At 40.9% G+C, this 253026-nt stretch overlaps 14 protein-coding genes across 26 annotated transcripts; 7 read left to right on the top strand and 7 right to left on the bottom strand.

Annotated features, from left to right (window-relative positions):
- Window positions 1–19951: 19951 nt before the first annotated feature.
- On the bottom strand, window positions 19952–40073 carry LOC119720709 (dihydroxyacetone phosphate acyltransferase-like). The gene is made up of 16 exons (XM_038190520.1): window positions 39869–40073; window positions 35779–35968; window positions 34639–34815; window positions 33696–33825; window positions 31857–32060; window positions 31039–31190; window positions 29924–30057; window positions 29049–29272; window positions 28604–28731; window positions 27992–28103; window positions 25934–26013; window positions 25501–25641; window positions 24147–24252; window positions 22795–22888; window positions 21696–21745; window positions 19952–21214 (listed from the first exon to the last, which is right to left on the bottom strand). Exons 2-16 carry the CDS (start codon window positions 35962–35964, stop codon window positions 21135–21137), a joined length of 1998 nt encoding a protein of 665 aa, XP_038046448.1. The 5' UTR covers window positions 35965–35968; window positions 39869–40073; the 3' UTR covers window positions 19952–21134.
- A 1645-nt stretch (window positions 40074–41718) lies between these two features.
- On the top strand, window positions 41719–53072 carry LOC119720725 (protein YIF1B-like). 2 transcript variants are annotated; one of them, XM_038190545.1, is made up of 7 exons: window positions 41719–41910; window positions 43935–44206; window positions 44636–44740; window positions 45310–45449; window positions 46163–46318; window positions 49150–49243; window positions 50140–53072. In XM_038190545.1, the coding sequence occupies exons 1-7, from the start codon at window positions 41877–41879 to the stop codon at window positions 50305–50307; spliced, it is 969 nt and encodes a 322-aa protein (XP_038046473.1). In that variant the 5' UTR covers window positions 41719–41876; the 3' UTR covers window positions 50308–53072. The 2 variants fall into 2 exon arrangements, with proteins under 2 accessions (XP_038046473.1, XP_038046482.1); XM_038190554.1 differs by having other exon boundaries at window positions 41721–41904.
- Window positions 53073–57870: 4798 nt separating this feature from the next.
- Window positions 57871–65254, top strand: LOC119720736 (UPF0696 protein C11orf68 homolog). The gene is made up of 4 exons (XM_038190566.1): window positions 57871–57908; window positions 61003–61237; window positions 62061–62264; window positions 64102–65254. Exons 2-4 carry the CDS (start codon window positions 61095–61097, stop codon window positions 64481–64483), a joined length of 729 nt encoding a protein of 242 aa, XP_038046494.1. The 5' UTR covers window positions 57871–57908; window positions 61003–61094; the 3' UTR covers window positions 64484–65254.
- Window positions 65255–75792: 10538 nt separating this feature from the next.
- LOC119720718 (UPF0696 protein C11orf68 homolog) lies at window positions 75793–83985 on the top strand. Its single transcript, XM_038190533.1, has 5 exons — window positions 75793–75887; window positions 78503–78804; window positions 79112–79342; window positions 80114–80284; window positions 81454–83985. Exons 2-5 carry the CDS (start codon window positions 78518–78520, stop codon window positions 81833–81835), a joined length of 1071 nt encoding a protein of 356 aa, XP_038046461.1. The 5' UTR covers window positions 75793–75887; window positions 78503–78517; the 3' UTR covers window positions 81836–83985.
- Window positions 83986–86271: 2286 nt separating this feature from the next.
- LOC119720698 lies at window positions 86272–92907 on the bottom strand. The gene is made up of 2 exons (XM_038190508.1): window positions 91921–92907; window positions 86272–87843 (listed from the first exon to the last, which is right to left on the bottom strand). Exons 1-2 carry the CDS (start codon window positions 92486–92488, stop codon window positions 86768–86770), a joined length of 1644 nt encoding a protein of 547 aa, XP_038046436.1. The 5' UTR covers window positions 92489–92907; the 3' UTR covers window positions 86272–86767.
- Window positions 92908–98825: 5918 nt separating this feature from the next.
- Window positions 98826–107127, bottom strand: LOC119720689. The gene is made up of 2 exons (XM_038190497.1): window positions 106287–107127; window positions 98826–100174 (listed from the first exon to the last, which is right to left on the bottom strand). Exons 1-2 carry the CDS (start codon window positions 106807–106809, stop codon window positions 99099–99101), a joined length of 1599 nt encoding a protein of 532 aa, XP_038046425.1. The 5' UTR covers window positions 106810–107127; the 3' UTR covers window positions 98826–99098.
- An 11286-nt stretch (window positions 107128–118413) lies between these two features.
- On the bottom strand, window positions 118414–139898 carry LOC119720678 (fibrous sheath-interacting protein 1-like). Of its 2 annotated transcripts, none has more exons than XM_038190474.1 (13): window positions 139761–139898; window positions 137206–137395; window positions 136509–136593; window positions 135858–136069; window positions 134776–134929; window positions 134174–134284; window positions 132219–132373; window positions 130903–131007; window positions 127212–127370; window positions 125982–126119; window positions 121778–121942; window positions 120575–120737; window positions 118414–119942 (listed from the first exon to the last, which is right to left on the bottom strand). In XM_038190474.1, exons 2-13 carry the CDS (start codon window positions 137389–137391, stop codon window positions 118981–118983), a joined length of 2595 nt encoding a protein of 864 aa, XP_038046402.1. In that variant the 5' UTR covers window positions 137392–137395; window positions 139761–139898; the 3' UTR covers window positions 118414–118980. The 2 variants fall into 2 exon arrangements, with proteins under 2 accessions (XP_038046402.1, XP_038046412.1); XM_038190484.1 differs by lacking the exon at window positions 139761–139898 and adding an exon at window positions 139556–139645.
- A 2849-nt stretch (window positions 139899–142747) lies between these two features.
- Window positions 142748–148062, top strand: LOC119720663 (ileal sodium/bile acid cotransporter-like). Of its 2 annotated transcripts, none has more exons than XM_038190456.1 (3): window positions 142748–142848; window positions 145458–146881; window positions 147385–148062. In XM_038190456.1, exons 1-3 carry the CDS (start codon window positions 142768–142770, stop codon window positions 147818–147820), a joined length of 1941 nt encoding a protein of 646 aa, XP_038046384.1. In that variant the 5' UTR covers window positions 142748–142767; the 3' UTR covers window positions 147821–148062. The 2 variants fall into 2 exon arrangements, with proteins under 2 accessions (XP_038046384.1, XP_038046391.1); XM_038190463.1 differs by having other exon boundaries at window positions 142769–142840; window positions 145457–146881.
- A 5588-nt stretch (window positions 148063–153650) lies between these two features.
- On the bottom strand, window positions 153651–173633 carry LOC119720636. 6 transcript variants are annotated; one of them, XM_038190408.1, is made up of 15 exons: window positions 173526–173633; window positions 169596–170065; window positions 168559–168666; window positions 167163–167438; window positions 164799–164878; window positions 164224–164419; window positions 163702–163790; window positions 162597–162778; window positions 162185–162226; window positions 161036–161220; window positions 160300–160396; window positions 159551–159913; window positions 158571–158629; window positions 157245–157394; window positions 153651–157214 (listed from the first exon to the last, which is right to left on the bottom strand). In XM_038190408.1, the coding sequence occupies exons 2-14, from the start codon at window positions 169755–169757 to the stop codon at window positions 157251–157253; spliced, it is 1983 nt and encodes a 660-aa protein (XP_038046336.1). In that variant the 5' UTR covers window positions 169758–170065; window positions 173526–173633; the 3' UTR covers window positions 153651–157214; window positions 157245–157250. The 6 variants fall into 6 exon arrangements, with proteins under 6 accessions (XP_038046336.1, XP_038046327.1, XP_038046363.1 ...); XM_038190399.1 differs by having other exon boundaries at window positions 153651–157394; XM_038190435.1 differs by having other exon boundaries at window positions 153651–157394; window positions 167163–167228.
- A 2841-nt stretch (window positions 173634–176474) lies between these two features.
- LOC119721524 lies at window positions 176475–179752 on the top strand. Its single transcript, XM_038191601.1, has 3 exons — window positions 176475–176566; window positions 178749–178880; window positions 179409–179752. Exons 1-3 carry the CDS (start codon window positions 176500–176502, stop codon window positions 179750–179752), a joined length of 543 nt encoding a protein of 180 aa, XP_038047529.1. The 5' UTR covers window positions 176475–176499.
- Window positions 179753–183759: 4007 nt separating this feature from the next.
- Window positions 183760–198814, top strand: LOC119720630. Its single transcript, XM_038190384.1, has 10 exons — window positions 183760–184435; window positions 186103–186222; window positions 188906–189232; window positions 190299–190508; window positions 193073–193201; window positions 194867–194991; window positions 195402–195588; window positions 196105–196299; window positions 196622–196804; window positions 198566–198814. The coding sequence occupies exons 1-10, from the start codon at window positions 184246–184248 to the stop codon at window positions 198616–198618; spliced, it is 1719 nt and encodes a 572-aa protein (XP_038046312.1). The 5' UTR covers window positions 183760–184245; the 3' UTR covers window positions 198619–198814.
- Window positions 198815–199828: 1014 nt separating this feature from the next.
- LOC119720618 (trafficking protein particle complex subunit 6b-like) lies at window positions 199829–209220 on the bottom strand. Of its 2 annotated transcripts, XR_005270106.1 has the most exons (6): window positions 209038–209220; window positions 205691–205870; window positions 204412–204495; window positions 204043–204136; window positions 200289–202262; window positions 199829–200220 (listed from the first exon to the last, which is right to left on the bottom strand). XR_005270106.1 is itself a non-coding variant. In XM_038190369.1 (5 exons), exons 1-5 carry the CDS (start codon window positions 209116–209118, stop codon window positions 202231–202233), a joined length of 471 nt encoding a protein of 156 aa, XP_038046297.1. In that variant the 5' UTR covers window positions 209119–209220; the 3' UTR covers window positions 199829–202230. The 2 variants fall into 2 exon arrangements, 1 of the variants encoding a protein (XP_038046297.1); XM_038190369.1 differs by having other exon boundaries at window positions 199829–202262.
- Window positions 209221–212665: 3445 nt separating this feature from the next.
- Window positions 212666–238907, top strand: LOC119720588 (pinin-like). The gene is made up of 9 exons (XM_038190322.1): window positions 212666–212840; window positions 220550–220666; window positions 221425–221493; window positions 221955–222033; window positions 222572–222669; window positions 223116–223191; window positions 227039–227194; window positions 230481–230619; window positions 232450–238907. The coding sequence occupies exons 1-9, from the start codon at window positions 212686–212688 to the stop codon at window positions 233031–233033; spliced, it is 1473 nt and encodes a 490-aa protein (XP_038046250.1). The 5' UTR covers window positions 212666–212685; the 3' UTR covers window positions 233034–238907.
- On the bottom strand, window positions 238671–251603 carry LOC119720597 (UPF0692 protein C19orf54 homolog). 4 transcript variants are annotated; one of them, XM_038190340.1, is made up of 7 exons: window positions 251243–251603; window positions 247182–247583; window positions 246385–246465; window positions 244420–244541; window positions 243366–243492; window positions 241110–241180; window positions 238671–239953 (listed from the first exon to the last, which is right to left on the bottom strand). In XM_038190340.1, exons 2-7 carry the CDS (start codon window positions 247448–247450, stop codon window positions 239592–239594), a joined length of 1032 nt encoding a protein of 343 aa, XP_038046268.1. In that variant the 5' UTR covers window positions 247451–247583; window positions 251243–251603; the 3' UTR covers window positions 238671–239591. The 4 variants fall into 4 exon arrangements, with proteins under 4 accessions (XP_038046268.1, XP_038046284.1, XP_038046260.1 ...); XM_038190356.1 differs by having other exon boundaries at window positions 251225–251245; XM_038190332.1 differs by lacking the exon at window positions 251243–251603 and adding an exon at window positions 251064–251140.
- Window positions 251604–253026: the final 1423 nt, after the last annotated feature.

The following is a 253026-nucleotide window of genomic DNA, read 5'->3' as shown; positions in this document are numbered from 1 at the left end:
CTTGTAAACTGCTATTTTCATTTTTCATTTTTTAGAAAACATGTCCATTACAAGGCACTTTACTTGTACACTGTCCCCCCTCCCACCTAAAAAACAAACGACTCACATATGTACATGTAAGACATCCCTTTCAGACTGTACAACTTCTTGGACTTTGCACAAGCCAACATGTCTTAATATATGTTCTTAAGAATTAAAACAGACAATTTCACGCTGCTATTCATTTGCCATCTATGAATCAAGAAATACCAACAGAAATGCAAATGAAATTCGCAAGAAAATACCAGAGTTCAGCCAAGCCTGTGCGACAGACATTTGGACCTCGGGGGTCCGTGTTCAAACATCTCGTTGCATTCACTTTCGCATACGCAATGAAAGTTTACGCAAATGCAATGGGAAAAAAAAGCTTCATCAATTATAGATGGATTAGTTGGTTGTGCGTAGACAAAGGCATACATATTTATGAGGTGAGATGCCAGCAACACTAAGCCATTTCTCAAGGAGTTGGGGACATTTGTGTGACTCTGCACCAGCCCACGGGTTATACAAATTATCACTTCCGAATATGTATGGAAGCTCTTACTAGAACATGAATTTACATGCGTGTATACGCTATACACGTAGCAAAGTCCTATCTCACTGTTGCCACGGAAATGCTACGTTTGATCTCCATGGCAACCCTAAACAATGTGTATCTCTTTTATACTGCAAGGACAGCAGCTTGAACAAAGTGCTATTGAAATTGGACGATTGTTATTAAAATCTCTAAAGCGGTCTTCAGCTGTGATTTGAATGGGGCAAATAGTGAGCAGCGCTCAGATTAATGATGTAATGCTCAAAGGACAATGGCTGTGTTAAGTGTGCGTTAACGCCGTGTTTAAATGCTGAACACACTATCATCCGCTGGCTGGCGCTGATGATGATGTGCAAATATTCACAAGCTGTGTAAAACCACCGCCAGTCGACTAAATAAACAGACAAAAAATAGCTCCCTCTTTTTATGCTGTGTACACATAAAACACATGAGCTTTACTTGCAATTTACAAATGTTTAGGTCATTTAAAAGGCATGTATCAGATTTAGTTTAAGTTTCCACTCATTACTTGATAATAAAGCAATTTTCAGAGACATGCTAAGTAAAAAGCATGAAAGTAAATTAATGTAATAACCATTTCTTTTACCATTAACTGTTCCGGTACATGTGTAGACCTACATTTAGAACAGTTATATTATGAGCCTCCCTTCACTGAAATTGAACTTCATGGATCCTGAATTACAGATTTTCAAATTTACAGATTTTATCAAGAATGGAATCAGAAACACTGCACCTTTATTGTGGATAAAGTTCAAAAATATTTGGAGAAAGCTTAACTTTGAGGCTTACCCTCAAACTCCAAATGTAATTATTGTTCATTTAATTGTCTACGTTTCCTTTTCATCCCTACAACCTCTTTGGTGAAAAAGCTGCTTTATTTTAAATGCAATAACATGCAGTTTCCAGTGATGCAAATGTTGAAATGATGAGTGCTTTTCTTCCTGGTATCTTAAAGAAAACTTGCATAAATTTGAAAAGTTTCAAATGCTCTCTCCCCTTGGTTCAATGTTTGGCATAGGAAATGCTGTCCCCAAGGTCCCTAATGTGCATGTAGCAAGCCCAGTGATGCACTCAATAATATTGTATTTGATCTATGGTTTAATCATGCTAACACCAATACTGACTCTATGTACATTCTTCATTGTCCTCCCTCAACCAATTAATCCAACAAGCTGTCCAAAGCAAAGACTTAACCCACACAAGGGTAAATACGCCTTCAAGATCAACGCCTAGGTATGTGAAATATTGGTCACTCCTATCTCCTCAGGTCCCTGGCAAATTCTTCTCCCAGCCACTAACATCAGCTGGGGTAGAAAATAGAGAGCTGAGGTAATCAGTTCTTACACCTGCCTCTATGAATCAAGCAGACCAGGACAAATGGTGCTGCTTGCCACATCATGATAAGCCTGCATGCCTGGATCTATGGACAATCCAAGACAGAGGATGCTGCACACTGAATGTTGTGTTAAATTAGTGGAGAGATGGAGGCCAGGGTCTGGACTGCAAGTCCTTCTAATTAGTTCACTGATGTGCAGTTTTGCTGCCTCAATTTTAAACGGAAAAATTAATAAGGGAAAAATTAATTACCATAGAGACACACACTGAGATGTTCCTATTTGTACAGATGTGTTCGTAACCATGAAAACACTTTTTCAGATATGCCATTAAAAGGACAACCAATTTTATGCAAATATTACGTACATGTCATTATTTGCATTTTCCCCAGAATCCGTTCCTGAGTGTGGTTTTAAAGAATTGATTTAACTTGTATTTTCAGCTCCTTTGTCTAAATACATGTATATGACTTTTTTAAAGTAAAATTTTTAAGTTGCTCTGTCATACTTTTCAACATAATAGATTTTTGTTTCTCCTATTAACAAATTACAAATTTGTCAGTTTTATTTTCAATGAATCTTTTTCTATTGTGGACCTTTATTGTTAGTTGCTATTGCTCCTACACACAAAAAGATATGCCTGAATTATTGTCAAGCTACAAATTATTCAAAATTTGTATAGAAAATATGCCATAACTAAACATGGGTGGATCTTTTCTCATTCAAAGTGTAGGCCTATAACTTTTGTATTGCTAGAAAAAAAACAGCAAATTCTAAACAACTTATTTTTCGGTTTGAAACTCAACAATAACACAGCCCTGGCAAGCAACTTTACAGTTTCAAATTCTGTGTAGTATCTCTTGGCAGAAAAGCCTTCTCTTACTTTGACTGTTGCATGAGAGTGTTGAGACACCTACTCTGTCTTATTATTATCAGTCAAACAAGGCAGCCCAGCCTGCTTGAAATAGAATATGACTCAATTGGGGTTGGAATTTATGATAGGGCAGGCAGCAAGGTGTTAATTGACAACTTAGGCTTAAAACAAATGTAAGGCAATGGGACAGGGTCAAACTTTTTTCTTTTTTACCCCTTTTTCTGCATTTTCGTGATGGAAATACTTTCAATTATTATAATTTAAAGCGATCACTGTATGTTCAGTGAGAGTTTGTGAGGAAAGTTTTACTTAGCTAGGAATAATCTCCCGTTATTTACTGCACACACGTAAACCAGCACTTAACCATCATGCTCGTGGGAAAGGCTGGCCTATTCAAATTAAAGATGTGAAATGGTTTCTAGATTAACTGTTGTGTTGCTGGATCAACTATTTAATGAACTCCCTGTATTGTGTTTGTCAAAATGAGATTTTTCCCCATTTTTAAAAACAGTTTATGAGTGGACCTAAAATACTTTTCATACTTGTACATGTGTATGCATGGACCTTTTGTTTTTTTCAATACCAAAGCTACCATTACTACAACATAAAATGCATCCTGGCTAACAGGATTATAGAATCAATTTATGATAATTGTTGTAATTCCATGACATTGGATGAACACTGTGAATAATGTGTATCAGCAGTGTAGGTTTTTTTCACACCCCAATGTCCAGGACTGTTCCAACAAGAGATCCTGGCAAGGGAATTTTGTTAATTTGTTCAGGGAAAATATCACCAAGAAAGACAGAGCTATACAGTGGGTGGAGTTGGAGTATGTTAGCACCGGTGCCCTGATGGCTAACGACGCACACTGGCTCTTGAGGATGTTTGAATCCTGCTTGACTGGTACTCTGCTTGACTCCGAGCACTCCTCCGACACAACTAGGTGAAGGGCATGACATGATGGATGTCTTTCATTAAAACCGATACGCAGTGGAGAGCACGCTCCTTAAAACCACGCACCGTGAAATCAAAAAAAGACTTTCTCTCACAATGCTTCAAAAGCAGCAGCACTACAACAATGATGTTAAAAATAGTATTTGAAACAATGCAACAAAATGTATTTCCCATTATTTAATTTCCTTTGTTTTTAGGTTGTTGCCTTTACTCAAATAAAAAAATAAAATAACTTGTATAATATTCAGGCAAGTGCTTTAACGCAATACTGTGAGTAACCATATGAATTATGACCCAGAGTACAATTGCAATTAAATATTCAGGTCCTCTGTGATGAACGTTTTGCATCGATGGCTTTTACTTAAAATTTGATATTCCAAGGAGAGATTGCATATCTATATTTTAGACTGGCGCTATGCATGACATGAGGTAGTGTAGGGTTCAGGGCTGGCAGGTGGCATTGTTATTAGATAATGAAAATGTGCTATATGGTTTATATGCAGAGTCTATATTTCTTTCTAACAATATCTGAGAAGGCTGAAATGTAAATGGAGCCATGAATAAAACAAAGGCAAAACGGCATATACATTGTACGTATACCGGTACATACATGTAGTTAGTAAAAAAATAACTGGTTGCCCTGTCAATAGTGCTTTTGAGATTATAACCCCAAAACATGATTCCCAACAATGAATTTTAATACAGATAAGGTGACATAAAACATCAGTACAAAACTTAAGAGCCCAACTCACACTGGTGAGAAAGAGTTGTATTTGAGGGGTTTTTTTTGGGGGGGGGGGGAGGGGGGGGTGTTTTGTTATTGGTTTAATCTGACTGTTGAAGGTTCATATCCATCACAATCAGACATTTCAGTCAATCAAATTGGTAAATTTGGTAAGTATTCAAATAGGGTTTGAATGACGTAGGCCTATCTATGCAACTACTGTTCCAGATAATATTGGTCAGAGGTGATAATGATAGCCCTTCATATTTGTCTTTGAGATTTCCACCAGGTAAACTTCGTGGGATGGATTAAATTTGATTATCATTCCTTCTCCATTTGTTATAATGACATCATAACCATTGAGGTTGCAACGGCTAAATTCCTGTGAAATACTTTGGGTCAATTGATGTTTAGATTGGCAGACTTGTTATGGAAATATCCAGTCCACAGTGCAAAAGTTGGACCATAGTTACTTGAGATTTATCTGGAATTCACATGAGGATGAGCAGCGTTGATGATACATTTATCCACACAACTGGAATGCAGATTTTGAAATTGTTGCTAATTTTGAAATTTAATAGTTTTAATAGGCTCCACCTTTAACCACTGCAACACAAATGCATTTTGCTGGTTAGTGGTTTCAAAGAATGTTTTCAATTTTCAAGAATGTTCAAAACCCAAATCGTTGAACTTTCAGTTCAGTGGATATTACATCACGAAATGTTCTTTTGATCACGAAACACGATTTTTCTTCCAACCATCAGTCAAGACTGATCGTTGGAAATCACCTACATTTCTTGATTTCTTCTTAGTGACAGCAAGCCAGACGGAACAATTGTACAGGCTGTTTAGTACCAGTACAATCTTTAATCCAAGTAAGCTTTTTTGATAATAATTTAGTGGATTACTTTTGGCATTGCAAATAATCCTCTGTGCATGTTAAGAAATTCACCCAGGCTTGCCTAAGTTACAAGAGCAGAGGTACATGTACAATTGTGTGTCTTTCTTTTAACATTCAGTCAATTGTACCAGCCCATGATCCTTATACAATGGAATGCTTTAAAATTATTTCAAAATTTTAGAAGACTTGACAATCTTGTCAGCTTTTCACACTGGCAATGGTTTCAGTGTTTGAAAATTGTAAAAAAAGAAAGATCTAAAAGACATTTTTAATAATAAATAATTGTTCATTTTTTACATTCATTTTGAGTGGCGATTGTCATGAGCGGTTAATCAATAAGTTTAATCAGTGAGTTCTCTCCGGGGGAAAAAGCTGCCTGAATGAAAACAACAAAAACAGGAACAAGGCACTGAGCATGATTTGTTTAATATTAAAGCTACAGTCCATCATTTGTAATTTGTGCATTTTGTTCGTTTGAAGCAACAAAAGAGTTCAAAATCTAATGAAGGATACTGAGCAACTAACCTGATGAAGTTTCAGCTAAGCTTCAGCTGTACATCCCGAGAAAAACAGCATTCTAAGATCTCAATTTCAAATCAAAAGTTACTGAATCATGTTTTGAATTGTTTTGAATTGCAGCTATACGCGACGTAGCGCACTGATCCGACGAATTATAACAACCGCGCGCGTGTGTGCGTCGTTCCAATACTTGTGCGCGCTGCGCTGAATAACAAAACGAACTACTAATTTAAATTTTCCTACGGTGCTTCTTTAGAATCACCGTTGGAAATGCCTTCTTTCGTTGATAACTTCAAAATGACAGCTTGCCAGAAAGAATAATTTCACAGGGAGTTTAGTTCCCTTACTATCTTTCAACCAAGTATGTTTTTCAACAATAATTACGCCAGTTACTTTTCGGATGGCTGCAAATGATGGACTATAGCTTTAAAGAGCATTCTGGCCATGAACACGTACCAGTACAAACCCTTATCAATGGAACAGCATAGCCTGGGAATTTAGACATTTGTGCTCACCAGCTGGTTATCTTATCAGTGTTGTCGCGTCACTATGACAACAGTCCTTTTCAAAAATTAGTTCTTCAAATCCTTTTTGCAGATGCATGTGCTACATGTAAGTTTGCCAAACCGTGCAAGTTCACGATGTCAAACTAAAGGTACTTGAGAATATGGCTTGTGTGCTAACTGCTCACATGGGAATTAAAAGACTGGTTTTTATGTAGATTTTGCTTCATTAAACTTTATGAAAAGCCAGTAAAGTTAAACGACAAGCTGTTGTGCCTATTTACTTCTAGGGCATTACAGTTACACTGCTCTAACTGATATATTACATGAAATCAAAATCTAACAAAATATTGATGTAAGTGATCTGTAGACATTCCAGTCCAACAATGTGCAAGATCGCCTTAAATTTTAAATTTGTGTGAGCAAAATGGACAGGGCATACAATTCTCAACGATCAAAACTGTTTTTAATTCATCAAACTGTGTCAATCTGATTAACTTAAACCCAGATCGGTTTTCTTTAAAAGGCTTGTTGGTGCCACAAACACCAACCAGCCAGAATGATCGGGGATAATCCCCTGACTATCACAAGCGCACACAACACTGACACTTTTAATAGTCCACATAGCATCCAAGTGTTGTACGCAATCTGAGCTGAGCAAGAGGGAAACAAGAAAAGGAGGGAAAAATATCAACTATTGGAGTTAAGCTTGATTACTCTTCACCCAGATGACAAACAACCCCTGGGCAACGATTACCACTACCTGACTATCATTCAGGAATGAGCAAGCCAAGTCCTCGTGTTGGACTTTGATATTATCAGCCGCCGCCATACATGGTGTTTGAATGAGAGAGCTTGGTTCTCCATGCCAACTGTACACATGTCGGCAAGGAAACCAGGGCAACAGAACACTGAGCAAGGCAGGCAGATGGCATAAGGGGAAATTTGGACATTTTCCCAAGAGAGGCGGCTTTTGTGCAGCCAAGGGCTGGAGTAAGGGCCACTGGATCGTCCCTAAGCAACCCTTTTTGTTGGAGGAAATTTGCACAAAGATCTTTTTGGTGTTTCCATTTTCGACTCCAAAGGTGTACATGTACCGGTACTTCCTGTCTGTCCCTATGAGTGGTGTGACTCTAGATAAAAAGATAACAATCTGGTTTTTCTTTTCTGTTTGAAAAGTACTTGTGCTACTGATATAAAATAATGCAGATCAGAATAGTCTCCCACATGTACCAGTAACTACCACATAAATATTCCTTTTACCATCCATGGCCTCTGATCCACTCCAAAAAAAAAACCTTTTATGTCAGTTGAATTGCGAATAAGAAATGTTTGGCGGTAACAAATTCAGAAACTGGGTTTATAGAGTTGTTTACATCTTCAGTTGCTTCCAGTAAACTTGTGCCAGTTGTAATTCAACTGTTACAAAGTTTTTATACTTTTTTAGTGCTACATGTACTTACTTAATGTATGTTTTAATAATTTACATGTATGTTGTAATAATTTGAAAATCAATTGCGGTATTAAAAGTAGCAACAAGATTTATGGATGAGGGGAGGATCCGGACTAAAATGAGAAAGAAAAACACATTGAGTTGCAGTTACAGCTAACATTATTCTGGATTTCCCCACAATCCTCATACATTGGTGTTTGTTCCTTTATCCAAAAAAAAGGGCTGTTTGTACTTGCTTGACAATCAAAGCCTGTGAAATACTTAACCTTTGTCTTGTGGGCGGTTTGATCTTGCTGTACTCAGACTAATGTTAGTGACTGCAGCTGAATTTATGGCTACATATACATGTGTACTGCTAGTACTTAACAGGGTTCCGTGCTGAACTGGGCACTCACATTTTGTACCATTTTCCAGTGATTTATTGAGTTTGTAAAACACATTTTTATCAGGACAAAAGGTCTTAAAGGTTCAGATGGTTTAAAGTTCTTGTTTAAACAACATCAAATGACAGTCATTCATGGGACACTTTAGTGTGCATGGCACGCACAGATTGGTCCAATGGCTTTGGGTAATAGCTTGTTGTGACTTTTCAATTGAGCTACATGTATCTATTTTTGGTTTATGAAAGACAAATATTTCACTCGTACTCTGTCAGCCTGTGAGAGTCAATGACACATGTATACATGTACCAGTACAGTTGTATAGACTCTAGACGAGCTTAACTATGTGGTATGGTATTGGTAAACATGTAAACATGCTCAAAGTATTTTTTAAAGTAATCCTAAGGTTTCAGTAATCAAAATATCTAGTCCAAAAACTGCAAGATAAGTATATGTCAGACTAAGTTTGAGACCAATTTATATGAGACCATTGAGTATAACACAAGTGCATGTTTGTTTTTTAAATGAAGTAGTGTAGTGCATGCAGTGATGCTGGGGACCATCTAGAGGGATTTATCGGATGGAGATTTCTGGGAGCCAGGGTCAGCACTTGGCCAAGTCAACCCCCCCCCCCCAACTCCACCCAACTAATCTTGGTTTAACCTTGACCCTGTGCAGGTCATGGTTTATTATATCTAGTTTATAACACAAATAATCAGGCCCATCATAACAGCCAGTTTTCTGTCACCATGCCAAGCAGTTAAACTCATGGTCCAATCGGGTACGTTTTTGCATTTGGTACACAACACAGATGAGTGTTAATGGGTGGTCATTCTAGCTTTAAAAGTTTGAAAAAGTAACTTGTGACATCTTCAGCAAGGCTAAATTAATTTCTGTTTTGGCACATACACACATGGATAGCATTCCCAACAATTTTACCACAACTCGAAGAAAATTTCCCCCCACACTTCTCAATTTCACTCCAATAAAATACCCCCAAATAAATGACAGAATCCCAGCAATTTGCAACCTTGGCCATAGTCTGCGGGTACTTGACCTGTTGACTAGTGGCAGACAATGAAGGTACACACAGTAAAATGAGGTCACACACAATTGTTACTTAATCTTGATGTCCATTATTTGGAACTTTAAATTATCCATGCACTTTGTGTAATAAAACAGGGCAAAGCTCAATTTGAAAACTTGCATTCTGATTTCACAAGAAATTTTCCATTCAAATTTCATATTATTTGTAAATTTACATTTTTGTTCAAGTTGTGTGTTAACTTCAAAAAGCTACAAGAAGGGACAACAACGAAACAAACAGATATACATGCATCACATGTGCCTTGGTCTATGATTGATGTTTGTATCTCCCCACATCAGACAAAGAGCAGGCAGGAAACAAAGTGCCTCCAAAACTGCAACCCTTGCTTGATTGAGCCCAGACCAGCTGGAAGGACCATCAGTCTCCTTCACTTGTCCTCTGTTACCAACATCAGGGTTATTTTCCCACTGAGACTCCCACAGAAGACAGTAACAGATGAGAAGCCCAACTCAGAGGTTTAGGCTTAGGCATATGGTCCGTGGATGAATCAAGTCTTCAGTAGCCTCGGGAGCTGCTAGTTGGATCAAGTCCGACCCTGCCACATTGACCCAAAAGATTTAGGGTCGGCAATTCCCATAGGTTCAAGGTAGTGTTTTGGCACCAGTTGCCTAGGCAACGGGTAAATACTAGACTGCCTCCTTAACAACCCATCTCCTGTCTGTAAGATGCTGTCTGTTGGGAAATGTTTGTAGTCTCTTGTGAGAGTGAGACCAATTTCTTGAGGTGCAGGTTAAGTTGACAATCTGTGAGCCAATCTTGCCAAAAATGTGTCACATCAAGACAAGCAGAAATAAAATTCAGCAGACAAACAGGAATGGGGACTGATATTCTTTATCCAAAATGTAAGATATCAGGCCACCAACACTAAACCAAAAATTGGAGCTCCTTATATGGTTTCACAATGAAATTCAGTAATACTTATTCTTATGAGATACAGCACTTTAAGTTACTTAATGTTCCAGAAACCCTCAATCGCAGACAAATCCCAAAGGGGACATAACTGTTGGCCAACAGCCTTCTGAACACAATAGTGAGCCACTTTATACCTCCCAAAGAAACCCACTTCAAACAGGAGTATTTTTCTTATCAACACTCAAAGCAAAAGAAACTTTTTTACGCAATCACCGTCTTCAACACTATAGCTGCACTGCAACAAGGAAACAGTCATAATAGTGGGCCAATGCAATTCACTTCCAGCCGTGATAAACAACCAAGCACATTCCTTTATTATCATCACTCCAGCCATGCTTCTTTGGGCATTGATTTTTAAATCCCCTCTAATCACTTAATCCTCCTTGAGAAGTTATTAGAAAACCCACCAAGCCTATTTGACCACAGCTAATTTATCTAGAGTCTAGTCTTCATTGGTCAACAGTTTTCTTCACAGCCAGAAGGTTGCATCAAAAGTGTATTGTCTGCCTCCCACCAATCAAAAGTACTTCAAAGAATGGTCCAACACATGGGACACCAATGCTAAAACTGGGATAAACCATTGAGCAAACCTAACCATGGGTGGTTTTTGCAAAAAGGTTATTAAAAAAGATCTGTGGTCATGTTTGCTCTGCAAACAGTTTATCCAGCAACAAACTAGTCAAGTTTGATGGGTGTTGGTGTTTCATGTGACATAATGAATACAGAGCTCAGCCTTTTTCAAAGCTTAAAGCTGAACAGGAAGCAGGTGTTTTGAGATTAATTAGTTTTATTGTTTGGACTTGAGAGATAATCCACCTTTTATGCCAAATACAGTCCCCATATTTTCATAAATTATTTTTTTAAATGAAGGCCAGGGTACACAGAGAATTATAACACACATGTATAAACCCCCCAGCCAGAAACGTGTATATTTCCTCTACACAAGCTCCCTTATCAAGCATGGCCAGCTGGCTTTGTTGCCATAACAACTGGCATAATCTACACACCACATGGCCTGCACATGCTAATTAAAATCTCCTCTGTAAATTACACAATAAACAACGGTCCAAACAGTCTTTTTACAGGATGCTTGACTGTAAACATGTGTGTGCATAAACAGTCCCTGGCTTGGATTTTACCACAATAGGAAAACAAGGCCTTGTACAAGTTTTTAATCGTACACTCATAATACATACACGTACATGTACAGAAGCAAATCTGATTTATAATACAGATCTATAATCAATAGCATTTAACACTAGTTTGTTTAAAGTGGACATATGGCTACAAATTGCATGTGTTGGAACATCTCCAAGCCTACTGCTCAGTTGAATTATTCTAATTCTCACATAATGTTACAATCCATTTACTTGACAAACAGCTGTAACATAATGGGATACATAGAGCAAGTATTAATAATAATCACCGGATTTCTTTCCAAACTGAGTAATTTATTTAGAATAACGCTGAAATTAGATCTGTGTATTTGGTGAACTGAGAGGTTCAGGAATCTGGAATCCAAAAATTATTTATTTTTATCCTTATCAGAATCTGTGTCTGTGTCCAACTGTTCACTTTTTTGGTCAGTAAATAAAAATGGGGGGGGGGAATGGGGGGGGGAAATGGGGGGGGTCACTTGATAAAAACATACATTATAAATACAAGTTGTACCTGCTTGGCACTTGATTTATTCCCAATAAATTACATTTTTTGTATTACTGGATCAAACATAGATAATACCCCTTACATGCCTTACGTCTTAACCTTTTCAAAGTAATATTTTTTCTTGGATGCAGGTCTAAGTGAGTTTCCAAAATGGTTTAAAGGGAAGATACAACATTTGCAAACATTACAAAACGAATGATCAAATTATCACTAAATACCTTGCTGGATTGTTAGGGAATGACAGTCTAAGCATCCTGTGAATCGTGGCTCCTGGTGTGCTGACATTTTCAAGAAAAATGGTATTTTTCCAACGCTGGTCGGCCGACCAGCGTTGGAGAAAACTGTTTTTTTTTCAAAACTGCTCCTAATTTTTCATAATTAGTTATTCCGTGTTTTCTTTGCAATTGATTACACAACTGTGAAGGGGTACAAGCCTACTAGACTGACTCTCTGATCTTACAATTCCCCAAAGTCTATAAATTCTCCGTTTCATCTTAAGTGGGGTCTGGGAACCAGACTACAAGAACATGAATGGTTTTCTTGGTTTTTCCAACATCTACAAGTCCAAAACGTGAAACAAGTCATTTTAACAATATTTGCTAACAAATACTAAGGCACAATTGCAGAATACCCCGCCACTCGATCTATCCACCTCGTAGCCGGCTACGAGGTCACGGTTGATTGACCTCAATAAACATTCTCAGCGCTACTTGTATGTACTATGCGTCATGCTCCATTGCACTCCCACTTCGTGACCGCGTAGCCGCCAACAGGGTTGTTGGTTTGGACTTAGAATTTTTTCAGCAACTCCCATTCCTTTTGTGTTGCTTCGTTCTCAAGCATATTCCAGGGGACTCCCACTCCGAGCCTCGTAGCCGCCAACAGGGTGGTTGGTTTGGACTTATAATTTTTTTCAGGAACTCCCATTCATTTTGTGTTGCTTCGTTCTCAAATAATGGACCCCCACTCAGTATCCGTGTAGCTGGCATGGACTTGAATTGTTTCTTTTGCAGTGACTCCAACCTCGTAGCCAGTGATTTTAGGGGTGTATTTCCGAGTGGCGGGGTATTCTGCAATTACATTGTACTCCTATACTAATCCTCCAAATCCATTTATTTCTGAAAATTGCAGCAAAAGCAAATGTTGTACATTCCCTTTAAGAAATGAAACTTGACTGAAGGACTGTAGAGTGCCATGGCTGAGCGGTTAAGAGCACCGGACTCAAGCTCTGGTGTTTCTGATCGCAGAGTGTGGTTCGAGACACGGTCTTGACATATTGCTTTTTCCTTCGGATGGGATGTAAAGCCATAGGTCCCGTGTGTTGTGTAATGCACGTTAAAAGAGCCCAGTAACACTTTAGAGAAGCAATTGGGAAAGATTCCCATATCTGGCCATCACTAATTTCCCACTTCAGTGACCTATCAGCCATCAGAAAGTGATAATATGTCCTAAAAAGTCAAATTTAGCGGGGAAAATATTGAAGTATTTACTGAGAAAACACTTTGAAATATTCAGACCAGTCTCATAGTCATACGGTTTGTGCACAGGATGACAAGTGATGGCCAGGTATGGGAATCTTTCCGGGGTTTGTTCTGCATGTGCAGCGTTTATGAAGGCTGCACTTTTGCAAGGAAGGAGGAGGACTGAAGGTTCCATGCACCTTTGAATATCAGTATCAGAGCCAACAAAAATATATTCCCGAACTAGACCATAACAAACTGTGGTAAACTGGAACTGACCGCATGGCCATAAATAGCTACCCATTACACGACCACTTGAAAAGAGCCAAAACTCTTCAATGAAAACGTGGCAGCCGTGAAATACCCACAATGACAATGGGTCACAATGCCTCCCCTGGCCCCTACAAAGTACAAGGTTACATTATTTTGAGGTCAGATTCTTATCAAAGAAGCTTATAATATTTTGAGATCTTTTTGTATTTGTATGTATTTAACAGATCATACAAACGCGTGAAAATGGCAGATCTAGCGGCCATCATTGTCAATATGATTTCAAAGTTCCACAAGACTGCTGCATGCGGTAGTGGGCTCCCACCACGTGTCTCGCCTGGGTCAATAATTTGCCAATCGGCCGGAAGGAACAATGCCAATCCCAATCATGGCCAGTGGTGTGATTTTTTTGTCGATTTCCTCTGCCCAATTCAGAGGGTTTGTTTTGTATTTCAAATCACTCTTTCTTGTAATATGATTTGGAGAGAATAATATAGATGTGGGGGAATGAATACAGAAGTGAAGAGACAAGAAAAAGTGGTATTTTACTTACGTTTTCTGAGTTCAGACAGAGGGCGGTGCGGATCGTCAATCGTGCTTTACGCACTATGCCCATATACGTTTCACGCTGTATATTATGTGTAATACGTACACGTACACGGTACGGCGCATGGGATTTGCACAAAGACCATGCATGGAGTAAGCAGCACATGTGATTCATCTTCGTGCATGCGCATTTCAATGGAGTGCCCCGTGACGTACGACGCTACCTGGTCGCCTAGACAATAATAGTACCCTAAAAATCTGTTCATATTTCTATCATAATTTCACTATTTTGCAATGTATTTCCGCCTAATTATAACAGAAAGAGAAAATAAATTATACACGTGTACTCACTTTTTTTACTATGTGATTATTTTTAAGTAAAATTGTTTACATGAGAATATTGCGCATTCATTTGGGGGTGAAATTGGGTGTTTTATTAATAGAAGAGCCAAAGATAGCGTGATAGCAACCAATCAGCGTCCTTCCTTGCACCTGCTGGGGTAATCCCCACGTGCTAACGGTTCATGGCGGGTGTTTTGTTTGTGTTTTCGACCGAGCACCTGCCTCTTTGTTTTATGTTACCTGAAAAATGAACCAAACTAATAAAAAGTAATTAAGTTAAACACGAAAATAAACCATGGAAGTGTAGTTTCGTCTTACTACTTAAAAAAAAAATACTTTGTGTTTTTAGAGAGTCTAGCACGGTTTCGTGTAGCCTACTTGATAATTGACCTCTGTCACCAATTTATACAATTAATTTACACACGAAAATACCGGTACCCCTGGAACTTTCTCCCTGCTACATTTCAAAAAGACTTATTTATCCCACACTGTGATGCAATGTATATTTAGTTTTAATTATCTTCTTGTATTGTAATGTTACTGTATTTTGATTTGTTTATTTTATCCAACAGTTTTTGTGAAAAACATTTTAGTACATGTATTTGTTTATAATTATTTAATTTTGTCATGTATTTTAAAGGATTTGTTTGTAATTTTGTTTTTATTATTGTTAAGTGACCCTTTCAGCTAGCTGCCGCTGTTGGTCATTTTGATTGTAGTATATCAATAAATATATTTTACAAAAATAACAATAAACAAACAACAAGGCCTCAACCGAATAAATGGTCGAACGTAACAATGCAATCTTTTAATACACACATTTTAATCACACTACATACACAAAGGGCCAGCGAGCCACATTAATTAAATGGTTGAATGTTTTTTTTTAACTCGTCAATTTATAAAAAAAAAGTGGCAAATGTCAACACCATTTGCCACTATTTTTGCAAACAGTCCTCACACACACATAAAAATAAGTAAAATTTGTTCGTTAAAAGGTAGATAGACCAGTTAAAGTTGCGTTCCCCTTTTTAACAAATTTGAATTTTTCAATACCTGTAATAAATGTTCAACTTGTATGTGTTATTCCAACCAACAAACGTAACCTCCTTGTTTCCTGTTATAGACGTTTGCAAACCTCTGAAAAAAGGAGTCTTGTTTTTGGCACAAATAGATGCTTTTTGTGAGCAGACTGGCTCCCGGTGGCAGACTGGCTCCCAGACTGGCATGCCTCGCGCCCCGCTAGAACGGGACTTATTACCAATAATGCGAAATTGTAAAGTAATAATTCATGGGCCGTTTTCGGTCGACGTTGCATTCAAAAGTGAATAACTTTTGTATTGCTATAGAAAAATAGCAACTTGAAAAGGAATCTGTTTTTCGGGATGAAACTCGAAATAGCACAGATTCTTCCAACTGGATGATTTAAACTGCTCTCAATTTTTTGTTATTGTCTTCACCATCAAACATTTAACTTCATCATAGTATGTATAAAGGCGACTGCCTGAGTTCAATTTGTCAAACAGAAAACTGCCCCTGCAATAGAAAACTGCATGGGCCCATGAAATTAACTGACCGTAAAATTAATGACAGCCTAAAGTCGCTGTGGTTCGCTGATCCCCCCCCCCCCCGGCTTTTTTTTTTTAATGAGGGAACATTATAATGTTGCAAAAGTAATGTTCATAATTACGTGTGCTTTACATGCATTAAGAAGACAGTGTTTCGAACGACAATTTTATTTCTTATGTTTGCTGCTATCTTATTTAAAAAAAAAAAAATAAATAAACATTTGAAATAACTCGGAATGTCAAATCTCCTGCTATTTTGACCGCGCTGACAAACGAGCAGTTTTTCTCCTTTTCTTTCTTTTTGTTTCGTTTTGTTGAGGGTATGTTTCTTTTTCTTTATTTATGTATTGCTTTATAAGAAGTTGTCCCCATCGGCAACACAATCGCCATTTTCACTGCCATTCTAGCCACCAACACCACCATCATCTGTATAACGCTCATTAGCATTCATTTTCTGACATCGCATGAGATGTGAATTTATGACCGAGCTCTTTTCCTCTCTTCAACCAGGGACAATAAAGACGAGGGAGAAACCATGCACCAGGATGGGCCTGCAGGCGAATCAAAACGAAGCACTCTATAAACAGAAGCGATATCCTCACATTACGGAGCGACGCACGTTCCTGACGCAGAGATCTGCATCTTCCGAAGCGTAGGTTGCCATGGCAATCATCATCATCACACCCCGGGGGAAAAGCAGTTGTATCCCGCCTTCGAATTTCACCTCCCTTTTGTTCCTCACGGTGAAGCTAGCTTGCGGTTTGGTTGGCTGCATCAGGCCTGGCCGCGCGCCGCGCTCGCGCCGCCACTGTGGGCATGAAGAACCAACGGGCTAGCTCGGAACACCTCGCGGCAAAATCTGGGTCGCGCCTACCGCTCTTGCTTTTTTTTTATATCGCTGGCAATGGCTAGGGTTCCGCTACGGAAAGTGGTTCTCTCTGCTGATAAATTATTGGGTTTCATTCAATTATGAGGAGAAAGTGCCAGGCGCCGGGGTTGGGGAAAGAAAATCAATGGCGCTGGTGTTTGCATTTATGTATTTAATATCGCGGGAATGGGGACACAATCTTGGCATCCTCGGCAGGCTATAGTTATCGCATCGATGAGCACTGCATTGTCCAATCGGGCGTATGCAACCGCTGTTGGTGTTTGTACACAGCTTGTGTATTAACTTCGCATGGATGGCTTTGAGATCGAATTAAAAAAAAATCTGTGGAATAATTTATATCCCTTAATACGACTGTACTTCTTTGAATAAAAACAACCACACTCGGGGAGAAAATAATTCTACAGCCCAATGTAAAAATAAAATATATTCTCTATGAGATCGGGGCAAGCGTTTATTATTATTATTGTAATTTTTTTTTTAAATATGACACATACCAACACCAGCACCAACAAACACTGAGGGTTTAAAGGCAACCCTTGATTTTCAACCCTCTATCATAATATTTTACCCGTCAACTTGAGACGATGTACAGACACCATGCTATAAAACTCACAAGACATGGTTCCAGACTGATTATGCATAGGATATAGTTTTTTCGGGGACGGTCTTAATTATTATTTTAATTTAACAAGCTTAACATTGAGGATTAGATACAAATGACACGTGCTGGGAACGTTTCCTCCTAATTTGTTATTTCTATTAAAAACATTTTGACATCATTGTACTAAAATGAAAAACTGAGATGTTTATTAGGAAATCACATAGATTTCAAAAAGGTGTTTTTGTTTTTTTACCTAGAATATGGCTCTCGTGGCCTTCTTGACTTCAAGCTATTTAAGTTGATTTTTTTTTTATTGTTTGGAGTCTCCATACATTTTTCAATAAAAGATGTTTGGAAACTACCTTTTCAATGTCAGATATTGTTGGACTTCTGATATAACACTGGGTAGTTTTGCCCCGTCGATGGACTATATATAACAGACAAGACTGATTGCCCTCACAGCCAAAACAGCCAAAATCAAGGATCATAATAATTTAGTAAATTAAATATATCAATCGTTCAAATCTTAAAAAGATTTGAACGATTGACGTATTTGCTTAGATTAACCGTCAATAAACAGACTATCGTTTCTGCTTTATTTTACAAAGAGCTGTACTATTTTGTACCACGTAACTTGTAAATTTTTGTTAAATAGCTGTCGATATCGTTACTGCTATTTACAATAACAAGGAGTAAAAATAACCCAGGGCACCTCAGTGATCAAAACCCCATCAAGCCACTTCCTGCACACCGTTCAAATTAACAAAAGATGGCAAAGAGAGAAAAATACCGCGACTATTACAAATTTCTTAAAGAAAGGGATGACACATAATATCCAATGTATCGACACAGCAAGAGAAGCGAGGACAGAAGGGGAGTGTTTTCATAAGGGCGGCAAAAGGGCCTAAAAATAATGCATTCGCTGTTTGACTCGGCCGCTAGCCAGTTGATCTTTCCTTGTGCTGATTCCAATCTCACTGGGAATCCTCTGGAAACCAATTTAATTCAGGGGTATATTTCTCCCTTCTATTTCTGAGGTGGATTGATTCCTTGGTGTTGCAGGTGCAAACGGGGATCGTATTATTGCCAGGTTGGCACAGGCTATGATTATTCCTGCTACATCACAGGTCGGATAAATAAATTAATTAAGAAGGTACGGACCTCTTCCTCTCGAGATGCGACCAGTACATGTATACAGCCACTTTGTCCAACAAACCTGCGACTGCACAGCATACAGAGTCCCCAGAATAATAAAACACACTTCACCAACTGTCTTGGGTTTTTCTTTGTGGGTTTCCTCTCTTATCATTTTAATTTAGTAACAATGAATGCACAAAAGGGCTACCTATGGTATACCCCGTGGAACAGAACACACATTGAAGAAGACTGCAATGAAAAAGACCTATAAAGAAAAATTGGGATATGATATATCAGAGAGTTAAAATATGGGACGGAATTAACTTGCAACTACAAAAGAAACAATAAGAACATATGAATAACATAGCAAGTGATTACAATGTAGTCCAATCGGGGTGATTTTATTTCATCGGAAAAACAGCTTGGCACCAAGAACGGCACATAACATAGTAGTTAGTTTTAAGATAGGCACAATTCTCAACACTTCCAATATGCATGTACAGGGTGAGTAAAAAGGAAACCCAAATCTCAGGACCAATTATTTAATGAAGTTCTGCATGTAGCACCTTCAAAATTAAGGATATGAAGCCCAATTAATAAGCTTTCTTTTAGTACAAGAATCATTCATATCACTCATGTACTTTTCAAGTTTTGAACACAAACGCCGTTTTAAAGTTTGTCCACGGATCACAAAAAAGGTAAATGTTCTTGATGAAAACAAAAACTTGAAAAGTACATAAGTGATTTGAATGATTCTTGTACTAAAAGAAAGCTTATTAATTGGGCTTTCATATCCTATATTTAAGTGCTACATGCTGAACTTCATTAAATATTTGGTCCTGCCATTTGGTGTTTTTTTTCTACTCATCCTGTATTATGGTGCTTGCAGTCAATGCATTGACAAAATCAAAGAAAAGCAATTTCTGTATACCCTCGTGGTTTGTGTGATGGAAATCCACTTACTAGAGGGCTTTGTGTTGCCACGTTTCTGTCCTATTTATGAGGTGCTGAACATCAACCAAAATCTGGTGAGAAATCAGTTTGGGAGGTTTGTAGAGCAGCACCTAGTGCCTGACGTTCAAAACAAGATGTGGATGTTAAAGTTGCTCTCCCTGTGCTGTTTTCGAGTTTCACCCCCAAAATAGATTTTGCGTTTAAATTGCCATGTTTCCAGCAATACAAAAGTTATTCACTTTTGAAAGACAAATCAAGCCAAGTTTTGAGTTTAGTATATGGAATATTTACTTTACAAACTTTGAATTACTTGCAATCTAACAATAATTCAGGTGTATTTTATGTGCATTATGCTCAATTTTCAGAGGGTTGAAACATCCAAAATAGAAGTAGTAGAGCACACGTAGAGCATCTTCACCAACAATTCTCCTTTTGTTTTTGGTTTTTAGATGGCAGACACATGAATCATGAGGTATAACAAGCATGATTTTTGTCAATCTCTTCTCTGGCAAGATCATTAATTACATATGTAAAAAGTGCACAAAATTTGTCTCGATGTTTATTATTCATCGAGAAGATAATATTTTTACATTTTTTTCTCCATGATTAACTCTTCTTTACATTGATAATGTATAATCTTTTATAGCTCCTTATGAAATTATACCAAAAATATACATTGTAAGAAAAACAAACCTTGTCTTTTTGCATGATATAAATCCTTATTAAATTACCAATTCTGTTTTAAACATCTTATAACAGTAGAAAAAAATACAAATGGAACTGTAATTATACCAACAGACATAAGTTGAGGGATAACATTAAATGTGGAGCAAATATGTCCAAAATTACTGTTATCGACAATGAGATGTTGATTGAATTTATTATCAGTGAACGTGAGTAATTCCAAATCACTCAACCATTTCCGCAATGTAAATCTGTATGCATTTCCTTGTTTGTTTTTTTTCCTCTGGGGAAAACAGGTGAATTAATTCAGCATTTTGCATGTGAAAACCAGATGCCAAAATGACTACCTAAAACCTAACCACATTCTATCTCACTGGCACACCACTCAAATATAAGCTCCCGTTGTCCCCTTTTATTTGATACCACTTTGATGTTGCAATGCTTGTAGTCCTGAAGATTTCATAAATTGTCCACTTTTCAGCCATGTCCACTTTGGCCTGTAATTGTCCCTTTAACTATTCAAGATAGGAACTAGTGCAATGTAAAAAACTATTGCAATGTAAAAAACCAAAATTACACAAATTATCCCCCATAAATTGGATACAGTCCAAACAGTTGATTGTGGGTAAAACTTAACAAATCAGCAAGGAATGATAGTTAACAGCCACTCAATCTTGACTTGCCTCCAGCTATCTTCTGTGTCCAACAACTGACCCTGTGAGTAACAAAGCTGGTACTTGGCTCCCACACTGTTGACCCTACAGCTTGGCGGCGGGACCAGCCAACTTCTTAGCGAACGGCTTGGTGAGCAGGCTAGCTGGGAGTTCAATGTACTCACCTGCCAGGCAAACAAAACAGCAAGATGGTGATTTCAGTGTGAATCAGTGCAAGAATCTGGGTCTGTGGGGTCAGCTGCACTCTGGTTTGCAACGTGCCCCCCCCCCCCCCCCCCCCCCACTGAGGACATACTATCAACACTGTGATCACTCAGAAGTGAAATGTGTTGGAAACTAAATGCATTAATTATTCAAGCACTGGGTCACTTACATATGTACATGCATTTGCAATGCAGTGTGCAAAGATATTGTTAAGGCATATTTGCCAGCCATAAAAAAAGAGGGGAACTTTTATTCCGAACTTGTTTTTGACAAGAGAAATGTCTTTTAAAAAAGGAAGAATATGTTCATTATTTTGTCAGTTTCTGTGTAGAAATCTACAATGGAAATACAGGTCTGTAGCAAAGTACAATGAGAAACTGTACAATTCTAAAAAAAAAAGTTTGCAAGTGGCACATGTTCTAAATCAAATTTGGCACTTACTGATTTTCTCGGCAGTTTTTGTAATCTCAGATTCAATCAGCGTCAAGCCACTGCAAGAAAAAACAAAATTATTTTCGTACAGATTTATCCACTGGCCAACTTTACAAGGTATTACTGAATTGCAGCATGCTCACAAGCAGCTGGTATGCCCTCACTCGCTGCTTCTCAAATCAACTGTTATTTTCCTTCAAATTACAAATGTGCCTCAAATTCGGCCTTCTGCTCTGGTAAATAGGCAGCATCCCGACTCCAACCGTTCTTAAACAGAGTGTTTGATACCGTCCAAGCACATATTCATTCCCATTCATAAATACCTTTTCGGTCAAAAAAATTAACTTTTCGGTTCAAAAGTAAAAACAAGTCAAAATTCTAAATTTCCAAGACTTTTTTTTCCACCCATTTTACTTCATTCTCTTGAAACACCCCTGTAGATATATTATGGTAGGGTTCATGTCATAAACAACTCCTTATACAGTGATTGCGGCATGTTGCGCGATGTTGGGCAGGATGCAGCTGTGTCGGTGTGTTGTGAATTTAGGACTGAAATACTGACTGACTGGTAGTATTGCGCATGCCCAAGTGTGCATTGTGAACGTTCAACCAATAAAACGGTAACTAAAGGCACCGAATTTCAAAGGAGTCCAAATTTCATGTGACACTGGAAAAGTGTTTAAGACCAGCCAGTCGGTCTTTATCAACCACTTAAAACTGGTCACGTGACGGGCTCTTGACCAATAGGAATGGGTAAACTGTCTTAGGTATTTATGAATACTAATTCAGGCGCGGATCCAGGAATTTTTGCAGAAGGGGGGGGGGGTTTCATCAGCAAAAACTTCTGAAATGTAGACAGCTTTTTTTCTCCGGACACTTGGCCTCCAAAAATCAATAGGAGGGAGGGAGGGGGGGGGGGGGGGGGGGGGGCTCGTACCTTACTTTCAACAGGGGCGCTGTTCAAATCACACGATTATTAACACTTTATTACAGAATAGTTAAAAATAACCATTAACCAAGCTGGCTCTGTCCGTATTTTGTGCAAAGTTGTGCACATTATTACCAGTATAATTCTTTTGGTCTTGTGACATATTCACCAAGTACACACCTTTTGGATCTTTTGATACCTCCGAGTTGGAGGAGAGATGAGATGGCGTTGCCAAGGAGATTGAGTGACAAGATGTCATAGCTCTTCAGGTCACCTGGTGTGATCGAAACAAACAAAAATCACACCGTGTTATGAAGGGTTGGTTGACTGCTTCCTATTACAGCCTATTTACTCAGACTTGGAAAGTCACAAAACGTGGCATATCACAGGGCAGTAAACATGTGGGAAGATAAGCGACACTGTTATGTTACTTTATTCAAAGTATTCAAATGTTTACATGGTGATGTCAGGGCCAGCGCCATAACATGATAACCATCAAATGGTCTGATTGGCCAAAATCAGGCAAAATGTATATTCAATGTACAGTATTCAGAGAACAGCGTTCAGGTTTCAAACCTCAAGGGTTTATCACTCAGTGAAAACTGGCCTATTCAAATCAGCACATTGTAATTTTCCCCTGGATGAAATCCTTGTACTGCTCACAGTAAAAGGAGACTTTTACTATCTCTATTTGTTCATAGTCTGACCTGCAACCCAGTGTACGTGTTATGTTGCTGCTTAACTGACTTGAGATTTCAAACAATGGACATAATAATAATAATAACTGAACTGTTTGCCATGGTAACAATGGGTATCCTACGTTATTGTATTTGTACCATATTGACCTCTGGCAGAGGGTATCACCAAATTTCACACCGATCAGTCAAAGCATTTAGGAGTAATTATAACAAGTTTCATTGTGGGGGGGGGGGGGGGGGGGGGGGGTGGTCCAGCACCCTGATACCCATAGGATTAACGTTAAAAAGGGGTCTGGACATTCAAGGGGTGATAACCAATAATAAAGTACCACAATGAAAAGGCTATCATATCAAAATATAAACTAGAGATGTATAGCAAGTTAGCAATGAAAAAACAGCAACTAGATTTTGCCACCTCAGGTGGTACCAATCGGTGAATTTTGGGGTCCTGACCCATGGACTACAAGGGCACAGCATTTTCAGAGGCAGAATTTGAAATGTCCATGTGCAAACGTACATGTAAGCATATTGTCACCGAGAAAAACACTAAAACTTAAGCTTATTAGAAATCGGTTCTGCTTAAGCCAGACCTATTTTTCTGTCCGCTGTTAAGCAGATCTCTGAAAATGACTGCTGTGGTTTACTACTTGCACACGATGTGGCTTAAAATTAAAGACCATCTGGGCTTGGGCCAAAGACGATGTCTTCTTAGCTCTTCCTTGATTCCCAGCACTAGTGGAAAGTCTTATTCACAGCAATGGTAAAACTGTCTTAATTGTCTTGGAATTTTTGATTTAAAATTTGTTGTAACTTTCAAGGTGCAGGGTCACAAACCTGTAGCTATGAGTTCTGCTACCTCCTTCTGTATTGTCTTGGCAAGGGACTGCTCAGTCACAGATGCTAGAGAAGCTGGACAGCTCAGCAGATACCGACAAACAACCTTCAGGAAAAAAGAAATGGGTGGAAAGGTGCCAAATTGAGGAACATTTTACTGACCTTCCTGGGGAAATGACTAATAGACTAATTCGGCGGACAAAATTAATAGCCATTTTTGAGGTGGAACCAAGCTTGCATGCATGCTGCACGCATTCCTAAAGACAAGGCGCGCGTCCATTTTGGTAACCCTATTGGACGGAGGAGCCCGGAATGGTGCATACTACCTGAGCATGAGCCTGGTTCCACCTCAAAATGGCTTCTAATTTAGGTTGCCAAATTAGTCTATACTAAGTAAGAAACAGTGTTGTCGACTCAGACTCGAGTCCGACTTGAGTTGCTATTGTTTTGACTAGTTACTTTACTTGACTTGAAAAAAAAAAGACTTGTGACTTGACTTGACTTGAATAAACTTGACTTGCTGATATTAACACTTTCATTACAATAAACACAAACATTCGGGCGTACACAAAAATGGTTGCACAGAAAGCCAAAGACTTAATGTACATGTAGCGAGCTAGGCATCCTGCATGTACGTATGTGGGGATCGTTGAGGTAGTATTTGTGCGGTGCATGCCATGGAGATCATGCCGTTGGCTACAGTTGTGTTACGAGACACCACATTGCCATGCTGCACGTTACTGATCAGTTTGACTGATTAAAATTGTTGACTTGAGACTTGTTGATTTGAGACTTGCGACTTGACTTGAATCGGAAAAAAACATGACTTGCGACTTGACTTGTGAAAATATGAGTTGGCTACAACACTGGGAAGAATGGGTGCAGGAGATTGCACTGGAATGATCATACTTACCCAGTAACACAGAAGGAATGGGTGCAGGAGATTGCACTGGAATGATCAGACTTACCCAGTAACCCAGAAGGAATGGGTGCAGGAGATTGCACTGGAATGATCAGACTTACCCAGTAACCCAGAAGGAATGGGTGCAGGAGATTGCACTGGAATGATCAGACTTACCCAGTAACCCAGAAGGAACGGGTGCAGGAGATTGCACTGGAATGATCATACTTACCCAGTAACACAGAAGGAATGGGTGCAGGAGATTGCACTGGAATGATCAGGCTAATCCAGTAACCCAACAAGGAATGGGTGCAGGAGATTGCACTGGAATGATCAGACTTACCCAGTAACACAGAAGGAATGGGTGCAGGAGATTGCACTGGAATGATCAGACTTACCCAGTAACACAGAAGGAATGGGTAGAGGAGACTGCACTGGAATGATCAGACTTACCCAGTAGCCCAGAAGGAATGGGTGCAGGAGATTACACAGGAAGGATGTCAGCCGCTCGCCGGAGGAGGTGATGCTGTACTGTAAGCCTGTCACCGAGATGAAACTGGAATTCTGCAGTTTCCGCAGAGTGCTCTGGAAATCCTAGATTGTGAATAACCAGTATGTTATTTATCTTCAGTATATTCTTTTCACTGTTTTTCTAATGTTCCTGTGATAAAAAAAACTAGACAGAAAATGTAATTTTTTTTATTCACATAAAAACATCGAAAAACCAGGGATATACCGGATGTTGGAACAATAACTCTTTGTTGCAGACTCTGAAGTGTACACCCAGACAAACCTGTCGCATTCTCCTCCCACTGATCATCAGTCCATTATAAAGCGTAGGTAATTGATTTCACTGAGTCACAACAATGGCAAAGTGATCACTTACGTCCACAGTTGTCTTGGGATGGAATGTCAGTTCTCTGTTGAACAGCGTGACAAGGAATTGGTACTGTGCAAAGAGTTCACCTATCACAAGTAGAAAAGAACATTGCGTATAATTATGCCACAAAATGTTTGTACTTTCAAGAACATGAAAAAGAGAGAGGATAGAATTGAAGGCTTGGAGGTTTTAGCACACCCAAACCCATGGAGGTTAATATCTGTTTCTTCTCGGAACCACTCATCTTTCAACTATATTTTAAAACAAGATATGACTGAATTGGTGATGATAGGTAGCCATAGCCGTAGAGACCAATGGCCATTCTGGATACCGCCTGTTAACTCCAATTCTTAGAATGGACAATCAACAAAAAAGGAAATTCTGAGTTGTGTGGCAGGAATGGCAATTCTATCGATAGGTTAAGAGTATTCCCCACACAAGCCGACAAAACTATCTAGTGCATTTAAGCCAATTAAGAAAAAAGAAGAAGATATGGACTCGGTGCTCAGCACCCAATTTCATCAAACTCTTCGTAACTTTTGATGCATGGCAGCGATGCGACACGTCATATCTCTACGATGCGTCGCAGCTGCGACGCGTCCTGCGATCCATTTCACGAAACACGTCGTAAGTGCGACGCGTCGTTGGTGTATTTATAGCACAACTCGGTGACTGTTTTATGTATATAGTCAGCGTACAGTAAATAGTCGTCCGATATTCAACAAAGAGTCGTCGGATCTCAGCTAGAAATTTGTTAAAACGTAAAACAAAATGGTGGCCGTGTGATGCAATTTTGAAGGAAAACAAGCTCTCAGTGGACTGTATAGCTACTTTGAAATTTCAACTGCAATATTCCAGGCTATTTCATAATTATTCAATGAATTTTCAATTTACAACTTTACACACATTGCTTCGGTATATGTAATTTTATGGCATAAAGACTCTTCTTATTTTGCGATGACTACAAGACACGTCGTAACTTGCAACGTGTTTTAAGCTGTTGTCAAAGAACTTACGACGCGTTCAACTCATCGCATGTTTCATGAAATGGATTGTACGATGCGTCGCGACTTGCGACATGTTACACATCGTAACTTGAGTTGCCACTTGTTGCATCGTTTAGTGAAATCGGGTGCAGGTGTCCCGTGATGGTGACAAAGAGAGAGAGAGAGATTCTTAAGCTGTCATAAAACCAGCACCCATGTGAAGATGCTACTTGACTATGTACATTCTGATCAGTAATTATTTCTGCATACTTCCTGCACATGGAGCTTTTGAGAGTGGTCACATTGCACCATCTATTGATCACGCATGGAGTCTAAACCCCAGCAGCCAATTTCACGAAACTTTACGCAATGGCATAACTGCACTTGCGCCACAATTCATTGCGGAAGTTGCACATAATTTCACGCTGTGTAACATTTCAGTTATGACACATGTCACAAATGTTTTATAGTGTGTAAGTCCCCGGCTTGCACAACAAATTATGGCATAAATAATTTTAGGTGGTGTAAGTTGTGGCGCAGTGAATGAAAATCAACTATTTTCCCTGCAAGTTGTTGTCTTGGACCCTGTCATTGCACAACTTAGCAAAGTTGATACTCTGTGTTTGAGGTAAATGAATTGCTACTTTACTCGTGACAGATTTCAAAATACTATTTTCAAAAGGGCGGGCGGAGGAGATTTTTTTTTGCGTGGCGTAAGTTACAAATTGTTTTGTGAAATCGGCTGCTGAGGGGCCTATGTCATCATGAACAAACCTATATCCGCTGAATCACACTCACAGACTTCTGAAAGATGCACAGGTGGGATTGGGGAAAAAGGAAAAATCCACAATATAATTGGCAGAGGGTTTGAGGATTTCCGAGGGCCCCAGGGCACCCTTAAAATACCCATTTCATTTGTTCTAAACTTTTATGGGTAAAACACCTTCACGGTTAAAACCTAAAGAATGCCAGATTTCAAGAGGGATTCTATAAAAATCCGAAATAAGGAAAAATCGTGACAAAAAATTCTGAAATCGGGAAAAATCCCGACAGATCTCACCCCAGGAAATGAACCTACCTTTGGTTGCAGCATTGAGACCACAGAATGCAAGGGAGACAAGGGCAGGTTGGGCCAATGAGGGAAGGAGCTGATTACGATAAGCACCCAACATGATGTACACAGTAGCAACCTGAAGGTGCAATTCAGAGAGGAGGATTTTCAAGGGTTATCTGATAATATCTAGGGATAAACAATTTCAGTGCTTTATTAACGTGGTGTAAATTCTACAGATTTTCTCACAATTTGCCTGTGCCAGGAATGTCCAGTCTGTTCCAAAGCTGAAATGTTCAAGTCCAGATGTGATCATATTCCAAAACTGACATAAGTTCACCATTAGTGTTATTTCATGTAGCTATGTTCTAGACATCATCAGTTTTACTTTTACTTCATATGAAACTATGAACAATTCACCAATTTCAAGCAACAAAAGCAGCCCACTTTTTCGTAACTTTCGTTGATCTTTGACAAAAAAATTGGATGATTCTTTCCTGAGAACAAGGATAGTCATCAAGGATACCTCAGACAACTTCCATATTTGTATTCCAGGGTCCGTCCTATATTTTCCAGGATTTCAAGTCCCCCCTTCCAGGTAACACTGTGTCCCTCCTACTAAAGCAAACAGGACATTACCTCCATGACTTCCTCTGCCGTTGCCACATTCTGCGGTACATTCAGCTTAATGCTGTCCCTGTCCACAACAGCCATGGCATGGTGAACGGCCAGCACATCTTCTAGAACAGACTTCACTGTCTTCCCAACTAGAAAAGCAACGGAAAATTGTACATGAGGCCCAGTCAATCAATCACAAGTCAATCACTTCAAACCACAAGTAACAGGGGATGAATGACAAAAACTTTGGGTTGAAAAGTTTTTGACGGTATTTATGCATGGGAATAAATGTGTGCTTGGCCGGTATTAAACACTATGGTTAAGACCGGTTGGAGTCTGGATGCTGATAGACGAGGGTAATTATCAGCATCCAGACTCCAACCGGTCTTAAACAGAGTGTTTAAAACAACCGTCCAAGCACACATTTATTCCCTTGTTAAAAAAATTGCTATTGAGGGATACGGACCTGGCCAACGGACCTTGGTTCCCAGACCTGTGGCCGCACCCTTCAGCCATTCCATATCACTGTACATCCCTTGCAGGCTAGTCTGGTACCCTGGACTCATCACTAGTAAGGCAGCAGTCAGCACCCATGGTGAGACTACCATGTGTCGTTGCTGCATGAGTTGTATGCTCAGACATAATTCCTGGACAAACTGCTGCTCCTGCGCGTTCATTGAGAAGATGAACCTGCAAAGCAAAGATGTTGAGACAAAGCATTCTTGAAAATCTTTGAACTTATTGATGATGTGTATGTCAATGCTCTCCAACAAGTTGATTTGTTTTACCAAAAGGCTACTTTCCTTTCATTCTAGTTGTCTGAAACACTCTGAAAAGAGGCATTTTTATTTTGGGTGTCTTTACAGACAGATCTGCTCTGCAAGCATTCCCTACATTATTGATTCGGATAGGGAGTGGGAACCAGTCTAGCCTGCGAGAACCGAATCATTGTCAGGGTGCAAACAATTCAATATTTGTAAAGTAATCATTCCATAACTAAACACTTTGTTTCGTCCGATGCCTCATTCAAAAGTGAGTAACTTTTGTACTGCCAAAACAGTTAGCAATTTAAAGACCAAATCTTTTTTTCAGTACATCCTTTTTAATATCTTGTCAAGAAACCTAACATCACATCACAAGTTATCACAAATTTCTTTTGTTCTTTGCAACAAAAATATCAATGAAAACAATTTAAGATCACGTTACAACAAAAGGTGAAAAATTGATGATCATTTATAAAGGACCACAACCATGCAGCTGTGAGTTAGTACAACTGCTGCATGTCTAGTAGCTACTTTGACTCCCTAATGCGATGGAAAATCAGCTAATACTGCTAATTACCTCGGCGCAAGGCTGTGGACACTCCTATCCACCCCGCTGATCAGTGACATTTGTTTCAGGGACACAGGGTCTCCTATGTGTACGGTGATGTTGCCAAAATTCTCCTGGAAGATGGAGCTGGCTTTGAACAGACCCTGGAGTTGAAGACGGATGTGGTTTAAGACAATTAAGGAAGTGTGAACAATCACAAACTGAAGCATCTTGGTTAGCTTTGCACAAATACTAAATCGTAGTATTATATCCACTGAGGGATTAATAGGGAGTAGCACATGTTACTAGTGAACTTACTACATCACTAGACTGATATGAAGACAGCTAACAGCATCTATGATTCTGAGCATTCATTGGTTGATATGCACTGTGACAAATCTTTCTTCCCAATAGTCTGATATGTCCAAGCACTCAAATATGTATATCATGTTGAATGAAGAGCCTATAAGGTCATATGGTATTTAATTTAGTTGAGCCTTCATCAGATGTCATCAGGATGCACTTGCTCCAACTGGATACACTAGAGTAGTTGGCCTACATAAGTCCAACAACATCAAGGTACAGACAAGGGGTACTTTTGGCTTTTAAAAGTGTAATCTTTCAAAAGCGTAACAAAATTACAAACCATTAACCCTAACCCCTTGGGTATTTTTACTACAAAGTATCCTGAATCCGCCAAAATCTACCAATTTTGCCATGCAAAAAAATGTTGGTGGCCAGTGAGTCCATCAGAATCCACTAGTTAGCCGCTAGGGAGTAAATCTGTTGAGATCCTGAATCCATCAAAGTCCCCCAACTGCTCAATATGAAGGTACCCTGAATCCATCAAAATCCTGCAGTAACGCTAGGCTTACTGTCCTGAATCCATAAAAAAACCCCAACTTTTTCAATATGGAGGTATCCTGATTCCGCCCAAATCCTCCAAAACAGGGGTGTGGATTTTGATGGATTCAGGTACGTTAGGGTTAATACACTCACATATGGCACTTTGTGTGTGCTTGCTTACTTCGGAACAAGATATAGTGTCCGAGAATAGCCAGAGGTTGTCCTCATAACCTCTTACACAGCATAATGTGGACAGGATGAGGAATAATGAAGTTCTGGGATTCAAGAAACTTTCTCACCGATGTTGACTCCTTGGGTTTGGGTATTCCTAACATCTCTCTGCTGTGTAATGTCTCCTCCAGTATCCTGTCATAGCTGATACTGATAGGAATCAGACTAATGTCAGGCACACGACCCTTCATAAACGGCTCCACCACCACCTGTAATAATCCTGATATGGAGAAACAGACAACAATATTGAACAAATGCAACTCTTTCTGACACAACTAGTAGTTTCTAGTTTCTATTAGAAAAATAGCAGTTTCCAATGCAGGGTTTATGTTTACCATGCTTTCTAATCTGTGAAACAGTTCCAGCTTCTACTGGGCCCAATTTCATGGCTCTACGTACTATTAGCGAACAATTATCCCTGCTTACTATAGCAAAGAAAATCCTGTGTCTAAGATAAGCGTATTTCACAGGTAAGTGAGGAATTTTGGCTTCTGCGCATGCTGTACTTACAGGGTTTGCACAGAATTTTTAGGCTAGCGCGGTAAGCACAAAACGGAGATCGTAAACACGGTTAGCAAAGTCATGTGGTTAGTAGAGCTATGAAACTGGGACCTGGTCTTAACTTTCTTTTGGAGGTCTACAGATTTTTAACTGGTTATTTGTTCAAAACTTTAAACAAGTCTTGTTGATAAATTTGAACTAGCGGTGCCTGACTTCTTCTGAAATAATATAACTTTCATTGAAGATTTTCATGGATGAGTACTTTGATGTAGATTAATTCTCCTACCTTGGTCATCAATAGATCAATGAAACATTACATCCCTACAATGCGTTTCTACAAATCAGTCAGCACAGATCTGAGGTGTGTTCATTGAGAGAGACTTACCTCTTTTTGGAGGCAGAAATTTGCCCGTCCTACTTCTGGTTCCCTCGGGGAAGAACTCCAGTGGAGCCTCGCCGTTGATGACCAATATCTGAACGTACTCAGTGAAGATTGCCCAGTACAGCTTATCCGCCCCAAAGGAACGACGAATGTAGAAAGCCCCAGCTTTCCGCAACAGAGTATTGACAAATTTCATGTTGTTGAAATCTGGCATTTATAAAAAAAAAAAAATAGAATGGAAACAGAAGAGATAAAAGATTTCACTGCGATGAACAAACAGGCAGATTGTAGTCAAGTCCTTACAAGTCTTCAAGTCACTAGCCGTTTTGTTGTACAGAAGCAGCCTAAATCCTCCAATATCCTCCATTGGCAAAGAGTTTAAAACTCTTAATAGCACCTGAATCCTTCAAAACCATCCACTTTTTGTCGCTGGAGGCCTCTGCCTGGATCCTTAGAAATCCTCCACTGGGTTTGCTGGCATGTTATCACATAATCAAATTGCAATGCTCTTATGAGTTCATCAGTCTGTGTAATTGATTGCAATCCTCCATTGTTATCCTGTATTGTGGATTGGCAATGCCAAGGTCCTATTAGTTGGAGTGAAGATGCTGTACAATAAACAGTGGTATATATCGGATGCCTGCCCAAGTATACATGCATAACATTTTTTTTTTTGGCAGGCAAAACCAGCCAGAGCCTCAGTCCTCCAATTTCATCCAGCCTCGGTTGGGCCTGCTAGTGGATCCTCCATTATCCTCCAGAGGCAAAATTATGTTACACCCTCAATTCGGCAAAATTCTCCAGTGCTTTGATTTTCAAAAACCCTCAATCCTTTGAAATCCTCCATTACGCAAAGAGGATTTTGGAGGAATTGGAAGATTAGGGCTGGTCAAATCACAAGCTACTTACATGAACTGTGACAAAGGCATCCAACTTAATTTTGTAAAAAACGCACCATATAATATCGCAGAAAACTCAGCCTAAATACGGTTGAATCTCAAGTACAGTCTGTAGCCCTACATTAAATGGCACGCGGCTGAATATTGCTGACCTACACCGAAGTCACGTGATCACAACGCAAGTTTTACATAATAGTAGCCGTCTCTCTAGGACTTTTTAGTAATGTAAAACTAACAACGTAATTCTTCCATTTGACCCTGTTGGCCCTGTAAAACTTATTGCTATACATGCGGTACATAACCAGCTGTACGCACTGGACTTCACTTGGTCAAGTTGACAACAGTCTCTGCAAGTTTTAACCCCCCCCCCACAAAAAAGGCCCATGCAAACATGGCTTTAATTAGATGGCTTAATAGCAAGTTAATCCTAACCCCAATGCATGCTTTACATGTAGGCCTCCAGGCCCAAGTCCATCATATTCCATCAATATTTAGTCACACCATGCCTGCAGGACAAAGTCCCCCAAAATCCACCAAACTGGGTTGATGGATTTAAATGGAGTTGGGGAGGTTAGTGTTAACCCTTACCCTGCCAGACGCAGCACAGTGAGTGGAAAAGTCTGGTGCACTTTGATGCATTCAGCTACCAACATCAGTGCATAAACGGCTCCTTCTGAGACAATGAGAGCTAATCCTATTGAACAATGCCATAGTTGCGTTCGGTGATCACAGACTCTGAGGCAGTTTTTGCCTTTCGACTTTTTGCCTGATGGATCTTGCTGCACTGGGCAGGCTTGTCACTTACACAAATGTTGCATGTTGCTACATTTGGCAGGGTTTCTAGACAAAAAATGTCTGGAGGGTTAGAGTTAAGGTGCATTAAGCCCCATGTAAAGTAATACAGACATGCAGCCCATATTTAAACTGATATTTTGTTACCTACCAGCACCAGCGGCAATGTAAGGCAAGGGAAGGTTGTACTCAAACATCATGTAGGAGATCAGTAAGAAGTCAACGTAGCTACGGTGGGTAGGTAGAAGCACAACAGGAGAGTCACGGTAACTCTTCCGCAGCTGTAAAAGGAGAAGTGGAGTCATGCCAAAATAGATTTTAAAACACAAGCACTCCTCTCAGAGGACAGTTAGTAGACATAAAGACAAAGTGTATTGCTCAAAGACATCAATATACCATGCTCATCCAATGACACTTCTTCAGATTAAGAACAGCACATTTATATTCCTAAGGATCTATAAAACTATGCAGTACAGTTTCAGGATAGTGCACATGTAAATTTAAAAGACTAAAATAAAAGATACACAATCAATGTACCATTCATTAAACTCCTTTCAAAGGGAAATATATGAAATTAAAACTACCTCCTATCGAGAAAGTTGCCAAATATCCTACGTCGTGAAATAAGACGCTACGGAAAAAATCTGGGACCAATATCATGGCCTGCTTAGCAGAATATACTGCTCAGAAAAGTTATGAACTAAACAAAAATCAGGTAACAACAGCTCATACGCAATGTGCATCCTGGGAAATTCAAAGAGGAAAATCATTACAGTGCTTCTTGATACTTGATACTTGATGGAGTAATCCCTTTGCAGCCGGTGACAGCTAAACGGGGATTAGCTTCATATAAGCTAAGCAGATCCATGAAAATTGGCCCCGTTATGCTTGAACTCATCATAAGCATATAGTGATCAATCAAGCAAGCTACACGACGACCTCTTATCAAACAGTACAAGACACTCTTGGTAGAAACAGCAAGTTTGATCAGTTTCCTGACTGAACACTATTCAGGTAACAACTTTTGACAGGGGACAAAAAATTGCCATCATCTGTCCCGTGCTTTTTATTGATAAAACTGTAGCTTTACTTACTTTCTCAAGGCCTGTTTTACTGACATAGATGTGTCCGTACAGCTTCTTGAATGTTTTAGCAAAGATGTAGGCCAAGAAGCGTATGTTGTTCAATGAATATTCATGAGCCATCTCATCAAGTATAGCCTCAGCTTCTGCATAGATGTCTTTCTCTTGACGACCGTTGCTGGCAACAATCTATGAGAGAAAGCCAGTAAGACAAATGAGACCAAGGTTTAAATGTGGGTTTTGCCCTTCATTGATAAAGCACTACAGACTCAGTATTGTCTGAGAGCTCCGCATGAAATGTTGGACTATCAGCATTATTAGTCAATTTTGGGGCATCATATGAAGAAAACTTTACAAGCTTTCTTGGGCTGCGTAATTTGGGCAGGTCTTGAATCCACACCCTCCTGTATACTGGTGCAGATGTCTTAACCACCACTGGCCACTTAGCTTGCCGGGTTCAGTTGGCCCAGTTCAGTTTGATATATACAGGGTGTCTTAAAAAAAGTATATACCCATCTTAAACCCTAACCTTCCCAAATCCTCCAAAATCATCTTTGCAAAATGAAGGATTGGCAAGATTGAGGCTATATGGTAAAAATGTGTAGCTGATTTTGGAGGATGCACTGTGTAAAGGTCTTGGGCCGGACCTTGTGTTGTTTTATGCTCAGCCGTGCATAAATTTAGGCCTAGATTATACTTGAAATCCTCCGCACTGCTCCAGGATGTCACTGGTTCTGTCTCAACATACTGACAGTGATTACTGGAGGATTTTGCAGGATTGAGGCTGTATGCAATTTTTACATGGAGGTAGTTGGATGATTGAGGTTGCATCCTAGTAAAAATGCCTAGGGAGTTAGGGTTAAATGTAAATTATAACAAATCCAGTAACTTGTCACAGTGCTGATTTTGACCCCTTCCACAGCGACCATGACTGTTCAATCATTTGTGGCAAGGGCGTGATGAACTTAATACAACCTTTAACCTGATGCACTGTGCTGCGTCTGGCAGGGTTAGGGTTAATTAATAAAGTATGCAAGTATTTTCTGAGCTTAACAAAATGTTGAGCTTAGAAGTTACTTGGTATTGCCCCCCTGAAGCTTCGGACCACTGAGACTGACCAACTTGCTACACATGATGCAAGATTACACGTACCTCTTCCACTGTGTGTTTCAACCGACGGGACTTGAGCACCATCGTTCTGATTTCTGCCTTGGTCATGTGTGTGACATACTGGTACTCGGGCAGCAGTGAAGCCGTGTGCTTGAGCGCAAAGCTGAGGTCATACTGATTCCGCCGAGGTTCTAGGAGGTCCAGATATTCATCAGAGGATTGGGCCATCTTGCTGATGAAATAAATGTATGCTCATTGATGAATAACAGAATGAAATGGTAAGAGCAACAGTAACGGTCCTGTAAGTGTTCAAAACAGTTGTATACAAAGCAGTAGCATGGCCAGGATTGTGGGTTTTTTTTTGGGGGGGGGGGGGGGGGGGGCGCAGCGGCACCTAGGGATGGATACACAACAAACTTTTCCCAAATGTTCAGGGTGCCAACTGGCCAGCTAATTGCTTTATTTTCTTATGTCTTTATTCATACTTCATAAATCCGTAGGGTGAAGGCAATTAGCATCGAGTTAAAAACTAGTTTGTCTATACATTCCTCCATCTTCTGGTTTAATTACAGTAAACAACAGACACGTCTTGGGCAAGGGGCAAGTGTCAGGGGTTTTTTTTTGGGGGGGGGGCAATGGGACTTTGGGGAGGGAGTATCCCCCCCCCCCCCCCCCCCCCCCCCCCCCCCCCCACAGAAGACATGCTTAATGCAATTAATAATGACAGAAGGACACCGAAAAAACAAAAGATGAGAATCATCCCTCAAACTTAATACTCATTTTGATGGCTGCATTGCCAAGGGTCTGCCATGGGTACAAAGCAAACATACAGTACTACTTCATAGTAACTGCAGCAGCTGCCCCACCCAAGACTTGGAGATTGTCACTTTAATCATGGATTCTACCTCCATGCTTTAATGCACCTATCAAAATAGCCGGGGTGATTTTCAACTGACAAAATAATTTCAATCTTAAATTGATTTCCTGCTCTCCTAGCAATGGGACTATCCATGCACAGGCCGTATGTAGCATGCGTGACTGTAATACGGAGGTAGCCCAGTATTTCAGTCACATTTGTGGGACTAGGGATTTCGTCACTTTAAAAGTGACACTCCCCATGTCTACTCACAGTAGGCCTAGGCTAGTACTAGTCACATACTAGCTTGAAATTTCCAGCTTACAGTATTAGGCTCATATCATGGTAGTCTAGTGGGATTTCTGAAAAAAAACTATAAATAAGAATCAAGGGGAATTTTTGGGCAAAAGTTGGGAACTAGGCTTTTCGGCATAACTCAAATCTGATAAAACTGGTTTCCAATCGAAATTTTGAGTTTTTGACCGTCTAATTTGCATAAATCGTTAAATACCTGCCGTGTAATATATTTATTCCCAAATTTGGGTATACTTTAATTTTTTTTAATTTTTTGAAAAGTGTATCTTGGGGATTCTACTTACATATCCTTTACTTAAATAACATTTTCTAAAGCATATCAGGGTCTAGATGATTATGAGGACATTAATAAAGATCCAAAATGGCTACTATTAAACCCTAAAGTTGCGCGCAATTACCGTTTCCTCAGATATAATCAACTAGTCACGCCAAACGTCAGTATTGATGAGCTTAAATCAACAAAGTTACTTACTGGCACAGTTACCCTAACAAAAACAAATGGGAAAAATGAGAACATCTCGATATTTAGCCCCCCCCCCCAAAAAAAAGGGGGAAATGAGGTGTCCGTAAATTGGGCTAAAAATTAGGCGAAGGGTTGCCTAATGTGGGGGGGGGGACTTGAACAAGTTCAAGGAAATCCCCCAAACTAAGAGATATTGTTGTTTACAATAATTATGTCTACGTCAAAACGTTTTCTTACTTATAATTTTGGGAATTTCCTTGAACTTGTTCAAGTCTCTTACGTTAGGCAACCCTTCACTTACATCATACATGTACCTTTTACTATTTTTAGCCCAATTTACAGACACCTCGTTTTGTCCCCATTTTTGTTTTCTGAGCTAAATATCACAATGTTATCATTGTTCACATGATTTTCCATAAAGTTTTAATAGGGTAACTGTGCAAATAAGCAACTTGGTGAATTTGAAGCTCATCAATACTGAGGTTTGGCAAGACTACTTGATGATATCTGGAGACAAGATACCGGTAAATGCGCGCAACTTTAGGGTAAAATAATAGCCATTTTGGATGATTACTATTTATACTAATAATTATTCAGTCACATGTGCTTTAGAAAATGTTATTGAAGTAAGGATGTGTAAATAAAATCACCAAAATATACTTTTCAAAAAAAAGTATAAAACAATGTTCCCAAATAGGGGAACAAGGAAAAATTCGGCTATCCGATCACCACTTTTTTCAATTAATTTTCTAGCGCCAAAAGTTACCTCTTTTATGGTTATTCCCTCCACTTTCCCTCCTCTACTCTAACCCCCTCCTTTCCTTAATTTCTATTTATCAATCAGTCACTCACTTCATCGAGATTCGAACCTCGGACGCTTGCTTGATACACGAGTCTCTTAACCGCTAGGCCGCGCACGATCGCTGTTGCAATGATCAATCTTTGGACGTATTTGAAGTATCCATTGAAATAAACTAAATATTCATGAGAAAATAAATATTCATAATGACGTATTGCACTATCATTGGCCGGCTCATGCGACGTCTCATGCGACGTCATGGTTATCGATGTCATGCGTATAACGTACCGCTGTTCCAGACACTTCAATCAGTTTTGACCGGCTGCTTCAACTCAGATCTGCACTACATGTGCATGCAAAATGTGCTCCAAAAACACATTTTTACCAATTTTTTTTCCGCATGTCCACTCTTTTCTGGATTCCTCTTGGTTGAAATCACAAGGTGAGGTGAAAATTTGGATGTTTGGCGGCAGGTAAGTGGTGATCGGTTGGCCGAATTTTCCCGGGAAGGAATATGTACACGGTATATAGGTATTAACGATTTATGCTAATTAGACGGTTAAAAAACCTCATAATTTTGTTTGGGAACCGGGCTTATTAGATTCAGCATACCTGAATTATGGGAAAAAAGTCTGGTTCCCAACTTTTAAGCCCAAAATGCTCCTATTACATTCACACTTTTCAGAAATCTCACCAGTCTTGCATATAATAATGCATGACCATGAGCGCATTAAGCTGGAAATTTCAAGCTAGTCACAACACAGGCTAGGCCTACTCCTAGAACTATGACGCGTGAGCGGAGCATCATAGTTCTAGGAGTAAGAACAGGCAATACAGTCATAGGGAAAGAATGTTGCAACCTGACGCCACTTCAGCAGTTGTGTACAAAGTCTATGGAGAGTCAAGAGTGACATTCCCAACAAAATTGTAAATGTTTCTCAGTCCCAGATTCATGTCTTATCATCATTTTTGCAATGACTGACCTTCATTGAGAAGATATAAAAAGTAGCGTCAGGTTTAGTCCGAGTAACTAGGACTCTAAGGATCGTTTTTTTTAAAGGGAATATACATCATTTGCTTTTGCTGTAATTTTCAGAAATGGATGGAATTGGGGGATTGGAAATATAAAGCAAATATAGTTACACTGACTTTTTGGAGGTTTTGGGTTCGAAAATGCTACAAAAGCCAAGAAAAACGATCATGTACCTGTAGTCTGGTTCCCTGACTCCATATAAGAAGAAACAGAGCAGTTTACATACATTGGGGAATTGTAAGGTCAGGGAACCAGTCTAGCTGGCTCGTACCCGTTCATAGGTTTGTAATCGATTGCAAACAAGTGCAATAGTCAATTGGGGCCAGTATTTGAAAAAAAGCCAGTTGTTTCCAACGCTGATCGGCCGATCAGCGTTGGAAATTGATACAAAAATACCACTTTTCTTGAAAATGACAGTATACCAGGTGCCATAATTTTACAGGATGCTTTAGACTGTCATTTACCAACGTCCTATTAAGGTATTTCGCAAAAACTTGGTAGTTTTATTTTTCGATGTTTGCAAATGTTGTATATTCCCTTTAACACTTGGACATGGTCGGGCGATAGACACATGATAAAGCGATCCGTAGAATCCTACATACTGCTCGGACTACCATGACTACGTCACTTCGTCAGGTTGCAATTCTTTCCGGCAATAGTACTCACATATTTCCCTTTATATTCTATTCAAGCAGTACTGCAGAAGTTTTAATGAAGTGGCTACATTTATATGCAGGAAAACATGGAGAATTTAAGTGAATTAGCACGCTCAATGTAGATGATCGAGTATTTCCAGGGCAGTGAAGTACGTGCGCATGGCACAATCGAGATCATGCATTCATGCAGCACACGGTCCGGCTACAGCTGGCTGATGACGAGCCTGCTGTAACAATATTCAAATTATTATTTTTTGAAAATCAAACTGCTTGGAAGAAGAATCCTGTTTTTGCAAGGTCACACCTGACAACGTTTTCCCCCATAGTAAAGCTCTTCTTTGCATGCTTGCTGCAATATCTACGGGTCATAACTTATCCTAATGCTGAAACCTCATTTAATGGCTACAGTCTAGACATAATATTGAACAACCATGCTTACTCAAATTAATGGACTAACATGGCTGTTGAAGAACAGCAATAAATACCTTGCAATAATCTCTCAGCCAATCAAGAGAGGGATAATAAGTGTGAGGTGATACACACCAAATCACCGTGGATACTGTGTTTTGATGTCTGTGATCTAGATGAACCCTGTATGTTCAACATTTGGCAGCATCTCACGTCTTTCAAATTCTTTGCTCTATGGTTCAATGCCCAATGAACAAATCACAAGGCCCTAGCATTTATTACGCAGTCGATAAAATATTTAAAAATTATATTAATGAATGAAAATCTTCACACATAAATTGTTTTTCTCATCGTAATCAATTTTAAAATAAATAAAATTATATTTTGAAGAAATATACGTCTCACAAAGGTATATCCACTTGCACATAAGCCAATATTAACCTTAACATTGGCTGATGACAGCAATCAATGACAGCAATCATTTCTTTGTGGTTTGTTGTTCAGAAAGTAAGCAAAACAGCAACAAAAGCACTGCTGCATTGTTACAGCAGTCAAAAATCATTGTTGACATAATAATTTAAGACTTTGCTCTCCATACATCACACCACCACATGTCACTTCAAAAGCTTATCCTTGAACAACATCAGATAAACCGCAGATAGGCAAACAATAATGTCATAAATGCATTATAACTGTACGAATTAATGTAAAATCCCCGAAAAGCATTCGCTAAACAAATTTTTACTTAATAATTGTGATAATTAACCGGCCAAGCACGCACTTTACTTGAAGAAGCAACGCCTTGAGCCAAGACTATCACAGTCGAATAAAATCCGTAACTGTTTTGTGTTTTGACAAATAATATATTTTGATCTCCGTCCAGTTGACCTCAGGTAGGGGTGCACTGAACTAATTCAAGTGAGAATTTCTACGCAACAATTTCTTTTGAAAACGGAGACCGTTTGGCTTTAAAAACGGTGGAATGGTGAAAATATACCCAAGGATCAACTCCCTGGTTTTTGGGCTTCCATCTGAGGGCAGGCTTGATAAAATCACGGATGAAAAATGGGTCCTATTTGCCTGTGAAAGTGGAAGGATGCCACTTGTAAAATGGCTACATGCAGGCTTGGGAACTATCACTTTTCGGGAGGTGATTTTATTTGGGTGTGAATATTTAAAAATGTAATTGGCTAATGTACCTAAAATTGAAAAGAAATGAAAAGATGAAAGACAAAACAATAATTAAATTTTTGTTTGAGAAACCCCAGTGATGTTGGCTTGCATGTTATTTGGCCCTGAACTTTGTTGATTTTACACTGTTTTCAATGGGGCTTGAATTAGTACAGCGGACCCGTAGTGGAAAGGGTCAGTCGTTCTGATATAAAACAGTCGTAGACTCATGTTAACACTTGGCACTGGTTGCCTGAATCTTACGTGCTTACTGCACTGTATAGTCCACTCGCAGCAGATATGCTAGGAAACCAGTACATTGCTGAGCGATGTGGCTAGTGTCATCGTCGTGGCACAACGTCGTGGGTTAGCCTTGATAAGTATCCTACATTTCTCCACAAATACTCTTTTTTTTGTTATCAATTTTGACATTTGTCAGTATGGACCACCCAGCTGGATTCAGGCATCGTAAGTGTATGTTACAATTATCTTATTTAGGTGTGCAGAATGCTCGCATGCTGTTCGTAGCTATCCTGCAGTGTCAGCTGTATTGCATGTTGACGTGTTCATCTGTTGCTTGCTCGTTGCACAGTCATAAAACATACCTTTCAGTTTCACATCGAAACAGCCAAACACAGCACACTCACGGCAAAATAGCATTAGGAGGTAGGCCCTCGGCCTATATTGCCGGTCACAGCAAAATATCCACTGCCAAAAAAGTAAACTAGCTTTTTTTTTGGGGGGGGGGGATATTAACCTAATTTGGACATTCATTAGTCCAAGTTACTAGGACTCAACAAATCGCTTTTTTAACATTTAAATGTTAAAAGAGTGATCCGTAGACATGGTAGAGTTGACCATGTCCAAATGTTACAAAAGTGATCCGTAGAGTCCTAGTTCATGTAGTTACTCGGACTAGACATTCATGGAGTTGATCCCTTTAGTTAATTAAGTTTATCATGACGGTCCTGTGAATTTGCTCGTTATGATTAAATTTTATTTGTATATTCTTTCTTAAATATATATTGATTTGTTTAAATGTCTTTTCTGTCTGTTTTTATGGCACCCCACCATGCCCACACATTTTTGTACCACATGTTGCACAACCGAAGCACTGTCATCAGTGGTCATGACTATGTATTCATAATTTTATGTTGTTTGGCATGGTGTTTACCTGTTATAGTGACTAGTTTTATGGTGTTAATGAAGTCATGACTAAGCCTGTGTTTGCGTTGGACTATTTTTGTGTGTGAGATTTTTCCAACATGTCCAAGGCGGTAAAAATGGGAAGGGTAAAAATGTTACCAGTGTCTGCACTTGTGCTTTGGACTTGGATGTTGGCAAAAGTAACCAAGCTGGTCACAGACAATAGACATGCCTGTGCCATCGACTGTCCTGTGCCCTCGATATTTGTGTAACATGACATGTTATGGAATGTTGATTGCTAATAATATCAGTGAATAATCAATAATGTCTTGTTACTAAGGATTAAGGGGGCTTAAAGTCTATAATGGTGTCCCTAATAGTACCTACTAATACTTTCCTGAAAAATGTACACAAATCCGATCGAAGGCAGTGTATTGAGAAACGATTGAAATGCTAGCTGAAGAATTGCCTGCGTACTGTGCAGTGTGCCTGTGTACAGTGTGCCCTTGTAGTGTGACCTTCGTCGTGCTGTGCCCAGATGTACATTGTACAGCTTTCGTTTGCTGGCACTGCCCACACAGGACTTTTCATCTCTAGAAAGGTGACGTGGTCACTTTTACTAGGCAAATTGTGGCCAATAAAAGTAACCACTGGACTCAGGAAAAGTAAATGAGAGGAGGACTTAAAATAGCAAAAATACCATCCATGATCCTCGCTGAGTTTTACCCCCCAAAATTCCCATGCAGACACGTTTTAGAATGCCCTTGTTTCGATTTTTCAAGATCTTGTTCAGCTTCAGTCATGATATGACATACAGGCAGTGGGTCTATTATGTTCAAGTGAGTGTTTTATATTCAATCTCAGAGCATAATTTAAATGTGTTTTTAACCAAAGGAAAGATTTGTTGAGCCAAACAGTGTCTCCGAAAAGCTTTGGCTTAAATCTTTGTTTGATGTCTCTGAATATCAGTTTTATTGTAATAATCCTGACAAATTGAAATATTTGCTCTTGGCATGATGGTCAGGCCAGGGGTATTACCTCAAGTCTCAACCCTAATTCTTGTGCAGTTTGCTAGGAAGGTTCCCAAATCCTCCCAAAATCATTACTGTAACAATAAATGAACCACAAACATCTTAAATACATATGTACAGGTTCGTCAACAAGATTGGGACGTCAAGCCTCATGTAATTATAAGGTCATGATGAATAGGCTCTTCAATCCTGAATCTGTGAAATTACTACAATTTTTTTTTGGGGGGGGGGGAGGGCTGTGATTAATATGCGTCGAGCGATGTGCTGACCTGCACATCATGTACCAATTTAAATTCTGGTGCCTGTGTAATTGTTTTGTAGCGAGTCAACAAGCACAAGGACATCACAGAAGACCACAGCGAACCAAGGGCCATGATGGACCTACCCCTCTCTTTGACGATACCAGTAACATGGGGCCAGGGCAACCTGGGCCCGGGGGCACTTTCCAGGGTCAGGGGTCATATGGTCAACCCCAGCAACAGCAAGAGATGATGTTTCCTGGTCAGCAGATAATGAATGACCCTATGGCCAACATGGCCATGCAGTATGGTGCCAGTCTGGCGGACCATGGCAAAGATGTTATGGAGAAACAGGTATGGTAACCAGTCTTCCCCCTCATCACTCTAGGAATGCGATTCAGTCTGCTAGCATTTGATGTAGACTTGTAGACTTGAATGGCAGTGCGGCCAGTGCCCATAGGTGGAATTTTCCCAACCCAGATATTCCCCAACTCTGATACAAACATTTCTGTCTTTTTTTTTCTTGACAGGTTCTAGCATGAATATCTATGTTGTGTACGTATTTCAGTGACTAAATTTTCTTAACAACACTCCTAAATTGTCATCGTTTTAGTTGATCTCATAAAAGATGCCCTTCAAATTCAAATCCTGTTTAAACTTGCAGGAGTAAAAGGTGTTTTTTTTTCATTAAAAACCTTATTAAATCAGCTTGTCTGCATATGTAGTGACTATAGAAACTGTAATCTTAATCTTGATCTTGAACAATTGTCATTTTGTTTACAGATTGACAGATTCATGTCATTGAGCAAGTTGAAATACTACTTTGCAGTGGACACAACGTATGTTGCTAAGAAGCTGGCCATACTTCTCTGTCCCTTCACACATACGGTAAGCAGACTGCATACCACATTCAGTCAGTGCTAACAATACATGCTGAGAATACATGTACCTACGGTGAAGCAGGCCTGGCATTCAAGCTCTGTTTCTCATAGATGACTTTGCTATTTTCCAGCCGGCAGTAAGATTTGTCCATGGAAAATGTGATAAAATACTAACACTTTGACATTTATCACTGCGCATAAGACAAAACATGCAACATTTGTTGATAAATTTATCATTTATCGTAATCACATTATCATAATCAGTATGGTAAGAAAGGGAGAGTTGGCAAAGATCACTGGGAGAGATATTCGAACACATTGCCGACAACACCGAACACTCATGCAAACACGCTATGGCTTTGTGCACATTCAGAACAAAATAAGTTGTGCCTACTTTGCGTAAATACGTGTGTGAACAAGTACGCGCATGCAGTGCTTCCCGTTCACGGGGCTCTCGAATATGGTTAAAAGCGCCCTCTCTTGTTGGCGCACGGAGCCCATAGTGGCAAATTTGGAGATAATGAGGTTAATCATTTCTCTTTTTATATATCTGATTCCATCGTCGTTCCTGGACAGGAGTGGACCATTGGCTACAACCAGCAGGATGAGCCAGTGGCCCCTAGGTATGAGGTGAATGCACCAGACCTGTATATCCCCGTCATGGGCTTCGTCACCTACATACTTCTGGCTGGGGTGGCTCTGGGAAGGCAAGACAAGTAAGTTGTAAAGTAAAGCCAGGGAAACATTTTTTTGGAGATCAAATTTTGAAATTTATAACCAGTGACTTTTTGCTGGGTTTCCAAAAGTCCATTTTCAGTCAGTCCTGAATTCCATTTTATCACTCAAAATAGAACGCATGAAAAAGTTACTTCAGAATTAAAGAAACAAAATCGCCAAGAGCTTTTGGCAGTGGCAAATTTGATACAGAGTTTGTTAATTTCAAGTTGTTCTACTGAAGTGAATTATTATTGGTCATGCACTAACATTGACCAAAAACCTATCAATTCTGCCAACGTTGGCAATATGTCATTGATCCCACGGTTTGAGCAGTAAGCTGAAGACTTTTGCTCTAGTTGTTAGACTAAGTTCTTTTCTACAGTCAACTGACTTGAAAGTGTGTTTTTGTTGTTCTTTATACATTCTTAGCATGATCAGAATCCAAAGGTTCGTGGGATATAAACCCCATTCATAATTTGTTGGTGGAATGTCTTGACCCATCAAGATTGGTCTCAAACTGGTCTCCTTGGTAGCAAACTCGTTCACAGAAGGTGTGTCATAATCTTTGTGAAGTATTCTCAATGTACCAAGTGAAATTTGCTAGATTTGTCAGCCAGTGTAGTAAAAATTCATGATATAATTGAAATTATATCATGATTGAGTTCAACAGACACAAATTGGTTTGTTTGTGTGTATTTTGTTCTTTGCTTAGATTCAGCCCAGAGCAGTTAGGTATACAGGCGAGTACGGCACTGGTCTGGTTGATCATTGAGATAGTGGCTGTACTCCTGACACTGTACATAATGAACATCCATACAGCACTGCGGAAACTTGACCTGGTGGCATTCTGTGGCTACAAATATGTGGGGTGAGTTGCCGTCTGTGCATTCTTGGTAGACAAACTGGAAAGTTCTAAAGGGAGTATAAACTGGATGCATGTTGAGAGTGATGTGCATTTAGGGAGACAAGTTTCACACTCGTGTGTGAATGATGACAGTTGTGTCTCATGAAAAAGGGAATAATGCAAGTGAGTCAAAAAAAGGAAACCCAAATGGCAACCCCTATTTTTATGCCCCGCGGCGAAGCCGAAGGGGCATACTGTTTCCGCCTTGTCCTTCCGTGGGTGGGTGGGTGTGTGGGTGGGTGGGTGGGTGTGTTCCTGCATGGCATTACGCCTGAGGACAGACAACAAAAGGAGCACAAAGGGGCCATTGATCCTCGAAGGAAGGTGCCTATTGTCCTCGAACGCAGGTTTGTGTGCTTAGTCTATGGGAGAGTGTTATATTACAGGGACAAAGGAAAACACAAAGCCAATCCTCGGAAGCATAGCAAACAAGTCAGGTGTGTTTACAAACACAAATGCCCCGCAACCGTGACTGTTCCCATGACATAACACCTCTCTTTTAACATCAACTTACATGTACCTTGGTCACATGGAACATTCATTGACAGCATTAGTGTCTTCTGTAGGTTTTATATGAATTAATCCCTAATCCCTATAATCTCAGAATAAATACAAGATTTCTATTGTTTTAGCCACTGTGAACTTGACCCTTGACCGTTTGGCCCCAAATTCAATAGGCTTCTTAGGATTACCAAGAACAATCCACAAACCAAATTTGAAGTTCATATGTTAAGTATTTCTCAAGTTATCGCGCTGACAAGATTTCTATTGTTTTAGCCACTGTGAACTTGACCCTTGACCTTTTGGCCCCAAATGCAATAGGCTTCTTAGGATTGCCAAGAACAATCCACAAACCAAATTTGAAGTTCACATGTAAAGTATTTCTCAAGTTATCGCGCTGACAAGATTTCTATTGTTTTAGCCACTGTGAACTTGACCTTTGGCCTTTTGGCCCCAAATGTAAAAGGCTTCTTAGGATTACCAAGAACAATCCACAAACCAAATTTGAAGTTCATATGTTAAGTATTTCTCAAGTTATCGCGCTGACAAGATTTCTATTGTTTTAGCCACTGTGAACTTGACCTTTGGCCTTTTGGCCCCAAATGCAAAAGGCTTCTTAGGATTACCAAGAACAATCCACAAACCAAATTTGAAGTTCATATGTTAAGTATTTCTCAAGTTATCGCGCTGACACAATTTATCCAGACACACACACCCACCCACCCACACACCCACACACCCACCAACGGAAGGACAAGGCGGAAACAGTGTGCCCCTTCGGCTTCGCCGCGGGGCATAAAAACGACTGTGTGTGGGTGTGTGTGTCCGGACAAATCTTGTCAGCGCGATAACTTGAGAAATACTTAACATATGAACTTCAAATTTGGTTTGTGGATTGTCCTTGGTAATCCTTAAAAAGCCTTTTGCATTTGGGGCCGAAAGGTCAAGGGTCTAGGTCACAGTGGCTGAAACAATAGAAATTTTGTCAGCGCGATAACTTGAGAAATACTTAACATATGAACTTCAAATTTGGTTTGTGGATTGTCCTTGGTAATTCTAAGAAGCCTTTTGCATTTGGGGCCGAAAGGTCAAGGGTCAAGGTCACAGTGGCTGAAACAATAGAAATTTTGTCAGCGCGATAACTTGAGAAATACTTTACATATGAACTTCAAATTTGGTTTGTGGATTGTCCTTGGCAATTCTAAGAAGCCTTTTGCATTTGGGGCCAAAAGGTCAAGGGTCAAGGTCACAGTGACTAAAACAAAAGAAATTTTGTCAGCGTGATAACTTGAGAAATACTTTACATATGAACTTCAAATTTGGTTTGTTTATTGTTCTTGGTAATCCTAAGAAGCCTATTGCATTGGGGGCCGAAAGGTCAAGGGTCAAGGTCACAGTGGCTGAAACAATAGAAATTTTGTCAGCGCGATAACTTGAGATATACTTTACATATGAACTTCAAATTTGGTTTGTGGATTGTCCTTGGCAATCCTAAGAAGCCTTTTGCATTTGGGGCCAAAAGGTCAAGGGTCAAGGTCACAGTGGCAAAAACAAAAGAAATTTTGTCAGCGTGATAACTTGAGATATACTTTACATATGAACTTCAAATTTGGTTTGTGGATTGTCCTTGGCAATCCTAAGGAGCCTATCGCATTGGGGGTCGAAAGGTCAAGGGTCAAGGTCACAGTGGCCTAAACACTAGAAATCTTGTATTTATTCTGACATCATAGGGATTAGGGATTAATTCATATAAAACCTACAGAAGACACTAATGCTGTCAATGAACGTTCCATTTGACCAAGGTACATGTAAGTTGATGTTAGAGTGGTGTTATGTCATGGAAACAGTCACGGTTGCGGGGCATTTGTGTTTGTAAACACACCTGACTTGTTTAAAAGATGTTCTGCATGTAGCGTGTTCCAGATCTAGGATGTAAAAGCCCAATTAAAATTGGGTTTTTTTTAAGTAAAAGAATCATTCATATCTCTCATGTACTTTTCTAGTATGGCCTACTTGTAACCAACAGTACAAGGCAAATAAGCTCGAAACAGCTGATCGTCTGCTAGTTCGCTGCTTCCACTCACGTGTGAAAACATGGTGGAAATAGCGTGGGTACCAACGATACAAGCGTTTCACACGAATCGTACGAATACATAATCATAGCACACTGCCTGTTGTGCCATGACTTTTTATAAACTTAACATGTGATCGTTCTAGGCCAGTGAAAATACAGTATTCAAGACAGAGGTATAACAATATAATTTCTATCCGTCTTGTTTTTCCTCTCATTACAGAATGATTGTTTGTGTTCTTGCCAGTATTCTATTTCAATCCCTCGGCTACTACATTGCGCTCCTGTACTCCAGCATCTCAATAATGTTCTTTTTGGTGAGTGAGAAAATGAACATTTCACAATTGTTGACTGCTGTGATTTGGGATATTGTTGACTGCTGTGATGTGGGATATGGTGTTTTTGCAAAGCACTTGAGGGGTTAAAAAACATTTTCTACGTCAAAACAATCCACAATTGTTTAGTCATATGATGCCAATAAATGTATAAAATAAATGTTTTCAACTTTTTAAAAATTAAATCACTGCCGTGTGACCTTTTGATTACTGTGAACTTTCCTGCAAGAGATGAGATTGAGTTTCAGTTCTTTGTTGCGAGATAATGCAGTGCAGTGTATATGAAGCAAACCAAGAGCCATTTTTTAAAACTGGACAAATGGCCATTTTTGACCAAAGAAATTACACTATCCAAGACACTGTCAAACAGTGTTGTATTCGAGTACATCACAAGTCCTGTCACAAGTCCTTTCATAAAGCCAGTCACAAGTAACTGGATGAACAAGGACCAAGGGATTCTTTTGTAATAGTTTATTTGAATAGCTTGTGACTTGATTTGTGACTGAAAGATTTGTGATGGACTTGCAAGGAAATGCAGGGACTCTAATACAATACAGCCATTAGACAGGATATAACAAAACAGTTTATTCCATGTGCAGAGACCATCTCTTAAAAGCGAGGTGATTCTGAGAAGAGCCAGAGCTGTTAACTCAACATTTCAATTAATATGCTCTGACCATTGTCAGGAGACATCGAGTTAACATCGAGTTAACATCTCTTATACGTCTCAGAACCATGTCTGTTGAAAGAATGCCACTCCATATGATTATCCATAACCACCTCCCAAGTTGTACTCCTCACTATGCAAAGTCTCAAATCACTTTGATAGAGGATTGAATAGCTAGTCTTTTGATGCGGTAATTGATGATTTGATGCAGGTCCGGAATATGAAGCTGATCATCCTGCCAGAGTCCCACGAAGATAGCATTGGCCATGGCAACAAGCGACGCTTGTATCTCCTGCTATTCATTGCCATCATCCAGCCAGTCTTCATCTATTGGCTGACGGCTCATCTGACTGGTGGTCCACTCAAGACAAAGGACTGAATCCATCCTACGCCGTCATTCCTAGCAGATAAAGTTGACGTGTTTACTTAGCCATCGGTATTACAATGTGGTTTAGGTCACGCATGTCTTTAAGTGGTCTTACCAAACCTCTAAATATGTTTGCGTTTATTTTTTGGGTTTTTTTGTTTTTTTTAAGGAAGGGGAGCCATTGTCAAGTGTAGAAATAAATCTTATTTGTGTAAAATAAGTGAAAATATATGAAGTTACCCAGCTATTGGCAGGTCGACTCCTTTTGACAGAAAAAGTCTACAAATCTGACAAAATGAGTCCTGAGTGGGTGAAGCCATCTGGGCCCATTTTCAAGGCGATGCTGAGCACATGATTTTCTGCTAACAGATCCTCTCGTCTATTTCATGGAGACTGTAAAAATAAGCACAGCAAAAGGCACGCTTAACTTAGTGACGTAACAGTAGAAATCTCCATGCACGCGCGACCTTTAGTGCTAAGCACAACTTTTTTGCTAACTGTTGAGAAACGCCGTGAAATTTGGTCCTGATGACTCAAACAGATTGTTTATGGTAAAGACGCTATATAAATATTCCAAGTTTTTTGTGCAGTGATGCAAAGCTGAGTTATTAAAGCATATTTATTCCTATCCCAAAACAGCAAACTAAATCCATAAAGCCTTAAGGTTTCCAGGTAAAAAAGAAAAGGTCATTTTTGTTGTTCCTTTTTTACAATAGTTGCGCTTTGTCAATGGCAAGCCAACATGAAAATTAGGAGCAGTAATCAGCTGAGGTCAACATGATACAGCATGTGTTCAGCTCTGTCTCTGAAACTGAGGCCGCTTCTAAATCTAGGGCTATTGTCTAGGCCTTCAATGCTGACAATAGACATAGTTCTGGGCATCTGTTTGGTGCATGGCCTATTACATGGTGCTTTGTAAACGTGCTGCATATTTACCCCTGGCCTTGTTGATTAAAAACGTCCTGACCCTGCCAGGTTGAGAGAAGATGACCCCTTTCTGACAAAACGTACTTAAATTTCATTTGAAGGGATAGTTGAGGAACAGGGTAGGTTTCAAACTGCTGAGGATTTGAGTACATCGTACATGCAACTGCCCTTCAGTACACATCATGTTTACCGTTGTTAGGATAAATACAAGTCAGTGGCATAGCGGGGTAAGGTTGTTCTTCCCTCCCCATCCTCCACAAATAGGAAGACTCGACTAACCACACCCATGAACTTATGCAGAACACACATACATTTTAACACACGCCCATCAAGTGCCGCTCCTTGTCCAACATCTAAGAGCTCTGTGTGTTATTCTGCATGTTGGTTTGGCATATAGACTTGGACATTAATACTCCAGGAGGTTTGTACATGTTTAGTGGATCTAATCTACCTTAAATTGGGTGGCGACCTATCAAATTGCAGTTTGGGGCCAACATTTTTAGTTTCTGCCATCTTCATCGGTTAGGAAGCATAATAGCTTTTCAGTGAATATCAGTTTACTCTTGTAAGTGCCGTGTTCCAATCCTTCAAATACCTTCTAAAATTAACATTAAACAAATATAATTCGTTACACTCGGTAGTTGTTACTTCATAGGCCATTGTATACATTGCTGGTCTATTTTCCCATGTTTGGACTATTCAGTTAAATTCATTTAACTACAATATGACAAATTTAAAGGTAGAGATATCCACAATGTGAGCGTGTAAAGAGACCCCTGGAACTTGTGTACACCACATAAAGATAAACTTTAATCTCCCACATAATTATGAGGAATTGTCCCAAAGTTTGTTGCACTGACGGCCCTCTCAAGACAAAAAACAGAGATGAAACTGGCCTTGGCAAAACAAATCTGAAATTGAATTGGTGTGTTTGGCAAAGTTTGCGGTAATCAATGGCCCAACACCGTGTTGTTGTTCCTACAACCTCTAGTTTGAAATTATAATGAAAAAAAAAAGTTTTGTGGAAAAATCGTTATATAATCGTCTTTGTGGGATCGTTAAAAAAATCTGAAATTCCACTGAAAAATTTTTAAAAATCTGCTGTCAGATTAAAATCTGAAAGGTTTCATCTCTAAAAAAGGATAAAAGGACTGAGTTCATCCTACGCATTATTATAACAAAGCGGTTTAAGTCACTCATGTCAAATTCATGCATTCTGTCCCTGGCCTTGCTGAAACTCTGAATATTATGTTTACCTTCAATTTCAAATTTGTTCTTAGAAAAAAAATATAATTTGTGTAAATTAAGCGAAGATTAGTAGTGAATTTGCCCACTTTTGCAGGGTGACTACTTTTGACAGAGTTGTACTTGGAGATAGGTGGTCTAATCTGATAAAATGATTCCAAAGTGGGTGAAGTCATCCTATGTGTCAAATAGATTTTGTATGATAAGGATGCTATACTAATATTAGGATGGGCGGGTCATCTTAACCACAATTCTGTATTTTCGTGCATCTTCGGTTGGGTTTTTGTTTGCTTGTTTTGTTGTTTTTCCCCTCAAAAAAACTTGATGCCCATTTAAGGGCATGGGCATCACTAAGTAAATCAATAATAGCCATTGTTGTTGTGATCAAATAATGTGCAGGGCTGTACATCTACTGTGGTATTTTAAAGTGTACTCCATGCAACTGGAGTTAGTGCTCATCGGCAGTTTTCTTACTTATGTGAACACATCCCAATAGAAGCATGCGTCATTGTTTTGTTCCTGTCGTCTTAAGTGCATGCGATATAAGCTTTTGTCTAAGTACCCTTTTTGTAAAATAAACCATTCGCATCTCATTACGCATAAAACTGTCGTCTGGTTTTGTATTTTGATGGTGGTTTTGTTGACCAGCAACTTGATGCGTTGAGTGCTGAGGCCTAGCACAGAATGAATAAATTGATCACAAAGCACTATAAAACAACAATCCAACCCAGGTTCCTTTAAACATAATGAGATATCTTTAATGGAATCTGGGCTGGAAAACTAGAGGGAAAAAGGACCATTTTTAGGGCTACAACATAGTTTTAGCTCCAGCTCTATATGTCGAATTTCTGATGAGCATTGGAGCTGGAGTTTCTCAAGCTAAGATATTTGCGATATATATTTTTTAGATGTGAAAAAGAGGGCGCTTTGATGGTTCGAGGTAATTTGGGACACCCTGTTCTATATCTGCCATCTTCGCTCGTACCCCCCCCCCCCCCCCCCCGCAAACAGGACGCTGGGAAGGGCTGATAGTTTAAAGCTTCGATTGGATAGACTTTGCGTGACATGTGACCTGCAAGTCATCATGGCCACTACCCTACACGACCGTTAAGACCGAGTCATCACCATAGAGCCTATGGTCCTCACTCATATTCCCATTCATAAATGTGGGTTTTTTTTCGGTAAAAGTGGTAATAATTTTGAAAAAAAATCTGTAAAACTTATCCGTTTTTGAAAATGTTCAATTCCTACCACTTGCTCAGCCTCCGTTTCGAATTAACGAAGGGTCAAATTGCATTATGCGACGCTCACAATTTGTCCACATGGTCCGCAATGAAAAAGAAATCACATCCAGTATAGAATGTATGCATTTCTATGAGAAAGTGTTCGGGTAACATTGGCGCGCATTAGCTAACCGCGGTCTTCAAACAGCTACAGGATGCTTTATATAGGTCATGATAAGTTCTGTACGGGTACGTTGCAGAAACCTATTCAGGCATTAACGCAAGTTATTCAGAATGTCATCCCCACTTCCTTCACAAGATTCTGTGAAGCTCATCAGCCCTTGATCCCATGCAGCGCCCTCGGCCCTGTTTGCAGGGCGGGGCCGGGGGTACGAGCGAATCTGCCATTTCGCAACCTCGTCCACAGTGCTAACTTTATTTCCAACCTCGTTTAGTGATGGGCGCGTACTATTCGACACCCTGGGGACGAGGTTGGCCATCTCACAGGGGGCGTCGTCTAGTCACATCTACATGGGTATTCCCCCAAGATGCATGAGAAACAGCTTTATCGTTTCGGAGAAGTAGCTTGCTTGTCAAACCACGTGACGGCTAGACTCTGTATCCACGGTATTTTAGTGCATGTAGTGCGGGCAAGATTGTTCGCTAGCTTCGCTAGCTAGTGTGTTCCTACTCCTTAGTCCTACTCCTAGCTCCATGGTCTGATGTAAACTGCTTTTTATAGGTAAGAAATAGTGTATATACGTATAGAAACCGACCCCTTTTTCAAATTTTTGGATTTGGTCTGTCGTGCTATAGTCCGAGTAACTTGGACCCAACTTATCGCCTTTTTTAACATTTGGACATGGTGTCCAAATGTTAAAAAAGGCGATAAGTTGGGTCCAAGTTACTCGGACTAGTGTAGTCGTGCTATTAATATTACTACGTACGACATGCATGACATGTGTTTTATTTCTCCATGGTACGACCATGTGTACGACATACCATATGGACATACCAAATCCAAAAATTCGAACAGAGGAAGGAGTTCTGGCGCCCTAGTGGCCGGGTGATTTGCATCATGTTGCATGTTATGTTGAGCTTGAATTGCAGTTATAATATAGTCGTGTTCCCTAACCATGCTAACGTGGCGCACTTCGGAGCTTAACACGACTTTCCTCGTGTAGTGTTAATGTTGCCAAACCTCTTTGTTGACAAACCTCAAATTCGTGCAGTGAAATACAGGTACATTTTGCTCTGTGAACAATTTCGGTTTCATAAAATTTAGGCCTAGGCCTAATCCGAAATTCAAAAACGGTGGCGTCCGGAAATTGGGCACAAATTGGCGGAGTGTTCCCTAACGGTAGGCCTAATCTCCCTAACGTGGCGCAATTGAATAAATCTCGAAAAATTCCAAATTAACAATTAAGAATTTCTGTAAACTTGATAAATTCTGATAAATAATTATTACTTCTGAAATCAGAAGGCTTCTCTCCGTCTGACGGAGAGAAGCCTTCTGATTTCAGAAGTAAATAATTATTATCTCTATTACTCTACTTACATACCTAGCCTACTCCTAGAACTATGATGCTCCGCAAAAACGTCCATCAAAACAGAGACATTTCCCACAGAACCGCTGCACAGATTGCCCTAGTCCGAAAATTTGGGACTCTCAATACTGTGTATGAGAGTCCCAAAACTTAAGGTATCCATATCATGCAAAAGTTTGTGCTGCATAATAAAACCAGTGTGAATCAAATTTGCAAGCTTCTTACTCACTACAGTTTCCTCAATAATCCCCGAAACTTCTGCCTCGCAAAGTTGCTGTTGTGAGCATTGCATCACCAAAAATTCAGCTTTTAATTCCAATTTTGCAGAGAGTTATCGAAATCCAAACGTGAGACATCACGTTGATGTGTACTGCAATGCATTGTGCAAAAAAACTCCCTAGCTAGAACATTTTCATCTTGTAGATAAAGCAGCGCCCTCTTGTTGATCTGAGTGAATGTAGAATGTTTCATTTTTTAACAGAGGGCGCTGTGTTCATTTGGCTGTCAATTAAAAAACAAGTAAGCTGCAGGGTATTTCCTACACCTACCCAGAATACATTGGGAATCACACACCCATTTCCAGAGCATGGAGATTGACGTGGATGGTTTTTGAACTGCCAAAAACTTGCCTTAAAATTGGATTTAAGGTCTCAAATTTCGCAGATGACATGCTTGCAACTTTATCATTTTGATGTATGTGTTGTGTGGGCATTAATTAGCCTAATGGTGAGTAAAAAAACGTCAGTAGTAATTTTGCACGTTTTTATGCACTCACGGTCCCAGTCTGAGATTGCCCCTAAACTTCAAACAATACCTCATGACATACTCACGTTATGTGCACCCAACAAACATCGGTGGATTCTGTCTGTTTTCGGCAAAAATGATGAAAAATATCCCCTTTCCGCACTGAGCCAACCTAACACTTGAAACGAGCACGCGCGCAGAATGATCGCAGTCATTTTCGGTTCGATCGCGGGGGGTATGGTGTAGAGCGGAACGATAGTATGCGCATGCGTACAAGTGCAAGTACGTACCCCCCGCGGCGCGCTCCGAGCGATCGAACCGAAAATGACTGCGATCATTCTGCGCGCGTGCTCGTTTCAAGTGTTAGGTTGGCTCAGTGCGGAAAGGGCATATTTTTCATCATCAAAGTGCGAACGTCTCTAGTCGAACGCCGGTCAAAATGTCATTGCAAAACGTCTGGATCTTGGCTCCCTGCTGTACGTTATGAACGCGCGCGGCTATGGTTACCAGCGATGCAACCAGCCCCAGTAGGGGCAAGTTCGCGCAAGGACTATAGTTAACCATTGGTCGACTAACGCTTGCCCGAACTCTGTCTAGTCGACAATGGTTGACTACGCTAGTCGACTATTTGGAACCAACCTACTGGGGTTGGTTGCTTCGCTGGTAACCATAGCCGCGCGCGTTCATAACGTACAGCAGGGAGCCAGGATCCAGACGTTTGCAATGACATTTTGACCAGCGGTCGACTAGAGACGTTCGCACTTTGCTATTAGTGCGCAGGCGTAAGGTACGTCACAAATCAACCACTAGTCGACTAATGGTCCTTGCCCGAACTTGGCCTAGGTTGGTTCCAAATAGTCGACTAGCATAGTTAACCATCGTCGACTAGACAGAGTTCGGGCAAGCGTTAGTCAACCAATGGTTAACTATAGTCCTTGCGCGAACTTGCCCTGTGCAGCGGTTCTGTGGGAAATGTCTCCGTTTTGATGGACGTTTTTGTACTTAATTGGTGTTTTGTGCTGCAAACAATTTTGCGGAGTTCTGTGTCTATGAGGCTCCGCTCACGCGGAGCATCATAGTTCTAGGAGTATACCTAGCCCAGGTTGGACGAAGTCTTCATTGCATTACGACTGACGTCCAGGATGAGAATTCTCTACATAAGACCACCCAAACTTTGGACCAGATTTTTGGTATGTTTTACCTTGTTACAGAAGCTTATTTCACGCCTACATTTTCTATGTGTCCTTACCTATTGATCCAGGGGTTCAGGAATTCCATATGTGATGCTGACCGACATTAATCAGGAAAATAAACTCTAAAGCAACGTTAAACTTGTACGTGTTTGTAGTCTCTTTTCATCAGTTTTATTCCCAAGTCGTACGTCATGTATGTGCGCACGAAAGCCCGCACGCACACTAGCACCCTCATTTGTTTAGTTTGGGTTGGAACAGTGACGTCACTCCAGCCAACCGACGTCACGAAAACGCTCAACCAATGACCAAAGCCGAAACATGTTTCTGGTAACTGGCGCGAAAACACGCTCAGTCATCGGATTAGCGACCGCGCCTTCAAGTAAGTGCGCGTACGTATGAGGGTGGTTACTAAGCAAATCGTGCGTGCGCACTGCATATTCACACTGCATAGTCTGGCTCCCAGACCAGACGTGATATGAGCGCCGAGACTAATTGTCAGGTCTAGGGAACCAGACTACACGCTGCACGGACGTACGTCATGTATGACTAGAATAGACTCGGCGGTGAGAAACTGATGAAAAGAGTCTACAAACACGTACAAGTTTAACGTTGCTTTAGAGTTTATTTTCCTGATTAAGGTCGGTCAGCATCGCATATGGAATTCCTGAACCCAGCGGCCCAATAGATAAGGACATATAGAATACTACGACATAAAAATTGGCTTCTCCAACAAGGTAAAAATATTGAAAATATTGGTCATAAATTTTTTCGCCCGGTTTTGAGCACTTCATACCCTGGACTCCCTCCGTAACGTAGGGAGGAAAGGGAGTCCACCTGGGCTAGCACTTACATACCCAGCCACATGTTTGTCAGAAAATTATTTTCTTATTTTTCGGGGCATTTTCAAAAGGTTCACGTGATTTTTCAATAACATTGGAAAATCATGCCAAAATGAATTTTTCTTCTAACTTTGTTACGGGTAAACAAACTCGCGATTTATGAACAGGTGTGTTTAGAACCATACACAGTATTGAGAGTCCCAAATTTTCGGACTAGTTTAGAACTTGTTGAAATTTCACTTTCTGTGAAATTTCAGTTCAAACTTTTGCTCAAGGTAGGCGCTACAGGTGAAAAATCAAAGTGCGCCACGTTGGGGGCTGCGCTAGCTTGAGTAACTCCAGCTCTAATGCCTATCGCATTAGAGCTGGAGTCACAACTACGTTATATTAAAGAACCGGGTCGTAAGAGTCCCAAAATCCCGGACTGTGTATGCCCAGTGCATTACAAAAACGGTCCATTTTCCCTTTATTATCCCAACCAAGATTCCATAATTCATACCTCATAGGATGCAACAGACATTCATGAAGCTAATAATCGACTTCAAACAGAACAACAAAGACTAAAATATGAAATTTTTCGATGATTTTGGTGGCGATTCTCCAGAAACCATGAGAAAACGTCGCGTGACACTATTCTGCCGACTGCCGTTGACCCAAAAAAACCAAAACATTGGCCAACAAAAACATCAGATTTACCTCGAAACGGCCTCCAAATTACTAGATACGCCACCTGAGGTACAAGGAGAGATCGATGATTAAAACCGAGGTGCTAAAGTTTGCTTACGAGTCGGATGAAAAGTGAAATTTTCCGTTCAATTCCGAGAGCTCCCCTCGCGATCGATCGTGAACACGTTAAATTCCCCAACTCGTGTTTGAACAATGCGATGTGGATGTACGTGCCCATCGTTCATTCAATGGTCCCAGCGCGATTCCGTTACCGAGCGCGATGCATCGATTATGATAATGAGTAGACTGGATCTCGTTTGTACACACAAGTGCATTTCGAACTGTGATACGGAGTCGGGAACTAGGGCAGCTATCAGCGAAACCAGTTCAAGCTAGTTCCCGACTCCATATTATCGTTCGAAATGCACTTGTACAAATGAGATCCAGTCTACTCATTAATGGTAATGAGTTGACTCGAACTGACTTGGATTGGGACCGAGTTGACTCGAAAGCAACTCAGTCGGGGTCAACTCGGTCCCAAGTCAACTCATCCCAGGTGCCAAACAAAATAGATGGAGAAAACTTCTGCAATTTCATTCACAGAACGTGATCTGTCTTATTTGTGTAGGCCCTACATGTATGTATTTTGTGTGGTTAACCTTTTGATGTACTTATTTGGTTTTCTCATTGATTTCGAGGTTGTACCGATTGTACCGCTCTTGAAGCAGCGTCAAAACTTCCTGCCGCAGCAAGTCGCTCATTGCCCGCTGTACTAGCACCACATACACAGTGCAGTCACGCGCTATTAAATAGTATTGTGCGTATGCGGTGTATGCGTTGTGCATACCTAAATTCTCCGTTATTTTTTAAGAATCATCGACCTGAAATATATTAAGACGAGGTTTTATCATATTTGAGGGTCATTTTTGATAGGTTTGTTTGCGCAAATTAAAATAAATCAGACCCAAAATACACAATACTACATGTTTTCTATAGCCATCGCAGTGCGGCGACCCCCACTCAATCCCGCAATGCACTGCGGTAAACATTGCGTGACGTCAATAGTACAGATGGTTATTTAGTTATTCACAAACGGATGCCAAAAAGGACCAGGAAATGACACGTGTTAGGGTACACCCCCCCCCCCCCCCCCCCCCCCCCCCCCCCCCCCCCCCCCCCCCCCCCCCCCCCCCCGCCCGCTATTGAAGGTCACCAACAGTCAAACTTTCCTTCCACTGTCCCTGGTATACTTTGAACACACCAATGGGTCACTTGACCAATTTTGGCCCAAGTAACAGCATGGCTCAGAATGCATGTTTGCATAGGAGGGTTTTACATACCTCATACCATGCACTCAGTCATTCACGGAGCTAATGATCAACTTGAAACAGAAAAAAAGTTACTCAAATATGAAAGATTTGGATGATTTTGGTGGCTTCTTCAGAAAAAACGTCCAGTGCCACACTGTCATGGCTGTATTGTGATTTATTGTGTGCTTGTGCGGATCAGCCAATCAGATTATTCCTGGAATAATCTGCATTCTCTGAAGGCATTGGAGTTGGCCGGTCTTCAAAATGGTTGTGCAAAGACTGTTCGGGGAACTGGAATCGGCTATACATCCACAAATTGATTCCTCAAAAAAGTGGAAGGAATTGCACTACAATTCCAATTCCGAATTTGGAATCGATTCTATTCAGGGGTGTGAAATCTCAGCTTTAAAGCTGATTTCAGCTTTTTTTGTTTTGGATTTCAGCTTTTTCCCCTCACTTGCTGTGTACAAATGTATAGGAGATTTCCAAAGTTCAGCATTTTTTTACACCTTTTTCAGCTGTTTTCAGCTATTTTTATCAGTGGTCACTCACACCCCTGTCTATTCGAGTCAGCCATGGATTCACCCAAGCCTTATAGACTTTTTATTATCATTTTAGCATTCAGCTGGGATAGCCCACAAAAGTCTTTCAATTTATATCGAGTAAGGTCCCTGTTCTGTAACAAGTAAACACTCATCAGGGATGCAGGGAGGGTTTAGTTAAATGTAGACAGACCCTACATGTGGATCACTGTACGTATGGAAAATTCCCATGTGAATCCCATACACCTATGTGAAGACAATGTGGGGTTGTGAACATTCAGATAAAAATTGGTTGTGTTCTTGCGGCGCCTTACAGAAACAAATCGGCGTGAACAGGGTTTGTCCCACAAGCTCTCTTGAGTGTCTTTGAGTGGTCACAAATTGCCTTCTAATGTTCGTGCATGGAGTCAGGACACAAAACCGACTAGAAATGAATTAATTAAGGAAATTTGTTGTTTGTCATTGAACCAGCTTGGCCACCTCTGGGAAGTAAGCCCTTACCAAGCACTTCTGAGCAGTTCAGGTTTGCAGACCAGCAGACAGGATCAGCCAGGCATCACTCAATGGCCAGGCAACTAGCAGCTGAAGCCTTAGCCATAGTCCGGGGTGGATGGCTTATCTTTGATCCCAACCTGAAGCAGGAGGCCAACCTGAAATGCGAGGTGGAGGAGTTCCTGGCAAAATATCCACCGTCCAGAGTCAAAGAGTAAGTAGCATATTCTTGTCTTTTCTTGGAGGGGGGGGGAGCTTGGTGAGATTTTAAGAATACACGTTAGGCCAAAAAAAAAAAAATCGGTCTCTGGTCAGCGCGCGCGTCGATTTTAATCATGCTCGTCAACCTCTTTTTTTCTTCAAATTAACATGGAAGCTACAACAGCGTCCTCTATTGCCGCACCTCAAATTTTTGTGCCAAGGAGCACCAAGGAATGGGGAAATTGCACCAAGGCAAATGATAAAGGGCACCAAGGCAAATTATGGAGGACAGGACACAAAAAAGCAAAATAGAACCCACCTTGTCTGTACAATTCAAACTTGAAAAAAAAAAAAGCCACCAAAAAAAACCGCGTTGCCGCATCAATTCCGGAACATCGGTCTGACGAGAGACCGACTATTTTTTTTGGGGGCCTTACAAAAAAGTTACATGGGTCATTTATCTTGCTATGGGAGCTATAGGTTGATGAGCCATGAAACCCAGGACAAATCCTTACTTTTCTACCGTGTACCTGGGTTCAAGAGATGTAGTCTAGTTGTCCATCGATATTCAGATCACAAGTCCATTATTAGAATGCCATTGTAGAAGTTCAATTAAAGGCTTTAGTGATGTGACTTGAGAATGAAGGATTTTTGAGTGACATGATTTGATTGACTTGTGAGAACTTCACTATACAACGTACTCGTTCTTTAATATGCACTGATCCAATCCCCAGGACCAAACTCCTACAGCTGGACAATGAGGGTCATTCTTCAGGTTATCCCAAATTAAAAGCATGGGCAGGTAACACAACTTTGCTTTGATGGTGTATTAATAGAGTGAATGGATCACGAGTCAGTTGGATCAGTGGTAGGGCACCAAGAGGTGACAGTACTACAGAAAATGGAAGTGACAATAGTAAAACAAAAGGAGAAGAACAGGCCAGTGACAGAGTTGGCCTCTGCCAAGCGTGGGAGGACTTACTGCATTCAGGACAACCTGTGACCTTTCAGGAAATCAAAAGAATCGCTGTTGCCCACAGGTGAGTTGGATGTATCATGGCCAATCTTCAGTTTTAACTGGTCAAACCATTGCAATAATGTTACCAGTGGCACAACTTCCTTAGCTTTGCGTCAGGAGGAAGTCAAAATCAGCAAGATCTGATGGACAAGTAATTTTGCCCAACTCCCCCAAAACCATGTTGTATTTGTATGTACAAGATTTGTTTTTTGGCTTGACCAACATTAAATTCTATCAGTATTGGCATCTGATCCACAGTATATATTCGATCCAAACTGCCCAGGATATTCTTTGGGTGGGATTATAAATGGCCCTGTTGATATCTCTTTTGTTCCCAAGCTAGGCCTCCTGTAGTCTTGATCCAAGACTGGTTTGGATTTTGTTTCCCTAATGCAGCCAGTGCCAATTCATGGCAATCTTGACAAGCCATCAGATGTAGAGGGTACCATCAACGAGATGATTCAAATCCAGTTTTGTGAACTTTGGCAAACAAACCCCAAAATTCCAAGCACAACCCTCCCATGCAAACATGCATTATGTGCCAAGTAGTCCTTTCAGTCAAAATCAAACAAGTGACCGTTTTCAACAGTAAAGAGCTCCCAGCCTACATGATACAGCTATATGCTTTGACTCCAGGTGAGTGATAAAACGGCTGTGACCTCAACTTGTCTGCTTTGACATGTTGACCCAGTTTGACTATAATCACAGTGCTTGCTTGACATATGATCTGACTACTGGTGACTAGCCTTTGTTAAAAGTATAGCAGGGGAAGTGGAAGTGAATTTTGACTGACTGTGACTGTTAAAATAGCAGGAGGGTTAAATACGCTATGTATACAGATTATACGGGGTGGATAAAAAAATGAAACCGAAATATTATTGCTAATTGGAACAGAAGTAGGGCACACGTTAATCAAAGGGAGATATCCTCTATTAGGGTTGAATCTCCTCGTTAAAATGACACCCTGGTCATGTCATTACATTCACGGTTGACTGAGCAGTGACCAGTGTTACGAAAGGGTCTATTTAGAGACTTGCCCCACTTGTCAATTGTGGTTTTTGTGTCAATTGTCACAGAGTGAAAGTCTATGGTTGCCAATCAAGGTAGGTGGGGACAAAAAGAGATTTCACCATGAAAAGTGGCACAAGTCTCTAAATAGACCCTTTTATAAAATTGGTCACTGCTCAGTCAACCGTGCATGTAAGGACATGATCAGGGTGTCATTTTAAAGAGGAGATTCAACCCTAAGGCCAAAAAAAATAAATATTCGGTCTCTGGTCAGGCCAAAGTTCCGGAATTGACGTGGGGACGCAACTTTTTTTTTTTGCTTTTTTTCTTCAAGCTTGGATTGTACAGACAAGGTGGGGTACTATTTTGCTTTTTTGGTGTCCTCATGTACATTGGTGTCCTCCATAATTTGCCTTGGTGCTCTCGATCATTTTCCTTGGTGCAATTTCCCATTCCTTGGTGCTCTTTGGGAAAAAAAATTGAGGAAGTACGGCAATAGAGGGTGCTGTTGGAGCTACCGCAGAACATTTTGGAAAAAAAAAGATTGACGCGCATGATTAAAATTGACGCGCGCGCTGACCAGAGACCCACTTATTTTTTTTTTGGCCTAACAGAGGATATCTCCCTTTGATTCACATGTGCCCTAATTCTGTTCCAATTAGCAATAATATCTCGGTTTCAGGGGTTTTTTTTATCCACCCTGTACATTGGGTCCTTGTGCCAAAGATCACAAGACTAGTAGGCCCCTCTATTGCTTGTCAGGAACTTGTCTCAAATAGAGGGTAAAAAAAAGACTAAGCCTCCTGTAAATACTCCCCATCGCTATTTTCTTCTCTACAAATTCTGCATAGATGCTTGAGCGGCAAGTGGATGGTCATGAAGGAAACTGGCATTCATGCTGACTTGACATGGGAGAGGATATTCCGAGCGACGGTCGCTGGCCAGCTGGGGACTTCTACCAAGGTCAGCTCTGCGCCCGCAATGGGAGATGACAGCGATTACAGCCACGTCATCTGCATCTACTCAGAGGACTTCACGGACAAGTCTGGGGTGATGAAACTGGAGACCAGGCTTCGCCAGCTAGGTATTCGCTGTCGGCTGACGTATAAGCCCGACGCCTTCACCCATCTTAGGATCTATCGCGACAATGAGTTTGGACTTAAACCGACCATTTATGCAAGTGAATTTGATGTTAGGAAGAATGCTTCTGTTGTCATTTCAGTTTATGAATGATGGCCTACAAAATGTGCATCACTCTATGTGGTCCACAGGGTAACGTTTAGGCAGTGAAGTGATGCACAGAAGTTATATGCATGTTTTAAAACCAACCATTTATGCAAGTGAATTTGATGTTAGGAAGAATGCTTCTGTTGTCATTTCAGTTTATGAATGATGGCCTACAAAATGTGCATCACTCTATGTGGTCCACAGGGTAACGTTTAGGCAGTGAAGTGATGCACAGAAGTTATATGCATGTTTTAAAACCAACCATTTATGCAAGTGAATTTGATGTTAGGAAGAATGCTTCTGTTGTCATTTCAGTTTATGAATGATGGCCTACAAAATGTGCATCACTCTATGTGGTCCACAGGGTAACGTTTAGGCAGTGAAGTGATGCACAGAAGTTATATGCATGTTTTAAAACCAACCATTTATGCAAGTGAATTTGATGTTAGGAAGAATGCTTCTGTTGTCATTTCAGTTTATGAATGATGGCCTACAAAATGTGCATCACTCTATGTGGTCCACAGGGTAACGTTTAGGCAGTGAAGTGATGCACAGAAGTTATATGCATGTTTTACTAAAAGAACTCATGTTTCACAACTGTCCATGAAATGCCACATGCTTTGAAGCTGTTCAACTGAGTGTGAACCAGACATTACACACGAGGCATTCAAATTCAAATGATTTTTTTAGTAATTTAAGTCAAGACTGAAGCATTATTTTATGTAATATTTTGTGTTTTGCATGCGAGGGACAAATCAATTCTTTTTCTGAAATGATGATGGTGATGTTTGTCTGTTTCAGTGTTGTAATGACTCGAGTCAATGACTCGACTCGAGTCCGACTCGAGTCACATCTTTTGGCTACTCGACTCGACTCGAGTCCCGACGGATAAATGACTCGACTCGACTCGAGTCACTGCGAGCAAATTACTCGACTCGACTCGAGTCCCTCATCAGAATGACTCGACTCGACTCGAGGAAGGCTAATAAGACTCGAGTCCCAAAAATAAAAGCAAAACTTATTTGCGAAAAATATTTGCAATGACTTACGCCGCGCCGTTCGCGTTGCCAGTTTTTGTTTACGTCACGTTATGTTCGCAAATAATGTACGTTCATATACAGCGGCCATCTGTTTCCTTCCTCCATAATGAAACAACAAACATGCACCGTGTCGCGGACTCCCACCTTGTGGTTCTATAGCATGTAATGCTAAACTCGGAACCAGACTTAAAACGCATTTCTCAATCCGTGGTTTCATCATTGGTTTCGGGCGATTTTGAAGTTCGGTGGAACGCTAGCTAAATTTATGTCCCGATTTCACAAAACAAATGGATACGGACGGGCCCACCTTTAAATAATCAGAAACAGTTTGTATAATGCAATTAGGTTTTGACGTTGTCAGCGATCAGCGAACAACAAAATCTAGACCCGAAGCCAAACCAGTCATAAGACCGAAGTTTCACATCTTCTTATCTGTGACGTGAGCTAGCAATGGAAACTGTTGGTTGGGTACCATACAGCATACTTTATGTCTTTGGATTTTCGTAATAGACTGGTGCCTTGTATTCTTTCTCTCTTGTGTTTGTTGCTTTTTATTGTAATTTATTATATAGTGTTCAAATATTGGTGACTCGAATTGACTCGAGCTAAATACTTGACTCGACTCGACTCGACTCGACCACACTCTGTGACTCGACTCGACTCGACTCGACCTTGTTGACCTATGACTCGACTCGACTCGAGTCACTTCTTTAAAATGACTCGACTCGACTCGAGTCACAAAAATCAGTGACTCGTTACAACTCTGGTCTGTTTTCCTTTGCAAGTTTTTGTTTATTCATGGAAGTAGGACAACCCTGTTGTTCATTGGATTTAAAAGGTATTCATGAATGCCTATCATATCGGTAACTGATCAGAGGTGGACAGCCAACTTGTGGTATTTCTATTAACATAGAGATAACTTGTGATTAGAGTGTGCAAATTCATGTACATTATTCACAGTTACTAGTCGATACTTCTACTTTTACATGGAACGAGCCACATTTTAAAAAAGAATTCTGAGTCAGTCACATTCTTTTTGACTCATCCTGTATATTGGATTTTATTGTTGGGTAAATCTGTTGGTACCCAAGTTTTCTCACGGATCGGTGCTGCACAGCATTTTTCGTCAATGACCCACTCCCTTTTTACCCTTTCAATGCACATGGCCTCAAAAAAGAATAACTTGGTGCCAAGTCGGTAATTAGTCTGAGTATCACCCGTTATCCACGGAGCCAAATCCAGTGTATAACGTCTGATATGTCTAGACATGCAGATATATGCAAGCAGCGCGCCAGCCAATCGGAGTCGACTTTACTAAATCGTAACGTCATTTCATTCCTAAATCAAGACTAAATGGTTTGATTGGTCAATTCGAATGCAGTGTTTTGTAATACAACAGCCGGGCGCGGTATCACGTAACATGATACAGAGCGCGTGACACATTTTTTTTTTTATCCATTGTCTATGACGCGCAACGGGTGAATGACCGAAGACCATATAGAAAGTGCCCGCTGATTGGTCAAAATCTAGGAGGTCAAGAGGCGGGGTCTTGCATAATTAATCAGCAAATCTGTTCACGCATTATAGACCATGACTTGCGGCATGGTCTATTACATAGACTAGTCGGTAATTACTTTGCGTTCGGTAACTGGCTCCACGCTAGACTTGAAATCAAGTCTGTAATGAGTGGTTTTAATCGCGTGCGACCCCATGGGTGTGCGATCCCATGCGAGTGCTCTGTGTATGCAAACTGACCATGCCGCGCAGTAGTACATGGCTTTTGCATGAATGGTTCGCCCCATCCCCACTTCGCCCCAGCCCCACTTCGCCCCAGCCCCACTTCGCCCCAGCCCCACTTCGCCCCAGCCCCACTTCGCCCCAGCCCCACTTCGCCCCAGCCCCACTTCGCCCCAGCCCCACTTCGCCCCAGCCAAAAACTATTCGAGCATTAAAATAATTAATTTGATTTTTTTTTGGGTACAACACGTTGGTCATGTATTAATATTGTCGCCCTTTACTATCGATTTGAAAACGGAGAAACTTGGGAAAAGCTGCATGGACTAAAATGCCACTGCATCTCTAGCTAAATGTTTAGGATTGAAAAATAAGTCCGAAGTGGCGAAGTGGGGATGGGGCGAAGTGGAAATGGGGCGAAGTTTCCGACACCCATGAATAACGTGCGAGAAGGTAATCGTCAAGTCGTTAGATTTGTCGCAACCCGGCCAATTACGTACTAGTCTTATACCAGCCGCGCCGGGTTGGACATTGAAGCTCATGGACAAAATATAATATCTTACGACTTGTCATCAAGTCTACAAAAAAGACTTCCTTGCGACCGTTCGAGGCAGGATTGATGTAACCGACTAGCTAGGGGCTACACCCTCTGAGCCGATTGGATGCTCAATCAGAACAAGTAAACACACTGGATATGTTGGTCACTACTTAAGCCCTCTTTAATTAGTAGATTTGATTGCCGGATCCATGGTAGAACGGAACTGGTGTCCACATAGGCACTTCAATCGAGTCCCTGTCATATAGCCTACCCGAAGAGTTGTCTACATCGATCCGGCCAGTTAGGTAAAAAAAAAATAGAGGAAACAATTTTAGTGTGAGCGGCCCTTCAATCACCAACAGGATGATTTACTGACCACTAGGGATCCTGGCTGACCTAGTGTTAATGGTGCAGGCGTGTAGGCCTTCCTAAAAATATATCGCACTCGTACACCTACCCCTTCGAATTTCCTCACTGTCGGTATTTTTTTGTACTCCTAGTAGCGGGGAGTGATAATGGGGATGAAAATCAAAATTTTGGTATATGATTGCACCCACTTCAGAGGTGATGCATCGGGTCATTTGAGGGATATTTTGTATAGGAGGTTGGTATCTAGCATGAAAAAAAAAACACCCCGCCCCAAAAACTAAATGTGCACTGTACGCACAGTGGGCAGTGAATATTATTGCGAAATGAATGACTTTTTTGCCCATTTTTATCGCTTTGGCATAGTTTATATAGAACACACCACTGAAGTCAATAAGACTTCCATAGATGAGCACATAACTGACAATGTAATATATTAAGAACATTATTAATGCACTAATATCACTAAATATCACAGACAGTTGGGGCATGGAGAATCTTGGTAAAAAAAAAAAATAACGTGAGGGGCACAGCAAAGGCCAAAGGGGAAGTATGTAAATTGTATACTTCCCTCAAGGTAAAACGTAGAAACTTGCGATGAATAGTTATGATTGGGACCGTGAAGTAGGTATCTTTAAGAGTCATGGTGGTTGTCTATAATCGTTCACTTCAGTGACGTGACACGAGAACCTGATGAGAGGTTTCAATTTGAAAATGTTGGCAAGCAATGTGTTTGTTCAACAGACGCAGATTGAAAACGGAACGAAGATCCCCTGTATTTGTAGGTACATGTGTGAGGGAGCCAGGGAGGAGATATGTCCATGAACTGGGGTTCTGAGGTGATTGCTCCTTACCCAAAACTTTATTGATAAAAAATCTTTCGATAAAAAAAGGCTGCTTGATTGTCTGACTGGGCACGGGTAATAGTTGTCAAAGACTAGCGCTGATAGAAACTGCATTCTATTCAGTGACTCGTGAATCATACGGCAGCCAGTGATGTACAGAAAACTGAACGTTAGCTAAGGTATTGAAAAACTGGGTGCCAATGAGATAAAAGACCAGTAAGTTTAATATAACTGGAATTGTGATTGAGAGGATGACCGCAGGTTAGTGACACGGGATCTTCCAAATGTTGGACTGTAAGTACCTAGTAATTTGTTCGATGTCTCGTTCTGGTAGCTGCGAACGCTTCGGTGCCGTAGTCTTGACGCTCTTGCAATGGACTGGTAAGGGGTGGACCTCGTTCTTGAACATTGAAAGGGCTAGAGGAGCTCGATCACAACGCTTTCTCAGTATCCTCGACGTCTTTCATGCCTGAATCCCAGGCCCAAACAATTCACCCATGGCAGGAACAATTTTCTGTCACAACTTCATGTATCTTCGCTCGTACCCCCGCCCTGCAAACAGAGCGCTGGTAAGGGCTGATGAGCTTCACAGAATCTTGTGAAGGAAGTACAGATTGACCACCTCATGCAGCTAGCGCGCGCTACGCATGATGGGCACCGGAAGCTAGTGTGACGCGTTCTACGTCACAGGTCACACAAATCTATCCAAATCTATCAAATCTATCGATATGCGATCACGTGACCAGTTGTCCAAGAAAGCTCACAAATTTCTTTCTCCCTGAGATTGTAGGACTGCCAGATTTTACCTTCTACCCAAGATTCACAAGGCTGGCAACCCCGGTAGACCCATCATCTCCGGTAATGGCTCACCCACGGAACGCATCTCCCTGTTCATTGACAGTTTTCTCAAACCCCTTGTCCCACAGATTTCGTCATACATTCACGACACCCCAGACTTCCTACGCAAGCTTGAAGGATGGACCAGATTCCCAGCACAGCCATCATTGGGACTTTCGACGTCTCATCTCTGTACACCAACATCCCACATGAGGAGGGTGTTCGTGCTTGCTCCTTGGCTCTGGCCAAGGCAGGACACACGACTCCTCCCATCAGTGATGTTGGCACCCGCATGAGACTTATACTAACGAAGAACAATTTTTCCTTCCTTGGTGAACACTATCTACAGGTACACGGCACTGCAATGGGCACTCGCATGGCTCCGTCGATGGCTTGCCTCTTCATGGGTGACCTCGAAGAACGCATTCTTGCCTCGGCCCCATGTCGCCCTTGGATCTGGTGAAGATATATTGATGATGTTTTTTTTCATCTGGACCAGTGATAAGGACAGTCTCTTGACCTTCACTAACCACATCAATTCCTTCCACAGAACCATCAAATTCACATCGGAGTTCTCGGCTGACCAAACCCACTTTCTGGATGTCACCGTCCGCAAGCAAGGCAACTCACTAACCACTGACCTGTATTCCAAACCCACAGACACCCACCAGTACCTCCACTCCTCCAGCTGTCACCCCAGGCACTGCAAAACTGGCATAGCGTTTAGCCAGGCACTCAGACTCAGAAGAATTTGTTCTAATGATTCCGATTTCTCCTGCCATACACAGATACTGAGGAACAACTTGGTGGCCAGGGGTCACAGCTCTCGCCAAGTTCATCGTGCCATTGCCAGAGCTAAAGCTATCCCCAGAAATCTAGCTCTCACGGGAAAGGCCCCTGATGCCATGGCCAAACCCATGATACCCTTGGTTACCACGTTTCACCCCAATCTCCCTCCCCTTCGCAAAATCACTAATGACAATCATCATATCCTCCATACTTCAGATCGCCTTGCCCGCGCCATCCCCAACGGCCCCACATTGGCTTACAGGCGTCCTCGAAATCTACGGGACTTGATTGTTCGAGCTGAAGTCCCATCCTTAGATGCATCCCCTCCCACCCAGCATGGTACTTTCAAGTGCAGTTCCAGATGTGTTGTCTGCCAGATTCATATCCAGGAGTCTGACTCCTTTTCTGGCCACTCTTCTGTCACTACCCACAGAACCATTGGTAACATCACTTGTAACACCTCTAATGTCATATATCTCATTTCTTGCAGGGTCTGTGGAGTGCAGTATGTAGGTGAGACTAAGAATACGCTCAAGAAGCGTTTCTATGCCCACCGGTCAACGGTCAACACCAAGCAACTAGACACCCCTGTTGGTCATCACTTCAACCTGCCTAACCACTCCATTTCTGATATGATTTTGCAGGGCATTGAATCTCTTGGCCATCGCAAGGACTCAGTTCGCCTCAGCAGAGAGAAAGTGTGGATGAATCGTCTTCGAACTATTCAACCACATGGTCTCAACATCCAACTTGGAAATGATTAATCCTTTTTTTCCTCCATTGTCTTCTGTTACAGATAATCCATCTGGTCTTCCTTGTTTGTGTTTACCCATCTTCCCCCATCTTTCATCCCTTTCCACCTCCATACTGTCCCCCCCCCCCCCGCATCATCCCTTCACTCTCACACTCTTTTGTCCGTTCCCACTCCCTGTGACCTTTGATCCTTCCCCTTTCTGGTCCCTCCCCTGTTCACACCAGACCCCTTGTGGTTTGCCATCTCCCTATGTTTCTTTGTTCTCTCATCCACCCTCCCCTGCATCTTTCTACACCTTTCCCACTTAATCCTCCTTTTGTGTTTCTTCTTTCAGCCCTGCATGTTTGTGTGCACCACCATGTTAATGTATGTACCTCTGTCATTTCTGTTTTAGCCTCTGAAGAAGAACTTGCTAAGTTCGCAACGTCAGGCCACATTAATTTTAAGATTTATATATTTCAGGTCCATCCAGTCAGTAAGCAGTTTGCAGCCGTTTTACTTTTTTACAAATCTATCCAATGAGAGCTCAAATGACGTCAGCCCTTACCAGCATCCTGTTTGCAGGGCGGGGGCCAATATTTTATTTACACAATCATGACAATAGTCTTTGAGTATCACCCGGTATCCACGCGGGGCCCACTCCTGTCTAATGTCTGATATGTCAACGCATACATTATTTATGCGATTCACGCCTCAGCCAATCGACTTTACTAAATCGTGACGTAATTTCATTCCCAAATCAGGACTAAACGTTTGATTGGTCAAGTTCGAATGCAGTGTTTTATACAACAGCCGGGTGCGTATCGCGTAACATAATACAGAGCGCATGACACAGCCTTTGTTGTTGTGTCTATGTTTTTTATTCATGTCTATGAGTAGTCTAAAACTATGGTCTATAACATTTGAGTAGATTCGCTGATTATGCAAGACAACCGCATCTTGACCTCCGTTTTTGCATCATAGACGTGAATAGAAATTATATCTTAGCCGTGCCCGGCTGTTGTATTACAAAACACGGCACTCGAATTGACCAATCACACATTTAGTCCTGATTTGGGAATGAAATGACGTCCCGATTTAGTAAAGTCGATTGGCTGAGGCGTGAATCGCATAAATAATTATGTATGCATTGACATATCAGACGTTATACAGGAGACTTGGCTCGTAACGGGTGATACTCAGACTATGAAGTAGTCTATGACTGAAGAAGCGCCCGCTGATTGGTCAAAATATAGAGGTCAAGATGCGGTTGTCTTGCATAATTAATCAGCGAATTTGCTCCAATGTAAGTCACTACCCGGTGGCGGGAACAACTGAAGCCGTCGGCTGTTGTATGACCGGCGGATCATGCGGCCAATGGATAACCTCACGGTGCGGAAACAGTAGATACGGAAACGGGCCCGTTATGAGGAGAAAAGAACTGTCTGTAGTGTACCAGCAGTTTAGTGAAGCGCCGAATGGAGCTTTCGCGTATCATTCCAGGTACGGTCTGAGGTGTAGGCCCCAAACGCGACCGGCGAGTCCATGGTCGGCGGAGCTTGGAGACTACGGGCTGCGGTTCCCGGTATTTTAATTACCAAGGGGAACAGTCCGCGACCCGTTGGACTCCAAACGTGGCGAGTCCATCATGTCTAAGGCCAGCGGAGCTTGGTGACTCAGGCTTGCGTACAAACCCAGGCAATTATAGGCCTAAGGCACCCACTGCTGATGAAGATGAAAAGCCGACGACAGTGCTGTGGTTTAATGCAGCACCAGCAGCCGATGATGCTGGCCCAGTCTGCAAACCGGAGCCGCCCGAGCATTTGGTTTCGTTTTGTTTTTTTACTCACCCTCTATACTGGAAAATTGAGGCTAAAAGGGGCTAAAAAGAAATGAAAGAAAAAAGACACTGTACTGTAGAGAATCATCGAACGTGATCCTATGGACTGCAACACAATTAAGTAACAAAAGACAATATTCAACCGGGAGCATCTGCAATAGGCTTAAGACGTAATGACGTCACACGTTGTTTACATGTGCGCTTTCCTATGTAGTAGACGGACCCCACTTTATCTGGCGTCCCGACTTCGCTCCCATAGGAAAGCGCATATGTAAACAAAGCCATTACGTCATTACGTCTCGGGTCTATTTACACCAAGTTAGCGCAACTATTGTTAATACTTTTGCATATTAAGGGTTTCTACAGGTGGATCAGATTGCGTCACAAGGGCAATCCACATGGAAAGTATGTCCGGAATTGGCGTAATATTTAACCATGATCATGACGTGCACTATGAATACCTCCTTCCTCCATGCTCGATCTGCACGGTTTACACACCTATGTTCCGACACACCTATGTTAAAGCTAGAGTCCACCATTTGCAGCCATCCAAAAAGTAACTGGCGTAATTATTGCTGAAAAACAACCTTGGTTGAAAGATAGTAAGGGAACTAAACTCCCTGTGAAATTATTCTTTCTGGAAAGTTGTCATTTTGAAGTAATCAACGAAAGAAGGCATTTCCAACGGTGATTCTTAAGAAGCACCGTAGGAAAATTTAAATTAGTAGTTCGTTTTGTTATTCAGCGCAGCGCGCACAAGTATTGGAACGACGCACACGCGCGCGCGGTTGTTATAATTCGTCGGATCAGTGCACGACGTCGCGTATAGCTGCAATTCAAAACAATTCAAAACATGATTTAGTAACTTTTGATTTGAAATTGAGATCTTAGAATGCTGTTTTTCTCGGAATGTACAGCTGAAGCTTAGCTGAAACTTCATCAGGTTAGTTGCTCAGTATCCTTCATTAGATTTTGAACTCTCTTGTTGCTTCAAACGAACAAAATGCACAAACTACAAATGATGGACTGTAGCTTTAATGCTTGACTCTATGCCCTAACCCTCACCCTAGCCCTCACCCTAACCGGCCGGGTTAACACAATCAGTCATCGGAACACCGGGGTGTCGGAACATCATGGAGCAGTCACCAAGCTGCACAGCTACAGCCGCGTGCAGTTTTCCCGTAAAACCACGAACGACCTCACGGCATTATTATTTCAATCTCTGAAATCGTCACGGTTTGCACGGAGCTCTGTACGGAGCTCTGGAAGTGCCATCCGACTTGTTCAGATACTGACTTTTATCTCAAGATGACGACATAATACAGGCAAGATGACGACATCCTGAGATGATTTATTAGGGGATGGCGATATTCTAAAAATATGATGACGATATCCTGTTATAATTTATTATGGCATGACAACATCCTAAAAGTAGGATGACGACATCCTGAGATGATGACGACATCCCAAAATGAGGAAGACGACATCCTGAGATAGTTTATTAGGGGATGACGACATCCTGAAAATAGGATGACGATATCCCGAGATAATTTATTATGGCATGACGACGACATCCTGAAAGTAAGATGACGACATCGTGAGATAATTTATTATGGGATGACGACATTCTGGAAGTAGGATGACAACATCCTTAGATAGTTTGTTATGGGATAACACCATCCTGGAAGCAGGGTGACGACATCATGACATAATTTATCACAGGGTGCATTGAAGGCATCTTCAAAATGCACAGGTGGACGTGCGGCTTTTATACAATTTACCCTATCGCTTTATATACATGGTATATATTTGATGATGAGAGGTCATGATGTCTGTGCGTGTCCAAGATGGATTCAATGCACCCCGTAATATCTCAGGATGTCCTCATCCTACTTTCAGGATGTCGTCATCTTGCCTATATTTTGTCGTCATCCTGAGGTAAAGTAAGTCTGCTTTGACTGACCTGCATGTTATGCCTGTACGTAGGTACGTTCGCTCGTACCCCCCGCCCTAGCCCTGCGCAGGGCGAACCGTACGACTACGAGCGAAGTACGCGATTGAACTTGACCGACCTGCTGCCATGCTTTTGAGGGCGCTCGCATATATATATGCAACGAACGCGTAGCATAGACCATGGTGACCGTTTTAGCCGATTTCAGGCTAACTTTGATTTTTGTTGAAAAACGAGTTTGACGGAAAATTTGACAGAATGGACTTTTTATGGCAGATGTCTGGCAGAATTCTGCAACAATGGTTATTTGAAAGAAAAAAATAACGAATTTGAAAGAGATTGTACATTCGTTAAAAAAAGCTTTAATCTTTTTCAAACAAAAATGGGACAAGTTGACTGGTCTAGGTGCTTGAGGTTCACTTGGAACCGGACTTCGTCCGTAACGCAACCGCGATTTGCCTGAAATTTATGCAAATTCATAACATCTTTATGTGACCATAGATTGTTTATGATGTATTTTGAACCTTAATTAAGGCAATACTACAACATCTGCATGTGATTTTAAGTATTTATTGTATAGATCGAGTAATTCTGGGGAATCTGGCAGGTTTTTGATAGATCTGACAGATTTGTAGAGTGCATTTAGCAGAATTTGGCCATGACCTTTGGTCACCCTGGCATGGCCTGGGAAAGTATCGGAGAAGTGTAGGCCAGCTACTTCTTTCTAGAACTAAAAGGTAAGGAGTACTGTCATAACTGTGGATAGCCCCATAAATGTGGCCTATTAACTGGACTGCCTCCAAACATAGGCCACACATCCACATGTACAAAAATCGTGTCGACGGAGCCAAATTTTGATTTTCACATTTAGGCTTAGTTTGTAGGGTTTTTTTGCTTTAGAAGCATACTCACCCTCTTTACAGGCTAATCAGAAAGTGTTGCCTTTTTCAGATGTCTAATTTTTGTGAAATTTCATGTTGAAATTTTGATACGCAAACGTGTAAAAATGTATCTGGAAATTTCACGAAAAATATACATCTGAAAAAGGCAGCACTTTCTGATTAGCCTATAAAGAGGGTGAGTATGCTTCTAAAGCAAAAAAAACCTACAAACTAAGCCTAAATGTGAAAATCAAAATTTGGCTCCGTCGACACGATTTTTGTACATGTGGATGTGTGGCCTATGTACGGAGGCAGTCCAGTAAATAGGCCACATTTATGGGGCTAAACTGTGGAGAAAACATATCCAGAGAGCCTTAGCCAAGATTTTTTTAAAGTGGGGTATGTCCCAGCTGCGTCAGGGTACAAAAATAGCCAAAGTGTGGACCCGGCTCAACAACATTTCCAAAATTTCCAGTGGCCACCGCAAGTGCTTCGTGCAAATGGGGGGATGAACCTGACGCTATATATATACGAAGTGGCTATCGTTACGGCACTCGTTGTTTAGCGCCCTCTACGATATTTTTTTGATACGCACGCGGGTATATAATTATTTGTTTCTCCACGTTTTATCGAGCAGTGCGCCAGCTCAGCCGATAGAGAGTAGGATTTTGCACCGCGAGGTTGCGTGTTCGAATCTCAGTTTTGCACTCGAATTTTTTTCCTTTTCTAACCTGAGGCTTTGGAGGATTTTTTTTAAAAGGGAAATAAAGTCCGAATTTCATAAAGTTCAAATTCACTTTTTTCCTTCTAATTTTATATTTTCTTGTCATGTTTTTTTATAAAAGTTGCCAGGTTGCAGTCTACCGTAACGATAGAAAATGGGAAATGCGTTACGGCTGCCGTAACAATAGCCACTGCGATATATATAGGGCGCTCTTTTTTCTTATCAATTGATTAAGTTTCATAAAGCCTTGCGGTTCAGGGAAGTCAAAAATAGTCATCTACTGATCTATATTCCTCTTTGTTCTACTCAAACAAATACTAAGCAAAAACTACACTTCCTACACCACACTGCGGAGGAGCAGTCTCAGTGCCATTAGAGTGGGGGGCGGGGGGGGGGGGGGGGGAAGAGAGAGAGAGAGACCACCGCGTGCGTGTGTATGGCAAAAAGTACGCACAACTAATTCAATTCTGAATGTGCACAACTTCCCACAAGCTATAGCAATAATAGTCCCACTAACTGGGTCGCCAGAACTCCTTTTTTGATATTTGGGATGTACGACAGACCAAGTACATCCCAAATGTCAAAAAAGGAGTTCTAGCGACCCAGTTTAATAGTGGGACTATAGCAATAGCATCTTCACAATTTGCAAGTTTGCAAGAAATCGGGCATCGGCGGCAATGGCCAATGTGCTCTAAAGGTCTCTCCCAGTGGTCTCCTCTCCCTCTACTCTCCCTTTCATACCATTGAGGGAGAACTTAATATGCAAAGAGTCAACATTGTAAGCCAAACAGTGGTTATAGCAACATATGAGGACAATTTCAATTTGTTTTGATTAAATCGAAATCAGGACTGTTTTTTTTTTTTTCTTTCACTACTGTAACCAGGGAAATCAAAAGGTTACAGGTACATACAACACACATGACCTCAAGAAAAATGCTGCAGTCATTTTTGGACGGACTCTCTTCATATTTCATCAAATTACAGGCTAACTAGACATTAGTAGAACCAAGGGCGGATCCAGGGGGGGGGGGCCAAAGGGGGCCATGGCCCCCCCCAAAACGAAACCAATTTTTTTGTTTTTTTATGTGACATCGCAATAAAGGCAGGCAATGAGTACACCACCATCTTTTCCTCCAAAAAAGCATTGGTTAAAGTGGTCAAAAATTGCCTCAGATCGCACCACAGAGCATCTAGAATCCAAAATTTTTTTGGACCCATTTTGGGAGGGACCAAAAATTTTTTGGGCCCCCCAAAAAATTGTGTTCTGGATCCGCCCTTGAGTAGAACAGACTTATTTTTTTCCTGGTTATTAACAAGGTAAGTATCTTCAAGAGTGATTAGTAGCCCGGTGACATTTGTCTACTGTTGATTGTGATTAAGTGTTTGGATCAATGAGGCATGGGATTATTGAAGAAACTGTAGTGAGTAAGAAACTTACAAATTTGATTCACACTGGTTTTATTATGCAGCACAAACATTTGCACGATATGGATACCTTAAGTTTGGGGACTCTCATACACAGTATTGAGAGTCCTAAATTTTCGGACTAGGTTATGACCATCCAAAATCTCACAAAAGCTGAAAACATACTTGATGAGCAACATCTATGGTCATATTAAAGATCCTGAGAATACCCTGGGTCATACAAGTTAAAGGTTTTTTTCACCTTATACAATATACAGAATTTTATAAAGGAGACTAAGTTCATCAACATGTGATATAAAGTAATAACAAACTTGCCCCTCAGTTTATACAGTGAATCATGGAGGAGTCTGATGATGATGAAGAAATGCCTGCACTGGAATCAATATTTGTTGACCTGGACCTTGAGCTGGTCAAACTACATCCCCCAACAAACACTGGTCAAACCCAAGCAGCGGATGAGGAAACACCGGGTCCCTGCCAGCCCTTGACTGTAGAGCAGTCGCTGGACCATGGTTATACTGACTCAGAACCCTTTACAACTCCTAAGGGAAATCGGCATGAGCAAGTGAGCATACTGGACAAGTGGCCTGCCAAGCAGTTACCGGAACCTCCTTGTGTGAATAAGTAAGTTGTCTGCAATAGTCATGGAGATGGAGGGAAAACTTCCTGTACAAGTCAGAAAAAAACTTTATGCACAAGTCGGAGCATATATACAACGTGTTTGAAACAAGGTTTAGTTTTTAGAATTGTGTGGTACCAAAGATCAAGTGGTTTTACTTATTTTGTTTCCCTTGCTGTCTCAAGTAAAGCAGTTTTTCTGTCAGTGTGTTTTCAGTCCGTTGTGATTTGGCATACAGCTGCAAAATCCCGCAAAAGAGTAAAAGACGCTAGGGAGTTCAGATAATAATTGCGTAGTTTTTCATTGAACCAGGCCACATCTAGGAAGTCAGCCCTTACCAAGCGCTTCTGAGCAGCTCAGGTTTACACACCAACAGACAGGATCTGCCAGGCATCACAAAACTGCCAAGGAGCTAGCAGCTGAGGCCTTAGCTGCAGACGAAGGTGGATGGCTTATCTTTGATCCCAACTTGAAGCAGGAGGCCAACCTAAAATATCAAGTGGAGGAGTTCCTGGCAAGGTATCCACCATCCAGAGTCAGAGAGTAAGTAGCATATTCCTCTTTTGTGTCGCCCAAACGAATATTTCAGGACTGCCACCATTCCTAAATTCTGTATGTCCATTTGTCCGTACGTCCTAACACACTAGAGTTACATGTACTTCTGGGGTAATCGAACAAAGGAAATGGTACCCCACAAGTAAAATCTTTAGAAGAAAGGGTACCCCACAAGTGAAATCTTTAGAAGATGCAATTCTTCATCGGATTACTGAGGTCAAACGTCATGTAGAGGTCACTGTTCAAAATCTGCTTGAACTATCATTGTTTACAGAATTTGATGGATTTTAACGTAACTTGGATGGAGTGTTCCTTGGGTGGGGGTTCATCACAAGTTTTCCAAAAATTGGAGGTCAAAGGTCATGTAGGTTTTATTTGAGGTCGTCGTCTACAAATTTGATCTTTTTTAAGAACACAAAACATATTTATAGGGATTGACCGCGGAAGCAGGAGGGGGATGCTTGGTGAGATTTAAGAATACATGTTACATGTACATGGATCATTTGGATACAAAGAGCTAGGTTCTTGAGCCATCTTTTCAGGAAACCCAGCGCAAATCCTTAGTTTTTTTACAATGTGTACCTGGGTTCAAGAGATGTAGTCTTGTCCATCACTACGAGTCAAGATTAGAATGCATTTGTAACATTTCATTTAATGGCTTGTGATATGACTTGAAAATGAAGAATTTGTGAATGACAGGATTTGATCGACTTTTTGAATCGTTTTTTGAATCACAAATGTGTTAATGGTGTATTGTAGAGTGAATGGATCACCAGTCAATTGGATCTGTGGTAAGGCACCAAGAGGTGACAGTACTACAGAGAATGGAAGTGACAAAGTTGGCCTCTTCCGAACTTGGGAGGACTTACTGCAGTCAGGACGACCTACTGTGACCTTTCAGGAAATCAAAAGAATTGCTGTTGCCCACAGGTGAGTTGGGTCATTGTCAAATCATTGCAATAATGTTACCAGTGGAATGACTTCCTCAGTTTGTGTCAGGAGGAAGTCAAAATCAGCAAGATCTCATGGACAAGTATAAGTTTGCCCAACTTCCCCCAAAACCATGTTGTATTTGTACATGTACATTGTTGGCTTGAGTCCGCTTGGCCAAGGTTAAATCCTATCAGTATTGGGCTCCTGATCCCAAGTATATAGTCGATCAATGGCCCTATTGATAACTCTTTTGTTCCCAAGCTAGGCCTCCTGCAGTCTTGATCCAAGCCTGGTTTGGAAACTTTGGATTTTGTTTCCCTAATGCAGCCAGTGCCAATTCATGGCAATCGTGACAAGCCATCACATGTAGAGGGTACTGTCAACAAGATGAATAAAATCCAGTTTTGGGAACTTTGGCAAATGAACCCCACAATAAGCCAGTTCAGTATTTCAACTGCGCATGCCCACAATGATAAAGGTAACGGGTCATTAGGGATAATTGAACACTCATCGAAGGCGCACGAATGTGAAGGGAGACGGGCACACGACGCTCACATGATAATTGTGAGCAGAATGGGCGTTCTCGTAACATCACGTATCATCACGTCATCGATTTTGTCCTGATTGACCTTTGACCTGGACTACTTTGGGGTGGCATGGGTGGCTTGTGCGTAAAGCATTCGCCTCTCACCAAGGTGACCACGGTTCAAATCCTGGCCGCGGATCACATGTGAGTAGAGTTGTGCGTTGGTTCTCTCCTGTGCCATGAGGGTTTTTCTCCGGGCCCTCCGGTTTTCCAAACACTGTTGATCTCAGGCTGTGCTCCGTGGTCATATATAGGTCGATTTGGCCAGCAGCCATAGGCGCCTTTACATGCCAGCGTTGTAGCCGCATCCTTCGCAATTCAGCATACCAGCTGCGAATAAGGATGATTAGCCTCCCAAATTATTATTATGTCTTCATCGAGATACCAAACTGGCTTATTCCAAGCAAATACATTGGGTCTGAGTGCCAAAGTTCCCAAGACTAGTAGGCCCCCCTACTGCAGTGACGATTTTTAACAAGGTGCAGGAACTTGTTTCAAATAGAGGGTTGAAACAAAAGACTATGCCTTGGCCTCCAGTAAATACTTCCCATTGATTTTCTTCTCTGCAAATTCCGCATAGATGCTTGAGCGGCAAGTGGCTGGTGTGGAAGGAAACTGGCGTCCATGTTGATCTGACATGGGAGAGGATATTCCGAGCGACAGTCGCTGGCCAGCTGGGGACTTCTACCAAGGTCAGCTCTGCGCTCAATGACGGAGGTGACAACAGTCGAAGTCACCTCACCTGCGTATACTCCAAGGACTTCACGGACAAATCTGGGGTGTTGAAACTGGAGTCCAGGCTGCGCCAGCTAGGTATTCGCTGTCGGCTGGCGTACAAGCCCGATGTCTTCTCCTACCTTGGGGTCTACCGTGGCAATGAGTGGGGACTTAAACCAACCATTTATACAAGTGAATTTGATGTTAGGAAGAATGCTTCTGTTGTCATTTCAGTTTATGAATGATGGCCTACAAAATGTGCATCACTCTATGTGGTCCTCATTGTATTAGGTTTAGACAGTGAAATTGTACTTTCCGCTGACCATAGAAGCGTTACTGAGGTGGAGCTGTGAATTCTCATGTGGAGGAAGTACCCATGCACTCAGTACTCCTTTGGCAAATAGGGTTTGCATGGCTTTTCAAATGAATAATGCCTGTGACATGCACTTGGGTGAAACATTCATGTTAACCTGATCTCAAAATAATACAGATTGCCAAATTGTGTTCAAATGTGATATATATTTCTTTATTTAAATGACAAAGCTATATTTAATTTTAAATACATGTATTTAATTTTTATTAAGTAACTATTTTTATCTTCCGCAATATGTTTGACCTTATTTCCAGAGTTTTATTTTAAATGATTCACAGTTATATATTATATTTTCCTCTTCAGTATATGCATCATGCTTGAGGCTAAATACTACAAAACACAGTGCCTGCTGTAACATTGCCAAAGAAGAAATGGTCAATAGTTCATCCCATTGATTTTGTTGACAAACTATATTTTGTTCATATCTTGAATGCGTGCAATGATTTTTGTTTTTCAGTCAAATTTTTGTAATGATAAGCAATTTAAATCAATGATTTTGTAGATGACATCACATAGGCAATATTCAGTCCTGCACAACGTCTTGTGAAGAAAGCATACAAACAATTATTTAACTTCCAAAAAAAGTTCAGTATGGGGAGAAAATGTGCAGCCATATATGATACAAATGCCAGGGCCATTGCCGACAAAATACTAATAATATTCACTTAATATCTGTATAAGGATATTTGAGATATTGCTAGGAATTGTGAAGGGAGGTTTATTGTACAAAAAGTACATTGGTGATTTGAATGATTCTTGTACTAAAAGAAAGCTTATTAATTGGGCTTTTATATCCTAGAATTTAAGAGATACCGTAGAATTTTATTAAGATATTGGTCCTGCTATTTCCTTTTTTTACACTGACCCTGTAAACATGTATGTGCAGATGACAGTGGTTGTTCCATGATGCCTATTCTCCAGGAAATAAGTTAGCCTCATTGGTCATGTGGTGGACACAAATGAAGGATACAATTTGGTGTGGGTAGGCACTTTTGTTTTGTACCCAAACCAAATAGCGCTCTCCTAATTGTATCCATTGTATCTCCGCAAATACAGCTAATTTGTAGCCCAGGTTGGACTCCGTTGTGTACATGCAACGGAATGCAATGAAGACCTCGTCCAACCTGGGCTAGCTAATTTGTATGAATTTTGCATGGGTCGTGAATCTAATATTTACATCTACATACATTGCCTGGGTTGGGACAAGAGCTGACTTACTTTCTCTCTGAAATGCAATACGAGTGTGATACGTTGGGCTTTGCAGTGAAAGCTTGGAAATTGTAGTACTATTGCGATTGAAATAAGTTGATGAAAAGGATGTGACCGATTTTCAATCTAAGAGTTCACTTACCAGGAAAGCGATTTTTGTGAAATTCTTTTTTGAGGGAATCATTAGAAAAGATTTTGAGAAGAAAATTAGCGATGATCAAATGTAAAATCAGTCATTGAAAATGTGTTTGTTGCATTTAGACACATCTTTATAGTTTTTACAGTATATTCGTATTGCATTGACATAAATATGGTCATTGTTAGTTGTTTTGTAATCAGGGTTGGCGATTTTTTTTTATTTAAAAAAAAAAAAAAAAATCGGATTTATTAAATCGGATTTAAATCAGATTTTTTTTTTTATTTAAATCAGATTTTCAAAACAATTTTAACTTTCAAAATATTGATACGTCTAAAAATATGTCTAAATCTCCCCAAGCACCCTTACACCCATCACTAAGGTGTTTACAGGTTCCTGTAATACCCATCATCCACAAAACTCAATAAATTGATAAAATTGTATTGAATCAACTTGATTTCATCTACATGTAGTCTTCATCATTGGTTCAATGGTATATTAATACTGAAGACACTTAAAAGGTGCATGGCTTGATTGATACAGCTGGGATACGTTGTGTGTGGATATGAATGAAAAACGTGATTTATTGTACATGTATATGGCATAAAAAAATATTACAGGTCTCCATGGGCTTGTTGGTTTCATAAAAATGCTTCTAATTGCAAAACCGGCAGCACTGATCCTTGTGTAACTTATAGTGTTTGATTGATGGTCCTTCGTACAAGGCGGAGAACAGAAATCAGGCCTTACACCTTTAAAAGGTATTATATAAATCTCATTCTAAATGTTTATGGAGAAATGTTAGGGATAAGACTATCAATTGGGACTTAATACACCTTTTGATGGTTTAGAAAAGCCTATACACCAGCACAGTTGATTCACAATATTACTGTAAACAGATCAAGGAATGATTAAAGCAAACGTGAGTGGGCTGTCAAACCTTCGAAGAAAAACTTTTAAACTCTGATCTTTAATCAGATCATTGATTTTGGGTAATTATGCAAAAACTATATGTACAAATGTAAGTTGAGTTGATGCTGATGAAATAGGGGCGGGGGTCATGGGTCCGTCTTGCAATTGACAGGTGCATTTATAAGATATTCACGAAGCATCCACTAGGCGCGATATACATAGGCTTCTGTATCTGACATGCAATAGCCAATTAATTGGAACAGATTTAGACATGGGAATAACAAAACAACAGTTGAGATTTTGCACATCGACTGCAGTCGGTCGCAGTAGTAACGTGACGTGCAGTTAGATCTGATATCATCAAGTGATGATCGTTGCTGATCAACTTTGCAACTGCAAAGAAGGCTGCATTGAGAAATGACAATTTCTTTAATCATCAAGAAAATCCCCAAAACTAATTTATTGATTACACTTTTTAATAACTGAAACTATGGTGAACATTATATCGAAAGCCTAGTAGCACAGTGGAAAATAGCCTACAAGCACAGTCTGCTTTGCCATGGTTGCTGGTGGCTTGGTGGTTCCTGACTCCCCCGATGAGAATCAGTTCATCAGGGAGATGATAAAGAAGAATCTCCCAAATGATGGCAAAGTCTGGATCGGCTGCACTGACATGGACAAAGAAGGCAAGTGGATGCAAGCTGGTGAGGCAGGCAAGGAGTGCGAATTCGTCACGTGGTTAAGAGCCCAACGGCTCCAGCAGGGAGACGTATGGAGATTTGTGGTCCGATGCATGGAATACAGGGGTTGTACCTCGGAAGTACGCAATCCTCGAGTAAAGCGTTAGCAAACTTGGCGCTGTCTGCCTTTATAGGCTGATGCCAACGGTCGCTTCACTTCTCAATAACTGTTTTCACATCGCCTATGACTATTTCGTGTTTCTGAACATGATCGCAATTAAGATGTAATTATGGGGGCGTGGACAAGGGGCACCCCCGCAGACTCGAGGTCTGTGCCCTCCCAAGAAATTTGAGAAATGAGCAAATTGGAACCATGCAAATTGGACCCGAGTTACGCCACTGTTCAGGTTATTGCTCAAGGTGCAGTTTCGCGAATCTGGAAGTCAATTCAGACGTAGGTTTTTCGAACGCCACAACGAGAGACTGGACCGAATGTAGAGACCTAAATTAGAGCTAAGTGGGAATGAATTTCATATACATGTACATGGTTAAGTGCGTCTCATCTGTCAAACTTGCATTCCCCGTGCTATTTCGAGTTTCATTCCGAAAAATAGATATACTTTTTTAATTGCTATTTTCGTGGCAATTTGAAATGTATTCACTTTGAATGAGACTTCGAACGGAAAAGTCCATCTCTTGCGGTCCGAGAATAATACGGCTCTCGCTGGGCGGGTTCATTTGTGCATCAAAATGAAAGCCCCTTTGCCAGAGGATTGCAGACGCCCACAATGGGATTAACGTAGATAATTCGTTGAAACAAAACGTTCAACTTGAAAATTATGCAACTTTTAATTCCGAGTTGTACAGTGAATTCTACATACTTGCAGACTAACCTGAATAGCTAGAAGACATTTTGGGCTCGATCTAAATGACTGTATTTTACTAACAACGAAAAAATGTAACTGTTTGCTTATCGAACGTCGGGAGGGAAAATAATCAAAATAGAAAAACTTAATTTGATAATTATATTCATTGTTATCTAGGAATAATCAAGAAAGCAACAATGGGTGATTTATATATACAGCAAACAATAATATAAGATATATACAATTACTATATGCATCCAAGGGCGGATCCGGGGGGAGTCAACGCGGGACATTCCCGCCCCCCCCCCCCCTAAAGTAACGTCGCAATAAAGGCAGGCACTGCGCGTGCGTACACCACCATCTTCTTCTTTCAAAGATTTGGTTAAAGTGGTCAGAAATTGCCTCAGCAGATCGCACCACAGAGCATCTAGAATCCAAACAATTTCGGGGCCCCGAACCCCAAGCCGTAATTTTTGGGACACATTTTTTGGGGACCCAAATTTGTTTTGGCCCCCCCCCCCAAAGAAATTGTTCTGGATTCGCCCTTGTATGTATCCTCAAGTGTAAAACAGTTATACAAATGTAAAACTACAAATCCAATACCTATAGGGCTAGCCTGATAAATTGAAGACTGTATGTACATGTACATCCTGCCCATTGCTACAGATGAAGAGTAGGCTCTTTTTTTAGAATGCGCTAATTCGAGGTTTGCGTCTCCGTTCAAGTTACTCCGCAAACGTCTCATAAATAGGCCTATAGACTAACTTATATCTTTATGTCACATAATTTAAATTTCTAGACTAGAAACATGCATGTTTGCAGTTAATCAAGCGGAAGAAGTAATTTTTTTGCTATAGGACCTGCTTTTCGGAAAATCATTCCGATTTTTGAAGGGGAATTGGCGCTGATCAATAATTGCGCTCATCGAGTGAACTAATATAGTTAGTAGGGCCTATTTGCCCTGCCGCATCGACTTGTGTTTGTTGAAATATTTGAACCCATTAACGTAATTTATGGGAGGTAAAATTGCAGTAGATGCTGATGTTAAACTCGCCAGGGCCGTTCCAAAAGGCAACATTTTGTGCACTGTCGCCCAACGATAGTCCTAGATACAACCCCAAGGCGGAGAAGACAAGAGTGGCACTGAGGCCCTGCCCGAGGAGGTTGATTCTAGAGACATGCTTCATGATGGCGTGCCAGAAGGTGCTGTAACGATGGCGACCGTGATTGGCCAGGATGTAGCGGAAGTGCCTCCACATGTAGTCGATATTAATCCCACCTACTGCCAGTGAAGGTAGCACGAAGAACATGATCTTCTGCGACCAGATGAGCAGGTTGAGTACAGGTAGACCGTCCAAGTCTTTGGTCTGACAGTAGCTGAAGATGACATAATTCCAGGTGAGGTGGGCAGTCAGTCCCCAGGTGGCCACGGCCATGGTGAATGCCATCCAGATGCCCACAAAGTCTCGCATAATGTGATACTGTTGGTACATCCTGGACAGCCGGTCACGGCACACGTCCATCACGACACTTCCTTTGGGAGCGTTGCTGGCCACGAAGTGAGCTACCACGCGGAACTCTTTCTGCAACGACCTCCGCTGGGCGTAGACAAGATAGCAGAAGGATCCGTAGACGATGTAAGAAGCCATGGCGCACCAGCGGCTGATGACGGCGTGGATATCCCCACCTGGTCGGTACACCCAATCGTAGATAATCCTCAGGACACCGTTGATGATCGGCCAAGTCAGGAACAGACCGAGACTCAGGAAGGATGCTACACCCGAGCCATGTCGGAGGTACTGAGATCGTTGGAAGATGAAATCGCTGTGCAGAGCAACCCAGGTGCAGTCTTTATCCAAAAGATGAAACCAGTCAATGAAGCGGGTGAGCAATACAAAGACCGGAACCACTATCACCTGGAACAGATAGGTGAAGTAGGAGACGAGGATGAGGACATTTTGCAAATGGCCCCAGAAGACCTCGAAGTAGGCGACAAAGTCATAGGTCATGAAGCCAGTCAGGGTTACGAGATACAGTAACATCACTCCGTTGTAGAACAGCTTCTGGAACTTGCCATCTGCAAATAAAACAAACATATACATTGCTACGATTACATTTTACATGATGCTGTGAAGACCTGAAGGTTTGTTTTTGTTTTCATTTTTTTTTGGGGGGGGGATGAGAATCTAAGGTCTTGCGTATAGGTGGTGAATTCATAACCAATGAACAATACAATAAACACTGCACGGCGGCCTCTTTACATACATGTACAAGTCATGATGCTACCATTTAACCTTTTTTTAAGTGACCAAAATCTGGCCCGTTCCCAGCTAGACATATAAGAGGGTATAGATGTCGTTTTCTTGTGCATGAAAGAAATTGTGGCTTTCGTGCCGGGCCTTTCGCTTTCTTGCAGTTAAAGTCTGGACATTTTCATTATCAAACGACAACATTACATGTCCAAGCATAGTACAGTTTGTTGGGTCGCCCGCTCCCCAACCCTACTATACCATATACCTATGCAACGGCGGATCCGGGGGGGGGGGGGCGGGGGGCAACGGCGGCCATGCCCCCCAAACGAACCCATGTTATTTCTCTAAAGTGACATCGCAAAAAAGGCAGGCACTGCGTATACCACCATCTTTTGGTTAAAGTGGTCAGAACTTGCCTCAGATCGGACCAAAGAGCAATTAAAAAAATTCGGGGCCATAAAATTTGAGTCAATTTTTTTGGGGGGAACAATGTTTTTGGCCCCCCCCCCCCGCAACAAAAAATGTGTGTTCTGGATCCGCCCTTGCACCTATGGCCTAATTCCTTGATTCTGTTTACGCACATTGGGGTATTTTTATTTAATAAAAGGATACGTCGGAAGCGAAAGAGGCTGCTGTAAAGCGGAAATCGGTCGCCATGGGCGTCGCGAGGGGGGGGGGCAAGGCGCCCCCCCCCCTTGGAAAAGAAGGGAAAAAAGGGGAAAAAAAGAAAGAAAAAGAGGCGCGAAGTCAGAGTGGTGTAAATTTAATGGGTGGGGGGGGGGGGGGCAAAATGTCCCTGCCCCCTCTTAAACTGATAAATCAAGAGTATAAGTTGAGAAATACAAGAATTTTTTGGGAAATATATGTTTTGCCCCTTCTAGAAAAAATCCTGGCGACGCTCATGTCGGTCGCGGACCTACTGGCTTTTGAAATCCTGGTCCATTCAATCGGTCAGAGTTTAACATATTCATGTATCATGCACCCGAAACAGAAATGTTTACATTGACTGGCATTGTCATTTCCTGTGACAGCAACGACACAGAGAGTTCAGACTGTGAAATCCCAAACTTTCCCCTGAGAACATTGTTTTTTAAAAATCCTCAAAACAAACGAGAGCGTTTACATCCTCGGTTTCAATATCACAAATGTTTCCTTTGGACCTCATGATTTTTGTTTCATGTTGTTATCAGATTGGTCACCCTTTAAGTTGTATTCATGTTGTGTTGAAAAAGAGGTGCGAAGTCATAGTGGTGTAAATTTAATGGGTGGGGGGGGGGGGGGCAAAATGCCAGTCCCTGCCCCCTCTTAAACTGATAAATCAAGAGTATATTGAGAAATACAAGAATTTTTTGGGAAATATATGTTTTGCCCCCCTCTAGAAAAAAATCCTGGCGACGCTCATGTCGGTCGCGGACCTACTGGCTTTTGAAATCCTGGTCCATTCAATCGGTCAGAGTTGAATATATTCATGTATCATGCACCCGAAACAGAAATGTTTACACTGACTGGCATTGTCATTTCCTGTGACAGCAACAACACAGAGAGTTCAGACTGTGAAATCCCAAACTTTCCCCTGAGAACATTGTCTTTTAAAAATCCTCAAAACAAACGAGAGCGTTTACATCCTCGGTTTCAATATCACAAATGTTTCCTTTGGACCTCATGATTTTTGTTTCATGTTGTTCACCCTTTAAGTTGTATTCATGTTGTGTTGAAAATGAGCTTTCCTTTATCTTATCCATGGCAACTGTCGGTACAGAGCGAGTTGCTGAACTATCAAAGAAAATAGTAAATGCAATAGGTAGCATCTTCTTCATGTGTCTATGCAAGAATGCCTGTGGAGACCCCACAGTTTATAGTCGAACATTTATTGTTTTGTAAAATAATTCGTTCCTGTTTTGTGTTTGCCTAACCCATATGTAGTGGATAATTCTTGCACATCACATATAGTTTAGTGTTAATTTATACATGCTCTTTCTGTTTTGATATATAATTATTTATATATATACTTTTGCATTGTGTTGTCTAATGCAGGGCCGGCGGAACCGGGGGCTGGGGGGGGGTGGCACTTTGCCCTACAGATTTACCCAAGTGCCCCTCTTGCTGACGTAAGTGGGCCCCCTCGAGCATAATGTGCCCTTGCGGTGAAAAAAAACGTGTCGACATTTCGGCGCGGATGAAGCAATTAAGTGCCCCTTTTTGGTGATGACCCCCCTCCCCCGTTTCAAAACCGTTCCGCCGCCGCTGGTCTAATGTGACTTTCTTTCATCAAAACAGCCATGTGGTTGCGAAGGGCGAATTCTAAAGGTTACATATTAAACGCTTTATTTTGAATGAACCTACATGTACACAGACATGTTCACCCAGGCGGGCGAAATCTTTGAAATTTAAATTTCTCCCGTTTGGAAGACCGTATCTTCGTGCAACTTTCAGGGTTTATTTCCCTTATAATGATCCAAGTAATTATGTGCTAAAAATCGTTGTGATATGTTCTTTACTTCTCATTGAAATTAGAAAAATAGTCCTGGCTGCCTGCATATTTGAAAGTTGTAACACTGGCGTTAGCAATGTCTGTCAATCTTTTCAAGTCTCGCAAATATAATAAGGTTCCTATCCATTATGATGTGCAGTAAACATATGCATAAAACCCTCCTTCACGAGATATTAATTGATAAATATCACCCCTTTTTGCCAGCTTCCTTTGGTCGATACCGAGACCCACGCCAATTCACGCCGAGTGACGCTAATGAATATGCTAATATGCCCGTCGTCTTGTGTTGCCGGGCCGAAATCGGGCAACTGTATAGCGCATACGGGTCGGCAAAACATCCTTGTCGAAAATTTCCTTACAGGTGGTTCAAGGTGTAGCGCAAGCGTAAGCAACAACGTATTAAGCTGAAATTCGTAATATACTTAGATGATATAAGTGTTCAACTACTCGTGAAATAACAACTTCAGTTGATTCTTAGAAATTGGTGTAAATACATAGATTTGGGAAAGTTTTCGAACGATTTCTTCCAGATTTGAAGGTCAGCTTTACCAGTAACCAATGACATGAGGTTTAGAATTATTTCTTCCGTTATTATTTAACATTTCAATCATACTGAGCATATTTTCTGAGAAACACAACGTTCAAAAGGCCATTTTTTTGGGGGGGGGGGGTGTCGAGAATTTCACTGCTCTGTTACAGCGTCTAAGTAAGTAATCGGATTAGCTTTACTTGACAACCGGCACGCTTTCGCGTTCGCAACCATATGGCTGAAAAGGAGAAGTATAGGCCTTAGTATACCCACTGTGTCAATATGAAGCCGATTTTATTGGTTCTATTTACTCGAAACTGACTCTGTGAATTCTAAAGTCTCAACAAACATTTCTCAGCAAGATAATAATTCGTCTCTCATATAATTTGTTATTTATGCGTCCAAAAAAAGTTCTTTTTCGAAGGTTTACATGCGCCCAACATCGGAATAAAGAAAAAAATGTTTCGTTAATACAAAATACATACAAATTGACAATTCGCAAGGAGAAAAACAAAATTCCGTTTATTGAAGAGCACGAGGTATGCAACTTTAAGATTCTTTTAGTAAATATATGTAATGCACTTCCCAGCTACAGTGTATTCATCTTTTCCTTCCATTTTTATAAGAATAATGGCTCTATATTATATATTTCCTTTTGTTTTAAATAGGCACCAACTATTATTGTAAACTTACCGAACATTAATTTGAAAATATCCAGCAATCTATACAAAAGAAGAGGAAAACCAAAATATTTTTCCGAATGTTTTGGACTTGTTGTTAGAATTTCGTTTGTGTTTCATAACCTTCTGAATATTTAATAAACTGAACTTACTGAATCCCTCCCTTGCCCCAAGTTGATCCTGATTCACTTTCGGAACTTACCTGTATCAGTGGTTTTCAAATCATACAACGCCTCGGAATTGCTGTAACAGATATCACACTGCGTGTCATCCAAGCGGCACTCCTCACTCCCAACGCTCTGACTCCAGCTCAACGGAGGAAGATCGTCTTGATCACCGCCGTCCCTGGTCACTGCTATCAGACCCTCGCCGCTGCTATCGGCACCGGACATACCAACCGTGTTCCCGTTACTGTCTACCACACGCGGGCCGCCGGGCTGGTGGGAGTAGACCCGGGGCAGCGGTCCGCGGCCGACGCGCTTACCGGCCTGCAGATTGCGAGTAGCGCGTTGAGCGGTCCCGGGTCGCCAGATGCCCAAGATGCACAAAGCCACCGTGAGAGGACGCGGCCAGGGCTGCATCTTCCTTGGATAACCATCTTGGTTCATGAGTCTCGATGAAGACATTAGAGGTGTCTCCTCTGTGGTAACGCTGGAGCTGTACAGCTCTTCACGCCCAGCCATTGTTGGATTGTTTTGCTCACTGATGTTTAGTATTTCCATGTTTCGGTTTTTTATACCTAGGCGAAAGGTCGGACTTTTTGTGTCCATTTCCTAACTGATTCGTTTGTATGCTCCGAGCCGTTGGATATGACATACATCCTTTGATTATACGAACTTTCACTTTCTGTTAAGTGTAGGCCTACATCAAACAGAACTGGTTTGAAATTATGCTCTCTGAATGTGACACCAACAATAAAGGGACTTACAGTGTTTTATATAGTCGGGTAGAGATATTTGGAGGGATTGCTCACTTTGTTGATACAAGCATGGCATTTAGCACACATTCAGAGTAGTCTTAAGAAAGATATTTGGCTATAGGGCCCTCTCAGATTTTTCCTTTCCTAGGTTAAACAACAAGCAATTTTCAGATCGTCAAAATCGTCGATGGCCCTTTATAGCAAGATATCTTTCTCATGACATACTCTGACTGTGTGCCAAATGCCATGCCTGTATCATCCAAGGCACAATCTCATTCAAAAACACGTACAATCTCATTTCCTCCAGTGATGCATTGTATATCGGTGCGTGACCCGTGTGCAACAATTGACATTGATGTTTATCTCCAAACAAAACAATAAGCACCGAGTCCCGGGAAATATTGCAGACTACAGTTTATGCCAAAGTTTGCTTTCTACAGCATGATTACCTAACAGTTTTTGTTCCCTTGTTCTGACTTTGCAGTTTTTCTAACTGAAAAATACTTGTGGGTATTCGAGCGAAGCCCAAACGTCTATTGGAATTATCCGAGTTATTCTTTTGATGTGTGGACAGTATAAATGCTGTTTTGATTTGCTTTCATTTCTGTGGCATTTTCCCTTAAATGGTAGTCTACTTAACTTGCATAAACTTGAAATTTTACTCAGGAAGACATAGAATCTTTAAACCACTGAGATAATTTTCTTGTTGAACGCATTGCATTTTCCTTAGGAGATTAGAATGTATATATATAGAAACAAAATGCGTCACTTAAGCCCCTGTCACATAGTTGCGAACAGAGCTAACTTATGTCTAGCGTACTGAATTTTTTGTTTCGAAATTTGGCAAAGTCCAGATACGCTCAAATTATCGGCCAAAATCTGGGTTTTTTTTTTGCGAACTCCTGACGTATAAAACGAATGGCCAACAAATGAGGAACGCATGCTGATTGTATAACCAGCATCCATAGTAACGAATGACAACACATGCGTAGCGTCCATTCAACGAATGCTGAACGTACGCAACGAATGGCCAACGTATGCCTAGCGTGCTGCGGCCGGTCACGTGATGTGTCTCCGCTGACTTATAAATACGCTCTCCAAGTCCACATCGTCACATTCGTTAGGGCCCTGTCACACTTCTGCGTATCCTAATTCCTTATGAGTTGCGCATTGACATTTTTTTCATACGCAGTCCTACGCACAATACGCACCTCATATGCATCTCTATCGTTTTGTGTAGGTTTTATGTACGCAGATATTCGCATGGTACGGCCCAGTACGCAGGATAGTTTTGGGCATGCACAAAACTACGCTGCGTACGCTGTTGCGCAGGTCATAAGTTATAAATACGCAGCGCATCGGTCCCGCATCGGTCGAGTGCGTTACGAGTACGCTATGTGTTCGTGCCGCACCCCGTCAGCATATGAGCCGCCTGTATTGGACGTATACATAGCGTACTTGCAGCGCAGATGCAACGCACGCTGAACGGCGAGCGGCGGAAATGCGGCGGGAATACGCTCAGAAGTGCGTCAAGCATGCGGTCGGCATAAGTCGGGTGCGTCCGGAATACGCTCGGCATGCGCACTGCATACTGACCTAATCGCAGCCCGAAAAATAATGTTGTGCACTGCATACGCAACTCATACGCATCTCATACGCAATGGTTGCGCTGAATTCGTTACTTGTACGCTAGATGTGCGTCGCACATAAGTCAAAGTGATCAAAACATTTCGACGTTAATTTAGCGTACGGCTGCGTATTGAAAATTTTTGATAAGGAACTCATAAGGAATTAGGATACGCAAAGGTGTGACAGGGACTTTACACCATAGAGCTGGGTCCTAGCTCTATGGTTAGACAAACTCTACGTGTCGTATACGTTGGGCATTCGCACAAGGGGACACTTTTTCGGACCTACCGTTATTGCCAAATGTCAATTTCAAACGCAGGGTATCGTAAAATGGTAACTTTTTTCGTTGAATATCTATAGGATAAAGGGATAATTTGTAGTGTCAATTATAAACAAAGATAATTACAGCATGCTTTGTTCTATTGAACTGAGACTCTACACATGTGCTTAGCAGTGTTATCTTCACAAGCATACCAAATTTTAATCAAATCTGTCATGGCATGGCCAAGATCTTAGAGTGGGGGGGGTGTTGGATCCGCCCCTTTTATCCCCACAAAATGGCCGACATAATGGCGTCAGAAAAAAAGGAAACACTGGTTTTTGGATTCACTAGAACATAACGTTTTCAAAAATGTATAGTTTTGCTAATCCCCATAAAACCCCAACGAAATACATTGTGAACCTGACTATTATGACAAAGATCCTTGGGTCGGGTGTATAATTATGTCCGAACAGCTGACGAAGAAGCAACCTACACCCAACCGTGCGAAACGTTCACACAACGAATGCTCAACGTATACATAGCGTATTGATCACTACGTTGTCGCCCACTCAAAATTTTGAACATGTTCAATTTTTTTTCTAGACCCCATCACACCTCTGCGAACCCCCACGAACCGCTAACGAATACAACTTATGCCAAACGTGTCACGAACGAATGACATCTCCACGAATGTACATCCAAATTTCCAAAAACGTCGGGCACACGTTAGCTCTATTCGGAACAGCGTGACAGGGCCTTAAAGGAGGCATTACCGGACCGGCCCGAAATCCCCGAAAATTCTGTGTTTTGGTTTGTTTACTTATCCTATTTCATGAAAAGAAAATGTCTCACTGTTCCTGAGAAAAGACGAAAAATCCCGATGGTTTATTTCTGACGCGGCGGACATTTTGTGACATACCGGTACGCATTACCTTAGTCCAGCCGTGTCCATTCAATGTATAAGTACACGTTGTATGTGCGACACTGAAAACACACAGCACCAAATACTCGCACGTCCGCACCTAGCGATGTACTGATAGAACACGTGCGGCAGGAATCACGACTAGCTACCCAACAGCTCGATTTTTGAGAGCCAACATTTTGAGCCCCGAAATTCGTTCCCGCATGGTTATCGCAAGAATAACACAAAACGCCCACTTTTGAAAGGGTGTTTTATTTGGACGTTTATATATCCTACTTTTAAGTGCTCTTTCCAATTAAAATAATTTCGCTGTAGCTAGCCCAATTCCATTTATTATATTGTCTTTTACATCTAGACTAAAATTTTCTGGACCGAACAATGAATGCATGGGCCGAAATATGGAGGACGAAAAGTGGCTATCTGCTTTTCTGCTATCAGAAAGGCAGAAAAGCAGATTTTACGTTTTTGTACAACGTATTTGTTCGACTTTTCTACTTCTCTGCTACCTGAAAAGCAGATTTTACTTTTCCCCCTTTTCCTGGCGATCGAAAAATGGCCATCTGCTTTTCTGCTATCAGAAAATCAGAAAAGCAGAAAAGTAGATTGACCATTTTGTGTCAATGCATTTTTCTGCTTTTCTGCCACCTGACAAGCAGATGTTACTTAAGTGGCCGAAAAGTGTCCATCTACTTTTCTCCTTTCAGAAATGCAGAAAAGTGGATCGAACGTTTTGACAACAACTGTGCATTCCACTTTTTTGCTTTTTTGGATTCCGGATTACTTAGGCGGCCGAAAAGTGGCCATCTGCTTTCTACTTCAAACTGAGCAGATTATAACGTTCCCGAACGCAACTACGCCGCTCTAGTACCGACCAAAAAATGGACGATTCCAAGTGACTAGCTCCGCCTCCGTTTTACGTCATCACCGCTTATGCCTGAATCTCCATCCAATCCACAGACCGGCCAATCCACATACACATGTGATTGACACCGTGGAGTTCAGGATACAGAATTTCGCGGAGAAATTTGGCTCACACAAAGAAACTTTTTTGATTTCTTAAGTCTAAAAAAAAGAGGGGAATTTATCTTTCCGATCCCCATCCGCCCCAGATTTATTGTCGTGGATGGTGTTCCTTCGCCTGGACAGCAGTCGCATCATCAAAAGAATTTTCCCTTTCCAATTTGGTTTCCTTGTGTGAGCCGACTTTCTCCACGAAGTTCCGTATCCCGAACTCCACGGTGTCAATCACATGTATGAGGCGTGAGCATGTCTTCGTCGCGTGTGAAACGGTCTGTGGATTGGACGGAGATATTCGGGCGCAAGCTGTGATGACGTAAAACGGAGGCGGAGTCACTTGGAATCGTCCATTTTTTGGTCGGTACTATAGTTTTGTCCGGGAACGTTATTATCTGCTCAGTTTGTAGCAGAAAGGCAGATGACAACTTATCGGCCGCCTAAGTAAAATCTGCTTTTCCGGCGGTATCCAAAAAGCAGAAAAGTGGAATGCACAGTTGTTGTCAAAACGTTCGATCCACTTTTCTGCTTTTCTGAAAGGAGAAAAGCAGATGGTCACTTTTCGGCCACCTAAGTAGGTGGCAGAAAAGCAGAAAAGCAAAAAATGCATTGTCACAAAACGTTCAATCTGCTTTTCTGATAGCAGAAAAGCAGAAAAGTCGAAAAATTTATTGTGCAAAACCGTAAAATCTGCTTTTCTGACGAGGTTGTGTCAACGCATCTTGTGAAATAATGTCCAATGCATATATATAGAATAAAAAGACGCAAAAGCTGTAAGGTGTATATGAACATTCTTATTCTCCATTCTTAACCAATCAGATTCTTAACCAATCAGACAGTGTTCCATCCAAATCTGGTAGCAATTGTCTTACGTTGTGTACACAGCCGAGAATAAGTTATTGAAGTCGGTAATTTGAATCGACATACACACATTATTGGGGTTGAGGATACACAAACCGTCCCCGCATCATGCGCCTGTAACTAAGTGCAATACGGCGCGCTACACTTACCCAGGTGATAAGTGAAGAACTAGAAGACACTTGGGCTCAACCTAAAATGACTGTATTTTACAAACAACGAAAAAGGGTGAACGGTTAAAACATGTTAAAAAAGAATGATTGCCCTGACCTCGCAGCTATTTCCGGCAATCATCGCCGGACGAAAACAAACGATAAGGTTCCATTCACCTTGCGTTTGAAAGTGATGTACTGTTTGCTTATGGGTGCAGACCAGTAAATCGGTCCGAAATTGCCTGCGCCGGCCAAATCACGATTTGCATGCCCTCAAAATCTTCGGTATTTGAGCATGCTGTGGGCCATGAACTTCAGGGTTTGTAAAAACTATGGGTGGAAGCCGTGCACAGGACTGGGAGCTTGCAGTTCTGTGTAATTTTGATGTAATTTGGACACTAAAAGCGCTCTATTTTGCAATGGAGTGTAGGCATCGTTTTTCAAAATGGCGATGGGCTTCAGGACTATTTTCAGGGGTGATCATCTTCAGATGGAAATTTCTCCTAAAAGTCATCAGTTGACCCCACGAAAATTGAAAAGAAAATGAAAGATGATGAAATAAGCTTTAATTTGATGTGCGTCTCGAACACCTTGGAGAGTTGCGAGTATTTTTCCCGAATTTTTGAAGTGGGAGCATTTACCATTGGGGTCTATGGAAGTTTATTTACTGGTCTGCTACCTTATCGAACCGTTCGAGCGTCGATCGATGTTATGCGATCATTGTTTAAACAGGTTCACTCTGCTTCGAAAAATATTTATATAATTATATAAAATTAATTTAATAGGCTCGTTGTTATCCAGGAAGAAACAAGGAAGCAAAACATGGGTGAGGTCTATCATTATATACAACATAATATAATTTTATATAAGATGATAAGTGTTAATTGTGTAACTATATACATCCTTATTTCCCTTTTAACTCCAATACCTATAGGGCTAGTCTGATAAATTAATTGACGACTTTATTACATGTACATCCTGCCCATTGCTATACAGAATAATGACGAGTACAGACAAGGGCGGATCCAGAACACAATTTTGGGGGGGGGGGGCCAAAAAAAAATTTTGGTCCCCCCAAAAAGTGGGTCAAAAAATTACGGCGTGGGGTTCGGGGCCCGCTTAAGGGCCCCGAAAAATTTTTGGATTCTAGATGCTCTGTGGTGCGATCTGAGGCAATTTCTGACCACTTTAACCAATGGTTTTTTGAGGAAAAGATGGTGGTGTACTCATTGCCTGCCTTTATTGCGATGTCACAAAAAAAAAAAAAAAAATTGGTTTCGTTTTTTTTTTTTGGGGGGGGGGCCCATGGCCCCCTTTGGCCCCCCCCCCCCCTGGATCCGCCCTTGAGTACAGAGACCCTTCAATAACATTCTTAGAATGAGCTAATTTAAGGTTGGCATTCCCGTTCAAGTTACTCCGCAAACGTCTCATAAGTTGGACGGACTAAGCTATATGTTTTTGAGTCATGTGAATTCACAGTGCAGGTGCGGCGTTTCTGAACTGGATCATGTTTGTGGCTCAACAAACGGATGGAACATAATCGATTTCTATAAGGACATGGTTTTCCAGGCCTGCCGCATCCATGTTTTGTTTGTTGAATAATATTATCAACTCATAAGTTATACTAATGTAATTTATGGGAAGTAAAATTGCAGTGGATGCTGACGTTAAACTCGCCAGGGCCGTTCCAAAAAGCAACATTTTGTGCACTGTCGCCCAACGATAGGCCTAGATACAACCCCAAGGCGGAGAAGACAAGAGTGGCACTGAGGCCCTGCCCGAGGAGGTTGATTCTAGAGACATGCTTCATGATGGCGTGCCAGAAGGTGCTGTAACGATGGCGACCGTGATTGGCCAGGATGTAGCGGAAGTGCCTCCACATGTAGTCGATATTGATCCCACCTACCGCCAGTGAAGGTAGCACGAAGAACATGATCTTCTGCGACCAGATGAGCAGGTTGAGTACAGGTAGACCGTCCAAGTCTTTGGTCTGACAGTAGCTGAAGATGACATAATTCCAGGTAAGGTGGGCAGTCAGTCCCCAGGTGGCTACGGCCATGCTGAATGCCATCCAGATGCCCACAAAGTCTCGCATAATGTGATACTGGTGGTACATCCTGGACAGCCGGTCACGGCACACGTCCATCACGACACTTCCTTTGGGAGCGTTGCTGGCCACGAAGTGAGCTACCACGCGGAACTCTTTCTGCAACGACCTCCGCTGGGCGTAGACAAGATAGCAGAAGGATCCGTAGACGATGTAAGAAGCCATGGCGCACCAGCGGCTGAGGAAGGCGTGGGAATTCCAGCCTGGTCGGTACACCCTGTCGTAGATGATCCTCAAAACACCGTTGATGATCGGCCAAGTCAGGAACAGACCGAGACTCAGGAAGGATGCTGCACCCGAGCCATGTCGGAGGTACTGAGATCGTTGGAAGATGAAATCGCTGTGCAGAGCAACCCAGGTGCAGTCTTTATCCATCAGATGAAACCAGTCCATGAAGCGAGTGAGCAACACAAAGACTGGGACCACTATCACCTGGAACAGATAGGTGAAGTAGGAGACGAGGATGAGGACATTTGTCACATTGCCCCAGAAGACCTCGAAGTAGGCGACAAAGTCATAGGTCATGAAGCCAGTCAGGGTTACGAGATACAGTAACATCACTCCGTTGTAGAACAGCTTCTTCATCTTGCCATCTGTAAATAAAAAGGAACATTATACATTCCCATGATTACATGACGGCGTGTAAGACCTGAGGGGTGCATAGTCCATACCTACGTTCCCCAATACCTATATGTTCCCCAACCCTAACCCTAACCCCAACCCTAACCCTAACCCTATAAGATTTTGGGGAACATTAGGTATACTGGAGAACATATATTGGAAAACATCGGGTAGACCCCGACCTGAAGTAGTGGCAGGATAGTTGGTCAACATTGGCGGAAAAGGGGGGGGGGGGGGGTTGAGACCAGCAGCTTCGGAAATTATAGAGCCTGAAAGTTGACCCCTGGTGGCGCGCTTCCGGTCCCTCAAATAGGAAACTTTGCGTGTGTTAACATTATTTTTGGTACATTGATTTCTTAGGAAATATCAGCCTCGGAAAAGGCCTTTGTAAAATTGTTACTATAGCATCTCAATTTATGGAAACTGAAAAATCGCATGACGTGAAAGAGAAATATCGTACCAAAAATGGACCTCTCACTTCCGAAAATCTAAAATACATGTGGACTAGTGGAACTCAGAGCACTCGTACAAAGATGAACATTTATGAAATATTTTGTTGCGGTCATCGGGTAAAAAAAAATGAAATTTAAATAGGAGACTAAAATGTCTTTTGGGACACACACACTTTTGGAATAAACTTGAAGGACTAATTCTTATTTACGAAGATAACAACTGTATTCAAACAAGCCCGACTAAATTTTATAATCCATTGGATGTGGGGGCGCACGCCCCCCCCCCTCCCATTTGCCCCATTTGAGGATTGTCCAAGGGGCGTGCTAAGTCACAAACGGCGATAGCGCGCACGCGGCTCGTACTATTGCAGAACTCAAAATGCTATCATTTGTAATTTGTGCATTTTGTTCGTTTGAAGCAACAAACGTGCTCAAAATTTAAAGAAGGGTGCTAAACAACTGACCTGATGAAGTTTCAGCTCAGCTTCTTCAGCTGTATATTTCGGGAAAAACAACATTCTAGGATCTCGATTTCGAATCAAAATTGTTGAATCATGTTTTGAATTGGGCCTGAATTCAGCGTCCGAGACACGTTCTCACTGAGCCGATTTAGTGGTGCGGCATAGCCCCAATATGCTAAAGGATTGTGCAAATTGTGATAAAAGCATGAAACTTCGCATGTTGGTTCTTATTGCCATGAAGAATTTTTTTTTTTTTTCACGTTTCATGTCTAAATGAAAGGTGTTCATGCTATAACGAGAATGTTCATATATAGGTCATTTCATATTCAACATCTGGTCACCTTTACGAGAGGTCATGACCTTTGTAAAATAATAGCCTACAAATGGATATTAATAATATTTTCATAATTGTAAATGCCACTTTTTTTCATTACCCAAGTCTAAAGCTTGACTCTTGGTGCCATGAAAAGAATTTTCAGATATTGGGACATCATATTTGACGTATAGATACCCTTCAAGGGGTCAATGAACTTTGTATATCTTAGTTGCCGTTATTTATCTAATTTATTCGCCAAAACGACATTTTTTGTGTGACCCAAATGTCAATAGTGCCAAAGAACGGTATTGCACCTATTAGTTTACAGTCATGTTATGAATTCAGACCCCACTAACAATTTTGAGGTGACCTCTGACCTCATTTCTCCTTGTTTTATTGGCAGACGCAATATGATGAGATTGAAATAGAAATCTGTGGGTCTGTTTTGTAATGGACAATGTACATATGTCAAGCAATATTCACTCTTGGGTACTTATTACACCCTGCTATATCTAGTTGGACTTGGATAGCCACGTTTTTAACCTTTCTACCAAGACCAATGGTCACTGTAAGAGAGTGATGCTTGTCCGATGTGTCGTTTATATTCTTTCAAGTTTGCGTCTGCCCTTATAAATAGGAAAATTTAGATCAGAGGTCATTCAAAAAATCTGTGGGGTCTAACATCATGACATGTTGTAGAATATTTATTAAAATGCACTCCTTTTGCTCTGCTTAGACGTTAGTCATGAAAACATGGCATTTGGAAGATTAAACATGATAAATAACGGCAATCAGAGTACACAAAGTTCATTGACCTCGCAAAGGTCATCAGAGGTCAAATATGAAATGTCTACATATCTGAAAACTCATATCATGGCAAGAATACCCAACATTTAGATATGGGTAATAAAAAGTGGTGTTTTGAATAGTTAATCCTCTTATTATCAAATAGGATACGCAAAGTTCATTGACCCCTTGAAGGCCATCAGAGGTCAGATATGGGATTCCCTACATATGACATTTTCAAAACATGAGCCACTTAATATTATGACTTGGGTCTTGAAAACAATTGGGGTTTAAAGGGTATATCCTATAAATAACTATAAAATATAGTTAGTGCAGTTATTACAAAGGTCATTGACCTCTGGAAGGTCATCAAAGGTCAATTTTCGCATTTAGTCGCTTTTTACACTGTATGAAGACTATACATAGACTAAGGTCATAGGAAAGTGATGTTTCCAAGAACAATAGGCATAAATAGAGTATTCAAAGGCCATTGACCCCTCAAAGGTCACCAGGGGTCAGATATGAAATGCCTCCATATCTGAATTTTTTTTGTAATGGTATGAAGACATCACATGCCAAGTTTCATGCTTTTATAACAAAATGCACAATTCTGTCCCTATGCCGCACCACTAATTGCAGCTACTCGATGTCGCGCACTGATAAGACGAGTTATAGCAACCGCGCGCGAGTGTGCGACGTGTCAACGCTTGCGCACACTTCGCTGGATACAAAAACCATGGGTATAGACATTGATCTCCATATGGAGATCAATGGGTAAAGAATAAAAAGACTAGATCGGCAGTGCGTACAGACCACTGATCTCTATATAAAGTCTTTATATAGAGATCAGTGGTACAGACGCGCGTTCTGCCATGGAGGGGGCCATTTTTTAGCGCGTGGGGCAAAAGTTGCGTTACGCGCACCATTTTCCCCGTAGGTTTGTATGGAAAGATATATTTTTATGTCCGTAAAAGTAATATTTTTGACCTTTAGTAGTTATTTCCCCAACAAAATTCAAAATGGGTTATCAAGCCGCATGTTTATTTCGAAGTTTGGTCCATTTTATTTCTCGTATTTATTTCCCGTTTTAAAATGCTGGTGCGCGTTGCTTAAAAAACCCTTGCATCCAGTGGTTTGAGTGCTATTTTCTTCATCAACAAACAGAATATTCCCGCAGTTGTTGCGCTGTCCTTTAATTGAAATTCATGGCAGCTTTTAAGGGACAACACCCAGAATATTTTTTTTCTCAATTGTCCCTCCTCAGGGTATAACATATGCCGTATATCAGATGCAGTGTAAATAAACTTGAAGAGTTAATTAGGTTATTCAGAAGTCCGGAACATTACAGGAGTGTAATTTCATTTCATTCTTAAAACGGTTTTTAGGGGCAATATTATTGTCATTAAAAGTCACACATATAAAATGCAATCCAAGTAAATTGTTCTCATCCCAAAAAGAATAATAATTGTAACACAAATCTCTAAAATCATCCATTGCAACATTTCACAATTTTCTTAACTAATTCAACGGTAATTTAAAGCAATTTTTACATTCTACTTTTTCCTTTTCATTGTTTAAAGCTATAGTCCATCATTTGCAGCCATCGGAAAAAAGTAACTAGCGTATTATTGTTGAAAAACATACTTGGTTGAAAGATAGTAAGTGGACTAAACTCCTTGTGAAATTATTCTTTCTGGCAAGCTGTCATTTTGAAGTAATCAACGAAAGAAGGCCTTTCCAACGGTGCGTTTGAAGACGCACCGTAGGAAAATTTAAATTAGTAGTTCGTTTTGTTATTCGGCGCAGCGCGCGCAAGCATTGTCACGAATTCGCCGGATCAGTGCGCGACATCGCGTATAGCTGCAATTCAAAACAATTCAAAACATGATTCAGCAACTTTTGATTTGAAATTGAGATCCTAGAATGCTGTTTTTCTCGGAATATACAGCTGAAGCTGAGCTGAAACTTCATCAGGTTAGTTGTTCAGTATCCTTCATTAGATTTTGAACACTTTTGTTGCTTCAAACGAACAAAATGCACAATTTACAAATGATGGACTATATCTTTACAACAATAGCTCTATGCTTTATACACATTTTATCAGATAAGCTGATTTTATTTGGAGATTTTTAGCAACGCGCATCGTTGGAAAGGCCTTCTTTCGTTGATTTCTTCAAAATGACAGCTTGCCAGAAAGAATAATTTCACAGGGAGATTAGTTCCCTTACTATCTTTCAACCAAGTATGTTTTTCAACAATAATTACGTCAGTTACTTTTTTGGATAGCTGCAATTGATGGACTGTAGCTTTAAATAAATGATAGGCCTACATGGTCTGAGATCTGTTAAAGAATTCTGCACTACGTATATCCCTAAACCTTATACTGGTCCATTCAATCGGTCAGAGTTAAACATTTTGAAGTATATATCAAGCATCCGAAACAGAATGTTAATATTGACTTTTATTGTCATTTCCTGTATCAATAAATGACAACCACAGAGAATTAATTTTGTGCGCACTCAAAACAAAAGCCCTTTTTTTCAGACGATTGCAGACGCCCAAAATAAAGTAGTTTTGTTTTCGTTAAAACAAAACATACAAATTGGAAATTTGATAGGAGAAAAAGAAATCTACTTTGAAGTGCACCGGGCACGCAACTTTAAGGTTCTTTACAATGCACTACCCAGCTATTAAAAATTCGAAAATAGTCAGCAATCTTAAAACAATAATAATACTATGGGTTTTCCCGGACAATTTTGGAAACTGTGCATTTGAATTTGTAAAACACATATTCAATTTGATGCTGAGAACGACGTATATCAATGTTTCATTTTCGCAATGAAAGTGCATGAAGTTTCATTTAAATGATTACATATACGTGATTAGGCTTTCGGTTTGACGTATGCGTTGCCGATTATTACGAATGTGCAATCCAATTCGCAGTAAATATTTTTTTATTGTGACACGGGCTGAATTTATTATTCTTTTTCATTTGTTATAATTTAAATTCGCATATTGTGCATTCCATTTTAATAAAGTATACAGGCCTATACAAATCATGATACAACTTTGATTGATTCTATAATTAATCAATGTATTGTAGGCCTGATTGATCATTAATGTGTTTGTTTTTATATAAACAAAGGCCTATGTGAAATGTAGGCAAAAAATATGTAAAAATAATATAAATCTGACCAAAATAATATCAATCAAAATAATTATTGGCATATTATTGGGACTGTAAAGGGAAACATCACCTGTCATGTTACATTGGTTCTGAGGCCTTTTTTGTTGGTTCAAGTTCTTTGTCTATATTTAATGTCTTTCTGGATTTCTAAAGAGTTATCTCTCATTTTATCAGCTCGATTGTCTATCTGTATCGCCCTCTTGCAGCCATTATTGGATATTTTAGGAGGCACGTGAACTGCCACACTTTGCTATATGATGCGATTGTTGCAAATGCTGAGCAATAAGTGATTTTCTTCAGGAATGGTTTTATATAGAATATATTACAATAGTTTGTATGTTTCAAAAGACTACACCACTTGGTTTAGTTCAATCATCATGAATATTCAAACATTTAATCATTCAATCAAACATGTTACTTTTGTTTACACATAAATGAGTTCCAATGCTTGACCAAGCAAACGTAAACTACCACTGCGCGGGAAATCGGCTGCACATTTAGCGAAATAGATTGATGATAAATTAAGTGGAAAACAGGATTGCGGATGTGCCTTCGATTTCGCGCCAATTTGAAATGTCAATATTAAATTTAGTGCACATTCGGGAAATCGTATGCTGATCTTTTACGACTGAATGTACCGTTCAGGGAAATAAAATTATCATTGTTAAGTAGAAACAGGGATGTTTGTTCATTCTGTTTCGCATGAAAACGAATGTTTTTTTTTTTAGAAATTCATGTACCCATTTTCCAAAATAGTCCGCGAAACCCAATAATAAACATTTTTGACTATTTGTCTGAATTTTGTTTTTGTTTCTTATAACCCTCTGAATATTAAACTGAATCTCCCGTAGGATATTATATCGATTCACGTTCGGAACTTACCTGAATCAGTGGTTTTCAAATCATACAACGCCTCGGAATTGCTGTAACAGATATCACACTGCGTGTCATCCAAGCGGCACTCCTCACTCCCAACGCTCTGACTCCAGCTCAACGGAGGAAGATCGTCTTGATCACCGCCGTCCCTGGTCACTGCTACCAGACCCTCGCCGCTGCTATCGGCACCGGACATACCAACCGTGTTCCCGTTACTGTCTACCACACGCGGGCCGCCGGGCTGGTGGGAGTAGACACGGGGCAGCGGTCCGTGACCGACGCGCTTACCGGCCTGCAGATTGCGAGTAGCGCGTTGAGCGGTCCCGGGTCGCCAGATGCCCAAGATGCACAAAGCCACCGTGAGAGGACGCGGCCAGGGCTGCATCTTCCTTGGATAACCATCTTGGTTCATGAGTCTGGATGAAGACATTAGAGGTGTCTCCTCTGTGCTAACGCTGGAGCTGTACAGCTCTTCACGCCCAGCCATTGTTGGATTGTTTTGCTCACCGCGGATGTTTAATAATTCCATGTTTTTATAATAGGCCTAATGCTAATAGTACCAAGTAGCCGAAAGGTCGGGCTCACGGTCTCGATTTCTTAACTGTTTCGTTTTTTTTATGCTCCGAGCCGATCAGTCTACAAAAACAGAACTGAATTGAAATGATTCTCTTACAGGAAAATAAAATTTATATTTCCACCAAAAAATCCCCACAATCAAATTTCCTCCGGAGATGATTTGATCGGCGCGTGACCCGTTTGCAAGAACTTATGCGATGTTTATCTCCCATCAAAAACTACATGTAAAATGACCATTAAGTTCCGGGAAATATTGCAGACTACAGTAGTTTAGGCCTATAAATTTGCGTTGAGACTTGGAGGAAGTTGTTCGTTTTATTCTTCGTGCAGATTCGGTGTTTGTTTAACCAACAAAATAATAACCTTTGTTGCGCGTCAAGACAATTGGAGCAGCCTTTTACAGCATGATTAACTTTATACTATTTTTTGTTCAAGTTTGTTTCCAGTCTTGTACCGAATTCGCAGTTTAAGGCTAATTATTATGTTACACTTTTAGGTGCTCGAGCGAAACTCAAACATTTATCGGAATTATTCGAGTTCTTCTTGTGATGTGTGGACAGTAGAGGTACTGTTGTTTTGTTCTGTTTTACCTTTCTGTGGCTTCCCCCACCCTCAGAACGATAGACTGTATAGCCTAACTTGCATAAACTTGAAGTTTGATTCGGGAAGATGTGGAATCTTTCAACCAGAGATTCTTAATGTTCTTGTTGAACAATGAACACATTGCATTTTCCTCTGAAGACTAACCCAAAAAAAATTACACAGTGCTATCTACCAAAATGCACTGAATGCCTATACATCTAGACGAATAAGTTTCGAATAAGCTATTGTAATCTTTTGTCATTCATTCTCGTTCGTGTCACTTTGGGAATGAGACATCGGGGAATTTGGGGTTTCCCCTGACATTTGGCGATGCCGCAGTTGCTTCATGTATCCCTTCCTGTTTCATAAATAATATTATTGTGCCACCATAAAACAATGTCTGCATTAGGCCTACTGTCCGCAACTGAACGGCAAGGCTATCTATTCAAAAAAGAAAAGCGAATCAATATGAGACTAGGCTTGTTGTTTATAGAGGCACTACTTCCTCTTTCCCTGACAAGCAGCGCTTTAAACAAATCATGTCGTGTGAACCGGAAAGGCGGACATTCAATGATGAAACCCAGCCCTTAAAGGAGAATTCCCATCTTTAAAACAAAAGATTCAATGATGATTTGAGTATTATTGAAAACTGTGCGCCTAGCAATCACCGCATGGACCCAATGTCAAGTGCAGCGAGCCAGAGACGCGTCATGAATATCGTCATCGGCACCACGAACTGACCATATAGATCTAGAATAAAAAGACTAACTGACCTTAATTTCACCAATTCAAACGCTTTTTAATTATTTTGTGTGTGGAGGTACACAAGTATACGGATGGATTAAATTCGTGTAAAATCTTTCAAACTGTTTTTTTCTCCGTTCTGTATTGCCATATCCTCATGCTTGGGTGTCAGTTCATGAAAACGAAGACATTTTCATAGTTTGCGTCAGTGTCGATGTGCGCGCTCTAACGGGTGTCAGTTCGTGAAACCGAAATTGTTGATTACGTGGAGTGTCAGTTCGTGGTGCCGATAACGATATAATATGCAAAATGAAACCGCGTCACGGAAACGGACACAAAAGAGGAACTCTCTTTTAGATAAATGAAACCAGCCATATGGTTGCGAAGGGCGATTTCTAAAGGTTATGTAAGTGTTGTAGTCGAGGCCAAAACCTCCGAGGCCGAGGCCAAGGCCGAGGCCACAACCTCCGAGGCCAAGGCCGAGGCCGAGGCCACAACCGCGAGGCCAAGGCCAAGGCTGAGGCCACCACCTCCGAGGCCAAGGCCGAGGCCGAGGCCAGCTATCAAAACATAATAAAATATAAATCACTAAAACAAGGCTAATAAGATTATGTTAGAGTTTTAACATCTTTTTAAGTTGAATTCACTGAGTTTTGGAGTGCATGGCTTACAAATTTACAGCTTGCAATGGGTTTCCTCTTGTAGGGAGTCCGGCGAATTTTATTTTTTAAAGAAAGAAATCTCAAGTTTTGTATCAGGCTCATAGGTGTTTGCCCTTTGGAGATACAACAATTTAAATGGCCAAATTTTGAGTTTCTACTCTGTAAGATTTACATCATTTACTTTTAGCATGTTTTTAAAATCTTATTTTCAAAACCTATCAAAATGCTTAATATCATAGGAATCCCAATTAAATAAACAACAACTTGATTTTTGAATCAGGTTTTTACCACTCATAACCAAAACGTTACGAACCCCCCCCCCCCCCCCCCGACCTTCGCACTGTCCAGGCGCGCGCCGAGCAAACACCGCGATGCGACCAGACAATGCCAGACGGCCCGCCGTTACGCACGGGCAAAGCATAGTTCCAATCCCGCTCCACACAAGGGATAAGTGTCCACGCATTATCACTGTTAATACCGCGGCACCAGACAAAGTCTGGCAATGGCCAATCTCGCTCCAAACAACACGGCAACACGGAACATGCGTGCATGATATCACTCAGTTCATCAAAATGACCATGAATTCTCGGATCATCCGATTTGAATCCAATGGCTTCGAAGAATTTTAAGATCATGGCAAGAGGTAGGGAGTCCAGAGATTTTGGCCGTATTTCTGTAACCACGCAAAATTAGTCAATTTCAAACAGTGCTTATACATGTCATAAGTATCAACATGGCTCTAAAAATACAAAAAAGGATCCTGGTACCACGAGGAATAATTGACTCCTATTATTAAAACATTCATTGAGAACTTTGCATTCATTTGGATGGAAAAACGAATTCTGAAATCGCGCATTCCATATCGACCATTTGCGCCAAACATTACCGTGTGAGCCGGAACTTTCATTTAAATCACCGTGTAAAAATAAAATCTACTTGATCAATCGTAGTTGTTTTTATCATATCTTTATGAAACAAAATGGTACGGACTAGTACACTCGATCGTACCAAGAAAGTTCAGACTTTTACTGAAGCAGTGGCCTATAAAAAGAAATGATTAAGCTTGCCGCCCCTTGCCGCAAATCATTTTTAAAGGTCGGGGTACAGAGGCGAAACGAGAAAATTTTGTACAACACTGCAACCAGACTAGTCTACTACCACATGTTATTGTAAGCAAATGGGATTGGTGCCAGAGTGCCAGACTTATGTAGTCTGGCACGCGGTAACAGTTATAACGCTTGCACGCACGTGGAAAGCAAAAGCACAGGCTAGGCGAAGATGCTACGTACGTGAGTACGTTCAATGCAACCATTTCCAGTTCATTTGTGCGTACATTGTATAGCCTATGCGTTCGTTTCACGGAATCCACTGCGGCAGAATCTCGAGGGTTTGATACGGCAAAAAATTAAAATTAATTAGAATAGAAAACACATCAAAATGGGCGGCCTCGAGCCGGCCTCGACCGATTCGCCGAGGCCGGAAGGCTCCGAGGCCGAGGCCAAGGCCGACGCCTTGCACCTCCGAGGCCAAGGCCGAGGCCAATGCCATGAAAATCGGCCTCGAGGCCGGCCTCGAGGCCGAGGCCGGCCTCGAGACCTCCAACACTGTGTAACACTTTATTTTAATCCCTTTCCACCTCCATACTGTTCCCCCCCCCCCCTGCATAATCCCCCTTCACTCCCACACTCTTTTGTCCGTTCCCACTCCCTGTGACCTTTGATCCTTCCCCTTTCTGGTCCCTCCCCTGTTCATACCAGACCCCTTGTGGTTTGCCATCTCCCTTTGTTTCTTTGTTCTCTCATCTACCCTCCCCTGCATCTTTCCACACCTTTCCCACCTAATCCTCCTTTTGTGTTTCTTCTTTCATCCCTGCATGTTTGTGTGCACCCCCATGTTAATGTATGTACCTCTGTCATTTCTGTTTTAGCCTCTGAAGAAGAACTTGCTAAGTTCGCAACGTCAGGCCACATTAATTTTTAGATTTATATATTTCAGGTCCACCCAGTCAGTAAGCAGTTTGCAGCAGTCTTACTTTTTTCCTGTTTCAACTTCTCTGTTGCAGTATCCCTTCGTGGTGATCCTCCTTGCTGATATGTAAGTTTCATTGTGTTTTGTTTTGTTCCTTCTTTTGATCGTTTTATACCATGTACTAATCAAACTGTTCTCTCCACTCTACAGGTACCCACAATTTTGTTTTGTTTTGCTCTGTCCCTTCAAAAGGCATGAGCAACTCCATTTGACTTGTACTTTTTGTCTTCGTGTTCCTCCACTGATTTATTGTATTAACCATTTATTCTCTCCCTTTCTACAGATATGAGTGACACCATTTGCACTTTCCAACAGCTCAGAAAGGCAAAGGAAAAGGCCTTACGCTTCTCCTACCATCAGGATAACTACAGTTTTTACTCCCTCTCTCGATTTATCCCCAAAGGTTTGCAACTGTCTCACACTCCCTGCTTAGGAAACCTCCCACCACACCTTCAAAGGAGATGGAATCAAGTTATGCATGGTGCCTCTATTAAACTCATCAATATTCTCTCTCAGCAGTGTCAATTTACACGTGAGGACCTCCATCAGAACATTTCCCACCTTGACTCCCAACTCAAATCCAGTTGTTCTGATTCCACGTACAGGAATTTCCATGATGAGATTGAAAGGGGTTTGTCTAACCTTGACTCTGTCCTACTCAACAGGAGAAACAAGAAGATTGGTGGCTTGCTTGCCAAGCAACAACAACGCAGACACAGACGTTTCAGACGTCCTAGGTCCCCATCTACCACGCCACCACCAGAACCCCCTGTCAACACTGTAGTTAATCTTTCTTCCTCATCAATATCTGACGCAGAGCACAAACTTCTCTCCAAGGGTCTCAATTTTTTCCCGCTCCCCGTTCTGTGAACCAGGTTCAGCTCAGCCAAGATCTCACGGAATACTACCGTAGAATCCGTCTGCGTGAGTTTTTCCTGGACAGTGAACCGTGTGAGCCAGAGCCTTTTCGAATCAAGAGTTCATGGGTACCCCCCAAGAATCGTGTGCCAGCCATAGAGACATACGTTCAAGTTATAAATTCCCAAGTCACTAACCCGGACAACTTCCCCCACAGGACTCATGATAATCTCCCCAGAGAGGAGCGCCTGGCTCTCAACTCCTTGCGCTCTCGCACCGACATCATCATCAAGCCAGCAGATAAAGGTTCAGCTGTGGTCATCATGGATTGTCAGCAGTACATTGATGAGGCCCACCGTCATTTGGATAATCGCACTAACTAAACCCGCCTTGACTCTGACCCCACAGGCATTTTCTGTCGAGATATACAACAGGTACTTGACGATATGCGATCACGTGACCAGTTGTCCAAGAAAGCTCACAAATTTCTTTCTCCCTCTGATTGTAGGACTGCCAGATTTTACCTTCTACCCAAGATTCACAAGGCTGGCAACCCCGGTATACCCATCATCTCCGGTAATGGCTCACCCACGGAACGCATCTCCCTGTTCATTGACAGTTTTCTCAAACCCCTTGTCCCACAGATTTCGTCATACATTCACGACACCCCAGACTTCCTACGCAAGCTTGAAGGAATCAAGGACCAGGTTCCCAGCACGGCCATCATTGGGACTTTCGACGTCTCATCTCTGTACACCAACATCCCCCATGAGGAGGGTGTTCGTGCTTGCTCCTTGGCTCTGGCCAAGGCAGGACACACGACTCCTCCCATCAGTGATGTTGGCACCCTCATGAGACTTATACTAACGAAGAACAATTTTTCCTTCCTTGGTGAACACTATCTACAGGTACACGGCACTGCAATGGGCACTCGCATGGCCCCATCCATGGCTTGCCTCTTCATGGGTGACCTCGAAGAACGCATTCTTGCCTCGGCCCCATGTCGCCCTTGGATCTGGTGGAGATATATTGATGATGTTTTTTTCATCTGGACCAGCGATGAGGACAGTCTCTTGACCTTCACTAACCACATCAATTCCTTCCACAGAACCATCAAATTCACATCGGAGTTCTCGGCTGACCAAACCCACTTTCTGGATGTCACCGTCCGCAAGCAAGGCAACTCACTAACCACTGACCTGTATTCCAAACCCACAGACACCCACCAGTACCTCCACTCCTCCAGCTGTCACCCCAGGCACTGCAAAACTGGCATAGCGTTTAGCCAGGCACTCAGACTCAGAAGAATTTGTTCTAATGATTCCGATTTCTCCCGCCATACACAGATACTGAGGAACAACTTGGTGGCCAGGGGTCACAGCTCTCGCCAAGTTCATCGTGCCATTGCCAGAGCTAAAGCTATCCCCAGAAATCTAGCTCTCACGGGAAAGGCCCCTGATGCCATGGCCAAACCCATGATTCCCTTGGTTACCACGTTTCACCCCAATCTCCCTCCCCTTCGCAAAATCACTAATGACAATCATCATATCCTCCATACTTCAGATCGCCTTGCCCGCGCCATCCCCAACGGCCCCACATTGGCTTACAGGCGTCCTCGAAATCTACGGGACTTGATTGTTCGAGCTGAAGTCCCATCCTTAGATGCATCCCCTCCCACCCAGCATGGTACTTTCAAGTGCAGTTCCAGATGTGTTGTCTGCCAGATTCATATCCAGGAGTCTGTCTCCTTTTCTGGCCACTCTTCTGTCACTACCCACAGAACCATTGGTAACATCACTTGTAACACCCCTAATGTCATATATCTTATTTCTTGCAGGGTCTGTGGAGTGCAGTATGTAGGTGAGACTAAGAATACGCTCAAGAAGCGTTTCTATGCCCACCGGTCAACGGTCAACACCAAGAAACTGGACACCCCTGTTGGTCATCACTTCAACCTGCCTAACCACTCCATTTCTGATATGATTTTGCAGGGCATTGAATCTCTTGGCCATCGCAAGGACTCAGTTCGCCTCAGCAGAGAGAAAGTGTGGATGAATCGTCTTCGAACTATTCAACCACATGGTCTCAACATCCAACTTGGAAATGATTAATATTTTTCTTCCTCCATTGTCTTCTGTTACAGATAATCCACCTGGTCTTCATTGTTTGTGTTTCCCCATCTTTCCCCATCTTTCATCCCTTTCCACCTCCATACTGTTTCCCCCCCCCTGCATAATCCCCCTTCACTCCCACACTCTTTTGTCCGTTCCCACTCCCTGTGACCTTTGATCCTTCCCCTTTCTGGTCCCTCCCCTGTTCATACCAGACCCCTTGTGGTTTGCCATCTCCCTTTATTTCTTTGTTCTCTCATCTACCCTCCCCTGCATCTTTCCACACCTTTCCCACCTAATCCTCCTTTTGTGTTTCTTCTTTCATCCCTGCATGTTTGTGTGCACCCCCATGTTAATGTATGTACCTCTGTCATTTCTGTTTTAGCCTCTGAAGAAGAACTTGCTAAGTTCGCAACGTCAGGCCACATTAATTTTTAGATTTATATATTTCAGGTCCACCCAGTCAGTAAGCAGTTTGCAGCAGTCTTACTTTTTTCCCACTTTATTTTAAATGAAACTACATGTACACAGACATGGTCACGTTGGCGGGTGAAATCTTTGAAAATTAATTTCTCCAGTTTGGAAGACCGTATCTTCATGCAACTTTCAGGATTTATTTCCCCTAAATTGATCCAAGTATGTGCTAAAAGTCGTTGTGATATGTTCATTACTTTTCGTTGAAATTGGAAAAATAGGCCTCGCCACGTGCAATTTTGAAAATTGTAACACTGGCGTGCGCAATATCTATTAATCTTTTCAAGCCTCACGAATATTAATGGGGTTCCTATCCATCACGGTGTGCAGTAAACAATGGGATAAAAGCCTCCTTCACGAGTTGTTAATTGACAAATATCACCCTTTTTGCCGGCTTCCATTGGTCGATACCGAGACCCACGCCATGTCACGCCGAGTGACGTTAATGAATATGCTAATATGCCTATCATCATTGTGTGCTGGGCCGAAATCCGTCAGCCGTAGTGCCTACGGCGCTTTGCTGAACAACGCACATGGGTTGGGTCGGCAAATAATAATTTTGATCGTCTTTGAAATTGTCCTTGGAGATGGTTCACGTTGCCACACTAGCGTCCGCAACAACAGATTAAGCTGAAATTCGAAATATACTTAGATGATATAAGTGTTCAACTACTCGTGAAATAACAACTGGAATAAATTCCTAGAAATCGGGATAAATACATAAATGTGGGGAAGTTTTCGAACGATTTCTTCCAGACTTGAAGGTCAGCTCAGAAGATTGAGGTTTCGGCATCGATGACGGCGATTTTTTTTCACTGACATGAAGTTTAGAATTTCTTCTTCAGTTAGAATGTAACATTTCAATCATACCGAGCATATTTTCTGAGAAATACAACGTTGAACATGCTGCGTTTTTGGGGGTGCATGAATTTCACTGCTCCGTTATCCCGTAATCTCATTAGCTTTGCCTAACAACGGCGACGCTTTGCGGTTATTGCGGTTAGCAACCATATGGCTGAAACTGCTGAAGAAGACAGTAACTGATCCTTGTTTTGTGTTCATGGTTGTCTCTCTTTCTCTCTCTGTGAATTAGGTCGAGTGAAAACAAAATCATGTCCCGGCTTTTTGAGAAAAAGAAGGTATGACGGCCCTCTTTTCCCCCCAAGATGGCGGATGTATTCTTCCATTTTCACTGCTCTTTTGCTGATACAGGAACTGTCACCCTTTCTACATAGGCCTAGCTACAATTTTGTTGGAAACAAATAAAAAGACAATATATTGACAACATGTATGAAATAAAGGAGGCAGGCAGGAATAAGGAAGCGGGTGGGGACGGGAAACTGTTATTTCCTCTTCTTGTCCGTATGCGACTGCGAGACATGGTCAATAAAAGGAGACTTTCGAATGGTGTGCGCCCTTTCGGGCTCTATAAAACGCGTTTCACACGAAAAGATAGTTGGAAAGATCCAACATAGTTGGAAAGATCATTAAACAGTAGAAAATAAACGTCCACAAAACCCGAACCCTAAAACTCTGCGTTTTGTGTGTGTAATTATCACGCGAGGGAACTTCTGGGCACACAATTTCAGTTCCCCAAATTCGAGCCGCTGGAGTTTTAGTCCTAAATCTAATGAGACGTTTCTTTGCGAAAACGTTGCGTGAAAGACAGGCGCTTTTATTTGTGTTGTGGGACTTCTTGTGAATTACAATGCGTTGTATGCCGAGAGCTTTGACAAATAATTTGATGGCTTTATTCACAACTGGGAAATCGTAGGTTTTAGATCAGACAAAAGATGCCCATATATATACACTGCGTGTTATGTGAACAAACAGGATTTTACTGTGACGCAGACCTTTTTAATTTATTTGTATACAATCAAACACATACAGGGTGTGTCAATGAAAAGGTAATCCAATCCAAAAAGTAATGGGCTAATATGTAAAAGTTTACTATTTCTTCAGTCACGGATGACCGAGCACTTTTTCCAAGTTTGCCCAATCAGTGGCGAGTTAAGCTGTCGGATAAATGCGCTGTTGTTGACAGTAGGTCACAAAATAACGTACTTAAAACATAGCTGAGGCGTCGGCCCAAGTTGGCATGCCTTTGGCTATGCCAATTGTAAGCTACGTTTAACTAATTGTTGAAATGGGATTGCTGATGAAAAACAAAATATTCGGAATGATGAATTGTTTATGGAAAACATGACATACCATTTTAAGCAACATCTTACTTAAGCAACATCTGTTACATACCCCTTTAAGGTTCTCTGTTTACAGCGACAGCATTCCTCCGACAGCTAAACTCATCACGTATTCAGCAAACTTGGAAAAAGAGGTTTTTTTGGCCTTCGTTTTGCAATCGATTGTGCTCAGTCATCTGTGACTGAAGAGATGCAAATAAGGTATCAATGAAAATTCAAATTCCATCTTGAATAGCAAGGTTCTTTTTACAAGGAGCCACTTTGACAGTGTTGAAGTTTATAACTTTGACTATTAATCCATTGTTTTCGGATTATATTTTTTTTATACACCCTGTACCTGTACTAATTTTTGCAATCTCGAGACGAATGTACATCATTAACAGCCATACAATACACACTACATGTACATGTACTTTCAACAACAAACACAACAAATACATCGACAAGCATGGGCGTCACCAGGATTTTGTAGAGGGGGACAAAGAACTCACTAGTGATGAGAGAAATCACTGCCCATGAATAGAACAAATCGGCAGGGACACGTGTACGAATTGATGTATCTCTTAGTTTAGACCTTTTCGTTGGTTTCTACTGCAAAAATATAAATGAAATTAACAGTATAATATTGACTACGACCCTCTTTTCCCCCTTTCTTTGTCGGTTTTCCCAGGGGTCGCACAATTGGCCCCTTCCCCAATGTTGTTCAATAAACAAGAGTATTGTTGATGTACCCTAACGTGGCGCAGCCCCTAACGTGGCGCACTTTTATTTTTCGCCTGTAGCGCCTAGCTAGAGCAAAAGTTTTAAGTGAAATTTCACAGAAAGTGAAATTTCATCAAGTTCTAAACACTCCCGTTCATAAATCGCGAGTTTATTTACCTGTTACAAAGTTAAAAGAAAAAATTATTTTGGCGTGATTTTCCGATTTTATTTTCAAGTGCAAAGTGAACCCTTTGAAAATGCCCCGAAAAATAAGAAAATAATTTTCTGACAAACATCTGGCTGGGTTTGTAAGTAAAGATAATAATGATTTATCAGAATTTATCAAGTTTACAGAAATTCTTAAATGTTAATTTGGAATTTTCTGAGATTTATTCAAGTGCGCCACGTTAGGGAACACTCCGCCAATTTGTGCCCAATTTCCGGACGCGACCGTTTTTGCATTTCGGATTAAATTTTATGAAACCGAAATTGTTCACAGAGGTTAAATAGCAAGCATTAAAAAGTAAAAAGTACCAGTATTTCACTGCATGTATTTGAGGTTTATCAACAAAGAGGTTTGGCAACACTACATGAGGAAAGTTGGGTAAGCTTCGAAGTGCGCCACGTTAGGGAACACGACTATATAATTAACTGAAACGTCTTGTCTTCTTTTTTTCCCCCATTTTCTTTGCATTCATATCTTTTTCCGGGGGGGGGGGGGCGGAGCAACCAATGAAATTTTAGACGCTGTGAGGCTGTTGCCAGTCCTCATACAAGGAGTTAGGTCTCCAAACATTGGCCGTTTACGATTTCATGCAACACTTATGAACAAGGCAGTAATAATTTACTGTGGTCCAATTTGCAGGGTGAAGGGGCCTTATTTACAAGAGGTGTCACTAAATGGGTTTGTCACAATAAAAAGCTTCACTTGCCTTCCCAGTTGGTTGTTTGTTTCTTTTCTCTTGTGTGTTTGGGGGAGGGCAGGCATTGGAGGGTGGGGGAGTTGCCCCATGACTCATTCCCCCACCCCCAGTCAGAGGCTTAACTAAGGGGGCGGGGGAGAGGGTGAGGAGGAACGCCCCCATAGCTCCATCTGGGCCCAGAGGAAAATCTAGGACAAATCTCCATCTACTGAGAGGGCACTGCACAGAAGTAAAATGCAAGAATACATGGAATATTCACAACAGGACATGTGTGAATCTTAAAGTCTGAAAACCATTTATTTCGGGAACAGTATTTAACACTGACTTACAGCAGCTGATATAAACATATGTACATTTGCATACAATAACAACACAAATATTTACTCTCGGGTGTTAATTGAGGACAAATTTACATCTTTGAACAAAACATAATGACATCCTCAACTTAAGCCTTTTGAACAATTAAGTTTGTAAAAGTTCCTTTTTCTGTCAACAGACATAGATTGTCACAAGTGTGTTTGTAATTGAAACCACACCAAAGAATACTTCAATTTGAAGGCAGTTGGGATTTAGAATGGTAGAGATTTAGGGTGGAAGTGATGAATGAAGAGTTCTTGTATCAATAGTAACAATCACTTGAAGCTGTTAAATGCTAAGAGGTGCAATTAAATGATTCAGTTGCTCCCAATCGAGTACACTCAAAAGTTAACAAATTAAGAATAGAGCCAAAGGCACATGGTCAACTATTTAATTGTGAAACCTGTGAATGCAATAAGTCAAATTCTAAAATTGTTACATGTATTAGCAAGAATTCAGATCCGTGAAAGGATATCGCTACATCAAACCAAGGGTGGACTGAACCTTTCTTTCCCAGTTCCTTTCTTCTCAAATCTCGCAATGCTTCTTACAACGCTCTCCTCAATACTCCTGGATGCTATGCTGGACCCAATGCCAGGTTTATCCTTCCTTGACCCTTGACCTGTGATCTCTGCATGGTGTGAGCGGGACAAGAGTTGCTGGGCAACTTCCTCATCATCTTCGTACTCAAAGTCAGATGAGGACACCAAGGTGTTGGTGGAAGCTCTAGAGTCAGTGTGCCCAGCTGGTGTGTCTAGGGTCCCTCTGGTTTCAAAGCTTGACTGAGCATGTACTTTTGCCTTCTTGGACCTGCTGCTCCTGGTGGTTTGTCTTGATGATGGTGGCTGCGGTGAAGGATCAAAAGTCTCAGACAGCTTAGACTTGGACTTCAAAGAAGTGTTCTTGGAAGAGGCAGATGGCTCTGGAGATCCTGCAGACATTCTTGGCCTGTTGGAGGTATCAGTAATACTGCGATTCCTGGAGGGTGGAGGCTCAGGTGACTTGATTGAAACAGAGCTGGTGGGGAAGTCAGTGCTGTTGGAGAAGCTTCTCAGTGAGAGGCTAGACTGTACAGAGGACTCAACACCCTGGTTAGGGTGTCCCTTAGACCCACGAGGCTGGGGTGATTGCTGTGAGTGTCGTGGTGAGGAAGGAGCATCCCAAATCTCCTGGGTCCGATTCTGATTAGCCACTGTATTCTGCTGGCTGGAAGGTCTCGCAACCTGACCAGAACCTGGAGACTCACTGTAACCATTGGTGGTGCCTGGAATGGCCGATGCCTGGCCTGATTCAACATCCGGTGATTGCCAGAAATCTTCCTCCTCTGGCTCACCCTGGCTCCTCCCTGCAATGTCCATGATCATGCCAGTTGTTGAGGCAACGGTGGAGGTCGCTCGTGGGTTTCTAAGTAATTCTTGGATGGTGCTCTGGGAGACCACTGCAACTGTGTAAAAAGGAAAGACAACTTTTTTGTTGGCCTCAAGGATTTTTAAGTTTGCTTCCTTATTGACCTGTTCAGAAGGTACTTTTTGCCAACTTGGAAATAACTGGAGTAGTTATTTTGGGTGTCTATACCCGTCTTTACTTGTTTTATCTAATGGTACCGTGGATCTTGACAAGGTAAGCATTAGTATAAAGATCGAGACTTTTTAAACATTGTTCTAAATGTTATTATGACTTATCAAAACTTATTGACCTGTTCAGAAGGTGCTTTTTGCCAGCTTGGAAATAACCGGAGTAGTTATTTTGGGTGTCTATACCCGTCTTTACTTGTTTTATCTAATGGTACCGTGGATCTTGATAAGGTAAGCACTAGTATGAAGATCAACACTTTTTAAACATTGTTCTAAGTGTTATTATGACTTATCAAAACAAACATGGAGTTGGTTGCTGTACTTCCAGAATCTGTATAAACTGGACAAAATATCAGGGGCTGAAGTTTTCTTGGACCTCATTTTCAGAGATCCTTGAAAAAGTCTTGTTGCATATTTTGGACCGTTTGGAACAATGTTTGAAATTTTCTGAGCATTTTGCTCCCCTGCCTAACATAGTGAGCTACAATAGGGTATGACTTACACGGCTGTAAACTGCCACCGTCCGATCTTGGTGTCAGCATTTGTTGGGTATCCAGGGAGCTGATGGGTGTGAGTGAGCTCAACCTACTATCTGAGAGGCAAGACTCTCTGGCCTCTGCAAGGAGTTTCTGTAAGATGTCCTCAGGAAGTCTTGGTGTTGCCTCCTATAGACCCAAAGTTTGCGGTTTAGAGTTGGTTGACAAACGGGTTTATGTTAGCTTTTTGAGAACTCTATCAAACATTTATTAGTACTCTGATGTTTTTTATACAAAAAACTTTTGCAAAAGGACTTAAAAGGAATGTCCAACATTTGCTTTTGCTGCAATTTTCAGAAATAAATGGATTTTGGAGGATTAGTATGTTATAGCAAATATTGTTAAAATGACTTGTTTCACGTTTTGGGCTTGTAGATGCTGGACAAACCAAGAAAACCAATCATTTTCTTGTACTCTGGTTCCCTGACCCCACTTAAGATGAAACAGAGCAATTTATTGACTTTGGGGAATTGTAAGGTCAGAGAATCAGTCAAGCAGGCTTGTACCCCTTCACAGGTGTGTAATCAGTTGCTAAGAAAATGTGGAACAACTAAATATGAAGAATTAGGAGCACTTTTTGAAAAAAGCCAGTTTTCTCCAACGCTGGTCGGTCGACCAGCGTTGGAAAAATACCATATTTCTTGAAAATGATGTCAGCACACAAGGAGCCACGATTTTACAGGATGCTTTAGACTGTCATTCCCTAACAATCCAGTTAGGTATTTCATGATAATTTGATCAATTCGTTTTTTGATGTTTGCCTACGTTGTATCTACCTCTTCAGAGTCCTTTTCCAAATTCCTGGACATTTTCAGCATAATTTTTTGTTTAGATAGTCAGATTTCAACTGATACTCAAAAGCTTACAATACTTGGATCCCTCTCATCTACAATCCTGGCCAAATCTCGCTGGGCCCCAAACCCCCCGGCCCCGTTCAATGTTGTCTCTCATTGCGCGGTGTGTGCTCCATTAGCTGGAGAGAACAACATTGACCAGGGGAGCGGGGGAGTGGGTGACCGTGGCAGGCCCAACCATTTTGGCCGGGATTGTAGGTTCTCAGGTTTAAATCCTGCTATACCAGATTATATTTCAACATAATTGGCGGGCCCAGAAAAGGACTCAATTACAGCACTTATCAGTCACTATTGAACGTGTGAGGTTTTGATTACCTGTGTGCTGCAACCATCCTGGTCTGCTGTGGAGTAGGTACGGCCAGACCGGGGCGATGCTTGAAGGATGGAATCAGTCTCAGTTGCTGCCCTGGAGCTCAGCTCGGAGCACTGCTCCAATAGCTCAGAGAGGTTTTCTTGGGATAGACGTGGTGATTTGTAAATCTGAGGGATAATCAATAAGAATTTAGTTAAATGTAATCAACCCTTATATCAAATTACATCGGCTCTTTTGGCAATAAAATTGAAGTTGAAATTAGAGTTAAAATTAACAAGAGGAAATCATGAAAAAATAGCACTCTCAAGAATAGACATTAGACAACTTTTTTAAGGAGAATATAACTTATACAGTGGCACCTATAGAACAACACCTAAGTTAATTTAAAGGGTTTGCAACTTTGTATTGCGGAAGTTGCATGGACATAGCCAGGACTTTTCTAGAGGGGGCATAAACATTGTGGGAACATTTGCTCAAGGACTAAAGCGAGCGCGGAGCGTGAAGCCATCACGGCATGGGGTCAGGCGCCCGCTTCTCAAAATGTGCTTGGATTCTAGACCCTCTGAGGTGCTATCTTATGTGATTTCTGGCTACTTTCCCCCGACTTTATTGAGCAAAAATTTTACAATTTATAAACAAACATTTGGCTGCACGGTCACCGATTTAAAATTGCCCTGAGAATGTAGATGCCAGCACTGCTGGATATCACTAAAAGTGGAAAAATAGCAGCACAGTGTGGGCACTTGGCATGCTTTTTTTTTGTTAGTTCAGTCGACTCTCGTTAATACGAGGCCCTTGGAACTTCTGAAACTACCGCGTATTATCCGATACCTCGTCTTATTAGCGACGAGCATTTTTCGTGCACTCGCCGACATGCATCATGGATCGTTTATGTAGCTAATGCATATGCCACATGCTCTTGCTGAAATTGTAATGAATTTGCCTTAAAAAGTGAAGTTATGTTCTCCATGAAATTATGATGTATGAAAAATGAAGCCACGACAGTATGTTACAGTAAAACTTGTAGAGTAATTGAGAAGAATAAAAGAAAAAACAATAAACTGACTTTCAACCCAACAACGGGGCAAGCGGAATCGTCGCCACCCGCCTACCGTACCGATGCGATGTCACCGGCCTTCCTGTCATCGCCAAGGCACGCCTAAGTACATTAACATTTTTAGTTGGTGACCAACAGAAGAATTGCATTCAGTGTGCACGTAAATATGGGGATACCAGCGATTTATTTTCAATAGAGGGCGTGAGTCTGAGTTGAATTGTTAATGCCCTGGTTACGTTAAATTATTTTAGTGGGAAATGACTTTTAGCGGGAAATGACTTTTAGCGGGAACTGAGCGGGCTGACTTTTGTTTTAATTAGGATTAAGAGCATGGGTGGGAGAATGATTCATTTTTAAAAAATAACAGCGTTGCTGTTGAAACCCCTCAGCCAGAGTCAAGTTATCATCCGGAAACCATTAACCTTTAACTCAACGTGGTGACCTTGACCTTTGGCCTTTGACCCCAGAACCAGTCCCAACATGCCTGTACCAATGGGAAACCCCCTACCGAAGTTAGACACCAACATTTCATTTCTAACTCAAGTTATCATTCGGAACCATTTACATTGAACTCACCACGGTGACCTTGACCTTTGACCTTTTGACCCCAAAACCAATCCCAACTTGCCTGTACCCAAGGGCAAACCCCTACCTCAGTCAGACACCAAAATCTCATTTCTAACTCAACTTATCATCCGGAAACCATTTACCTTTATCTCACCATGCTGACCTTGACCTTTGACCTTTTGACCCCAAAACCAATCCCAACTTGCCTTCTCCCAAGGGGAACCCTCTTCCAAAGTTAGACACCAAAATCGCATTTCTAACTCAAGTTATCATCCGGAAACCATTTACCTTTAACTCACAATGGTGACCTTGACCTTTGACCTTTTGACCCCAAAACCAATCCCAACTTGCCTACTCCCAAGGGCAACCCCCTATCAAAGTTAGACACCAAAATCTCATTTCTAACTCAAGTTATCATCCGGAAACCATTTACCTTTATCTCACCATGCTGACCTTGACCTTTGACCTTTTGACCCCAAAACCAATCCCAACTTGCCTTCTCCCAAGGGCAACCCTCTTCCAAAGTTAGACACCAAAATCTCATTTCTAACTCAAGTTATCATCCTGAAACCATTTACATTTAACTCACCACGGTGACCTTGACCTTTGACCTTTTGACCCCAAAACCAATCCCAACTTGCCTACTCCCAAGGGCAACCCCCTATCAAAGTTAGACACCAAAATCTCATTTCTAACTCAAGTTATCATCCGGAAACCATTTACCTTTATCTCACCATGCTGACCTTGACCTTTGACCTTTTGACCCCAAAACCAATCCCAACTTGCCTTCTCCCAAGGGCAACCCTCTTCCAAAGTTAGACACCAAAATCTCATTTCTAACTCAAGTTATCATCCGGAAACCATTTACATTTAACTCACCACGGTGACCTTGACCTTTGACCTTTTGACCTCAAAACCAATCCCAACTTGCCTACTCCAAAGGGCAACCCCCTACCGAAGTTACAACCCCAAACAACATTTCTAACTCAAGTTATCTGAAAGGAACATGTTCTGAAAGGAACATCACCCCACAAGGGTGGTCTGGTCAGAACGGCCGTACGGACGGACGGACGGACAGACACACACACATCCGGACGGACGGACGCCCTAGGCGATGACAAAACCCCTCGAGCCTCTCGGCTGAGGGGTAAAAAATGGGGATTTCACGTATCTCGCGTCAAGAGGGGGCGAGTTTTTCTTCTATTTTTCTCGTTTTCAACTTTCCAAAAAAATTAATAAACTGCGTATTTTTAATTCTTCTGGGATATGTTTTTGGGGGAGGGTATTTTAATACTTATCAGGGATTTGTTGTTTTTAACACTAATTTTTTTTTTTTTTTTAAATAAGCTGAGGTTTTGGGAGGGTATTTAAATATTTTCCGACTTTTTCTTATAAAATTGATTCATCTACTTTTCATCTACAAGTGCATTTTTTTTTTGGGGGGGGGTTATTTAATTTTTTTACAGGGAATTTATTTTCAAGCACAATAAACATGGTAGGCCTGCCGCGATCGTGCGGCACGCTCTTGCGTTCGGGCGGGACAGGACACGATAGCCACCGTAAACTTGAAGATTCCCCTTTGATGGCACGGGACAAACGCCCATTGTTGGCCTTCTTCGTTCGGGCAGCACCATAAAGATACCCTGTGATCGCGAGGGAATCGTAAATGCCTATTGTCTGCCTTGTTCCTTCCGGCGGCACGAGAGCCATCATAAAGAATCCCTCTGATAGCCCGGGAACCGCAAGTGCCCATTGTCCACTTTTAGCCACCTCATGCAGCCCGTGAAAACACAAAGAATGGTGTGCTTTGGTATAAAAATCGCGGCACTGAAGTTCGCAAGCATCATCATGGTGCCAATTTAAACTGAATAGTTAGGTTCATTGACTGACAAGTTGTTTTCCCAAACGCACGTGGAAATAGACAGATAACAATAGATTTGCACTTGCCAGATTGCAAAAAAGTGCTTGTCTTAACCGTCATCTTGTATCACCCAAGCTCATATTAAGCATTTTTTCCCTCATAGTAATATGCACACTTCGGTCGGGACTGACGAAATATGCTCGTCTAAACCGAAATCTCGTCTAAACCGTGCTTGTATTAATGAAAGTCGACTGTATTTAGATATTTCAGTTTAAATTTATGTCAAGAGGAGGGGTCATTTTGAAGATCTGACTTGTATTAATGACTTGCTTTGGTTTAGCGGGCGTGGGTGGGGGGCAAGTAAGTGTGAGGAGGTACAGGTGAGAAGAAGCTTTGCTCATATGTAGGACAACCCTTTGTAATGTCAGGCTGGAGGAATCTACCATAAGGGTGTCCGTAGAGTGGTACAATAACAATATACCAGAATATCATCAAAATGATCCTTTGACCTCTGATTTCTGGCAAAACACTAACTAAAATTGACTGATCCACTGAGCCTTGCCCAATGAGTTGACCATGCGTGACATCAGTGTGCACATATCTGATGCACGTCTGGAACATGCAGTAAGGCATTGGAGAGGTACACTTGTTGCCCTCATGTGCAGTGGGCTTGGCCTGATGGATGGGTCTTAGGCAATGAGTGGCAATGCAATGCACTTACCTCTCTTTCTACGCGGTTCTCAAGGTACTCAAGCTCAACTTCAATTCTCTTCAGTCGCTCGTGCTGCCTCCTGTCATCTTTGGTATCTTTCAGGATCTTCTCTCCTGGAACATCTCTATGATAACTATCACCCCTCTCCTTGAAAGAAAAACAGAAATTCCAAGTGGTGATCTTGGACTGAGAACTCAACAAGCAGTAGAATGGTGACCAGACCACACTGTGGTTAGAATGGGTAGCGGCCTGACAAGTGTTGTAGTCGAGTCCATCACAAGTCCTGACCAGTCCATCACAGGTCCATAACAAGTTCTCCTCTCTTAAGCCAAGTCACAACCTTAATTGAACTGTGACAAAAGGATTCCTATTTTTATGTTCATCCCTTGTTAATTATGGCTGGACTTATGGACTTGAGACAGACTTGACTACTACACTGCTAACTACAGCTGACATGTTGCTGGTTCCTAGGTACTGTATGATTCTCTACTGTAGTGGGACTGTAGTAAACACCATGTCAGCCAATCTCTCAGCATTTAGATCCAAAGGGTATCCGGTTCGTTAGAGTGACGTCATCTCAACTTACCCATGCGTACTTCACAAGGTGTAGCATAGCACGAATGGAACCAGAAATTAACGTAACTTGAGTGTTTAGCCAATGGGTGCTTGTAATCAGTATCAGTGGTGTGTACGCGTGTATGACAAAGTCACTAATGAACCGGATAAAATCGAACATGAAAGATTGCATTGTCAACATGGACAGAGCACACCCTGGTGACACATTGATTCTTTACACAGTTGGGTTAAAAGAAAGGCTGTACTGGCAATCTTTAGCTGCTTAGCAGGATTTAATATAAGTAAGTCAGTAGCAAGTGCCACTGTAAAGACTACTTAACAAACATTTGGTAATATAACAAAGATCTCCTTTGGCTCTTAAAAGTTGTGTTTAGTTATCTCTAGCACTTATTCAGTTCCAGCAGCGTAGACTGGTTCCAGCCCCCTATCCCAATCGATAATGCAGGGACTACCAACCAGTCTACCCAAAGGGCGGATTTGTTTTTGAGCAAAAGTAATCTAAAATAAAAGCTTCAGATGATTTCATATGTCCAAAATATAAAATAGGTAATTCTTCTTGTTTAAATAAAACATGCAAGTCTAAAATGTTAGGATAAACAAATCAAATATGTTGAAGAGCACGCACAGTTCATCTTCAAGTGACTTGCTTCTAATTGGAATTACCTGTGATGGTGTAGTGCTGATGCGGTCATAGTCTTCCTCAGGCAGTAGAGCCTTGAGCTTAGCATCGATGTCCTGGAGAGCTTGTTGGTCTGTGGCATCAGGGATGTAACCCACTCCTGCTGACAGCTGCAAGGCATTCATGGTACGGGTGCTGTCCGGCTACAACCAAGCAATCAATTAAAAAGTTAAAACAGGTGAATGTGACAAGTGTTGCCATCAAGGTACTTGTGATGGAGCACAAGTCACAACATGTCCATTACATGTCAATCACAAGTCATCTGGCTATTCACTAGATATTCAAATGAACTCACAGGCTATTCAAATGAACTGTAAGAAAGGCATTCCTTGACGGACGGGGTGTACTGCTCAAAACATCACGTAACCAAACTGTTACTAGTGACTAGACTTGTGAAATGACTTGTGATTAACCTGTGAATGGACTTGTGATGTACTACATAAAGTACAACGCTGGAATATGAGGAGCCATATTCATTAAGCTGTTAAGCAATTAAAAAATGCTAAGCAAATTGATGAGCTAGGAGGAAATCAGCTGCGATTCAGTCACAAGCAGCATACCCTGCAATGCATAGCTAAGCTAATTTCATTTCTTAGCAAATTTCTGTGATTAGAGGCTCCTCAAAATGGGCCCCATGTCCTTACCATGGGGCCTGATGTCAGGGCACAAAACACCCTCTCACTTTCTGAGTTGTCCCCATCACAAGCCATGGACAGGGGAAAGGTAAACTTTACTCCAGAAAGAAATGTAAACACTACTTGAAATGTTGAAGTCTCTCATCTCAAAAAAGATTTTGCTCAATTAGGCTTCATAAATTAAATATTGATATACGATGCTTGTCCACATCAGTTTTGCTGGCCATGAGTAAACCAAAAATAGTCCTTTTTCAAAAGAGATTTTAAAAAATGGCCACACAGGTACCGGCCTGCTAGGTATGCATTGGCTCAGGATGGCATGAGACACCCGGGTACCGGCCTGCTAGGTATGCATTGGCTCAGGATGGCATGAGACACCCGGGTACCGGCCTGCTAGGTATGCATTGGCTCAGGATGGCATGAGACACCCGGGTACCGGCCTGCTAGGTATGCATTGGATCAGGATGGCATGAGGCACCCGGGTACCGGCCTGCTTGGTATGCATTGGCTCAGGATGGCATGACGAGGCACCCGGGTACCGGCCTGCTAGGTGTGCATTGGCTCAGGATGGCATGAGGCACCCGGGTACCGGCCTGCTAGGTATGCATTGGCTCAGGATGGCATGAGGCACCCGGGTACCGGCCTGCTAGGTATGCTTTGGCTCAGGATGGCATGAGGCACCCGGGTACCGGCCTGCTAGGTATGCATTGGCTCAGGATGGCATGAGGCACACGGGTACCGGCCTGCTAGGTATGCATTGGCTCAGGATGGCATGAGGCACCCGGGTACCAGCCTGCTTGATATGCATTGGCTCAGGATGGCATGAGGCACCCGGGTACCAGCCTGCTAGGTATGCATTGGCTCAGGATGGCATGAGGCACACGGTTACCGGCCTGCTAGGTATGCATTGGCTCAGGATGGCATGAGGCACCCGGGTACCGGCCTGCTAGGTATGCATTGGCTCAGGATGGCATGAGGCACACGGGTACCGGCCTGCTAGGTATGCATTGGCTCAGGATGGTATGAGGCACCCGGGTACCGGCCTGCTTGGTATGCATTGGCTCAGGATGGCATGAGGCACCCGGGTACCGGCCTGCTTGGTATGCATTGGCTCAGGATGGCATGAGGCACACGGTTACCGGCCTGCTAGGTATGCATTGGCTCAGGATGGCATGCATGACGGATCCAGCTCTTTAGGAGCCGACCCGACCAAACCTACCAACTGGTCGGGTCCTCACGCATACTTTTGGAGCTTTTCTAAAAGGAGAGTGCATGTGTGCCCCAGGGGATTAAGATTGTTATCACCACTAATCCTATAATGAGTGTGATAAGAGATCCTGCCTGAACGATTCAGCTTACAATTTTGCAACTAAATACCTTGATATAAATTCATATAAATATCTTATTATTTACGTGTGTGAAATGTTATTTTGTTTTCTTTTTTGAACGGTTAAATTCCATAAAGTAATGACAGAGAACGATTATTACCGCTGGTCGTGATTTGTATGTACATGTACATGTACATGTCCATGTGGTCATATTGAAAGTAGTTCCAACACTCACCCAGCCAGCTGTGTTGTCCACAGGAGGTTGTTTATTTAAGTGATTAGGGGGATTATCTTGCTGGACATGGGTGAAGTGTGTTTACTCAAGGACTCCCCACTGGGGTTGAAAAGTATGTGTGAATCCATCTAGGTTTTCTAAAGGGCTGTTCACGTAATGTGAGGCACCCGGGTACCGGCCTGCTAGGTATGCATTGGCTCAGGATGGCATGAGGCACCCGGGTACCGGCCTGCTTGGTATGCATTGGCTCAGGATGGCATGAGGCACCCGGGTACCGGCCTGCTAGGTATGCATTTGATCAGGATGGCATGAGACACACGGGTACCGGCCTGCTAGGTATGCATTGGCTCAGGATGGCATGAGGCACCCGGGTACCAGCCTGCTAGGTATGCATTGGCTCAGGATGGCATGAGACACACGGGTACCGGCCTGCTAGGTATGCATTGGCTCAGGATGGCGTGAGGCACCCGGGTACCGGCCTGCTAGGTATGCATTGGCTCAGGATGGCATGAGGCACCCGGGTACCGGCCTGCTAGGTATGCATTGGCTCAGGATGGCATGAGGCACCCGGGTACCGGCCTGCTAGGTATGCATTGGCTCAGGATGGCATGAGGCACCCGGGTACCGGCCTGCTAGGTATGCATTGGCTCAGGATGGCATGAGACCCACGGTACCGGCCTGCTAGGTATGCATTGGCTCAGGATGGCATGAGGCACCCGGGTACCAGCCTGCTAGGTATGCATTGGCTCAGGATGGCATGAGACACACGGGTACCGGCCTGCTAGGTATGCATTGGCTCAGGATGGCGTGAGGCACCCGGGTACCGGCCTGCTAGGTATGCATTGGCTCAGGATGGCATGAGGCACCCGGGTACCGGCCTGCTAGGTATGCATTGGCTCAGGATGGCATGAGACACTCGGGTACCGGCCTGCTAGGTATGCTTTGGCTCAGGATGGCATGAGGCACCCGGGTACCGGCCTGCTAGGTATGCATTGGCTCAGGATGGCATGAGGCACCCGGGTACCGGCCTGCTAGGTATGCATTGGCTCAGGATGGCATGAGGCACCCGGGTACCGGCCTGCTAGGTATGCATTGGCTCAGGATGGCATGAGGCACCCGGGTACCGGCCTGCTTGGTATGCATTGGCTCAGGATGGCATGAGACACACGGGTACCGGCCTGCTAGGTATGCATTGGCTCAGGATGGCATGAGGCACCCGGGTACCGGCCTGCTAGGTATGCATTGGCTCAGGATGGCATGAGGCACCCGGGTACCGGCCTGCTTGGTATGCATTGGCTCAGGATGGCATGAGGCACCCGGGTACCGGCCTGCTAGGTATGCATTGGCTCAGGATGGAATGAGGCACCACAGTATTATGTACTACACGGCATTTAGACTTTGGTTAGAATAAAAAAAAGCCACTCTCCAGCATCGTATTTATTTTTGATAGCAGATCAATTGATCATTTTATACCGACCTTTTCTTCCTCGTCAACCAACATCTCGACGTCTTGAAGCAACTCCTCAAGACGTTTCTTCTCATCATCCGTCATAGCGATGACATTCCCTGCATCACTGGCCAACTGGTAACATACAAATCCAAAACACCAACAATCAAATAATCCACATGTATATAATAGTTATTCATAAATATCTTAGACAGGTCACTACTCCTATTGGTCGAGAGCCCGTCACGTGGCCAGTTTTAAATGGTAGATTAAAGACATGACTGGCTGGTCTTAAACACTTTTGCAGTGTCCCATGCAATTTTGAATACGGTGCCAGCAGGCCCAGCACTGTTTGTTTTGGTTGAATGTTCACAATCCTCACATACATGTAGGCATGCGCAATACTACCAGTGAGTCAGTATTTCATAGTCCTAAATTCACACTACACCTGTACATCTGCGTTGTGCGCCACATTACGCAGTACACACGACGAGCGCATCAATCTCCATATAAGGAGTTGTTTACCAGATGGCCTTACCATTATATAGCTAGAGGTGTGTTTCATTGATCCAAATAGTTGAAAATTGATATTTTACATGTTTTAACTTTTAGACCGAAAAGTTGGCTCGGGTAATTATCAGCATCCAGACTCAAACCGGTCTTAAACAGAGTGTTTAACACCTCCCAAGCTCATATTTACTCCCTTCAAAATGAACCTCTATGCAAGGAACAGCATGATGAACACTGTCGTTCCTTATTATTCCAGTGTTATTTGGGAATATTGGCCATTATATCAATATCCATTAGTGGGTTGGAGGTGGGTAGGTCTAAACACTGATACTTCATTTATCAGAATTGGTTAGGGTTCTAATAACAAGGTAAACAACACACAATGCGGTACTGCACGTCACAGTGCATACATCAATTCTCCATCTCTTTTAAGGCGCTTGTCCGAGTTGAAATATCAGATCATCATTGTATGGAATCTTTTTTGAAGAAATGGGGAACTCCACCATGGGTATTTTCACATTTAAGCACTTATGGCAAAGTACACGCCATATTGTTTTTCATCTGAATAAGCACAAACTAATAGCATCTTCGTCTTGCCACAATCAAGGGTGTACTTGTCCATTGTGCTTTGTGAGAGATTGAAAGCCAAAATCTTCTCAGTTAGGACTAGAACCCATAACACTCGGCTTTCAAGTGATCACACTGATATAGCAATTGATACTGAAAGCAGTCACATTTAATGTTATCTTTGTTCTTAGGTAATGTACAAACTACAAGTGAAAAGTAAATAACCCGCTGACAGTTAAATATGAACAATCATGACCCAAAGCACCTACATCAATGTTCCTCTGAATGAAGTCATTGCTTGCTGACTGCGTGTCATTGTGACCTTTGCCCTTTGCCCTTCGTCTGCCACCACGCTTAGCCTTGTCGTCACCTTCAGCTTGACTACTCCTGTCTGTGCTGTTACCTTGTTGGGATTTAGAATCAGCTGGAAATACAAAAAATAATTTAAAAAATACAATAAAAAAGATTCACTGATTCACTGACAAGTGGCTTATTATGAAGTAGAAATTCAAAAACCGGCAGTCTCAATAATAGCCCATGCTGATTTACATGACGAGTTTTCCCTTATAATTCTTAGCGGTTATCTTATACACTATTAATATGGAACAACCCAAGTATCAGGACACACTTGTTTCATTTGCAACAATTTGAGGTTCCCATTAGAACGCCCTGTTCCAACTGGAACACCGAGCATTCCCTGACTGATCAAGGCGGTGGAAACTGCGCGTTACTTGTAGCAATGTTGCCTAGTCTGGTTCCCCGCTAACATTATCTTTGTGATGTTGTATTCAGGGGGTGGAATCAGACCTAATGAACTTTTGGACTTACTTCCCTTTTAAAAAAATCCTCCTAAAGCCACGAATTAGGAAAAAAAGATGGAAATTGAATCCACGGTCTCTGATCACTGAACCTTTGCCCTTACCCATTGAGCTACTGAACTGCTCGGCTGGAGTGGCAAATTAATTGTGTCACATCTATTACACGTACGTACATGTGCGTACGTGTATTACAAATGATTGTAGAGCGCCGCTAACATGGCAACAAGGCTACGGCTATATTGGGCAGTCAGTGGAAGCACCCCATGTTGCTGATTGAACAACCAGTTTTTCTCCATGCAACAAGAGTTCTGACACGCGCTAGATACCTGAAATTCTTTCATTGTATTCTCAAAGTGATCTTGATTGCATCAAGATGGGATGAAATTCAACGTTAAAAGTCCCTTGTCCACTATCATAAATACAGTGATAACTCTGACCTGCTCTGGTAAGGAAGTGACAACAGTTTACCTTACACAAATGATTGGAAGGCCCATGATATAAGCTTTACTTGTATGTGTTGGACATCCATAACATGCACTGATTGTGGGATACATGTAGGGACCAATTTACATGTCCATCATTTGAGGACCTCAAGAATTTGGCCATTAAATAATAAAATGAAATGACCCACTGTAGTTTTAAGTAACCACTATGTTAAATATTACTAGTAAAAGCTCATAACAGTGAAACATAACATGGACATACAGAAGACAATTCAAGAAAATAAAATTAAAAATGACATGTTTATACGTATTAAAAAAATTTTCCACTCGCCACATGGAAGGTCTATTGAGAATGTGAATGAGAATTACAACTATGGTCACCTTTTGCTTGCCTGTGGGTAACTCACTGATGTAGGTCTCGGTCTCGGTCTTGAGACTGGTCTCAAGACTGCTTTTTGCTGGTCTCGGTCTCGTTACCCTAGGGTCTCGGTCTTGGTCTCGTACTCTGTGGTCTCGATATTTTTGCTGGTCTTGAGTCGAGACCAGCAATATGCAGCCTTTATCGCTCATAATATTGATTACGTTGCTTTTGTTGTTTTCTTTCAGTATCGTTGGTTATCATGACCAACATTATTTTGATTTTTCGTCTTGATGTAGTTATCACTGCAGTGTGACAGGCCCGTATTTGTTCTATTATGTCATTTGCTCCTTGCTATATTTGACGTCAATAAAAAAGGTTACAAGTTCAATGTGTACATGCAATGAACGTTTTATTTATCAATTTATTATTATTTTACATTTAGTCTTTGTACTATCTGCGGTCTTGGTCTCGGACCATCTCGGTCTCGGTCTCTCTTGAAGGTCTTGGTCTCGGAACTCCAAGTCTCGGTCTTGGACTATCAGGTCTCGACTACAACACTGGTCTGCAGTGACCACGGGCTGCAATGATAACAATAATCTTACTTGCTTTAGTCCCCTGGATGCCATTGGCTTTAGCCCCTACCACAGGGGAGTCTGCTTCAGCTGGCTGGGTTGGAAATACTGGATCCACTGGCTCCTGCTCCACGGAAACCCCTGCAAGTCAATCAGCAATTAACCCACTAGCACTTTAGGTCGTATATTTTGTTGTATAACATACAGTGTTAGGGAGGTTTCAGGCAGTATAGGGAGTCATGCGTAGCATGGTGTTAGTCATATAGGGACTGATGGGTTCAACAAGTCTTGACTAGGAGTTTGCACAGTAATCCACTGATGCAGAGTCCTTGTTTCCTGTCAAGTAATGCTCTCATATTCAATTACACAATACAATCATATAATTAAAAAATTTTATGACTGAGTGAAATCACATTAAATAATGCTAAAAAAGTCACTGCACATTTTTGATAGGATGAATAATAACTTTAACCCACTGTTCAAACACTGGTGAGAAATGTTTAAAACAGGCCGATAATAAACATGGCCCCTCAAACAAGACAACAATTTTCTGCTTTTGTCTGTTAAGCACTACAAAATGTTGTCTGCTCGCTTGAACTCTTCATGCATGTACATAAGTTAGTTGAGCTGACCTTCACTATGACTTGCTGGAGGCACCAGGGCCAAGTAGCGACTGGTGTTGTCTAATACTTCCCGTTGCTCCTCTCTACCCTCCGGCCTGAGACCTTGTAGCTCTCGCTCCATGTCCCTGTGGGCCTGCAACCGCTGACGTTTGACCTCCTTCTCCTGGGTAGGGAAGATCAGCAATACATGTACAGGATTATCATTAAGGCCTGTTTCCAATATCAGCTCTCGCCCACCTATGTTGAAATCAACATGTGTCAGGGCCAACATGGGTCAACAAGGCATTACGTGCACACTTACATCAGTCTGTACCCAAAAGTTTGCTGTAGACGATGGATTTTCTACACAGACTCTCAACCGTGATCATGACAAGGGTTGGAAGTTACCCTCTTTACTCTCCAGAGAGAGTGAAAAGGACCTTACGAGGTCAGCATGTTGGGTCAGGGACAGGGGATGAAGCAAGGGTCCAACTCAAATTGGAGGGAAAGGGAAAACAGTGCATATTGCCTAGGCAAGCTGGACTGATGGCGTATGTACAGCTACTGAAATACATTTGAGTTGTGGTTGATTTCTGAGGAGTTTTTTTCCTGAAACTGCTTCCCTATGGGCTCTGTGCACAAGTACCCCTTCAACAGCCAAAAAAGGAGAGATGGGGGAGACCTAGACTGGTTCCCGGTCCATCCACTGCGGATTCGAATGTATCCAAAGTTATTGGGGGCGGGAATTAGTCTGGGAGCCCATCGACAGATAAATTTAAACTCATTTGCGCACCAACGACGCCTGACGCTCACGTGAGGACGGGGTGGTTAACAGCTTTGGCACATTCAGGTAGTCATGCGTACTTCGCGCGCGAACCAGTACAGTATGCATACGCCGTGTGTCCCGTCCACAGGGCTCTCAAAAGTGGTCAAAAAGCGCCCTCTTTTGCTGGTGCACGGAGCCCATAGTTGGGAAGGGGAACAGATGATACCTCTTGATATATTTCATATTTCCACCCATGTTCAATCACTTGGTTGAAATACAATAGACATACCTGAGCGATTAGGTAACTGGTACATTTGGCAAAGGCAAAGTCAATCTTGGCACGTACCTTGAGTGTCTTCTTGGCCAGTATGCGGTCTAGTTGCTGCATCTTCTTCATTGCCTCTCTGATCTTTGGATCAGGGATGCTGTCCAGTGGATCAGACATGGCTGACGTGGATTTGTCAGCGGCATCATTAGGCCTACTACTTCTCTGGCTGTCCTTGGATCCGTTATTGTTGTGACTGTTTCTGTTGGGATGCTGTTGAGTTTCAGTGTTCTCTGATGGAAACAAATTGAAATTTATTTTCAGAAATACTAGTCTTAAAACAGGCCGAGGAATACGACAAATCATGCCTAAAAAATAATGATAAACAGTTGGTGAGACACAGATAAATCACTCAACCACTGGTTTACCAATGGCTGTTGTCAGAACTGGCTCTGAAGTCAAAGGTTATAATTTCATTGTGACATAAATTAAAATATTCTATTCAAGAACATGCTTTAGTTCTGTTGATTAAAATCCTAGATAAACTGGAAATTGATTTTCAACAATGGAATCTGACCGCCTCAATGGCTGACCGCCTCAAACTGCCCTGACTGGTACTCCCTGTACCGCCCTAAATCACCCAAACAATCCATTGTTTTATGGATTGTTCAAGAAATAAATGCAATGTAATACAACACAGGTGATATTGGGTTAAAGCAGTCACCTACATACCTTTGTTGTCATCTGATTGGTTGCCTACATCACATTCGCTGTCAGTGTCTGATGAAAACAGTTCTACAACCTCTAGGTCAAATTCCTGGGAGATAGAAGAGATGATTTTCACAAATATGGGTGACTGTAACTTTGTCTAAATTAATATTATGGCTGATTCAGTACTGAACTGACAACCAATCACATAAGGAATCTGTGTGAAAAGTCTCTGCAGCTCCTGTACATTGACACAGTGAGCCAATATTTGCAAAATAAATATTTCAGATTATAAATAAATATTATTATTGTTAGCCTGGTTGGGCATCTTATTAAAATAGTGACAGCCCCAAACGCCCTGATGAATGTACATGCAAGAATCATGTGAACAAAACTGGTTGTCCTATACTGCAACAGCTAATCTTGACAGTCATGGGTCCTTTTATTTTTGCCTGATCATCCTCTGATGGAGATGGTAGTGCTCCAACGGTGAATTGTATTGAACTTGGCACAGCAGTGGCATATATGTAGTGTTAAGAGCAATGCTGGGCCACTTCCATATGGAATGGCAGAAGCATGGCAGACCTTGTTTAACCAATGATTCTAAATACCATGCTACTGCGGTGCTGCATTAAAAAAAATCTCAAGTGATTTGAATTCTGCACGGCAGTGGCACAGCGTTATGAATGGGCCTACTCCTGTTTTCATTTATCCCAACTACCTGTTGATTGAGAGTGGGAGACTCAGGAGGAAGTATCTCCAGGGAATTGCTGGTATCAATGCCTTGCCTAGTGCTCCCTGCAGATGATGGGGTTCTCAATGAGACACGACTCCCTGGCCGCTGATGGTTGCGATGGTTGCTGGCCGGCCGAGATATCTCATCTAAATTACCTTTGGTGATATCCATTGATCTGTGGGATCAAATAAGATCATAGCTTAAAAACAATTGCAGACCCCATAAAATATGTTTCCCTTCAGATACTAGACCTGAAAAGCAATGTCTCGCAATGTTTACATGTGAGATAGGAGGGGGCAGTGAGCTGTCGATGTTAAAGAGTGTAATTAGGCTAATATTGAATGTACAATTAGTGATTCTTTTCTTAAGTTAAAGTTGTTCATGTAATTACAGTGACACACACTGTGCCATTTTTGAGACAAGTATAACTTAACTTAAGAAACTCCAGCTCCAATGCTCATCGGGAATTCGACATTTAACGTTGGAGACAAAACTACATTGCACATAGCAGATTGAAAATGGTGGAAGCCATGAAATTTGGCCTCAACACAGCCGCCAAAATCATCGTTTTTTTCAATATCTTAGTCAGTTTTGCTCTGTTTCAAGTCGATCCTTTGCTTCGTGAATGATTCACGAAGCAAAGAATCGACTTGAAACAGACCAAACTGATTAAAATTTGGAAAAAATGATGATTTTGGTGGCTGCGTTGAGGCCAAATTTCACGGCCTCCGCCATTTTTAGACTGCTGGCTACAACGTACATTGACCTCCAGCTCTAAATGTTGAATTCCTGATGAGCATTGGAGCTGGAGTTTCTCAAGCTAGGACAAGTACAACTACAAGGAAAACTGCACAATTGAACAAACATCAATAAATCCCTAAGTTCGTGACCAAGAATTGTAAACAATAACTTTCATCAGCACACAAAATGGCATGACTTTCAGATGTTGTTAGTTCACATAGGATATGTGACAACAAACTGAATTAGTGAATAATCAAAACAGAAAAAAAAAAATCATTTTGCAAAATTGATCTGCATTACAAAGGACTGCTGAAAATACACTTACGTTTTTTAACCTGTCATGCCTGTGTAGTTTTATTTAAGTTAGGCAGTGGATATTTTGCCAGAGACGGCAAACCTTTAGTAAACGTTAGTTTGCCGGATATGCACTGAACATGCGCAGTTACTGTTTTTTTGTACTTAAACATTTTCTGGTGACAAATTTTAGTCTGGCTCCATGCCAATATTATCGTTGTAACCTCGTATTCACAAGATGGAATTCAGACCATTTTATAATTTCGGACTTTATTTCCCTTTAAAAAAAATCCTCCAGAGCCACAAATCTGAAAAACAAAATGTCATACTTTGCAATAAAATGTTTGAGACATGTTAAAATAATAAAAGAAGAATATTCTTATTTATTTGGGGATGGGAAAAAAAACCTTAAAAATGTGGCGGGGATCGGAATCGAACCCGAGTCATCCCGCTCACAAAAGCCTTTGCTTAACCACTACACCAAACGTGCTACACAACTTCTGGTGGGAATTTAATACATCTTATAATTCAGCCCTATCTTAAAGAGTACAGCGCCCTCTGTTGATATGGATTGCCGCCGGCAAACCTTTAGTAAACGTTAGTTTGCCGTCATTACCTCTGGCAAAATATCCACTATCTTTAAGTTATAACTTTTATAACACAATTAATTCGCTGCTTCGGCCCTCCGGCCAAGCAAACCGATGTCCCCTGAATTCAAAATCACAACGACAATGTTACAATACAAGCACAGAACCAGCCTACTGCAAAATGACAACAAGCTAGCTACAAACAACAATGCAGGCACTAGTCAATTCACTATTGTGCAGTTAGTATGGGAAACACTTTGGCGATCGTGTATCTACGGGCCCGGTTCCTATAACTTATAAGGGAGCAAAATCCGCTTTAATTTTAAATTATTTGACCTACCAAACTAGTTGGCGACATTAAGAACATAAAAGTATGTCATAGATAAAGGGCAGGGTTTTGAATTTTTAAGGGAAATTTGGGAGTGAAACGACGACAACAACGATAAAACGCAACACGAAAATAAAGATGGCGACACCGCGCGATGTACTGTGAGCCCGCAAGGCACGCTGAATGGAAAAGCCGCTGAATCACATGGCACCAACCGTAAACTGTGTAGGAAGATCGTAATTTCTACCCCAAGAAACTGTTCAAAAAATTACAAAAAAGGGGTCATACTGAGAGAGGTCTGCTTTAGGTTGTAAATGTCATTTTTGAGTAATAAAAAACACTCTTGACTCTAATTTGATCGAAACAAAACAGGGGCCCTACTGACACTACACGATCGCCAACACTTTCGACTTCGAAGTCAAGTCTCCTCCATGTCCGGTATGCCGTATGTCCTCATCACATGCATCATGCATCTCACTTCTCAGTAGGCCTAGACCTAGTTCGACTGCGTAGACACAACTCCACTGATTTTGGGGGGTTTTCCGAGTAGTGGGTCATTCTGCAATTAATTCGGCTAAATTTCTACTTACACAGTAAATTCCGATCCGATAACTTCTAACTCTGTGTTTAAAACTGGCTCAAATCACTCTGCTTTATACTCCTGTCCGGTTTCCAGACAACGACAACGCGCCGCCATTTTTCTTTTCACGCGCTCAAGGGATCATGGGTAGTTTCGTTTTATGGGCGGGCCTAGTCTAGTCTGTAGGAAGGGGGCACTCAGACTGTATCCAGTAGGGTGGCAATCAATCCCGGTACATACCGTTATTTCGTTTTACCGTTTTTGGATTTCCTCAAAAACAAAACAGGAAACGAGACATTGACAGTTTTGTCGTTTTACCTTTTTGTAAAACTGTCAAACGGTATTAAGTCACAAAAAACAATTACATTTTTATTGTTTTTTGTAAATTGTAGGCTAAAAAGCGATAACCGGTTATAGTTGCTTTATTTTTAGAGTGTTGTTTTACAAAAACTGAGAAACATGACAATGTCAAAACGGTCAATAATCTTGTCGACCATTTTTTTGGTTTCAGGTTTCCTTTTTTATTGTTGGGCATTCAATTTAAATTGTTTGGCGATCCACTCAACATTTTGTTCCCAATATTCGTTTTCGTTTTGGGGCGTTCGATTTCGTTTTGGCGCACTCAAGCCAATTTGCAGCATTCTTACATTAAGTTTTTGACATCTTTTGACGGTTGACGCATTCAAATTAGCGAACGTCGCTGGGCATATGACGTATGACCACGTTTTTCTTTTCTTCTTCGTTTATGGGCAGTCATTTTCATCGTTTGGTCATTCAAATTAATAAGATGTTTTAATAGATATTTTTCTTATTTTCTTCTGAGGTCCATTTTACCAAAATCTTTGTGTCTGTAAAATTTATAATGTAACAAATTAACTGATATAAGGGGATGATGTCACGAAATAATGAAACAAAAAGGATATGGAATTTCTTTTTCACTGTTGATCTGTTCTATACCTGTTTAAAATTTTGAACAAATCCTTTAACTTTGTTTACTGTTCTTTTTCGTTCTGTTTTGTAATTGTTTTTGTCTTTTAACTTATCGCTGATTCACCCATCGATCTCTTGACGTGCAAGACACAATGGCGTAAGGGGTTGGGAGTGCAGAGCGGCAGATTGCAACGGGCTAGACTTTTTAAAAAGCGTAATCGGGACGCTGATAGGAGCAAAATCGTGACGGCGAAATCGGCCGGTCGGAAAAATCGTTCGTCCTTCGGGAAATTTGCAGAGCGAAAATGTCCATGATTGTTCGCTTTTAACAAAGCCCCTATCAGAAGATGGTGCGAACCACCCTCTCCCCAGACTTTTACAAGAATACGAACATGCAGGAATTTCTTAAAAGATGCTTGAAAAAAATGTGGAATATGTTTGCCCATTAATGAAAATGAATGCCCGATCAACCCTTTACTGCTGGTTCGGACGAAATTGAATGAATAATACGATACTTTTAATTTGAATGCATCTTTTACAGGGACGAGTGAAGCTAAAAGACGATAGAATATGTTCGGATAGTGAAATTGAATGATTCTTTTTGATTGTCGAATGACGATCTGCGTGATCTTTCAATTTCAATCTAAATTGGATGAGCCAGGCGTTAAATTGAATGAAAACTTGGTGAAATTGGCCGGGAAAATCAATATATTTTATATCCCATTTAACTTAATTTTTCATCTTCATTTTGGCATTTCCTGGGCGTCATGATGCCTTTTTTCTTTTCATGCGAATGCAAATTTACATATTCTTGAGCAAAACTGTCATGTCATTTTAGGCAGAAATTGTGTCACACTTGCTTCAGCGTAAAAAGTCACCAGAAGTTTAGGGGTTTACTTTGGTTACTTCTCTGTTTTCAGTGATTCATTTGTTTTTTCAGTACATGACATTAAGACAACGAAAAAAACTGTATGCAAAATCTTTTTCATAAGCAGCATTGTGGGTTACAATTTGAAAAAAAACCCAACCTAATCTGAATACATGACTGTGGTGTGTTCCTAGACATCGCCGCAACAGCGCCCTCAGTTGTCAGGAAATTTAAACATGAACGATTTTAGATGTTTCAAAAGTGCACTCTGCAAAAGTTGTTACCAAAAAGGGATGTCTAGTAGTTTTCATACATTTCAGAGGAATGCATAATTGCTACAGATATGCTCCAGTGTGAAATTCATGTAATGGTCCCTTCTATATGTAAGAAATTCAGGCACGTGTTTATAGAGTGGGGAGGTTATTTTTTTTGGGGGGGGGGGGGGTTGTTCGACCCCCCCCCCCCTTGAAAGCCGAGGTCTGGTTTTTCGCATGTTCTTTCTTTCTTGTTTGTTTGATTTTGGTGATAAGTTTGTCTTCGTGTAAAGTACTAATGCACCTTGCGATAAGTTGGGTATAATGAACAGCGCCCCAAGCGTCGAATGAAGTCAAGCCCAATCCTTTCTGGAAAGTCGAATTTGCGATGGCCGGCCGTGTGGTGGTCCGTCGATATCGGTCAGCTTAAGCTTCCCTTAAGAAGTTCCCTGCAAAGTGCGCGTTGCATGCAACGGTCACAATTCTTTAAACAAATAATGAAGAGTTCAATTAATTTTTTGAAATAATAAATTGTATTTTTTTAATTTTATTCTCCAAGGATGAATTTCAATCCGAAAGAGATATTCGATCGTCTTACAACCTCCTCATTCTAGCCAGCATTGACCAAAATAATCAAACATACAGACGTTTTCCTATGATAATCATTTCCTGAAACAAATCATCTTCCTAGCCAAGGACTGATTGCTTTTGACTCACACGTCAGACTTCGCAGAAAACCAGACTTTCTAACTACACTGATATATATTTTGTGACAGGTTTGAGCTTATAAACACCATAATTAATTTTGTGCTTTGCATTAATTTTCAATCTGAACCACAAACAGTACGCTGAGATTATGAAGATTATACCGCAGTTGGGGACGGGGAAGCTGAAGCGTTAAAGATAAGCTCACCAGAGATTAAAAACAAACTGATAATAATTATAAAAGTTGATGAAACAAAAAAATGTGGTCTTTAGAAAGACTACAAGCTGGTGTACATGTCTTGTCCATCGGACTGTTGTGCAGCCGTTTGCGTGCTTGTTTGGTAAGATCATTGTTTTCAGTTATCCGTTTCTCATTCTCTCAGACCCCAGACTCACCAAGGCTTTCACTCTTCCTGCTCATTCAAGCTCAAATTATTTGATTTCATTTAAAAATTATGCCTTTGTGCGACGTAGACGACAAATCCTGGCCATTTTGAACAAACTTTCCTGGGATTATTTGTGTGCACCTGAAGCAGGTAACTATGGAGTATCACAGAGCCGGAGTTCCTCAAGTCGAGGGCCTAGAATCTCATGAAACCGACGCCAGAGGCTAAGCATCCTGCAGTGTGGGTTTGTCATTTCGGACCTGCGTACATTAAAAGTGGACTAGAACCAATTTTCGGTGCGGAAGCCTGGGGATCAAATTTAAAAAAGAATCAAAAAAGAGGTACAAAGAGGGGGAGTTATATGAACTTAAGTGAGAGCACACAAAAAGAGCCATGAGAAAGTGAAAGACAGTTGAAGTTTTGACATAATATAGGTGTGAAGAATAGGCCGACATTTTTCCGTACAGCCAATAACACACTAATTGTAGCCTAAATAGCTTCAATCATATGGAACTACAATCCCGGCCAAAATGGTTGGGACACGTCGGCCACACAATGAGCCTTCCCCTCCCCGGTCCCCCACTCCCCCGCTCCCCCGGTCAATGCTGTCATCTCGCGCTTGAGCACAGACCGCGCAATGAGAGACAACATTGGCTGGGGGCCGGGGGCCCAGCGAGTTTTGGCCGGGATTGTAGGTCGACTATAATGTGTACCATTTCACCTCAGATGTGTTTTCTTTTCTCGATTGGATTTCCGGCCCTTTAAAAACAAGTGGCTTCGCTCATAAAATCACTTTTTATGGACAGGTCTGGTACTCAAGGTCCTTCACGTAATTATACGTTGCTGACCACCTGTTCAGGCCCCCTATACCTTAACTATGCGATGCAGTAACCCCCCTTGACGTTTCCTCCAGAAGCAACATCTGCACGTAATGGGTAATGCTAGGGCTATTGACAAAGAAGATACATGTACTATAATAAAAACAAAATGTTTCGATTGATTCAATAATTTATGTTTCAATTCAAGGAAAATGCTCAATTTTGATACCTGTTCATAACTTAATGGTTACTGCAAACACTGCGCAGCGCAATCGTGGTTCACGGGTCAAGAGTCCGTGGAGAACCCGTCCATAGTTTAATTCCCAACGCAGTTTTTGTGATGAGCAAAGAAGTTTTAAACTTGACACTCATATTATAAAACTGAAATCCAAGATCGATCCCCGAAACAAATCAAAAATTTGAACACAGTGCACTTGTTATATCCGTGCTCTTCAATAAAGTCAATTTTGCTATCCTGACACATTTTAATTGATGTGTTTTATTCAACGAAAATGATTTATTCCAGATTCTGTAACCTTCTGAAAAAAAAAGTGTTTGCGCTTCTAATTCCCCCCCCCCCCCCAAAAAAGAAGATGCGCCTAAATTGCGAATAACTTGAAAGTACTTATTCCATAACTACGCGGGCATTTTATTTTCGTTAAAAACGCGAATAACATTTGTATTGCTAGAAAACTAGCAAATACAAAAGAATCCCCCCTTTTTTTTGGGGGGGGTGGGGTGGGGGGGGGGGGGACTTGAAAATAGCAAGGACAGTACCAGATCACGGAACACCCCAAGAGGTATGGACCTTCAATTCCAGTAATGCGTGGTTCGCATTAAAACCAATTCCGTGAAAGCCCCGAAGACGAAGGTCACTCTTATTAGTGATAACATCACTTCTGTCACTTAACAGCTAATTTGTTTTGTTGATGACAATTTGTGTTTGTTCAATACCAAGAAAGAATCCGAAAAGCTGGAGGATGAGACATTTTCAATTAATATGTACAGTTTTTTTAACATGAAAAGTGAGGAAATAATAAAAAGATCGATGATAACACGAAAAAAAATATGAAAGATGCGTTCCCCTTGCAATTTTCGAGTTTCACCACGAAAAGTACCTTTGTTAAATATAAAAAGTAATTCACTTTTGCACGGGACATCGAACGAAAAAAATCCACCGATGTGTCGTTATTGATTTGTCTTAGCTGCCAGACAATACTTCGGTTCTTGTTAAAACAAAACATATCCGAATTGAAAATTCGTTAGGAAAAAACTTTGTTTTTGTTTTTTGAAGAGCACGGGGAATACATCTTTAGTTTAAACAACAACACATGAATGAACCATGCATGCGTCAAAGATAGTGTGTGGTGTACCATGGCTTAGCAAAAAGGTTCTTAAGCGGGGTGGAAGAGCGGCACTCAAAATTAAATTAAGAAGCTAGATTTAACTGCGCTTTGACCATCTAATGACATAAAACATGGTTAAGAATAAAGGTAGGCGCTGCTGTTAAAATAAAAACCGAGCTGGAAAAGACTTCTTTAAAACGTAAATCTCTTGGTCCCCCTGTGTGCAGGTATTTTGATCTAACAGACGGCAGCTGTTATACAAGTCGTCCTTGGCATGTCTAATCCTTCATAATGTGCTGATCGAACCATACATCGAACTAGCCAGGAACCCTGATATTTTGTCACCACTTACTGCTCTCTTGTCAATTATTTGGTCCATCTGTTTGGCATTTTGGCGCAGGTCCTGTCCGACACTTCCGAAGCAAGGCCGAGTACCAACAGAAACTCCTGGTTGACCATGGCGGGTGGATGCGTGAAAATCTTTGGTGTACTTGTGCTTGTGCTGGCTCTGGTTGTGGACGCCACTGTCGTTAGCTCGGAGAATTTGCAGAGAAACAAGCGACAGGTCACCAAACCGACCAATGCCCCCAAAACTGCAGCTGATAATGCAGGCGATTCAAAAGAAAATCAACCACCTGCTACGAAGAAAAGTGCAGATAAAAAGGATAAAACCATCACTTCTCCCGCTGGAGATTCATCCGGAACGACGGCGACGATTAAAGGAGTCTCGAGGACAAACGACACCACGACCACGACCACCGTTGTCATCCCGGCCACTGTTGTCCCACCTGCCAAAGGTGGCTGTGTCGTCCCCAAACCCGAAGAAACAGAGAACGCCAACCTAACTCTATCGTTCGATGAGTCCCCTATGTACATCCATGAGGGGGAAATCAAGAACCTGACAATTTTCTACTCTGGTCTGAGGTTTCCCCGTGTCATGCACCTGAAGACTAGCGATGAGAGCATGTTCATAGTCATCAGTAACGACACTGTGCCCCTGGAGACGACGGCAGGAGACGACAATGACACGGTAACGGTGACACTGCACGGTGTCCGACTTGGCATCACCAAGCTGCAAATTTTGATCTTGGACCCGAGAAACCCCGAAGCTGAGGCGAAGATCTTCACACACTTGGTGAAGACCAAGCGAGTCCTGCGAATCATTGACACCATGTTCGACTACATGCTCCTTCCCTTGGTCCTGATCGCGACGTGTGGGATGGGATGCAAGCTGGACACGGACCTCATCAAGGGTAAACTGCGCCGTCCTATCCCCGTCTTTGTAGGCCCGGTCTGCCAGTTTATCTGCATGCCTCTGGTCGCGCTGTCTATCTCCAAGTTGTTCAAGTTCGATCCGCTGACGGCCATGGGGCTGATCACGGTGGGCTCCTGCCCAGGTGGTGGTCTCAGCAATATGATCACCCTGCTGGTTGATGCCGACCTGATCATGAGCGTCACCATGACTTTCCTATCCACCTGCTTGGCTCTTGGGATGCTGCCGTTAAACCTCTTTATCTACAGCCGTTTCTTCAAGGCGGAGGGGAACGAGGATTCGGGAATAAACCTCCCAATCACCAACATCATCATGCAGATTTCTTTCCTCACCGTACCGCTACTCCTCGGGATGCTGATCCGTGCCAAGCTTCCTAAGATAGCTGAGTACGTCATCAAATCCCTCAACATTCTCTCCCTCACCTTGGTACTGCTCACCTTAGGTGTGGGTCTGTACTCCAACGTCTACGTTATCTTCTCCCCGGCTTTTGTGTTATTGGGAGGCTTCCTGCATCCTACCTGTGGATTCATTATCGGCTTCATCATGGCCAAGTAAGTTTAAACAAAAAAGTCAAGAGCATGAAGAGAGTTCGACCAACTTCTCACCTGTTCGTGGGATCAGTTTCAATGACTGAAACTATTTAATTTAATATGATGAAAAATATTTCCAGATCTTTTCTCAGAGTTATAATAGGCCTATAACCGACATGGTTAAGATTCGATGAATGCCCATAGACCCCATATACCAGGGATATGCAGGGCAATAATGGGAAGACGCATTGTGATGGAGGAAAAACGCCACGTTTTCATTGTACAATGGAGATTGGTGTGTGAATCATACACTAATCTCCATCGTTCAGTGGAAAGATTTTAAATGACCCATTAGAAAAGTTCCTATAAAGGACGGTATTCGTTTTTCGATGGGTTTCTCCATTGTTAGATCATTGCAATTCATGTTCAGGATGACAAGTTATTTGTTTACTCTGTTCTTACCTCTACTGTTCGTCAACAATCGTGTAGTCTATTTATGGCGATTATATTTTGTCATCACTCAGGTTCCTAGCACGTTTTCCCAACGAGTCAGCCGTCACAGTTAGCGTGGAGACCGGCGTGCAGAACAACCTGATCGCCATCTCCATGCTGAAGCTATCCTTCGACCAGCCCGAGGCCGATATTATGGCCCGTATGCCCATGATCGTAGCCATCTCGGCCGTCAGTATCGGTATAGGGATGATCTTGGCCTCAATCCCCATCAACCGTCGGCGCAGCCGCGAGGAGAAGCGCGCCAAGGAGCTACGCAACGTGACGGACAAGTACGACTACCAGCCTGTGGCACTGACCGAGCGCCGGCTGTCAGACGAGCAAGGGAACGGGGACCAGCCGGCCGGTAACGGGGTGGTCGAGCAGAGAAAGGAATCGATTCCCTCCTACGATTTGGTAGTGGTTGAAAGGCCACCAGTCAATGTCGATGGACCAGAGACTGTGGTGTAGACAAATATTTCCAGCTTTTCATTGCGATACGTAATTTGTAAGATTCATAGGGCCGTGCCACACGATCAGGCAATTTACATGAAGCTTGTTCCAGACTCGCAGAAAAAATAATGTACTTGTACTCTGTTCTTCCCCGAGGGGTCCTGTGGACCTTATTCGCTCTTTTTTCACGCTCCGCCATTGGGCATGCACAGCCTCGATCTGGCAACTTTACACAATAAAAAAGCCGGTTCAGTGATCTGAACCCCGACACCCCTGTCATTGTGTAAAGTTGCCAGATCGAGGCTGTGCATGCTCATGGCGGAAGTGTGAAAAGAGCGAATTCACGAGAAAGCCATTTTTGTCTTGTTCCCTAAATGTATTTTGTAAATTGTGAACTGTTGAATGGGATGGTACCAGACTACCAGACTATTTAAACATTCTAGCCTCACTTTCATTTCTATTTAAAATGTGCCTTAAAACATCAGGATATGTTTAATCAAAATTTTTTGTATTTCATCAGACTGGTATTAATTTGTAACATACTTTATGTCATTCATTCAAAATCTTCATTTTTGGAACTTAGGAAGAGAAATGACTCTTCCTAAGTTCCAAAAATGAAGATTTCACCTCGATTTTAATTTAATACGGCCGACTCGTGAATAAATCCCAGACTACTTGCAGTGCATTTTGATTGCCCTCTAGCTGCCTTTGAAAATCGCCTCATGTGAACTAAACGATGCTCAAAATATATCAAAGGTTGTTGTGTTCACGGCTCCCTCCATAAGGGGGGGGGGGGGTCATTGCTTCAAATTTCTCTGAATTACCAGACCGATAGCTGTCATTTTCGAACTCCGAATGTATAATCATTTGCATGGTCCGTTGTTGGTTCAAGAAGTTGATTTCGGTAAATCTAAATAGAACACCAATGGATGATATTTAAAAAAAAAAAATATATAGGAGAGATATTATGGGGCTCATTGGACATGTCGTCCGAATAAGACACAATTTCGTAGTATTTTTGTGTTATCGGGAACGTGTCCATTTTGTGTGATTATAGTTGCACAGTATAATTAGACCCTTTTCGTATAAAATGAATTTTCGGCCCTCAGCAGTGATTTGAAATTATTTTATTGGGGATATTGTAAATAATATAATGTATTGGCCTTAGTTATTATATACAAGTATCGTATTAAGTATATCATTTCATTTTTACTATTATGCAATATCAAAGGGGCTTGCTATTATTATTGGTTCATCTTTTCATCATGTGTCTAGGATCAGACATTTTCTCAACCAATCAGTGGTTATTTATCTAACAGAAAGCATGACCACTTCGGATTTGTGAAACACATTTATAAACGTTACACACTTAATGTTGCATACCCCGTACTCTTAAATAGAATTTGATTTTTTTCGCATAACGAAATTTCAATATGTATGTTTGTTTTATTTAGTCCGATTGCGGAGTCTGCAACCCTCTGAGAAAGGGCTTTCATTTTGCGCTAAAAATGAACTTGAGCTTCTCATCGAGAACCGAATTGTCGTGCCGCAAATAATTTGAATTTTGTACAGAAATAATTCAATAACTGTCAGTGGATTTTGTTGTTCGATGTCCCATTCAAAAGTGAATAACTTTTGAATTGCTAGGAAAATGGATAAAAAAAATCCGTTTTTCGTGGTGAAACTCGAAACAGCACGGGGAATGCAACCTTAAATTTAAAACGTAAAATTGACTCTTCAGAACATTCTCTAAGCGAAATCTTTTCTTACGTCGACCTCAGCATGACAGCGATACTTTCAGATGAGACATTATTATGTCATGCCTCAGATCACCTGACAAATCCAACATGGCGGAATATTGATCAATGCAATCAGTCTGACAAAGTTTTCAAAGTCATTGCTGGAACACTCGTTGTGGGGCATTTTGCTTTCGTTCGAAGAAACAAAATTGCTCCAAATCTGATAAGTGTAGGGTGCATAACAACTCATCCTTTAAAGTTTCAGCTCAATGGATAGGCTACTATACATTTTGAGAAACGTATATAATTATAGGCCTATGCACAATTGTGTGGGTCTCGCAACTGGATTCCATTGCTAACGTACGTAAAAAAAGGTGTGCCGGCGGGCACACTTCAAAAACCACATTCTATGACTGTTTTCTTCCAAACGATAGGCCTATATATACTTCACTTTGAGCAAGGTTTCTTTCATGAAATCCGTAGGTCCCTTTCCTAATTCTGGGTACTTACCATTGTTCCTATTTCTTATGCTATCGTTTAATTTCTTTATCGAAGGACAGATTGGTAACGCATCATATTGTCATTGCCACCGTTTAAACGGGGGCAAACATAATGGTAAATTCCAGTAGACAATTGTTTTCTCAAGAAGGGGTCGTAAACTGTTACCTTAGTTACAATAGGTTGCAATGACCATGTAATGTACAGACCACAATAAAACATAATAACTGTTGTATTAGTAATCTCATGATGCTAGGATTAAGCTTGCGATTGGCGGTCATTCGTAATCTGTCGTGTCAATATTCAGTAAGCTTTCTTATCAATTGTGATAACACAAGCGGGTTCTAACAAATTATTTCCCTTGAAGTTAACATTACTAATAACCAGTGGATTCGTGGTTTAACATGAAACACAATTTCATAGAAAAACTAATTCAGTTATCTTACACTCTTAATTATCCCGTCAGTAATGCCCACAGAGGATGGTGCAAAGTGATGGGCAGAAGTGGGCGACTTAGGCCTAAGGGAAGGATGAATAAAGTCCAGTTAATCCTTCCCTGCTTGCGGGGGGAGGGGGGGGGAGTGAACAGAGGCGATATAAGGTCATTTTTATTGGGGCGGGGGGGGGGGGAGTTCGTGCTGAAATGTAACAGGTTTTTTTTCTCCAGACAAGTCTTAGCCTCCGTAAAATCAAGCAGTACGGGGGGACCACCTTCCAAAGAGGGCGCTGTTGAAATCGGACGCCACTAACGGACAATGACAGGGTGTCCTGAAAATAATTTTCGCCAATTTACTACCGGAATTTACTGCCAGGTTACAGATTTACTAAGGTTACAGGTTTAGCTTGAGAATACCGTTTGTTTAATAAAGATTGCTTTTGTAAATCCAGAGATATGTTGGAATAACCGCAAAGCCAAAAAAAAAAAACCATTCTGTGCCACTTTTAGGAAGCGAGTGCGTCAAAGAGGAGCTCCATGATCAGACAATGCCAGTATGGCTCTTTTGATAAGATTATCCCTATGGGTGTAAGACAAACATTCTATTCACACGACAATATAGGGTTTTGTTCTCATGTTAAAACAATTTAATAGTACAGACAGGTTCACTTCTTTAAAACTTCAATAAAAGAGTTCAATTAAATATAAATAAATATTGCACACTCTGCTTAAAATGTTAATATCACTAACAGTAAAGTGATTTGGTTTTAGACTAGGACTATAATACTGATTTTCATTTCACCGTGACTGCTTCACAGAACGGGCACAAAATGGGTTTCTTGGCTTTGCCGTTATTCAAACATATCTTTGGATTTACAAAAGCAATCTCAATGAAACAAACCGTATTCTCAAGCTAAATCTATTACCTTGAAGATGGTGTAAACATCCGCTGATGGTGTAAACATTTGGTTGTAAATAGCAAAAATGGAGGCCGGTTTACATGCACCATTTTTTCAGGACGCCCTGTAGATGGCGCTTTTCAGAACGGCACAAGTGCCGATGGCCGCGCATAATTCCAAAAAGGGCACTCGTTAAGCCACTGGTGATAAAAAGGCACAAGTTCTTTAAAAAAAAAAAAAAAAAAAAAAAAAAAGAAGAAGAAGAAGAAAAGAAAGGGCACTTGTTATAAAAAAAAGAAGGGCACTTACTTAAACAAAAAGGGCACGCTTTAAAAAAAATGGGGGGGGGGGTTTACACTGGTGAAAAAGGGCAGTCTTAATAGTGGGGGAGGGGTAAGTAACCACCCCCCCCCCCCCCTCGCTGGCTACGCCTCAGCCTAATAGGGTCATTATGCCTACAGGATGACTGGACATGTGTTTGGCTCTAATGAAGTTTATTGTATAGAGCCTGTCTCGCTCACTAGATAATCCAATCGATAACAGATAACGGACAGGATCCACGGCAATTTGACTTTTGGTCGAATGAGTTCCAAAATAATGCAATATTATTTCAAAATAATATAGCAGATTAAGACGACACGCATGCTAGGTTTTTTACGGGCGATCGCGTTTTGAACGTTTCGAAAGGTATATTGAACTGCCACGGGCAATGGTTAAAAGGTAATGGGCACCATTTTGCAACATTCACAAACTAAACTAAAATAAACTGCCAATACATTATGAAATATAGTACTTGATTGCAAGTAAAGTAATATGATCAAGCATCATGAGAAATAACAGCGCCTTGCGTGCTTTCGTTTCCAAGAAAAGGAATGCAATCGTTTCATCATAGAGTGATATACTGGGATCATACCACAAGAGGGCGTCTTGGAAGGGAGGGCTTCGTCAAGAGTGGCGATATTTTCACAGTTTATATCATCATATATCAATATATATACTGGGCTGAAATGTCGAAAAACCTGCTTCTCTTAGTATTGTTCTTGAATCGGAATGAATATTTTGCAAATGGTGTAGTTGTTTTTCTTGATCATAATCATTTAGTGGATGGAGGTCACGAGAATATGCCGGCTTTTCAATGCACTTATTGATTGCTAGCTGTATCTTATGCCGGCCTCATTAATTGGGTGTAGTCGGGTTGCCCTCTTCATAGGCCTAGGCGGGATGAACAGTTTAACACGTTTATCTCTGCCGTACGGTGTTTGAGTTTGGCCAGGTTCCACGATTATTGAACTTTAGGCAGGGTGAAATGGATTGACCGATATTTCGGCAACCTTCTCTCTCCGCCGGGTTCTCTCATCAGACAACACAGTTATCAGTATTCAGAAGCAGGGATTACAGGTGGCAAGGTGATAGCGAAGAAATCTTTGGACCAGCGGAATCCTCTCTGCAGGTGTGACTATAAGCCTTTATATAGGGGGGGGGGGGGACTGTGGTATACGCAATTATTGTACATAGCATCGCATTTAGAATTTCTGTACTTTATAGGCCGAGGTAGCATTTGTTCGGTGGAGCCCGCCAGCGATATTTCTTTTCATACGACACATCCGCTATGAGCATTATACCGAAGCACGTTGAGATGCAAGTCAGGTTCTAGGACTTTATTTTCTCTTGAAATAAAATCATCTAAAACTACAAATAAGCAAAAGAAAAATTTTCAAAAGTTTTAGTCACTTGGATCTTTTTTCTTTTGCTAATAGTTCGGTTTGGAGGATTTTTTTCAAGGGAAAATAAAGTCCGAGAACCCAACTTGCAGCTCAACGTGCTTCGATACACGCCCATAGCCAATGTGTGGTATGGAAAAAAATATCGCCGCCCGCCCACCATCTAAGTGAACTTAATCTGACAGTAGGGGGCGTTGTTCAAATATGTCTATGTACAATAACGTTTTAGAATTGTCTGACAGAGGGTGAAGTGGGAGAAAGCGTATGTGCTCAGACAAACACCGATTAGGAAGCAAACAAATCTGAATATTTTGTGAAGAAAATTTGCAGTCACCAGCACCCTTAGACGGGATGAGCCAAGCACTGCACTTGGCACAATCTGACACTAATTGGCAATGTTCAAGGTTACCTCTTTACAAAATTCTGCAAACAAAAACCAACAATTGTGGGGGAAGGTGGGGGCTGTGAGGGTTTGCTGATTGGTATTAAAATCAAAATAAAAATCAGACAGTTCAGTTGACAGAATACCAAAATAACAAAAAAAAATGGCCACAGTTTGGGAATGTGAGAATCTGTTTTAATTATTCAAGTGCTCTAAACATAACTTTACAGAACTATCACTAAGCAAGAATGTACATATGGTGTACTGTACACTAATAGACATCAAACAATCTGCTCTTCTGCTAAAAGTACGCATAATTGTACAGGTACAAAAAACAGTTGTTCTTATGTGTACATATGTATGTAGAACTTGAATGCATAGATAATAATAAATCACAATTTAAAATTTCATTATCAAAAGGGCAAGATGTAATTTATGCAATGCAAGTTGAATATGTATCATTAGAAGAATATTTGGACACTTATTACACAATGCTACTGATTACTGGCAATCCCAATCAATATTCAACTGTGGTTCACATCATCTTAACAATGAACATATAAACTCTTATCATCAACAAATTAGCAAAGTAACAAACAAAATAAAGACTGGTGCCCATTCAATGGATACCAACACCTTGACTATCATTACTTCCAATGTGAATATGGACGGCTTTAGACAATTTTCACTCATCAAATAATTGTTTTGATTCAAATAAAACATAAGCATGTAAGGTACATGTATTTACAATGACATATAATAATGCACAAACATTAAATTCCACTCAAAAATATATGAATGACAGCTTTGTTCAACTGGACGGCAGTTGCATGCAAATTCTTAGGCACAAGAATCAAGTAAGGCAACAAGAAATGACAAAAATATGAATATCCAAATTGATATATACGGCGAGTTGTCAGTTTAACTCATTTAAAGGTTTTTAACGGGCAGGGATGAGATTGTCAATTTTGAAAAAAGTCTGAAACTTGATAAAATGTCTGCAAGATGCGTATCTTTCTATACTAAAAATGTCATTCTCTCAGATTCAAAAAGTCGGATTTCAGATAAAAGTCTGGAAAATCTCATGCCTGAACGGTGAAAAAAAATCTTTAATTCCAACAAAAAATGAAAAGTATATGAAAGCATAAAAATCTCCAGGTGTACACCTGAACATTTAAAACCAAAAAGAAAAAAAAAAAAAAAAGATTAACTAGAAACTGTGTCAGGTACATTGTTCTCACAACAATGTCTGAAATCTCATCATTGTCTGGGGTGATGGACCTGCCTGCACATTAGTGCCTACAGACTAATTTGGCAAACAAAATTACAAGCTATTCTTGAGATGGAACCAGGCTTGCAATCATGTAGTAGCACACACTCCGGGCTCCTACATTTGTAAGACCAATAGGGTTCACAAAATGTGCGCGCCTCATCCTTAAGAATGCCCGCAGCATGCGTGTGGATGTGGTTCCACCTAAAAAATAGCTTGTAATTTTGTGTGCAGAATTGGTCCATTCATTTGGAATATCTGAAATTGGGCAAGTATTATTCCCAACATTCCTTCCCAATAGCCCTTATGTGTTCCAGGTACCTCAGTGGGTGTTCTTTCAATGGTTCCATCATGCTTTTCCCACGAGATACAAAACCACTGCCATCTAACTCTGCCTCAAACTTTAAGGTCTGCAAGATTTGAGAGATTTTGTGGGTTTACCGTTGGAAAATACTGTGATATTACAAATAACTGACTTGTAACAATAAAACTAGGTTTACTAAATCTAAATACTGTTTATTCATGAACCTGGCTATACCTCATCAGAATAATTTGCATTGTAGTAATATATCAAAAACTAAAACGCTTTGTGGAGGAAATGGAATCTTATTTCAGCCTGTATTGATTTATGACAAATATCCATCAGAAAAATTAGTAAAAAATTTGAATAAGCCAAAAGTGTTATGTACAACCTTTACAGCAACAAATAAGATTTTGTATTTAAGACAAACTGTTAACAAGCATCATGAATATCCATATTAGAGGTAGACAAACACAATCATTACAAGTAAACATAATTAAGCAAGACAATGTTTAGTTGACTTTTTGTGGGTACTCATTCTTTGTTCAGACTTTTGACTGAAGGTTCATTGCAGGCAGAACTACGTCATTAGAGGCACTTAAAAACCCTATTATTATGTTCAAAGTATTTTCTGAAGAACACAGGACAGCTGCCCAAAGAACATCTAGCCATTAAGCCTTCAGGAAACAAGGGTGTACCAAATACTGATATACCTCAATAAATATTCAATTCAATATAAGGTTTCCACATAATCCTTTTGTTTCGAAACTTTTGATTGGTATGCTGCCTGCACCATTCCTACCATAATTTCAATTGAAAACATATGAAATTTGATCCAAGTATGGTGACTGTGTATTCTATTTTCTTGGCCCAGATTCCTACTACTTTTCTTTTTTATGCAAAAGAAAAGAGGGTTTAAAGGGGCATGTTCATACATAATGCCCGGAATATTGTAACTAAATTTGTGATCGGCGAGTCATCAAAAAAGGACGTGCACAGCTCAGCACTGGTACAAGAGTATCAGCAGGAATGGTATATGGTAACGGTCAGTGCTTGAATTGGTAAGTGCATGTAAGTGCAAGTGCATAGTATGTGCTGTTAGTGTGGTGTAGCTAAGCTGGGCCAATACATAATCCAGGGAGGCTACTGGAAGTGGAGCACTAGGAGGCATACTAGCGCCTACACTGGATGTGTAGATCAAGGACAGCAGCAACAGGAGCCCTGCCTCAAGTGGTATAGCAACCGGTGGGGCTTACAGATTGGACGGGCCGCCGTAGAGCCCCAATGCCGGAAAGGGGAAGTGAAGCCTCCACACTGTATGTGTGGCTTGTGCAACAATTGACTACAGGGGAGGCGTAAGAGAGGCTGCAACATTAACACAGTGGAGGAGCGTTGGCCCCAGCAAGGTATGCTACATGATTACACATGATTAGTGTCCAGCAATATACTGACTGTTTCTAATCGTTACATGCTGATGGTTCTATTGAGACAAGTTCAGAATAATCAGTTCCAAATCCAGCTTCCTGTTGTCATTTTATTGTCTGCCAAGGGAAAGTCCCATGAGGAATGTGTGACTAAGCACTGGGGCGGTATATTTCCACCAAAATGGAGGGTGTCTCCAAACTATCTACAAAGGAAGTGGAGCTACAGTCAACTGGGCCAAGACTAAATTCAACGTCAACATCAATGAGGAATCAGTTAACCCCCCCCCCCCCAACACATTAAGTCTTGGTCAATTTGTGACCAATTTTAAAATTAAAGATTTCAGATACCAATAGAAAAATCAAAATTGTGGAGTTTCGATGTGCATCTTTTATCTACCCCTAAAAAACCTCTCATTGGAGTACCCATCTGTTGGTCCATGACTATAGGTCCTTTCACACTATCCAAAATATCTGGGTTGGATTGGGGCCGAACCATGAGATTTCAGGAACCCCTTTCAAACGAGCAAAAACCCAACAAAGCTTGTACACGGGTCTGGCACTCTATATGGGTATAGTTCATCACGGGACAAGGGTTTGAGAGGCTCCAATTCTATGGCTGACCTGTGTACAAACTGGTGTAAGTGTGAACGGTATATCATTTCAACCAATGTTCAATTGTACCTGGTCCTGCTTACAGTAGACCCGTGTTGATTTCTACATGGGTAGGCAAGACGATAGTGTGAAACAGCCATAGGGTTCTCTGAGGAGGGTGCACTGCTTACCCCTCCTCCTCTACCTCACCCTGGGGGATGTCGCCTCCTCCCTGTTCCTTTACCTTCTCCAGCTCCTCAATGCGAGAGACAATCTCTTGGTGTTCCTCCAGGAGCCTCTGGAACTCTGCCTGCTTCTTCTCTGAAGCCTCCTATTATAAGAAAGAGTGAGGGTTGGTTCAGGGCTAGGAGGCCTGATGTGATTAGTGACAAGCTTAGTCAGAATATGAAGGACAGTGCAAAGTTAGCAGGCAAAAGCAAAGCAGGGCACTGTTTGAATTCCTAGAAGTTACGTTTTATATACACACAGATCAATGAAATCAATGATATTTTTTTTGTAAATACTGGTTTAATGAACATTTAGTACATGATGAATGCCTAAAGATAAATGAAAAATATGATTTGAACATCCACTCTTAGTCCTGATTTACAACCTCTTTTGTACAAAGCAAGGGTGGTTACTAATTATTTTGACAGTCTTGTTATGGGGGAATGTTAAGACGCAAGGGTACAGTGGTTACAGCCTTGTGGCCAAGCTCTTGACATGCCAATACAAGCCTTTTGAACTCCATGCCGAAGACGATGTGCTGTGCCCCTTAGCAGGACAATGTACAGCAATTTCTTTTTGACTTCCACTCAAAAGTGCATAACGATGGACCTTTAGGCCAAAAAAAAAAGGTTCCGGTTTCTGGTATGGAGCTTGCCGAAAAAGTGGTGCGGCGACGCGGCTTTTTTTTTTTTACCTGATTTTTTTGCCTCAAATGTCGGCTGATGACTGCAAATGGTGCCCGACTAAACTTAGTGCAAATATATGGGAGTCCAGAGAGGCCACATAAAGCTTATTCTCGATCATAACCCCATCTAAAAACACGTTAAAATTGTGCAGCAGCAGGATTCCAGTCAAACCAGTGAGTTTGGCGGTTTTGAGACATCAACTTTCATTGAAAAAAAAAACTTTTTCATTTTGCTGACGCACATGGCTACGGCGACGCGCGCGCATACCAGAAACCGGAGACTTTTTTTTGGGCCTTATGAAGGATCTTTATAAAAGATCCACCAATCTGCTTCAAGGAAACAACACTTGACATCAGGGCAATACAATATGACAGTGCAGTATCAATCACTCTGCTTTAGCATTTACAGCCACATACAGCAAACATCTGCACAAATGTTTGCAAAGAAGGATCCAGCCCTTCACTCAATTGATCTGTAGCTCTAGTATGTCAAAGCAATAAAAGCACAGGGAAGCACATAAGGGGGGGGGGGGGTGCTAACGTCATTCCTTACAGCTTCTGCCTTTTGACATCAAGCAGTCTAAAGACACTTACTTGCCACTCATGAATCAGCTGCTCAGAGTCTCCGTGGGGTACTGCATCTTTGCTATCACCTAGTGCCAGTCCACAGCAATGGCCACACGAGAGTAACACAAGGCAGATACAAGAAAATGGAAGAAGCAAATACATATAAACAAGCTATTTTGTGTTACGATAAAGGAGCAGCTTTGTTTGGCTGAAGCAATCATTTTCCCTTAAAGGGCATTTCCCCTTTTGCTCAAAATAATGTCTAGCAGGGCCATGCATGAGACCTACAGTGCCAGACCCTTGATTTTCCGTTTGCAAGCATGCTTTGGAGGAAGCCTTCTCATGGATAGCAGCTGTTAGCCATGGATGGAGGTTCATTTGGGCCGGTACTGCTTGCCATATTGTTCTTATGGTTGTTGGGATGCTGGTCACACAAAAGTGCGCAAGAAGGAAAAATGCTCAGAAACGAAAGCTTTAAATGATCATTTCAACTTCAGTCTATTCCTTGTACTCCTGCTTATCTAATTAAGACTCTTTTCTGTGAATCTGTACAGGTCAAATAAAAGGCACTCTCTTGTACATGTATACGTGTAGTCCTAATTGCAATGGTAACTGCTGTACCGCTTCTGTTCACTGCTCAAATTAGGCCGATCTTACAACATAGCTAGTTGGATTCAGTAGGGCAATGTACACGCTATGACCAGAAGGAATCGATGCTGGCTTGACCACACAGCCATTGCCTAGTGTTATGGGACAGTTTTCAAAGATGACACTTTTATTCATTGATTTATTTGCTGCATGCAGCACCCTAAAGCACCCTAAAGTAAACATGTAATATTTAATGGCATTTGTGGTACATGAACACCAAGACACTAATGTTTACTTTTTTACCTTTTCCTTTTACGAAGCAGTGTCTGAACCTCATCTGTACTGACTGTACAGTCTAGGTCTTCCATGAACTACGTGGGGTAATGCTTATAATAGACATAGCCTTCCATTACACCTACCTTCATACTCTGTTTCCAGTTCCTCCTCCAGATCCACCACGTGGCTCTCCCCACTGTCATCCTGCACCGACACCACAATGGCTACAGCTGATGGAAGGACCCTATCCCCCTGGGTAATGGTGCTGCTCCTGCTGGATCCCTCGCTCTTAGCACTGCAGAGATCAGGTCTGGGATCCTCCACGTCGCTGGCTGACTCACTGATGGAGCCGCCATTGGTCAGGCCCGTGGGAATACTGTGGGAGTTGTTCTGGTTGACTGGTACATGGGTGCGGAGCTTGCGGGTGCTTGCTGGGCTCACTGGGGGAGCGGCAGGCTGTACCTCAGAACTATGACGGGGGTCTTTTGGTAATGAGGCTTTTTGTCCTTGTTAAATAAAAAAGATTTATTTTACCTCATATCCAAGCACTTCAGCACAAGTTAAAATTTAACATAAATCTATTACCTTTCAACAAAACCACACATTTTGGTAAATTTTTGAAATTGTTTGTACTTCTACATACAATTTATGGCAATAATTATTGATTATGATTAATACAATATTCTTTTATTCCAAACTACAGCTAACAGTACAGTCTCTTTGGCACTTACACGTAGATGCCATTTACTGTTTGGGAATTCATTTTTATAACACAGGAGAATCAGCACATTATTTCACTTGTATTTTTACGTACCAAACTATCGTCTACACTTTAATTTTGTTTTGCAAACTGTATGGTCATTAAATAACAAAACAAGAGCAGTTAACTTACCATCATTTTGGTGTTCATTGACACTTGATGAACTGCCAATCTTGTGTAGGTCTGTTGCAGAGACTGCAGGGGTACCACTTGGCACTCTGAAGCCGTCCTGTGGAGGGGGTGGGGGGGGGGGGGCTTCACATTAGTTTTTGCTCTTGCTGTGCTATCCAGTGCATATTTCCACCCATTAGAGGTTGAGGTATATCCAGTATATCCACAGGGCAGGCAATTCCAAGGCCCTGTCCGAATGACTGTGGCACCGCTACTATTGTAATTACATCCTGGATAAAACTAGATGGGTGTGTAACTGCCTGCCGTGTCCCTGTTACATCTGGTATCTATGATTTTATAATTCTGGATGTACTCCTTAACCAATTCAGGCCGGGATTATTTTGACAAGAATAGAATGAGGCATGGGATTACTTTTCACTCGACCTCAAGCCAGGTGGGTTGAAGCCATCACCCTCGGGCAGCACACTCATATTTCCGGCCTCGCTCCCTGCGAGCAGGTCGCTGACAGATATTTCCAGCCTCACTACCTGCGTGTTTATCTGTCATCCATTCCGAAAACCGCAAAACCTTTGCGTGTATACACATCATCCGGCGCGAACCAGTTAATGCAGTCATCCTCTAAGAGTGAATATGAATATCAAACTACCTACCCAACAACTAAAGAAATAGTTTTAAGTCATTTTAACCCTAAATTTATAGAATGATCCATATGTTCAGCTTAAAATGACAAGATTACCTTGTGTGCATAGTGGTCCTCCGAGTCCATAAACTTGGTGTTACTACTCCGGCTCGGTGGGGGGATTCCTTCAATACCCTGGGGTGGGTCAGAAGGTAGACTGGCTGCCTGTCTATTCAATGCAGACTGACTGATTGCTCCCACCCCAGGGGCAGCTAAGACTCTCTCTGTGCTTCGGCTGGAGGCTTTGAGGACAACCCAAAAATGGGAAAAATTCATGAGTTTCACTTGAACAAAGGATTTGACCAATTGGGAGACTGACAGCATTGTGCTAACTAGCTCAGTTGGTAGAACACATGTAAAGTGTTCTAGAGGATGCAGGTTCCAATCCATTCCAGCCATATAAATTCTTATATTCAGTTTCAGGTGTGGAGATAATGGGAGGTAAATCACAGGCAAATTACAGGGACTCTGTGCGACGGTCAAAAGGAGAGATATATGACAGACACTTGAATGCTTATACCACCATGTGCATGGCCCCTATACAAAGAGGGTTTGGGATCTGTACGCATTCAGATGAAAATTAGTTGTGCATACCTCGTGCCATTCATTACTACAAGCCTACAAATTCACTTTCAGACATCTTATAGACCGACAGATGTGACTCTCTGAAGCTCAAACCGCATTGTGCACATAAAACGAAATATTACCACTTTAAAATTCTGAGAATGAGAGCATAAGGATACTCCTTGGTGAATTTGCATTCATTAAAAATGCATGGAAAGAAATGTGCAACAGTAAATAGAAAGACAGAAGGCCTGTTAAAAACTTTGATAATTTGCATCCAAGAAAGTGCTGTGGTACAGTAAGTGATGCTATTGAAACTTTTGCAGAGAGAGTGAAAATGCCTTCAATCTCTCATCCAAGCTATGGGTTTCAAGTGATTTTATTTAAAATCAGGTTACTCACTATGGCAGCTTTGACCTTTGACCCCTTAGGGCAACTCTCACACAGGTGTTAAAAAGGTTCCTATGAACACAGGTTACATGTATCATCTAGCAACAAAAGGGATGTGTGGATATCCCAATGCCCTAACAGAAGTCTGCAAAGTGTTGAGAAGAAAGATGCATGGTGGTTGGTGTATATCTTGGAAAAACACTTCACATCCAATATCTGTGTGTTGGTGCTCAGACAAAATGTCTGTCTTACCTGCTACCTTACGGTCAGACACAGAGACTGACAAAAAGCCAACTTTTAATACAAAAGGGGGAAAAAATGCAGTTTTACTTTCTTAATGCTTGTTTAAGGTTTTTACGAAGAAAGAAACATAACTGGTTTGACACATCTGAAACCTTGTTGCCTTGGACAAAGCTTCCCAATCATGGTTTAAACAATCAATAACTAGAATTGAAGGACAAACTCAAGAAATATGAAGTGAAGATTACATCGCTCCACAGACAATATATATCTGTGGTTTTTCTCCCACCTCCAAAATATTTCTTCATTGTCTTCTCTCTACAGCTTTCCTCAAGCTTACGATCTAGTGCTATGGGCACTTTTGGGGACTACTTAGTTTCAGTACCAAAAATTAATTCATAATACTACTAAAATATTAACTCACCAGGCAAGCGAGTCAGCCTAACTTTACTGCCTCCATCATCGGTTGTGTTGGGCAAGCCTTTGCTGCTATAGTAGTATGGGGCAGGTACGAGGGGCTTGGTGGATGTACCAATACCCATTGATTTGTGTCTCAGGTCACTGTACTGCACCACTGAATGTGGGCTGCGTGGATTTCTGAAACTCCTGGTTAAGAGAGAAAGCAAAAGAACAAAAAAAACCACCAAATCACAAAATGTCAATTACGGCGGTGGCAAAACAGAAGAACACATGGAAATTTACTCAATTTAAAAAAAAAATGTACTCGCTAATTTCTCTTTTAAAAACTTAACCAACTTGGTAATTCTACACCTTCATTGATAAAGGATCACTAAAATTAACACCAATTTTCTATGAATTTTTAAATATATCTTTTCTAAGTATTTAAAAAACAAATTCCAAGAACAATTCTGAATTATGGCAAGTATTCATGCTGCAAATTCACAAAAGTTGAACACAATTTAATTGTGTAAGCAGGAACATGGTAATTTCTTTCTACCAAATATACGTGTGTGCCAACACCCTGTACAAATTTCCAGCAAATTTCGAAACCAAGTTTTGTGACATCAAATTCACTTTGCATGAACATTTTGTTGGTCAGACATGAGAACCAAAGAATTAAAAAGGGGTGCACTAATACCCCAATTGTCTGTCCTCAGTGATATTTATGGAATGTGAATGACTATAATCATACCTACAATAAGATTTGCAGATGACATTGTGAGGCTGATCTATATCTTCTATGAAGAAGTATGGGTTCTCAAAGAATCACTTGTGAGCGTGCTTTCTGTACAGGGTGTTGGCAGACACGTATATTTGGTAGAAAGAAATTACCATGTTCCTGCTTACAAATGCCCATGTTTAACATTTTTTTCTGGTTTTGAAAAACCTTCAGGACCACATTTTTAAGAAAAAGAATCTCCGTACCAAAAAAAGACTGTCACATGGTGTCATCCAGATACCTCATTCTTGTATTCATTGCACCAATCATGCAAAAGCTTCAAATCACACTTATGCAAGTCCTGTTTTCATTCATATTGTTCTTGCACTTGTCCATGTTTCTACTGTACCTGATTGTTAATGGTGTTGCTATGGTCTTTGTTCTTCCACCTGTAGTTTTCCTAGCTGGCAGAAGACTCTGTAAACTGGACAAATTACCCTGCGCATAAAATCAACAAGAAGAAAACTTCAGAAGAATCCATTTCAACTTTGTTTGTAAAAACTCAAATTTAGATCAATCCTAACGGTACAAAATGTTCACAAAAACAAAGAGACTGCCTACATGTAGTTGCCAATACAAAGGCTGTGTATACGGAGGAATAACCCAATATCAACAATTTACATCTCCCGGACACAACATTACATGTAACAAGACGACCAAAGGCTATTATCATTTGGCTGTCATATTATTATTATTTTTTATTGATTTGACTTCCCCAATACAGATTCAAGTAATCAGAGCAAAACCTGAACACAAAACATACCGGTATTATCATTCAAACAAATGGACAGGCGCTAAACACTGACCTTGTCACACACAATGAAGATGCTATGAGTATGGGAACTAGACAAGTGACTGTTCTGAATATTACCTTGCAGATTTTACTGTAGCATTCCTGCAGGCCCACCATTCTCTTGTTGGTATTCTGGATATCTTCAATGATAGAAGGTGGAATACTGGACTCTCTACCTGTGCTGACAGAGCGCAAACTCAGCTCCTCTAGGCCCAGGTCTTCCAGGTGGGTCACCCCGCTGTTGGCTGCCGCTACAAAATTCCTGGCCGACTTCCTGCATAATCAAAGACGTTGTACATAATTTCAAGCATAATGTACAGCTATGGTTTTTTTTTTAAGATTCTGTAGCAAAATAGTTGACGGCAAACATCCAATGAAACCAGATCTTGCAGTTTTATTGTTGAAATGGTAGATATGGGAAATCAGTGGTAAAATAAATCTGTTTTTGTTTTTCAATTCAGTCTGTGCTCAGTATAATCAAATACAACAATCTCTTTGGATTCTTTCATGCTTTACGCAAAATCATGCAACTTTGCAATTTCATGAACTTGAAACATTTAGTTTAATAGCGACACTGGCCATAACACATACAAATTTGCTTCACTATAGATGCATGAACCAACCCCTATGGACACCAACCTTTTTTAACATACCTTAAAACCGGTGCCTGGTCATTGTTTGTGTTGCCTGGCAGTGACTGGGTCTCATCCTGCTTGACTTTGGGTTTGGCTTTCTACATCATGGCAAATAATTCAAAAGTGAATGTCACAAGGTTAAAACCCTTTCCTCCTCCCACCCCCCATGTTTGTTTTTATCTGAATGATCTCAAAAGAAATGACCCTTACTCCACACTTCGTTTTACTAAGTAGAAGACCATGTCCATCACAATCCATCACTCACTCTACTTCACATAATGCTTCAGGACCAAATCCGTTGAAATCCATCACTGTTGCTGGTGGATTTCGATGGACTTGGTAGACATGGCTAATTATCTGCCAAAATCCCCCAAATAGGGGGATACATTTCGATGGAGTTGGTAAGGTTAGGGTTAAAGATGCACTGTCCAATGTCCATGCTCTTCAACAAAGTTGATTTTTGTTTCCTTATTTTGAGAGTTTGCAACACAAGACTAGGTAAGCATCGTACAGCTGGTCCCAGAGATGTATGACACGTGACTCAAATCACAACCATAACAACTCCATACACACCATGCAGCCATTATCCCACTCTCTCTGTGCATATAGGCCCGTAAAAGAAAGATTTGGCCATGTATTTTACTTGTCCACTCATGAGTTTTTTTGCGTCTGTTGTGTTTATTATTTTTTTAAAGTGACTCAGACTCAACATTCATGGCTTACGGCCTATAACTCAGATTTGGACTCAACCCACATGACTTGAGACTCTGACTCAGACTCATTAGGTTTGAGGACTCAATTACAAGTCTGGCTGGTCCCACACCAATTTGATCAATTAATGTAACTCACAAGTAAAAGTCAGTCAGTCAGTGAGATATGTACAAAGAGGACACAAGGCTTGTCCTCTGGGCCAAGCATAAAGGCTGTTTATTTGGGTTGTTTTGTGCACAAACAGATCTCTCCAACGAGTAGACTGGTGCCCAGTCCCAACATTATCAATTCTGATAGGGGACAGGAACCAGTCTAACCTGTGACAACTGAATTAGGCCTATTGTTGGGCCACAATATTTCAAAATTTCTTAAGTAATTATTCCACAACAAAACGCAGGCCATGTTTTGGTATGATATAGGCCATGCCTTACATACCCCATCAGAATTTTGTGTGTGTGTGTGGTCCACTTGTGGGCAGAAGATGAAATGTTGTTTAGAGTGACGATTACACATATTCTAACTTATCCCACATCCTCACATTGCACATTCATGCAAAGGTCACGTGGTAAGTTCACCCCCACCCCTAGCTGGGGGCAGGGTCGATACAACCAATTTTCCTTCAGATCCCATTCATGGAGTAATGCATTTCAACAAAAACTGGTCTGGATACAGAGTAACATATATATTATACATGTTTATTGTGCAAGCAAATTTAGATTCATAGCACCACACATTTGTAAAATGTATGTACGTATGCTCATTAATTATGCAATTATGGTAAAAGTTACACAATTTCAACATTTTTTGGACTTGCTCTCTGAATAATAGGTTTCGACGGTATATTTGACATGAACTTGACAAATGAATATGTAAATGCTGTGAACCAACAAATACTGAATAAATTCATAATGATAACAATTAATTATGTGTATTTATGCAAAGATCAGAATGACAGCCAACTCTCAAATATCTGTAAGTTCATACGCAAAATCCATTCTCTGTCATACAACCATGAAGCTGGTGTTTCTGTACAAACCCCTCAAATGGCTCAGCTTAATACATTTTGTTTACATCTGCACCACATTCATGTGACTTCTGAATGGGAAGACTAATCAAAGTTCTGAAAGTCATTCTTAAATAGGCCATGTGCTGTAATAGTAATCCTACCTGTATGTTCAATTTCGATTATTATTGGCATCAAAATATGTGTACAGATGAGAGAAAAAAAAAATGAAATCAGTCCAGCAAAACTTGACTGATGGCGAAGACTGTATTAGAGTGCATCTTATTGGCTGAATCAGAAGGTGCTGCTGAATGCTTTCGCTTACGTGACATCTGGTTTGTCGAAAGAATGAAAATTCAACGATTATTTTTGTTGCTAATTTATGCAAACATGTGCAGTCTATTTTTGCGGGATGAAGGGATTTTCATGTTTTGCCCATATGTGGACCACAAGAATGGATGATAAGTGGATGTCGTACAGTCTAGACATATCATTCAAAAGAGACTAACTATTGTATTGTTAAAGAAACTAATGAGTAAAATAATCAATTTCTCAGGATAAAAAATTTAAAAAAGCAAGGACAGTTCATAAGAGAAAACAACTGTAATGGTCACCATATCTAAACAGCTTTTATACAAAGGTGGTCATGGCAAACTCAAAGAACTTACCCTGACTGGTTGGGGATGGAATCCTCGTGGCTCTTCTCGGATCCGGAGGGCCTCTACTCGCTGCTGCTGTTTGGGACGAAGGATGGGCAAGCGTAGGATCATGGGAGGAGTGTAAGGAAGGGCCATGGGGGCAGGACAGGGGTGGTTGTAGATGTAAAGGAGGGAGGTGGAAAGACAATCAGGATCGTCAGTCAACAGCACTGGCTTGACGCTAACCTGCGGTAAAAGGTGTGATTCTCCCTGCTCTAGGTCTGCCTGCCCTGGTACTGTGTAAGCCTGTTGTTGTTAATCAAACAACTACACTAACTTCATCTGTTGGACCTGTTTTGATATTCCAAACTGAAATCGATGACAACTGCTCATGTATTACTAAGCACCAAGAGGCCTTCCTCTAGACCTGGCATTCAACTGAAAAGGCCTGCTTTTGTCATAATCATACCACTACACTAAATGGATTGGTCGTTTCATTAGCCTTTTCTTGTTCTTAATTGGATGATACCCGGTACATGTCCATGTCACGAACACTGTGCCAAAAAGACAGAGTACCAAAAAAATGCCTCATATGTCTGTATAACAATATAACCAAGACACGTCTGTAGCATCAAGACACTGAGCCATTAATACCGTGAGCTGGTGATCTATGATGCGCCCTAAACAAATGTCAACAATAAGAAACACTGTTCAATAGAATTTCTTTAACAAGGACATATTGATCCACCCTCCAAACTACATAACCCCAAGCGTATCAGAGTAACTCCTATGCATGAATGCAATTTTGTCCTTTTGCTTACGTCAAACCATAGAGCACATACACTGGCATAGCTAAAAGGAATCTGGTTGGAAAAAAAACAACACATAGAGTTTGAAGGTCCCTGCTCCTTGTGTCCTCATTACTCAGGAAAAATAAGACCGCCTCTGAGCTTAATCAGAGACCAAGGTCTGCACGTACACATGCGTCATTATCTGTGAGCTGTTTAGTGTATTCGTAACTATAGGCAAGAAAGGTCAAAATAAAATTTGTATCTGAAGTTCGAATCAACAGTGAAATGAATGTGTACGTGTTTGTAATTGACGAATGTGAGACAGTCACACACACAAAAAATTCTACATTTTCAACTCTTCATGCATCAGCTACATGAACTTAATATTCTTTTCTCTGAATTTCTATTTGACTGATGAATGACAACCCCCAAAAGGTATGAGTTCATGTGTGTCTACATGTACAAGAAAAACAATATGAACTAGATAGAATTCTCTCCAAGAAAAATAAAGACTGAATAGCACCAAGTACTGGTACTAAGCAAAATTTAGCTGCTAAAGTATGTAACTGATCTTTACATTCCATTTCAATTAAAAATTTGAGAATATAAGCAAAATGATTCATTCACAGGCTTACCCGTCTTCTTTTATTATCGGTGGGTGTACGTGGCCTGAATAATGTACCACGTGGCTTGGCCAAAGGTGGGACTGAGTGGTATGTACGTGGAGAATTTGGAGGAGCATCCTAAAAATAAAAAGGATGACCACAAAGTAAATAAATACAATTAACCGAATAAACCAATGATTATAATACTAGGGTAATAATTGTGAATCACGATTGGAGAAAAGAAAGTTATATAAACACATGGGAAATAAATTTCAAATTTCAATGGGACAGGACATGTAGAATATTCCTGTTTGTATACTATTTGTGGGCTAATCCTGCAATTGAATAAATAAACCACCTGTTTGCCAATACACTCTGTTGCTGCCTATAACTGTGAAATTGGACCAGAATCAATACCTCTCTATTTTGTACCACAGGTTTATGCCACCAAAATATTGACATAAGCTTAACACTGTGGCAAGTCAAACACTATGGAGGCTTATGTGCTGTTGCCATGATGATGTTTACCAAAAGCCACAGGCTAAGGTGACTTTGAGATATGTTTAGATAATTCTACTTCTTTCCTTCAGCGACTTGAAAATGTAAGCATTGCTCTCCAACATTAGAATTTTAAAACAAAACTTTACTTTTATTAATTGAGACAAACAAATCTGGAACCTGAAAACCCTTCAGAAAATGATCATTTTCAAATTGTGTGTGAAAGTCTTAATTGTAGAATAACATATTCACAGTAACTCAGTCATTTTCTACATGTCACAAAGAGTGTTATTTCATGATAAGGGAGTTTACATGGACTAAGTCTTCTACTTCTTTTACAAGAACATGTTTCTAATTAGCGGAAGTCGCTTCACAAATTGTATTTCCAGAGTATCGGAGCTTTTAACAAAAATGTTTGGTGATTTAGAATCTGAAACGCTACACCCACCTTCATCAGGAAAACCTGGACTGTTATCAAAACAGGTTTGTCTTGTGTTCACACATGACAGATATTATGCCAATTTTCACAGTGTAAAGTACATGGCAAAAGGAAAAATAACAAGACTTACACTGCCCAAATAAATTCCTGTCTTGTTCCTGGGCATGGCTCGGTGTGGCCTGGCTGGGAGACTGTTGTAGGTCAACATTATGTGCGAGTCGGCTGGTGGTAAGTCTGCACTCAGTTGTACACTCTTCATCTTGGTCAGTGTCCCGCAACAAGGGTTGCTCATCAGCCACTGATGCTCACTTCTTGCTTACAGGCTTCACTCCTCATCTCATGGTGGACTGTTTTCAACCTTAGCGCAGGCCTGAGAGAAGCCGTTGATGACTACTAATGGGTCCTTGCCATAATTGCTTGCGTCAAACTCCTTGAATTGGACTATTTCAGATCCATGATGGCTCCCTTGAGTTCTGTTAATGATGTAACTTTCCTTTGAACACTGCCACTTGATGTTTATGGATTATTAACAAAGGCAGCTTCTTCTACATGTGGAGTGTGTTGGCTCTACTTGGCTGACACATCCTGTAAGTCTTTCATCTGTGAAAGAACAAAGCAAAAAGCAGAAGTGTAAAAATCAATTAGAGCTGTATCACCAGGACCTCTAGATGGTAATCATGGCAACCGGGTACTCCCCGCTGAATTTCAATGAGAATCTCTGATGTACAAAGGAAGTCAGCAATTTCTTATTTATATTTGCTGAATTTTGTTCTGGCTCCGCACTTTAATTGACTCTGCTCCTGCATTCATCATCATCACTGAGCAATGGGTGACAGCAAGCGAACAAAGTGCAGAATGTGAATCAACAGATAAATTTGTTCACTTTCCTGATGATCTCAATGAAATACAACTACGAGAATATTCCAAAATGAACAGTCAGTGTCAGCCATTCGCATGTTTGAAGACACAGTATAAATTGCATAATCAGTATAAATTCCATAACTTTGCTTTTGTGAATGAAACTATCCAAATGATGATGTAAACATGATGTGTTTTTGTGGCTGGCCAGGCCTTTTGAAAAAAAATGTCAAAACTAACTGAGCAAACGAATACATAACACAGGAAACAAGATTCTGTACTGTCTATACACTCAGCACAAATTGTTCTGATACATAATGCAACTGAGTATTTTCAGTTGTCACAGTGTGGGCCAAAGTTCAATTGCGTTGTTTACATTCATGGTGCGAACAAGAAAAATACGAAGTGATTGTTGGCTTTGTTTTGTTCTGATTGCATGCCATCAATGTCTTTGTTCAGCTTTCTATTATGCTAATACACCACTTGACCTTTATTGCTCATGGAACCTTAGCTATGACTGAGGGAACTGGAGATGTACAGTATGGATATGTGCAGGCGTTTGTTTAGGAGTCAGACTTAGTCATTAAGTGGAGGATAGGCAGGGAGTTTTGGGTGGATATCAAAGAGTTCTAACTTATTGTGTAAAAAATGATATCTTCTGTAATTTCAAAGAAATTTGCATTGAATGGTGTTAAAACTGAATTAGGCAAGTAACATGTACAATGTACCAGTACATGTACCTATATGGGTTTTTAACACCTCACAAGTATCACATCTATGGGTACACATGTAATACTCATATAAAATTTGCATATTTCCATGTCAAAGGTGGCTTTGCCAACTGTGTGATGCATGTAACTGATTTTGCAAGATGAGCTAAATTGGTGTACAATTCACAGATTGTTGGCGTTGATAATTGTAAACGTGTAATCCTGTGAAGAACTATTTTCATTCATATTTCCTAACGAATTAAAAGATTACATGCAATGTCACATACCTGCAACTCTGTTTAAACTTGAAGAAAATCCCTGCTTGGTTTATTAAAACATAGTTAGGGACGAAGTCTGAATATTGCTTACTTGAGGCGATACTAAAAAGTGGTATGCAATTGTCTGCAGCCTCTGTACATAAATCATTATCATGTATATCGGGCTTTCCAAGTAGTAAATACAAATCATTGTATTGCATTCTTTCGGAAAAGTACTCAGATGACTATGCCCTATTGTTTTTTATCATTGCATCTGGGCATTTTATGGTATCAACATCATTTTGTTGGTTCTCGCTCAATCAGTCTTCAACCAGTCAACAGAGCATAGCGATCACACGCACTGTTGTCAACAAAAATGGTAGCTGTAACTTAGTGTAAGCAAAAAAGAATCTGACGAAATTTAGAGAAATAAAGATGCCAAATATACCTTGAAAGCAACCACGAAGGCAGTCCAATTATTTACAAGTGTATCTGGCCATGGAGGAATTCTATTCCTCCATGATCTGGCCAAGTAGAATCTTGGCCTTACCAAGGAGGAATCCTCCATGGCCTTACCAACAAAGATAACAGAAGTTTTGCTTAATAAGCCACCACCAGTCTACCTCCATGCTTGGACCCTATTACTTTTTTAAACATTTGGAAATGATTGCCACAGATGTTAAAAAGGCGATAAGTAGGATCCAGGTAAGTTACTTGGACTAGATCTGTTCATGGGTTGTTAAAAACTACCTTGGAAAACCCCAGGTCTAATGGTCATCATATAATTTGCAAATCAATCATGTGAACAGTGGGGCGGGCTGACGTCATCCGATGAAAACATCTAGGCCTATTCATTTGCACTGCACACCAATTTTCATCGGTTGCTATGTGTTACTATTCAGCACTCAAGAACCATTGAGTTTCAAGAACATAGGTCTGGGAGCTAGATAAGCCAATGTAAAATTTCCTGGATGTCCACACCCAACTATTGCTTTGGCGAATTTCCGATGAGCATTAGAGTTGGGGTTTCTTACCCGTAAACATGGCGGTAGGCCTATACCTGTTTTCCCAAGCTACTTAGGCTCAGCTAGTTAAAAAGGAAACCTCCAAGCTCTTGGCAAGCTTTATTAACTTGCCTGTTAATTTTGTAAACTTTGAAATCAAATTCAACATGACAAGAATAGGAAAGAATGTACATGTAGTGTCCAGACACCACTTCTTTGGCATGTTTGGTTGTCCTACAAAGTCTTTGGAGAGCCGAGTGCACTTTCAAAGTATTTTCTAACAAAGTTGGAAATGTTTCTCAGTCCCAAATTCATGACCGGAAAGAATTCCATACCTGGACCTCACTTGACACCCTGTGCACAAACTCTATGAGACTGGTCGAAAAAAATTGTAAGTGTTTTGTCAAGTAAATGCTTCAATACTTTCCCTGCTAAATTTGACTTGTTAGGACATGCTTATGATGTTATCACTTTCTGATGGCTGACACTAGTGATAGGTCACTGCAGGGACAAATTAGTGATGTCCATGTATGGAATTCTTTCCTCATGACCTTCAATTGACGAATCGCCTTTTTTTAACATCGCCCGACCATGTCCAAATGTTAAAAAAGGCGATTCGTAGAGTCCTAGTTAGCCCCACCATAGGCGATTGTGCAGTAGCATACAGATACAGATAGTTACTCGGACTAAGGGTGACAAGTGATGGCCAGATATAGGAATCTTTCCCACAGTGAGTTAGTAAATAAATTAAATGTGTCACTATATAACGCCACACGCACGCGCACCAAGGCGATTATCTTCAGCCATGAAGTCTGCACTTGTAAGGAACAAGAGAAGAGAAGAAGAGAAGAAGGCTACATCATGACAGCATACATTACTAGTTATAGAAATGCATCTACGGCTAAATGGGTTGCACAGCCATGACGGCGGGCGTACTAGAATTAGAAGTAGACTTTGGTAGACAGGCCGGCCAGCTAGCTCCGTTTACTAGTACGTACGTACAGTGTACATGTACATGCATGCTACAGCCTGACGAACGTTACAAAGCACGGTTTCCAAAGCACAACACGTACACTGCACAGCCACACACAGGCATGCGAACGACTTTCTTACAAATTCGGAAAACCTGTGATGTTCAAAATTCCTTAAATGTTGTTGATGATACGAGTAAGAACTCTAGGGCCGTCAAAGAGTTTTGAGGATAATAGCATTTGTCTCACTCAATACTTACTTGCTTTTTATAGACTGAACTCCAACTTTCAACTTCAACTTTGAAGTCAAACTCAAAGCGAACACGGTACATCGGCGGTCGACGGGTGCATTGATGCCATGCGCTGCATGATATAAGTGACGTCATAGCAACAAGAACGGCCAAACTACTTCATAACACTCGTGTTGATTGGTGAAACTGCATCATGTGACTGGACTGCAGCTAGCATATTAGTGTCGTCTGCTAGCACAATAATCCCGGGACATACCGTTATTTCGTTTTACCGTTTTGCATTTCCTCAAAAAAAAAAGTAAACAAACCATTGACCGTTTTGTCGTTTTACAGTTTTGTAAAACGGTCAAACGGTATTAAGATAAATACGGTTTCTCTGTTTTATAAGTTTAATAAAATTCATTACAGCATAACGATCAATGATTTTTGTTTTACAGTTTTACACAAATAACTTTGAAAAACAGCAAAACGGTCAGTATTGAATACAGACTGTTTTTTGACCTTTTTGTTGTTTTTCTTAATTGTTGAAAGCGATAAACGGTTAGTTGCTTCATTTCAGAGTGTTGTTTTACAAGAACATGACAATGAAAAACGGTCAATAGTCCTGTCGACCATTTTTTTATTTAGGTTCGGCAATTAAGCAATGCACTTAGGAATGTTTATGCGTCCTCATGGGATCGAGTCATTGCCTGGGACCCAATTACCCTCCTCACATTTCGTTCTCACGACTAATGAACTCCAATTTCCTTCAAATATCTGCAACTTCTTCAAACGTATTACCATCCTGTATCCATTGTAAAAAGTAATGTCCTCCCTTGAAGTTTTCCAGCGCCATTTTTGCTTGCAACTCTTAAGCCCCACCAACTGAATCGCGTGAGAAGGGGGTCAGGGTCACGCCAGAAATCATCACACCACGCATTATGCCGAGGTAACACTTTTTCATGTAAAGCATGGTCCCCCTCCATCCCCCTTGCCCAGCACCACAAAATGCACCACGGACTGTTCACTATGACACTGAAATAAAAAAAAAACAGTCTGTATTCAATACTGACCGTTTTGCTGTTTTTCAAAGTTATTTGTGTAAAACTGTAAAACAAAAATCATTGATCGTTATGCTGTAATGAATTTTATTAAACTTATAAAACAGAGAAACCGTATTTATCTTAATACCGTTTGACCGTTTTACAAAACTGTAAAACGACAAAACGGTCAATGGTTTGTTTACTATTTTTTTTTGAGGAAATGCAAAACGGTAAAACGAAATAACGGTATGTCCCGGGATTTAGCACAGTATGCATATCACTGTGCATAGCGCATGCACGTGACATTTCGTGAGTGAACTTTTTAATCCGACCTGTAATAATAAATAATAAATAATAATTGTGCTTATAGCGTTTTCCATCGTATCAACGATCTCAAAGCACTTTACAATTATTACCCCGTTTCAGGCCATGGGACCACGCGGCAGCCGATATCAGCGCTCAATCGGTCCTCGACCATAACAGGTGCCGTACCCATTTTATACTCTTTACCCAAGGACACAAACACCATGTTCCCGGTACGGTTCGAACCCACTCACCTTCGTACATGAGTCAAACACCGTAACCACTGGACCATGGCGTTCAGTAATTAAAATAACTGTATGTGCGGAAAATAATTATTAAGTGATCAATTAACATGGAGTATTTGGAGTTCAAAGTATCCAAGATCCAAGATCAAAAGATTCCATGCACCCCACAAGGACTTATTTTTCTCCGTCTTACCATGGAGGATGGAAGTTACCATGCAGTTAAGTTGTGGTCTCGCTATCACTCAGAATTTTCTATTTGAACCAGTGACGCACCCAGGATTTGGGTTGGGCACAATTTTTTTCTCAAAAAATGTTGCCCAACATTTTTGGCGGCAGAGAAAAAAATGGAGTTTTTTTTTCGGGGGGCGGACTATTTTGACGATGGTGGCGCCACTTACACCCCTATTATACTACTCGAAAATAGGCCCCATACATATCACCAAGGTAAAATCGTGGGACTGAAAAAAAAATTACCAAAAAACCCCCAACAAACAAACAAACAAACAAACAAACAAACAAACAAACAAACAAACAAACTACATTGTGTATTAGTATTACCATATGAATGGCACCTTGTCCTTGGACCTCTTCGTTGCAGTTCCGTTTTCATCGATCATACCAGACACTAACTTTAAAAAATGTTCTGATAGTTTCACACTTAATCGCATATAACGACCCATACAACTTTTTGTAATAGCGTGGCATCTGGCCAGCTATACGTATTCCTCCCACACGATTTGCAAATAGGAAAATGCATTCAGTGGCGCATATGCCCCGTATGTTTGATGCCATAGTCCATACCATCGGGTCCAAAGTTTCTAAAGTAGGCCTATCGTATCAAATAGAAATCGATACCCCACGAAAGGTTATAGACCCTAATTTACTTTCGTTTCATGATACAATTATTATTTTCCCTTTTTTGGGGGGGGGGAGAGCCTGTGTCAACTAAAATGAACGAGAAGGTCACATTTGCTTCGCAAAAGGCTCGATGGGCCTAGGCCCATGGGCGTCGCCAGGATTTTTTCTAGAGGGGGGCAAAATAAAATTTTGCCCAAAAATGCTTGTATTTCTCAACACATTCTCGATTTATCAGTTCTAGAGGGGGGCAGGGACATTTTGCCCCCCCCCAACTCATTAAATTTACACCACTTTGTCTTCGCGCCTCTTTTTTTTTTTTTTTTTTTTTTCTTCCTTTTTTTTGTTTTGTGGCTTTTCCAGGGGGGGGGGGCAAGTGCCCCCCTTGCCCCCCCCCCCTCGCGACGCCCATGCCTAGGCCCTACATCATACAGGTCTCATGTTTGACCAACTGTAATGCCCTCAATATTATTGATCGGGTATGGGGTACAAAACTGGTTGAATTTTGTCGCGCTGGATCTGGATCAGTCAGAACAATCTTGATGACGAGTGAGCACAATGATGGATGAGATCCGGACCAAAGTGTGGCTCTGTGTTGTCCTCATAGCAAGCCGACCATGCTCAGGTAAGCGTGGGTGCGCCAACGGCGCGCGCTGTAGACCTTTATCATGCTGCCACCATTTCAGTCATGTTCCCTGCATCCAATAACAGTACTGAACGATAATGTTTTTTGTTCAAAAATGATCCAGACTATTTTTCCTTCTCGCCTCGCTTTGGTTACGCTTATTGAATGGGGAAAAAATCAAGATGGCCTCAACATGATAATAGTCTATAGGATCTTTGGTGGTACGAATCAACTTACTGATAACTTGTACATATACGGGTCTGGTTATGTGTACACGTATCTTTTCGTGATTTTCAACTGGAAACATGCAGGGGGGGGGGGTAGTCAGTTATAGCTAAAAATCATCTCCCATATAGTTTGGGTATATAGGGCACATGCTTTGAAATTTTCAGGGATAATTACCGAAACACTAGGCCTAAAGAACTTCAATCAACTCGATGCCATTTTCACCGGGGCATTTTTGAGCCATAATGCAGACGTATTAATGACTGGATAGGCCACGCATTTCTGACCCATTTCAGAGGGTGGCGATCGTTTGAAGAAGCTTGAGATAATAGAGTCATAATACTATTTAATGGACCTTTTTATTAATAACTTCATAATTATGGCAGCAAGAACCGAAAGCTGTCCATGCATGGAAAGTGTACAGGGGTCCAAATATTCGGGTTATTTTCTCTCAATTTATCCAGGATTTGTCGCTTTTTTTCTTTAGAAAAGCCACTAAAATTGTCGTAGGCATTACTTCTGGCCAAAGTGGGTGTTTTTTTTTGGGGGGGGACACAGAATGAAATTGCTCATTCGTCCCGTGCGCACGAGGGTGAACTCGTTTCCGCACGAGTGAAAAAAAAATAATGTTACCGTGTGCTTCGGGGTACCGGCACCAAATTTCGCGGTGCTGAATCGCGGCGGGCTTCACCATGGCCGAATCAGCCCGTGATTCAGCCACGGTGAAGCCACTTAGGCCAGAAAGTAATGCCTATATGACGATTTTAATGGCTTTTTACATTTTCAACATTATACATTAATATTTTGGTGATTGGAAAAGCATTATTATGTACTGAGCCCCTCCGCTTTCAGAAACATTCCGCCGCCTTTGCCGAACAAAATAATGATGTTGATGATTTTGTCGCGGATTTAGCTAAAAGTGCACATTTATTACATTTAGCGCAATTTGTCTCGACTATAGCCTTTGAAATTTTGGGGGGGGGGGTTGTTGGGAGCGTCGTTGCATTATCGAGATCATCAGAAGGGTGCGATTGATAATGTCATGTGATTTGAAATAACGTTTTAGATATCCGTCGGAGATCGTGGCAGCATGCACTGATATGCCGTCTATGCAAGATTACTGGTCGGTACTGTATTATGTTGGGTTCGAGTCCCAGACATTTTTATACCTGATTTTTTCCACCGAAAGTGAATTTTCTTTCCTAAATCGGTTTAATCAAGTCCTACTGATTGATACAGTAGATTTCATATTTTTGTTGTGACTCATGAATCTGGAGGATTTTCTTAAGAGAGGTTGAGTCCGAGAACCGTTCCGTTAACTATAGTTAACCATAGTTCGCCTTTAGCCCGAACTCTGTCTAGTCGACGATGGTTGGACTACGCTATTTGGAACCAGCCTACTATACTGGGCCTGGTCGCATCGCTGGTTATAGCAATACCCTCGTTTCATTACTTAAGTGCAGATGTCGAAATAAACGTATAGCGAGTTGTACTACTCGCTGGTGGGCCTTGGAGAGTATCTTCCGGTTCATTCAACAGGTCAAAGAACGTAAACAATCCAAACATAGTCGTGACCGCCATTATGTTGACATTGGTTCGACTAGAGTCGTTCGCGCTTTAAAGTTTCAGCGCATGCGCACTGTTTGACACCAACCAAAGTTGGTTGACTAATGGTTGTTGCGCGAACTTGCCCCTGGTGCAGAAAAAAATAACCCACTGACCGATGGGTTTAGAGATTTCAAATTTTGCTCCCTCGATTTTTACCTGGATGCGCTGCCGGTGCGTCGACAACAGTGTATTTAAAGCAACAGGTAATAATTTACATTACAGCACGAGCATGTGCGCGTAACGTTTTTATCAAAAACGTTTACGCTAAATAATTTTGTATCATTTCAATTTAATATTGATTTTATCACATCATCCTTTGTTGGTTAATAATTTATATATATGCTATTAGGTGTCTCCCTCAGAAATTGCGAAGAAATTCAGTCTGCAGGATTCACAGATGATGGAGAGTACCTCATAGTTCCGGATGGATTTCAACAGGGCGAGGGGATGTTTTGGGTCCGCTGCGAAAGGACGGATGCTGGTAATTAAGATGCACACATGATTATAACGTCATGATGGTGGGAATCGGAATGGGGACGGTTACATGGTCGGGCTAGAACGTTTGTCTCAGGAAACCCTACACATGTATAAGACCGATTTCAAGCTGTCAACATGTAGGTCCGAGTATACTTATGATTGCTCATGAGGTTTGTTATACTTCGAGTCTATAGCTGTATATAGTCGTGCGTTTGCCATCAACTCGAAGCATAATTCTCGTCAAACATGCGAGAATGACTCACCCGTATACCCGGGTACATGTAAATAGTGATCGGTTTTCTTACGATTTGTGCAAGTACATTTATTTATAAAAGAAAAAGACTCAAATGATGTCCTTGCCAGAATAATCACTTTGCCAGTGAGACACTGAGTAATGTTCCTCAGTGTGTTAAAAAACCTAGTCGTGATACGCAGACATAATACGAATTATTCGAAACAGACGTTTAAATGAAAATAATCGGGAACTCGTTCTGTAATAAACTGTTTTGTTGTTGTTTCTTTACATCACAAGGTATGTTGACTGTGATACACCACGATCATGAATCCCCAAGGCTAGTTGGTGAAACAGACCCTTATATCGAGACTCTAACGTACGGTGGCGATAAGGGCAGCCCATCCATCCAGCAGTTCGCATCGCTCATCGCAACGTCTAGGTCTTGTGAACAGTCCTTCACAATGAAGTGTCTTGGAACTGACATCTGGAGCGAAGATTTTAAGGAGACTGTAACGGTGCAGTGGCGATCGCGACAGGGAGACCTTGTCTGGGATTGGGGAGTGTCTGAAGGCATGGGATGCAAATGCAATTATACTGGTGAGTTAGTCCTAAAATTGAACGAGTATAATTACGATGTTTGATTGAGATTCTACGGAACCGTAATTACGTAGCGAAAGAGATCATATGAGATAGCGCTTGCCGCCCAGCAGATCATTCTTTAGCACAACGTTGAGTTTACCTGTGAAGAAAACAAGGGAATGGGGTTGGATACCAATTAGGGAGGGCATATGATCTCTTTCGCTACGTAATTACGGTCCGTAGAATCTCAATCAAACATCGTAATTATACTCGTTTAATTTTATGATTCTACGTCACCTCCATTACGTAACTCCGAGACCATATGAGATATTTAGAGCCAGGTAAAACGAAACTTTAATATACATGTAGATATAACGACCATGGCTAGATCATCTTTGCACATAAATATTTATTGTTGTACAGCACACAATACATAACTGCAAAATATATAAAAAATATTATAATACAGACCGTTTTGTTCCATATACAAATAAAGGAAGTAAATTGTAAGTCTGTAAAGTCTTAAGATAAACTTTCCTGAAGTTTTGTTGAAAATGCAGCAAGTTTCTCTATTGGTTTGTTGTAAAACCGAGCGAAAGTTGCAGATCCAGACCAGCCTGCCGTGGCCAGTATGGTCTGAATGGGAGCACCACAATTACTGGCTGCTGATGTTGAGGCTGCTCGTACACTGTGTGCTTTGAAGACAGAAGCATCAATGCCCGCGTCATTTAACGCATTTTTAATCCATCGACTGATGGTATCTCTAGAAACAGCCTTATACGGCTTTCTGTAACTAATAAAAACACTACATTGATTTCCTCGCAGTGTAGAAGTGCGAGATAAGTATTCGTTCAGTGCTTCAACCACACAAAGCTTCTTATTAGAAGGAAACGCAGGCAAAATAATATCTGACAAATGCACTCCTGGGCGTGTTTGTTTCAGTAGTTTGTGAACTGAAATACGACACTCATTGGCTGTTAGATTACTCTCACTGAGTGTCAGTAGATACAAAGTCTGCACTCTCTGAACTGATAACAATGCTAACAACGTTACTACTTTTTTACATAGATACATCAGTGACAATTTTGAATTGATATCCAATGAATCAAAATATCGTAAGACAAATGCTTACATCCCAGATTGTTCGATATCTAGGAAAGGAGGGTCTCTTTACAAATACTCCTCTCATAAACCTACAAGTTAATGAGTGACTACCAAATGATATTCCATTAGGAAACTCAACAATAGTGGCTATTGCCGATCTGGCGGTGTTAATAGCACTATAACTTAACCCTGCTTCAAATAATTCGGTTAAAAAATCTAGAGCCTCGCTTATAGATGGCATATTGGATTAATGTTTCTTTTACTACAGTATAATTGCCACTTGAGTAAGTATGTTCGATACTGTTTCTGCGTTCCTGGCCGCCAAGAGGACAGGATGACTTCTGCAGAGCGGTCCGAAATGCCTGAGCTTTGGAGACGTCTCCGCACAAGTGGCATACCAGAAGGGACATCTTCTGATGTAGGGGGTGTACTGCCGCCTGGTCTTGCGGTAAATAAAGTGGTGCCCTGTATGGTTGTATCAGCACCGGTTGTGCCACCAACATACTCATCACATTCGGAAACCAGTGTTGAGTTGGCCAATTCGGGACTGCAAGCAATCCATCCGCTTGGTCCTGTTGTACCTTCTGAAGTACACGGCCTATCAGACTGAATGGAGGAAAAGCATAAAAACGGGAATTATTCCACGGTAATAAAAACGCATCAATTCAGGGTCTGGTTTCCAAGAAACATAGGGCTTCAACTGATAATTTAATCTTGAGGCAAATAAGTCCATATCTGGTGTGAAAAATATTTTTGTCAATTGCCGAAACAAATGCGGCTTAAGCATCCACTCGATATCGACATTCGTGCGCCTGGACTCCATGTCGGCTTGCACGTTGGATTTGCCGGGTATGTGTGATGCTGACAGCCAGATATTTCTGGTAAAACACCAAAGCCACATCTCTTTTGCGAGATCATTGCAAGACTTAGAGTGAATTCCACCCATATTATTTATGTAAGTCACTGCCGTTACATTGTCCAGTTGTAATCAGACATGTGCTTGCTCCAATTTCGAGCAAAATGACTTTAAAGCCAAAAATCCAGCAAGTAGTTCTAAGACATTTATGTGATTTCGTAATTCTTGCGGGGTCCAATGCCCCCCAGTAGCTTCCCCATTGTATTCTGCACCCCATCCTACTTGAGATGCATCAGATGATACAATTACATTTGGCTGGGAATGTATATTTAAGCATTTAAAAGCTTGTTTTGATTCGATATTTTCAATCCACCATGTCAGCTCATTCCTTGCATTTAATGACATTTACATGCGGTATCCTTGGCCTTTCTTGCCTCGTAGGGATGAGTAGTTGCCCCTTTGGTAATTTGCATTGTAATGGCTGCTGCCACGCCAGTTTTTTGACGAGGAGCCACGTCCTGCAGCAAAGTAGTGAGAATATTGCCCTCTACGGGGCGGCCATGTAAATGCTGCTTTGTTGAAGCCATGTTGTGCATTCAATCTTCCAATGTTATTTCCAACTTTGTTAGTTGCACTGATGTGTTGCACCTTCTTGGGCAAGTCATCGCCGAACAGTTGTTTGGTTTGGGGAATGCTTTGGGTGCATAATTGCCTGTACTGTGAATTCAGATCTGGCTTAATCAATTCTCTTCGGCGATTATTCAACTCAAAATTGGCATGTGCTACCAATGTCATTGCATCAATTGCAAGTTTAACCTCTTCCTTAGAATTTTCTTTAGTCAAGAGTTTGTCAGTTAGCTGTACAAGTGGTACAAAGGATGTTATCAGTAATCCTTGCACTTTTTGACATTTGATGTCCATTGATCTTGTACTGGGTTTTAGTTGCGACCAGATTTCTGGGTTAACAACAGTTTTTGTGATATTTTCACAATTTTTTGGGCGAGGGTATGAGTTCTGCTTTGTTGTTAGTTTTTCATCAGAAACTTTTGATTTCAAAATTCTGTCCACTAGTGTTGCCAGTTTGTCCTTAACCTTTGGTCCAGTGTTGTCCTCAGCCTCATACTCCTGCTGAATGTCCCCTAGAAAATCAGTTTCATCTGATGATTCATTGGCAGAAATCAGTAAATCATCGATTTGTGCGTCAGAATTTTCTTCAGCACTACTTTCCTGCAATTTTACTTTTTTTCCCCACATGATTACCGCTTTCGGTTTTAGCTAGTTGCGTTTTGGGTTATTTAACCCCGCAATATGAGCTGTCATAGCACCCGCTATTTGGGAAAAACCTTGTTGCATGTTTTAGCCATAAAGGAATCATTTAAATTCTGCCACATCTCAGCATTATTAAGCGAATTATCGCCTTGCTGAGTAGATAATGAATCTGAGGCATTTGCCCGCGATCCTCGAGTCCTTTTAGGTGCAGGTTTTTTACCTTTTGCAGTACCCTTGCCTTTGCCTTTACCACCTTGTTGTTTAACAGCGGGTGGCACTGTGTGACTGTCCGGAGATTTCTCCATAGTAGGTTGGCTTCTCTCACCTCTAGTAGGTGTGGCATGCAGAGAAAAGTCTGACATAGCAGACAAGGTATCCAACTCCAACACGCTGTCGACACAGGCTTCAGTCATGGTATGTAACACAGCGTGTGCTAAGTATACAATTGAAATTCGCGCTGGACCAATTACGTCCGTCTGATCCTCGGCTGGGTTTCAAGCACAATGATCTGCTGGGCGGCAAGCGCTATCTCATGTCTCGGAGTTACGTAATGGAGGTGACGTAGAATGTGCATTAACGCTGTATAATTATGATCAGTTTGGAACGGGTATCCGGAAAACATATCGAACGGATACCCGACAAAGGAGAACGATCGCCTTGATTCAAAAGCGAAGGATATATGGGTTATGCCTATGCAGGCGTACCAATCCCTGTGGCTGAATTTGAATGCTTTTTTTCTTTTGATAATAATTGGTATGGGGAAAAACAACAAGTACACACGATACCGTGATATGAATTTTATTTTTCCTTAATAATTAATTTTCTGTTTTCAGATAACATGTGCCTATCGGGTGAATTGAAATGCTTATGCGAGGGTAAGCTTACAGAGAAAGCGAAGTTACCCGTGATGGGGATACAATTTATCGAAGTGACTGGTGGCAATCGACGGTCTGGGTATAAAATTGGACCACTCAGATGCCAAGGAATAGGTAATTTGATTGAGTATTTCTGTAAGAATCACAGGTTATTTCCTGTTACTCATGCCGGTTGTTGTTTTGTTGTTGTTTACTGTTTGCTGCAAAGCGAGAGCACGTTTTCACACCGCACGCACTGGCATACAATGATGGTCTCGCTACAGGAATATCTCTTATTGGCTTGCTAAATTTGAGACCAGCGTTGTCCCGTTGAGGCTGAATGATAGATGAAGTTTTACAGCTTTGCCTGCAAAGACCGAACTCGCCCATATTGCGATGCTGCCGTATAGGGCGACTAATGCTAGCTGTGCGATGCGGTATAGGCCTATAAGCTTTGCGCACAGGTAAATGAATGACTGAAGAAATGGTAGCATCTGATTGGGCAAGCTGCAACAAAAGAGGGGAAAGATTCATGGAGATTAGACGGAAGGCACGCGTGACGACCGCTGATTGGACGGTTGAACGGTCGTGGGCGGAGCCGAACCACTACTGCTGGAATCTTGTATGGATGAGCAACGAGTCAGTGAAGGAATTACCATCTTGTAAGTAACCATTCTATGAAAGAAATAAAAAAAAAATTTTTAATAAGGCCAAATCTTAAAAAAAAAAAAAAAAAAAAACATGTTTAGCGTCCCCGCCCGCTTCCTCTTTGGAAGCTCCCTCCTAATTTTCTATTATTTTCTCTTTTTTTTTAAAAACGAAAAATTGATAAATTTTAAACAGTGACATCATTTTGGCCTCTTTGTCTGTTGCATCTAGCCCATATAAAGCTGATATGTCATTTCCTGAGTCCAATTGGCGGCCATTTAAAAAAAAAGCTGGCGGCCATCTTGAAAAATAGCCCAGTCGGGCGGCCATTTTGGAGGGGAAAAAGGGGCCTCCTCCTTCCTTATTTTCAAAAAGGCAGGACGCTAAACATGTTTTTTTTTTCATTTGGCCTAAAATACTTTACTTTAAACGGCCATTATACAGATTGCGACTTGTAAAATTTAGGACGACCCTTCCTTGGAATAGTGAAGTCATTTTGATAGTGGCAACTTGCTTGAAAAGTCTATCACAGTTTTCTCAAGTTTGATACAAAAATCAGTTTGATACAAAATGAAAGATGCATTTTGCTTGAATTAGTTCGTTCTGCGACCACCCATCTCTGATCATGTTCCAGACAGACGTGTCCCAACAGTTCCATGTGGGGGAGGACAATAGTATACTGAACACCTGAAATCTCGTCAACTGTTTTGAAACAGACTTTCTCAAGCATGTGAACCACAAAATAATGCACCATCAGTGATGTAAATCTATTAAGATCTTTACTTCATATATAACATCTTGTCCTTGAACTTTATATATTAAGTGCACATTTATATAGGGGAAAATCGAATTTGGAACAGATATGTCGTCGTGAGGTGAGGAATCGTCAAAGGATTGACTATTGCACAACGAGTGAAAGCAAAATTAAACAAAACAAGGTGTTGCACTAAATACACGAATGGATAAAAGCAAATCAAATATGTCTGTCACTGACAAGATGAAATACTAACAGATGCCAGAACTGTCTTGTTGACTCCAGCTAAACAGATCGTTTACATCTCCTGACACGTTCGTTTCTCGGGTATATCCGATGGGAAATTATTGGGGTGGTTGACAGCACGTTTCGTCTCGAGTCTGGCAAACAGAAATGTTATTACTTTCCAATATTTAATTGGCTCAGCTCAAGTTTGAGGTCGTGTTCAGGGCCGGTCTTGACGGAGTAGAAACCTGCAGCATTATTGAGCAAACAGTTCCTGGTGGGAACCCGCAGATGTGAAATTAAACGAAAGAAAAGTAATACTGCCACGATTGTGATACAAGATTTAACGATAGATAAAAAAAATCTTAGTTTCGGTTGTGTTATACCAAATAAATATCATTACTCTGGGTGACAAGCTCCCATTTATGCCATTTCTGTTGGAATGAAAAGAAACAGTTCTGCAACACGGGAGAAGTTCTAAGCCATGTACACGCGATGATGGCCAACAATGTTGGCTGGTTGATTCTCTTCCTTGGATTATTGATTCGAATTTACGGTATTAACTGTTTTACTCTGAACTATTGTTAAGCCCAGTTTTCATGTTGTTGTGAGTTCATGAATTAGCCTTATCTTCGCTCCGGTTTTGTTTTTAAATACAATATTTTATACTAATTCGTGACGTTTGTTCCTCAATATTATCAGCTTACAGAAGCTGCCACGAGTGGCGACTCGCGGGGTACGAGGGTGATGGGACGTACGAGGTGGATCCAGACGGGCCTGGAGGACTGGAAGTTTTCGAAGTGGAATGCGAAATGGATACAGGTAAGTGAAATGCGGTTCCAGATTGCAAAGAGAGAGAGAACTATTTCACAGCTAGAAAGGTCCTTTTGTTGCATAACAACGTATCTGAAACATTAACAGTACATAGACTTCCTCGTTTCAATGTGAGTCGGCTATGAATCATGTCATTAATGGATTGAGCCTAATTTTGAAGGTAAACAAATCATAAGGCAAACCTAGCCCAGCAATGAAGACGTCGTCCAACCTGGGCTAAGGCAAACCTATACACTGTACAGTAATCGTACAAATTCAGATACAAAGAGCAACATATTTTGTGACAAATCCGCCAAAGAGTATGGCAAAAGACATTAAAGATAAAAGGAATCTTAGCCTGGAAAAACATAAGGAAGGCATTAAGTCCCATGCATGTTTTTCTCCGAGTTCTAAAGCTATAAAATACAATTTTCGGCAGGTTCTCTAACAAACTCCGTGCAATTATTGTCTTCAACTAACCGCACGTTAGATGGTATAGACATATCTCACTATAAACTATACAGGGTGAGTACAGAAAACGAAACTACGGAATTTTAAACACAACCACCGTTTTAAAGTTCTGTCCACTGATCACAGAAAAAGGTGTGCGTTCTTTCAGCAAAACGAAAACAATTCACACACATCCCTATGTGATTTGTTTTCGTTTTGCTGATAGAACACTTACCTTTTTGTGATCCGAGGATATAACTTTAAAACGGTGTTTGTGTTTAAAATTCCGTAACTTGATAATTACGAGAGTGATTTGAATGATTCTTGTACTAAAAGAAAGCTTATGAATTGAGTTTTCATATCCTAGATTTTGAAAGTCATGCAGAACTTCACTAAAACATTGGTCCCGACATTTGGGTTTCGTTTGTTTTTTTCTCACCCTGTATAGGTCAGTGATGTAGTGCCTTGATGCTGGGCCTTGGCCTTAAGGCTGCCTTAACCCTCCGACGCAGAAAGCCCATTTAGTAACACACTTACAGTAAGGGGTCCCCCGGGGACCCAAATATTTAGCGCCACGGTTTGAGGCTACACAACACTGTATCCACATGAACACAATCTTGCCATGTCTGTAGACTAAGGAGGTGTATTTGTATACATAGTCTGTGGTCAAGCCGTGCACTGTCTACTCGCAAGTGACCTTGTTTGTGCACGTGTATATGGTGGGTCCCCGGGTGGGCAGAAATTGCGTCGGAGTTGTTTTGTGCGCGTGTATATGGTGGGTCCCCGGATGGGCAGAAATTGCGTCGGTCCTTAGCCCAGGTTGTCATGCTCAGATATGCCTGACCCGGGGTCACACACTAAAGGTGACTGCATATATCCGTAGAGGGTGTCTCTTGCTAGGATTAGATGGAAGATCACCAGAATTGGTTTGAAACTTTTTTTAAAATTAAGGTAATTAACCAAATTGGGTCCCCAAAAGGGCTAGATTCTGCGCCGGAGGGTTAAGGCTGGATTTTAGGGCCTTGGCCTTGGCCTCGAGGCTTGAGGGCAAAAGCCTTGGCCTTGGCCTTGGCCTTGAGGGTTCAGGGCCTTGCAATTTTGAGTCAAGGCTCTTCAAGGCCCATAGATTTTTGCATTTTCCAGATAAATCTGTTCGAAATTTTGCTGTTACCATTTTAATCGTATTACCATGGAGGAGGGAAGCACCCTATAGATTTGTGTGTTGGGCACACTTCCACTTTTGTAGCATCACATTTTGTTACCATTGTAGTGGATTTGCTGCAAAAATATTCCGTACACTTGTGGGGCTAATGAGATGATCACTTTAATTGCATATAACTATGGAATGGATCTGATTGGTTGTATATGTCTCCCTGATAAGTGCTAAAGATTTGCATGTATCTGTTTTAGATAATGCTGATATTTCTGACCTTGTTGGGCCTGCAAATAAAAATTTCCCAAATCAGTTTCTTGGATCCTCCTTTTGGTACACTTGGGAGAATTGTGTGTCAATATAGAAGTAAATCATTATTTTGTTTAGTTGAACCATATTGAAGACCTGAACTTATACAGTGCAGTCATAAAACGGTGTAGGCCTATGCGAGTATGTTGATTGCAATTAAAGAAATGTTGTTCTTCGTAACGAGCAATTCGTGATGATAAGGGCGGATCCAGGGTGGCCAAAAGGGGCCATGCCCCCCCCCCCAAAAAAAAAACGAAACCATTTTTTTTAATGTGACGTCGTAATAAAGGCAGGCAATGAGTGCACCACCATCTTTTCCTCAAAAAACATCGGTTAAAATGGTCAGAAATTGCCTCAAATCGCACCACAGAGCATCTCAAATCCAAAATTTTCGGGGCCCTTAAGCGGGCCCCGAAGCCGAAGTCGTAATTTTTTGACCCACTTTTTTTGGGGGGACCCAAATTTCTTTGCCCCCCCCCCCAAATTGTGTTCTGGATCCGCCCTTGCGTGATGATGTGTCACTCATGTGACTATAATTAGTTCTATATCAGTGGTCATTTCATAAAACAGGGCCTTGGCCTTGAGGGTTAAGCCTTGGCCTTGGCCTCGAGGCTTGAGGGTCAAAGCCTTGGCCTTGGCCTTGGCCTTGAGGGTCAAAGCCTTTGCTCCAACACTGGTACTATAGGTATACTTTTACACTGTTGATTAGGAACTCGTTTTTTATAAAGATAATAATTAAATAAAATCAATTCTCAAAAGTTATGTATGTACCTTTGACAGGTTATACGGTTGTACACCACGACAAGGACGTCGAAGGCTTTACAGTGAGAGTGACGGGTAACGGAAGAGACATCATAAAGTACGAGACCCCTGGCGCCTACCGGAAAATCCTTAACTACACCACGGCTTCCCTACCTCAAATCGCGGCACTGGCCAACGCGTCGGACCGCTGCTCCCAGTTTGTCTCGTTGGAGTGCATGAACACAGAAATCTGGAACGAGAGGGGCACTCAGATGACTTGGTGGGTGTCACAGGACCAGGAGAAGATGTTCAACTGGGGTGGGGCTCCTAGTGGATTCAATGGATGCGGTTGCTATGTGAACAACAGTAAGTGAGTTAGCGGTTAATTGCACCCTGTGAAATAAAATTTCACAAAAGAGATTTTACTTCATTCAAATCAAACCTTCAGATCTTAAGCTTGACGGGCACTGGCTATATGCATGGGGATGTTTGCATTGAACAAACGAGGCAACTATTTTGCGTCTCTATGAATGTTGCAGAGCTATAAGATATAGCTATAAGCTATCATTCCGAATCTTGCTAGTTCAGCCCCTCTTTTATACCCAACTGCATGATAAGTACAAATTAAACGGTCAGATGATCCGAAACTCTTCGCCTCACGTGTCTATTTCAGTAGACGTTTCTTACCATATGTAATCATTGCTAGGAACAAATTCATTATCTTCCATCATCTTCTTATAGACATGCTTACGGTTTACCATGTAACATGGTTTCTTCAAAGTTAAGCTGATATCGTCTCTCAGTGACTCCAATGTTAATAAATGTGTTGAACAAATTTGGTTCAAGTTCAGCAGTTTCAAGGGCGGATCCAGAACACAATTTTTTGGGGGGCCCAAAAAAATTTTGGTCCCCCCAAAAAGTGGGTAAAAAAATTACGGCGTGGGATTTGGGGCCCGCTTAAGGGCCCCGAAATTTTTTTGGATTCTAGATGCTCTGTGGTGCGATCTGAGGCAATTTCTGACCACTTTAGCCAATGTTTTTTAAGGAAAAGATGGTGGTGTACTCATTGCCTGCCTTTATTGCGATGTCACATAAAAAAACAAAAACAATTGGTTTCGTTTTTTTGGGGGGGGCATGGCCCCCTTTGGCCCCCCCCCCCCGGATCCGCCCTTGAGCAGTTTAGCGTCGGTCCGCTCCGGTGCTACGGTGCAATACGCATTACGGGTATCACTTCGAACAATGGAAAAAAATCCGGGTAAATGATACCAATTATAAAAAGACCGTTGGCCAATGACAGTCGGTTTGACGATTTTTCTCCCCCCCCCCCCATTTTCCCTTTTCTCAGTTTAAAAGGAATTCTGAATCCGTAACTTCCTTCTCAGTGGGGCGGGTAATACCGTAGTTTGCAGGTTTATATTCGTTTTTCCCCAAGCATGTGAGAATGGAGAGAGATGCAATTGCGACAATGACAGCCAGCGAGGTGGCTCCATTTGGAGGTTGGACCGGGGATTGCTGACTGACAAGTCCAAGTTACCGGTGAGGGAAGTCCGTGTTGGTGACGTTGGCCACCGGGGAGAGAGGGCGAACGTCCGGGTCGGTCCGCTCCGGTGCTACGGTGCAGAAAGTGAGCATGCACGCGAAGGTGAATCGTCGCGACGAGAGCTTGTATGTAGTTTTATTAGACCTCTGTATACATGGAACCAAACGCTCAACTTTCATTTGTTTTTGTCCCCACTTCCAACGCATCATGGAAGCCAAAAGTTGTCAAATTTCATTAGCCAGTACCTCGGCACCACTTCACAACGAGATAGTCATCGCAACCAGTTGCTATACCACGCCGCCGTGATTTGCTATCAGCAGTCGCCGCGGCGTGATATGCTTCTCAGTATTTCTCGTGAACCCTGGCTCTTATCTTGCGTCCTTAACAAAGTAACGTTCTAAGATGTTGTGTTCCTTCTCCTGGTTTGACTGTATATCGATGCTGCAGGGGAAATTTCCGGTAGCAAAATATTTTTTTTTTTATCTTATTATTATTATTAATTTATTGGTGGGGGGAGGGCGGGCGGAGATTCCGTAAACGTTAGCCAAGCCACTTGATCGGAGAGTGCACGTGACGATAACCCACCTGTACAATGAATTTCTGAACGATTCTACAATGCCAAGTGCAAGTTATCAGGAGATACCTAAACGTCGAACTTACGAAGGTCACTTTGCATAAACGAATAATCACTTTTTCTATGTACTCGAAATTTAATCGTTTAACGGACAGTCTAGGCTCTCAACTCTCACCTCCCGAAAGCAAATTTATCAAACACTTTGAAATCCATGAAGTGGGCTACTGGACGAGTCGATCAATAAATGATTTGTGCACCTATTGTACAGTAAATGCATGCATGCTAAATGGCTTTGGATTCTCTCAATATTTTCTTTGGTTGATGGAGGTCGAGAGCGAGCGAAATACTGGCAATCAATAATTTGTTGTCTCAACAAAACGGGGGGGGGGGGGTTATATGCTACTAAGTACCACCACTTCGTTAAAAACGTTAGTACCGAAATCACAATTGATTGCCTAATTGGGGAAAATACTCTCACGAGGTCAAATCTATTGTGTAGATAAGTTAAGATGTTTTGTTTAGTGCCTACCGATTCGCGGCAATAGATTGAAACACTACAATGGTTTAAGCGCATTGGAAAAAAACATAGCGCATAGGTCGAGGGAATTATTCCAGCTGCGGCAGTGCAGTGAGTACAATCTGCCTGTTGATTTCGCCTCTGAATACTCGGGAGCGAGGACGACCAACTAACGAACAGCGTGTGCGATTGCACCATAAGGATGACTTCTTCATTAAAATGGATACCTACGTCCAGATTGTTTTCAACGTATCTTTATGTCTGTGTCTCCTGAACGTAATATTTCCAGTCTTAGGTAAGTTTGTTTCGAGGCGTAGACGGGCGATACTTCATTCTAAGCAAATGTTTTCAAATCTCGACGCAGCGATATTATCCTTGCATGCAGTCTATTGGCATAGCAAATTATCAGTACAAATTTTGACCCGTTTATTTGTGGACCAGCTTGGTGTTTTATGTACCGTTCGTGCTCAAGAGATTCCACTTTTTTTCTCCTGACGACTTTTCAATTTGTAAGTTCTATTCTAACGTAAAAATGATTTTTGAATCGTCTTCAAACCTCTGAAAAAGGCTTTCATTTTGAGTTGCTTTGACGCCCCTAATGCACAAAAGGATAGGCCACAAATAATTAAAAACTCGTAAATTAAGTTATTCTATAACTAAAAAACTAAAAGTGATCCACTTTTTTTGTTCAATGTCTCATTCAAAATTAAATAACTTTGTATTGCTAAAAAAATAGTGATTTTAAATCAGTTTTGTGTCGGGGGCGGGGGGGGGGTAAAACTTGAAAAATTCGCATCATTGTGTCCATCGATTATAAGTCGAGAGAAAGTCATACATGTTTTGTATCGTAGCCCTGAAGAAGGGAGATCAAATCACTTGCAACAAAAATCGCAACATGGTGTGATGTTTCGTATGTCTTCGTGCACTATTAATTCATTATCATGGGTTTTCGACTTTCGAACCAGACGGATGGATGTGTTTGCGTGGGTTTTGCCTCAGGGTTTACTGAAAGCGATTTAAATTAAATCCGGTTTCAATAATTATTGCAAAATATTTGTCCAAACGAAGCGTGAAAGAGAATCTCAAAGTTTAAGGAAATATTTAGCTTTAGGCTAAAAGTATAATTATTTAGACTCTGTGTTTCCCGTTCGTGGTTTTTCAAAGTGGGTGGGGCCGGGATGCGGGGGGGGGGAGGTAGCCACTCAAACCACTCCCCTTTGATCCGTCCTTGTTGCTCAATAAAGACTAATTGCGGATTCCACTTTAATCGAATAGCATAATGGTGTAGTGTGAGTGAGCCAAATGGAGAGTTAAAACCTCAGCACAGGAAGCATGTTGGTACCATGCAGCGTGCACAAGTTTTGGGTGGGAATTAAGGGAGGCAAAATGGTAATTTTTCGTAGAGAATGTGGACCCCAATTTTTTGTTCGTAAAAATTGTTTAAAAAAAAGGAGGGGGAGTATTATACTAGTTTCATTTTTGAGGTGCTGGCCTTTCTTATTCCCTGATATATACTCCCATACATTTTTATTTAAGATTAACTTTTTCCATATCTAACTGATTTCTTATTGACAGGATTATTCCGGAACTGCGAAGAGCTGCGTCTGAACGGTAGGCAAAGGGATGATTACTACCGGATCGACCCAGACGGAGACGGCCCACTAGCAGGCTTCAGAGTCTGGTGTAATTTCAAAAGCGACAAGGGTGAGAAATCATCATTGCTTCCAATGCAGCCATCTTAGAGGGCAGTGCCTTTGTTTTGCAGGGATATCATAATGCATGAGTGAACCTTTTGTGCTCTCATTGTTACTGAAATAAAACAACAAAAGTGCACTCTACGAATAAGATGGCTGGTACACATATTCTATTGAATACTCTTGCACAGTTGTCAGTGAAGATTAAATTTCTAAGAGGAAGAGAATAAGCAGACTTCATATCACGGGAGATGTAATACATTGAAAAAAATATGCTTCTTCCAAAATACCGCCCTCTTATTTGCCGTTGTATTTTGTTGTCGAGGGAAGCAAACTTCTCCCAGTCTGCATGTGGTTGCGCTGAGCACTGTTCACAGGACTTTTCCAGGACTTTCCAGGACTAAAATACGACAATTTCCATGACATTTAACGCCATTTTGCAGAGAAAAGTTGTTTGGTATTATGATATTGATGAACCGCTGATGTTAAGGCTAACTAGGGCCCTATAAAGCGTTTGAAAATAAGTTTTAATTAATAATGGCTTACTCCTCCCCCTACAGCCATCCTTATTGGGTGCACACAATCAAATCAATTCCCATCGACACCAGTGCTAAATGCGCATACTTCAAAATCCTTTTAAAAATACCCTCAAAACTCTCACAGGCTGCACAGAGAAATGATGATCAACATGTCGTCTTTCATTTTCTTTTCATTTTTTGGTGGGTTAGGCCTGATTGACACATGATTTTTTGAGAAATTTTCACCCAAAGAAGATAAACGAGAAATGTTTGCCAAAGAAAGTGGAATGTAGACATCTTGAAAACGGATCCCTCCACAACATGGCTAAATAGCGCCACATTCGAGATTGCATCGAAAATGCTCAGAATTGGAAGCCCCAAGTCCGGGCCAAAGGTGTATTGCCATATCTCTTCAATTTTCTAATTCCAGGCTGTCAGAACTTTTTAATATAGAAGAATAATGGAGTGTATAATTTTTATTCATGAGCTCGGCAGACGGATTTTTGGCCTATTTTAATACTTGTGTGCACCCTCAAAGCGGACCATCACAAAAATCCCTTACATGATGATTTCCATGACTTTTCCACGTTACTTTTTTTAATATTTTTCCCGATTTTCCATGACTTTCCATGACTTTCCAGGACAACGTGTTTCCAGGACTTTCCATGATGTGTCCATGACCGTGAAAACCCTGTGTTGAGTTTAGGCCTATACAGACTAGTTTGCATTCTTTTGAGTTCCTATTCCCTTTATAGAATATTGGAGTTTGACAGGAACTATGTTTGGTTCAAAATTTTGATAACCTGATAAACTTTTGGGAGAAAAAGCAATCATAAAGAACCCGAATTTTACAAAATAATATTTTGCGAATTTTTGAAAAAAATATATGTTAGTATTTTGCCTCCCAATCTTGAAAAGGACCCATTTTGTAGCCATAAGATGATTAACTTTGTGAAGATTAAAGTAACATCGGCTGAAAAAAGTACGTGTACTGCGATAATTTATTGGGGTTGGGACTTGGGAAAATTGCCATTGGCGTCCACACGCAAAAAAAGAGGGAAATCACGCCCACCCCCGCCCCCACCGCGGGTTCGCTACCCATGATGAGATAAAAGACGCTAAAAAAGTGGATGTTTTTTTCTTTATGAATTCCACAGCTTTTACCGTTATAGATAACGACATGCATGATGTTGACATCCTTGTGTCTATTTCTAACGATCGAAATTATGAGGCACCGGGTGCGTACACCAAGAAGCTTGCATATGAAGCCCCATCAATGGAGGTAAGAACTTCGTCTTTACACAAAAGGTATATGGACTGACCATAACTATGTAAAAAGATGATAGGATTTTCCAACTGCAAAGTATTTGTGTCAGTTTTTTTAATTTTTAATTTTTTTTTTTTATAATAGTCTAAGTTCAAAGTTTTAAAATTTAGTCGGTTCTAAAAACTTGAAAATGCTAAGGATGTATTTTTATGCATTACGGCCAATCTGAACATTCACAGTCACATTTCGGTCACTCATCATTGCAGTTGTAAACTTGACTCCATGGCCAGTTGTGTATGAGTCATTTCATGTTATTTCAAGTGATACAGGACCAGACTTTTTCTTTAAAAACTTTTTAAAACCAAAGCTTCATCCTCTGTTACAGAAGTTTTTTATTTTGTTTTATTTCAATCTCCCCTCCCAAGCACATGGTTGCCCTGATCAACACATCCGAGGTCTGCCGTCAGTACATCTGGTACAAATGCCGGCTGGCGGCCATATGGAAAGGAGATATACAGGTCACGTGGCTGTTGTCACGTAACAAAGAGAAAATGCCCAATTGGGGCGGGGCTCCAAGTGGTTGGAAAGGGTGTGAGTGCAGCATTGACAACGGTACGTATTTTACAAATTTTACGACTAACTTAATAAATTCACGCGTCCCTCCTGTTTCTATTCGTTTCTTCGAAAACGGAATTCAGTGTTTTACCTTCACTGACTTAGATAAGCCTTTGTATTATAGCATAAGAGTCAACCACACACTTTCAACCATCCCTTAACACAGAATGAAAATGTACATAACATTTGGTATATACAAGCTATATGATAACTTTGTAGTTTAAAATTTAAGATATAAAAAAAAACCTGACAGCAAAGTCATTTCAGTCTAACGTCTATTGACAAGTTTATACCTGCCGGAACACTGGTCTCTGTCTATGTACGGTATAATTCGAAGGAGTGTACGAGTATTTCAAGACGGGAGACAGGACAGTCACTTGAATTATGCTGGACAATAATATTATTGTCTAACGCGCCTGGCGGAGTGTGTAATCATGTATTAATTCACAATATCCAGATTTGTGTGGTTTAGGTTAAAGATTTAGGTTATAGAGTTTAATGCTATATTTACAGATTGTGCCGGAGGTGGGAGATGCAACTGTGACCGGGATGTAGAGAACGTCGTGCGCTACGACGAAGGGTACTTGACAGACGCGGCTCAGTTACCTGTGACGGCCATTCAGATAGGCGATATCGGTGACGAGACGGAGAGGGCGCGCTTTAACATCGACCCCCTGGAATGCAAAGGACTTCGCTCCAAAGTCACAGGTCTGTTGATGTTGTGTTGTTAATCATGTTGTTGTTGTTGTTATTGTTGTTGTTGTTGTCCCGGTCGATAGTCTGTTTTGCAGTCATAAGGCAGCAATCATGCTCAACATGCGCTTTTGCTTTAATGAGGGTTTTCCTTGCGATTCTCGAATTTTGAAAGACTTCCAGCCAGTTGATAAGGCATCGAAAAGAAAAGCCACTGAGTTGCAAATCATGCACATTAAGAGTGCTGGAAGCTGCCGAATTTCAACCGCATGCTGCCTTGCGCTGGTTGCGAGCGAGCGCGGCCTCCCCCATTTTTTTGGTTTCTTGCAAGTTGCAGGTCTTTCCTCAACCGAGACCCGGAGAACCATCGAAGCTAGCTGTCGATGGTTTATCAACACGGCATGGACGGGAAGCTTCATTCAGCCATCCGTTTTCCTTGCTCCATATACATTTTCAGCCATACGCACATGGGTGGACGGTAGCACAACTACTTCACTTCGTCAGGCACACGGGGATTTCGGTAAACATTTTCGATGTACGATTCTGTATTTTGAACCACGCCATATCCATTCTTCACCCACCACCCAACATTTTCGGTACAGTTGAACAGCTTTTTCTTGTTTGGGGAGGGGAGGGTCTCTGACACAAAAGTTGATTTGTTTTCCTAATACAATAAACCTTAACAACTATCGATCGAAACATATCGATATTGTGCAATATAGTCTCTGCTTGGAAAATTCCATTTAGGCCTACAAGCCCTGCAAAGGAAGTTTTAGTTTCCTGATATTAAATCAAAATAACCAAAGCAGAGAAGTGTACAATTTGAGTTCCACTGCCCAATTAAGTTACAGCAGTGGATTTTGTTTTTCAAAATCAACACAAGAAATTTCTTTTAAAAAACATTTAACAGAAATCATGTGCAATTATGGCGCTTACAAAACGTTGTCGTTTTATTTGTCCTTTCGCAAATGTGTTCTTGTCATCACCGCTAACCGCTAAAGTGTATTTTAAGCGCTATAATTATGTGAGTAAAAAGTGTTCATGAGTTGATTGCCGACTTTCGATATGCGCGTTTTTTTATCCGATTTTTTTGTTGCGTTGCGTTGCGTTGCGTTGCGTATGCGTTGCGGATGCGTCGAAATTGCTCCATGGAGCGATTTAATAACCGAGGACCGAAACGTACGGAAGCGTATTTAGGACATGACCGAAAATATTTTTTAGGCCCACTACTTCGCCTTGGCGGATTACTATTTCGCCCGGGCGGATTACTATTTCGCCCATTTCGCCCGGGCGGATTACTATTCCGCCCGGGCGGATTACTTATTCGCCCGGGCAGACTACTAATTCGCCCGGGCAGATTACTCATTCTCCAGGCCGGGCAGACTCCTAATTCGACCGGGCAAAATAGTAATCCGCCCAGGCGAAATATTAATTCGCCCGGGCGAATAAGTAATCCGCCCGGGCGAAATAGTAATCCGCCCGGGCGAAATAGTAATCCGCCCGGGCGAAATAGTAATTCGCCCGGGCGAATTAGTAATCCGCCCTGGCGAAACACTTATTCGCCCGGACGAATTAGTAATCCGCCCGGGCGAAATAGAGGGCCGGTATGGCTTTTTTTGGTCATGTCCTAAATACTACGGAAGCGTATTTAGGACATGACCGAAAATATTTTTTAGGCCCATTACTTCGCCCGGGCGGATTACCATTTCGCCCGGGCGGATTACCATTTCGCCCGGGCGGATTACCATTTCGCCCGGGCGGATTAACAATTTTGCCCGGGCGGATTACCATTTCGCCCGGGCGGATTACCATTTCGCCCGGGCGGATTACCATTCCGCCCGGGCGGATTACCATTCCGCCCGGGCGGATTACTAATTCGCCCGGGCAGACTACTTATTCATATGAAAAGGGATGCGTGCCTCATACATTATGAGATCGATTTTTCGTGTCCGTAAAAACGAAACGTAGTGAACGTATGCGTGATAGCGATGATATGCACATATGGAAAGGCAGCTTGATTTCGTCCGCGAATACGCATTCGACAGCTAAGCGGGCGAGACGGCGAAGCCGCTTCTCCCGCGAAGCGGGCAGGGCAGCGTAGCCACCTTTCCCGCGAAGCGGACGAGGTGAAGCCTCGTTTAGTATACATGCACACATTAAAAATTCAAAGTATTCATAATTAATGTGATGGTCACGAATAACACGTTGAATTGACGTAAAGATAAACAGTTGACAAAAAAAATGAAATGTAGGATTTTTTTTTTTTGTATTTTCATTTCAGATACAGTGTTCCGTCAAGAAGGTCTGAAGGAACCATATCTACATACAAAATAATGCAACAAATTTCGATGTGGAGAATTCTTAGATGCTCATGTCTGTTTCAATGAAATGGAATTAATGAATGAAATGAGACAGTTCAAATTGGGACCGGCTTTGTTATTTTTTCCTTAAAGATATAAATAGAATCATTTGCATTATCCAAAAAGTAACCTACCAAATTATTATAAAAATTTACTCGGATTAAAGATCGTACCGGTACTAAACACTCCGTGATACTCCGTCTGGCTTGCTGTCATTTAGAAGAAATCAAGATATGTAGGTGATTTCCTACAATCAGTCAATTGACTGATCGTTGGAAAGCGCAGAGTGCTGTATGGACGAAATTGTGTTTCGCGATCAAAAGGCTGTGCATAGTTGTTCACTGTTTTCTTTTAAAATAGATTATGGTACAACCGTTAACTTAATCTTATCACCGTTTTCTCGAAAAGTGTAACGGGCCATTCAGAATTTTCAATGTTTTAAAATTTCGACTATTTTTCCAAATTGTGGGTGGGTGGGTCAAGCTAAATAACTGAAAATCGAATTTCACTTTTCATGGAAAAAAGAGAGAGAATAAAAAAGGGGAAGATCTTTTGACTTTTGTTTGTTGTCGAAAAGTTGCAAAGAGACAGCTTTTGCCTCCGCCCACCACTCAGCAGCAACGGATTGTTTTCCCGAAAGGACACGCAACCCGCACAGGCCCGCCAGTGGGATGTAATGATGTATATGCCTTGTGCATGTACATGTACATGTTCATGTTTTTTTTTTTAATACTGCGTAACAAAGAGGTTTTTTATTAATCGAAATTAGGGGTGGGTGGGTGGGTCAAAATAATTTGGAAAAAAAGTCGAAATTTTAAAACATTGAAAATTCTGAGTGGCCCCTAATATCCACTGAGCTGAAACTTCAACAGGTTTAGTTTTGAACATTCTTCTTCGGATTTCGAGGAAAGCGAACAAAATGCATGAAAAGCAAATGATACATTTTGCATTTAATCTACAAGAAATGTAACCCACTAATTTTGATAACTTCACACACATTTTGGGGGAAGTTAGATTTTTCACGGCAAAACTTTGAGTAATTACCAACCCCCATCCCCACCAAACCTCGAAAAAAAATTGCAAGAGATTTCACGTTTGTACCAGATAGAGCACTAAACTATTTCAATGGAAATTGTCCAGTGCAATTGTGAATGTTGAAATAAAAACAGAAAAAGTAAGGAAACTAATTTTTTTCAGTTTAAAACCATTTATTAGTTTGAACAAATGCATCTCTTTGGATTTAATAGATTTCATCAACACTCTAATAACATGTTACTTCCGGTTTGATGATGACATCACTTAAAATATGTAGAATGAATATGGATTTAGTTTAGATAGATTACATTAGCAAGATAAAGTGAAAAGAATGTCGAAAAATATGAAAATTACGTGAACATAATGGATATGTATTGATTACACATATAATGGATATGTATTGATTACACATACTTTCCAGTTCGATGACATCATTACTTGTGTAACAATCAGTGATGGATTTTGATTAAAAAAAGGGGAAAATGAGAATTTTTTTTCTAATTCTCCCTATAATAATTTCTGGTCTGATGACATCATCAATCTGAAACTTTGGAAAGTAATTTGTTATTGTCTACACAATTTTAATGGGAATTTTGGTAAAATTTTGACCAATTATTTTTTAATAAAAAAAAATGCCGCCTTTTGTGTTTGCCATGCCTCATTAAGCATTTGTATAATTTGTATAAACTGTAATAAAACATTTCCATTTTCAAGTTATAATCATTTCTCTTTGCATGTCCACTCACAGTAACCCCGGAAGTAAAGGTCAAAGAAAGATCACTGATGTTATTTATATTTCACTAAAATTACTGTTATTTGTTGATTCAAAACCCTAACCCTGCTGAATCCAGCAGGATCCAACTATGTCACATACCCGATGGAGCCTGTTGGATTGAGCAGTTAACCCCTTGTGTACATTCCTCATGCAAAATGTTGGATTCAGCAGGCAACTGAACCGCATTATAACGCCATGTTGGACTCTGTTGGATTCAGCAGACAACTGAAAATGAGGCACAGTGGATTGAGCAGGAAAGTCCGGTTGAACTCTGTTGGATTAAGCAAGGTAGTCCTGAGGAAGTACTAAGGGGGTTAGGGTTTTAATGATTCCACATGATTAAATACTCAATGGATACTATAGATTCTGAAACCATCTATATTGTAAGCCAGGTTCCAAGAAGTCAAAACGATATCTTAGCACTTATGGATCAAAATTATCGACTACCAGAAACCTGGCTATGAATTGACAGGCTTGTATGCTGTACATATACTGACACAAACAGAGTATGGCTTGAGCGAAACAATTCAATTTTATAATCAATTATTACAATAAATTTACAGTTTATATATATTTACAGTACATTGGTGTAAATGTGTTGTTTATTTACACAGACTTAATTTTTCGACGATAGACTTCACATTGCTGATGCTATTCCCAAATTTTGCTAGGTTTATGTGTAAATCATTACCTATAAGGAACTACAAATGTAGTCATCTAGAGAGAGATGTGGGCAAACGAATTGACTTTTGTACATAATTTAACTTTTCTTTCACTGTGGTCAACTTTGGTGCTGTCCACTAACGTGTTTAGCACATAATCTGCGATTGTAATGGAAGCAATCTTCACTTCATGAAGTAGCATATGCGGCAGCACAGAGTTTGCTCAATCTTTGCCGGAGTATTTGTTGTGATGGAACAATGGATATCTCCGTACTGGGTATAGTGGTAGCACAGAGCCTCTTTGTGCTGATGTGAACAGCACCATGGAATTGGAGTAGACTCTCTTGGTTAACCAAGTGGCAAATTGGGACATGCTCTGTGACACCAAGTTCAATGATTAAAAAAACACTTACATGTGATTTACATACAAGCATTCCAAATAAAACGGAGTGATAAAATGAACACTGTCTGACCTTTATTCTGTTGGTTCAGTCACATTTCAAAATTAGACTAATGGACTTTCACACTGGATAACACTACCACCACAAATATCTTCAACTCTCTGTTGAACTCGATCTTTGATTTGGAGGATTTGGCAAGCATCCAAAAGCTAGAACAAATGGATTTTCATTTACTGCTTGCATATGAAAAATCCAACAGAAGTTGGCAACTAATGGCTACTGTGGTTGGATTCAGCAGAGTTAAGGCCTAATTGGAGATTTAATCTCGGATGCCTGTAGTGCTTTGGAGTTGAGAGTTCATAGGTGGTAATTCATTTTCATTTGAAATTTTCTGTGTTGCAGTCACAATATGGGAGGCCACTACAGGCTTTTTAAATCCCAACCATTTATGCCACCATGAAAAACCAAATCAAGCTTTCGCTGAAGCATGCTCCTACTTAAAAATGCATAATTTTCAGATCAATAATACATCAGAATATCCTATGGACAGCAAGTCCTTTGAGACATTGATTTGGTTAATTCACTGTAGCCTTACCCTGAATACATGGAATGGGGAAGCTTACTCAGCCACTGAGGGCTGTTACAGTGACCATACCATTTTGGTCTCATCTTGTATGATGGCAAACTGTAGCTACAGTTGTCCTCATCAGTGGCTATGACCTCTGGATCATGATTTGGAATTTACCTGGAAAAATGATCAAAATCAGTGTTCAACAAACTACTGTGCATAGATTGACTTACATGTATACACTAACTTCGAACAATGCTTGGAGGGTACAAGTTCTACAAATAAAAAAAGGAGCTTTTGTCATGTAACAGCAAAATTCTGCTATGGTACCGGGATTGGTGCATTTCTCTATAATATATCTTCATGTGTAATAATCAATGGAATGGAACAATTAATTAAGGCCTGTTTATCAATTCCGTTTTTCTTTCTTTCACATATTGTGATCTTAATTTGAATTACAATTTGGGGGATGAAGACTGACAGGGGTTCAACAACAAAATTTCTCAATCAGCAGAAGGAGCTTAAAAATATTTTTAAAACACTTAATAAAATGCGACTTTTTGAATGAGTCGACTCCGTCAACCCATATTTTTATAATTTGAGTTGGCATCGGTCATGTAAAATGTGATATGCCGCAGTAGTGCACAACATATTTCTGTATAAGAAAGTGTAGTTGGCTTCTTGACAAATATTTTTTTTTTAAAGTTGCATTGGTTGTCAATGTAAATCAGACACTGCTGTGAAGAAAGGACGGACGGCGGCATTGCTTCAAATGAGTAAGGAACATCCTGAAATATTCTTCATACAATCGCGATGGTGAAATGCATGTGCTGTGATTTTTTTTTAGTCATGGAGATACCGATGTGAGAGTTACTGATCAGAGGGTTAAAAACAAATGGAATTGGGCTTGGTGTGAGAAGTATCTTTGCAAGGGAACTCCAGATGAAAGATTGCAGTAGCTCTGTGGTTTACTTGTTCAATTCAACAAATGGGAACTAGAACCAGAGAGCTAATACTGATGCGGGCAAGGTAAGGAAAACAAATCAAAATCTGCATTTGGGTTATTAAAATGTTTTTATAGTAGTTCATTTTAAATCTTGTCTAACTGCTTAATTGTATTGAAGTGTTGCATGTACCTCACTAAAATGAAATCTATCTCCCCTGAAATAGCCTTCCTTGGGTCACAAAAATCCTAAAATCCAGAAGTAGGGTCCAGGATTTCAATAGTTCTGTGCATGCTTGGATCCCTGGCCATTACATTACATTCTGGATGGTCCCATCCAGAATTGGTTTCCTGTTTTTTGGTATTCCCATTCTCATGTCCGGTTTATATGTTTTTAGTTATCCCAAGAGCGCTCGTGGAACAAGGAATATGGAGTGCATCTGTGTCCCGTATGCCGTTTCAGCCGAAAAAGTTATTTTCAATCAAACTTGAAACACAACAAAGAAGGAATGTACACGCTAATGTAACTTTCACGCAGTTATGCAATACACACGTGTGTGTGGCAGGAATAGTGCGCGCATCATAGAATATGTTTTTTTGTAGAATAACGTTATACACAGAGTGTGATATGGAAGGTGGTATATGGGATAATATCACACTGTTGTTGCCATGAACTGACCAATCAGGGGTGAGGATTCAAGTTTGATTGAAGATAGTGTGAAATATCCACAAAGAGAACTCATGAAAGTTAGAAGTTCTAAATTTAATATTGGCACAATTTGTTATCCAAAGACAGAAAAATGCATGTGACATGATCAATAAGCACTCAGATACATAATTGGATAGTCACCACCCCCCCAAAAAAAAAATAAAGAGAAAAAGGGACAGAATTTCACCAGCATTAAGAAGAACCATTAACAGAGAACTCAGAAAAATGGCAGATCCGAGGCAAAGCTGCATGCCTAAACCGTCTAACAATGGTATTGTTTTGTTAAAATACAAGCAAATACTCACATGCTGGCATATTGCTGACTTCCGCTGTGACAATGCAATTCAGTCCCACGTTGGCTAGAGCTCCACGCACCAGACCACATGTAAATGCTAAATACTGTCATCATCGCAAAGTGAAACAAAATGAAAGTTAAAGTGATTTTAACAACAATCACTGGTTTTGTTCAAACTGCTCATTGGAGCTTTCCATGTTGGAGTTACTGCGAACTTCCACAATACTAATACCCCACTAGGCAAAGGCTCATATTTCACTTACAACTTCTGATATTGGCAATTCCATTGTGAATAGTTAATCAAATTACAACAAGAATGTGTACAAACCTAACAAAGTCAAAGAAAGAAAAACGTTTCACAATGAAGATTGCTAATCACCTTTGGTGCTGCTTCCAGATATTGCTTGCTAGCTGACAGCTGGACAAGAAACCTGAATTTGTTGTCTTGCAGAACATAGACACCCTGGTATGATAACAAGCAAAAACACATTAGTACAGTGACCTGCTCAATAAAAATGATTCAAAAGTGATATCACTTTTGATGTGGTTACTAAAATGTAATTAAAAAATAAGGAAACAGAGTTAGCGTTCATTGTAAAATATCTTGAATCTCTGTGGAGGTGTCAAGAGTGTAATTCTAGAGGTGTATGAATGTCTGACAAGTATGCACACATAACACACAAGAAACCTGAAGATTAAACAGAAAACCTAATCAGTGACTGGTTGAGTTGTGATGCCCAATGTCATCACTTATCAAACATCAAGGTACATGTAGGCATGTGAAGGGAAATGTATTATAAATGTAGCCATGGAATCTAATATCTGTTTAAAGAGTGTGTAGTTAGGCCAAGCATCACTGACTTTTAGGTTTTCATCACCGCCCATCTTGATTTTCACTCCCACCCCAATTTTTTTTATATTTTATATTTTTTCCTGAAAGTGTTTTTTTTCTCCAACAAAAGTGTATTTTCCAGACAAGTTTCTCACAAAATCCACAGGCACGGTCGCATTGATTAGCACGGAAACATTATGTACTACATACTGAGCACATCGCAAATTCTTACTCTTAGTAAGTCAGCGTAAAGTCGGGAACCATGACAAGTTGATGTGGTATTGATACGACAACGCTCTAGGCACCATACAGTACTCGTGGTCGTAAAGTTGTTAAAGTTCAAAGTTTGACATCTAGCTGGCAAGGGTAGGCCAATTGTTGCATTGTTTGTTTGAACACTTATAAGTCAACTGTAAACCTACATGCAGTCTGCTATAAGCTGCGAGGTTCATTATCCTTTCTAAATTCTAGACACACACCCTAGGTCATCAAACAGCTGACTGGTACTTAATACATGTATTACATGTGTAAGTAGCTTTCATGTCTGTTGTGTCTTCTTTTAGGTTTATCTGACGTTGTCCCCTCAATTCACTTTGAATGTGAATAAGTGGAATATGTAAAATATCAATTCCCCTCCCGACCGATTTTTCTCTAAATCTTGAGTGATGAAAACCTAAAAATCAATGTTGACTGGCCTTAGGAAAGAGTAAAGACCACAAACATTTGTACCAAAAAGAATTTTTTCATTGTTTATGGCAATCTGGAGGTGGATTTGAGGCACAATTTAAACCTCACTCTGACAATTTTTTTTTTGGTTGTAACTTACCAGGTGGTTTGTTCTAAGATTGTCAACCTGTTTTTTGAGGATGCTGGACCAAAAGTCTTTACAAATGAATTTAATGATGTCCAATTCACTCGAGAATCTTGGGGTGTCCTTAGTTAAGCGTTCTACCACACTTTGGCCAACTCTGTACCCCATCTGCTCCAGTTTAGCTACCAAACGATCCTGAGAGGGTTTAGGAGACAGAAAAAAGTTCAGTTTATGACACTGCCAGATATAAAGATAGATGAAAAAGTGGAAAATTTCAACTTGTACAGGTAAAATGCTTTTTAAAAACATGTTGGCTTTGGTAAATGAGATACATGTATACATTTTTGGAGGGTCAAGTGGTAGAGGCGATGCATACTAATTCACCCAAATGGGAATACATGTACTATACAAATATTGACTTTGTCGAGCGCAATTTGAGTCTCCCGCACAAATTTAAACTTGCGCGCGCAAATTTAAACTTGCGCGAGGGACTTCCGAAGCACGCAAATTACACTGCGCCAATTTAATTTGCGTGCGCATGTTACAACTTGCGCAAAGGCGATCGCAATTTGAGAACCTTGCAGGCGGGATTTTCATTGATGAAGAAACAAAATGTTCAAAACACGAGTACATGGACAAATAAATTAATAAATAATGGATATTAATGAACAAAGAAATATATAAAAAGGGGAATTCAATTAGCGTCAATGAAAAGGAACATTGAAATTTAGCAATTCTTATCAGAGAAGTTTTTAGGGGTGGGGGCGGGGAGGGGACCGGGCAAGCAATCAATAATAAGCACATTGGCGGCGATTGGCTGAGAGCGAGTTTTGTACTTTCTATTTTTGCTATCTTTCAGTGCACGGCCAAAAGTACTATACCCGTAGCAACCAAAGTACTATACCATTAGCAACCAAAGTACTATACCCATGGTGCGGTATTTGTGTGCAAATGGCAAATGCATGCTGCTGTGCGAGTTGAGCGTTGGGCGTAGCGCGTATTGTTCCTAAGAGAGCGCGTCACAAAGTTGGGTTCAAACATTTCGTGAAGGGGTGGTTTGGAAGAGAGAACTACGTTTCCCACCAATTTTGTATTGAAATTGAAGTTTATGTTAACTGTAATCAGATTTAAATAATTTCAAATATTAAAAACCGAGCAGAATCTTTGGGTGAATTTCACCCAGTGAAGTGTTATAAAACAAATATTGAATGCTTTATCTCGTGGTGAAGTAAAACTAGCCCTCGGTGATCCATGGAGCATCTATTTTCCCTCTGCTTTGCCTCGGGAAAATAGCATGTCCATGGATCACCTCGGGAGGCTAGTTTTACTACACCACTCGAAGCGTTCCATATTTGTATAATAACACCTCTCCCACAGATTCTGCTTGAATTTAAGTGATAACTGATTTATTTAATCTAAATACAATTAAATCATACATCTATTTGATTACAAAATTATTGAAAATTTACTTGCACTTTTCCAAACTACCCCTTCACGAAATGTTTGAACCCAGCTCTGTAGCGCCAGCGCTTGGGAACAATGCGCGCAATGCGCACACCCGTATATATGCATTTGCACACATAGTACCGGTTCTTATTCCTATAGGCCTGCATGTAGTACTTTGGTTGCTACAGGTATAGTATTTTGGTTGCTACGGGTAAAGTACTTTTGGCTGTGCACAGCAAGATAGCAAAAACAGCATATGCCATGTGACTCGCTCTCGGCCAATCAAGATTCAGGATCTGTGGGTGAGGCGTTATAATTGAAACTATGCACCCGTCGGGTGTTAAAAACATCATATCCCACATCACAGTGGTCAAATGATGGATGATAAAAAGGTCATGCACTGTAGGGCTATCTCAACTCTAAGAGCCAAAGATCCTGACATTGAATACTATTATTAGGTCAGGGAACAGGATGGTCGACTGCCGTAACAATAGCCACTGCGAATCTTGAAAACTAACGTTTGAGGAAAGGAATACTGCTTAAGGTTGCAAAATATTCTGAGTCATATTTGAGTAGGCCTAATAAAAAGAAATCTGAGCTAAAGACATATTAATCCTTATTGCAAATATCACTGAAGTGATTTTGCACAAAAGTCCTGGGCCCAAAGGACGCAGAAAGGGATGGGTTGAATTCAGTACTTGGATCCCACTTACATGTATCTGCCACCAAACACATCAATTTTCAACTCATCTTGTGATTTCAATGAAGACAAATTCAGAAAGTTCCGGCAATGTGTATACATTTCAGCTTTTTCCAGGAAAAATGTGTTTTTAGAGCACGTTTTGGATGCACACAACATTGGACAGCATGCAGACATTCTAGGCAGCCATATTGCATGTACTGACAATGATGTGGGGTGCTGTGGTCCAATGGTTATGGTGTTTGACTCCTGTGCCGTGGTACATGAGTTCGAATCCTGACCGTGGGAACATGGTGCTTGTGCTCTTGAGCAAGGCACTTTACCACTGTTGCTCCGTCCTTCGGATGGAACGTAAATTGTATAATGCACGTTAAAGAACCCAGTAACACTTGTCGCTAAGAGAAGGGGTTCACCCCGGTGTTTCTGGCCGCAGCACCTTGTAAATGTAAACCCTTATAAGGTGCCACATAATGGGTCTCATATCTCTCATGTACTTCATTCACCTGTCTCTAATAATAGATATCTCCCAGCGCCTTGAGTGCAAATTTTATGAAAACGTCCTCAGTAGTGCGCGGACCACGGTGTGTGGCCTTAGGTTCAGCGCAGCATACCGACGGCCACACTACTAGTGGGGCTAGTTCACGGGTCTAGGGTCTATGATCAGATGATAAATAGGCCAATCAATCATGTCAATTATCATGCCTAGGCTGGTATCATGCTAGCCCCATAAATGTGGCCTATTTACTGGACTGCCTCCGTAAACATAGGCCACACATCCACATGTACAAAAATCGTGTCGACGGAGCCAAATTTTGATTTTCACATTTAGGCTTAGTTTGTAGGGTTTTTTTGCTTTAGAAGCATACTCACCCTCTTTATAGGCTAATCAGAAAGTGCTGCCTTTTTCAGATGTATATTTTTCGTGAAATTTCCAGATTCATTTTTACACGTTTGCGTATCAAAATTTCAACATGAAATTTCACAAAAATTATGGGGCTAGTAATCCCTACTGGTATCCATTGTGCAAATTCACTCAATCGGTATTTATGATAAGGCTTATGATACAGGGCCAGGGGTCATAAAGTATACTTTTAGTTTCGCTCAAAAAAACCCCCAAAAAGCCAAATTTTCTCACGAAAAGGGTGAAGTGGCCCGCCTCCCTAACGTAGTTACATTGCAGATAGGCAAACTGTTTATAATACCAAATCATTCATACCTTTTCATCTTTCTTTGCTGATTGTTCTACATAGGAAACGATCTCCATATGCAGAAATTCAAATAATACGTCATCTGCCATTTGTTTATTATATCCGTTTAAAATGCCCAGAAATTGTTAAAACAACACCTGCCACTTTGCTAGCCAACAAACGAGTTTAGTAGGCGCTAATTAATTAGTCAGGCAACCAGAATTGAGGTTGTGTGATAAGCAAAAGCTTGCGTCAGGGAATCATTCCGAAGTTCATGTCGAATATGGAATGCCGAAAATACTGTATTTAGTATGTAAAAATAATATTCATATATAATGTAAGCAAATTAATCCCCAAATTGTTGCTTTGAGGATGTCATTTTTTTTAGAAACAGTACATGCTACGTCCCAGTAAAGAGCTTTCGAATAGACCTAAACATAATGACGTCACGCTTTGTTTACATGTGCGCGTTCCTATGAGAGCCAGGTGGGACGCGTCAAACGTTCACAAATGGCTCCCATATTCAAAAAGATTAATCTACAAGAAAGGAAGGAATTCTTGTCTGTAAATATTCAAACTAGTTGTCTCCTAAATGCATGCCTGATTTATTTTTTCATGTATTGCACAATACCATGTTCCCGGTAGACAAAATACAAATGGCACCTTGAAGATTCCCACCTCTAATGCTTTCTCAAAGTTTTGCAGTCACTAGAGCAAACATTGGGTCTTCATGCCCAACTTAGTGTTAACGTTCCCTTCTTGTTGTTAAAATTGAACTGCTTAATTACTTATAATAATTTTTTTTATCATTTCTATTTTTTTTTTAGCATTTTCATATGTATCAGTTTTTGTGTTCGTTTTAAGTATATTGAGTTTGTTTTTTGATGTATTCTTTTGTTTTTATACTTTCTTAAAACATTCAACATTTTTCCGCACTCGATCATGTCTATTGTTGAATTCTCCCTGTCTGTATTTGTACATGTACTTTTTATCAGCGTTTTTATGTCCTTTTTAGCTCTATTATAAAAAAATTAGTAACGTTATTTTACAGATATTGTTGATTTGTTTTTGTAGCTGGCTTGCTTTTATCTTTTCTTTTATTCAAGTTAATCAGTTTGCTATTGAGTTAAGTGCATATCATTTCATTATTTGTTTTGAAAGTCCTCAATGTTTTGTTTTTTTAATTCATATTTGTCAATGAGTTTATTTGAATGCAGGGCCAGGTGAAAGCCATTTTTTTGCTGTTTGGGTTAACCCTGATATATAAAGGAATAAATACATTTTTAAAAACTCATACCTTGGAGAATTCGTACCTTAATTCAATTGTCAATTATTGCCTTTTAAACGATTTGTGTTTTCTCGTGAATTGTAACCATTCTCCTTTTTTCTTTTTTAGGGATCGGATTCTGACGATAACATCGACAAGTGATCTCCACAGACTTCCGTGCGAGATTGTGTGTGGTTGTTTTGTCTTCCAACGATGTATTTTCTTTTAAGACACTGGGTCTGGGAAACAGTTTAATTATTTTTTTTCTTCCCAACGAAGCATTTTTTTAAACATATGGATTTTGGGAACTGTTTAACTTATATTTTTTCCCAAAACGAGTAAGTTCTTTTCTTAAGAAACTGGGACTTTGGAGGCTGCTGTACTGATTTTATTTTTTCATTGGAATTTTTTTTATGTGGAAAAGCTGTCTTCTTCTAGCTTGGATTTTGTTTTATATAAATTTGTCCAAAACTGCAAGAAGTTCAATCTCGTTTTTAAACATGACTTTGTGTGGCCAACCTAATTAGAGCAGGTCTGGTGGCTCTGAAAAGAGCCCCAGAACGTGGATAGAAGTATAACATTAAAATGATCGGACAAAATTGGGGTGAATTTTGCCAACTTTTCGAGTTTTGCAGTTTTTACTTGGGCTCTTAATCTTAATTGCCATTATCGACAAAAATGCCCCTCGGTTTTACACGTACACTGAACGGTTTAAAACTGCTCAATGCATGACCCCACTTTAGGTCTCGTTCAAATGACGTCATTTCCTACAGACCATCCACGTGCATCGGCATTTTGAGCGTCAACTTGTATAACGCGCATCGGCTGCGTCGTAATTTCGAACTTTTTTCGAGCATGGGCGTCACCAGGATTTTTTCCGGGGGGGGGGGCAAAGCAAATTTTTCTCCAAAATTCCCTAACTTTTTCATTATATTCTCAATTTATCATTTTTCCGAGCGTGAGCAGGGGAGCATTTGCCCTCCCTTCCCCCCCCCCCCCCCCCTCATCTATTAACAGCAATATGGCTTCGCACCTCTTTTTCCTTTTTTTTTTCGTTTTCCGGGGGGGGGGGGCCTTGACATTTCGAGCATTTCGGGGGGACATACCTTGATCATAACTGATGCAAGCGCGAAGCGCGAAGCCCTTACGGCGTGGGGTTCGGGGGCCGCTTAAGGGCCCCGAAAAAAAATGGATTCTAGATGTTCTGTGGTGTGATTTGAAGCAATTTCTTACGACTTTCCTCCATGCTTTAACTAATATTTTCTTGGCAAAAGATAATTATTTGAACATCGTTTTCGAGGTTGGAGACATTGAATCAGCTATCGGTATTCTGAGCTATTGGCGTGGGGTTCGGGGCCCGCTTAAGGGCCCCGAAAAAAAAATGGATTTTCGATGCTCTGTGGTGTGATCTGAGGCAATTTCTTACCACTTTAACCAATAATTATCTTAGCACAAAAGATAATAATTTAAACATAATTTTCGAGGTTTTCTCAGCTAAAGGCATAAGAAAATTTTCTGAACATTGTTTTCGAGGTTGGAGTCATTGAATCAGCTACCAGAATTCTGAGCTATAGGCGTGGGGTTCGGGGCCCGCTTAAGGGCCCCGACAAATTTTGGATTCTAAATGCTCTGTGGTGCTATCTGAGGCAATTTCTGACCACTTTAACCAATATTTTCTAAGCAAAAGATACATTGTAGTACATAATAGGGCCCATGGCGTCATGTAGATCAATGATAATTTTTTTAGAAACTCTAAATCTCAGGGGGGGGGGGGGGGGGGGGGGGGGGGGGGCGACTGGGGGGGGGGGGGGGCGACAAGCTTTTATGGGGGAGGTCGCCCACCCCCACGCCCCCCGGTGGCTACGCCACTGCTAGACATGCAGATGCGCGCCAGCCAATCGGAGTCAACTTTTTACTAAATTGTGACGTCATTTCATTCCTTAATCTTTCCTTAATCATTTCATTCCTTAATCTTAATGTTAAATGGTTTGATTGATCAATTGGAATGCAGTGTTTTGTAATATAACAACAGCCGGGCGCGATATCGCTTAACATGATATAGAGCGCGACACATTTTTTTAATCCATTATATGACGCGCAACGGGTGAATGACCGAAGAACCGATGTAGAAAGTGCCCGCTAATTGGTCAAAATCTAGGAGGGGTCAAGAGGCAGGGTCTTGCCTAATTAATCAGCGAATCTGTTAACGCATAATAGACCATGGCTTTCGCCATGGTCTATTACATAGACTAGCCGTCATTGAGCGAGCCCTATTATTATTAAAAAATGAATTTGCTGTTTATTGTAATATTAAAAATGCATTCTGCGCTCCATACTTGTGCCTAAGTCCGATTCCCAAACGTCACCGGCGACAGTACAAAGCTACGTACTTGAAAGCTTCGCCGTACTGATGACCGGGTACACCGACTATACAAACGCCCTAGAGAAAATCATGGCGGACGTGGCTACGATACTGCAGGAGAGGCTTGACAAAGCCAAAGAAAATCTACAAAGCGTCGATGAGAACATTCGTAAACTGACAGGAAGGGAGCCGGGGGAAAGGAGGTATAAGTCGTTATGTTGAGAAACCAAATCAGTAATGTTTGATCAACTTATGAAGCATGTTTGTTGTTTGTACCATGGAGCAAGGAAAACGGATTGGCATGCACTTGCGAGTTGCTTGCGATTCAATTAATCAATACAATAGGCTAACAAATTGTAACATGGGCATGGCTAAAGAGGGCGCTGTAATGGAAAGAGCACACCCTGCTCCTGACAACATCGTTTCCATAATGATGCAGCCTTGACTTTGTAGGCACTTTTGGTGATTTTTTTCTGGCTCTTGTTGAACATGGGTTTACTTTCAACATAGTCATAGTCCATAGACTAGAGCGTGTTCGGCAATCCTTACTTTTAGGACACCTCTATTTTTTACAAGTTCTGTTCAAAACCGACTTTTGCAGATGACTGTCCAGTACCAAAGTGACTTTTGCAGGCTAAAGCAGTCTTTTTTTCTTCATATAAACTCATGTTAGTTGTAATTTTGAAAGCACTTTCGAAGAAAATGTGACTTTCCTACCTTTTTTCGCAGTCAGACGTGCATGTTGTAGTTCTCACATGCGTGAAAGCCCTACATAATGAAAGCCCGATGCTGATTGGCTGCTAAAAAAATTAATTAGCCTAGTTTGGTTCCCAGACCAAAAGATTCTGACTACTCCTGAATCTTTTGGTCTGGTTACCAGACTAAAAATAAATAAGTTAGTCTGGTTCTCAGACCAAAAGATTCTGACTATTCCTGAATCTTTTGGTCTGGGAACCAGACTAAATATAGGGCCCAAGATGTTTATTTTTTATCAGCCAATCAGCATCGAGCTTTCATCGCATCGAGCTTTCACGTTTGCCATCTTGGTTTTTGAGTCTGTTTTCTGGTTGTCATTGTCGTCTTTTACCCCTGAATTTCCCTCATAAATCAAAGCCCTGCCCTCTTTCCACAAAATTAAACCATAAACCTGCTGATATTCAAGAAGGTGTCATTGCCAATTGTTCAGATGTGCCAAGAAGTATCAGAATGTCAATTTTGAGTGTCATTTAGTCAACTGTTTTGGTGAGTCTTTCCCTTCCTATATAGGAACGGGGTCCTAAAAGTAAGGATTACCGTGTGTTCCTTCTCTATGCTTTCTAATTCTAGCCCCATAAATGTGGCCAATTTACTGGACTACCTCCGTAAATAAAGGCCACACTTGGAACATGTACAAAAACATGTAGAAGAACTTTGTCAAATTTGGATTTTCACATTTAGGCTTTCTTTGTAGTTTATTTATGCTTTAGAAGCACACTCACCCTGAGTCTATAGCGATAGAAAATTTATCCCCCCTTTTCAGACATTTACTTTTCGTGTAATTTCGTGTTGGAATTTAGATACGCAAACGTGTCAAAACAAACCTGGAAATTACACAAAATATAGATGTCTGTAAAAGGAGGAATTCATTTTCTATTGCTAGGCCTATAAAGAGGGTGAGTGTGCTGCTGAAGCATAAATAACTACAAAGAAAGCCTAAATGTGAAAATCCAAATTTGACAAAGTTCTACATGTTCAGGTACATGTTCCAAGTGTGGCCTTTATTTACGGAGGTAGTCCAGTAAATTGGCCACATTTATGGGGCTATATACTTTCAAGATGTTAGACTGGCTTTCAGAAATTGAAAACTTGTTGAATTTTTGAAATCGGTGACCAGAATGGCAAAAGTGGAGATATTTTACTTTTTTGAAGACAACTGTTCCTTGCTTTAAGTAGCCGTGGTAGCAATGACAACGTATCCGCACTATTGATTATTGACAAATAATGTAAAATTCCAAATATTTGAATCGTGACCCAAAAAAAACAACTTGGTTGAAAAGGTTAAATTGGTCGAAAGACTAATGAATTACCTCATGTGGTTTTTTTTTCAGAGTTGAAATCGATGCGGCCTATAAAGTCACAAAATATGCACTTTTGAGTTTTTTGTGATAGAAATGCAGAATCCGTCATAAAAAAATGTCATTTTTAGACTAAAGTTTTCCAGGGGATCACCGATTCTCATCCAGTTCTGTGTTTAGGCCAAAAAAAACACCTCTGCTTCTGGTTACCTGACCGACCCTATTTTTAGGCTGCAACCCTAACAATTGTATCGGCAATTAAAAAATATAATATAATAATAAATGAATAAACAAATGAAAATCCTGATGTCTTTTCTGTCTTCACAAAACACCTCTCAACAACCTTTTTGTGTCAAAAATGCTCTGTATTTATTTGTTTGCCTACTTACATTCGCTATTTTTTTTTGTTGAAGAAACCTCTGTTTTTATGCCCCGCGGCGAAGCCGAAGGGGCATACTGTTTCCGCCTTGTCCTTCCGTGGGTGGGTGGGTGGGTGGGTGGGTGGGTGGGTGGGTGGGTGTGTGGGTGAGTTTGTCTTACATACGCAGTGTGGACTTCCGAACAAAAGACGTCCACATAATGTAGGTAGCACCGACGTTGTGTGGACTTACCCCACGTCCACACAGTGTTTCCCCATTTCTGGAAAACAGGTTTAGAGGCATTTTTGGGTTAGGTTTATCTGTAGCAGAATGAAGAGAAACACTAAAGGGAATCATAGAAAAAAAATTGGGTTGAAAGAGTTTTCACAGTTTGAGAAAAATGAGTTTTTTCACTGGTTTTTCTTAACTACACGAAAGCAATGGAAAGTCCACACTAGTCATGTGAAACAAGTGTGGGTGGGTGGGTGGGTGTGTGGGTGTGTGTGTCCGGACAAATCTTGTCAGCGCGATAACTTGAGAAATACTTTACATATGAACTTCAAATTTGGTTTGTGGATTGTCCTTGGTAATCCTAAGAAGCCTTTTGCATTTGGGGCCGAAAGGTCAAGGGTCAAGGTCACAGTGGCTGAAACAATAAACATTTTGTCAGCGCGATAACTTGAGAAATACTTTACATATGGACTTCTAATTTGGTTTGTGGATTGTCCTTGGCAATTCTAAGAAGCCTTTTGCATTTGGGGCCAAAAGGTCAAGGGTCAAGGTCACAGTGGCTGAAACAATAGAAATTTTGTCAGCGCGATAACTTGAGAAATACTTTACATATGAACTTCAAATTTGGTTTGTGGATTGTCCTTGGCAATTCTAAGAAGCCTTTTGCATTTGGGGCCAAAAGGTCAAGGGTCAAGGTCACAGTGGCTGAAACAATAGAAATTTTGTCAGCGCGATAACTTGAGAAATACTTTACATATGAATTTCAAATTTGGTTTGTGGATTGTCCTTGGCAATCCTAAGAAGCCTATCGCATTGGGGGTCAAAAGGTCAAGGGTCAAGGTCACAGTGGCTAAAACAATAGAAATCTTGTATTTATTCTGAGATCATAGGGATTAGGGATTAATTCATATAAAACCTACAGAAGACACTAATGCTGTCAATGAACGTTCCATTTGACCAAGGTACATGTAAGTTGATGTTAGAGTGGTGTTATGTCATGGAAACAGTCACGGTTGCGGGGCATTTGTGTTTGTAAACACACCTGACTTGTTTACAACTTAAGTTCGCTTTGCGATAACTAGTTTGCAATTCAATGTCGCGGAGACGATATGAAACACGTGCCTTAATGCTGAATGCAGCGATAACTGGTTCCCGCTGCGCTGCGCACTGAAAGGGATAAAGAAGGCATGATGGAAATGCGGTAACAGTCTATGCATGGGTATGGCTGCGGTGCACTGCAGTTGCAGGTCTGATAAGACATCGTAAAAATGCCAAGAAAACACCTATGGAAAGATAACATTTTTGCAAGTTAATTCACACAACTTGATCTCTCTTGTCTGTGTATGTATTTTCTGTGTTCATGAATTTATTTCGAGGTTGTACTACTCGTATTTAGAGTGATACGATGCAGCGTGTTTCCTCGAAATTTCCTACCGTAAAAACGAGGTTTTTCGCCTGCTACACACAGTGCATCACGTACGCTTATACCGCGCGATGTACAGACAGTGTTGGCCAGTTTCCTGTCATGACTTCCGCTGTGCATATGGTGTGCACGACCTGAATTTTCCATTATTTTTAAGACTTATCGAACGTAAATATTTTAACAATAACTAAGGTAAGTTTTAATCACTTTTTGTGGCCATTTTGTGTATAGCTCTCGTAGTGCAATGGAAATAGTTCAGGCTGAAATTTGCATATAATTGAATACCCCATTCAATCTGCACAAAAAATGAAGCTCAATATTGTCTAGTTACCAACATTCATTTGGATGCACAATCTGTTTTCCCCCCTAGCCCCATAAATGTGGCCTATTGACTGGACTACCTCTGTAAAGTAAGGCCACACTATGGGCATACTCACAAGGGCTTGGTAACAAATGGATTTTCACATTCTGACTGCGTTTATAGTTATTTTATGCTTAAACAGCACACTCACCCTGTTAATAGCAAATGCAAAGAAGTCTTGGCTTTCTCAGACGTCTATTTTTTGTGTAATTTCCAGCAGGTTTTGGAGGCTTTTGCACTCGTTTGTGTGTAACTCTATCTATGGGTATTTTGTGCGGCCTTGGTTTTTTTTGGTCTGATGAGGGCGCTTTATTCTAGATTTTTTTATGTAGAGTGTATGTAGCTACACAAATACCATTCCTTTATTTGGAGTCCCATCATACATGTATTAAAGGCATGCACTATGAGCAGGAAACTAGATTTAACATCGCAGACTCTTTTGCGCATGCTCAGTTTCGTGTTGGTGTGCATGTAGTCTACACGACACAACGGTCTGTTCATGCCGTCCCATATGTTACCGCAAATGACTCGATCCTTGATGTATAGTGCGCCCTCATGCATGTACTGTCGGCCAGCTAGCCGTACGATGTATGGTGGTGTACCCTAACGTGGCGCACTTCGAAGCATACCCAAATTTCCTCGTGTAGTGTTGCCAAACCTCTTTGTTGACAAACCTCAAATTCATGCAGTGAAATACTGGTACATTTACCTTATTAATGCTTGCTGTTTAACCTCTGTGAACAATTTCGGTTTCATAAAATTTAAGCCGAAATTAAAAAACGGTGGCGTCCGGAAATTGGGCACAATTTGGCGGAGTGTTCCCTAACGTGGCGCACTTAAATAAATCTCGGGAAATTCCAAATTAACATTTAAGAATTTCTGAAAACTTGATAAATTCTGATAAATCATTATTATCTCTACTTACATACCCAGCCAGATGTTTGTCACAAAATTATTTTCTTATTTTTCGGGGCATTTTCAAAGGGTTCACTTTGCACTTGAAAATAAAATCGGAAAATCACGCCAAAATAAGTTTTTCTTTTAACTTTGTAGCGGGTAAATAAATTCGCGATTTATGAACGGGAGTGTTTATAACTTGATGAAATTTCACTTTCTGTGAAATTTCAGTTAAAACTTTTGCTCTAGCTAGGCGCTACAGGCGAAAAATCAAAGTGCGCCACGTTAGGGGGCGCGCCACGTTAGGGTACATCAACAATACGTAGGTATGCACGCGATATACCATGGGCGAACGGGATCCGCCACTGTACGTGGTATTGCGTGCATACATGTACATCGCCCGGCTAGCTGGCTGACGGTACACGCATGTACAGTACATGTAGCAGGGGGTACCGCAATTAAACTATGAATAGTAACACACTGAGTATACAGTGTTTATATGTATACATCAGTGACGGGCAAAACCTCATATTGACTTTCATCTCCCCGACGCTAATTCCATCTTATGAATAGTTAAATTGCGGTACCCGCGGCTACACAAATGTACATGAAGGGCAGTTCCACGGTTTGATGGACATGGTTAAGAAAAAAAAGTTTTATTTTTTAACCCAGTTTCACATTTTGATTACAGATTATACATTTAAGTATGAGAAATTAACAAAGAAAACCCAATTTTATCAAACATTTTTTGAGAAATCGTGTTGTTAAGTGAAAAATATTTTTTTACTACAAAGAACTCAAAAAAATTGGTAAAGTTAAAACATTGATTGCTATTAATACAATTAGAGATATTTCAATCATAACCTTATTTCTAGCATGTACATGTATGATAGTCTTAATCTCTGAAACATATGTCAATTCACAGCCGTCATCCATTTTTAGATGTCAAATGTAGCATTTTATACCTCCTTTTTTTTGGTCAGTGTAATGGGAGTAACCGAACAGATATAAAAGTTTTTTCTCACCAACATTTCTAATGAATTAAATTTTGGTATTTATGATTATCTTTCTTTGCGTGAACATAGATATAAATATAAGTGTTTTGTTGACACTAATACACACATTTAAGAATAAAAGGCAACTAAATTTGGTAATGTGAGTAACTTTTGTAGCGTGAGTAACCAAAAATGTAACGTGAGTAACCAAGTTTATTATCCCAAGTCACCCAAACTATACCCAAACTGACTTTTGCTTGATAACTGTTCATCAGGGTATTTTGGCTAGAAACCCTGCCAAACGCAGCAACATGCAACACTTGTCTAAGTGACAAGCCTGCCCAGTGTAGCAAGATCCATCAGGTCAAAAGTCTCAAGGCCAAACTGCCTCAGAGTCTGTGGTCCCCCAACGCAGCAGGATACAACTCGGGCATTGTTCTATGGGACTAGCCCTCAAGTGTCTCAGAAGTGGCCGGTTTCTGCACTGGTGTTGGTAGCATTTTCCATCAAAGTGCAGCAGACTTTTCCACCTGATGCACTGTGCTGCGTCTGGCAGGGTTAGGGTTAATTAAACCAAAGAACCACAAGCATTAAAAATACTTTTAAGCATATTTTATCCTGTTTATGGTGCAAAATGGTCTTTGAAACAGCATGATTTTTAAATTGAATCTAATTACAGTATTTTATCAAGTGTTTATGTTGTTAAATGGAATAAGGAAGACACTTGTACGTCCCTACATTGAAATTAAAATGTTTATTTGGAACAAAAGCTAAATTACATTACATGTACATGTAGGTACATGTACTTCACACTAAGCTACCGATACAGTGGCATGCCCTGGGTTCCCTGGAACCCACTCTCCACATCATAGTCTCTGATAGTGTGGCCTTTCCAATTTCCATGGACCCAATATTCTGTGCTATAGTGGCATACATGCAGTTTTAGCAGACTCTCAGAACATGAGAGGTTTGTTCTGATGGCTCAGCATTAGTTAAAACAAACCTAAATTACAGCTGGACTTAAGAGGAAACATCAAATTCCTGATATGTGATCAGTATGCACTGTAATAGTATCAGAATAATGTCAGATGAAAACCTTTATCTTGGAGTACTTGCCAGTGGAGATCCAAAATGCAAATTTAAGTGAGAGTTTTTAGTAGTTCTGATGCCTATTGGGTAAAAAAAAAATATACTAATTATGATAATTTAGTCAAAAAAATCATGCCATAAAATTCTGAGATGGGTCGGACAAAATGTAACGTGAGTAACCGTAACATGAGTAACCAAGTTTTTTGTGGATTGCAAAAAAAAGGGAGATTCTAGAGGATTTGTTTTACTCTTTATGTTTGCCCCATGGCATGGTCTTTTTATCAGTTTAAAAGAAATTTCCACAGGTTGCCTGTATGAGGACACTTTTTGATCAAAGCATGTTTGCTTTCACTCAGGAGGTAATGCATTGAGTATACAGTGTTTATACGTCAGTGAAGGGCAAAACCTAATATTGATTCCATCTTATGAATAGTTCATAGCTGTTGCTATGGGCCCTGTTTCACAACTTGATTTTTTACAAAGAAACTTTTTCTTGAACTCAGATTGCCAGAGACTGGCTTGACTGGTGATCGTGGCAGAGACAGGGATCAACACAGACTGTCACTGGGGATCCCAGGACCAAGGGGCAGGGGTAGAGGCAGAGGAGGTGGAGTGCAAAGGTAAATGGCCCTAGGTGCATGGGGACATGTCAACATTGTGTTAGAAACACTTGCTTGTTTTGATGGATTGACTCATGTACAGCCAATTCATGGATGGACCCTGAAGATTTGGTCCAGGCTATATATGATGTTTGTAATCCAGTATGTGTAAATTCTGACCTGTGGTTAACTGTTTAACTCTAACTTCCAAGTGTTTTTCGAAGGCCAGAAAAAAATGGTGTTTTAATTCAGCGATATCATCCATACTAAAAGTATAAGTGTGGACAGTAAAAGATGAAGACCAACTGCAGCTAAAAGGGCTAGTTAATCGCATTATGGTTACCAGTCTGTAGCATGTAGCATTGCTACAGGATTTGTGGTGGGAGTCCCCATGTCTCAAATGTTGCTCCATATGCATTATAAGAAACTAAATAATATATCAAACAATTGTGGCATACAATATGAACCTTTCTCTAACCCTCCTGCTATCTGAACACTCACAAACAGTCAAAAAATCCTCTTCCCTTCCATGCACTTTACACAGGCTAGTCACCAACAGTCAGATCATATTTCAAGCAAGCACTGTCACTAGTCCATGAATGTCAACCAGTGCGTCAGTGGTGGATTCCATTATGTCATGTACAGTTTTGTATTGGAAGCACAGTGATTGATGGATTTGATGGACTTGGTCCAGTTCCTAGTAAAAGACGGTAGGGAGTTAGGGTTAAAAGTAAAAGTATGTTTGACATGATAGATTAGTGTTCTTGTTCTCTTTACAGGGCAGATGCTTTTCAGCGTTTGGGCTTACCTATCATTAGGAGACAAAGCACTGGCAGTGCATTCAGCAGGTCAGTACATGTACATGTATTCTTTGAAAAGTGGTGTGATGCATTCTGTGTTGAACGTGATCAGGCCTGAAACGTTTTCTTTTAAGCTCTGGCAGGAGCTTCTACATGTCACTTAGTGGTCAGTCTGTCCGTCCCAAAAATTGGCCAAAAGTATGGTGTTCCATATGTGCCATCAGCGTCGCATTTTTAAAAAGCTCTGACAGGGATCAGTTTGATCGATTTCATGCAAGACTTTCATGCAAGACTTCTTGCAAGGTCAGCCTCGCTTGAGTCTAACACAGACAGAGCTTATTGTGCACTCGCACAGTTTGTTAGTTACTGGAAACTTCAATTACAATTAACATTTGAAGTAAACCCCACAATAACAGCCAAATACTGATTTTTGAAAATTTATATACCAATTAAATTACATTTGTTTGTTTCTTGGAGTAATTTACTTTGTGTGTTTGTGTGATTGGCAGGCTGGGAGGCCGTGTGGATGGACCGCAGCCCAAGCGCCCACGGAGGAAGACTAATGATGATGATGATGATCTGCCTAAGGTTGGCAGATACATTTGTTTCTTTGTGCCATTAGTCATGTAGCAAAGTGGGAAATATGCTTGATCCAGCAGCATTACTGAGAAACAGGTTTACCCTGCTTAATCTATCCTGAAAACCTGAAATTAAACGGGTGGATAAAACTGAAGTTTGATGAATCCAGAAGCAAAACAGCGAGAGGCATGTTGAATCCAACTGAGTCCAACAGCAACAAAGAGTATGGCCTGCTGAATCCATCACATTCCAACAACTGCAGAAAGTGAAACTTGCTGAATCCATCAAATTCCAACAACTGCAGAAAGTAAAGCTTGCAGAATCCATCAAATTCCAACAACTGCAGAAAGTAAAGCTTGCTGAATCCATCCAATTCCAACAGTTGAAATGTATGAGGCTGGCACAGTCCAACAGCATTCCAGAGCTAGAAAGAGTTTAATATGCTGAAACCATCAAAATCTCACAACAACTCTGAGTAGTATTTGCTGAACCCTACAGACATGTTTATCAGATTTTCTTATTAGAGTTACTTTCTCTTATCTTTCAGCACACCATCCAATCCTCTGTTGTAGCTACCCCTAAGGTGGTCAAAACACGCCAAGAATCCATTCAGGAACAGAGCAAGGATGTCCAAGGACAGAAAAGGTAGGATGCCACTATTTCTTACAATAAAAGAGGGTACAAATATGTTACTCCCCCCAGGAAAAAAACCGATTAACTAAACAAACAAGCATTTTTACTGCATCGAGGAATATGCAAGTTCATATGCAGATTCTTCTTCAGCACTAAAGATTGAAAGTTGTTGGTACAATGTGACCAGGAAGTAAGCATTCATGCCTCAGATGGTGTAAATGACTTGATATTACATGTTTTGTTGAACTCTTCCGAGTATTAAATTAATTCCCTAAATTAGATACATAAAACTATGGCGTGGCATATATAAAGCTATCCCAAGTGGGATCCACTTATAGCAAATAATATATTCTTGCTATGAGCTAAGACTGGAGTAATATCCATTCATAATATTACTGATGTTTATATTGGTGAGCACACTCTTAAACTCTACTCTGGTCTTCACCCTTTTCATACAGGAATCGGCGAATGTTTGGTCACCTGTTGGGTACTCTGCAGAAATTCAAACAGGAGTCCACTGACATGGAAAGCAAGGTATTAACCAGTCTCAAGAGTCTTTTATGTGTCACTTCTATGCAACCTTTGGTCTGATCTGGGCAATGTATATTATTATATAACCGACATCCAGATCCTTGTCATTTGATTGGTGGAACTCACATCACGTGGCATTCGTTATTGCTCCCATTCATGCCGCGGCTCAAAAAGTACTATCCGCCCATGGGGAATGGGAAATACTATTGAACAGTTAGGATCACGACGTGGTATTTGTGTGCAAATGCATGCTGGTGTGCGCGTTCAGCGTTGCGCGTAGCGCGTATTGTTCCAAAGAGCCAGCGCTACAGCGTTGGGTTCAAACATTTTCGTGAAAGGGTGGTTTGGAAGAGAGAAATATATTTTCCTCCAGTTTTGTATTGAAAAAAGTTCAAATATATCAAATGACAAGGATCTATATGTCAGTTATATTAAACAAATATTGAGTGGCTTTAAATTGTGAAATGGGAGGAATATTATCGCTCGGTAAAATCTGGACTTTTCCAGTTCACTCGGCTTCGCCTCGTGAAATTGAAGAGTCCAGATTTTACCTTGCGATAATATTCCTCCCATTCCACACTGAGCCACTCAATATTTGTATACCATCCTCCTACTATCCACAGTCACAGTAGGGCATGTTGTAGTAGTGTTTGTCATCTGACTCATGATTGAGGACTACAACCAACCCCTGGGTTTTGACAATCAAAATGACCATCGCTTGAAGTGGGACCTGAAATCATGTGATAAAGCAGGTGTCTTTAGTCTGGGGAATCCAGAGAAGAGTTTACTCGCAAATGGCTTATTGATGACACAGGAAGTTCAATGGAATGCAGCTTTTACCTTATTTTCTTAGGCTCCTTTGGCTAGGAACCATCCTCAATCCTGCAAAATCCTCCAATTGCCACCATGTAAAAATTGGATACTGCCTCAATCCTCCAAATCATCTATTATTCCTTGAATATGTTCAGTGGAGGGGTGACCATTGCCTCAATCTTTCAACATTTCTAACAACCACTGTAATACATTGAGGCCGTGTGGATGATATCCAGAAGCAGTGTGGATATTATCTATATATATAAGAGAGAAGTTTACTCGCCTCCGAGACGATGTTTGCTCCTGAAAGGATCCGAGACCGCGGGCTCCCGCGGCGCCAAAATCGCTCCACGTCCGTGGAAAAATGCAGAGGGTGTCTTCCGCCGGGTCGGACACTTCGGGTCGTCCTGATTTTCCCGTACGGACCGGCGATCCGTTTTGTCGATTTTTCGTGACTGCGTTTTGCGCAGGAATTTGCCGTCGTGTGCGCTTTCACGTTGACTGCCTGGCTGCCCCCTGTGCTGGCTTTTCTGCGTGTCTAGACTGTGCGAGGTCAGCGGTTTCGACGTAGGGGTTGCATTTACGTGTTCTACTTAGCCGTTCTGCAAAAGTGTTCACCAAACGGTTGTATAGGGTGACCTTGGTAAAATATTCTTTGTCCATGGTGCATGGCCACCAAGTGTCCCTATTCTTTCATATGCTTTGCTTGCCGCCCCTGCGCTGAGTGCAACGAATACTCAGAATGACTACACATTAGTATGCCTTGCGCGGTCTGACCAATCGAAAGTCTACACTGTACTTCCGGGGTCTGCGTAAAACCGTCAATGGCAACGCGTACTGCAGCATGCTCCACACCCTGGAAACGAGGTTGGGTCTACGGCGCTCGCTATTGCACAAGCATGTGACGTCGCGTGATAGAGTGCTGTTGCTTCCATAATGTGTTTACAGCTCCATGCTTCCACTAGCTCTATGCTTCCACCATAGAGCAAGGACCTTGCTCTATGCTTCCACCAAGGCTGAGCGTTGTGAGTTCGCTGCCCACCACGTCACGGTATAATTCAGTGTCGCGTTATAATTTCGGGGGCCTGTTTGGGATCAACGAAGGATCGATGCATTGCTTCAAATATCGCGATCTTGAACGCAGTCACAAAAAAACGACAAAACGGATCGCCGGTCCGTACGGAAAAATTAGGACCACCTGAAGTGCTTGATTTAGAGGAAGAAATTCTCCGTATTTTTCTATGGACGTGGAGCCATTTTGGCGTCGCGGGAGACCGCGGTCTCGGATCCTTTCAGGAGCGAACATTTCTCAGCGGCCGAGTAAAACTTGCTCTTATATAGATGGTTGACCAACTTGAATAAAAGTTGAATCGACCTTTTCCTCGCAGACGGTCTCGCAAATTGTAAGAAGTTCAAGCTTACGTTTGTTGAAAAGTCCAATACTGAAACTTAATTATGACCTTCCTCCATCATTCAGACCGTTTGTAATTTTATGGTAACACTCAACATTTTCATTGCAAATGACAACTTCACGTTTGATTGCATTATGATTTATTGTCAAAACTGTACAATCAGCCTTCGCCTGTGTACTACGGTAACCTTTTCACTATGTTTTCCCGGCAATGCGACTGCCTCACAAAATGCCAATTTAACAGACCAACGGGAACATTTACAGACAGTTGCCATGGTACATAATTATCATGTGCGTAAATCGGTGGGGAACAGGGAGAACCCCCCCCCCCCCCACATTTTAAAGCGGGGACATTGTTTGGTCCCCCCCCCCCACACTTTTTCTTCCCCGAATAAAAATTGTAGCCTACTATAATGATTCTATTGCTCAGAATACCGTGTATAGCTGATTCAATTACCCCAAGCTCGAAAATGATGTTTCAAAGATGATCTTTTGCTCAAATTGGTTTTAGTGGTCAGAAATTGCCTCAGATCACCAATTGTTTTTCTATAACTGCATGTCTCCTCAATGATCCCCCATTTACATTTAACTGCCCACAGTTTCATCCCCAACACTACGCCCTATATACCCGATCTATGATCGGGTAAATCAGCTTGTCCAGTATAAGGCCCAAAAAATAATACTTCTGCTTCCGGTTACATGGCATTCGAAAAAAAGGGTAGGTAGGTAGGTAGGTAAAAAAAAATTCATTTTTTTGTGTACGATCATATGAAGGCGTCTGCGTTTAGTCAAGGGTAAAAGGTAAAAAATTGATAGTTTTGGGTGTTTTTTCCCCTCATTTTTCCAATAAAAAAATTAGGGTAGGGGCTGTCAGAATAGGGTAGGTAGGGAAATCGGAAGCAGAATTTTTTTTTTTTTTTGGGCCTAATGTGGGCCTTAATTATGCATGGTGAACATAACGCAGGGCACAGCCTTCGACCTGAATAATAGTGCATCCTCCAAAATCAGCTGACACTTTTTTGCCATTCAATGTCAATCCGCCAAAATCCTCCAAAAGTCTTCGTTGATTTTAGAGGATTGAGGAGGGGTTAGGGTAAATGAACAGTTAGAGACTCCTTGCTATTAAGTACATGTAACCCCCAAAAGTGAGAGCCAGAAAGAGAGCCCTATCCCCACTGCTATACTCCAGTCTGACAAATTATGGATTTGTCTGGCATTATTTGGACGCTTCCCTGTCTGAAAATAAGTGCTCTGAACATGTTGCTAAAGGAGATTGCATTGTGAGAAACACCAAAGCGAGCTTTAGTGCATTCCAGTAAAGGTGGAAGGGGACACCAACAATCACAACAAGTGTGCAAATCAGATTGATCTATACATGCATGTAGATTGTCTGAAATGTCCTGCACCCTCTCACACTCTCATTGTTAGGTTATACCTCTCCCTTTTATTCACTAATTTCATAGTCCGTACCAAACATTATACTACAACAAACGTCCTACATGTATTATACTGTAAGTTTATGAACTTGCCAATAATTGAGGGTTAGTTATAATGTGTGAGGAGCTGTGGCAGTCCAATGAATTGTAACATTGCTTTGGTTTTGCACCTGTTTCTTTTCGGGAACAGGAGAGGAAGCGATCCGAAATTGAGAAGAAACTGGAGGAGCAAGCAGTTGAAGAGAAGAAAGAAGTGGCAGCCCAGAGATCTCAGCTGTTCACAGAGCGTCGGAACCAGCAAGCTGAGCTACAGAGATTGGAGAGATTGGTTGATATTGCAAAAGAGGTAAAAGCAGAGTAGCACTGGCACGTATTGGTGTGCTGCAGCCGAACCACTGAACCGAACTAAAATTTGCAGAACATAGCACTTCCGAACTGAACCAAACTCAATTGTTCAGTTCAGATGTTTCAGAAACATGATGTTTAGTGCTGCATATTTCATTTGCACAACCAAAATAATCAAAATAGATACCTTAAAATTATTTAATTTTACTTCTAATTAAAAGCAAACAATTTTTAGGCTGAAAAACGTAACATAATTTGTGGGTGAATAGACAATATTACTATACCTCATACATATTCATGATCGAGGGCCAAGTTCCATTCACCATCACGTGTCAGCCGCTAGTTTTGCTGTTTACTAAGCGCACGCGATGTTTCATGCACAGGTTGAACACTCATGCGTAGTAGACTATCGCACTGGTTACCAGTGTGCTAGTCTACTACACATGCGCTTTACGAAGCAGTCATGGAAATAGCGCACGGAATGCAGTGCGCACGCGCGAACATCACCCTAGCATGCATCATGCAGCAGCTACATGAAAAGATGGGGCACACGCACAGCAACATTTTGCCGAGAAAACTAATGCAAGATTTTTGTGAAAGTACGGGTAAGCGCAAGGGAAGTAATCCAATGCGCTCTGTGAGGTATAGTAAAACAAATAAAACATGTGTAAGTTCGGGTGGATATTCGATATTACCTCTGGGAGATCACCTCGGGGAGCTAATATCGACTATCAACCCTCAAACCGTGTTTTATTTATATATTTGCTCCCTGAGGTATTGGAAGTTGACAAACTTGCTCCCTTGGCGGACCATCTCAAATAAACCATGTTATTTTTGTTTTACTATACCTCATACAGATTCACGTCATACATATTTAGGGCCAATGATTTTCCGTTTCAGAAAAGTGCAAATTCCGTTTTCAAAAATCCTAAATTCCGTTTCAGGCTGAAAAATTCTGTTTCACATTTACTCAATACATAAAAGTGCATTTAAATAAACACCAGGTACACTGAGACGATAATGAAATAGTCGTTTGGTTGGAACACGGGAAAATTTCCAAAAAAAGATTGCTATTTTATCAATGGATGATCAATTTACAGACATAGTATTTAACTTCACTGCGTGCTGTCGTCATTAATACTGCACCGCCACCACCACACACGTAAGAAACATGCAATAGCCGTATATGCCACGACGTCACACCCATCAGCTGGCTGAAGTGTGCTTCGTGTCCGCTAACGGCGACAAAATAGGATAGTTTACGGTAGGTTTTTAGACCTGGATAAGTGAATAAGCACAACATGCATTTCAATAGAGCCAAAGTTAGATGTTAACGAATGGTTGATGTTTGAACGGAGAAAAATATACCTGCCGATGGAGCAAAAGAGACCCGCGAGAGTGTGCCGTGAGTGTGATGATTATCACCTATGTGCTGACCGACAGCTGCGGCGCGCGTTGGGTCTGTCACTACGGTAATGTCACTACGGTAATGATCTCATAACATTTATTGCTCTGATCTTGAATGTTTTTCCCCCCTAATAATCATGAGCTAAACAACACTCATGTGTTATATGGTTTGTCTGTTCAATCAATCATCAACAATTTGTTTTGGACTCAATAAATTTTACGAAATTATGGTTTTTATCAATTGATAAAATTGCAGAAGTTATTTTCTTTACATTCAAAGCAGGTTCTGCGAATTAAGTCTGTTTCCGCGATCGCGGAAAACCATTGGCCCTACATATTCACCTCATACATGTACATATTCACCTCATACATATTCATAAGTTACACACCAGTTATCCTTATATAAAAAAAACCCATTGCTGTGGGTGTGCTGCACTCTTTTCATTTGGCTAGGGCACTTTTGCATGTGTGCACAGTCCCTGTGCAATAGTTCCACGATAAAACACATGCGTAGTAGACTATCGCATCTAATCTGTGCCATACTTTACTGTGCATGCGTACATGTATGTATCCTGTGCATGAATCCTTGGGTGCACACTTGATAAATAGCAAACCATAGCGGCCAACACATGATGGTGAATGGACCATTAACAAAATCTGCTCTCATTCATGAACATGTTTGAGGTATTGTAATACTGACTTAAAATGAAAGGAAATTCAAGTCATGTGTGACGAATTAGGGAATAACAGTGTGAGGAGCCCGTCTTCACTGCGTGATAATGACCGCGTTGGGGGATGGCTGCTGTTAATGGACAGAGCCGAAATAAACAGTTAAAATGCTCAAATTTTGACTTTTCTTTCGGCGATATTTCCAGACTTTTTGTGTTCATGTTGAGGGGCCATATTTTAGCTTATGGCTTCAATATGTTACCCTGTCTCTTCAATGTGTTTTTCTTCTTCATTGCATTATGACTGACGTCCAGCGTATGGACTTCTGCTGTCAAAGCGAAACAAATTACAACAAATATTTTTTATATTTTTACCTGACTGAGGAAGCTGGAATTTCGTTTACATATTCCTTGTGTCCAGAATTACAAAGATGCTCGGTTTAGAAAAAGTAAATATGTCCTTGTGTACAGAAAATAAATCAAAGCTTTCATCGTAAACATCCTCAGTACGAACATGTCGTGTGAAGACTTATTCCACGCGCACATTGCAACTGTGTTGCATACAGCGCATAAGTCTTCACAGGATGGTGGTTGAGCGACGTGTACTGCTGTATTGTTACAAGGTACCGTAGGATTGTTGTATATTTGGCCAATCATTGGCTTATGATGCTGGATCAACGCTGGTTCAGGGGCCATTTGTTCGCTTGTTTTGAAGCCGGTCTATATATCACGTTTTAATGCACCCTCACGTGATCGAGACTTGACCAATCAGAAGCTATGAACTCTCCAAGGTATTTATTGATTTGAGTTGAAACCCACATTTGGAAGATCTTGTCACCACACAAGCGTCCAGCATCACTACCACTTTGCTAGGGACACATTTCATGGTACTTAAATTAAAGGTCGGAAAGTTTTGTTTTAGTAACAACAGGTTACCAACCAAAATGCTATGCCTTTGGCTGATTCCCTGCTGATTTTTGCTGGGCAAGAAAATAGACTAAATGATATGTACTGCTTAGCAGCTGCATGGAATTAGCCTGGGAAAAAGTGTGTGTAGAAATGAAGAAATAAACAAAATGTCATGGCAGCATTGCTGTTTGGCATAATTAACCTCTATATATTTCCAACGACCTTCTTCAATCCTGCCGCATCCTCCTGCACTTTCTGTTGGATTTTGAAGGCTTTAACATTAAATGTTTTCTTTTTCTACAGCAAGAATCTTGGGACGCTCATACTAAGAAGCTGAGTAACTTTATACGCACCAAGGCCAAGCCCCCAATATTCTACAAGCCAGCCAAGCCCTCGCTAGTGACTGAAAAAAACTTAATGGACTCCAAGGAACTGCTGAATGGTGAGGCAGTTTTTATGTGTTAATATCCACTGCTTGTTTACAGCACTTGGTACGAATTTGGAAGGATGAGGAGGACCAGTAGATCTCAGGACAGACTTGTAATCCTGTGGTCTTGATACTTTGATGCATGCAGGACTTGATACAGTGGCCGATATGGGAGGGTGGAACTTTTGGCAAAGATTGAAGTGAATTGAAGAGTGCCGTACATGTAGACACCAAGGGTTAAATGAAACGTGTTCTAAGAAAACCTGGATAGAGTTGCACATATTTGATGCATTCCAATAAGTGTTTTTTTCCCCCTGCCTTCAGATGTTGTTTCTTTATGACGTTGTTAGGCATGGTCTGGTACCTAGTATTCGATCAGTTACCACCACATGATTCAGTACATAATTAAACATGATTCTACGTGTAGACTAAAACCAATACCTCAATTAATGAAGGCAAGCAATGGCCCCTTAAGTTTCTGATATTTTACTGGTTGCTGTGCATTATGAGCACTGTTTCTTCCCTGTAATTGGCTTGGTTGACAAATAAAGTGTAGACATGGCAAGCAGTATGTGTGTGTGCTGCATGCATATGTGTAAGTACCCAAGTTAGTTGACTCTGCATCCGACGTTTTCAAGGCTTAAGGATCATATTAAACACCACCCTGGTATTGGATCATTTGCATGTGCAAGATTTTTGAACACGTATGCAAATGAGGAACAGTCTGAAGCCTGGATATGCGTTACACATTAGCGTTTGTTTTTGTATGCGGTGTCTGGGGTAAAAACAGAGTCAATTCGTAGCAGCGCGAGCACGGCGTGAGTTACAAAAACACGATTTTTTGAAATCAAACTGTTACGATCTTATCGAGACAACATGCAGTATCATATTTCATATTAATATGAGCAAATTGGAAAGGAAATTAGTATTTTCGAGAAGGCGTGGACGAATGATCGCGAAAACACGTACTGCACGTTGTGAATAATAGCACCAAGTACACGATACAAATCCATTACTAGCCAATTGCGGTATCCAATCAGGATACAGGAAGAAAGTTTCCTATCCAGGGTTTACTATTGGAAACGCGGTTGGAAATAAAGTAAGCACTGGGGACGAGGTTGATTAAACACTGACCAGTCTCTGCCTGACTATGCAACATTGTAGTCTGGTTCCCAGACCAAAAGATTCTGACTATTCCCGATGAATCTTAGGTCCGGTAGCCTCCGGTAATACATTGTATTACAATTTACGTCACGTGACTAAAACGGGAGGAATTCCTCCTTTTCCGAAAATTTCCGAAGTTTGCCGAAGTCGTTTCGTCGACAATCGGATAGCGCCCGAGTATTTCCGAGTATATGATATAGGTTTAATTAACTGCTAAATGCTTATTAATTTTATTTTGAATCAGTTGATAATTAATATTCATTGCTTTCAGTTAGAAAACTTGAAATTCAACGACGATTTTGTGCATCAAATATACTCGGATCAGATGGGCGAACTTTTTGCTGCGTCATGTACAATTTTGAATTCAACTTTGTTTCAGTTTCATTGATACACGTCTCAAATGATTGAGACGTGGAGGAAGGGAGGATTTGTATTTGCAGAAAATCTTTCCATTAGATAAAATCCTTTGTAGAACGGTTCGAATTATATCAAGTTACATATGTGTAATAAGAAAATATTTGAATTGAGATGTAGTTTGTCGACATTGGAGCAAATTTTTTTTTTATACTCTGCAAAATTTTTACCTTAAGGGCCTGTGTCACATGATGGTCTTTTGTAAGTAAATTGACATAGATATGATATCCCCTGCATCAACAGTTCATAAAATTGATTGCGTTGCAGATATGATGAAGAAGCGACGAGCTGAGATTGAAGCAGAGATCCAAGAGATGCATTCAGAGCACGCTAGCAAGGAGACAGAGCTTGATGGGCAGGAGATGACCAAGGTCACCGAGGTAAAGGGTAAGACCAAAGATAAAAAGAAGAAGCACAGTAAGGGTAAGCATGAGGAACGCAGAAATGGGAAACATAGCGAACCAACAGATGGAGCGCCCGCAACGGAACCAGGGGATAGCGATGACGACGACAAGAGAAATGCTAAGGATGTGGCTGCCGACTGGGTTCAAGAGAGGGTGGTTGGAGAAGGGGAGCCAGGTAAGGATGGGGTTGGGAAACAGGGGTCAGAATCATCTTCTTCCGGGGAGGAGGAGGAAGGGGAATTGCAGGATAGGAACAGTCAGGATGAGGCAGCAGGCATGGCGGAGAAAGCAGCCACCCATGCTGCTGCTGATGATACTGATGATGGGGATCAAGAAGAAGGGAAGGAAAACATTGAAGCCAACAAGCAGGACTTCCGGAGTGCTTTGTATCCTGAGGAGGATCAGAGGCAGGAGTTATCCTGGGAGGATGAACCCATGGAGCAGTGATGCCAAAATCATCACCTTCAAAAACTGTTTTTATTTCATAATGAACTGCACTCTTGTATGACGACTCATTAGATGTCTGTTACACTCCTGGAGTATACTTCTCTATCATAATAGTGCTACTGCTGACCATTCAGACTGCACTGTTGGCCCAATTGATTTTTACTGTGCAAAGGTATCATCTGCAGCATCTAGAAAAGCGCACACTGCCTAAAGGTTATTGTGAAGATAGTGATGATATTTCATTTTTTAAACCTAGCTATTTCGTGTGAAGCTAGCGAAAAACAAACTTGTTACTGCAGTATTTTTTTTTTCAACATATTTTTCTTCCAATTCATTTGAGTGATATTACAGCAGACTGGTTTATTATGTGGATGTAACAGACTTGTAATCAAGTCCCATGACAGGTTACATCATGACCGTATCGCATCATTTTGTGTTATATGATGTGCTGTATTAATAAACAATCAGCTGGGATGATTAAAGAGGAAAGGGTCAATAAGTTACAAGGTCCTGTCTTTTTGTGTTCACAAAAAAGAAAAAAGAAAAAAAATTGTTTTCCAAACTTTGCTCGTGATCAATTTTTAATTCACTTTTGAAAGGAGTGTTTATGTCGGAATAGAAGCGTTTAGTATTTGTAACCAATATTGGCAATAACTACAACCAAATAAACTCTAGAAAATGTTAACCATTCAAATAAATAAAAAATGGCACGTTTAAATGAACATCAACATTTCACAATTTGCATGCTAAAAAAGTTAAATCGAAAATAACGGTCTTCAAATCTGAAACGTTTTCTCCAGTTTTCTTTTAGTACATGTATCGCATGTTTGCCTTCTAAAGTCCACAAGCAATGTCCCATTATTTACCTTTTAGAACTTGTTGGTCAAAAACAAGACTACACTTGCATAGTGAGTTGGACCTTTTCTCGATTTTGGACATAATTTATACTCACTGACTCAGTCAGTCACTCAATGACTCAGTCTCCCAATGACTCAGTTAGTCACTCAGAGACTCAGGCAGTCACTCAGTGCCTCAGTCACTCAATAACTCAGCTAGTCACTCGATGACTCAGCTAGTCACTCGATGACTCAGTCTCCCAATGACTCAGTTAGTCACTCAGAGACTCAGTCAGTCACTCAGTGCCTCAGTCACTCAATAACTCAGCTAGTCACTCAATAACTCAGCTAGTCACTCGATGACTCAGCTAGTCACTCGATGACTCAGCTAGTCACTCAATGACTCAGCTAGTCACTCGATGACTCAGCTAGTCACCCGATGACTCAGCTAGTCACTCAATGACTCAGCTAGTCACCCGATGACTCAGCTAGTCACTCAATGACTCAGCTAGTCACTCGATGACTCAGCTAGTCACTCGATGACTCAGCTAGTCACTCAATGACTCAGCTAGTCACCCGATGACTCAGCTAGTCACCCGATGACTCAGCTAGTCAATCAATGACTCAGCTAGTCACCCGATGACTCAGCTAGTCACTCAATGACTCAGCTTGTCACTCAATGACTCAACTTGTCACTCAATGACTCAGCTTGTCACTCAATGACTCAGCTTGTCACTCAATGACTCAGTGCCTCAGTCAGTCACTCAGTCACTCAGTGACTAAGTCAGTGACTAAGTCAGAAGACAGTAGGCTGGCCCATGTATCCAGCAAGGGGCAACATTCTGTAATACATGTATATCGCAAGTGTAATTTTCAAGGTTGAAACATTTTGAAATTGATGAAATCAACTAAATTTGCCAGTGACGCATTAACAAACTGGACTTAAGATAGCAGCATGTATACTGACATTGGATTCTATCACGTTGATAAGAAATATTTAGATAACTTTTTGGAATCAAAAATATTGCAGCGATGTAGCTTTCAATGTCATCGCGACATTCAGCGTAGTGAATTAAACCACTCCGGTCATGTGACCACCTTTTGGGCAATCACAACTTAAGATGGACTTAAGTTGTTAGAAAAAAAAAAATGGTTGTGTCAAAGCAATTTTTTATTGGCTTTTCTGCAAAGTTGTGGAAAAGCCTTTGTTTTTGTTCTGATTTTTTTCTTTCCCCTTTTTGTTCTATCCCAAATCCCATAGACTTTGGGCATTCATCGTTGTCATATATGACCTGATTCACAAAAAAGGGTATTATGTCGCAGACTAATGAAATTTAGTTATATAGATGGTTGGAAAGTATTTGGTATATAATAGAGCTCCATATCCCCTTCTGTTCTGGAGAGACGACGTATTTGCATATTAATTACTTCCTTGGAGTTTGAATTACACAACTAAGAAAACAGGCTTTGAAAGAGCTGGCTCAGTTGTAGATTTGGGCACGATGCACTAAAAATTGTAGTTTTTTCCCCCACTTTATTCATGAAAATCAACATTTCTGTGAATGAATCCTGAAACTTTAGGTAATAAAGACATTATTCATGACAAAACAAAAAGAAAATTACATTTTGATGAAATTGTCACCCTCTCAATGATAATGCACAGCGCGACTGAATACTTTTTTTTTTGTGGAGCTGGTCACATATATCATTCAAAGTTAGCATAGGCATAGTCCCTATAGCAAAGTTGTGTCCTGTGGAGTGATGTCATGATGAGGTCATTATGTGTCATGTGACGTCATCTTAAAGGTAAATCTTTCTGTGGCCTATGTTTGTAGAACTACAAGCTCGATAAGGTTGAAACTTTGCATGTACACATACCGGGATGTGTTATAGATGAAAATTTAGGTGATTGATCACGTGTTTTTATGTAGATTTTTGAAATTTTGAGATTATTGCCATATCTCATGAACACAACAGCTAAATTCAAAATTCTTTTGGTAATAGGTTTGTTAAGTCGTAGGTATTTGCAAAAAAATGTGAAAATTGTGTGACGTTATCATGAGTCATCACATATGCGAAATATAAGGGTAGGTCATATCATCATAAAACTTGGTGGGAAGGTAGATAATGATTACAAGTAGGCAAAACCCGAAATGACGTCAAGATGACGTCATCTATTGATTTTTAATACAATGTTTAAACTTATATTTTGGGCTACTGGCAAGATTTTACATTAAATCAACAAAATTATAATTTACATGAGTGCACATCACCAAAAAAACGCATTAACTAAAAACAAATCACAATGTGGCAGAAGTTTTGATCATTGCCTGTAAAAATGGAATGTCAACTTTTGATTGTTTTTTTAAATGTCTGAACAGTAATAGGTATCATGAATCAATCTTAAATCAATTTTTTTTTTAAAGAAAAATGGGAAAACATAATAACAAAGAATACAAAAAACAAACGTTCCAGCTGACTGGCCCACTCTGCTTAACACAGACAACACTGAAGTGAGAGGATTCCTTTGAAGATAATGTATGTCAAAGTAGAAGATGCAAATGCTTAGTGTGTGAAACATAAGGCTTATTAACAAAACAAAAAGTAAAACAAAGGAAAACTATTTTGTTTTGGGTATTGACATGAAACACAGAAAGACGGAACTTGTAACATGCTGATAACTTTCTCTGATGTTTCCAACAACGAGGTAAGTATGATGCTATCTTTAATTTTAGTCTCTTGTAAAGCATAGTTGTAGCCCAGTTTTAAACTTGTGTGTACATGTAGGTTCATGTTTTATCTACGAGGCTGTGTAGATATACTGTAAAACGAAGAACTGAACATCTGCTTTTGTAATTGTTTCAAATTGAAATCTGTTTAAACTTTCATCCCCCCTTCCCGTCATTTTAAAGCAATACATCATTAATCCTGTATAGAACATGTAAGCCCCTTCACTCCTTCACAGTTGATTTTCAAATCAAAATAAAACCTTTGAATATTCACGGATTGAAAACAGAGTAAAACCTTGATCAGAGGGTTTGAGTGGGGATTTGTATCTCATTGTAGGCCAACACCATTGCAAAGAATTAGGGATTAGGCATAATTGTGTTTTTTTTGCCCCTGTTTTCAAACCACTTTCTTCCAGCTAATTTCTTTCTTGCAACATGAAGTTATTCAACATTGTCTGGTATTTTTTTTTTAAACAGGGATTTTATTTCTTAGACTGTAAGTGACCAAGCAAACTACATTAACGTTCATGTATTTGATTTTACTACTGTCATTTCTCATTTCTGTAATTTTGATGGTGTCTGAAAAAGGTACTTACATGTATTTGGACCAATAATTGTGACTTCTCCCTACTGGCTGCCAACAGAAACATACAAGCAGCTTTGAGTGAAGCCTTGGTTTCAAGTCTGTAACTGAATGGGTCTTGTTTGTTCAGCCATGTTAACGATACGCACATAATGTACTTGGGTTCACATGCATGTGATTTAACTCCCAATGAGTCATATCCCATCAGATGAAATGTTAAAAAGAGTAATTAAAAAAATATTTAACACAGTTCCATATTACCAGTGGCACGGATGGACAAAACCTGACCACTCTTAACTTGAATTCAAGTCTTCTGTGAGCAGCTTTAAGTCACTGTATCAGTATCAAGCATTTCTTTTTTTCATATAGAAAGCAAAATTAAATAAACAAAATTACTGATTATTTTACAAACATGACACAGAACCATTTAAATGCATACTTATTTTCAGATTTAGAGTTTGAAGTGGATAATCAGAAGATGTTTTGAAAGGCCATTGAAAGCATTGGAGTATTGCCACTTATTTGCTTATAAGTGTACTTTAAACTTCATGAAAGTTTTATAAAAGGTGCTCAGGTTGTCAAGAAAAATAACCAGAAAAGAAGTTTCACAGACATTCTCAACATTTGTAAAATGTTTGATAGAGTGACCTTTAAAACTGTCGTATATTTGGAAGAATTGACTTAACATTTCAGCTCAGTGGAAGCTGAAACAAAAAAGCTCTGAAAATACATTGATGTGAATGATAGTGACAATACGCATCGCATTATGCCACTTGACAGTGATGTGTCACCACCTCACCAAGTTGAGTTCACACCTATTCCATTCATTCTCTCACAACTTGCTTTTCAGGTGCTCATTGTGACTATTGATTGGGATCCAAATTAGTCTTATGAAATGAATGTTTTGTACCAGTCCTATCTTGTACTCGAAACATAGATTTTTCCTGAAAACAAAATTCCTGTTATGAAGAGCATTTTATTGCATTGGATAACCATTGCAAATAAGGTCTTTACATGAACTGTTTGCCTAAATACACAATGGTCACAAAATGGACTGGCTATGCTTTTACGGGAGGCAGTTTTCCATCCTAAATCTAGGAAGGGCTTAAAGAAAAAGATAGTCTGACATATATGTGCTTGCATGCTTGTAAAATGTGTTACTCATGTATAGAAGAATCCTGTAACCAGAATAAGAAGGCATCATTTGGGTGGTACCATGTTCTTGTGCATAAGCCAATTTCATGTAGCTCGTTTGCACAGACATTTCCCAACAGGCATATTTAGCGAACAAAACAGGTTAGTAGCCCAAACTCTCATGCGGTGTGCATGGATTGTGACCGGTATGTCTACTCAACTGATTTATGCACAGTACGGAAATCGACTCGTCAATATTTTCTGCTCAGCGCTTCTGTGAAATTGGGGTCTAGTCATACACGTTCTTAAATTTGAGGCCCAATTTGTAAACATGTCATTGGTACAACATGTAAAATCACAAGTGTGCTACCACCTGAGTAATGGCTTCCAAGTATCAGCACCAGAATAGTCTATGTGTACATGGCCCAAGAATTCAAAACATCTTTCTCCTTGAAACTCAACATCAATTGCACCATTACTTTGTAACTAGTGGGACTACAATGTAAAATGGTTTGCTGACTGTATTCTTTATTGTCCTAAATAGAAAGCCAAACAACGACCTAATAAAATGAGAACAGATATCTAAGAATAATTGGATGTGGTCTCATTGTTTTTTTTATTTGTAAAGCACTTCAATTCTTCAACAATTTAAGGTCCACCTCCCGTCAACTGCCCCTCCCCAAAAATAAATATATGAACACAACTACTAAAAAAATAATTCTCTGGAAAAACCTTTGCACAACTACTTCTTTTTCATTTCTACACCTGGATTCAATTTTGAACTTCAAACTGTAAAACAAGTGATTTTCCAAAATTATGTAATAAAACTTCTGCAATATAAACGGAATTGGCTCAATAACAGCACTGGAAGTATATTCAGTCAAAACATGTAATTTTAACAATCCGCCTATGAACTTGTAAAAACTTTTCTCACATAATCCAGGCGGTTCATATAAAAGGTAGGAGTATTTCATTCTTCAGAATTTGAATGCCCAAAAATGCTCAAATTCTACAAGGCACTACTCATAAGATTCACGAGAAAATAGTTAATAATTTATTTCAATCTTTAAATAACTAACTCAGCGATGTAAATATAAAACCCCATTTTTCAGCATTTGTTAGGATATTTTCTGTCATACTTGAGTTCCATGACAGCAAAAAAGTCCTGGCAAGAGAAATGGTTCAGGTTAAGTGCCTTGCCCATGGACTTGATGGACACAGCAGCAATGTTTCCTGCACAACTCAACATTTTCCTCCAAAGAGGGTTTTCCCCAAATCAAGGCCTTATCAAGACCACTTGACTGCACAACCCTGCCTGTATACCACCCTCTGGAATCACAAACTTGCCAATGTCTGCCTGGATGCTGCTACCGAGTTCTAAGAGGTTAGAATTGCTGTCAGACAGTGCAGTGTACCTCCAGGGGTGGATATGGGTGCTCTTACCCTGCCTGGCCAGGAGGTAGACATCAGAGGCAGGAAGGCTTTGTAGGACAGCCTGAACTGTTTGGATGGTGTGCTCGGACAGCCCATCGTGGTTATCAACGCTGATGCAGTACAGGTTGGATGCAGCTGGATCCTGATGAATCTCTTTCGAGTTTAGATCTGGAAAGTCAGCTCTGCTGCATTGCAGCAAAAAACCTTCGTGAAAATGGAGAAATAGACTAGGTTAACTGTTCTGAACTTGAATTAGAATCCCATGGCAATGCTTATTTTCCCCAACAGTTAAAAGTCTACACATACAGGGTGAGTAAAAAAACCCCCGAAACCCAATGTCGGGACTATTGTTTCAGTGCAGTTCTGCATGTAGCACTTTCAAAATCTAGGATACGAAAGCCCAATTCATAAGCTTTCTTTTAGTACAAGAATCATTCAAATCACTCATGTACTTTTTAAGTTACAGAATTTTAAACACAACCACCGTTTTAAAGTTAAGTGTTCTTTCAGCAAAATGAAAACAAATCACATAGGGATGTATGTGAATTGTTTTCCTTTTGCTGAAAAACGCACACTTATTTGTGATCTGTGGACAGAACCCTTAAAACGGTGGTTTTGTTTAAAATTCCATAACTTGAAAAATACATGAGTGATTTGAATGATTCTTGTACTAAAAGAAAGCTTATGAATTGGACTTTTATATCCTAGATTTTGAAAGTGCTACATGCAGAACTTCACTAAAACAATAGTCCTGACATTTGGGATTCGTTTTTTTTTTACTCACCCTGTACATGTATTTTGTTGTGGCTGGCAGTAAAAGCTGTGTCCACTGACTCCACTGAGACTTGCAGGGAACACTGTTTTCTGTACAACAGTTGGAAGATTAGCATGTTTCGTTCTGGACAATGGTCATCAAAGTCCAAGAAAAATCTGAATTTAGAGTTGGGAAAAGTTAGAACTAAAAAGTTAATGAATGTTGTCTACCAGTCCACAACTTGCTGGTACTTTTTTTTAGCCAAAAGTATCGTGTGTTCAGGGTATCTGCACCATTGCAGTCTGTGCTATGGTAAGTGCATTCACCTTAGTGACGAGTGAACAGTGCTGAACATTGCCGAAAATAAGTCAAATTTTTATTTTTTAACTGGCAATGCTGTTTGAAACCAAAAAAAACCCCGATATCTTCTCTGAAAGTTCTATGGCTAAACTGTATGATCAATTTTAAAACCTTACACTTTTTACAGAAGGTCAAAAAATGCTGGCTGTCAGCCTGGGCTACGGCCATTTAAGTTCTGGTCCACTTCTGGCCGCTATAAATGGTCACTTCAGGTTTTCCTATCAGTATAGGAAGGGTTTGCATTACCTGAAATGACAGCCCAGTGGGCTTTATGTCCCCTCAAGCTGCATGGCTCACAGTTGGCATCCTTGTCATAACTTTGGAGATTAAGGAAATCAAAGCAACAACAAAATGAAGACTCATAAAAGAGTTTAGATCTATACAGTCCTGACCATGTACCCAGTGTTGCAGTGCCCCCTTGAAAAGAAAATGTATGCACCCCCAGGTTCCCCCCAGAGGTTTAACCCTAGTTAATACATCACTGCTTGAGATTAGCTATGGACTCCATGCACAGGTACCCAGTCACCAGAGTTACAGACAGAGCTAGTAGGGACTTGAATGCATTGCTGCAGTACATCAGGCACTCAAGCCAAGATGATATGGGTTGTACATACATGTACATGTATTCAGAATACAATTGATTGTCTAAAGATTATGCCACTTGTCTGTGTTGGGGTGATCATCTATTCAAACCGTGGACAAAAAATTCCAGAGAACAAAACAACACGGAGATGAAACTAGCATATGGCAAAAAAATCGGAAAATAGGCCGGAAAAAAAATACGTGTCCGAAATCTGGGCCGCGCTGCAGTTACACACATGTACATGCATGTACACTACAATACACTTCATGCCCAATTTCCGGACGCCAACTCCTGCTTTATTTTCGATTCAAACAAAATTTTACAATTAAAAAAATGGTCAGTGTTTTCATTGCATAAAATGCCTGAATTACGGTTAGAGTGATGGAGTCATCAATAAAGAAGTTCACTTCTTACTTGAGAAAGTCGAGGAAATTAAAAGTCCGAAAGACAAGGGCACCGTTTATGGTGCTTCAATCATTTTTATGATTCAATCGCACAACTCCACTACTCCACTTGCATTCAAACGTGGGGGAAAATCAGGCATTATCGTCTTTCTCTTCCAACAAATGCCAGTGAAATGTTTCGCTAATGCTCTCTTCGCTATCCTCGAGATAATCATCACGATTTTTAAAGCATTGCATTTTGTACAACTAAATCTGAAACCTCCGAAAATCGCACAACATAATGATTTTATCCACTGGATCTCGTTCACAAGGCTACCCGTTCCGGACTGGCCATGTGCTAGCGGTCGCGTACGGTGCGGAACGTATGCTGGTACCATTGCATATTCGCACGCACGTGCGACACAGTGATTTTTCCATGTCACCGTCAATGTTTAACCTTTTGTCTAGCCGGAGAAGGCTCCGATCAGTGTTATGCCCCGTGTTTCTACCGTTGAAACACTCCAATAACGACTGATGAAAGAGATTAAAACTACGTTCGCGATGATTTTAACATGCCATTTCCATCGACTTTTCTTCGAAATTATGATTGAAATAAAATGACATTTTGTGAAAAAATCGTTACAAAATCAAATTTTGTGGGACACACTGTAAAAAAATCGGAAATTTCGTTGGAAAATTCAAAAAGTCGGATTTCCGATTAAAATCGGAAAAGTTTCATCTCCGAGAACAATATCGTCCACGATACCCAGCATACGTCAGCGATTGGGGGGTTGTGAACAAAACCTATGGGAGTCTTCCTAAAAAGTTAGAGTACAAACAACAGAGGGACAATAGGACGTCCACGATCGACGATGTGAACGGGCTTGTCTGTGTGAACGTATAAACACTGCCTTATAGGGTACCGAAACAATGGGAGGTAACCCACAAGGAATGCCCACCGACTTGCCGGGTACCGTTTTGGTACCCCACAAGTTTTTCACAAAATAGATATATGGATTTTACTCAAAAACTAGGAATTTCCAAGGTGGGTTGATCTGTCGCAAATGCAAGAGTTTTAGAAAAGGGATATTAAGTCGGAATTTCAGCCCACGAAATTAAGTCTGGTTAAAATGAGAACAAAGGAAGTACCCCACTTCTATGCCTGTGTAAGCGTGAGTATGTAAACACCGGCAATCATGGACGTAGGAAAAAAGAATTGGGGCGCAAACAATACGTCCACGATTGACCGAACGTCCACGATCTCAAATCGTGTACAAAACCAATGAGAGCTGTCGCTAAAAAGTTAAGAGTACAAACAAAGGAAATAGGATTAGGGACAATGGGGCGTCCACGATTGCCGGCATTTACACACGTGGGTGTGTGTGTGGGTGTGAACCAGTGCACATATGTAATTGTCCCCCCCCCCCCAGGAGGTCAGGAAGCACCATCTACTGTTAATGCACAGAGTTCACATTGGCAACATTAAAACTCTGGAGGGTATAGGTTTCAACTTCTTTAAACTTTGAGTGAGGATACGGCACCAGGACTGGCCAACCATTGGCAAGGTGGAGGATGATATCATCTCGGTTATCCGTCATGTTTCCTACCAAAACTCTGCCATTGACTCCACAGCTACAGGACACCAAGTCCAGTAAGTTTGTGGCTGTGAATGATGAAGCATACATCTGATTAAGTACAGGTAAGTGTACATGTCAGTTTCATCTGTTATGAGGTACAATTAAAGTACTGATTCTTTGGAAACCACAGTTCAAAACTCCCAGTATGCTCAGTGAATCTGGTTGTTAGGCTGCATCCGCATCAGCTGTCTAGAGCTAGGTCTAGGTCTGCACCCACTGATACTACGCAGGGACGCGCTGACAATAGACGTAGCCATAGCTCTGGAAGCCCGTTTTGGACACTGCCTTAGTGGCTATTTGACCCTTCCTGTCTGTCAATCAAACGGTGGGCATTTAATAACCAATTAAATCACGTCTTTTAGTCAGTTGACCCGGGTAGCTTGGTCATTATCAGTCATAAGTAAACAGTGGGCAGAGCTTATTGCAAAATCAACAAAACACGCTATTATTTGAAACAGAACTGACTACAGATGAAAAGCTTGATATTTTTAATGAGATATGATTCCATGAAATGTTTTTCTGTCGTGCTGACATTTAATAGAGAAAACACAAACTATGTTGAAACATTCAATTTCTAATGGTAGCAATGAAAGTTTCTCAAAGCATGAAAACCGAGTTTTAACCTCAACTTGATCTCAAACAGCATGACCCACTATTAGGTGTGAACTAACATCTTTACAATGACAGGTAAAATGACAGAGTTTGAATGCAGTCAATCAGTATTGACTGGATTAAGGTCAAGGCACAAGTATGAACAATGACAAAAGAATCCCACTGTCACAGTTCACTTGAAAAGCTTCTGACTTGACTTGAGACTGGATTACTTGTAATGACTACTGACTGACTTAATTGTATTGACTTGCAACGACGAGATTACAGCTCTGAAAAGAAATTGCTAGATTTCTGAGTTCCTTTTTCAGTTTCTTGAAGCTTCATATTATCTTCTGGTTTACCTGAGAACATTTCCCCTTGAATAGTGAATCCTTTCTCTTGGGCAGTGTTCATGATGTGTCTCTTATCTGCAGAGACTGGCCCCAACATGTTGACAGCCATGCAGAGGGCGACTATACCACACCTGCCAAGAATTGAGAGTCAGGGATTTAGACTTGACAATGATTTTACAGTTTACGATGAGAATACACACCATAAAATAAACAATTATAGACATTTTTATTTCATATGTGTGAATAAATAAGGGAATAAATGTGTGCTCGAGAGGTTTTAATCCCTCTGTTTAAGACCGCTTAGAGTCTGGGTGCTGATAATTACCCGAGCCGGAGGCGAGGGTAATTATCAGCACCCAGACTCTAAGCGGTCTTAAACAGAGTGATTAATACCGACCGAGCACACATTTATTCCCATTCATAAATACCTTTTCGGTCAAAAAATTTAATATTTCGGTCAAAAAATCCCGATTTTGTTCATCAAGTTCACTTCATGCTTTTTGAAACATCCCTCTAGCTAAATAATGGAGTGTTCAGCTGGCGATTAAGATATAAACAACCCTTTTATGGAGATTGACGCGCACGTGGCACGTTCTGTGCGATGTCGCGCAGAACGCACCTGGGGCGTTGCGTTTTGAATTTAGAACTATAAAATTCTGACTCACTGGTAGTGTTGCGCATGCCTACGTGAGGACTGTGAACGTTCAACCAATAAAACGGTAAGAGGCACTGGATTTTTAGGAGTCCACATTTTATGTGACACTGGAAAAGTGTTTAAGACCAGCTAGCCATGTCTTTATCATCCGTTTAAGACCGGCCACGTGACGGGCTCTCGACCAATAGGAATGGCTAAACTGTCGGAGGTATTTATGAATGGTAAATAAGACAAGCTTTTCTCATAGACAAGCTTTTTTCTTGGTACAGAGTTTAAAAATCTGGTCTGAAAATTGATCCTGCTGTAAACCATGGAATGCACCAAACTTAAGGATTTTGGGGGGTTTCTTCAGAGTTGTAAAACCATGAGGTTACAAAATTTCAGATCTGAAAACCTCTTGCCTTTAACATAGTTATGAAAAGGAATTTTAAAAGTGTGATGACCTTAATCCAACATTTATGACATTAAGGATGCGAGACATTTGTCAATTAATTAATGAACTTCTCCTCTGAATTGGCCACGCCCCTTCTTGGCCATTGACAACATACATGTAGTTATGTTTAGGCTGTCACACTTATTGCAGATATTATATAACTGGCATACTGATCCTTGTCATTTGATTGGTGGAACTCACACAACTTGACATTCATTATTGCTCCCATTCACGCAGGGGCTCAAAGAGTTCTATTCGCCCATGGTGAATGGGATTTACTATTCAACAGTTAGGATAATCCGTGTTCCATGGCACAGTATTTGTGTGCAAATGCATGCTGGTGTGCGCGTTGAGCGTATTGTTCCCAAGAGCCAGTAGCTACAGAGTTGGGTTCAAACCTTTTGTGAAGGGGTGGTTTGGAAGAGAGAAATACATTTCCCACCAATTTTGTATTGAAATAGAAGTTCATTTTATCTGTAAATCAAATGACAAGGATCTATATGTCAGTTAAAAAAAACATATTGAGTGGCTTTAAATTGTGAAATGGAAGGATATTATCACTTGGTAAAATCTGGACTTTTCCATTTCACTTGGCTTCGCTTCCTGAAATAGAAAAGTCCAGATTTTACCTTGCAATAATATTCCTCCCATTTCACTCTGAGCCACTTAATATTTGTATACCATTGTACCATTTTTGCAGATTACAGTGAAATCTCGATAAGTCAAACTCTGATAACTCAAAACAAAGGTTAAGTCAAACAAAGAATCCATTCCCTGCAGTAGTAAAACAATGATATACAACCCTGCTTTACTCAAAACTCTGCTTAAGTCAAATTTTGAACCTGTTCCCTTGAGGTTTGACTTGTCAAGATTTCACTGTCCTTACTCTGGGCCTTGTTGAAGGACAGGTGCAGTGTGACGGTTGCTTGCTATCCATACACTGTCATCTCTTTCATTGCACATTCTCCTGCAGATCAATAGATGTATATTCAGTGTTTCATTGCATGCTTGAGATATATAGCCAAGAATGGTTCCAAATGGCACTTTTATCATGTTACTATCTGGTGTAAGTCAGCTTATTGTGTTTGTATGCATTAATGTTATAGTCATGTCCATCATCAGTCCATCACCAGACTGGACACAAGTACATCACAAGTCAATTCACAATTCCAGTCACAAGTAACTGAAGATCAACAGTGATACAGGAATGCCTTTTTCAGTGTATTTGAATAACTTGTGACTTGTGACTTGACTTTGGACTGGTGCCTGTGATGGACGTGTGAGGACTTGTGATGGATTTGACTACAACACTGGTATGCATTGTACCATGTACGTGTATTGGGAACTTCCCCATTACACTACAAGTATCACTTTGATTGTAGTGCGCATGTAGTCTACTTCTAGGACTAGAACAGGATTGCCTTCTACTTTTTAGTTTCTAGCACATAGTTTCTGAAGTTAATGACATTTCCAAGAACGTTTTTGCTTAAGAAATATGCCAGAATATTTTCAAAATTTCCTCTAAATTTCTATTTGAAAATCAGGTGACAAATGATATATGCCTTTCCTGGTATAGTTTCAGGTCCCTTCCACACCGTCAGCTAAATTTTCGGATTTTTTTGCTTTGTTCAGAACTTGTTACAGTTCAGCAAGCAGGGCTTATACACACATCAAAATACATACCATGACAGCAACTTTTGCATCCCTCTTGAAATCTCATCCTTCCCTGCCGTTGCTGAGGGTTTCCTTGCATCGGCCGATGCAACATTCCACACTGTATTGTTGGTCGGGTGTGATAATGATCCCAATCCACCCAAGGGAAGGGGAGGCTGGCACGGGGATGAGGGAATCAAAGGAGGTGAGGTAGGAGGATTAGGACTGGGAGGAGAGATAACATCTGTGGATTCACGAGAAACGGAAACACAGCTTCTCTGCTCCTTGCATATGTCCATAACTGAAGCTAGGAAAGATGACAATAGTCTGTACAGGTTTGGGGTTATTATGGTAGAGTAAGTTTGACCATTGCTCCAGATCAAGATGGCAGGCGAGTCACGGCAGATATCTTTCACATGTTGTCTACTGCACCTAGAAGTGATACCAAAAGTAAAAACAGGAACAAATATATATACATGTAGTGTTAATTTAAGCTGGATGAAGATTAAAGAGCTAAACCCATCGATGTTCATTTTCCTTCACCAAGTTGACAGCCATGTGGTGGTGTCCAGATATTGAGCACAAATCAGGAAGGGTTTCTCCGGCCTGTGGCACTTGAAGAAATCCCAGAAATTCCAAAGTGAACAAGTAAGCGATTCATTTAATATCTGTTTCTTGCGTAACTTTTTATGGGGCCAATTAGCCCTATACATGTGTCTCAAATGCTGGACATCCTCCATAAGAGCCACACAGCGATGCATGTTAAATTTCCTGAAAAGTTGTGTTTCCTGAACTTGAAATCTAGATTGTTTAATAACCAGGAAAAATCACACTCCCTACGTCTAGTATCTACTTATCCTATAATTGTCAGAGGAAATTTGGAGAGTTGGTTCGAAATGACTGCAGGATTTTCTTGAGGTCATGGGTTGTGTACTTCCATCCCAGTACACCCAATATATCCAGACACACATGCGGGTGTCATTTAGACTGCTGATTACTGAAGTTAGGCAACTTTTGCTCATTTGTCCTCATTTGTTCTGGACAGGACACATTGTATCAAACCCAACAATTTCTCCATTTGTTTGCAACTGCATACTAATATTGACGGTCACTATAAATAAACCACCTCAACACTCAACAGCAAAACAATGTTATTAACTACAGGTAGGTGTAAATAATATCATTAACCAGATAAGTAGTTTCCATAGTGAATTTCAGGTGAAAAAAAGTAAAACACACCAAAAAATAAATAAATGTGGGACAAAAAGAGTAGGAAAAAGCAGAAAAAGTAGGAATTTCAAGGGAAAAGTACTAGGAGCAAGGTAAACAAGTAGCAAGTGTAAACAGTAAAACAGTACTTCCACAAATTTTGCAATGCAATGGGGCATGATTTAATATGCAAAAATTTAAATTAGATGCATGCGCATCAGTGTCACAAAGCTGTGGGTAATCCATAAAATGTGAAGCAAAGCTGTGATACACGCGTAGCATGGAACAGTATACTGACCTTCATATAAAAATCATGAATGATTGAGATAATATTAATATGTAAAAAGTGGCGTCAGGATTAGCTTGAGTAACTCCAGCTTAACAAGCTCATCAGGAATTCACATGTAACATGTGAATTCCTGATTAGACCCGTGAACGTGGCTATATACATAGCCACGCTTCAATCTATAGTAAAAACTCTCTAATGTGATCTGCGGTTACTGCGCTGGAGTGACCGTTCTAGCCGAATTTCGGCTACATTTGACAGAATATTTGCATACAAAAATGAGATGTACAGAAAATCCAGCAGAATATTTTTTTCGGCAGAATTATGTAGATGAAGGACAATGAAAAAGAGTAGAGAAATATGGGCACATTTGGTTTGAAAAGCCTTCGTTTTTTGAAAGATCCCTGAAACAAACCCTTACACAATGGAACAGCAATATATACTGGGTGATTGGCAGACTTTCGAAGTGGATTTAGCAGAATTTTACATGGTATTACGGTCATCCTGCCATGTAAGACTGTTAGTCGGGTTCCCACAGGTGGGACTCCTACCATTTTGCGCATGCGGAACTCGGGGTACCAGAGTGTAATGCCTGTCTTTGATTTTCTGATCATTTTGAAAACATTTGTTGTGACAAAGTTGTGCCGTATTTTACTTCGAATTTCTTAACAATGACAGATCCAACACTCGCGTAAATTCACAGGAAGCCTATCAAGCATGACAAGTAAGTGATTTACCTACTGGCAAAATTATACGTGGTTATATGTAGCGGATCAAAAGATATAATGATTTTGCTTGTATTTATGTGAGGGAATTGGAAGTGCGTGGCGTTGTATTCAACGCCATGTTCATGGGTCTAATTCCTGATGAGCTTGTTTAAGCATGGAGGAATTCCTTCCTCCAATGGTTTAAGCTGGAGTTACCCTAGCCCCATAAATGTGGCCAATTTACTGGACTACCTCCGTAAACATAGGCCACACGTCCGTCAGGTACAAAAACATGTCGCACTTTGTCAAATTTTGATTTTCACATTTAGGCTTAGTTTATAGCTTATTTTTGCTTTAGAAGCATACTCACCCTCTTTAAAGGCTAATCAAAAAGTGCTGCCTTTTTCAGATGTCTAATTTTCATGAAATTTCATGTTGAAATTTTGATACGAAAACGTGTGCAAACGTATCTTGAAATTCAGGAAAAATGGGCATCTGAAAAAGGCAGCACTTTCTGATTAGCTTTTTAAAGAGGGTGAGTATGTTTCTAAAGCAAAAATAAGCTATAAACTAAGCCTAAATGTGAAAATCAAAATTTGACAAAGTGCGACATGTTTTTGTACATGTGGACATGTGGCCTATATTTACGGAGGTAGTCCAGTAAATTGGCCACATTTATGGGGCTGTTGTGCCCATTCTTGAAAATCACGCATTCTTAAGAATGTGCGCGCATTCTTAAGAATGAGCGCCCATTCTTAAGAACGAGCACACGTTCTTAAGAATGAGCGCTCATTCTTAAGATTGGGTGTGAATATCACGTGCACAATTTATGAATTTTGCCCAATCTTAACAAACATTGCACGACATAATTATGTTAAATGAAATGTATAGCGGTTAAAAGGGAAACAATTTATATAAAGAGGAAAGAAAATGTTCTATGCTTCTGTACTCGTATAACTACGATAATTTGAATCAAATTAAACCTGTTATTATTGCTTTTTTCTGCCCACTATGGGAAGTTTTGTAATAACGGAGGACTGGGAACTAGTCTGGGAAGTGCTTTGTTTAGGCTAGACAAGTTACAAGTCCCTGTATGTATCATATGCATGCCACGAAAAAAAAACGATGTCCAGAAGCTGCCAAAATTGCTCTTTTGACTAGATAGAATCTAGCTCTGCGACGTAATGGTGGGGTGTGAACAATAAATTGGTGGCAATTTAAATGGGAAATAGCATTAGCAGTGCACTATGGGATGTCGCAGTATTCATTCTCATTCTTCACATTCTTCATTCTTACGTTCCCCCCCCCCCCCCCCCGCTTTTATTATCCCAAAAATCAGAATTCTTTCCACTAGTATTATTATGTCTCTTATTTTTTCCCATTCCCCCCCCCCCCCAATATCAATACGCCTATAGATACTTTTCATATCCACTCTACTTTTCAGCGCCTTGCGTTGCAACAGTATAATTATTGAGAATCAGTGAACGAGGATGCAGCTAGACTTGCCAAGCGCAGCCGGTGCTCGGCATCAACAAGACCGTTATCTTGTCGCGCATTCTTAAGAATGTGCGCTCAATCTGGAAGAGTTATTTTTTGCGAAGATTGGGCAAGGATCCAGTTGCACATTCTTAAGAATGTGCATGCACATTCTTAAGAATGCGTGATTTTCAAGAATGGGCACAACAGCGCTAGAGTTACTAGGCCAGCTACGTCAGGATGTAACATTCTTTGCTGCCCTCCACCAAAACAAAGAACATTCAGAAACTTGTCGATCGGTGTAAGTAATATCTTTCTTAGGGAGTTCCCCCCCCCCCCAAAAAAAAATAAATAAAAATAAACTCGGACGGTACAATGAACTTCACTACATTTACTTTGTAGGGCCTACTTACTTTTTACGAATAGTGCAGTGTGCATATAGGTACCGTGCATAAATGCATTTGTGATCGAGGAATCATATCGTGACCTGATGATGAGCGCCCTCAAGAGGCACGTATTATTTGTCCCTGTTCCGACACCTGGGGGCGCTGTACATGCTGTCCGTTGTGTGGTCCAGCCATAGGGTCCAGCCAGCGTCCAGCAATGGGTCCAGCCCCCAGAGTCCGGTCAGAGCCAGCGTATCGTATCGTACGTAGTCGTAGGCCTATGTACTGCGGTACCGAATACCGAAAACGATTTTTTTTTTCTCTCTGCTGACGTTTCAGCACCGGCTGAGCCTAAGGCATTATGAAGGGAATTGAAATGAGATGCAAATGTACGGGCCCATCGCCGTGACACTAAAGAAATGAAAGCATGGCCCTTTTAGTAACCAAGGCAACCGAAAAACCTGAACAAGGCCGAGTAGGCCTCCTAGTCCTATTTTCGAGAGAATGCGGCCTTTTGGGGCTGGACAGCACGATTTGCTTCTTTTTGATGTTATATATTAATTTTACCGCGTGAAGGAATTTCGGGGTACAAAATCTTGGTCCACAAAAAGGGAGCCGTTGGAACACTTGTCGTAATTCCAGTCACACAATGTTTCTTTTCAAACATTGAATCAAAAGTGTGCGCTTGGATCCGCCATGTGTGTACGTCCGGGGGCAATTATATTTCTGCCACCAAATAAAGGCAATGACCATTACGCAACGTCAGTATCGAAGGTTCTCGGACTTAAAAAAAAAATCTAGAGCCATGAATCAGGAAAAAAAGGGAAATCTATTTCATCGATCTGTAGGGCTGGGACTTGATTCAACACAAGTCAGGAAAGAAAATTCAATTCTGGGGGCAAAAAAGAAAAATGTAAAATTGATGGGACTCGAGCCGTGACCTGCAACATTGTGACCAGTAACCTTGCATATAAGGCCACAAAGCTGCCACTTCGCTAGTACCCACCGCCCAAACAGGGCACTGGGAAGGGCTAATCTGCTTCCCAACAGTGAAGGCACGCAAAGCATTGCATGCCTCATCCAATGTCACAATTGTGTGTCTTTTGGGACACAAATTTTTAAAAATAAACTTGAAGGACTAATTCTCATTTACAAACAAATCTAAAATGACCGTTGATAATAACTGTATTAAAGCAAGCACGACTAAGAATAGGATGTAGGTACTACTACTAGGTGAATCTTCGCAACGTTATCATTTTCTTTCTCGCGTAAGTACGCGATGTGAAAACAAACGTAATCGAACAAGGAGTACGAAATAGCCGGATGGGAAAGGTCGTAAGTAACATTCGTTTTTACCCGTCTCCGACCATGGAGGAAGGAATAGATCTCTCATCATTTTTCTTCTTGTGGAAAAACCACTATCGTCCACTATCGATCACTAGCGTCTTGGGCCAAGACTAGTGAAATGCTGAAAAATGTACTATGCCAATTGCAGGGGTGCCAAGTTGCCCCCCCCCCCCAACTCTTGGGAGCCGCTGATATCTAACAGTGAAGTTTATTCGGCGCCAGTCTTCCGTTGACACTCTTGCTCAACATCTGATGTCTTTTATGACAGAAAAGAGACCTAGTGAGTCATGGTTTGCAAAGTGTTGGGATCATCAGAGAAAATGAGTATCAGTTCGGTTCCTTTAAACGATTTCTTATCCCGTGAAGTGCCTGTAAAGTGGTTGTAAAGAGGTGGCAAGTGGCTCAGCAATGACTGACCCTTGATGCAAGGCAGAAGAGGATCTGACGTAGCTTCTCGGATATCA

This window comes from Patiria miniata, unplaced genomic scaffold, assembly GCF_015706575.1.
Source record: "Patiria miniata isolate m_02_andy unplaced genomic scaffold, ASM1570657v1 HiC_scaffold_13, whole genome shotgun sequence".
NCBI lineage: Eukaryota > Metazoa > Echinodermata > Asteroidea > Valvatida > Asterinidae > Patiria > Patiria miniata.
This window is presented reverse-complemented; position numbering and strand designations above follow the sequence as displayed.

What these genes read in the sequence shown, in the direction of transcription:
- LOC119720709 (XM_038190520.1), bottom strand. Translation starts at nt 35,964, where the DNA reads ATGGCCCAATCCTCTGATGAATATCTGGACCTCCTAGAACCTCGGCGG. An exon ending in TTACATTGCCGCTGGTGCTG is followed by an intron (nt 32,061 to 33,695) that starts GTAGGTAACAAA and finishes TATAAATGCCAG; the next exon opens with ATTTCAACAACATGAAATTT. An exon ending in TCTCAATGCTGCAACCAAAG is followed by an intron (nt 26,014 to 27,991) that starts GTAGGTTCATTT and finishes TACTTGTGATAG; the next exon opens with GTGAACTCTTTGCACAGTAC.
- LOC119720725 (XM_038190545.1), top strand. Translation starts at nt 41,877, where the DNA reads ATGGACCACCCAGCTGGATTCAGGCATCGTAAGT. An exon ending in GCTCTGGGAAGGCAAGACAA is followed by an intron (nt 45,450 to 46,162) that starts GTAAGTTGTAAA and finishes TTCTTTGCTTAG; the next exon opens with ATTCAGCCCAGAGCAGTTAG. An exon ending in TGTGGCTACAAATATGTGGG is followed by an intron (nt 46,319 to 49,149) that starts GTGAGTTGCCGT and finishes CTCTCATTACAG; the next exon opens with AATGATTGTTTGTGTTCTTG.
- LOC119720736 (XM_038190566.1), top strand. Translation starts at nt 61,095, where the DNA reads ATGGCCAGGCAACTAGCAGCTGAAGCCTTAGCCATAGTCCGGGGTGGA. An exon ending in CCACCGTCCAGAGTCAAAGA is followed by an intron (nt 61,238 to 62,060) that starts GTAAGTAGCATA and finishes GTGTATTAATAG; the next exon opens with AGTGAATGGATCACGAGTCA. An exon ending in AGAATCGCTGTTGCCCACAG is followed by an intron (nt 62,265 to 64,101) that starts GTGAGTTGGATG and finishes AATTCTGCATAG; the next exon opens with ATGCTTGAGCGGCAAGTGGA.
- LOC119720718 (XM_038190533.1), top strand. Translation starts at nt 78,518, where the DNA reads ATGGAGGAGTCTGATGATGATGAAGAAATGCCTGCACTGGAATCAATA. An exon ending in GAACCTCCTTGTGTGAATAA is followed by an intron (nt 78,805 to 79,111) that starts GTAAGTTGTCTG and finishes TCATTGAACCAG; the next exon opens with GCCACATCTAGGAAGTCAGC. An exon ending in AGAATTGCTGTTGCCCACAG is followed by an intron (nt 80,285 to 81,453) that starts GTGAGTTGGGTC and finishes AATTCCGCATAG; the next exon opens with ATGCTTGAGCGGCAAGTGGC.
- LOC119720698 (XM_038190508.1), bottom strand. Translation starts at nt 92,488, where the DNA reads ATGGACACAAAAAGTCCGACCTTTCGCCTAGGTATAAAAAACCGAAAC. An exon ending in TTTGAAAACCACTGATACAG is followed by an intron (nt 87,844 to 91,920) that starts GTAAGTTCCGAA and finishes TTTTATTTGCAG; the next exon opens with ATGGCAAGTTCCAGAAGCTG.
- LOC119720689 (XM_038190497.1), bottom strand. Translation starts at nt 106,809, where the DNA reads ATGGAATTATTAAACATCCGCGGTGAGCAAAACAATCCAACAATGGCT. An exon ending in TTTGAAAACCACTGATTCAG is followed by an intron (nt 100,175 to 106,286) that starts GTAAGTTCCGAA and finishes TTTTATTTACAG; the next exon opens with ATGGCAAGATGAAGAAGCTG.
- LOC119720678 (XM_038190474.1), bottom strand. Translation starts at nt 137,391, where the DNA reads ATGGATATCACCAAAGGTAATTTAGATGAGATATCTCGGCCGGCCAGC. An exon ending in AGGATGGTTGCAGCACACAG is followed by an intron (nt 120,738 to 121,777) that starts GTAATCAAAACC and finishes TTGGGTCTATAG; the next exon opens with GAGGCAACACCAAGACTTCC. An exon ending in CGGTGGCAGTTTACAGCCGT is followed by an intron (nt 119,943 to 120,574) that starts GTAAGTCATACC and finishes CTTTTTACACAG; the next exon opens with TTGCAGTGGTCTCCCAGAGC.
- LOC119720663 (XM_038190456.1), top strand. Translation starts at nt 142,768, where the DNA reads ATGTGGTCTTTAGAAAGACTACAAGCTGGTGTACATGTCTTGTCCATC. An exon ending in GCCGTTTGCGTGCTTGTTTG is followed by an intron (nt 142,849 to 145,457) that starts GTAAGATCATTG and finishes ATTTTGGCGCAG; the next exon opens with GTCCTGTCCGACACTTCCGA. An exon ending in ATCGGCTTCATCATGGCCAA is followed by an intron (nt 146,882 to 147,384) that starts GTAAGTTTAAAC and finishes GTCATCACTCAG; the next exon opens with GTTCCTAGCACGTTTTCCCA.
- LOC119720636 (XM_038190399.1), bottom strand. Translation starts at nt 169,757, where the DNA reads ATGAGCAACCCTTGTTGCGGGACACTGACCAAGATGAAGAGTGTACAA. An exon ending in GCAACACCATTAACAATCAG is followed by an intron (nt 162,779 to 163,701) that starts GTACAGTAGAAA and finishes TCTCTTAACCAG; the next exon opens with GAGTTTCAGAAATCCACGCA. An exon ending in ACTGGAAACAGAGTATGAAG is followed by an intron (nt 158,630 to 159,550) that starts GTAGGTGTAATG and finishes GACTGGCACTAG; the next exon opens with GTGATAGCAAAGATGCAGTA.
- LOC119721524 (XM_038191601.1), top strand. Translation starts at nt 176,500, where the DNA reads ATGATGGATGAGATCCGGACCAAAGTGTGGCTCTGTGTTGTCCTCATA. An exon ending in AGCAAGCCGACCATGCTCAG is followed by an intron (nt 176,567 to 178,748) that starts GTAAGCGTGGGT and finishes ATATGCTATTAG; the next exon opens with GTGTCTCCCTCAGAAATTGC. An exon ending in CTGCGAAAGGACGGATGCTG is followed by an intron (nt 178,881 to 179,408) that starts GTAATTAAGATG and finishes TTACATCACAAG; the next exon opens with GTATGTTGACTGTGATACAC.
- LOC119720630 (XM_038190384.1), top strand. Translation starts at nt 184,246, where the DNA reads ATGACTGAAGAAATGGTAGCATCTGATTGGGCAAGCTGCAACAAAAGA. An exon ending in AGTGAAGGAATTACCATCTT is followed by an intron (nt 184,436 to 186,102) that starts GTAAGTAACCAT and finishes CAATATTATCAG; the next exon opens with CTTACAGAAGCTGCCACGAG. An exon ending in AAGTGAGCATGCACGCGAAG is followed by an intron (nt 190,509 to 193,072) that starts GTGAATCGTCGC and finishes TCTTATTGACAG; the next exon opens with GATTATTCCGGAACTGCGAA.
- LOC119720618 (XM_038190369.1), bottom strand. Translation starts at nt 209,118, where the DNA reads ATGGCAGATGACGTATTATTTGAATTTCTGCATATGGAGATCGTTTCC. An exon ending in CAGCAAAGAAAGATGAAAAG is followed by an intron (nt 205,871 to 209,037) that starts GTATGAATGATT and finishes AAACCCTCTCAG; the next exon opens with GATCGTTTGGTAGCTAAACT. An exon ending in ATCTTAGAACAAACCACCTG is followed by an intron (nt 204,496 to 205,690) that starts GTAAGTTACAAC and finishes TTATCATACCAG; the next exon opens with GGTGTCTATGTTCTGCAAGA.
- LOC119720588 (XM_038190322.1), top strand. Translation starts at nt 212,686, where the DNA reads ATGACCGGGTACACCGACTATACAAACGCCCTAGAGAAAATCATGGCG. An exon ending in AGAGGAGGTGGAGTGCAAAG is followed by an intron (nt 220,667 to 221,424) that starts GTAAATGGCCCT and finishes TTCTCTTTACAG; the next exon opens with GGCAGATGCTTTTCAGCGTT. An exon ending in ACTGGCAGTGCATTCAGCAG is followed by an intron (nt 221,494 to 221,954) that starts GTCAGTACATGT and finishes TGTGATTGGCAG; the next exon opens with GCTGGGAGGCCGTGTGGATG.
- LOC119720597 (XM_038190332.1), bottom strand. Translation starts at nt 251,110, where the DNA reads ATGTTCTTTGTTTTGGTGGAGGGCAGCAAAGAATGTTACATCCTGAC. An exon ending in AAAGAATGTTACATCCTGAC is followed by an intron (nt 247,584 to 251,063) that starts GTAGCTGGCCTA and finishes TATCACTTCTAG; the next exon opens with GTGCAGTAGACAACATGTGA. An exon ending in GTCCTTCAACAAGGCCCAGA is followed by an intron (nt 244,542 to 246,384) that starts GTAAGGACAGTG and finishes AATTCTTGGCAG; the next exon opens with GTGTGGTATAGTCGCCCTCT.